General features: G+C 42.2%; 2 protein-coding genes across 2 annotated transcripts; both read right to left on the bottom strand.

The window, feature by feature from the left end:
• Window positions 1–37,786: 37,786 nt before the first annotated feature.
• PRR15 (proline rich 15) lies at window positions 37,787–40,290 on the bottom strand. The gene is made up of 2 exons (XM_074574930.1): window positions 40,226–40,290; window positions 37,787–39,711 (listed from the first exon to the last, which is right to left on the bottom strand). Exon 2 carries the CDS (start codon window positions 39,700–39,702, stop codon window positions 39,334–39,336), a length of 369 nt encoding a protein of 122 aa, XP_074431031.1. The 5' UTR covers window positions 39,703–39,711; window positions 40,226–40,290; the 3' UTR covers window positions 37,787–39,333.
• Window positions 40,291–48,142: 7,852 nt separating this feature from the next.
• CHN2 (chimerin 2) lies at window positions 48,143–215,267 on the bottom strand. The gene is made up of 13 exons (XM_074574929.1): window positions 214,793–215,267; window positions 146,802–146,840; window positions 139,441–139,496; window positions 123,549–123,580; window positions 120,289–120,402; window positions 117,969–118,254; window positions 73,644–73,721; window positions 66,956–67,040; window positions 64,395–64,568; window positions 62,557–62,634; window positions 55,457–55,594; window positions 53,679–53,784; window positions 48,143–50,000 (listed from the first exon to the last, which is right to left on the bottom strand). Exons 1-13 carry the CDS (start codon window positions 214,839–214,841, stop codon window positions 49,829–49,831), a joined length of 1,407 nt encoding a protein of 468 aa, XP_074431030.1. The 5' UTR covers window positions 214,842–215,267; the 3' UTR covers window positions 48,143–49,828.
• Between the last annotated feature and the right edge of the window lie 1,074 nt (window positions 215,268–216,341).

Below are 216,341 nucleotides of genomic sequence, written 5' to 3'. Positions count from 1 at the left end.
GAGTCCTACGGGTCTGCATTCCTAGGAATTATAAAAGTCTCCATTTTCTGTTTTGTCTTTGAGAGGTGTAGGTGAAAAGGAAAGAAGTGCTCCCTTTCCAGTGCTGAATCAGAACAACGGCGCTGCTGGAGCGCATGGTGGTAGTGGAAGAGGCCAAAGACTTCTGTACAAACTGCAAGGAATTTTGTGAAGGCTAGTGCACTGAAACCCCCATTTTTCTGGTTCCCATTAAATCCTTGTCCTCACAGCTGCATCCAAGGTCAGAGAAAGGGCAATGCAGCAGGGACAAAACTGTCCCCAAATTATTGTATAGGATGTGCCTTTCCTGGATTTTATTACCTATCAATTTAAGATTATTTGAAGTGTTTCAAATACAGAAAACTTGCCTCAAATATATTTGTAGCTAACCTGATATGTTTTACAAAACATAGCCATAAATAGAAGTTTATTTTCCATACATCCCGCCTGCATAACTATTTAAAAATTATGTTGTATACTGAAATTACATTTTTACTATCGACAAGTACATTTTAACCTGGATCAAACAATATAGCCATTTCTCCAGAAAAGGAGGACCTCTGCATCTGTCCTAGACTCGGGCTACTGGTACAACATTCTCTGTGGTTCCTTGGTACCATGTTGCAAGCAACTGCAAGGCTTATTTTGGGTTTGGTCACAGGTTGGGAACATGTCTTTCAGGTCGATCTGGGGAGTACTTCCTGAGTGGCTGTGCTGAGCAACATAAATGCAGCCCCTGTCTGTCGTCTTTTTATTCCAGCACAGACAGCTGCTATACCTGGTATTTTTCTCCTACATCTTCTTCCCTTGCTCTGTCTTGCACAGCTGGACCCCAGCTCGTACCTTCAGCCTTGACAGCCTAAATGAGAAATTTTGCATCCTTCCATTTCTGGCCCTATCTCTTCTGCAGAAAGGCAAATTCATTATGAGCCTATAATTTCTAAGATATTACAAATGTGTAGTCTAACAAGAGTACAAATGCATGGCAGGATAAACTTAACCTAAACCAGGAGGAAGCAGAATCTCTGTCCTCTACACCTAGAAGCCATGACCATTAAAGACAGGAGAGATGTGAATGGCCTCTGGTGACCTGCCATAGGATCTGGTGGCTGAGTGATGTTTTGCAGTGAGAGAAAATTCATTTTGATACAGCTGTTTTTACTACAAACAGAAGAAAATTAAAACAAATTTTAAAAATGCATATTACTTAATAAGAGATTCCTCCCATTCATAACTTGTTCAATACTAGATGATAATTATTCTTAGCAAATATATCATTGACCGTTTCTTCTTTAAAAATATCTTTCTACACTAGCACTGTCATCTCCAAGACTCCTCAAATTCCCACACAAGAAAATTTAAAATACCTGAAATAAATGAAACAATTGAAGAGGAGGTAAAGAGTGTCCCAAATAGAGGAAGAAGAACCAAATCTCCTATTTGGCACATTGTTACCGATTCTCAGGAGAACAGTCTGGGATGCTTCACTGGCATGTGTCAACATAAATACTTGCCAAAGAAAGTACTTATCATAAGTACTTATACTTTTTGCCCCTACAGACAATATAAGAAAAAGATTAAAATCTTCAGTCCCTTACAGCATTTGTACCTTCGTATTTTGAATAAGAAGCACATGTAAATCTTTCCAGTCACCACTGAACATAAGCAAAAAATATTTAAGTAAAAGAAATTACTTTAAACTTTAGTGAAGGCTAAATACATCTGTCAGTAAATATGAATTGGTTTGTATTTATCATTATTTGTGCATGCATTTTTAAGACCTAACAAAAATACCTGTAGGTCGAAGCATTTGTGCATAATGTAAGAAATAGTTTTTGCATCAAAATGCGTGAAACTTAAAAGCTTAAGAGCAGAAATATAAAAAATGTTTCTTGCTTTTAGCATGCTGTTTGATTACACTTCTGAATAATTTTCAACACTTGAAAATTCTGTTACAATAGTAGTCTCAGCCATTGAGTTTGATGACTTTGTTAGCTCTGAATTCCACAATTAACAGACATTCCCGCATATGAAGAGATATTCCCATATATTTGTCTCCAAATATCCATCTTTTCTGTGTTATCTGTACAAGTTCTGTCCTTTCTGTAGAGAGTTAATAATAACTCAAAACTTTAATTTTGCTCTAATATATTTTAGTAAGAAATTCCTAAACGCGACTGAGTTGTTTGTTATTGAACAATGGAATGATGTTTACAAATGCAGTTTAGACTGCAATACTGAGGAAAGCTGTAGACAAATAATTAGTAGAGATGATTTCCCTAGAGGGGAATATTAGTGTTTACTTTTTTTCTGTGTTTTTAATCCAAATCCTAAACCCTTACTCCTGATCTCGTTGAGCAAGATGTTTGCCAAGTTATTGGAAATGATGTCTAAGTACGTTCAGGCCCATAGTAAATAATTAATAACTAATGTCAATTCTTTCCACTAATTGTATTTCTTCTGCTTATTTCTGTTTGTGCTGTGGGATATCTTAAAAAAGTATCTCTTAGTAAAAAAGCTTTGGATTTTCTTCAGTGCTTGGTTCTGCCATTCATTTTCTGCATGACCTCTGTGAAAGTACTTAATCACTCTTAATAGCATGAGTGGAACAAGAATGCATTCATTAATATTTGTGAGGCTGCCAGATACTATGCTGTTGCAAGCATTTACAGTACCTTAAAAAAATCATAATTGCACTATCCAGCTGGTTAATGTTTATCCAGTTACTGAACAGCTAAACAAAAAGCAGAGAGGCAGACCTACTGTTTGCTCTCCATCGGTATTGAATTTGACAGGAATTTTTCCATGCTAAAGCTGTAGAATTAGTCAGTAGATGAAATACCATTAGCAGGCCTCTGTAGAGAATAATGAGCTGAAAGCATGCCCAGTGCTAGTCTGCAATTAGGGTGAAAAGTGAAATATGGCAAGAATCAGAATACCATTTTCGAATCTCGCTTTCCAGAGTATAACCTTTTCATCCCCACCAGGGGGAGTGTACTTGAACATAGTAATTAGCGGGCACAAATAGTGTGTGTGAAGAGGATGGTTTCCTTTGCCACTTTCTTGAAATAGAAAGGGACTTTGTGATCTTTGCGAGCAATTTATTTTCCCCCTGAAATTCCTTTTGCTTCAGCTATCGCATTATGGCAAAGAAGCAGCACGAATGTTTTTCTACATCCTGGGCTTTGAACATATTTTGAACATTCCTTTTTTTAAGCACTGATGTCAAGTACAAGATCTAGCTCAGAGTTTACCTAGAACAGGACACTAAACAGCAAATTAAAGTCTCCTACATCATGTCATATATATTTATTAACATTGCACGTGCAGCTTTGGCATTAGCGTAGTCAGAGAGGTCCAAGTCTATATCTGTTCATCTTGGGTACAAGTGCCCAGGTCGTCCCTACTGCTCCTGATGGTAATTGAGGCATAACTGACTATTCTCAGCAAATTACTGTACTCTGCCTCTGGACTGCCTCTCTTCTCTTTTTTTCACCACCCATCAAACCTGAAATACTGTTCAACTCCGTAGTCCATGAAATCAAGCTCATATAGAGGGATCAGGTTAGACGGAGACTGGATTGAGAGCAGCCCTGAGGAGAAGGACTTGGGGGTGTTGGTGGATGAGGAGCTCAACATAAGCTGGCAATGTGCGCTCACACACCAGAAAGCCAACTGTATCCTGGGCTGCATCAAAAGAACCATGGCCAACAGGTCAAGGGAGGTGATTCTGCCCCTCTACTCCGCTCTCTTGAGACCCCACCTGGAGTACTGTGTCCAGCTTTGGAGCCCTCAGCACAGAAAGGACATGGCCCTGTTGGAACAGGTCTGGAGGAGGGCCACAAAGATGATCAGAGAGCTGGAGCACCTCTGCTATGAGGACAGGGTGAGAGAGTTGGGGTTGTTCAGCCGGGAGAAGAGAAGGCTCCGGGGAGACCTTATAGCAGCCTTCCAGTACCTAAAGGGGCCCTACAGGAAGGATCGGTAGGGCCCTCTTTATCAGGGAGTGTAGCGATAGGATGAGGGGTAATGGTTTTAAACTGAAAGAGGGGAGATTTAGTTTAGATACTAGGAAGATATTCTTTACTGTGAGGGTGGTGAGACACTGGAACAGGCTGGCCAGGGAGACTGTGGATGCCCCATCCCTGGAAGTGTTCAAGGCCAGGCTGGATGGGGCTTTGAGCAGCCTGGTCTAGTGGGAGGTGTCCCTGCCCATGGCAGGGGGGTTGGAACTAGATGATCTTTAAGGTCCCTTCCAACCCAAACCATTCTATGTGATTCTATGATCAGTCTATGTTGTTGGATAGTAGGAGATGGGCAGGCAGCAGGTCTCATGATTTGTTTGCGTAAGCAAATTTGCAGCTTTAGCTTGTGGATATATTATTGTAAATTCTTCAGATTTTCTTTGAAATAATAATTTGTCCCTTTGTGTCTAAAGAAAGATATAGCCTCATTTGAAACCAAGATTTAAACATACTGTTATTAAGTACCTATTCAGCTTTTCAGCACTTGACAGCAAAACCTGAAATATTTTATGGTCTGCTGCATATAAAAAATATTCATGTAAGTCCTGTTGGAACAAATGGGCTCACACATATTCTTTACAAGCAGTGGTATCAACATTTTTACAGATGTTTAAAGGCATTTTCCTCTTTGAAATATAGTTGGTATCTCTCCCAGCCGATGAGAGCACTTAGAGTACTTCAGACTCATTGTAGGGATCTGAAGAAGGGAGTGCCCTCTGCTGCACTGTATGCAGATGGGAGTTTCAATCAAATTGTTAAAGGGGAGAAATTACACTTGGAGGACTACCATCAAATTCACTGTCAGTATTCTCAGCAGCAGTTACTGATACTATCACTGGCTGGTTTTGTCCAAAGCACCGCTATTACTTTCAGTCATTCAATGAGATAAAATTCAATAATAATTTATTATCATGGACTACTTCTAAGTGGATAATTTCTTCTCAGTACATGTGAAGCAAACGGTACAGGTTATGGTGTGACACTCGGGTACTATTACTAGCCACAATAGGGCAGGGATGAAAAAGATTACACTGGATAACTTCAGGAGGAATGGCTGGTGAGGGGGAAATAAATGAGAATCATTGAGAGCAGAACACACATCTTGTAAGGGGAAAAATAGTAGTCACAAACCAAGAGCAAGAATTTCCCAGCTGGGAATACAGCACTGGGAAGCTATTGCCACTGGCCCGGGCAGTTCATCGGAAAGGCACTGCCTCCGCGGAAGGGAGTGCGTCGCGGTGGTGAGGAGAGCAGGAGAAACAAGCCCGTTGAGTGCCAGAGTGCAGAAATGCTGTTGGACTGGAGTCTCAAAGGGATAGGACATCTCTAGATAGCCTTGGGAGGAACTCGAGTGGTTTCCCTTGTGTTTATGTGGTTGGTGAAGGCACCAGGCTGGAGGCAGCTATTGGGAAGAAGATTGTTGGGAAAGGGAGGCAATCAGATAAGCAGATGGAGGGAAATAATACCTTCTGTTTGTGATATGTATTGTTTAGCTTCCTTACTCTGTAGTTGTATCCCTTTCAGACAGTACTTTCAAAGTACAGAGCTAGCAGAAAAATGGAAATGAGGAAATACAGCAAATATCTATGACCAAAAGTATTTCTGTCTCCCAATCTTGTGCTCACTCATGCCATAGAAAATGCAGGACGCAGGGACATCAGCATAGAAAAGTGCACCGCGTGAGGTTTTTTTCCAAAAAACTCTTTAGAAAAGTCTTCAGAAAAGGTGTTCAAGGCCTCAAATGTGTGGCAGAAGCAGTGTAAATTTTACTGAAATTTTTATCTCGCTACATTTTTTTGCAGAATAAAACTTGACAACATATTGGCAATAAGCATCAAAAGGAGAGGACTGGATTCTCCTCACCATTCTCTATCTCCTGTAATCTTTTCTTTTATTTCCTTTCTCTTTTTTCTCTTTTTTTTTTTTAATCTTTTTTTTTTTCTATTTATGGCAAACTGACACGATAATTTCTGGGAGTTGGTGGTGTTCCCATAGAAACAGCCTTGATTTGATGATATCACTGCAGGTTGCTGCTGTTATTCTGCTATGTTCTAATTAAAATAAAATCTTCCTAGATAAATTGCATTTAAATCTTAAGAAATTTTTCTAGGTAATTGGGCTGGTATAATCTTCATTTTTCTTTTGACCATGTCTGTGTGGGGGCTAAAAGACTTACAATGATCAAGACACCATTCTTTTCAAAGCAATCTTTTTGTCTCAGTTCTCCAGTGTTCATAAAACCCAAGTGGGCTTTTATAGCTAATAATAGTAGTTATAAGTGGCTTTAAGTGATTTGTGGAATAAGAGCTGTAACTATTACATGCCACTGAGGAGCTGCTTCTTTTACTCAACGTTTAATACTTTGCAATAACAACTGTTGTTGTTTCAGCATCTCAATGCACTTTGTGTTATTATGACTTAAAGTGCTAATGAATTCTGCATCAAAAGCCAGATGTTTTAGTATCTGGGATAAAACTCCCCAGAGAAGGAGTTCAATTGCCTTGCAGTAACTGTCCTGGAAGTGCTGCCAAAGGCATGGTGTGTCAAAACCACTCTTTTTCACCTTTGTGTTTGCATCTACCTTCCCTGCAGAGCCTAGAAAAAGCTTAATTGCCAACTCATCTTTTCTAAACACTGAGATGAAAACAACATTGTGGTTTTTTTTTAGTTGTGAAGTGAATGATGTTAGGGGATGGAAGGGCAGGCAGAATGGGGTTACTGAAGCAGCAGGACTGAGTTTGTGTGAGTTTGAGAGAGACCCAATGCAATTATTGGTGCAGACAAAGATGCCTCACCTTTGGCAAGTGAAAACTGCTGCTGTGGGGTTTGCTGCCATCCTGTTTGAGGAGGCAAAACACAAAGAATATCATCCAGCCCTCATTCTCTGATTTCTCCACCTCTGGCAATTGAACCCACGTGATCACAAGCATTAGTACTTCTTAGTAAAAGGCAACATGATTAACACCACAACTGTCATCTCTCCCTAGGAAAAATAAGATTATTAAGTCTTTTGCAGAGGAGATGGTAATTTATAAAAATGTAGAAGTCCCACAGGTGGAAAATCTAGGAACAGAATTTGGGGCAAGATCTTTTTTTCCACTTTCTCTATGGTAAACTTGCCATCAAATTCCCTTTCATTTAGTGCTGCTATTGTGCTTTGTCATTTGTTTTTGATCATATATTTATCAAGTCACTATGTTCATCCTCAGATAAACTCTCATAAATAAAGAAAATTTACCTGAACATCAGGTAAAATGGGCCAAAGCGGAACACGTTCTTAGAAACTACTGGGAGATGGAATGCATCAAGGCAGAGATCACCTTTTTATTCTGAGGCTGGAATATGCTGTTTATCAGAGGGTCAGCGAAGGCTGATCCTAGATATTGCAACGGTAAAAAAAAAAAAAAGAATATTTGTTTCCTTAGAAAGTATTGCACTACCCAGACCTGCCCAATCAGCTCATCTTGTAGGCATGGCATGCACTCCAGCTCAGAAGCTAAATGAATAAATAAACAGAACAAGCCCAGATGAAATAATTTCTAATTGAGTTTCCGAGGTTAGCAAAGCCACACTGTGCAGAAGAGCAGCCCAGCCCTAATCAGGCTGATTATTCTGGCGTTTAGCACGGGAGGGCTGCAGAACGGGAAAATCTTCCCCTGAAGCCGCCCGGGTTGCCCACAGCTCCCTTTCCCTCTAGAAATCCCTGCGGCAGGGTGGGTGCCAAACTCCGCAGGTGCTCTGCAGCAATGAACCTCGTGCAGCACATTTCACCGGCCGAATCAGTCTCTGTACAAAGGGCAGAATGACCCTGCGGAAAACGAGCCACCATCACGTCGCTAGCAATCAGCCAACACCTCTGGGTTCTACTGGGCTGCCAAGTCTACCCCAGGCAACTACAGTCCCTAACAGTCCCTACCCCAGTCACTAACAAAACACGCTTTAAATGTTTCCAGGCAACAAAGTCACCATGTCTTCACTGGTTATGCCATTTGCTTTTTTACCCAGCAGGCAGATACTTGTCTGAACAGCTAATTTCTGCCTTTTCTTTGCCTTCTAGTACTCCCTGGCGTATTGAATACCACCACCTTCTCCAGTTGGGGGACAGTTTTGGAGTCCCAATGAAAAAAGGAGGGACTTTGATGTAGAATTTGATGAAATCAGAGGTTTCACACCAAGTGGCTTTTACCACAGCTATTGCTTTTAATGTAGTTAGTGATCTGTCTTTGACATATCCTTTTCTCTACTCATTGTTGAGGCCATCTATGTTACAACAGATTGACCCTTTATTTCACTTCTTTCTAAGATTTCCAAGTTTTTAGTTTGTTATTTGAAGCAAAGACAGAAAAAAATCCTTTTGGTTTGACTAGAAAACTGTACTTTTTAAATTTACAGTTCATAAATATCCTGTGAATGAAACAAAACTCTCTTCCTTTTTGGAGGGTGGTACATTTCTTTGTGAGTTTTGATAAAAGTATATACAGTTTGGAATAAAATGAAATTTATTAGGCAAAAGTGTTGTGCTTACACCAGATTCAGCTTAAGGCATCTTAGCAGCATCAGCAAAAATGAATTTTGCCGCCTGGAGAAGAGGTCTGTGTTCTTCCTACCACAGGAAGAGGAAGGGAGGGAGGGGAAGGACAGAGCTATGATGAAGAGCAGCGAGGACAGTTCAGGAGAGCCAGACTTGCTGCTGCCAGAGGAATGGATGAGGATGACAACTGCTTATTCTGAAATGGTGCATTTGTGTCCTGAGCAACAGCCCTGACTGTGTTTTCAGGCTCCGGCTTTGACAATGCTGCCCGGGTAGCTGTCACTGTCTCTGCCGCTTGTAGTTGACCTGTGTACATAACCAGCTTTCACTTGGGGTACAGGAAGATGATGTTCAGATCCTTTCCTTGCCTGATTTGGAGCAAGGAATTATATTTAAGTGGGATATTTTAGGAGAGTACCTTGGTCATTGACTCAGGGAGTGTTTGAACATCTGCTCTTGAAACTGTCCACTTTGGTTAACTCCAGTCATTAGAGCTGGCCCTGGCAGTCACAGACAAATGCCCTGCAGAGCACCACTGCTCGTTCTCTGGCCCGAAGAACATTTGAAGTCTATGAACAACTCCTGCACTAAAGACTGTGGGAAAACAGTCCTGTTGCCATGTCTGTGGCACTAAACCTAGATGTGGTTCTTGGTTCCCAAAGCATGGAATCATTCTTGATTCTCACCAAAATTGCCATTTTTCCATTCTGTTTTTCACCCCATTCAGCACACAACTGAAATTTTCATTTAGTTTTACATTGTTTTAACTATAATATACTTTCACATCATCAACTCCCACTCTGATTGTAGCGTTTCCTTTTTATAAGTGACAGTACTGCAAGGTTCGGGTGTTCTAGAAATTTGAACTGAACTACAAAAGACAGAAGAAATGGATTTTCTTTATTTTTCTGAATCAAATTTTGTTTTCCTAGTTTTTAAAGTTCTACGTGTTTTTATGGAACTGTGCCAATCTGATCCAATGTTTTTCTGCAACCTTGGGGCTCACACAGATGACTGAGGTATGAGGGCTTAAGAAGTTATTGCACATCAGCTAAGCCATGGCAACTGTCCTGTGTTCAGGCTTAGCCCACAGCAAATGCTATGTAATGTGAGTTATCTTAAGCCTCTTTCATAATGGACTTATCTCTCCTCTGTACTTTCCTGGGAGGCTGCTGGGTGTCGTTATTCCAGTTGCACTGATTTGTCTGTTTGGGGGCTCTATCCCCCTATTCTGTAAGTAATTAAATCACCTCCTCCTATACATTTAACCTTTAAAATCTTTCCTTTTTTGCTTCACTTCATGTGGCTGCTGCTGCAGATATACCTTATCATGCTTTGCTCTTACGTGGAAGTCTGTACTAAACATTACAGACTGGGTAGAGGAAGGTTTTCAGCACAGAAGAAGGAAAGAAGGGGAGTGAATGCAAACAAGCCTGTACACAAAAGCAGCGAATCCCTCTCTAGAGGAACGCCTGCTGTATAACAGACCTCTCATCTTACCTGGCAGCTGCTGCACGAGACTACGAAGGTGTGACCAAAAGTGATGGACAAAGAGGGAAATATAACGGGTGCAACCAGGAGCGCCCAACAGATGCAAGACCGAGGTGTGCAGCTACTGCTGGGGGGTGACCTCGGTGCAGTCCTTCTTTGGTTGTGGGGCAACTCTCGGAGGCACTGCCAGGGCTGCAGGCCATGCGTCAGGTGCATTTGTATTGCAAATGCTGGAGATGCAGACTCTGCAGCCAGGCGTAGGTTAATGCCTGGAAAAAGGGCCTGGAAAACAGCAAGTCTAATTATGACGGTCTTGCAACTGAAGTAAAGAGGAGAGTGTGACTGCTAAAGGCTCAGATACCAGACAAATGAGCAGAATGTCTGTAGTCTATCCAGGGAATAAGAATGGTCTACAAAAATACCTGAGGTGCTACGTCTGCAGACCGGGACAAGTCCATTGAAAGAAACACAGCCTGACCTGAGCACCCATCATTGCTGAGCCCTGGAGCTTGTGTGCCTCCTAGGATTGGGTTAAGTATGTAACCATTTAGAAAGGGCATGATCAAAGATAATACCCAACAATATAGAATCATAGCATGGTTTAGTTGGAAGGGACCTTAAAGATCATCTAGTTCCAACCCCCCTGCCGTGGGCAGGGACACCTCCCACTAGACCAGGCTGCTCAAAGCCCCATCCAGCCTGGCCTTGAACACTTCCAGGGATGGGGCATCCACAACTTCTCTGGGCAACCTGTTCCAGTGTCTCACCACCCTCGTAGTGAAAAATTTCTTCCTAATATCTAATCTAAATCTGCCCTCTTCTAGTTTGAAGCCATATGCTACGAGATGTTAGGAACTAAATAAACAGACACAAAAGAGAGTTGCAGCTTGAGGGCTATGGGATTCAGTTAGCTGGACAACTGACCACTGCTTGATTGACAGTAAGCCATTGCTGTTTGTTATCCTGTCTTAACAAAGTACGGCTAGTGATAAATCTGGTGTCAAGTTGAGCTCTGTGGCGGAGCAAGGCTGTGAGTGAATTTGGTTCCTGGAAAAAAATAGGATTTGAAATCAGTTTAGGAGCAGCCAATTTTGGCTTAGCAGCTGCACCCTGGAGAGCCAGGAGCAGGAGCGAGGCATACCTTGGGGGAGCAGCCAGTGCAGGGGGGGCCTGGGGGAGGAATTCATTTGAGAGTGCTTTGTTCTTATGGCATGAAACACAACAGGTCTGAAACAAATAAACAGAACAGTTTTAGAACAAATGTCTTCTTGTCCACCTTTTTAGCCTTTGGGGCCTTGGCTTACTCTCCTAACACATAGAGGTGGAACTAATGCAATCCTGACGTCCACGCCTCACTGGAGTCCAAACTCAATCTTTTTTCCAAAAATGAGCTAAATATGGATCAAATGTGGATCGGATTTTTGCATCTCAGGGTCTTCCATGCAGTTAATAATTCTAGGAATATTCTTCCCTCATCGTTTGTGTAATGAAATGCAGCAGTTATTTAGTGGCCTACTGTGAAATGAAGAACGGGACCACCTGTCAATGGCTGGTGGAGCTGGGTGCTGCAAAATCGTCCTGCCAAGTCACCAGGAGGCTGCCACAATTTCAGAAGAGATTAGTGCAGTCACGGGACACCTACAAAATCTGCCTCAAATATCTGCAGTCAGGTGATTACTTTCTATATGAGGTTTTATCTCTCTGACAGATTGTTCATTGCAGCATTGGGTCCGTGAAGAGAAGACAGTTGGCCTATTTCACTATTTCATTACTTTAACATTAATGAAATTTTATAAACACATTATAATGAAGAGAGTTGCACAGATTAAATGGAAACAACCAAACATTGCCTTAGACCCATAAGCAGATCTTTAAATTCTGAGACAGTTGCCAAAGTTGTGACTATTTTCATCATACTCTCCTACACAGAGAAATAAAATCTGTGCTAAACAAGTTAAATATCTATTAATGTATATGAACATGTAAAAAGAAAAAGGGTTTGGTTTGACATAAATGTGGTTGTCATTACTGTAATAAAGTATACACACACCCAAACACAGGAGGATGCTGGTAGAGAAAGCTGATCCTCGTCTTCTGCTTCAGTCTCTCAACGTGGCTTAAGCTGACAAAAGGATTAATGACCTTGTCACATCACAGAGGTTAGAAGTCACAAACTGACACTGCTCCTATTGCAATAACTGTAGAAATAACAATAAAGGCAAGAGACTAAGAGGCCATTTTGATAGTGGTGTTCACAGCTATTCATTCATTAAACCAGTAGAAGTTTAAACACACCAGTTCATTGTTCAACCCCCCCGGCCAAATTTCATCTGCTTGAGGTAACCAGACTTGGCTGAACCGGAGTGCAAGCCCCTTGTGGGATGTGATACAGATCCCATCTGTGCTGATTCACAGAGGCGTTTCGCAGCTCACAGCTACGATGCCATAACTCTTCATCTCACGCTGCAGCAGCACATAGATTCTCGAGGTTTGTTTCCCCCAAGGTCCCTGGTTCGTTCCTCAATGTATCAGTCAAGGCAGCAGCCTGCACGTGAGCTTCCACTGCAAAAAAGAAACTGCATGTAGGACCCTGATAAGATTGAGAAGATAGCCTAGTAAATACGATTAGACAACACCGCATCCTAGGCAGCCAACATCAGCAACTTTTGATGTATAAGTTGTCCATGTAGTGGACTGGGGCATTAACTTTGAAAAGTACCTTCACCAAGTAAAACTTTACAAGGAATTGCATTTGTGTGATCTGTTTGGAGGCATAATTATTACAAGCTGCACAAATCGGGCAGTTTAGTCCAGCAACAGCTACGTGAGGAGAGGACAGATAATACATTGCTATTGAGGTGCTTTGCATCTTTATTCCCTACTGCTGCCCAATTTACCTCTAGTTTTTGTACCATTTAAGCTATATCATCTTAAAACCAAATGCAATTAACATGATAACCATCATGCTGCTAAAATAAGGTTGACCTAGTCCCTTGAGTTTAGAATATATTCCCAACCAGTGTTCATATTCCCTAAAGCCACTGTCATAATCCAATATAATCCTCATGGGTTTGTATGTACGCGTGAGCGGTGGAGCCTTTCATCTCCCACACTCCTTAGCACTGCATCTTGCCCACCACACGACAGATTTCAACTGCACCCTGTTCCTTTGAGCGACAGGAAGCAGGAAAATACAGGTCTGGCATTCCTCCCGGGCCTTAAACAAACACATACCTAGCTACGTGGCTTTATGAACATATTCCAGCTATGAGTAACGTTTGTATAATTGCATGCATGGTAAAGCATCAGGTATTTTATCACAGTATCTTCGGGACATGAATTGTACATTCCGTAACAGTGTGACTGTGACACCAGTAGTGGCCACATCCTGAGCACAGTCTACTCTGATACCCATGGAGTGACTGACAGGAGCTGGAGCTTGCTTTCAGGTTTAACTTCCAATGCAATTGCCAGAAGTTGGACTTAAGCGTGCAATCTGTCTTGAAAGATAGAGTTATTTTACAAAGCAGCAGTCTTTATGCAAAATTTCCTTTGGGTCGGCTCCTGAGAGGCACTCGGTCCGTGCTGCTCACCAGGAAGCCTGTTGGTATCAGCAGTTTGGAGAACGGTCTTTTCTGAAACACAAGCCAAGGTTCCCCAGCCAAGGTTGTCTGTGTTGAATCACTGGCTCAAAACAGGGTGCAGTATAGTTGCAGGAGGCTCTTTATCCCAGAGAATGAGAGGAAAATCATCTTGTGTATGTGTGTGTTTTTCCGTCTTTGGAGCTGATTGCATTAGGTGATGTATGTGGTTGGTCACATCACAATGAATTACCAACTCAAACATTTCATGATGATAAGGTTCATGGATCACTGGAGACAGACTTTCTTTGTTTAAGTGCCCAGAAAGAAGTTGCTCTTTGGCATTTTTATTTTTCATTAAATAAATCATGTGAAACTAGAGACTTGTTCCCCACCTCGTGCGTGACATTTAAAAAAACCTGGGATAAACAGGAGAGGATTAATGATTATGTAAGCACTGAATTTTACAAAGGGGAGGATCCCAAATGCCCTCGCTTTTGTTAAGTGGCAGATCGTAGCCTGCAGAAGTTTTGGATGAAATTACTTCTCATGAAGTCCGGAAAAGTCCAGGGACACACCACAGTCCAGGAGCTGGCCACCACTGACGCTGGATTCTGTAGCTACACCTAAACCCAAATTTCCTGAACACCATGCTTTCCTTCTGCATCGTTGGCTTTTATGAGCAGTAAATAACGTGAGACCAGAGAACACTCTCTGATTGCAGAGCCTTCCAATGATACTGTGGAACACAGTCAAACTGGTCTGAAAATACTGTTTAAAGATGACTTTGCTTTAAAGAAATTGCTAGTTGTAATCCCAAGCATTAAGATAATCTAAAAGTGATACGAAGGTAAGTCAGTTTTGCAGAAGAATCAATGACGCTGTGACTTCTGTCATAGAATATTGAAATTTTAATTTAATTGAAATTTTAAAATGGAAAGCAAATAAGAATGGATAATGTAATTGCAGAGTCATATTCAGTGGATTAAACACTTCGACCACTATGTAGATGTAGCATATGAAGTTCCTTTTCAAGGACTTTCAAATTGACAGTTTTCTTTTGTGAATCAAGAACTTTTAAGCGATAGCTTTTGGTAAGCTTGGTGTGGTAAATGGAAACAAAAAAGATGATTGCCCTACCACAGAATCACAGAATGGCTGAGGCTGGAAGGCACTTCTGGAAGTCATTGGGTCCAACTCACCCTGCTCAAGCAGGGTCACCTACAGCCAGTTGCTCAGGACCATGTCCAGGCAGCTTTTGAATGTCTCCAAGGAGGGAGACTCCACAACCGCTCTGGCCAACCTGTGCCCATGCTCAGTCACCCTCACAGTGAACGCTGCGCTTGCTGATTTTAAAGGTCCCTTCCAATCCAAACCATTTTTTGATTCTGTGGGAGTGTTCAGTCAGGTTCAGCAGGGCTTTGAGCAACCTGATCGAGTGAAAGCTTTCCCTGCCTATGGCAGGTGGGTTGGACTACATGGTCTTTCAAGGTCCCTTCCATCCCAAACCATTCTATGATATTATGCAAACTGTTTCCTGATGTTCAGATGGAGTCTCCTGTGTTTCAGTTTGTGACCATTGCTTCTGGTCCTGTCACTGGGCACCACTGAAAAGAGCTCCACCTTCTTTAAAGCCTCCATTCAGATACTTGTACACGTCAATGAGAAGTTCCGCCGAGCCTTCACTTCTCCAGGCTGAACAGTCTCGGCTCTCTCAGCCTTTCCTCACAGGAGAGATGCTCCAGCCCAGGATACTGTTGGATTTGCTGCAAGGGCACACTGCTGGCTCATGTCCAACTTGTTGTCCAGGACCCCCTATGAGTAATCCTGGTTCCACTGCAATCATGCAGCTTACAAGTAACATTTGTTAGTCCAGAAAATTTGTGACTAAATAATAGTATGCTAATTTTTAAGAGACTTAGCTACTTGAATCCCAGCCAGCTAAAGAAGTAGATGTGCTAATGCAATCATTTCTATTGAGTTTTCTGAATGGTGGTAAGTCAGAGTTGTACAGCCTGGGTGGTTCTTGCCCTCATAATAACCAATGTCTATAGTCCAAATAAGTTACCTACTTAGGGCTGTTTCTTTTACAGCAAAGCATGGTAGTGACAGCTATGTCATCTATATTTCAAATGCTTTACCTCCTTGATTAAGGAGGTACCCCCAAAAATAAAAAAATAATTTGATTGCATGATCCTTAATATTTGCTTTGCATGTGTTATTATGGCGATATTTTGATCTGCAGCGTCATTTCCAAGCACTTCTATACATACTGCTTCTGCTACAGGAGCTGAAAAATGGCATTAATCCTCTTTTACCACTGGGTGGCGATCTCTTAAAAATTATGAACGCTAAAAACCTCTTGCCCGATCTTTTAATTTCGGTATAACTAAAGGAAAACTCAGAGATAAGACTTTAATACTTCTGAATAGCAGTGGTAAAGTCAGTCTAAAGGAAAAAAAATATCCAAAAGTCTGCTTTCTAAGCATAAGACATCCCAGCACATCTGGCTACGTTGAAAACAATACCATCATTTTATAATGTCACCTGTGCCAAAGCATTCAAGTGCCGCAGAGTTTCTTATGACTTCTCAGAAGCAGCAAAGGGCTTTCTACACAGCCAGATGTAACTCACAGCTTTAAAAAAATGTTTTAGGTGTAAATCCTCTCTGACTGACAGGCATTTTGAAGTGAATCATGTTTTCAATCACTGACTGGGATTTTACTGATCTGGACACATTTACACATAAGTAAAACTTTTCTGCTTGCAGCCTGAAGGGACTTTGTCATGTCAGCAAGTCCCAAATATATACCTATTTAGTATAAGAATTTATAAAGATTTAGAAACACCTAAATGAAATCAAGCTCTCTAGGAGTGCAATGCCACATTAGCTAATCTGCCTTTGAATTCGCCCATCCTTTTATAGAGTTTTTCAAATTTTATAATACTGAGAGTGGTCTGTGACCATCCTTTTACAAAACAGTGCTGCTTCCTAAAGCCAAAACCTTTCCGATTTTTACCATACGTTCAGTACGTGTAATACTTCTTATTTACCATCCTTCTCTAAATTGAACAGTCACAGTGGAGTAGCTGGTTAAAATACATGTTTCTTCTCATTCTTTGATTATTGACCAGATTAGGAAGCCACCAGGAAGCCTTTCCCTCCAAAAATGGCATATCGAGTGCAGTTCTGCAGATACACTCATTCCTTTATCATGCCCTCAGATATGAAAGTGGAGGAGGCAATATGTGAGCAACAAGACAGACAAAAATAGAGAAACTTTTTTGAGAAACCTAGCAATTAGTGTTTTCAATATACCGAGTGTATCTATTGTCCCCAGCCAGAATTTCTAAATGGATTTATCACGTAGCCTTAAAATGCCACTGTCTGTATACAAGCATTGCTGAATACTCCAAGTTCTTTTAACTGGTTGAACTAGCAGGTTTGTCAAATAAGAGTTAGGTATAGGTTAGATACAAAACTAGCAGCCAGTCTTTCATCCCTAGAGAAGAAACCTCCCAGGTTTGAGGAGCTTTACAAAAGCGATACCTCACAGATGCGTGCATTATTGCGCTGCCTCTATTTGAAAAGGTACTTGTAGTTTAAGGATAATTTGATTAATGTTGAGATATGATTGAAAATGTCTTTTATATATAGCTATACTTCCGTTAAAGTTTTTAACAGCTGTTTAAAAACTCCAGCAATAATGAGCTCCACATTTGGCCCGGATGGCACCGCAGTCCTGCAGCAAAAATTTTAGATTTAGTATAAGGTGATCACTACTTTTTCCCAACCCAATCAGGAGCCACGAGGCATGCTTATTTCCTTTGGACGACAATTAAATATAGAGATGTGGTTTTCAGTGAATGAGATAAATAGGTTGAGCCTGGACTCTGGCAACTGCAAACAAAAGCACATGAGCAAAGGTTGGCACCACACCCGGCTACCCTTAGCTCCTTTATTTTCATTTACTCAGCTTAGCTACAGCTGAACAGCTTGTGATAGGCCTTCTCGCAGTCGCAGCACATGCTGGAGAGGTTAACAGGATCAAAGGGTCTTTGGATCTCCCCAGTCTTTCATCTGTTGCTTATCCTAATGAGATAAGAAAATAAGTGCCATAATTTTTGGAGTTCATAAGACAGTGTTCAAAGTATGAAACCATAAAAAAGCAGTATCGTGGAAGGGAATAAAAAGTTCTTCGCTTAGCTACAAGACTTGAGGAGTGCAGTGTCTCTGCTGGAGCACAGTTTCCAAAATGTTTGTCCATATGTAACATGTTATTACGGTAGCAGTCACTCCTGCCCTGCATCTCACGGACTGACTGACTTCTTCGTTGCTGGCTTTTGGATTTCAGCAGGAAACTTAACCCTCTGGATGCCGTGGAAACATATAATCGCCCTTCTGAGCAATCGCTTGGCTTGCAGCCAAGACATTCTTGCCTTGGCTGAGTAAAATGGAAAGGAATTATGGCCACAATAAAGCATTCGGCTTACTAATTGCTATTTAATTGCTGTTCAGCATTTCCAATGCATTAACTAGCAATGACGGTGTTACATAAACACTCAAAAGCACAAGCCGACTCTTTAGGACGCAGGGAAAAGCACAGCGTGTCTGAGTGTGCATTTGTGTGTGTGTGTGTGCGTGTTCATGTGCGTGTTTGGAGGCGCTGGACATGAAAAGGCTTCTCTTCCCTGCTCTGCATGACACACAGCCATGAAGCGTATGGATGTCCCCACCAAAGGAATAGCCACTGAGTCTGGGGGATTCTTACCTACAGACTTAATGTCCCCAGAGGATGTATACACTTTCAAATACCAGAGCTCTCAGGCCCAAAAAATGGGCCTCCATTTTTTTAAGTGAACCTCCTGCGTTTTTGCTTCCTCCCCCACCCAGGAACACCCCTCTCAAAATGTTGTGCTTCATTAGAAATGCAGTCTGAAAATGCAGGATGAAAAAAGAAAAGTAAAACAAAAGCAGAGAAGAATCATTTCCTCTTCTGTACATGGGGAGAAGAAGAAAGGCAGGGAATAAATTCAAACCTAAAGAGATTCGATATTTTTAGGAATAGCTGTCAACAAAAACCAGTTCCCTTCAGCTCTGGAAGAATGCTCAATTTTTCATGAAAAATCCTTTGTGTCACTGCATGGCTGCTGTGTGCCAGCCTGTCTACTTGCACAGGACAGACCCGGAGCAGTTATAATCTCAGGCTGGGTTAAAGACAGTCGTAATGCCCTGGGAATGTGTGGGATGTGCTGGGCTGGGGGCAAGCTGGTGCGAGGCCTCCCTGTGCCCCCGGCCCCTCTGTCCCCATCCCCTTGCACAGGGAGAGCTGGGGGAGGTGATGGGACTAGGACCATAAGGCACCCTGCAGCATATATCCAAAGCCTGGATACAGTCAGCATGATGCGACGAGCGAAGTGCGGCTGTGGTTACAGAGAGCTGAGCCGTCGTTGATGTGTTGCATTTCAAATACTTTCAGAGTGCTGCAAATCCTGAAAGCATTCTCAGCTTTGTGCACAGCAGGAGCATGGACCTGCATTTCCCATGCACCCCACTCTGTACCTCTATATATCTGTATTAACCTGCATTGGCAGGGTAATAGCTAATTCACATATGTGAATCTTATTTTATTGTCCTCTGCCGGCTCTTATAGAATGAGGGAACACCGATCCAGAAGTCCCATCAGTATTGTCCCACCAGCAGCTGTCGAGATGCCTTCCCTATGAAGTGTGCGCTCGTGCCGGTATTCCTCACCCCTTTCCTGCGGCACTCCTCCATCAGCGTCTTGCGGCGCAAGGGCTGAGCCACCAGCATGTATGGGCGCTGCGAAGATCTGAAGAAGTGTGCTCCCTCTGTAGGCGCATAACGTGGGCAGATGTCTCCGACATTTTGGTTAAGATATCTCTAAGGATTATATCATTTCAAATCCATTTTCTGCCACAAGCTTCCTGTCTGACTTTGGTCAAATTACTTAATCTGCAAAAATAGGGCGTAAAATAATTTCTTTTAGAAGCCCTTTGGGGCAGAGACTTTCTCTCTGAGACATAGCTGTGTAGCATTGACTACAAAGAACTGTGGATTTTATTGAGAGTCTCTTGACATTCTTGTAACATATAATGAAATAATTACATAGTAGTCATGGGAAATTTTCTCAGTAACCCATAGATTATCTGGTTTGAGGGATTATTTTGGTTATTGAATCTGACTTCGCATATACGATGAATTAGGAGGTTTTCATGAACAATTTCTTGCTTGAACTGGAGCCTCTCTTCTATAAATAATTCTATTACCAGCTTAAAATTGCAACAATTTTATAAAAAATTACATCTTGTTTATAATCTGAGTTTGCTGCCATCCTGTCCCAGATCTTGTTATATCTTCGTCTGCTAGATCAAGGAGCCCGAGATCAAAGTTTTGTCATGCTGTGGCTCCTTTGTTAAGCTAAATAGATTGAACTCCTCTTGTCTTACACTGTGAGGTATGTTTTCCAGTGCTTTAATCATTCTTGTATGATCTTGTATGATCAGTCTTCTCTCTAATCATTCCCAGATAAATGAACTAGACGTTCTTTTAGAAGTGGCTACACCAGTGGAATGATGGAGGCGATGTGCCTTCCCCACTCATTCTCACCAGTCTCCTGCTCACACATCAAGGTTTACAGCAGATGTTTTGGCCGCGGGAAGCTTGCAAAGAGGGCTCGCCCTTCATGCTCTGGTTGCCCTGTGATCTCTCTAAGAATTCGTTTTTGTTTGTACACATTGTTTGATGCGACCAGAAGACCCAGATTGGACTCTATCCAGGACCTGTCTTCGATTTTTACCCACTAACTCCAGTCTTTGCGTTAGCTCAAGCTTTCAGTGATCATTAAGACTGGGAATTATATTTTCTTCATGTCACTGATAAAAAAAAGTTAAATGACATGAAAATAAGAGCCAATTCATGTGAGATTTTACTGGCAACACAACCACGCTAATTTCCCACTGACAGTGAGATTTTGGACCTGTCAAGTTGTAGCTATTAAAAATATGTACAATATTATTTTGTGTTCTTTTGACTCAATAAAAACATAGTGTCTTTCCATGAATATTTCTCTGCCTAAGGTTTCTGTACCTTATAGGTTGTACTTTATAGTCAAGGTATTAAAGTATAAAAGATATTTTTTTCCCTGCAGTTTCTCCATCCAGTGTTCAAAACTGAAAGCCATCTCCACATCAGCAACAGCAAGGGCGGCTACGAGTGGGCGCTTCTTGTAGATGTTGTGCTCCCAAAAGAGCACCCACCTGCACCTAGATCTCCCTGCTTCAGGGACACACTCTTCTGCAGGCTCCCACCCACTTGACAGTCTTGGCTTGCTCTTGGACTGTCACTAGTTCTGCAACCAACTCCTCTCCATCATTTTTTGAAGTCTTATTTGAAGATACTGGTATTTTGGTATTTGGACAGCACACAGGTTTACCCAGACAATTTTTAACCTGCTCTCTTTTTCCCACAAAAAAAGTGAGAAGTCTTGAAGTTTACAAGTAAGCAGTGAGAGCCTCTCCTCCTCTCGCTGCCAGGACACCCAGCCACATTAGGTGAACAGATGAACCTCCTGCTGAACCCAACGAGTGGCCAGGAAATGCCAGTTCTTCCTCCATGCTCTAAAACTTCTCAGCCAAAGCCTTTCACTGCTATTTAATCATTTAATTCTTATTGCTAATCCCTAACCTGAGTTGGCAGATTTACTGCTCCAAGGCTGTGCTTGCTGCTGACAGATGTGAATGTGGATATATGCTGTCTCCTCGAATTTGAGCAGCCCCAGGGTGGGCACTGTGTCGCCCACTGTGTAAAGGTAACGTCCAGGGACCGCTGCAAGGGGCTGAGCTGAGGCATTTCCTTGTGTTGGTTCATGCCTGCTTTAGGGTTCTCTAGCTGCACACCAAACTATCTGAACAACATTTTTGCTTGGTTAAGAAATGATTGGCTTCAGCTCAGGCTGGAAAAGGTCAGTGTTTGTGGGCACACTGTGAGAAGTGCTGGGAGAGTAAGGCACACGCGCTGATGTGAAATTTAGAGTCCTTCTGTGATGGTTTGCTCCGGACCCTGGAAATACCTGCACTCGCCGGTTCTTACAGGGCTTTTATCTACTGCTTCTTTATCAGAGCTAGTCATTCCTTTTAACATGCACTTTGCAGAAGCCATTTATGGCTTCAGCTTCCCCGAGGCCAGATGGCTGCACTCCTCAGAGTCATTCTAGAAAGGGCTGAGTTTTGGCATCTATGCCCCCTTACAAATCTTATTGCTGAGAAAGATCCTAGATCATCCCCAGTAAGAGGCTGTTCTTTATGTTACTCTACCTTCCTGTAGTACATGCCAGGTATTGTGAAAGCGGTGACGGTCTTTGCTGGTGTCAAAATTATCCTAGGTCCATACAGGGACTGCAATCCTTCAGCATGTTTCCCATGACCAAACTAATGTTTTCAGCTAGATCAGCTTAGTATAAATTTCTTTCCTCCGTGGAACTGCTCCTCCTGTGTCCATAAAACAGCCAACAGAGACAGCCGGCCATTATTTCTCCCTTTACGACCAACTGCTTGGAAAGCTGGAAGGAACCAAAAGAGATCCCTGGCTCCAGCCTCCTGCCCTAAGGCAGTGTCAGCTATATTTCAGAAAGGCCCTTATCTTAAAGCTGCGTACGGCAAAGGCAAGCCTTCCAAGCTTTACTTTTCTAATGTCAAATCTAAGCTCCCTTTTTGTAGTGGAGACCTAACTCCTTGTGTTAGCTACCAAGGACACAGCAAGCAGATTATTCTTTCTTGCAGCAATTTTGTAGGTGTTTCAAAACCATTCTGTTTCCTGCTCTTTCTTTTCCTATCTAGATTAAAAAACTCTAATTTCTTCAGACTGTCCTCATATATCATGCTTTCGAGGCTTTTGATCATGCATATTAAGTACCTCCTATAGACTCTATTTACTGTCCCTCTTTCTTAATGCCTGAAGGATTCAAACCTGGACTCATGCAGCAATTGCAATCTCATCAGTGCAGAACAAACTTCCCAGGCCACGCTACTCTTGATTCTATGCCTTTTCTGCAACAGTTTAACGGCATTGTTGGTGGGTAAAAAATGAGCCAGAGTGTCTAAGGGGCTCCAAGTATCAACATGACATTCCTGGTCACAGGGGTCAGAATGCAACTTCAGGAAGAAAAGGACTCAGAGGCCTGGACACATAAGACATAATCAATTTTCTACAGTTTTTTTCGTTGTTGTTGTTTTGCTTTCAAAAAGACTTCCTGCTGCTTCTGCAATAAACTAGAGAACAGTACATCAAATGCATTGTCAGTAAAATTATAGGGATCTTATGCTCATTAAGGATATAGACTCTTTGGTAAATTACTGTCATTCTTCACTTTCATTGAGTTACTTGTGTGATGCAGTTCATCCAGACTGCAGCGATTCTCGCTGCCCTACTTGTTCTGCTACCACAGCCTCTCATTTGTATGCAGTCCTTGCACTACTTTCCTGGTAAATTCCATACTAAAGCAAAGGTCTTCCTAGCAGCCATATTCCCGTGGTTCTGAATGGTGATTTCCAATGTGATATACCAAGGAATATCCTTCCTGTCTTCCTTCAGTTCCTTAAAATCAGCAGGATGCTTCATCTGAGGTCAGCTGGAGGGGTTAGGAATCCAGAAAGGAAACTTCAAGAAGGGCCACGGAAATTTCATGCTCCTTTTCTCACAGAAGGCAGCAGAAATTGTGTGTCTAAAGCGTATTAAAAATTTCAAAAAATGATGTAAGAATTCTGTAAAGCTCAATTGTGAAGCACCCCTTGGCCTCAGGATTATATGAAAGGTTTTAAGCCAAGTGGTCACTTGCTATTTATGAAAGATTTTTAATCCTAAATGGTGCTGTTTGTAACTCCCTGAAAATAATGTGATTAATTTCTGAATGTTTTGCCTACTTGCGTGAGTACTTCCACGTTTCATTTTGCAGAGAGTACAAAGCAGCCACACCATGAAAGGAAAAGGATTTTAAAGAGAGATATGTTCACACTTTTTTCCGCCTCACTCAGAGAGATATTTTTCTTCTGTTGCTTTTCTTCATTGAAATGTTCTTCATTTGAAATAGAAGAAACTGAAACATATCTTGGTACTGTGTGGTAAATATACCACAGAAAACACCGAGGCATTTAAACAGATATACGAACATGAGCTGATCACTAGCTGATGCAAGAAGCAGTGATTCATGAATTGGGTACTCAACTTGAAAAGTAATTTAAAGGAACTGAATTTTCAAGGAGGATCTCAGCTTTTCCTGAAAACCAGAACTGCCAAAAGAGAGGCAGTATTTAGCATTTTAGCCAGCCTTGCCAGCTCCGTGCCTGGCAATGTTAAAGTTCCAGAATTGTTTTCATCTGCCTTTTAATTTCCCTTGGAAATATCCCATCCATTTACGAGGAACCCACCTTTCCCACCCACTTGGCGGATCGCAAATGAAATTATCTGGCTGACCAGGAGCAGCCTTACCTCCGTGTTCTCCTCCAGCTTTCCCTCCTCGCCCATCTTTTTCATTCACTATTTACATTTGCAAGCCATTTCACCAGGGCACAGGCTGCTTCCACTGAAAGCTTCGTCATGGTTTTTTTTTGTAGTTTTTGTGTTTGTTTTTTTTTTTAAATGGAGTGATTCATTGTGTCCAACCCCAAAGCCTGTTTGCTAAAACATCTGCAGTTACTGATTCTCTAGGTGAACCCAAACATCCATTTTCAGTAGCTCGTAGCAAAGGGCAGCCGCAGCCACCAGCTTTGCCAGCCTCCAGCTTGCCCCAAGTGCCGTACTCTCTTGCTCCTTTCAAAAAGGGAATGTAAGCTGATCAGTGAATAATGGCTTTGCTATTGCAAGTATGTGAACTTAACCCACAGGGAATATTCTGGAGAAAGGAGTGAATTCTGAACTAGTGCTTAAGATTTCAGAAGGTGGCACTGCCGTGAGTCACGACTTCATTGGAAATTCAATGGCAGAAGTGGAGTTTGCCAACAGGAATAGGATTGTAAAGACTGAAGTGCGGTTGAATTCAACCACAGCTGCAAAAAGGTGTCTTTTCCAACAATAGACAGCATTATATCAGATTGTCAGATATTTGGTCTACGTTTGAAGCGCAACATATGAAAATAATGTGAAAATACAACACAGCAGAGACAGGGATATAAGAGAAAACTGTCTTCACAAAATTCACTTTCCTGGTGCCTTTTGCCAGAGGAAATTTCTTAAACCATGTGAATTTTCTGCATTGAAGTCTTCTCATTCTAAAAAAGAGGTTACCTTGGTGCCTGCCTAGTTCATAGCCCTTAGCTAATTCATGTTTGTAAAGCACTTTGAGCTCCTCAGATAATGAATGGTACTACATGAATGGGAAAATGTAGTTGATCTCTATTAAAGATAAACCACTGTTTAGTCTGGATCTCTCTATAGTCATGGGAAAAAAACCCCTTCTCTCAGCCCTCTCTAACACATGGGTTCAGAATATTAATTCATTCAGATTTGCAATATTTTGTAAATTCTTAGTTCTTTGAAGTTACATTTTATTTTCAGAGATTGACCTAAAACTACGAACTCTAATGCATCTCAGGCCTGCAGTTTAGGCACATCCTAATTTTTAAGATGGTATACATAATTTATTATTAAACCAGACCAATTGGTAGCAAGACCTTGATCTCAAAGCAACCATTTGACTTTAACAGAGGAATAACCTTTCAAACTATCATAAGTTCTGGCGCCAAGATTCTGCCGTGACCTGTGTTATGAAAATAATATAATCTGTGGCAATATAACAGTACTGAGTTACTACCGATAGCCTCATAGACCGTAGATAACGAGCACATCATGCCATTTTATAATAGCTCCCTGCAATGTATTTGCAAGAGAATGAGAGATTGCTTGTATACTTTTTATGGGACTCTCATAAGATAGCGCGTATCTTCCAGCACTATCTGATGCATGAACTTCATTTTAGTATATTTGCCTGTCAAAACATCAGATTTATGGTGCCCAAGTGCAGTCATACTGGATCTGAGCAAAGGTCCATCCAGGCCAGTAGCTGGGCTGTGCCGGCAGTCAGTAGCAGATGTTTAGGGAGAGAGTATAAGAATAAAGTGTGTGCACAATTATGCTTCCTGCAGTATATCCTCACAGACCCCAACAGTCTAGATGGGGACTACCTGAGACAGAGGTTTAAGCCATGTCTTTGTACTTAATAGGTTTTGATAGATTTTTTTTTTCCTTCTGCAAATTTATTCATTTCACTTCTCTCAACCTACCTGTACTTTTTGTCTTGACAAAAACGTATGGCAAGGAATTACACAGCTTAACTAATTGTGAAGAATACGTCCCGATTGCTTTAAACCAGCTTCCTCGAGCTTTTGCGTAGAGGGAGAGAATTATGGTGTCCTGCTTGTGATTTTGTATAGCTGTGCTGTCTTTTCCCTACTGCACTTTTTCCAAGCAAATGTGTCTAAACTCATCTTGAACAAAAACCTTTCTGAAACCGTGATCATCTTTTTATTTTTCTCTATACCTTTTCTAGCCCTATCACATTTTCCCTGAAATAAAGACCAGAACTGCCTTCAACAGTCACACAGGTCAAACCATGAGCTTGCACTTTTCAGTTTTGCTCTGTTCCTTTACCGATAAATCTTAACATTTTATTTTACCTTTCTGGACTACCACAGAGTACTGAGCTGGCATTTTTGCTGAAAGAGCCAGCACAAGTTTCAAGGTCTCTTTACCAAATAGTAATAACTCCTGGAGAGTTTACGATTGTACGTGTATAGTAAAGATTGTTTGCCCTGGACCTATTACTGTACTGACTTTGACTTTCATCTGCCATTTTATTTGCCAGATCTTGAGATTGTAGTTTAAACTCTGACTCTTCTGAATAATCAATAGTCTTGTCACCTCGCCCCCCGCTGCCTTTTCACCTCAAGCCACTTTCTGCACTCTGAAAATCGACTGTTTATTACCCTTTGGATTTTTTTTTCTTTTAAGCTATTATTGATTCATGAGAGGACTGTTTCTTTTATCCAATTTAATATTTTATTTCCCGAGTAACAAGGGAATCGTTCCGTTCAGATCTGAATGGAAGACAAAACTTTTTAATCCCATGCCCTTTATACTTTCACAGCCTGTCTTCACACTCAGAATGAAAAGGAAATGTCTTTCCTTAAACATAACAGCTCTGGATCCTACAATCAAATATGTATCATGTTAATCATATGTATCATATTAATATCATCATATATACAATGGTTGCTGCACGCTCAGAGCATTCGTTTGGACGTATAGTCTTATAGTGATGCCATAGCCTGAAAAACACAATAAAGCTCACAGCATATATATGAAAAATCATTTCTTTTACAGAAGTAGCAGGAAATCTAGATTTTTCTGCATATAAAACTTGGAGAATAAAAGCAGACTTGTTCTGCTATGGTTGAGGCCAGCAGGAACTGTTGATATGCTCCACTAAATATCAGATATCAACAGTACAAGAAGAAAGCTTTTCTTTGCTTTACAGCTTTTCTCAATTGGGAAATTAAATGTCCTTTCATCTACCAGCCATGGATCAGGATAAACTTTAGTACGTTACTACTTAAAATGCCAATATAGGATTTGTTGTTAGGCATTCAGTCATGCTCATAAGGCAAATAACAATAAAACAGAATAAGTGTCAACCCTGCTCCCAGTTTGTTATTGGGCTGTTTCTTCTGACTGTACCAAATTAGACTGCTTGCCCATCAAAGAACATACAACATGCATCAGGATTTACCTCCAAACCTCTTTTATAACGGATGTCACTTCTGAAGACACACCATCGTGTCTTGTTCCTTTCTGGCAGGTTACCCTGCTGCATCTGCAACCAGCACAGAGCACATCGTGTCCTGCTCCTCAGCTGCTGGTCTTCCTACTCCTTCAACCTTCCAGCCCTGGCACAATTTACAGCTCAAAGCCGGCAGCATTTGCAGCACTCATGGCAAGCGCACAAAGAATGAACCGTATTCCTCATGCTCTGGGCGGGGGATAGAAGGACTTTTCCCTGCAGATTTCTGGCTCCCCCCTCCAGGTCCCTTCTGGGACGTTTTCAGAAGCAGACCGTCGAGCAGGTATTGGTCCTGTGCTGTTTGCCATCACTTTCTGTGGAGCTGCCAGTGTGGGACACATCCATTTCTCGGGTTTTCTAAGCCAGCAATAAGCAGAGCTACTTGGCACGTGAGAGTCAACGCCTCTCACATATGGAGATGGGAAATTAAGAAGCCTTACGCTGAAAATTCAGAATTTGGAGAGCAAGAGAGTGAAGGACCTTTCACCTAGGCCTTAGCAGCTCCATACGGCCAGGCAGAGGACAGCAGCAACCATGCGATGGGAGTGAAGTTATTAGGGAAGGCGACAGAGCAGAGATTAAAAACTGTTTTGGTGCCCACTGAGATTGCTCCGGGCCCAAGACAAAACAAGGCTGATAGATTGAGCTGGAGCCTATGTGCTATTTCTTAAAGCTCTCCCTTCACCACTTTTAGCAGAGTGAACTGTGTGTCCCCTGTAATGCCTTGAGCACCCAGACATACTCTTACACAAGTGTTAAGAATCTAATAAAATTCCTACGGTGTGTTATTAGTTATGGATAGGAGACAGCATTATAAAACCTGTGAAAGTTGTGTCCTTAGCCAGGTCATCGGTGTCAAGAGGAAGGCCTGCAAACACAAAAATTAACTTTTATACCCCTGTTCCTAATGAATAAAGCTTATGGGTATTTATGTTGAATGTAATTAAAAGCCTAATTAAAACCTTGCAATCCCATAGTTGTATTTTCCTTTGAAGTACCAATCTGCAACTTCAGCATGCCTCTCAGGACGGCGTCGGGCAAAGCGAGTGTTAAGACTGACGCATCAAAGAGCAAAAGCTTTAAGTGTTATGGAGAGCTTAAATCCTCCAAACAGGATCACTCCTGACAGAGAATCAGAATCAATAACAGCAGCTATTGTCAGCGCCCAACAAATAAAGCCTGTAAACTCCATATTTTCAAACTGGTCAGAGGGTGAGAAAAAACTTGCGTGAGCAATAGGCTGAGCCTGGGATACACAATTCATATAGGTTAAAATCTCAGTAGTTTCTAGAAGCTGGTTCTCTGACCTCCTTGCCTTAAGTTGGTCATGCAACTTGCAATAGCTCCTGCTCCAGAGGAACTGGTAGCTCCCTTTAAAAAAAAACAACAAAACACTTGGATTTTTTTTCTTTTTTTTTTTTCTGAAGTACCTACGACAAAAGAAGTATTTTTAGTGATTTTTTTTTTCCTGGAGCTTATTACAGTGGTATAAAAAGACAGACAGTCTCTATGAGACTGAGGTTCTTGCTGGAGAAAATAAATTTTAAGGACCTACTATGTGCCATCTCAAGAAATGATCAATGTTAAGCAATTTTACGTATACAAAAGGGACTATGCAATGGTCAGCCTGACACAGCTGGAATTGCACAGGTAAAATCCTCACTCTTCTTGCAGATTAAACTTACCAGGGCACTCTAGATCATCTTAAGGTTACACCATAACTGATATAAAAAATACTTCCCCTGGAGGTGAGTTTAAAATCTGGAGAGTCACTAGAAAGAGTACAGGAGCGTAAAAGTTGTCATTTACCGCAAAAGGAAAGTTCCTGGAGCTGACAGACTTGGGTGTCTCCGTGAGGAAGGAGGCTGAGGATGCCAGTTTGTCCCAAAGGATGTGGGTGAAAAGCTTTTCGCATCAGCCCCTCCCTACAGTAGGAAGGACGTTGTCTATTGCTGTGTAATTGTGAATATTTTATTGTTTGAACATGAGACAGTTTAACTGCTATAAAACCCAGTGTGTCATGTCACCCTGCATGTGCCTGGAGCTGTCTTCCATGGTTTGTTTTTTTTTTTTTAATGCTGAATATGACAAGGCATTTTAAAGATACTTCATGTTCTAGTGCAGGCACAGGAACTCCTGCCAAGTACTTGTTCACCCCTAGGAGCAGAAAGCCATCCCTTCTGCTCACGCAGCTCCCATGCAGACGAATTCAAAAGCATTTAGCAAATATTATCTGCCTAGAAATTGGTACATGGTGTTCAAAAGCACAGCCATATTTAGATAAAATATAGCAAAGATATAGCTCGTCGTAGCAGTTGCAAAAGGTGCGTGCTAGGCCTGAACCATTGAGAAATCATCAGGGACAAATGCAGACCTTACCGTACTTTTGTGTAAAGGGTCCTTGCTCTGGCGCAAATAAAATGCATGACTTTTGGCCTGCTAGCACAGTCAAGGTTCACTGAGGACTTGGGTTTTGGACTGTGTTCCAGTCTGGGAGTCCTCAAAACTGGGCTCAGGTGAAAGTCCTGGGAACAGGCAGGAGATTTTTGTGTCTTCTCTTTCTTCTGGGACATGCTTTCATCAAGGCATGCTCCAGAGCCCAGGATCCCCTCTTGAGCTCAAATGCCAGCACGATTTCTTCCACAGAAGTGCGTAGGGCTTATTTTTTCATAACAAGAGAGGCAGATTTTTACCAGGTCAAACCAAACGTCCATCTAGTCCTGTACCCTCTGACGGTAATTGATAGCATATATTCCCTTTCCTCATATTCTGAACAGGATGAACATGGGCTAATCCCTTTGCTATGCTCTCCCACTTCTGACAACAGATCAAGGCTTTCTGTTCGAGAAATTCCCATCGGGGGGTTATAACCCCATCTTTGTGTTAATAGCTCTCCACGGACTTTTCTCACTAGAATTTGCCTAATAGTTTTTGAGCCCCATCAACCACACTGAGATACCTAGCCTGACGTTTAAAGCTCTTACTAAGGAAGGTGGCCACTTCAATTGTGTTTCCCTCATGCCTGAGGGGACTCAAACCTACCTCTGTCAGCAGAGTCACCTGAGGCTGCAAATTTTCCCAGTCTGTTGAACGGGCAGGTTTCTCTAACTACTTGATAGGGCAAGGCATCTTCATCCTCAGGCATATTTTTAATAGCCTCGGGGCAGATTCAGAGTGAAGATTAACAGCAGAGTAACAGAGCAGCTGCTCAAAGCAGAGAGCAATTAGCTGGCCTAATGAGAGAGCAAACCCCACCAGTAAGACTGATCAAAATGGCACAGTGATGATAGATTGCCATCAGCACGAAAGAGAACTGTCAATGTGCCTCTCTGAAACCAATTATTTTAGTGAAAAGTCTGCATGCTACCTACATGTTTGGATCTGATCCATTAGCAAGGATAACGAGTGTCAGGCTTAAGGTCCTTCAGATCATGCGCCGCTTCCTACGGGAGTGGACAGGCACCTAGGTCAGTCACCCATAGTCAGCTCCATCTTCAGATGAGATCCCGCAACTCTCATTCGCAAGAATTTCACGGGTGTGTTTGTGAACAGATACGGACCTTAGACAGAGGGATCCCTCCCCATAAATTCAGCTTTATTTTATCATGTAAAAATGGCTTCTCTCCAAGTTCTTTAGTCAAGCCTTCGATGAACCACACCCCTTCTCAGGCCTGGCAAACATATCCAAATGGTATTACCGCACTACTCAAAGGCAGATGAAAGCAGGTGGGGAGCTGTCACAGCAACAGGCAGCAGCAGCACAGCTCCCACAAGCCAAAGCACAAGTAGCTTTGATTTGGCAAAGAAGGGTAATTAAAAACGTGCTCCTCCAGGATCCCTGTGGCATTAACTCCTCCAGGATCCCTGTGGCATTAACTCCTCCAGCAGTAGCTTTTACTTTCCATTTTGCTGGTTGAGCAAGCCCTGTTTTCTCTCGAGGTGCTCTAGGGGATGTGTGGTAGACTCAGAGCCCTTCTCAGGTACAGTGCCACCGAGGAGTGACGCGGGGCGTGCAGGGACGCTCCGGCCAATGCTACAATCCCCAGGCAAGACAGGAAGGACAACATTTTCAAAATGCTTCCTGCGTGTAATAGCCTATGCTGATTTGCACAGGTCCACGCCTAAATGCAAATCCTTCACACATACTGGCAGGTGGCATCTTACATGCAGATACCCAAGTCCGGGTGTCACACACGTCCTGAGAATACCCCGTTTGTCAGTGCACACCGAGCATTCGCATGCATAAGTACCCAATCTCAAGAAGCCCAGTTTCTACTGCCATATTTTCCTCTCCCCAAAGAGCAGACACTTCTTGGTATCACTTCTAGAAGCCTTTATAGAGCATGCAAATGCCAGAAAGGACCAGCAAAGCTTTGGCAAGTGGCCTTTCCCCAGCCTTGTGAACGAGCTGAGGATCTTTGCGGTGACAGTTCAGGCCCGAAAGCGAGTTAAAATTGTATTGCTGGTTACTGCTCTGGATTGCAGGGTTTGGAAAGGTGTCGTATGACTGCTGCTTGACACGGGCATTTGTTGAAGCAAACATTTAAAAAAAGAGCTTGAATAGCTCTTAATTAAATGGGTTTGCATTGTGCTGGGTGAGGGTGTGCCCCATCCTGGCTGGCAGAGCGAAACAGGTAAAGGCCAAAGCAGTAACTAACACCAAAAGGAGGGGAGGGAGTCGGGGGGGCTCCGCACACCTCAGGATTTAAAACTATCTTCAACCTTTGGTCTTGTTCTCAACGGGGACAAAAAGGGCCAGAGAATATTTCATTGGGGTTTCTAAAGAAGCTGTTTAGCCGCAAAAAGCTGATCTAGAGGCGGAGGACAAAGGAACAATGGCTCTGCCGAAATGCTACACGGGGCTGAGCTGAAACCATCTCGCTGAGAGGTTCTGTAAGGAATAATTTCAAGTCAAGGCTGGAAAAGATCAAATAGCAGCTGGAAAGCAAGAATATACCAGGGAGGAGGGGAGAAAGGAGCTATACTGCTTCGGCACAAACGGCTGAAAATACAGGATAAAAATTACATGTGTTATTAGGCAGTTCTTTTGCATTGTTAACTCTATTTGCCTTGGTAAATAAACCAGAAATGTACCTCTTTAACTTCCTCATCTTAGCACAGTTTTGATTGTTTCTAAGAGGTTATGCTGAAGCTTAGATCCACAAAGGTACCGAGACACCATTGAAGCAAGTGGAATCAGACACCTCAATGCTTTTGTCAATGCGCCCATTTAACCACACTGGAAATCTGCAGCTGCACGAGGGGAGATACATACTCGCACAACCACACCAGTTTAAATACACATTGTAGGTTATAACTAAATTGGTTTTCCAATATGTACAAGTGTGATGCCAATGCTACAAATACAACTACAATTCCATTTCTGCCTGTTCTCGTTAAAGTCCTGGCCATAGTTTACAATGCACAGCATCAGTAGCTGTCCTGGAGAAGGCTGTGCAATGACCCGTACGTTTAAGTGATGTTCAAACTCCCACGTATCCAAAGGTTCCTCTCAGGGATCGAAAACTTTAGAAAGCCCATTTGAACCTCTTGCTACCACTGACTACAGCTCAGTTTTCTTCGGCAGTTTCCGCATAGCCTGATTTCTGGTCTCAGACCAGATGCATCGTTCCACTCAGGTACTTACTGACGAGCTTTACTGTAGCCCTTTAGCTTGAATGTCCTTTCTTTAAAGTAGGGAGGATGCACGGGTTTTTTTCAGGAAGATGAAAGAATCAGTCTTCAGTGGTGAGCTCACTTCTCCAGAGCTCTCCACAACTGCAAGGTATTGGTATTAATTTGAGTTTAGGTTTAAGCATAGGTCATAGGAATATCTTCAGACTTTGTGGAAATGTTTTGCAGGAGACAAGCCCAGCCAAACTTCTGTTCCGGTACAAAAAGAGAAAATCAATAAATAAAGCCAGAGAGGTAATATGGGGTAAATTACTAATTTAAAAGGTGACTGTATGGTAAATTATTATAGCAGAAAAATAAAAATGTATGAATTAAGGAAGAATAGCTGTCTATAACAATAACAGATAATATTTTAAGTGCTTCAACTGATCATTTCAAATGGGGCCTCAGCTTTTGAAAGCTGCTTTCAATCATGGTCGGCAACGTTTGCTGTTCTGTGATTCCTCACCTTCTCACCATTTTCCGTTTCACATGCAGTTCAGCAGATGTTAATTAACACCTGCGATAGCTAATTACCTGGAGGCATTTTCATATCTACTGTTAGCCAGTTGAGAACTGAGCCAGAAACAAACCGTAGCTTCCCAGCCTTGCAGGAAGAATTAAACTAGCTTTCAAGGCCCCGTGTAACGTGTAGTCATTGGTTTGTCTCTTCCTCAAGAGAATGCCAGTGCAAAATGGTGTCCTTGTGTGTTCTGTACCTCTGTTCATTTCATAACTACTACTTCTCTAGCTACTTAAGGGTCCAGCAAGGAGGTTTCTATAGCATTGGCATGCCAAGAAAAGAACCCCAAAATAGAGAGGCCAGAAAACATGTCTTTTCTCCTCTTCCTCCTCCTCGCAGAGGTCTGAGCTACAGCATTTCTAGGAAGTACTGTTGGCAGGATTTCTCTTTGAAGTTTACACCACGTGCCTTGTCCTGAACCCAATGATGTTAAACAGGACAGGTAAACCAACCCTGATTTTTGGAAACTTCTGTCGCTGAAAGCGCATGCCAAGATAAACACAAGCAAGGACGAGCAGACTACGAGGCTCCTTCTGTTTCTCAGGTAGTCGGATTTCCAGAACCAAGACCAAGGCTCAGTTCTGCTCCTTTTCATAAAATTGAGAGGGGATGCGCCCAGAAGCACATGAAGAAATGAATCTATTATAACTTTCCCTTTTCCCTTGGACACTGAAGTGTTGCCCACTCTCCTGTCACTGAACAGTCCTAGCGAGATCAGTTCATCTGCTCAAACACTTACAGGCTGAGGATAAGACAAAGATCTGGAAAGCAAAATGGACTGAGGTCAGCAGTGAAAACAAAAAAAAGAAGTGAGCCACTAAAGCTTAAGGATACACAGTACCTCTAATTTTTCATTTCAACGGACATAACATAGGTATGGTTCTTATTTTCAGGAACGCAGAAGATCGTGCTTTTTATCTCTTTAGCGTAAAAGGAACTTCGGATCAGGGGAACGACCTGAGGCGTTGCGAACAGGCAGCAGAAGATTCATGGCACATAAAGGCTTGCATCTGAGAATCAAGCCTCCTTCACACATCCCAGAGCAACTGATACCCTGGTAACTAATAATACCCCGAAAAAACATTCTAACTCATTTTTACTCACATGGAACATGACATCTCGATCTGATGAGGATTACTCGCCAGAGTAAATTTTTCATTTAAAATCATGCCTTACAGCTATCACGGCAAGCTGTTTGCTATCCCCCAAACACGTATTATCTGATGTTATATTGCTTTACCTAGATAAAATGGGCAGCAAATCAAATTCGTAAGCTGCAGTTGCTAATCAATATGCTTTAGTTGAGGACTACATCCAAATATTGTTTCTTAGAGCTACTTGTGAATTTCAGATGTGTCGTTAAGGATGAAACAGATAAAGAGAAACTAGTTCACTACTTCTGGTGTCTATAAAATTGAGCAACTTTATCCCATTTGTTTTATTCTGAAACGAAAAATCACAGCCAGCAGGTCTGCCATCTTATTTACAATACATTAGTGATGAAGGGGAAAGGTTTGTTTTTCAAAATGGTGTAATTATATGGTCTCAAGTATCATTCTATAACTAACTCTCCCTCACCCCAGCTTTTAAAAGACATCTTATAAAATACTAGGTTTGGGTTTCTTTCTTTTGCCCTACCAGATAGGATCCCAAAAGGCAGCAAAACGAACTTCCAGTTTGTACGTGCTTTTCTTCCAATTAGCTCTCAGATGTTTGAATGAGCTAAATTAAATATGGGCTTTAACGTGAAGCATCCAGCTGCACCGGCCAGGCCAAGGCTGGGAGTTCCATCCTTCAGATTTTAGCCCTTGTATGAGGTTATCTTGTTAATGGGCAAGAGGCTTGATATTTCAAATATTAAATTATCAGTGCTTGCACTACAGTGAAAACAGAACTTAAAAAAAACCACCCCAAAACCAGTGAAGGTTCCTCATCCTGCTGAAACTGTAAAGGCCCCCTCTCCATTTTTTCAGTTCAGTTTAAGTCATACCCTGACATAGCATCTGAGGTTAAAACTCTTGAGGCTTTCAAGACATTTATTCCAGTGTTTCCAATTTAGGATCATTTTCTGCAGGTGCTCCCTATAATCTTTGTTGAGGTCCAGACTGACCAGCCTACAATAGCAGGGAATGATTCACCAGACAGCTACTCACAGATTTATTTTTAGTTTTGGCGAGAGCAGGAATAAGCAGGCATATATTTTGCAAGTTCATTTGAAAAGTTCACTCTATTTACTAAATATTTATTTTTGCCTCAAAACTGCAATCCTAAGCAGTATGTGGAATAATATTAAGAAAATTGCACTACAACTGACATAGCTGAGGTGGAACCTCATATGCTTATTTCCATTTATTTTGTCAGTAAGTCACTGCTTGCTTTTAAAAACAAACAGCAACTACTTTCTCAGCTGCCCCACTTCCTAAACCTACTTTCTGATACATGGTCTTTATAAAGATGAGGGAAATACCTATATTAAGAATGCCGACAAGCCTTTTAATAATTCAATGCACAGAAATGCACCATTGTTATAAGTGGAAAACTATTCTCCAATACAAAAGAAAGGTCCAACTTTCTCCACTTCAAGGGTTAAAAAAAATAATAATTCAGGTGCTCCATAAAATGTGGTCTTTTTCTGTATCAGCTTAATTTATTTACATGTGCATGGATGACTTAAAGCTTTACCTGATGCTCAGGTGACAAACAAAAGGACTATTTCTGCCCCACAAGTTGGTTATGGCCAACAGGGCTTCTCCCCCCTGGCTGTGGTGCACGAGTCAGCACGAACTTAGAGATATTTCTGCGCGGCCCTTGCAGGGAGGGCGGGGAAAGTGAGACGAGGCAGGCAGCCCGTTTTCTCATGGATCTAGTTTTTCAGCGGCTGCTATCAAATTCATTGAAGCAAGGATTTGGCTGAGCAGGAAGATAGAATTACGTCTCCTTCCCACAGCTCAAGGTCAGGATAAAGATGGAGGATGGCTGCGAGCGAGTCATTTTATCTGCATTTATTGACTTTATATTTCAACTGAATTTCCAAGCTGAAAGTACCGTACACAAGGATTAAGACACAGCTAATATTTCGTCACACATTAACCAGCACTGATATCAGATCTTAGCAGCCATCTGAATAGCACACCAAGCTTCTTCTCAAATAAAACCCAAACTGGTAGGTATCTTGTGCTGAAGTAAGGACATGCAACTAATAAACCTGAGACATTTCTAAAGCGTAAATAGAGGTTCACTGTAGAAAGAGGTAGCTCGGAGGTACAGAAGAGTGGAAACTGTATTTTCACAACAGCGTAAGGATTAAAAATGCAGAAAAGCATCTGCATGAGATGTATAAAACACTGTCCAGAGGCCTGGCATGCTCAGGCCTCTGGATAGTTGTGAGGATCTGACCCTCGCAGAGCTCACGCTAAACCAGACACAGGAGTAAGAAATGCACCAGAGCAATATCTGCTTACTTGTTCTTCCATTTTGGACACGCACATACAAAAAAGGTTCTTTGGGCCCTAGAATAAATGAATACAGGCGGAACTTTTTTTACCTATAATAAATACGAACATGTTGCCTTCCAAAGGTGGTGCGACAACCCTGGCAGCAAAGCCACCCCTTTCTGCCCCCTTTCCCCCTGCCCCGGGCTGACTGTAGCTCAAGTAAGGTTTTCCTTCATCCGTCTCTCCGTTCCCAGCTTCTAAACTTTCCTCCTTCTCTCTCACACCCCTTTGTCTGAGGCCGGGGTTGCTCCAATTGCTTCTTCTCAACAGAAGGATTTCAGATGCCCCTTGACGGAAGAGGCTCCACGTAAGAAAAGCATCTCCAAGGAGAAAAGTTTAAGAGCTCCCCCCACAACCCCCCAGGTCATTGCTTGGCCGGCATATAGTCAGGAACATAAAAAGGCAGCCCCAAACCAGTACCTTGTAGTTTTACTAAGTGAAATAAAAAAAAAAGCATACGACTGCACATTGGGTGGAAAAGAGCTTTTATGGAAATAGATTTGATGCTGCAGTCTCTTTGTCCTTGGGTTTCAGAGCCTGAAGGAGTAGGTGAGTGAAGGACCAGTAAGTACTGAAGCCAGCCAGGTTGCCCGAGTTTATCGCACAGGAGCTTTTGAAGTTCATTATATATTATTACACACATTGAACCATTGGGCACTTGCCCGGCATCTACTGTATCATTTCAGTGACTGGTTTAATCTGTATTTTCACCTGGAACTCATCTCTCAGCTCTTGTTTCCTTTCAGGTCACTTTTTATTTTTAATTGTCCTTAAATCATTAGTTACAACCAAACAAAATCATAACTGCATAATACTTGACTGCTAGGAAATAATTTTCAGTCCCTGCCGCTATGTAGTATCTTATCTCACAGTCAGAAAAAGTCTAAAACCATTTTAACAATATAAAGTATATTGCGAATGCATTTAAAATAAATAAATCAGTTGTTGCTACATCCCCTACTATCAAGAAATGTGTTAATTACCGAATGTTTTTTGATGAGTTTGCTCTGTAAGGCACAACACCAGTACAAATCTGGCTTATGGTTTACTTTATCCAAAAAATCCCGGAGCTGATAGATGGAGCAGACAGCTGTCCAAGTTAAAGCGCATTATCTCGCTATCAAAAGAGATCCTGGGAATCTTTAACCTTGCTTCACAAGCCTTGGACACAGTGAAGAACATTTCCAGTGGTGGCCAAGCCCTTTTCCACATTAGGAGTACAACCCTGCCTGTGCTCTCCAGGGCTGCTCTCCTCTCCCAAAGAGAGTATTTACATTTTATCGCACAATTTCTTCATCAGAACTTCATTATACCAGTTATCACCAATTATGCAAAAATCATGTGTTCCCTGGGTAAACAGCGTGAATTTCTAGGTAACAACCGGCCTCCCCCTGTAACAGAACTACGGGAGACCAGACTCTGAAACACCTGCTTATCACTACACAGTGAGAAGAGGGAGAAAACCAGCATGGTCCTGCCTTTTGCATATTTCAATACGACACGATGTGGGGCATGGGCAAGCGCCTGCCCCTCGCCATACCTCTCTTTTGACCCCCGGCAGGGGAAGGAGGATGGCTTCACAGCAGGACAGGAGCAGGTACGGCACCGCCGGAGGTCCTTGGCCCCAAAATTAGAGGAGAGCACTTCGTTCCCCCCTTCCTTCGACAAGGCAGCACGTGAGATGAGAGCAGCAAAGCCCCTCCTTGGCTGAAGAGCAGAGAGGAGCTGGGTGACGGGCCTGAGAAGTCACTGCAGTGGCTCACGGCAAGGGCCGGTGGGAAGGCAGAGAGAGCCCAGCGCCAGCCCTGGGATAGCACCTTTGAGTCCGCTCACCACAGTACAGGGAGTGGGGTGTTTATTGGTGTTATTTCGTTAAGACAATCACGTCGTCCTGTCAGCAAAGGGTTTGGTCTTGGCGGTGTTCGTGTAACGCAGAGGAGTCACTGGTCTAGCAGAGGTGCTGGGCTCCCTGCAGTGTCCAGTCAGTGGCCAATGCCACGCACCTCCATGTCGCCCACGGGGCCAAGCGACCCAGCTGCGGGGCAGCCGCAGGCTCTGGGCCACCTGTCCTGCCGGTGTTCCGGCCACCCGTCCTGTGGCGGCTCCTCACGGGGCCGCGGCTCCGGGGGCGAAGCCTTCTTGGGCTACTCGCTCCCTTGGGCGTCATGGCCCCGGGCACCGCCGCCGTCGAAGACCTCGGGGCTGTCGGCCAGCAGCGAGGTGCGCACCTTCCTCCTCTCCTTGAAGCGACCCGAGTGGGAGACGCGGAGGCTCCGGCGGTTGCCGCCGCCCGCCCCGGCGGCCTCGCCACTGCCGAAGGGGGACGGCTGCTCCTCCCGGCCGCCGGGGCTGGGGGGGGCGGCGGGGGGCGACTCGCTGGCGGCGGGGGGCGGCGGGGCGGCCGCCGCTTCCTTGTGCTTCTTCTTGCTGGTCAGCGACTTCCACCAGGGCCCCGCCGAGCTGGCCTTCACGCCGGCGCGGGGGGCGGCGGTGGCCGCCGCGCTGTCCGCCATCTCCGGCTCCTGCGGGGGGTGGCGGGGGTGGTTAAAGAGAGCGAGGGCGGGCCGGCAGCCGGGCACGCCGCCTCCCGGGACCCCTCCACCGCTCCGGGATCCCGCTTCCCCAGGCACAGGGGAGGCGGGCGGCGCTTCTGGGGGAGGTCTGCCCTTCGCCGCGGGAGCTGCCGGGCAGGGAGGGGACCGGTCCTGCACGGACAGGCGGGTGGGCACCGGGGGAGGATTTTCGCGCTGTGCCCCGGTGACAGGCCGGGAGGCGCCACCCCACCTCCCCCTGCGCGGCCGGCAGGGAGACTTCAAGGTAAATAAAGCGGCGGAGCTGATCCGCGAGACCTGCGCTCGCCACCCCCCCTCAGCCCCAGCGGCGGACCCGAGGCCCGGTACCGTGGGGGCCGCTGCCTCCGCGGGCGGGACGGGGCGGGCAGCCCGCGCACCTCCCGGCGCCTCCTGCGATGGGGCACCGCTCCCTCCCTCCGCCCGCCGGCTCCGGGGCGCAACAGGTAGGGCGGGCGGCACTAACCTGCGGGCGGCCGGCAGCGCTCTCCTTCTCCCCACGGGGAAGCGCGGCCGCTCCTCCCTCCCTCCCTCCGCGGCCGGGAGGCGGCTGTGCGGCGCTGCGGCAGGTGGCGGCCGGCCCCGCCGCTCACCCCCGGGGGCGGGGCGGTGGCCAGGCCGGCCCCGGGGCCGGGGCGGCTCGCGCTCACCTGCCCGGATCGCGCCGACTGGGGCGGGGGAGCGGCCGCGGCGGGGCCGGCCCTCGGTCCTCCAGGTTGCAGAGGGCGGGGAAAGGTCGGCGTGACCCGTCCCCCCGCTGAAGGGACAGCCGGCGGCGGCGGAGGGAGCCGTGGTGACAGCGTGGGCACAGAATGGCCACCCGGGGCTGCCCGCGGCAGATGCGGGGCCGCCGGGGTGCGTGGCCGGAGCAGTAACGCCTGTTGTTTGTGCACATGGTAGATGTTGCCGGGGTGAATGTTGTGTGGCCGTGAAGAAAGTAAGAATTGCCTTTAACTGCCCATCTTTAAAAAAGCAAATGTGGCTGACGTGCTAAGAAAGGCAGTGCCATCTAATATTTATACTTAAACTGGCTTAGAATCGGGACTTTGAATTTCTGTGTGATGAAAGATGGCCATACAAATGTCTTTCCCTTTTTTTTTTTATTCATCCAGAAAGGAGAAAAAATGATTTGGTTGTGCCACCCTATTGTGTTAAACGTGGTGATTTGCTCTTTGGAGAACTATGCCACGTAATATACATTTGATCCCTAACACCCCTCCTGTCAGCTACACGTTCAGTTACCCAGGGGCCCTGTGGAGGAGTTCCTGAAGGCAGAGGTATTACAACCTCATCTTCTTTGGCAGGTCAACTTCTGCTACTTGCAGCTTCCCCAAATAGCCCATAAAGGTAAGACATATGGAAATCGGTGAATGCAGGTTACTGAGGGAGAGGAGCCTGGGGTGTGTGTTTATATTACTCTCTAGATTGCTCTCTTCAAACCCAAAGGCTGGGATAGGGAAGCATGCGTGTACAACACACTCGAAAGTACTCTAAATTGTCTATCATTCTAACTGATACTAGCAGCAAAAAATCTCTCCTATGGAATAAACCAGTAACTTAACTTCCAGTGAGAAAAGATGGCCTTTACATTCCCTCCTAACAAGTAAGCAACTAGCATTTTCTACGATGCATAGCACCAGGGGATGGGGCTCTTTTGGGCCAAGGACAGCAACAGACCATAGGATCAAGTTTCCCCCACAAACTGTAACGTACTGCTATACTACTCATTTGTATCTACGGAGAAAGGGAACACGAGCATCTCTCCTCATCTTGTGTCCCAGGAAAGTGCCTGGGAAAAAGGGAATTTATGAAGAAATAAGGGTAAGTCCTTTCCACAGAACATTACTGGTTGGCATTTATAGCTTCCATTCTGGTTATAGGCTTATACAAAACATTTACCACCATATTACTTGTTTATATTATTTTCATTACCATGGACCTGACCTCTTAGCTCACATAATGCCAAACTTAAATCAGTGTGTTTTTTTCAGTTCAGCCTGTTTCAAAGAATCTTACAATGGAAGAGATTTGTCCTTTTTGCTGCTGCACTGAAAGTAGGGTCTACTGAAAAGAGACAGGCAGGTTGGAAAGCTTTCCGAGAGACGTGTGAGTGCGAGGGTGCTGCCTGCATGAGTACGCAGTGGCACAGGAGGACAGCAAAAGCTGCTCTTGCCTTTGAACGTCAGTGCTACAAATCAGTCACAACACGCTGTTCCGCAAGATTGTCACTAGGGTTAGTGTTTATATGAAAACAACTCTTGACAGTGAAAATGTATGATCTGCCCCTTTCTTACTGCAACAGTACTTGTTGCATGCCTTCAGTACGCATATATTTGCGGTGTTGACATGAAAATAAAATAACCAATTGCCTCTTTTGATGCATTAAAGTTAGATATTATATTCATTTAATGTGACTACTGAAGTTAAATTCTGTCCTTTCTTTGCAGAAGAGGATAAAAATTAATGGGGTTTCATAGTGCCAAATAGGGTGGATGTGCAGCATTCCAGCAGACGCCCCAGTACACTGCAAAATAAAACTGTAGGGCCTCTTATCCTACACTGTAACATGCTCCTTTTGTGTAGGATTGGATCATGTTGACATAAGGTCTCTTCATAATTCTGCAGGCTCTCCAATATTCAGAAGTACACTGGTGTTCTCAAGATTCAGATTCCCAAAGACTAATGTCAGCTCTCAAACTAACCTTATTTATAACACATAAACTGTTACTGCAGTGGAAAAAAAAAAAAAGGTGCTTGATGCGCTTTCCACCACCCTTTTTCCAAACTTTGCAGACCCTCTGCTGTTCAGGTTGAAACTGGACCCTGGAAACCTTAGATTACCAAACCATACACTTAACTAATTGTGTTGAGGGGACCCATCTCACATCATAAGGGAGGCACCATCCACTGCAGACATCAGCCTTCCTGATACCATGGACTGCGCAGTGTCCAGCTGCACTCTGGAACCTTTCCACTTCCAAAACATAACAGCAGCTTTAACCCTGATATTAAATGCGGTTATAACTATACCAAGGGGATCCAACGATGCCCTCAGAAGGATAAAGGCCACTAGTGAATATTGTTATCCTATCTCATGCTTACCTTGAAGCCCCAGACCATCCAGCAAATATACTGGACTTCTGAAACTTGTGATTCTCAAATGCTAGCCGTAAGGCCAAGAACATGTTTGAGCCTACTGTAGAAAAGAACATGGCACTGACACCTGTGAAGAGCAGAGGTCTTCTTAAGTCTGTATTCCCAGCAATATTCAAGAGCATGCTTGAATCTTCAAGTTTCGGTTCCTAAACTGTAACCCTGACCTGACGTACAACTGAGGAATTGGCCCTTAGGAAGAAAATCCACAACACTGATACTTGCTGGCACAAGGGGGCCTCTTAGCATTCAGCATTTAAATCAGTTCTTGAAACTCCTAGATCTCAAAGCCTAAATGTCACCCTAATTTTAACCAAGGGACCCAGGTGTGCAGGAAAAGACCGCACAAAGAATGGGCTCCCATCCGCATCAGGCTGTCTACTCTGAAGAAGCCAGCAGTAACCTCAGCTCTTTAAGCCTTAGATTTCCAAGCGCTAGCAGCATCTCAAACCTTAGCCTTTATTATAAGCACAGGAAGGACTCCAACCCTTTTGTAAAGGTTTCCCTGCTGACACCAGGCTGCTGCTTAAGGCTGTGGGACTGCAGCATCCACACCCAGGCTATGTCTATCCTCCCAAAAAAACAGTGAGTTTGAACCCTGCACCTGGTGAATTGGCTCTCTTGTTAGTGGTGACTTGCTGGCATGATTTTGACCTATGTCAGTGAATACCCACTGTTCAGGCATGGTTTGAAGGCAGTAAGAGCAAAGGATTATTCCCTCTAGGCAGAATGGATAAAACTACACCCATTTGTCTCCCTCCATAATCCTCTGGCTTTATTGCAACAGGTCTTGCACCCTCAAACACTTCAATATACAACGACTCCTGATGTTGTAGTCTAGGACATGCGTTGCACCATCTCAGCCTCAGGGTATGAAAATACCAGTTTGATGCATTATTACCAGTTTGCATTATTACAGGCGATAAATCACAGTTTTTTATTCAGTGCCTCTAGAAAAAAAAAGTACTCAAAGACCATGGGTGACACCATAGGACCCCAAGGGAACCTAAGTTAAGTATAATGTAATGTAGACAGGGCAAGTCCGTGCTGGTTGGCATGGGAGAGGTCCTTGACCCCATTTTATTGAGGACACAGATGTAGTCTTAACTTTCCTAATCTTACCTCCAATGCTAGTGTGGACAATATCCTTGCTTACATGGGATAGCTGCCTACCAGTAGCTCTATGAAGGGAACTAACTAGTCCTGTACTGGAACGTAAGACATTAGCTTGTATTAGTGCTAGTGCTCATCCTCATTCAATGGGAAGCTCATCTTTGTTAATAAATCTATCTCAGAACACAACAGATTCTGAAACTTTACCTTAACAACACCTATACCTATAACGAAGCCCCAAAACTTCATCAAAACAGACCATAAACACAGTTCCTCAAACTTTCAGTTCCTGACCAGCCACCAGCTCTTTCTTGTATCCCATGATTCATCCCCCACAGCAGAAACAAGCAGAGGAAAGTAGGCCCCTAACATCACCAGGCCTTTTCTTATGTCTGCATATCTAGCAACAAACAGGCCGCTGCTTTGAATCCCAAATGCTAAACCTCATCTTCTCTCTCACCCTTATAGTGTCTGAAGATAAAACTAAAGTCATGTTCCTGTAGCAGAACATAAAAATAAAGATATTTGTTGTTAACGTCAGTAGCCTTCCTAGCTCTGCAGGCCTTACAAAAAAATCAGTTCATCCAATATCCATACTCATAACCAGAGAACTCACACACTGTACAGAAAGAGTTGATCGTTATTGATATCAGCACGCTGCAATTCTTGCAACTTCAATAACAACTCAGTTCTTTAGGCTTTAGATTTTCAAAGCCTATCTTTATCCCTACTTTAATTATAACTGTAAGATTCACATCTGTAACAACAAAAAACCCACCATAAATATCTGTCTCTTACTGACATCAGCCCTATTCTGAATACTGAGGGCTGTGCAGCATCCAGTAACAATACAGGTTCTTCAATATTTGCATTTGTAACCTAACTCTAACTGTTACCTTGTTACGAACACCTATGGACCTCAGTCTCCTAATGTTCTTGGGCAGCAGCATGTGTAAATAATATGGATCTTCTTGGACATCGGTCATAGCCGTACCTGCCCTATAGTAGAACAGAAAATAAGGTATCTTCAAATATTGCCAGCAGCAATTCGTGTTCTTCGAGATCTACAGTTCCAAACCCTCCAGCTAACCCTACTCCTCATTCTAAGCTTCACCTTAGTAGTAATAAGTGGCGTGTACTTTTGAGAAAAGAGAGAATACTTTGACTCCCACCTTGTCAGGCCCTGCAGAACCTTGCAATGAAGGCAGCTTCCAGTGGCAAGCTTGGTTCCTGACATCCCCAAGTCTACTGTAAACTGAACCCTGAAGGTTCCCTACTTAAAACCTTCTGCTCATTTCTATTGTAGCTTATAAAGCACTGGTTCCATCAGACACAAACTTTCTTCCTAACTGCAGTACTTGTAACATCCTGCGGTAATCCAGGTCCTTCAGGCTTTGAACTGCCAGTCCTGGCTCTAGCTGTTGCATCAGCATAATTATATCCAGAATGCCATGCCTTCAGAGAAAGATAATGTAAAGTATGGTCCCCATGTAAGATCCATTGATGTCCTAAATCTGCAAGCCCTAGAGCATTCAGCAATAATCATAGTTCCCTAAGGTTCAGATTTCTGAATCTTAACCATGATCTTTACTTTAATCAAGGAATTAATCTCTACAGCTAAAGAACATAAAACGTATGGACGCTCTCACTCTTATCTTCACAAGCCCTGTGGTGTCTTCATTCCCTTTAGATAGCTGTAGGGGATATAGCGATGTAATTCTGCTTTGAAGATCCAGTTAAATGGCATTCTTCTCCTTGTGTAAGTGTTTTGAATTACCTTCCTACTCAGTGTTTTCATCAGTTCCTGGTTATTGACCAGGGGGTTCTGTTTGCACTCGAATCTTCTTCCTCCCTTTTCTGCTGACCTTGACTCTGTACTTGTCAATAAAGAAATAAGAAGGCAGCCAGACAGGCTCCTGCTGCTTATGCCCTTTGGGCAAGGTTTGGGGAAAGTGCAGCATCGAGGGAAAGTATCGTAGCCTCTCCAGCTACTGCCACTTTGGGGAGCTTGAACAGCTGGAGAAGTGCTGTGGACCTTTCTGTGAACCTTCCTCCCATCCCCATCTCCTTTTCTGTCCTCTCCAGCCCCTTCTCAGAGAGCAGGGCAGCACCTACTTAGCCATTAGCAGGATTGGGGGAGCAAGCTGCCTTTGCCCTGTCTGTACTCTGCGTGGGGGAGTGTGGTACTGGAGGCAGCTGAAGGTAGCGCGGAAGAGGCTGGGGGCTGCCTTCATCTCCAGGTGGGAGGGAGGAGGAGAGAGCAGCAGCCTAGCTCGGTTAGGAAAACGCTCTCCCTCCAGACATGTGAGTCCAGGCGGGGCCCTGTGCAAACACAGTTAATCATCTCATGGTGATTGAGATGACCTCATTTGTACAGGTCTGCACTGTGCAGTGTTTGAGCTTATCATAAAAGAGAATATACAGCTGCTCCACGCGCTCTGCAAACCCCTCTCAGTACCTTCACTTTCACCTCCTTGCAGCCTGACTTTAAGCCCTCCTTCAGCCCAGCTATTTATTACCACAGGCACTCCTTTGCTCAGTGGCCCTGTCAGCTCGAAATATTTAAACCTGACAGCAACAAGTCTCGCAAAGACAGGGGTATGAAGAAGAGATTTCAGCTGTTCTGCAGCACTCAGGAAAGTCGCTACCTTAGAAACCATTAACTTCATTTAATGTTTCACTAAGCGTGGCTGAGACACTTCTGCTTTATGGGTGGCAAGTCGTCTCACCCCGGTAGCTCCAAGGACCAGCTGTAAGGGGGTACAGAGCTGTGCCCATCACACCAGAAGATGGGGCTAGCTGAATGGCAGATGGGAAGCATGGGCGGATGCCGGCAGTCGGGGACTGCTGCTGCACCCACAGCGCTCCACCAAAGGCCTTCTCCAGTAGCTGGAGGGGAACAAGGTTCCTGCCGAACATCCAGCTGCAGACAGGCACAGGTATCTCCCCTGCTTCCCGAGGAGCAGAAACAAAATGACCTAGCAGGGAAGTTACATCAGCTGAAACACAGACTTCTAGAGCATCTTCCAAATGACTCTCACTCTCTCAAGCAGCGCCTCATGTGAGATATATCATCACACTCTGCTGGATGCTTTGAAGCAAAGGGAAGATCCAGTCAGACACATTTTTTTCTGCGTACTGGAGTATAGGTTTGCATTACAGAGACACGTGCTTTGTCTTCTCCTTTAGCAGTCAGTTTTGCAGAGAAAAGTCCGCTGGCTGTTTATTTCCATGAATGGTGAATGTGGACCAGAGACAATTGTATCTCAGAGGTGCTGCTCAGCCCCAGGTGCAATGGTGATGGCCACAGTAAGTCTGACATAAGAGATGAAGGGTGTGCAGCACTAATGTAGCATGGAGGGGACAGGGTCCTTTTATCTCCACACTCAGCATGCCCCTGAGGATGCTTGCCATCGTTTATCTGAGACAAACATAGACAATTCATTAGATATTTGTGTTTTAGGATGCAGAACCATACTGTTCCCTCCATCCAATAGATTAAAAACTTCTTCACTCCAAGGAGACCCTGCATGGGTGTTTCTAAACACACTGCTTTGTACTGTCATTGAATCCTTAGGATGGGGCATGTGTTGAAGACCCCAGACCGTGAGCCATGTCAAAGCTACCAGTTTGCTCATGGTAGAGGGAAAGGGAGAAGCAGAAGTAGAATGGCTTGTTTGTCTTCCTGCAAAAATAAAAAATGGCACTAAAATACTGTTCTTGCCTTAAAAAAATAACTCATTACTGAACTGACCAGAAAAAATAAAGAAAATCATTGTTAGTCAAATGTCTGCGTTCAAGGGAGTGGCAAAGTGGCAAAGTGGCCATCAAATCTGATGGCATTGATTCCTGGATATTGATTGGATTGATATTGTGATTCATTGCTTGCTTGAAGTTTTACACAGAGGTGGTTCAGGGTGGCTGCAGGAAATAAATGTGTGCATAGGGCTTAGCTGTGGTAGTATGGGCATCCAAGTGCCAATCTGAAACTGCTGACACTCAGTAAAACTGTTTTAAGTTTTCCAAGTAGGAAAGTTTCCAGCAATGTCAGGATGGTAATTAGCGATTGATTTTCATTTGGCAGCTTGCCATGTGGTCAGAGTCACAGACACCAGAAGTCTTTTAACACATTTAATGGGATTTTTCCTTCCATTTACACTATCATAAATTACAAAGCATATTTCACTTCACAAAATAAAACCATTTCCAGATCATTTTTATGACAGTATTAAGTAGTACATAACCTACAACAAATAGTCCTGTAAAAGGCAGGAGGATCTATGGAAGTACTGGGAACTCAGACTATTTAGCATTTGCTCTGCAATCTGGGTTAATCTATCTAGCCCTTAGTTATTTCTCTAGAAGACGACAAATTTACAGTCATACCCTACACCTCCCTTCATTATCATAGTTACACATATTTTTCAATTTGAATAGAAACATGTGCTCCCTGAAATAATTCAGGAAACTGCATCACTGAGTTACCAAGCATATGATACAAACTATCAAGATGAGGGATTATTATAATTTTTTTTTGTATTGAAAATTGAGTTTGGTAGTAAAGTATGTTGATGTTCTATGCTTGCAGAAACATCTCATGCTCAGAAACAGTTCTAACATTAGGAATAAGTTGCAGTTAGACTATGAACTCTGTAGGTCAATGTTTGTGAGGGGAGAAAAATATTAAAATTTGGTAATAATTAAATTTACCAACTCCCACATTTCCTACACATTCTTTCTTTTTTTTTTTAAACAAACCATCATGAAACACATTCAAGATAAATACCTACATTTGTAGCAGATTTACTGTACGTTTATAAATACAGAAACATGACAAAACATAACTCGATTTTTACAGAAAAACCAAATCCTTCATAATTAACCCAAAAAAGTGCTAACTTTTCAACAAGGCCAGAAAATATCCAGTGTCCCAGCATCACTTAACTTACATATTACTGTAATCCAAGAAAAATCTGGCATGTGAAACTGATACTACCACCAGGACTTTTGAAAAATTCTCAATAACATATTTTACATTGGAGTAAAAAAAAAAAAAAAAAGAGTAGAAAATACTATGTGTTTTGGGAAATTTCAAATGTCTAAAAGTGTACAGTTTAGGATGCTAGTGCCTAAATGCGAAGAAACCTAAGGAAAGCTGGAATACACACAAGAAAAGAATTCTCCTTTAAAACACTTGCAATGAAAGAGGTATGTCAGGATAATACTGCATTAGTGGTAATTGTTTTCAATATATCATAGCAAAAATGCTGGAAAGAATTACGTGGAAAATAATCAATGCACCGCATTGATTTATAGTTTGTTAAAATAAAATGCCATTCTTTCAGCTAGGTAAAGTAAAAATATCTTTATAATATAGGTTCTGTTTCACAATTGACATATATAATTATGTCTCATGGAGAGGGAAATGTATAGGCGTATACAAGTAACACTGATTAAGTACCTTTTTGCTTCTCTAGCCATATTAAAATATGTTTTGTGTTTCTTAATAAGTTAACAATAAAATTGTTTGCAACTTCTCAAAACAAATATACATCTGAGGCAAGGCAAAAGATACAAGGTAAGAGGATTTTTTCTGACCTTTTTTTTCCCTTCTACAAAAAGGCATATGTCTATGAGACATAAGCTTTCCCTAAACATTTTGGCATCCATCTGCAACTTTGCAGAAATTGAAGTGCAGTCAAGGAACTTTTCCTTTATGTTTAAAAAAATTTAAAGAAATGTTGTTTTTCCTTCCAACTAATTATTTTAAAACAAATGGCTTTGAAGATGCGCCTCTCTTCCTCTAAAAGAGAACATCTTCATTTTCTATTAAAATCTGCACAATTAACTTCTGGTACCGCATGTCATTCAGCGTAGCAAGGGTACTGTCCTCTGGAGGTCTCATTAATGTAGGTCCAAACACTATTCCCAGGTTTTCAGCATTCATAAAATTTTCCTTTTCATGCAAGGTAACCCTAAAATAGAAAAAAAAAAGAAAAGAAAAAAAGAAAAAAAAAGTAAGTAGTTGTTTACTTCCCAGAAGAAAAGAATATATGCGCCTCAATCTGTAGTCCCACTTCACAACAAGCATTGGTAGATAATGGAATTTTTCAGTAACAATTTCTACTTTCTCTCAATATAGTAACTGCTTCCACGGCAAGTACAATGCAGTTTTGGTGGGACTTTGAGTTCCAGTGCCTTTAAAAACCCCTCCTGCAACTCTCAAGTGATTTTTTTCCACATGGCTATCCGTTAGGGTGTAAGAATTAGTGTCAATTGCTTTTTTGAAAAACATAATCATGGTTTAAATGGTGATGTACAGAGCAGGCCTCTACTCTACAATAACTACAGTTCCCTGGTGTGTTGTACCGGCGGTGCGGATGTGCTTCCAAGAACATGAACCCAGATTTTCTTTTGATTACCAGTGATCCCCACGCTTCCAGCCTGCAGGACGCCACCCATTCACGCATTTCTGCCTTGCTGGCTGCCTCAGGCCAACCAACATCTGAGTGTTCCCGATTGCTTGTTATACTTTAGGGGTAGGCTGAAACCTGGAGCAGCCTGAAGTCAGACTGCTACAAACGCCATCTACCCTTGACAGAGAACAGAAATACTTCTAGGAAGGAGCCGGGGCTGTCTGTTCCCTGACATGGGGCATATAATGTAAATACAAAAAAAGTAGGCTACATGTGGCTGGAACAAACACAGGCTGCCAAGGATGCAGAGAAGTCATCCCTTAGGCCTGCTGGGAAAGGCAAGGTGTGCTCGGGGTTTCCCTCCAGGTAATGGAGCTGGATCACATCAGTGTTGTCGCAGCAAGCCTTTGGCATTGGAGTTGGGTCCTGAGGGTGCTCCTGCATTGCACTGTAGAGGCAGCCGTGGTCCCTTCATCGGTCACGGTCCCTCATGGACCAGACACTTGCTGTTACTAAGTGGAGCACGGGTGAAGTTTCACATCTCCTCCACACGCAACTCCTCTGCCAGGGTGGAGCACATCTGGTTTTGGAGCCAGCTCTCCTGGCAACGGCTGAGACTGGCCTTGGCCATGGCAATTCCCAGCTGGGCAGCAGCGGGGCAGTAGATTCCCCCATGCCATCAGGGGAGCACAAAGAGGCTGAAACCAGGCGTAATCTGGTCTTCCCTTGTTTGCAAGGTCTTTATATGACTGGGTTTTGCTTCTACTGCTGCAAAGAGTGGCTCTGTCACAGAAAAACACCATTCCCCTTTGCTTTCAGGACAGAAATCTGTTACTGCCCTTACAGATGCGTCACCATCTTCTAACACAGGTATGTTAGCTGTGCTTTGCAAGGAGAAAAGACAAACCACAGCTGTCTAGCCCAAGCCACCTCTACGCAAGTATATGCATAGCGCTCTGCTTTCCATCTGAGGCTGTACGCAGCAGAGACATTAAACAGCAGTGCCGCGCCACATGCATCTTCCTGGCACCTCTGTGCAGGAGCGTGGGGCTTGCTGCATGCCCTGGGGTGAACACAGAGAAGATGCACAGCTTCACCGACACATCAGCATGGATGGAGTTGTACATATTTCGCCACAGGGGGGACTGCTCATGCTGCTGTATTTCCTCCAATTTTGAGCAAAAAGTTATCAGAAAGACAACTGCAGAAAACAATTAATTAACTGGCTGACAAACTAATTTTTCATCGCTGACATTGTCCTCTGCCGGATTTTTCTGTGCTTTTAACAACAACTTGGTGCAGTTTCTTTTCTGTTGAGAAGCAGAGCTGGTGTAGAGGCTGTGATCCTGGAGTCTTTTCCCTGACACCGGTGCATGTTTTCTTCATGCAGGAAGAGCCTTATGGGGCTGGAGTTGGGACTCTTAAGCTACAGAAGAGCATAGTCAGAAGCTAAAGGATCCTTCCCTCTTTCACATTCACATCTCTCCGACAGATCTGCCATAGGAACTGACATGCACCTGATTTCCGTGTGGATGCTGAAAGCTACAATTTGGGAAAGGAGAGGAAATTCATTGTGTGACTTGCAGGTATTTGAGAGAGAAAGCTTAATCAGCTCTTTGGACTATTTTTGTCTAATCAGTAGTTCAGCTCAACAGCTGGAGAGGTCGTGATCCTGCAGCCTTTTCATAGACTCCTTGACACCGGTGCATGTCTTCTCCATGAAGGAAGAGCCTTATGGGGCTGGAGTTGGGACTCCAGCAGTTCATGGAAAAGAAGGAAGGCAAGTCAATACGTGGCTATTAAAAATTTGCTGCAGGGACATGAAAGTATGTCTGTGTGCAGGTCCCTGGCTTGTCTACAGCCTCCCCGGGCCTTCTTAAAAGCCAGCATGGTTCATCCTGAGTTGCCCACACGTATGTGCTGACAAGGGTGGGTGTTTGCACATCTCATTTCTGCAGAGCGCGAAGAAGCTCCAGCGTGCCCAAGTACTGTCTCACCAAAAGGAAAAATTACTCAGTTGTAATGACCTCAGCCTATTCAAAATGAGGAAAAGTCTCTGCATAATGAGAACCCGATTGAGCATGAAATGCACTTCACACAAGCTCTCTGATGCAATTTTATGGGAGTTGAGGTCTTTTTGGGTTGGCATTAATAGTGCAGAAGAGTGCAGATCAAACCCAGAAAGTACTCCAAATTTGCAACCGGGTTGCAAGTAGTGGGACAACTAAGAAGAGACCAAAGGCTAGCTGTATGAGAGGTGAGTAGTTTTCTTCCCCCCTTATCCCTTTTTCTGTTACTTCCAAGTAGCACCATAAACTTTAACCAGAGAAAAGGGACATCTTGGGCAATATATGCTTAAACGAAGGCCTGCTTTGAGATGGCAGTGCCAGTCTTTAGTCAGCTTCAGTTTTTAAAAACTTACAAAGAAGACTTCCCGAGGCATGTAAATACCCAAAGTAGCAAAGAGGAGTTAGCATCGTATTGAAAAACAGTTCTTAGTGAAAGTCATTTAATGAAAGTGAGGCACCCTCTTTGTAGCACTTCGTAATTTTCCTAGGTACCTTGCTGAAAACTTGGCAAACTTGGCAGTACATTCCCAAGTCACTTTCAAAAATGAAATTCAGGCACTTCTGAAAACTTTGTATGCCTTATGAAGCCTTATGTATGCATTATGTATGCCTAAAGAAGCTTTGGAAAGCAAATGTGGCAGAGTGTGTTTAAAACCGAAAGAGATACAACTGGCAAGGGCCTGTATTGCTTTTACTAGTCGTATAAATACAGGCCCTACTTGATTCTTGGCTTAACTGTGATGTGAGCAAACAACTCGTAAGAGACAGCTCTTTCCTTTTAGAGTTATCTGTCGTTCAAGAAGACGAATCAGGAGGTAAGGGGAGGCAGAAAAAAACACGATCAAGTGACTTACTGCAGCACACCTAGCACATCTCTGAAGTACCCGCCATTCCGGTATTTCTCAGATATTATCTGCCTCAGAGAAGCATGACAAATCTCAATTAACTCTTCAAAGGTTTGTGATGATCTGCCAGCAAAAGGATCTATATGTATGCATAGCCAACATGCATTTATACAAACATAGCCTGCCTGTTTATTTGTAACGTTACTGTTTTACTGGCAGTGCCACTAAATGGAAGCTTTATTGGTACTTTCAGTAATACCTCTCATTCAAAGCAGAAAATTGTGAAGCTCTTCAAGAATTATCCCACATGCCAATTAACTCACTTTTTGAGATGAATCATTAGGTATCTAAGTGTCTCGTAGTGCGCAGCAGGGAGTAACATCAACACTTCATGTATTGCTTCTAGTCGTTCATCAGGATTGGAGATTTCTGTAAAAACACCAAACAGGATTAATGTTAATAGAGCTTTCTACTTGTAAACATCAATAATTCAGGAAGCTAAGTTATTATTATGGTGTCATTTACCAGCCATTGACTGTGCTCGGAGGGATAAATATTAAACTGAGAAACATGCAGCTTATCAGCAACTTTTGCATCCTCAAAAAAAAAGACTTTACAAAGAAATCTGCAACAAAGACCACGTGATAGTCATCTCTATGGTCTGTGGCTCTATCTACAGGCCTGTATAGGTACAGTATCTGAGCTTTGTTAAGTGCTTCATAATACTTTGCCTACAACTGACTTTTTAAAATCTTACATAAGATTACTTCCATTAGCCTTCAATACCAGACGGGAGTGTGGCTATAAGCTTTAGACTGTGCTTGAATGTGTAAATTTAGCTAGAGACTGAAATGACATGGAATTATATAAACGAAGATTTCTGAACACCTTTAAATACGTAGGTATCAGTGATCGGAGAGCATCAGTGCTCATTTGGCAATCTCTAAAAATCTGAGCAGGATTTACATGTATTTTACATGAAAAGTATGGATTCCTAAGCTGTGAACTGAGTCAGAGTTGTATTTGTTGCGTGACTTTCCATACAAATGGCACCAGCAGCTTGAAATTTTAGAAGATTAAGAATCTTTACGTCCTGCTTTTAAGAGATTGGCATATCGATGTGACGGGAACTGCTTCCTCTGGGCATGTTCTTTATAGAACAAGTGATGAGCAAGTATAATTTCTCTGCCAAGGAGGAAGAGGAGAGTGCAGAGGAGCAGTATCTGTGGTTGCACGGGGAGTGCAGGGTAGGGGCAGGCAGAGGGGAAGGGAAGGCAGCGCAGTCACACAGGCAGGACGCTCTGCCTGCTGCTTATCCACGTACTGGGTGCCATTTCAAAATTACTAAGGTTAATTGTTAAAGAAGAAAGCATGCTACTTCTTAAGACACATCAGTTCTTTGACATGCTTTGCTAATAATCTGATTTTGATGCAATCCATCTGGTGAGTTTTCATTAGGGACTATCATTACGTGGAAAGCTATGCCCTGGAGAGCAGAATTTGAGGCAAATCTCAGCTCGCTCTGACAACATGATGGCAGTGAATGCTGCTGACCTCCTCCTTCTGTGGTAGTGTGCACCCACGACCTGCCGGCTCTGGGTGGGGGGTGACTGTCCGTGCCTCCCATCTGGACACGGGTTAGATACCGTAGGACCTAACGAAGAGTGGATGCGCCTGAACTGTGGGGCAGGTGTGGTTCGCGGTGTGCCTCGTTGCTCTGATCCCTCGCTGACTGAAGGAGGGGACCTGCTTGTCAGTGGTGGAGATTTGTTGCCAAAGGAGGCCACCACGCAGGACATGGGGAAAATGGTGGGTAAATGGGAAGCATCCTCAAGGCTCACACTGTTTGCTCATCCCTGACCTGTCATAGATCACCTGGTGTTGCATGTGTGACACCAGCCCTGGGATGGTGTACCTGCATGATGTCCCATCTGCAATAATATTCAGGCAGAAGTTTCAAGTGAAAGAAGGACATGACAGAGACGTAATGAACAGAACGGTGCCCGACTTGTTGTCTGTCTCTTCTTTTTCTTTAAGATGGACAGCTTTATGGATGGGAAATGTAATTAAAGATCAGTACACATTACTACGCAATACTTACTTGCTGCCTCTATGAACTTGGAATAGGTGTCATAGGTGATCACGGGAATCGGTAAGTCTCTGAAGTACAGCTTCAGTGCTCCGGCAATGATGTTTATGTCTGGATAAATAGTGGCAGAAATATCAGCCTTGTCACCATCTGGAAGAGGAGGAAGAAATCTTTTTGAAACCAGGCTAATTTTGACTGAAGCAAGGCTAGGCTTCTAATTCAGATTTATTGTCTCCAACCTGACAAGAAAAAACAACCTGAAAGCATTTGGAAGGCTTAAATGAGAATATATTGCTACCGACTTCACAGTATATGAATGAGGAATGGTAGTTTCTTTATCTTTTAGTAAAGAATTTATTTGCTTACATCTTTTGGAGAGGCTAGTGATTACACCAACAACATTTGCAGTGTACCATCTCACACGTAATTTTTAATGTTGTATGAAAAATCATGTTAATAATATATTTATTGAATTTGGCCCACTTATTCACTGAAAATAAGCTATTAATAACTTGTTCCGATGTTGTATTTTGTATCCGCAGATCAATGCACAGGAGTACGAACCATTCTTTTCATTTTCACTTGGGAAAAAAGAGGCACAGAGAAATAACATAAATTTCTAATGACCCTCAGGAGGAAAATTCAGAGTAAACATCCAAATTTTGTAAGTCCTGCACCAATCTATCTATACTGATTAGCTAGTAAGAAAGCTGCCTGATTTTCTGGATGTCCTCTAATGTCCTCGTATTTGACTTATTTATTTATAGCAAAGATTTGAATTTAAATAGACATGCTATGGCATTTAGCTATACAATTTATTCTGAAATGTGTATCGCAATTTGTTAAATGAATATGGATACTTGTAATGGATGAACAGCTAAATAGATGAATTATGCAACTGAAACAACATACATTTTATTTGCCACATATTATAACACATTTAGTCGGAACTCCATTATGGAACACTTTTAATCACATGAGCTTAACATTTGGAAGTGTTGCTGGTAAGCCCTGACCCAACACATGGCTTGCAACAAGTGACATTACAAGAACTAGCGGCGAGGTTGTATCACTATTATTTTTCGTGTCCAAATGACTACATCTGTTCTGTAATACCTCGTACCCTCATACCCACATTTTTCTCCAGACCGAGAAATTCTGTCCTGCACTCCTGGGGCCTGTCCTTGGTGGTCCTCCAGTAGACAGACCAGGTAGGACACTGGTCAAGCAGGGGCTGAGGCTGTCTGGATTTAATCCCCAGCTTTACCTCAGGCTTCTTTGAGATCAGTTACACCCCGTAGTCCTTATTCCCCACCTTTCAAGTGAGGATAATAGCACTTCCCTTGCAGGAGGTGGTGAAGATCAGGACCATACGGTGATAGGGACGATGAGAGGTTATGCTTGCTTGAACAATGGAGAGGAGTTTGCTTGTATCTGCCAGGATACAGGTGCAAGCACAAGCTCGGGCTGCGACCACCAAGGGACTGACATGCTGTAAAGCCATGGCCTTGCTTGTCTCGCAATAACCAGTGCTTGTAGACATGCCCTGATACAGACAGATGAGTGGGTGTGCTTGATACACGGCGTTTAAGATGGTGATAAAGGCTTTCACAGCAGAGTAAAAGAGTTTTTATTGATTGTAGACATTTTAAACAAACCTATGGCATTAATCTTGGAAGGGATATGTCCTGTCCAATGTATGCACATAATTCTCATTAAGACTAATAGCACTACATGTTCTCATCAAGAGGAGATTATATGCTTAAGTGTTTAAAACAAGTAGCCTTTCTTGATGCAGCTGAGCAGTCTGAATACATCCATCAGCATTTAATTTAATACAGCATCAATAAGCCCTAGGAGGATGTTTACACTGCCCCAATCTTTTGTTTAATCCACACGTTCCAGGCACGGCAGCATTAGTCTTGTAAAGCTTTGTGTGGAGAGCTCTATTTAATTGATGGACACGGAGCACTCAAAATGCTCCACTGAAAACAGATACCTCCAAGGAGCCAGCAGCTGCATCAGAACAGATATAGCAAAGCAGAAGGTTGCATCTATTATCCAGGTCACCAGCACACTAAATGGAACTGTTATTTATTTAGTACTTTTACAAAGCAGCCCAGCAAGCTTCCTTAAAGGGGCACTTCAGCTAGAGTTACTTCAAACTACAATGTACTTCAAACATACCTCTTATTTACATACTCGCGTACTGTAGGAAAAATGCATTAATTCCTGCGTCAAAGATTTTTCTCTTCACTTCAGAGACAAATGTAAATCCATTGGAAATGTAGTGAAGATTATTTTAAAGTGAGCGCGACAATACATCTGTTATAATATACATTCCTGAAGTGGGTATGTAGGGGAAGGTGGATTTTTATTTTCCTTTTGTAGATTTTGGATCCCCCCCACCCCGCCCCGCCCCTGTCAATTTCAGCAATTGAGGGCCCTTGGCAGGCTGCACTTATTTCTTACCTCACTAAATTCCTGGATTTGTATTTTTATTTAAACACACTTAAAATTCCAGAAAGAAAAGTTAATTCATTGACGGTAAAGTCATGACATACTTCACAGAGGATCCTCTGCAGTAGCAGATGAACTACTACAATAGATGAACTACATCTATTTTATATGGTACCTTCTGCATTACCACAATCATTTTACTAACTCTCCCATACAGTATCTTTCCTCAGACTGTAATTAGCATTTCCAGTATCACTGCAGTGGCCATATGTTAATACAATCTTTTTTTTTAATTTATTTTGGATTGCAAACATATAGTCAATTTCAGCTTTACAAAGCTAATCCTACCCAAACCCTGTCATGTCTCTTTCCTTGTTACTTTGGTCTCAACAAATTTTGTTGCATTATGTTGAAGTTTGAATAGCTGAAGACAAAGAAAATCTTTATTCTGTTCCTTAAAGGTTTCAGCTAACTTTGGATGCCATGTTAGCCATCAGCTAACATGGATGCCAGAGAATGAAATGGAATAAGTATTATGTTCTTAAAGCCGTGGCTATGCCTTCTGAGTGTGGAATTACATTTCTACTTAGGCTCCTTTTTCCTTAACACTTTGTTTTTATTGCACGACCTTTGCCATGCTAATGTACTTCTGTGGTTTTTCTTGGATTTGGCATTTGACAGGTTTTCAGCTACACTGGCAAAAGTGTGCGAGTATGAGTTAGGATGCCTCTAAGTAATCATGTAATATTTAACAGCATAATATTTTTAGCAAGTGTATTGTACCAGCCAGTCATACAAACAAATGGGGGGACAGAATGCACTGGTGACAATGGCAGCTCTGTGGATAAAGCGCACAATGAGGGTTTTCTGGATGCCACAACGCCACAGCTCAACAATGCTGACAGAGAGCAACTGTCGTTCTACAGCACCAACATTCACCAGATTAAATAAATCCACATTATTCCTCTCCTTCTCATTACAAAAATCACTAAAATGGAACATTGTCAGTGCCTCAGAGAGCCTAATGCTAATTTACAGTAGGGGTATTTACACTGGTTTGCCTTTGGAAGGGAGCCTTAGTTGAAATCAGATGAGGACCAACTTCTCCCTGTTTTAAAATCAACTATTACAGCTCCATTGGGCCCAAATAATATTACGTGGGATGCCATTCTCTTCCCGAACTGTTAACTTTCAAACCTGCCTTTGCTTTTCTGTTCTCACTACAATTCTTTGGAAGCAACAAGTGAGTGTCCCTTTGGCCCGGCGGAATCGGTCAGAGGGAGGACTGGCTTCTCGTCACTGTGCCCCTTCAGCTGCACGTGGAATCAGCAGGAGAGGGACCCTACGGCCGGGTCAGCCCCTGCACCTCATCCCTGTATCATCCCGTCTTCTGGCTCCTGCGGCTTGACAAAGAGCTTGTGAAACCAGAAAGCTTGATGGCACTACTTGAAGGATGCGCCCTGCACATTAAACGGGGAGTTCTCCTTGCTTGTTTATTTTCAAACCCATTTATTAAAAGCTGAATTCCCAGAGATGCAAAAGCGTCCTGGCATTCTAGCCAGGTGCCTGGGGACTGACTGGGAAACGATGGGCAGGGAGGGACCTCTATAATGGCAGAGTGCAGTGCTCTGCTACCACAGGCACCGCGCCATACAACCCTTCTCGTAAACCCCTCAACCTCCATTTTAAAACTAGATGAGGTTTTTATCCCTGCTCTTAGCAGAAGGTTGTTTCAGAGCCTTACCTTCAGACGGTTTAAAAATGGTCTTTAAATTGTCAGACTAAATTTATTCCTGGCCAGTGTGCATCTTCTAGTGTTGTGCCAGGACTATCCATTAGATTAAAGAGTTCTCTTCTCTGGTTCATACCCCTGCTCTCAGCTTCTCTGACAGGTAACTACCCCAAGCTCTTTTAAAACACATTTACCTTTTACTATGTGGTGTGCTCCAGAGATGTTTGAGATAGTGACGTTGCCACAGATATGGCCATTTCTGCTGCAACACCTATCTATTAACCAGAACCGCTCAGGAATTTTCCATTTTATATTTCAGAACCAATTTTTCCTATGTTTCCTTTTTACTTTCGAAAAATATGTTAATTTCCTGTAGTGAATGTGGAAACAACAGTTTCGTAAAACTCCCCACAAACTTCACTTTCTGGGCAGAAAATGCAATTTGAACAAAAAACCTTCCAGGCGTTGCTGGAGGTGAGACCTGCCACCTGGCTCGCACCCCCTTTCTCTCCCAGCTCTGTCACCTGGGAAAGAGATCTGCGAAATTCCGCATCCTTGGGAGAGTCCACTCCCTGCTGCTCTGGCTTCTAGGGCTACGCTGGGGTAACTGGGCAGTAGAAAAGCAGATAAACATCCCACCTGCGGGAATGGGATGCAAAAGAGAAGGTGGGGTCCCTGTCTCTCTAAACTTGGAGCTGACTGGGAAGCCAAGCCCTGAGCTGTCAGGTTGGAAGCGTCTTGCCAATTCAACCTTCTGCCAGCTGACAAGCGCCTTCTAGCTGCACAGCCCACAAAGCAGAACAAAAAAATTCTATTTTGGTTTTCTTTAAATCCCCTTCTGCACAAGAACCCCAACTCCTTCTGCTTTTCCATCTCAGTTCAGGGAGAAAACATTTTGAAAAACTGGAAAGTGAAGTTCTCAGCTTCTGGTCTCAGCAATACTCTAGTGACGCAGTTCTCATAACAAGATCTTGTTCACCGTTCCACTGGTTTTAGCATTATTCATTGCAACACTCTCTCTTTCCTTTCTTACCCCTTTTCCCTCATGAGATTGTTAAAAGAAAATGAAGACACAACTTTTTATCAATTTATGCCCAATGGTTTTCCCCGCAGCCTGTGTATGCAAACTCAGTCCTTGCTTTCTCCACTTCCATGTTTACCCATGCTTTTTTTCCTTTGGAAATTCGATACTAGTAGTGACCTTACTCTTCCTGTTTCTAGGTGCTGCCTTCTTTGCCAGTAAATCGCACTTTCTTCCCTGCTGTGGGTCTACTTCAAGTGTGTATCGCCACCAGCTCATGTTATGAGTCTAGCCAATAATAAAAGATACGCTGTCTGTAAAACTGAGCTGTCTCCAACAGTTCCAAGCATTTGCAAAGGGAACTACTGCTGCAGCAGTGTTCAAGTCATGCTCAGACATGAATTTCCATCTGCTTTCTTCAAACTCTTCCCTCTTCAACCTGTGTTTCTCCTTCTGGGTTTCATTCAGGTTGGTACACTTAGAGGAGGATTAACAGACAGAAAAAAAGGGTTTGCCACCTGCAGGGAGCAGAGTGGGACCTATGGGGACTGTGACCCTCTCAGTAGCACCGCTTCACGTGGCACATCTGCAACATGGATCTTCCTGTGATAGCAGCCATATCACTGTGCATCTCTTTCACCCAAATCATGGCTGACCTATGTGTGTATATGCGTATGGTCACAACTGCAGCATCCAACACATTTTAAAACGTGTATTTATTTTTTTTTTTAAAGAGTATTTCAGTATAGCACGAAAAGTCACTTTGGCAATTTCTAGTTGGACTTTCTTTGCCAGTGATGTCTGCGTGACAAACTCTCCAAACAAAAAAGTATTCAGCTGCGGTCAGTGTAAGAGGTGCCACCCATAGACCTTGCTGGCCCTGCCCAGCCTCCCCCAGAGCCCCCTCACCTCCTGCCCATGGGTCCCCAGGGCCCCAGTCCCTGCCTGAGTGACATCGTAGCTGTCTCCAGCTGGGTCATGGCCATGCCTGTGCCTGGCCGTGCACCCTTCTGGTCGGTACCCTGACCCCCAGGCTGACCTTCTGGCTTGACCTGGACCTGCCTCGTCCCCATGGGCTTGCAATCACTGGGCTGTGTCTGACCCTATTCCCTAATAGGGCAGAGGTAACAACTGAAAAAATTAAGTAGGAAGGAAAACACTATTTATGGGAAAGGAGAAGAATATTTATGTAACTTCTTAAATGTACTTGAAAGTGTGTTTTCTGTTGATGAAGGCCATACTCTGCACTCACATATATACTTAAAATTAGTCCTGTGTGCAAAGATTGTGCACAACCAGAGCCAAGATAATCAGTTAAATCAGTTCAGAAGGGCTACTAGGATGATAATCAGGCAGTGTTTAATTATTAGTTTTTCAATATGTGCTGTACAACCAATGTCCCCAGTGCTCCTCTCATCTGTTGTGCAGATGCAATCACGTGCGCAGCGGTGTGGTGCTTTCTACAAGGCTACACGTGGAGTGACTTCCCAGTTGGAGTTCCTGGTTCTTAAACTCATAAATAGATTATCGTATTGTAAAGCACTGAGTCTACTAAAAATAGGACTAAGAACTTTCCCCTGGTACTATCTAGGCTTGTACTTGAACTAGGAGCTCAGGCTGTGCTGCTAGGTTGAGCAATCATCCCGTCCCCCGAGCACTTAGCCTTCTGCCTACCGTTACTTACTGTTTAATTATTCCTTCCAACTATGAAATATGCTTTCTTCTTACGAAGAGCACTACAGATTAATTTAAGAACTCAGAAAAGACAGGTTGCTTTCTGTACTTCTGCGTATATGCCAGTTTCATTACCATGGTACCTACATAAACCCCAAAAGAACTGAAAAGTCCTAGAACTGAAAGCTTCAATTACAAATTGTTCAAGATTAAAAAATGCTATACCTCGATCAAAGGCCATTTTCACATCTTCAATGTGCTCAGTGAAGCCTGAGACTCTATAGAGGCCCTCGGACTTTAAACCTGAAACAAAAAGTTCCTGGTTAACTTTGCTTCAGTATCCAACAAATATTCAGGCTTACAAACAATAAAGCAACAAATCTAGTAAGTGTAGCAAAATATTAATTGTAACGTGGAACTCTGGAGCATTTAAGGAAGGATCAAGATAATTTTAAATTGTTTTTTAAAGAATTAAATAATTTTAGAATTAGACTTTCTGATTTTGTTAGGCACACAGTTGATTATGTTAGAGGAAAATCTTGCAATTTGCTAATGGTGGGGCATGTGATGTTATCATGATTTATTCATTTTATGTAGGAGATTTTCCTGGATTTGACTATAATTAATAAAGCTTTAGAGGTGTCCTTTCCTTTTACTAGTTGCTTAATGATAAATACCAATGCAAATAAGAGACCGCCTTTCCCTATGAGCACATTTGTTCCCAGTTCTGCTGTCCGCTTTTATTTATACACTGCTGACAGATGATGTTCTCATCCACATCAGCACATCCCTTCTACAGTTCTTTAACCACGAGAGACCTGCTATTGCTCCAGACCAACATGAAATGCAGGGCAGCCCAGCAGAGCAGGCCCAGCTAGCCAAGCGGAGTCACACACACGTTATTTATTTTAATCCCAGAGCTCCTTATTGTGGCTACACACAGTGCTAACCTGCTTATAAGATCTTTGTTTTCTTAAGAGTGAAATGCATACCTTACATAGTTCTACAGGAATTAAAGAAAGAAATTCAAAGACGTTGAAAAAACAGCGGGCAGCAGGTTTTATCTTAATCAATACGTGTACAAGTAAGTGATTAGATCTCAAATGCAGCATGGCTTCCCGCTATATCATCAGAGCAAAGCTCTTCCGTCTTAGTCCAAACTATTCTTTCTATTTGTCCCTGCAATGATGATATAATCCTGGTAGAGCTTTACGGAGCAATGCAGGGGATTTACTCGTAAATCTTTGATTCATTTCAGTAGATGCTCTGTGGCTTTGAAATCCCTATGGCTGGTATCATCGTGTTGCCATGCAGGTTACTGCGATGCCATGAATTCAACATTATGAGATCCCCGTGCTGAAGCTATGACTAACAAGGAAATTTGGCTTATTGGGCAGCACGACATACACGTTTGCTATCCAAAGCAAAAATACATGATCATTACTCTGTTGTGTTGGAGGGGGTATGGTATTTCTCCAATCTGGCATGCTTCTGCGTAGCAAAAACCTGTCACAAACTGGAGCTTTGGCTGTGACATGGCGCCCGAGCCGCAGCATCCCTCAGTCAGTAGCTGAGCATCATGCGAAACCCTGCACAGTGTGTGACACACCACAAAACGTCACAGCCCGTGACCTCACTTCTCTGAGTCGCTTCCAGTCACTTGTGTTCTCTCGCCCATAAGGTCCGGAAAGGTTATTAATAATGGGTTTGATTTAAACCGATTACTCTGGAATTAGAAGTGTCTCTAGGTATGTTAAAAGAAAATAATGAAAAAAGACACACAAACACGAACTTAAAGTTCACTTTAAAGTTCACCCCTTTCAGAAGTGTAACGTAATACATGTTTTGACATGTTTTCAGAAAGCATTTCAGGAAATTGCATTATGAAATGTCATGATTTAATTTTCCCAGCTAATGCAAAGCAATGTATCACCTACGCTAAAAAAACCACCTTCTCTCATCCTGTCTTCGGTGTGCATGAGCATACTACCCTGTCCTAGCTAAGCATGTAATTCAAGTCGTCTTCATTTAATCATGTCTGCTGCTTTCCTAAGCACACAAACCTCTTGCTTCGATCTCTCGAATGCAGGAATCCACAACCATCGGCCTCTGGGTATTGTGGGCTTTCACCAGTGTGGTGAGATCGCAGCAGTAGACTCGCTTTATCCTCTTGAGGTCTGGCTGGCAGTCGTTGGGCACGTATTTGGAGCACTGCTTATGTACGTTCAACCCGCAGTCTGTAAACAAAGTTGGCCAGGTTAATTAATCAATGCTAATGCCGATAGGTCTTGGCTAACAATTTATTTCCTTGGGCCACATGAAACAAGGGGCATAAAGCTAGAATAAATAAGATGGAGGTGGGAAGGACAAGCATGGAAATCTCCTGTAAAAAAAGTACGGTGGGCAAAGTGAACTCCAGCATAGTCGTTAAAAAACTATAAAAGCTCTGGATGTCCTTCACACACCTCTGAGACAGAGGTGACTGCTGGTGCAGTAGGGGTCAGTTCACCACCGGACACGTAGCGATTGCATTTGAAACCACGGGACTTAACTTCTGGGTATTTTAGTCCAGCCTTTTATAAAATTAGCACAGTAATGACTGTCTTCTGCTGGCTAGGTTGCGGCTTAGTGCTGCTAAAGGGTGAGGGACCTGAGATTCACCTGAGCACTCAAATTGTGACAGCTCTTTGAGGCAGTGTGCCTCCCTTCCCTTCCCCACTCCTGCATTTTGGCTCGCTCTGCCACATCAGCGGCCACCCCACCCCTGACTCATCACTTCACTGGGGACTCAAGTGAGCCCTGTGTTTAGTCTGTAGGTCAGTTCAGGCATATAAAAAATGCTGTGAAAGGCATGGTGTAAACAAAAGTGATTCATTTTATAAAATCGTTCTTGGTGTCTTCCTCCAGAATCAAATCCTACTCTTGGTTGCACGGGTGGGTTTCTATTAACTGCTTGATCTCCACAAATTGAATTTTGCTAATAGGTTCAAACATTCAGCCAAATGAATGTATAAGCCTCAGTAAAGCAAACACGAGTCAGATTATCTCAGAGAACTGCGATTCCTGTTTTAATGCCTTCCCAGGCATGCCCACCCCTGACAGGACCTTTTGGGCTAACCTAACATGTCTATCATCACTAATAAGTTATTTACTGGTTTTTCATGTTGATTTACTGCCCGAGCTATTCAAAAATGTAAACACGTCTTTATTACTTGCAGCACATTTCAATATTATTCTCTATAAAATATTCATCAAGCAAAATCATATCATCACTACGAACACACCTACACATTTAATGGAACTGGTGTTTTTTGTGTGTTTCTCCATACAGTTATTACTGCATAATACATTATTGTTCTGTGAAATCTAAACAAACGTGAGCAGCTGCAGTTAGGATCCTCCCTGTATTATTTTCAGTGCTGTTGTCCAAGCCTGTGAAGTTAAATCCAAACGCATCTGTCTACTTAGAGTTAAACGTTGGTAATTTAATGAGGGAGAGTATTACGTTTCATACTAAATAAATAAGCCTTTTCATAAGTTTAATATTTTATGTATGTGAACAAATACACCTCTATGCATTAGTGAGATCGGTTTTTGCACACTTGTGTTTAAGATCAAATAGCTTGAAAAGCAAACTACTATTAATTTTCCTCTTTGTTTTTAATGTCCTTCTCATATTCTTTGTGTTGCCATCATTCATTTACAGGCAGAAAAGACGTAGCAGTAACCGAGACCGCACTGATTAAAACTGTGCATTTCTGAAAGGTGTTTTGACCCTTCGAACTGCTGTCTAAACTTTAGGTAACCTCCTCTGCCCCTGAAAGGCAGATGTCAGGGTCAGATGTGTTCGGTGCCGGCCTGAGACCCGCAACGCCCAGAGGTCAGGGCAGGGAGAGGTAAGACAGAAGCATATTCGGGGGAGACACTGAAGGGATTGAAGGTCCGTAGAAAGAAGTTATGAAACCCCATTTCCAATGCACTTGCTGAATCCAAAAGCTTGTGATGCGACAATTATTGCATTTCTGCGAGATGGTAATTTTTCACAAAAGAACAAACAAATTTAAAATAATTAAAACACTATTCAAATGCTATAGTTATAGAGGCACCAGAAAACAAATCCTTCTGGGAAAATGAAGGTTGTATTTTTTGCTTCGCTTGAGGTGGGATACTTAAGGCTTGCAGCCACGCTTGGTGTTTTTATAGGACACAGGTGACAGCCTTTTTGCAGACAAGGGCATTTCTCAGCCATTGGTGGCAAAAAGATGAATTGTGAAGCCTAGCTGCTGGCTGGCTCTGCCATTTCCAGAACTTGTTTCTTAAGACGTAAAAATATTCAGGGATAACTTAATGACACCATAAAGCACAATTCTTAATGTATACACCAAGGCATATATGCACGACCGAAAGGATGTCACCTTCAGCGACCAAGGGGTGGTGGCTCCATTTCTAAACCAGATAATGGGGAAAATGACAGCATTTTAACTTGCGCGGGAGGATTTCTGAGGATTTCTTGCCTTGTTTTGTAATGTAATCCTACCCCCCTCCTCCTGCAGGGAGTGCTGGCTGGGGGCGGGAGGGAGAGCCGAGCACTTCAAGAGAAAGACAGAAAATGTTGAAGGGCTACCTGAACACCTCACTCCCTGAGCGATGAGACCCCACATGAAGTTGGCGCAGTATTCACACCAGTGCGGACCTCGAAACGTGTGGACCTGTAATACAAATGGGGGGGGGGGGGGTAAGAAATGGGGTCACTGGCAGGCAGATGGTCTGACAGATGGAACAACTGAAACTGATAAACAACAGAAGATGCAGTACGAGAAATATCACACAGTGCCCACATCTTTCCAAAGCCTAGATGAAATAAACCATGGGAACATAAATTTGCTTTGATCTTGAAGTTTATCTTTCAATAGGTTTAAGATAACAGAGAACTGGGCTGCGCTGAAAACAAATTGGTTTTGCTAGCTGACATTTTAGCTATCACAGAGGGGAGGAAACCAGGTTCACCAGTCAAAGGAGAAAAAAGTAAAACTAATAATCCAAGGAACTCTAGTCAGTGCTTTTGTTTGACTAGTTCAGACAAAACAGGAATGATTCAAACGCTCTTCAACAGATCACTTGAAAGTAGGGGAAATGTCGTGACAGAAAGTCCCTTTGAGTGCACCACGTTTTAGTTCCCCATAAATGTGTGTGACCACAGATCTGGTGCAAGAGCCATGTTCTAAGAGCACCGGGCAGATTTGAGCACGCTACAACTATGGTGTTACATGTGCATTTATATGTCCTTCAACGCAGGGCAAAACTTGAGGCGGTTGCTGTAAATTTGTATCGGGGATGATAATGAGTGATTTGTGCAGCCACTCCAGGCAGCGGTTGGGTGACGGTCTGATTTTGCACGCTGGAATCCATTAGTGATAAAAGCAAATTACGCCCTTCCCCACTCCAGTAAGTAAACTGAACTCACACAGGGAAAAGATGTCAGTAGGCTCTTTTTCAGCAGAGCAAACTTCATGTTGCCACAGTCCACACATGAGTAAATAAGGAAGAATAAACCGACCTGTGTGCTGAGAGAGCCCACGGCTCCCACGCCAGGTTTTGCAGACCACCACTGCTTCCTACACTACTTTTCCAAAGGCTACGGCAGAAGACCTTTTTTATTTAAGATGTATGTTCTGGTAAAGTAAGCATTTCATTTTCATTGAAAAGAAGAGTAAATAGTGAGGTCTACACCCGTGTGAATGGATGTGGTATGAGCTAGTTCTGGCCAGAGACTTAATTGAGCTTAACAAAACATAAATCACACACACTCAGGCTGCTATTGCTTCCTTTTCCTTCCCTCTGCTCTTGTTTACCCGTTGGGTGGATGGCTGAAAGGCCACTTCCACCCCCTGGGATGGGGAAAGCTGCTCTTTGCTTTTCATAGAGTAAAAAAAAAGGTCATTGCCCTTTTCAAATAAACTTGGTGAAGTTTTAAGCCAAGCATTTGGCTTGCTAATGTTTTGGCCCCATTTGTCTGCAGGCTCATACCTAAACAAGTCCGTAGTCTTGAGTCCATTCCCCAGAAAGATGAAGTACAGTGATTTTAATACAGACCTCTCTTTATGATCTAGCGATAAAAATGTGAGCCTGACCACGAATGACTGCTGACCAACTACTCACAGTCAATAATTGCATGAAGAAACTTAAGGCAACAGAAATTCTTCCTCCCTTTTAATAGTCAAAGCTCTGAACCGGAACGTCTGGCTGGTAATGCTTATTTTTTGAAATGGTATTTTACCGCTCAGAAAAATGTGTTATCTCTGGGAAACAAGACTTTGTGATAAAGTTTGAGATAAATATATATATACACACACACATCTTGCTCATTTCGTACCTTATTTTATTTTGCAGGGTGGGTAGTGTGAATTTCAGACACGGCTTTTAGTGGGGGTAAATGGCCGTACCTAACATCGGCTCACGACCTGAGCTTCGGGCATATGCTCTATGTGACCTTGAGTGGATATACAACTATGGATACAACTAATTATGCTTGCATCTTTAACATTTTTAGACTGATAACCACATAATTAGTAGGTCTGCACCTGCATTTAATTGTGGGTGAAAATCACCTGCTGTGGCAAGACAGCTAACTATATCTTCTGCCTTGCAGCGGTTTACAAAAGCCAACCTCATGAGAAGTGCTTGTAAAAGCTCAGTCAGGATTTTTAAAACCGCACCATTTCACATTTAAAGTCCATCACAGTTGCTAGGATATTGGGGGCCTACTTGCTTGCTTTACATAAAGCTTATTTCAGCTGATCTCGCTGTGGCATATTTAGAAAATGGCAGCTGATTATTCCTTGATCTCTCCTGTCATTAATGGGAAACAGTCATCAATGCTGACTGAGGGCTCCATCTGAGAAGTGCTGACTGCGCGCCCTCCCCTTGTTCCCTTCAGCTTGGTGGCCCTCAAAGGTTTGGCTCTCTCTATTCATTCACTTCAATTTTTCACGGATCTGCATTTTAGCACAAATGGCGAGTTCCCAACTGAAATGCCCTGAGAAAAGCGAGTCTCTGTGGTTTCTGGTCAAGCTGAAATAGGGAACTACTTGCTATCTCTAACTGGAAAAAGGAGATCTTCAAAAGTTTCTAGATGAAGGTGGAAAAAAAAATCTCTTAAGATGCGGTTTTGAACTACGTCTCTTATGGCTTGCCATTAATTTTAAAGAAATAATGAATGAAGTCTGTTTTGAATGGTAAGTGGGAATTTTGCCTGCAAACTGCCCTCATCTCTATTTTAAATAAGGAGAGGTGACAGCAGGCCTTAGGTTTTTGAGACGGGCTTTTAGGTTTTGCCCCATCCTTTGTAACTGCATCATTACAAATAGCCTGGGCTTAGATTTTTGGAAACATGATCAAGATCCATTTATTATTGGTCCCTACACCATCCCCCGGTCTCAGGAGACTTCTCTGTGTACACACAGCATAGGCTTGGGCTGCTTGGGCTACAGTCGACGCATAATTCCAACTTTTAAGAAGAATTTGCAGAGAAGCATTTCTTCATATAAGCCAAAAACATGACGTTTTCAGACTATACACTGTGCTTTTCTTGTTCAGTCTTTCATTTTCTTTCCACAATGTCTAACTCCTAACTTCTTCACTCTATTTCCTTTCCAGCTCTTTCAAGGAAAAGTTGTTTCTTACATTGATCCTCTCTTCTCTGCTGGACAATCACCAGGCTGCGTGTCTCGTTGCCTTCCTGTGCTCTCACCTTCGCCCGCCAGCCCTCCCCTGCCCTTGCTTCCAAACAGCAGAACCCCCCGTAGGTGCTATCTCATGCCATTTTAGTCTGCGTCTGAGCCATGTTCACAGGGGGAGAAACTAAGACCAAAGTTAAGGAGTGCCAACACAGTGGCAAAACAAAATAATCCCTTAAGCAAAACTGCAGAAACAAACTAAAAATTGCCCTGAATTGAAACACATGTTTTTTATTGGCATTATGTGGTGCTGTTTCCGAGACAATTTTGTTTATCTTTTCTATTTGCATCCAAAGAAAATAAGAGATTTTTCAGACTTTCGCCTGAATACATGGGCATTTGTACTCTCCTGTGGACTCCTGCTGAACCTGAGCTCTTCGCAGGGAAGAAAAGCTGAGTCGGCCGTTATTTTTGTTTAAATACATACACATAATCTTCATGATGTCTGTAAAAAATGCCTCCGCCAGACCCTTTGTCTCCCGGACGCAGTGTTTGTCTGCAGTGATTAACACCAGGGGAAATTTATCCCAGAGCCTCCTTTCTCCCAGCAGATCTTCTGACTTGTCAGTAATCAGCTGCCTCTACTCCACTAGCCCGCCTGCAAACGGGATTTGCCCATGCTGTAGTGGCAAACAGGCACAATATTGTGGTAAATGCACATTGTTCAGCTGCATTCGTTCACTCAGAGCAGCACAGAGGCCCTCTCATGAATTCCCAGACTAGAACAAAACGTGCGGAGCATCCCCAAACTCCACGCGGCTGTCCTTGGGCATGAGGTGACCTCACCACCAGCTGGGACCCCACTGAGTTGGCAGGTAAAGCACATCCCGAAGAGCCCTGCTGGATCCCAACTGTAACGAGATGCAAGAGGACTTTGCGATCCAGTTAGGCTGACGCCCACAGAGTTACAGAAATACCTCTGTGTTTTTCTAAACAGGGCTTCAGAGATTTATTCCCTTTCCTGAATTATGGTATGTCTACACTGGCTTATGCAAAGTTGTCCCGCCAGACAGACGCCAGCTCCAAACCTAAATCTATGCGACTGTGTTGTGTGCTCAGGATGAACCCAGCTTAACAAATCAGTCTGGATCCTAAATCTTTTTTTTTGTTCATTTGCCTTTAGTGCCTTGAAATTTGTAAGAGAGGCTGAAGGAGAAAGCATGGATGCTCAGAACGGCGCCATTCTCCAAGCTCCAGCGCTTCTTTTTAATTTTTGTATTAGCTTGGAAAGGATGGAGGGAGATCCATCCTTGCTCTGAACGCCTGCCTTGAGTCTGTTTCTTCCTTTTGTTCCTTCTCTCTTCTAGTACATAAGATCTTTGGTGTAAGACCTGCAAAAATCTCATCAGCTTCGCTAAGAATGTGCCCTTCATTTTTAAGATTCTTTGTGGCTAAATGACAAGAGCTAAAGAGTGTCTGTTTGTTCATGAAGAACTGCCTATGACAAGATTATGATGGACATTGTGACACGTAACCTTTGTCCCTATGAACTGAGCTGAATGATACAATAATACACATCAGTATTCACTTAAAAATGGGGAAGACAACTCTTTGAATGTCTGCAAAATAGCGTTCTCCTTCAGATAAACCCCGTATCATCATACCCTGAGTGCTGTCAAAAGCCATTAAGAATTTTGCCGCAAGACCCAAAAAGCCATTCTTTCTCTTTTAAATAATTTCTTAATCCTTTTACGTAATGAATATGGAATATACTAAAGATGCTAGACTTAAATTTATCCGTCTTTTAAACCTCAGTGTTCTAGTCTAAGCATTCTATCCACATTTTTTTTTCAACTGGACATGTTTTAATATACTCCTTTGGAAAACTAACTGTATTTGCATAGTGAACGTATTTGTTCATTAAGTAAATGTAACACTTTTGACTGGCCTTTCTGGGCAATTTATTTTCTTTAATGTTTCTTCCCTAAGTTTTTTTAATTTCCTTTCCTAGGATAAAAAAAAATAATTTTGTGCTGTCAAGCTTTTGAGTACATATATATTTTAATCACGTGGTTTTCCAGTTAAACTATGACTCTTTGGAAACAGAAAGGAACAGAGAGTGTACAACAGCTAGATTGTGCAAACGCAAAGTTAACTGGGCACATGTCCAATTATAAATCAAAGCCAAAACAAGGGGAATTTTGAAGAGGAAGGAATGCATAGGTCAAAGTGGAAAAAAATCTTCGTCATGAGAAAATATTTTCTACTTAAACTAAAATAGTTTTGATATTAAAATGATAATGAGGGCAAAACCCAGAAAGAATGAAAGCTAGTTTAATCAAGCAATAAAATACAGAGTACTTCCCTATTTCTTTCAGTGCTGATCAGTGAGGTAAATATTGACTTTTCTGTAGACTGGGTCAAGGAGGGGGAATAAGAAGAGGGATGCTATTATTTGCTTTGCTCACTAATATTAAGTTATTGATTTACCAACTACAGCAGAGGCGCTACAGAGGGGAGCAATGTCTGCATGGCAGAATATTTAGAAATATAAGAAGTGAAGCTTTTTTGCCAAAGCAGGAAACCAGTGAAATCATTTTAATCGGTGCTTCTCCTTTCTTGACAGGCCCGAGATGAGTATCAGAAAATTCTCTTTCTGTTAATGAGCTGAACTATTCTGACAGTGACCCAGATCAGCATCCTCAAGGAGCATTAAGTAAACTGAGGTTTCGAAGCTGAGATGCATTCCTTTCTTGTCTTGTTACTGCCTCTTATTCTCTCTGTATCCATCCCGATAAGCATCAAACCGCAATTTGACAGCATTAGATACGGTAACTGGCTGGCATAGTCTGAAACCAGCACAGTCCTTTTGGCAACACATTTTAGTACAAGCTGCCTGGAAGGTCCGTTTCCAAAGCTGAGTCACTTCCCTGCTGCAGCATGCCAGACACAGCACTTGGGGGGGAAAAAAAACCCCTAAGAATCTGATTTTGTATGTATAAGACAGCAAAAAGATGATCCGTTTAAACACCCCGGTGTTTGTCCAGCTATTTGGTTTAGTTTGACAAGCAAACAGAAGCTCAGATCCTACAGCTCAGTGGGACTCTGAGGGCATTTCCTTAGCATATGGTGGTGGAACAAAAGCTGGGAGACAATACCCCTGCCGCGCTCTGCTTTATTGTTAGGGAGCACCCGAGCTCCCTCAACTTCTGAAAACAGAAACGGTCCGAAACGTTTGCTGGTAAAATGCTACTGGCTTCTGGTAACAGCCAGGCTTTGAAAAGGGGGCCTTTTTATCACTGAAAAACAGATACACTTTAAGGTAGAGACAATCAATATGAAGTACTTTTTTTCTTCTGAACAAAAAAAGAAAACTGAATCTGGGCAAAAAGAGCTAAAATGCCAATCGAGTACTGTACTGAGTAGCAAAACCGCTATTTGCATTAAGTGCCTATGTAAAAGCATATTAAGAATGCAGTCAAGGGAACTTAAAGTAGAAAGTAAAATGTTTTTTTCAAGACTTTTCTCAGGGCTAGTACAGATGGGTGCGTGAAAACCCCATCACAGCAAAGAATAAAATGTGAGGCATCAAACCAGAACTTTTCAGCTGAAAAAATAATAGGAAGTTGTGCTTACCTTAAAATTGTGTGCTTTTTCGTAGTTGAAATGGTTGTCATTTTGAGTTAAGGCTGCTCTTCTGACCAAGGAGGTGATCTGTGAATAGGCAAAGAGTTTCAGAGGTTGCCACAAAAGTGCCCCCTTGACTCCCACCTTCACCCCCAGGGCCACGGCCAGGAGCTCTTGGCGCTTCCTCCCTCGCTTCGACTTGTGAACCACGGCGCAGTTTTTCTCATTTTCCAGCCACAGATCCTCAGAGAACATAGCGCTGGGATCCCAAATCTTTTCCCTGTCTTCCTCGGCGCCCGGGAGCCTGACTGTAGTCAGTACGGTACAGTTTGTCCAACTGCTTCTGATGTTAGACAGCAGATTTGAAGCAGCTGCAGCCCATTCTGCCGAGACCTCTGGCATGTGACTTGAATGGGCCGTCTTGTGGGACGGAAGGAGCTTCTGCATCTGAATAAGTAACGGCCTGTGCCGTGCGATTTCTTAAGGCAGATGTGTGCCTCGAACAATAGCCTGAATTCATACACCGAGCAACCTTCCCCCCCCCCCGCCCCCAACCCTCCCCGAGTGGTGGTCTCCAGCTAGGTGCTGCCGAAATACCGGCCCCCGGAGTAGGGGGGTCAAAACGGTGTTACAGCTTCACGCCCAAACACGTTTCCAGGGACAGATCACTTCAACTCCGCAGCACGTTAAAAATGAACAAACAAACAAAAAGCCCCGGGAAAGCCCACACAACCGAATCCGATACTGCATCCAATTACACTCAGACTCGGAGACTTATCAGCCAGCAGTCTGCATGCCCGGAGATTAAGACCTTAAAACCATGATGATTGTTTAATCCTACGGGGCTAAAAAAAAATTTTTTTTTTTTCATATCCTGTACAAAGGGAAAAATCCAGCTGCAGTCCAAGCATTAATAGCACTTTTATGCCACGTTTTAAACCAGGGCATTTTGTCAGCGTGCACTTGGTAGCACGGAGCTAGCTGACTGTCGGGGGAAGTCGAAAGCCCAGCTGGGAGGATGCAGGCGAGGAAGCCTCCAAGCCCTGTGCAGTGCTTGAGTGAAGGCAGGGGAGCTTCACGGGGGTGGAGGAAGCCCATGTCCCCGGCCCTGTTTGCAGAACAGGGTCTGCGGGGTGGCAAGAATCACAGAATCACAGAATGACAGGGGCTGGAAAGGACCTCCGGAGATCATCTAGTCCAACCCCCCTGCCAGAGCAGGGTCACCTACAGCAGGTTGCACAGGAATGCATCCAGGCGGGTTTTGAATGTCTCCAGAGACGGAGACTCCACCACCTCTCTGGGCAGCCTGTGCCAGTGCTCTGCCACCCTCAAAGTAAAGAAGTTCCTCCTCATGTTTAGGTGGAACTTCCTATGCTCAAGTTTGTGCCTGTTACCTCTTGTCCTGTTGCTGGGCACCATTGAAAAGAGCCTGGCCCTCTCCTCCTGACACCCACCCTTTAAGTATTTATAAGCATTGATAAGATGCCCTCTCAGTCTTCTTTTTTCCAGACTAAAGAGACCCAAATCCCTCAGCCTTCATAAGAGAGATATTCCAGTCCCCTAATCATCTCTGTAGCCCTATTGATTTGAAGGGAGGAAGTGATTTCTGGTTAGAGCCCAGGCACAGGAGGGATCTGGAGCCTGATCAGTCTTGCAGTGCTACTTTTGGCACCCGATTCACTTTTTCACGGGCAGGTAGCTCCCCGTCCCAGGACACGGATGTGTGACACTGAGCATCCCCTCGGAAGCACGTTCAGTGCCCTCTCCCCACCAGCTTCCCTCCCTCCCTCCAGCTCCCCTCTCCTGCTCCCTCAGCGAATACACATATTATCCACCCGTAAGGGGAGGACATGAGTTACGCTGTGAGATTTAATTCTCTAAGATGTGTCTAACACTCAAGATGCTGCGACAGAGCAACCCGGGGCGCTTACCAGTGCTATTGGGAAAACTGCTTCTTTGAACTGGAGACACTAAAGACCACTTCAGCCTTTTACAGTCTGCCCCACTTCAACTTACCCGGAAAACACATGAAATTAAAGTATTTAATTCACTCATATTAACTTCTGAAGTTAACTTGCCTCTTTTTTTTTTTTCAGTCTGCTTTTACCTCAGGCTGATAAGCCGTAAGGTTCATCTAATTCACTTACTAAAGCCTCCCCCATATAGACTGCCTGCTCTTAGCAAAAGCAGTGCTCTCCTGATTTGAAAGCCCATGGGGACAGATGGTCGGCCGTCGGTAACATCAGGCCGAGCAATTTCAGATAGTGCCCTACTTAGGGGTTTTCAAGAAGTTGTGCAACCTGCAAAATCAGCTTCTCCGTTATAAAACGATGCACCTATTTCTATGTATAGCATACTTAATTGCTTTCTTTTCCAGGTAACTCGCAGCACCTCCTTTCGTGTGCTCCCGTCCTCCAGAGCTTCTGCTCCTCGGCAGGGAGGATCCCCACACAACCCCATTGCTCCCTGGGCAGCTGCCGCCTGCCCAGTCTGTCCCTGGGGCTCGGCAGCGTTATCTGCCCACCGCTGACAACTGGCTGCGACGCATGTATGAACATCACTCTGCCTGGAGGAAATCCCTGCTGCTCTTCCATATGTCCTCCCGCTAGTGTGTCCCGATTTCTGCTAGCTCAGGACCTTTATCTGCTTTCCAACAGATAAAGACATATACCTCCCCCGCGTTCCCTCAATCTATTTCAAGAGATGAGGAGCACTGGTTTTAGGTACATCCCTGGCCCCACCACCAGCAATGGCTTCAGTCTGGGCCATCATGAAGGAAACTTAGGAGCAGCTTGAAGTTCTTACCACACTCCAGTTTCTTTCCTCAGTACCATTTTAAATGTATTTACATTTATCTGTACCAAAACCCCCAAACTAGCTCTAAGTTGCTAGACACCCCTGGAGCCACAGCATCTAAATCCCCATATACACATAAGCTACTATCTGTCTTGCCTTCCAGCATAACAGCTAAAGTCAGAGAGAGGTCGCTTCCTAATAATGCTCCGATATTTGTATTTATGTCACCAGACTGATAAAAATCCCATTATATAACCAATGTGTTTTACATAACATGGGAGATTTGACACTCAACCTATAGGCTTATGACGATACATCTTGGAATTTCTATTTATTAAACTATTTTTGGAAAATCAGAGTGTCATCCTGGGATCAGACATACAGTACTATATCTAACGGCAACTCTGAGTGTTCGCACAGAAGCATTAAACTCAATAGACGTGGAGAAGGACAACTCAGCCAAATCAGTTCATATGACTAAGGCGGATCAGTATTTACTGTTTATCATATATGAAATTTTATTTATCCCCAAGGTTGGGGTTTTTGCCTTGCTTGGGCCCTGTTTAGACAGTTGTTTAGTGGGATCCCTTGCAAACACAGGATGTGTACAGAAGGCCAGCAGTGAGTGCATCCTCTTAAGAAGCTTAGTCATACAGAGCCCGACCAGGTCTGATGATTAAAATGGTGCTGTAAAACTGAGATGAGCTGGACCACATATATAACCCCTTCCCTCCCTAAATACAATGCAAACAACAGCAACGACAGATTCTCAGCAGCGACCAGTTCCAACGTACTGATAACACAGGCCAACCCCGGTGCTCTCTTTTATCCTTTTTTTTTTTCTTAATACAAAATTTACTGCTCATGGTGTCAACTCATTTAAAGAGCATCTCTTGATCAAGTTAGCCTGCAGCTAAGGAAAAGAACGCCAGCGGCTAAAAATATTGCTGCTGGTTGTCACCGAACGTCTAAGCCAGCGAAGGCTGAAAGGCAAATACGGGCTGTCTGCGTTTTCAGACCAAAGGATTTCTGCGCAACATATGATTTTAGTTTACTAGTCTCTCTGCAAAACACATGTACTGCATAGCAAATTGGGCACTTACAGCAAAATAAATGTCACTGAACCAGAACAACAAAATTAAAAAGGGGGGGGGGGCACACACACAACTCAGTTGTTGCGCCATTTCCAGTACGCCTTCGCAGAGCTGAGCCACGCCATTGTCTCTCCCCTCAAACACTGGCGTCTTGTTCGCCAACAAAGGCCTCGGGGGTAGGAAAGAACAAACTGTAGTACGAAAAGCTTTTGGTTCTGTACATGTGGCACGATTGCTGTCGTCGTCGTGTGGGCAGCGCCGAGGACAAGCAAGTGGCGGGGGAACTTCGCATGCCGCCCGGCTTCTCCATGCCGGGAAGAGATGCTGTGCGAGCGATGCCTCCTCTCCCCCAGCTGCCGCCAGGTCGACGTGGGCTGGCAGGGACGGGGTCTCGAGTGGCAGGTCCTTGGCTCATCCCTCTGCCTGCCGAAGGGCACAACCGCGGCGGGCAGAGGAGCGGCACGGGCATGTCTCCTTGGACGACACCACGAGTGAAAGGGAGATTGCTCCGTGATGAGCAACGGTGACAAATCCACGACTGATCTCTAACTAAATACACTTAACACCGCAGATAGATACAGTCATAGGTCAAAGAGAGGCCTGTTTCCTCGCAGGCACGGCATACTCGGTAATCTGCCAGACAGATTATGTTTGCTCAGTTGCAAACACGCGGTGGAGATGACACACGGTGCAGGAATCTTGCAGCTATTTGGTTTTCCCCTGGTTTTCTCCCACGGACCCCTTCCCACGATGTGCTGGGGAGACAATCCCGGTGAGGCATGCAGTGCTCTAAAGCGAAACACAGGGCATGGAGGGGAAACAGTGGCGGAGGCTAGCCAGCCAAAGCCTTCGCCATTCCACAGTGCCGCCAGCCCGTGCCTCCCACTGCCCCGGCACCGGGAGCTGCCGCTAAAAGGCTTCTGTGCCGCTGACACAGTGGGAGGAAACAAGCTCCAAGCAGAAAACGTTCTGAGCATGAATCAGAGCACAATGCCTGCGGAGCAGCACTTGCCAACCCCGTCTTGCACAACCCACTTCCCTAAGGAACCCTGCCACTGGCGGGAAGGCTCTCCACGTCAACAGAGCTCCAACTGCAGTCGCTGGGAGCATCCCTCGGTCGCAGGTCCCTCTGGGCTCCTCAGGGGTGCCGTCTTGCCCACTGAAAACCCAACAGTCTCTCGTTGCCAGCACTAAACTTCCTTTCAGGTGAGCCGGAGCCCAGTAAACTCAACATCGTCAATAAAAAATAAGCACCGCAGGTTTTTTTAAAGAATTAAGAGATATCTATAGCTTTGCTTTTTACTCCTCAGAGTTTCAACTTCTTCTGTTTATTATTTTTAATAACAGCCAGTCCCCCTGCAAATCACGAGTCTGAGGAGCTGTGGACAATATGCTGGAAGCATTTATGGCAGCGCATTATCTGCGCTGGGGTCCTGTTCTGGAGAGCCTGGGTGCGCTTCCATCACCAGTAATCCCACCTATCTTTTGAGGGTAACCCACTTCAGAGCAAAAGGAACTGCTCATTTAGGAGGACTCCTGCAGTTAACTGCTCTGAAGTTAAAATTATTAAAATTCTAATCTTTATACCTCTCCTAAACCAATGCGATTGACTGTTTATCAGCATCGCAGTGACCAGTTATCATTTATATGCACTTCTTTCTCACAGGGTATTCAATCCCCTCCCCTGCAGATAAAAGATGTAATTTACCTACAGCAAATGGAAATATAATCTCCCTTAAACTTCAGATCCCCTTTCTAAATCCTTCTCAAATAGACTTTTCTGCACACATCATGATTATTTTTCTCAAAACAATGTAGTGAACCAAACGATACAACAGCCAAAGGTGAAATGCTGTCGATTCAGGAAGGCACTAGCGAGACTATTATTAAAAATAATAGTTGCTGTAAGCCTCTTATAGAGGATTAATATAATAAACTATTGTCTATTTTGGAACAACAACTGGAGGTTACATTAAGTGGTATGCAATTACATATTCATCTCCAATTAAAAAAATAGTGGGCGGACTAAAAGCTTTTATGTGTCAGGCAATTGTATCACTTAATGCATTAAGCTGTGTATTTCCCATCCGCTGTTGTATTTAACATGTCTGAAATAGTATTTTTATTTCTTATTTTTGTAAACTATAATAAATACGCATTGTATTACAAACACAATGTTGGTACCAAGGAAGAAACAAGTCCAGAAATAAGGAAAGGATCTGGGTATAGGACGAATTAACTCAGCGATTCCCCCTGTAGAGATTAACACGGTAACAGCAGGTCTAGCCTATTTATTGCCTCCACTTCCTTTCCTCCCACTCTCTCCTTTATCCTTCCCAATCTATCCCCACACTTGTCAAGGTCATTAATGACGTTTTCCGGTCGAGTTAATGAGCCTTTCCTCCGTGCTTAATATTCATGACCCAGAGGGTAGCAGAGGGATGGAAGAGCGGGGGCGTGAGGGCTCAGCGGGGCGGGTGAGGGCAGAGCTGGACACCGCGGCCATTGCTGCCGCCACCGAGGAAGAGGAGCGCCAGGTCCCCCACCATGGGGCTGGCAGGAGCCACTTCACCTGCAAATAGGGCTTTCTCAGGGAAACAGCACTGAATTTATTTCTGAATTACTTCTTGTTCCCTGTGTGGATGCAACACATGTGACTGAATTTAACTGACTGCGATGTATGTGAGTAAGTCCCGTTATCACACCTATAAATTAAAGCATTACCTATGATGACAACCGATCTGTCGTCAAAACAAAATTAAAACAAAACATTTATCCTGATCTTTGTAAAAAATATGCAGTGATCCTGTTATTCTGTTAATTACGTTGTTTTTGTTGACAACAAAACTAACAGAGTATTTTTCTAACAAATAGACATTTAAGGATGGAATGGATGGATGGATGGATGGATGGATGGATGGATGGATGGATCGATGGCAGGCGCCTAATCTAAAACAGTAATCTGGGCTCTCTTTATAACCAAAGAAGAAAATCACAAACCTCCAGACAGTGATTCAACCTCTTTTATGAAAGACCAAGTTTAAAATGGGTGAGCTTGAATTTCCTTCTTGCAGCTCATTTATGGATCATATAAAGAAATTAGATGACTCAGGTAGAAACAGATAGCTTGCTTTAAGATATTCAAAATTAGGTAAAATTAATCTCTCTCTGAACTATTTTCTATTTCTATTTTTCTATTATCTATTCTTTCAGAATAAATGGAATAAGGAATAATTTACTTTATCAGCCTCAACCGTATCTGTAAGTAATTATAGAATAATAGCCGTACTTGTTTTGGTTATCAATATTTCCCATACTATAGACCTGGCTAAGAGTCACGCTCTGGAAACACGGAATACTCAGTTTACCATATCATTTGTTACACAGCTGCGTGTACCTTTTTAGGTTTATCGGGGCTCATTGGATGAACTTTTTCCAGAAGTATAACTACAGAGGAGTCAATCCGTAATTAACACTAATTTCTGATGCTGACTATATAGGTAGCCAGTATTTTGACATTTCGCCCACAGAGGAAATAGCCTAGCAACATAATGAACTTAATATCATATACAATGGCCTCTCTGAGGGAAGAGGGAAGTGACTCATGCTCTCTGCAAGATATGGGACTATTAGTCAAGAGACAGAGATTTCAAAAAAATATCCTAAACATTATAGTTTTTAACCAGATCCCCAGTGGATGCTGGCTCAGCACCACGTAAGCTGTACGTATATATGACCCGTTCATCTTTTTATGTTTTCGCTACGAAGCTCTTGCTTTCTGAAGAAACAGCACTTTGTTTAGGGAAGCCAGCTTGCCATTGATTAAAACCGTCGCTGCCCTGCAAGGAGACTGCGGAGCTTGAACCAGAGCCAAACCTGCTGAGCTGCCACAATGAAGCGGAGAAGTTAATGCGCTGACTTCCCCGCTGGGGAGAGAGAGAGGGGAAGGCAAGAATGTCCCCTCTGAGAAAGGTGACGCCTGTAGGCACGGCACAGTGCCCTTGAAGGGATGGGGAAGGGGCTAGAGACGCTGTAAGCGCAGCAGCCCTGCCCTCAGGGTCCTTTCAACTTGTCCATGTGGGGTTGTCGTTAACCATAAACTGGTTGTGCGTTGAAGGGGCTGGGTGGGGTGCCACGCTCAATCACAGGGTTAAATCGGGGACCATGTTTTGTGAGACTGCGTTAAGTCTGTTTAATGTCAGGACATCAAATGAATGAGCTCGGTAACAAATCCCAGCGCTATTCAGCTACTGTGTTGTACAGCTGGTGGGCATAAGGCCTGGATGTTTGACCGTGTGCCTCATCACACACCCAAACACATACATAGCACTGTACACAAACACCTACGTCCTCACTTTTGGGATAATTCTCATTTCTGTGTCTCAAACGCTACCATGCCCTACAGGCTGGTGTTATCTCAAAGCAATACGGTAACCGGCTGTCTGCCCCCAGTAAAACTCAACATACAAAAAATAAAATACAGAAAGGTCTTCTCGTTCTCACTTTGCATTCTGATACTATGTGATGGTGGGAGTAAACATCTCTTGAAGTGAGACCAACTCGGCCTTGCGGCATACGCTCCAGGCTGAACCTTACGGACCAGAGTCAGAGCCTCCGTTCGTATAGAGAAGCGAAAATGCAGCCTTCCTCCTCCCCTGGGATTATGACAAAACGCGGAGGAAAACAGGCTTCAGGAAAGTTTCCCAGAAACCACAGAGTCAGACAGCAATGGCATTTATGTTCGGAGCCACTAACCGCTCGGCAGAGCCAGCTGATCTCTGGAGGGGCTGCAAAGCGACGCTGAGGGAGCTGCCAGAATGTAAAGTATGCTGGGGCACTCTCGGGAACCGACAGCAGCGCCCTCAGTTTTCCCCCCAGCTCAAGACCAGCTTAAAACAAGCCTTCAATGTGGGTTAAAATAAAGATGTACGCAAAGCGAAAGAGAACAAACAATTTGTGAGTTGGTGATCTGTGAAGCGGTGGTCACCTTGTCTAAAAAAACCTGGCAATCTATAAAATTGTGGCTGGACAGTAAGAGCTCATGAGCGGATTCTCACTGGCGTGACGCTCACAGGGAGATGGGGATGATAAGCGGTTTGCAGGGAGGACAGTGTCAATCTCAGAATCAAGCAGCAAACAGGATTTTTTCTCTAGTTTTGGCAGCTGCTGGGTGGTGTGAAGGAACTCCAAAGCTTCAGTCGCGCTTATGAACAGCACGACCGAGTTACACTACCGCTCAGCAGTCACGGCACTTTCAGGTAAACTCCGCCATACAAAGACCTAGAAATGCAGTCATGTGTTTTCCATCATTAGTAACATTTCTGTCCCCTTTTACTGCAGCATCTTGTGACTTCTTCCTTTAAAAACACATAAACTAGGTAGACAATCTAAGGTAGAAAGGAATTCTTCATGCCATTTAGAGCACAAAAGAGGCAATTAGCAAGTAAGAACACAACAAGTTTTCAGGTTGAAAGAGTACTTTTTAACAAGCCTCAGCCATTGCACTTCACCAAAAAAAAAAAAAAAAAGAGAAATGCTAGTTTTATAAAAATGCTGTGCTTTATGACTGTGAACTTCTATTTCAGTACCCTTTAGGAATTGCGTGGCAAAAAAAAAAAAAAAAAAAAGAAAAAAAGAGGGCAACAGGGAACTATTTTCCATGTGCATAAGTGGAACCGTGGCATGGAGGGGATCACTGTCTTTTGTGCTGGGCCAGCCATGGCTGTCTTATGGCTTGCCTGAGCTCAGCTCTATATCCATGAATGCCTCCGTATCCCAGGGCATGTTCCTCTGAGGTGGGAGCATATGGTGTTTACAGCTTACCCGTTTGTGAAATACGTGTTTCTGTCCCATCAAGCTTCAAGGAATGTCACCCTGTTCATGCGAGACGGGGTCAGATCCTGGCCTGTCATCCCAAAAGCAGCAGTAAGGCTGTATAACTCCTGGTGTATCTCTGACTAATGGCTCTAAAATGCATGTTTGCTTAGAAACAGAGCAGGAATCCATGCAGACAAAAGTGATGTGGGGTTAAAGAAGAGACAGGAGGCTCTGCACTCAGCTGCGATCACTTACCTATTTCATTATAGGCATGAACTTTACCCCATATATTATGTTCCCTCTTGGTAAATAAGAAACGTTCCCATAGCTTAAACCTGTACCAGCTTCTGTTCTCCTTATGGACACAGCACAGAAGGAGAATAGTTGGGATAGGAGTAGCACCACTTGTTGAAAAGTAGCAGGATTGGGCAATTTCATCCTGTGGAATATGTACCTTTCCCCAGCTCCTTCCAGCTCACTCCGCGGAAAAAGCAGCTCAGCGCATAACCAGCTTCTTCCGAACGCGGCTTCTGAGCAGCACTCAGCCCTCACTCAGCTTCCCTTTTCCCACAAAGAAGCAAGAGAACTACGTTGTGTCGCAGACAGCACGCGAAAAGCAGGGTTCACTGCACTTCTACAAGGGCGTGTTATAGGATACACAAACCACTTGAGATCACACACTTTTAACTTGTATAAAGTACCAGAATGTCTCCAAGTTGCTTTATTTTCCCTCCGAAAGAACTGTTTTGCATCATGTTTGCTTTGCCCGCTGCTTGAAGCTGGTTTTGCTGCTCCTTTACTCCGTGGGTAAGTACCAGTGCGGCTCCCCTTGGAAACACACATGCATTGCCATGCCCGTTAGAGAAAACCTCAGACGAAGAGTGACCCCACTTCTCCGCTAGTGAATGAACCCATAAAGGCCGTATAATCCTAGTTTTGTTTTTCCGTACGGCGTGGCATCAGGTGTCGTTTGACCCTCATATCCTCGTAACTCCCTGCGACCTGCAGCCCGCCGCCCTCCGGTATGAAGCAGGGGCTTTTGTTCCCCGTGGCACACCACGCACAGCTGCTTCCGCCATTGTTCGGAGGGGGACAGATGGCTGCTCTCAGCACAAAAAGGAGATTAAAAAAAGAACTGAGGGAATAACAACACTACCCCGCCTGGGATTTAATTCACGGGACCTGTAGGGCTACCACCACCACGAACTCAAACTGCAGTTGACTCTGCCCCAGGAAAAAGCTTGTAGTTTTTTGCAGAACCAAAGACATTTCTACTGAGATACGTAGTTGCCATCACTCAAATATTTCTATTCTATTACACCGGTTTAGCTGGTCTGCATAGATACTGTCCTATCAGCAGCACCACTTTTAAAGTACTCAAAAAGCAAGATTGATACTGTACCCTACCTCTATCCATGCCCATAGTTAAACTCCAGTAACTTGGCTTACAGCTTATTTATTTTGTTTTGCTTGTGACGAGGCGCTCATAAGAAACGGCTGGGGAAATGAGTCAGAATAAATGAGTTTCACCATTACGACCAATGCTGCTAAGACGTTCTGTAGGTAAGAGATTTCATCCATATCTCATAGCCCCACTTAAGTTAATGGAACTAAACAGCACAAAACTAGTTCTGGAATACTTAGCTTTGTAGCCACTTTTCTGCCTTGAATTCAGCTTCCAATCTATGAAATCACGCTGAATTCTCCCCTTTCTGATTACCGTATAGCAAAGGATGGCAGCTGTTGCAGCACTCCAGGACGGACTCTCTGGGGAACTATGAATACCTTCATTGGAGCGTGTATACAGTGATCTTGTCCACTAAAGTATCTTCTGCGGTTCAACTAGCTAGTATTTATCTGAATTTATATATTAAGTACAATCCCTGATTACTGTTTGGGACAGGGGATTCTGGACTTTGTATATGTGTGCTACTTAGTGCCATCAAGTTTTTCGGTAGAGCAGAGATTTTTGCTTTGCAACAGACGAGCTTCCTAGCAAAACCATGTAAAAATCATGAAATTAAAGTTCTGACATTGAAATAATGGTGAGATCTTCCCAAAGCACTAACTGCCAAGAAAAAGTTTAGCAGCATACATAAGGCACAGCGTTATGTCATGGATATATATTACGTCACCAACAATCAGAGCAGGATTTCTGAATTCCGCTTGTTGTAACACTGTTGACCACACAGACTAGGCTAAAACAATTAACCTTTCTGTGCCTCTGTTTCTCCATCTGTAAAACTGACATAACACAAGCCTGCCTATGGTCCTGGGGCTTCTCTAAGATGTAACTAGTATTCATGAGCCTCTGTTAGGACGTATGGGGAATAGCACAACAGAAGTACAATTTTATAAGAGCTAGTAAGTTTGGTAAAATTTGTAAAATTCAGGAAATGTTCTTAAAAAACCCCCACACTCAGGCACATGCTGATGTTCATTTCCATCGACTGTGTTTAGTGGGTTGTTATGTTTAAGCAATGTTACTGCATTTAGGAATGTCTCTTTGAAGGCACTTGTCAAAGTGGCCATATAACTGCTACCACCCTCTTTATTATGTTACCATCACTAGATATTGCCAAAAGGACCAGTAACGATTTTTCTAAACTGTTTTATTTCACCCTCCCTGTGAAACAACTGATGTGCACTAGATGCGCAGGAATGCTGCGATATGAAGATGAAACCATTCCACAAAGAATAAAAAGCTCCTTTCAAGGTTTTTTTTTTTTTTTTCCCTGAAAGGTAAAAAGGAAGGTACTGAGCACCTTTCGTCTCCTTGGAGACAATGCCAAGAAAGCCCCCAGCACCTTCTGTCACTGGAACAATTTCTTCTTTCCTTCGGTGTCTGGGAACAGCAGAGACCCACTCCTTCACGCTGCCGGAGCTGGGGCTGGGACCCATTGCCCAACAGTGTCCCACCACAGCTCCTGCCCCTGCCCCAGCAGCTCAATCAGGCTCGGACCCGAGGATGGTTTATCTCCTAAACGCAGATCAGCGTCCGTGCGAGACGTCATTGTCTATTTGTGGTTTTGCCAGAAGAACCAAGCTAAGCCTTTTTCTTTTTGCATCTAACCACACAGAGAAAGGTTTGTATTTATCCCCTCGGGCACAGCTGTACAAACCAGCTCTATCTGGGAGACTTCTGGAGCAAACCCGTGGCTTTCAGCAGCTTTGCACAGCTGCGGCCAGCGGATGGGAGCACAGAAACCCACGGCGCTGACGAGACAAGAGACGTAACAGGTCCCATCAAAGGCTCTCGGAGTTTTACGGTCTCAGCAATGCTGACGGCAGCACCAGCGGCAGCACTGGAAATGCCCGAACAGACGATGTGCTGCACATCTTCCACCGCCACTAAATCAACCAGAGCTGAAGGCATTCAGCACACCACAGGGTTAGGCCAAGGGTTAGGATAAATCAGAGGGAGGAATCATTTGCTTCATAAAGTACCATCATTTTTCACTTTACCCCAAAGAGCAGAGGGGCATATTAGTCAGTATGTTTGAACTTAGGGGCATTTTTCAGGGAAAACATTTTTTGTTGCTGAATACATGACTCATCAGACCGGGAACTTTGCACAGGGAAGTTCTGACCAAGACACAAATTCCTTTCTTTTTTTTTTTTTTTTATTATACTGTGGAAACATTAAAGTTTGAAATATTTCAAAAAGTAATTTTCTGTTTCCAGTTTGAAACACTTTGTTAAAAACAGTTAATAAAACATTAAAAATAGTTGGAGCAGTTTCAGTCAATATCTAACCCAAATCTTTTTCTGCCTTTTATCCTGCTTCCTCTGTGCTCGGTCATGAAAAGTTGAGTGTTTTACTTTTATTGCAACTCAGAACAAAGTAAAAACAGAAGTGCAGAAATTTGCCATTACTATTACAACCCTCCGCTACGGTGCTTTGATAAAACGTTAATTTCAAAGGTGATCCTCTACCGATGACTGCTGAGCAAAGTTGTATTCCCCCGTGCGAGCTCAATACAGAGACACAGGGGCTTTGCATTCGTTTTCTTTCTGATAATCAGTTGTTCCCCAGGGCTCTTTTAATCAGCAGTGACGGCCTCAGTCCCGCCGAGAACGCCTTTTCTGCTTCTAAAACAAAAGGCACATCTCTAAATACTTCATAATTTCAAGCAGAAAAGAATCTTATTCTCCTGCTTGAAGGAAGCAATAACAAAAGACTCATGTCTTAGCAGGCTTATGTGAAATAAGACCATCTTCTGCTTTCATTTTGATGCTCTCGGGACTTCCACCGAAAGACAGACTTAACCTCTCTGGCACGGGAAGAAGGAGCCATGCCACCGCCATGCCCTTGCAAAGGCCAACTCACCAGAAGTGCTCCTGAAGGAACGCCTTAGAAAGACTCTCAGCTGTTTGTAAAGTATCGCACTCCAGCTCCGGACAGACATACTTAATATAGAAGGCATTAATGAAGGATTTACTCAGCCAGCAGCAGACAATGCGGCGTTTTAAACCCCATGTTTACACAAACTAGTCAAAAGACTTGCCAGTGCACAAGACGAAAGCTAAAATCAGACTTCACTGGTCTGAAAGAAAACCATGCCTTTTTTGGATGGCACATTTTCACACCACGCTAATTGCTTCCATTTATATTAAGTTAATTTACAAATTAGACAAAACTTTAATTTATTTAATTGCAACATTAAACATAACAGCTCGTCGGCTCTATGTTTTGAAAAATAGCCTGAGCACCATATTGCCCATTCAGATAAAATAAGTTAATTTATCACTTAAATGCATTTTCACTTCATTTTAAAACCATCTAACTTGCTTTTAGAAGTTTAACGAGTTGGTTTACTATTGCTGTAATACAGGGAGATTTCATTAAACGACCTGCCATCTTCTATCAACATCATCATCATTACATGCTGCCCTTGTTTTATTTTAATTTATAGCAATTTTTTGCAAGTTGCCAACATGGGTTCTTAGCAATTTAACAGAAGTACAAGACTGGCGTGGAAAGCAAGCCAGTAGCTTCCGTTTCCCCTGTGCTCCACATGAAATTCACACCCCAGTTTCACAGCCTCCAGTGCTGGATGGAACTTGCAGGGCACCAGGCCTGGAGCCTTCCCTGATGTCTAGGATGAGGTCTTCCCAGTTGGGGGCTTTTTGCTTTCTTACTAATCTTCTTCATTAACTTCATCAGCAACGAAATGTTGCCAAAAGAAAGGTTATCTCCACAGGCAACAGTTCACAAATTGCCTCAAGCTTTATAGGTCAAACATCCTAAATTTGTTTGCAAACTAACGGGCAAAAAAAGGTGCCTTACAACACGTGTGGCTCCACAACGTGCAAGCCACTGAAGAGGCTGGTACTCTAATATCGGTTTCTAGCTTGGTTTTTAGGAACAAGCAGCCAGTAGCAGCAATGGGACAGATCGTGGTGGCAACAGATGTTTCTAAAGGAAATCACTGCAATCCCCAGGTAGATGCAGGTTAAAAAAACCCACGAAACCGAACAAACACACCCGCCCCCCAAACCCTTAATAGATATTACTGTGTATAAATGCCAAAGAGCAATGGAGGCTACATCAACACCCTCAGTTGCAGGCTCTAGTCGCACACACCAGGCAAACTCCCGGGCTTGAAGGAGCAGCTGTAATCCCCAACAGACTTTCAGGCTGCTTCATCAAACCACCCAGATTCAGGTCCAAGGTATGCAGAGCTTGACCGTGCCGCTGACTTCCACACTGCCACCTCCATCCATGCGATGCAAATCAGCATCGGTTGTTGGTGAGATAAAGCCCTACACCTCTGTACCACCGCAGCTGTATGGACTCTGCAGGGCAGGGGCAACATCTGTCCCAGGGAGCCCCTGGGACAAAGAACCAGCAACCTGGAAATGAACAAGTGGTGGCTCTCAGCTAACGACGAAGCCACTAGTAGCTGTTCCCCCAGCTGTTTACACTGACAAACTGGAACAGTCTGACCAATGACAGTCTCATCAGTGTGAAAAACATACAAGTTTACTGTCAAGGGGAAGAGTTGGGAACCATCCAGATACTAGCTTTCTACACCCAGCCAGCATGGGCCAGGTACCAGGTTTTGGCACGTGGCGCGCAATGGGAAGGCACCGGGGGAGGCATCACTTCTTAAAAACGACAGCAGGTTCAGCTTAGCACCAACGAGATCAGAATGGCCTTGGGGATCAATCAGGGATAAGGCGATGAGCTCCTTGGTCTCACATGGACCAGTGTCATGGGAACTTTATGCTACAGGAGAAAAAGAAAGGTGGAAATTGGGGCAGAATTTTCCCTATCAGAAAAACATCATCTGGGCAATCAGAAAGTTGTCCTGGGCAGCCAGAGCAATCTGCCCACAGCACTCCTCCAAAAAAAGTAGACCGTCCAAGACAACTTACAACTGCAGTACTTTTATTTCTTATTTTTGAATTATAAAATTTCCACTTGAAAGGAAGAAGAATTCAGTGAATCTTCAGCCGAGCTGTTTCTGTGGTTCGGCACCAGTGCTAAACAGGGATCTCTGCCATCTCATAATGACAGACTTTTACCCTGTGTATTTTTCACCTGCTGCTTCCTGCCCTCGTGTAATTGCCTGTCTCACTTTAGAAGTGGGCCATCCATCCTACTGAACACATTTGGGCCACAATTTTCAATGCAGTTTTATGTACACTATCCATACTATCAATATTCCCGTCATTTCCTCCTCATATTCAGCTGAGATGACTCTGCTCCCATAAACGCGTGAAGCATCAAATGAGAAAAATACTTACTGAGCTAATTCCACTGGTAAAGTTTCATTTTTATTCTCTAAGATGTCTGGATTCACTAATACACATTAACTCACTGCCTAGAGAATCATTTTTATTTTTATTTTTTTTAGAAAAAATGAAATGTCCTCTATGGTTAACTGTATGGTAATTCATGTAGTGAACTGAATGAGCAGACACTCTAGATTTACAGAAGTACTTCTCTGTATGCTTTAGCAATTCTGCAGTTTACAGTGATTCATATTTATCGAAGCCCTTTAAGATTCAAGGGTTTTTAAATGGCAGGGTCACGGAATAAGAAGAATTTTCCTTTGTTTGGTAAATCTGTACAGTCTCACTATTTACTGCTAACAAGAAATGTCATCATATTTATCATCAGCAAATCTTCTAAAGTCTGCGAATTATCAACTAGCTGCACGGTTAATTTATAAAACTCATTACTATTTTAAATTGTTACCATGTGCTAAACAACCCGTAATGGCGAGCATTGACTTTGACACCTAATTTCCCTCTGTTCATACTTGGGTAGGACTCCCAATTGACCGAGCAGACTCTTTTTTTTCCTCAGTAGTGTTTATTATTTGCATTGCAATAGTGCACAGGAGCTCGAGCCTTCAACCAGGTCAAGCCAACAGCGATGCTCTACAAACACGGAGTAAGAGACCCTTCCCTGCCCTGAAGAGCTTACAGTCTAGAAAGCTGCCCCACCTTCATAACGAGGACTTTTTGCCTCACAAGAAAAAAATATGAAATGGAACGTTACCACAACAAATACATTCATTTTTAAGCTTGTGAAGAAGAATTTGCAAATATTGGAGCAAGTACCCAACAGTAGATTACTAGAGTTGTTTTTTTTTAAAGTGCGCTATATATAGTACCCCAGGTAGTGAAGCTCCTGTCTCTCCTTTGGTTAAGTGCTGAATCAGTGATTAACACGCAAATGAAGAGGAGGAAGGAAGTAGAATTCACAGGTTTTTCTCCTTGCTGCCACTGTTTTGCCCGGAATAAACAGATCCTTTACCTCGTCAGAGAATAAATCGGCACGAGGTCAAGAGGGGCATAAAATTTATTCGACGTTTATAAAAATCTAGAGCTCTCCTTGAATATTATCATGGGATGTAGGTAATTGCACAACCAGATACTCCATTTTATAATTCCTAACAAACCCCAATCTGCCTGAGAACCAACCCTTGCTATTGCAAAACTCCGCAGTCCACAACACATACACAACTAAAATATTTTTAGAACATCTACTGAAAAATTACAAGTATTTTAGTTCAACATGAGCCTCTCTTAGACTTTCCATTAAAATACATCATTAAAATAACTTCCTAAGTTTATAAATAGACTGCAAACTAAAACATTTAGGAGACAAGAAATACCAAAGAACTATCCGAAGAATTCCAGCACTGCCCTTCTGGGCACAACATGAACCTACCTACTTACAGACAACATATTTTGTCTAATTTTGTGTGTATATATATAGATGTATATATACCCACACACATATAAATATATATATATATTCATAGAGTCTGTCATTCCATGGACATAATAGGAAAGAGGCAAACGTTGAGATAGAGGTGTCGTGGATTAATGTGACGGTTTATCAAAGAGTGTGAGGCGACCAGACTTGGCTGAAAAAGCAAGGGATTTGTTCTGTGTAAAATTTCTTGTCTTTTTTCCAAAATTTTAAACCCTGGGGGAAACCGTGGGCATTTGGTGAAAAGAGTTTTCTGGCGAAAATGACACTGTTTCAGGTCTGCCGTGTCTGGGGAGGATCTGCCAGCCAGACAGGGGACTGCGTTTCGGGTTCTCAGCTTAATGGCAGACTGCCTAAGGGCTGGGGATCGTTAACTTCCAACATAATTAGCCAATCTATCAGGCAGATTACACTAAGGCTGAGGACACTCAAAGAAATCCGAGGAAGCGGTGAGGTGTGAGAGCTGAGGATGGAGGTGTGATGTGAGAATACATATGGTCACTTGGACTCTGTAAAATATTTTTTTCTTCTTTTGAATGAAACATTTCAGGCTCAAACATACATTTTCTGAAAAATAAAAAAGAAAAAACCTAGGTGTTGCTGGAAAACTTCCAAATATCTCTAACCTGGACTCCTGCCGAAGGAGATAGACTGTGCTTACTGGAAGAACCAGGACTAATTTAATGAGCAGTGGGTCTACTTTTTCAGCGAGGAAGATAAAAATAAATATTGAGCAGCTGCCTACTTCACTACGCAGCAGCCAAAGGTGTTAATCCACTTGATAGACCATAAATCTGCACAGAAACCAAAGAACAGTGGGAGTATTTTATATTTATGAATCTATTATACTCACATAATATAACATTAGACTATTTGTCTTTAGTACATCTGCATATGTATCTATTTTTTGATATGCTATGCACATGCAATATATATGCACATAATATGCATACCGATACAGAAGCATCCCTATACCTAAATTTAATTATTTGGCCATATTTGAAAAGGCAAAAGAAAGACTTGGCGTGTCAGCTGGAGCCAGGCACAGTAAACACCAGCCTCGCGCACCCAAAGTCTGTCTCTAAACCAGACATTATTGTGCTAAATTGTTTACAGGTAAAATAGAATTATCAGGACGTTTCATCAGAAATATGCAAATATTTAGACTTCCGGAATCACAATTTTGGATATTACAGTCCCACACAGCCGTATTTTGTAATAGCAGACATATAGGAAAAAGTACAGCAATTAGAATGATTGAACACATTTTTTTTCCATATGGATCTAAGTTCATAGTCAAATCAAAACAAAGCTTTTACTCTGAGCAAAACGTGTCACCTGTTCTTCTTCCTGCATACCCTTCAAATGTTTTTGCTGAAAAAAAGACTGTGCTAGGAAGTGTACTACTAAAATAGCTTTCTATCTCGAGCAGCTGTGTACATTCACTGTCAGCGCGTGTGTTCGGTAAATAAGAACCTGAGCTGCCTACCGAAGGAAGATAAATCATCCTTCCCTAAAATGATACCAGTAATTAGCAGGATTTATTAGAGCTAGCATCCCTTCTCAGCCATCAGGGAAGAGTAGTGCCTTACATCATTTGAAATGCCAACGAGGATGGGAATTTTCTTCTCTCATGCAGACTTCGCAAGAAACTTCCTTGCTTTATCCCCTTCAGGGTGAAGGAACTTCCACGCCGTTTGTTCAGGCCCAAACCTGGAGCACCCACCAGAGGCTCTGCACCACACAGGTTACAGTCACCGGCCCCCTTGGTGGGGACAGGACGCTCAGAGCGCCCAGCATCTGTGCGGAGCTCCCTGCCAGCCGCCGCTCCCCAGCGCTTCTCCACCAGCACCGGGAACTGCGCTTCTCCCATCTCCTTCTAGGATACGAATTTGTCAGTCTACACAAACATCTACTCGGCTGAATTTCTGAGATGGCTAAATTTTGGAGAGTGAACGGGAAGAAAAAGAAACAGGCAAGATTGATCTGTGAACCTCTTTTTTTTTTTTTTTTCTTTTTTTCCTTGAGATATCATTCCAGCTGCAGGTCATGCTTCGATTCTGCTGTGGATCACCTACCGCGTTTCTAGTTTTCGTAAAACAAGAGCTGTCAGGGCCAGGCATGTAAGATAAATCGTTACAAGTAATAGATAAATAAATACAGCCCAGAGAGATTCATTTTACGCTACTTCAGGCAAATCCCAATTGATTGCAAGTTTCTAGGGAAAGTAACTTGCTTCCTTATTTGTCTGTAAAGTGCCTAGTACACATCGGTGCTTTTAGAGAAAATAGATATTAATAAAAAGAGAAAACGTTAATAGTAATCCTCAGGATATCTGTGAGACGAGCAGATACTTGCTTCTGGGTGATGGAAAGCAAGTGACAACTGAGGGAGTGAGCATGATCTAGGGAGAAAGCCTCCAAAGCATTTTCTGAAAAAGCTGTCTGATTCACTTTCCTTTCTTTTTATTACAATATTGTGACTAAAAATTTTGCTTGTAACAACCGCAAAGCTGGCAGGCCGCTGCCTTACCCTTAGTGGTAAGAAATGCTCTATTCAGCCATATTATGCTCTTAAAAAAAAAATAAAAATCAAACACTCCCTGTGTCATTTGTTTTATTTGTTTCTTCCCACGGCTTTATGGAACAAACCAGTGGCTATTTTTCCATCACGCTGACTTGCACTCGGCGAACAGCTGATTACTCACTGTCGTGCATGTAAATCTTTGAAGTGCAAAGAAAAGAAAAGAACATCCCTATTTACTTCTAAAGTGAAATCCCAGCATCCAGCAGAATTTTAAAACTGATCTTTCTAGGGCAGTACTTCTTTCGTCCTCCCAGCACTGAATATTAAAGAAGCGAGATCTGTCTTAATTCAAGCTGAGCTCTGACCCTTGAAGTCTTATGATGCTGTCTGTATTTACATGAGCGCAGACTATTTTCTCCAAGCCAGTTCACAACACGTACGTTCCTCTCAAACTCTCTTCCCAATCCTGAATGTTAATGTCCCTCCTCATCCCCTGGCTCACCAGGGAATCGGGAAGCTGCGCAGTCTGGATGCTGCACAACAATTTTCATCAAAAGCCTGGTATTATTCCCATTTCACTGACAAGAGGCTGACTCGTTATATTAATCTTTTCTCCTTTTTGGCACCTAATTAGAGTCGCAGCTTGCATTTTTTTTTAATAACATTTAATAGGTTATATTATTTTCTATATTCAGATAACAGATCCCATTAGTTTCACCTGCATTTACTCAACCCTTCTGCAGAATCTAATTTGGGCGCTCAGTAGCAGAAGTGGCCTCATTAGCCTCTGAACACGTTTGAGCTACTTGCCAATACGAAACGAGGGCTCTGAGCAGGGATGTAATCCAGCCCATTGTGCAACTTTCAACCAGTGTCATCACTGCAGTGGACTTTTTTTTTTTTATTCCTTTTCGTCACATGCCTTTCACTTCCATAAACAGCAAGGCAAAGCTGCTCGCCCACAGCCAGCCGCTCACCCACAGCCACGACTTAACAGTCATCCAGAAGTGGAAACAGTAGAAACTGTCGTCTGCTACAGCTGTGGCATGCAGGGGAAGGCAAAATTTGGAAATCATTCTTCTTTTTAAACCACTTGAATCCAACCCGTGACCGACAGCGTGTTTCACTACGTAACCACGCTACTTTAGCTGGGCAAAGTTTCTCCAGTGCACTGAGCGAGGCAGGAGCCCCGCAGGAAAGAAATGGGATCCTGCAACCATCATGTAAACATACAGCTGGGGTTGTCCTGGCGACCCTCTGGCATCTCCTGACTTCCAAATGCTTAACTTTGCGCCTTCGAAGCTCTTTTAATATTGACGCTTTTCCCTCATTTGTTCAGACTTCTGCAGCAATGTGAACCCCTTTCCTGGGCTAGAAATCTGAACTAGGGAACCCCAGTGACCCCGACATGGTTCATTGCCCAGACTGGACCAAAGCTTAAAAACCCAAGGACAGCCATCTGTAGTACGAGCCAGCACAGCGACTGTCAGCAAGGTGCAGGTGATGACTTTGTGGATGGGTCAGTCATCGGAAGAGCATGAGACATTAATGGATTTTTCACAATTGTCTGCTGATGTCAGGGCAATGATGAGCCCTCGGACACAGAAGTTTTAAGCCCTGTAAGGGAGAGGGTCGTGGGGTACCAACATCACCGTGACGGGGCACCAGCCTGAGCCTGGCCTCTTCTACCTTGGGCTCCTTCAGGCTGTCTCCATTAAAGTGAGTCATTTGTTGGAGCTGACCCTCCTCCACAAGGAGCTGGCATTCTTCAACAGAAAAAATGCCACGTAGAAAAATTCCCAAAGAACTCAATTAGCTGCAATCTCCTACATGCTGTCAAAACCTTGTACTTTCCCTCAACCTCATCTAAGCGTTTTTCTGCACTCAGAGAAGAAAAGGCAGCTTGACACGTGATGTGGAAACCTCCCAGCCAAATGGCTGAGGCTGAGCAGAAGCATTTTTTTTGGGCCTTTTTCAAATGGAGAAAATCAGGCATTTATCCCTCTGCACAACCAAGACAGAAACTCACTAAAGTCTCATTAAAGAATCGAAGGAAATTCAACCTCTTTTGGAACCGAGCACTCAGAAAAACAGAGAACATGTTTGAGAAGTTTACTTGGAGATTTAAACCGAACCGAACTAGAGGAGACCATCTCATGCATATTTTTGTGAGATAATTTTTTAGTACTGCTGAGCACACGTAACTCTGAGGACAGCCAGGGGAACTGGATGTTGCAGACCAGTTCAAAACAGATCCAGTGTCTGCTGCAGTGATCCTGAGTGATCCAGTGTCTACCCAGGTACGAAGACCCACTCTGGAGGCCTTTCTTACCATTACAGAGAGGACACAGTGTGTGGTCCTCAGTCTGGGACCTAACTGTATCACAGAAGGGCAATGACCTTTATCCAATGCCCAGAGCCCCCATTTTGAGGGATGGGGATAAAAATGGGCAGTTTCTCAGTGGTCTCTGCTAGAGGAGGACAAGGTAAGAGATTCCCTCCATTTTATCCTCTATAGGTAGAGGTAAGGGCACATTGCCACTTCCAAAGCTCATTCCCAGATGCTAAAGACAGCAGCAACTGCTCTCTTCCCTTCAGTCCACATGAAAAGGGAGGAGAAGGCCGGGAGCCACGTGTTACTCAAGAGCATGAAGAGCAGCTACAGCAAAACCTCTATTTTCTCCATCCCATACAAAAACACCAGCCACTTTCTGGAGAGGCAGGAATCACCCACCTCACAGTTTCAAATGAGCAGGTTTGCAGATGCTGTCAGTGAGGTGCTCAACTCACCCACGGTCGCATCATCTCCTAGCAGCCATCAAGTAGTGGAAATTGCAGTCAGCTACAGCTGTAGCATTCAGGGCAAGGCAAAATTTGGATTTTTTTTTTTTTTTTAATTTTTAATTTAAAGCCACCTGAAGCCAGTAAGTGGGATATAATAAGTTGGCAAGTTGCAAGGTACCTGGCTAGCTCTCTGTAAAATACCCAGAAGTAGGCTACATGGTGCTGGTGGAAACCAGTAGAGCCCTTGTAGCCAGGTGTTATGCAGAAGAGGTATGTTTACAAATACGGGAGGGAAAAAAATAGAAGAGATGCATTTTATAATTACATTTACACTTACAGAGAGGTAAAAAAAGCATGCCTAGAAACTGTACCTATGGAGCCTAAAAATTATTATTAAAATAAAAGGCAGTATTGGCTTTAAATTAGGTTGGTTGCCTACAGAAATGTGATTGCACTGTGTGTCAATCTGTTTTGCCACTTGCCCTATCTTTTGAGCCAGCTGGCTAATTCTAGACGGAGTTGATGGAGCAACAGATGTCCGAGTTTCACAAAATTTGGTAGCTGGACTGCGATGAGGGATGCGGTGTGAGTTCCTGGGCTTTCTCCCGGCTGGCCCAACATGGAGCTGTAACGCCTGCTGCCTCCTTCCCAGGTACTGAGAAGGAAACGTCGAGGGGAGAGGAGGGTAGGAGGAACGGGGGTGAGGGAGGGAGGTGTGAAAGATCTGGAGGGATGGCTGGGCTGACTGAAGCGGGATTAAAGTGTGCAGAAAGACAGAGCACAAATCTGCAGGGAAGCAGGCATCACCAATTCCACTGTCCACAGAAAAAAAAAAACCAAAAGCACCCCTATATAACTAGTTCCAAGTGTTTTGTGTCAACCAGAAATACCTGGAATTGCAAACATTTATTCTTTTATGTATTCACAGATTTTAGTGCTTAAAATTTCAAGGCATTGCATATCTTTGCTATGGGACTCCCTTTAACCCCTTTGCTGCTGGTCCTTCTTGCGTCTTCTGTGCTGCGGCAGAACGTGACCGTTTTCCTTTGCTGTGCCGGTGCTCCATAGGTAGAAACCAGGGTATCTGTGTTGGGGTTTCTGAAGCATAAAGTGGGAAAAAGCCAAAAGAAAGACTTTTTCTTGTCCTGGGAAGGCAAGAGGGGAAATAATGAGGAAAAATAAAGGTGGTGCAGGGTGGTTTTTAGGATGATAGCTTAAATAAAAGAAAAAAAAACGATCCAAGGAAAACCACAGGGTGAGAGGGAGATACTCCAGTGCATCAGACTGGAGACACGTCTGTTTGTTTCTCAAGTGACATTTTTACTGAGAAGATCCCTCTTTTCAAATTCTTAAAGAGTGTTAAGGCAAAACCCCTACTGGGGGATGCTTTTGAGAGATAATAATTTTATTTAGCAATTGAATTTCAAACTTGGCTGCACTTTCTCACAAAAGACTGGGGCAAAAGTTGTCTTTAGTGTCATTTTCCTCAAGATTTCTCGGAGCAAGACTGGAGAACGTGGCAGGCAGAATCCCAGTGTAGGACCCTGCCTGTGAAGCTTGAAATGCTGGGGCTCAACACGTTTGGTTGCTGCCAGTGAATGAGGAGGGCTGAGAAGAAACACAAAGCGCCCTGTGTTCCTAGCTATCTCAATCTTTTTGGCTCCCAGAGAACAGGTGCATTTATTTTTTTTTTCACGGAGCAGCTCTGAATTGTCTTTTTCCCTCTGGATCTCTACTGTCACTAGTCCCCCTCCTTTCCCTTTCCCGCTCTTCTTCCAAAAAATCTACAAATAGAAGAGCATGGAGGAAGCCGGGCATGTCTCCTCATGAGCCTCAGCTTCAGGGATGGAGAACTAATAACGTACCGGGGAAAACAGCTTTTCTTATACCCTCCCTGGGCATCCTTCTCTCCAGATTCTTGGGAAAGCCCTTATTTCCACTTTGACATCTGAAAGAAGGTAGCAAGGGCTGACCCGCGAGGGCTGAGCAGCCTTGTACAGACTGCCTGTTCTGATACTGCTCTGATTAATCCTGCTACGGCCAACACAGTGTGATGTCCATAGTTCCCTTTGCTAATAAGGGAAAAGCTGAGACTGCAACACACCTAACGTAAAATATTAAAATACTCCCCAATGAGGGCTTTGCACAGCCAGCCTGGATGACGTTGCTGGGGAAATTAAAAAAGGGCAATGATGACAGTGCCAACGCTTTTTTTCCTGTCTGTCTGTGTACATGAACACACATTAAAAAAAATGGGTTGTTTTTCTAGAAAAAAGGGAAATGTTACGGACATAGAATTGCTTAAAAATTATTGTAAGAAGAAAAAATGTATATACATATACATGTTTACCACAAAAATAATGCTTCCAATTCTGCAATGCCTATTTTTGTCAGGCAGATCTTACACCTGCCTCAAGCTGATGCAAGCTTTTGGAGAACCAGATCCAACAGCTTCTTAATCCAGAACTTCTTTTGCTCCATGTAATTTTCACATTCACATATTAGTGATATTCAATATTCACATAATAGTGATGCTATACATTTGGGGCCCAAAATAGTTAGGTTTATTTCTTCATAACCTTATTCCTTTAAATGATGGTAAGCACAGCATGTATTACCATTCCCAGATATTTTAAAAGGGCTGTTTCTGAAAATGAATACTGTAGCTTAGTATTACATATTAGTTGGATCCAACCCTTTATTATATATTATGTATATAACTTCAACGTCATTAAGACTAAAGGCAGTTTCTGTAAATCAATAATTCACAACTTTGATCATTGATAGTTTGTTTAGAAATGCATCTACGTTGTTTAAAGGAAAAGAGAAGTCAACGGAACTAAGATCAGCCAATGGACAGATCTTTATTTCATATTTTTGATGTTTTCTTCTTCCCTCATTGCTTCTCTGGAAGTGATGTCACTTGTCAGAAGAAATTATTAATGCTCTGTTCCTTAGTTGCAGCAATAGGAAGCCACATTTCTTATCATGTGCTTCTCTTTGCAACGTAATCTGGATTAACCTCAAGTCCCATTCTTGAAAAAATTATTTGTCATTTCCTCCTGTGTGAGAGATTCATGTTGCAGAATAGGGACTGAGGCCGACCTTCTGCCCCTTAGGGTAGTATTCAAGTGGTGGGAAAGATTTGCAAATATCCAATAGGAAGAGGTATAAATAAGAGCTGGTGCTACACCCTTTTCCTTCTCTGGGAATAGGATAGACATCACAACAGAGCTATGATTTTTATCACGTTTGATCATCCCATTGATGAGCAAAGGATGGGACAGTAAGACAGAGCTCGGTGTTGCCTCTTTTAAGGTCCAGGCACTTGAATTTCTTCTATCTATCAGCAATGGCCTGATGCTGGAGTTTCCCCTCCACTGAAGGGTGGCAATGGCAGTAATTCAATGTCTCTTACCCTGGGGCAAACTGGTAGAGATTCTTTGTAGCACTTAATATATGGGGCTTTCTAAACACCTGTTGGTTGCATGTTCCTGTTGCTCACCAGCTGAGGAGTGCAGACAGGCTAGTTACAAATCACTCCATCTCCTATCCCTCTTGCCTGGTGGAAGAGGCTGAAGGGTAGCTGGCGGTGACTGCAATATTGGAAGACAATATTAAACTTTGTTGCAGCTCCCTTTAAACAGAACAGCAGAACCTCTCCTGAAGTGGCAGCACAGCACCTGCATTTTTAGAAAGTCGGTGACACAGATTTAAAATAGAGAAAAAAATTAATCACTGAAGTGGGACATACACTTTCTTATACAGATCACGTGATCAGATTCAGCAATACTTCCTTGTGTTGAGGTGTCTGGTTCAGAAGATGTGGAATCTAACCACGTTAATGTTTTTAATCTTTTTAGAGGCTGTATTTTAAACCAGTTTCTGGCTTGGACAGTCTCCTTTGCCAGAACAAGTTCCCTGGACTCCTTTATTACACCACCAAAGGTTCTCAAGCTTGATTATGAGAGAAAAAGTAAAGCACTGTAAAAGCAAAAAAAAAACCAGACTGAATTGAAGGGCCCAAAGTTGAGGAAGGTAAAGCTTGAAGCACCATTACCAGAGATACACCCATGAGGGATTAGCAAAGTCACAGGTGAGAAAGCTTCAAAGTGTTTAACTAGGAAAAGGATGCCCTACTTCGTAAGTCTCTCCTAAGCACACACTATGAAATCTTACTCAGAGTTGCAAAGCTGAGGTAGTGCGACCTATTGAACCGAGGGATGAACCAAGAGGCGAAAGCTGATGCGTTCAAACCTGGGCTTTGCCCCCATCTCACTGTCCACAGGCAATTCACTTAACAGCTCCCTGCGTGTTTACGTTGCTAGGTTTAGATGCAAATCATATGCTTATCTACTCATCTGAGTGAAGATTCATTAAAGTTAGAGGAATTTGAAAATTCAGGCTTTGAAGACTAAATCTGATAAAATTTCTGTCACTACCTGCTCTGTACTTGTTTTAACATTAGCTATAGAGATGTATCAAAAATTCTGCCATTTTTAGATCCTATACTCTTAACTATCAAGACATCTATGAAAGTGCGGTTAAGGCAAAACGTTGTCTTTGATACTGTGCTACAGAAGAATGTTCAAGGAAAATGGCTGATGACTGAGAAGAATAAACAAATGTTTTAATGCTTTTCATGCCATTTCTGCTGTTGCTTCTGTCTCTTCTGCCTCTGTAGTTTCTTCACAATAGCTCTCTTGTCTGCTTTCGCCACTGAGATCAATAAAGAGATGTTAATTAAAAGGAAAACTGCTGGAGGTTGTACTTTTCTGTTTGGGATTTATCCTGGGCCCTGTATGCAACACCTCACTGTCCTTGACTACACTGCCAAGCTAGGACTCGACTTGTCACAGACACACGCTCGGGCACAACCCTGATACCCAGTGACAGTTCCACGAGCACAAACATGCCTCCCTAACATCCCCCCGCCGGACCGCCTCCTTTAACAAGTGACTTCGGAGAGCAGTTAGGTATACAAAATACACTGAGCATCAATATTGCCATTCCAAACAAACCATCCTGAGGACATGTTTACAAAACAACCCTAATTACCACCGCTATGCCATTGACACGCCATTCTCGAACGAGACAGATCTGCATTTCTCTCCTAAATTCACTGTTTGTGCATCTTAGCCTTCCTACCTGTGAACTGAAGGAAGAAAGTATCTGCACGTAAAGCCACGTGTGCAAGGCACTGCGTGTGCAATGGAAGCTGAGGTGGGGACCCAGTGGAAGCCAGGAGAAAGGACTTCGCTGGCTGCTGAGATACAAACGGTAATTCAGCTGGGCACAGCATTTAACCCTACGGTGGTGAACGGCAGAAGAATATCCAGTGTTTTTGGCTGATAAATGCTGAACACAACAAGATAGCAGGTTTTTACTACACCCAGCCGCACGACCACCGATGGACCAACTGCTCTGTTGTGAAAATGGTGGGGCAGACAACCAGCTCAACAACGTGGATTCAAGTCCAACAGAATACATGCTGCTACTGGAAGGAAAACTGAGAAGGCCAAAGAGCACTGACATGCTTTCCGGGAGCGAAAAAGGCATCCTCTGATGCTCCGTGTGACAACTATTTTCACTAGGTTCAGAGAAAGCAAGCCAAAAAAGAAAAAGGAAAAGGCATCCTGCTGAAAATAAAACAGACGGTTCGAGGTTCATTATTGTGCGTTTTGCCTGCACCTATGCGTGGGCTGAGAATCCTTTCTGCTAGGTTTCTTGCTTTTTAAATATATCACAAACGCACGCACAGACGAATCGTGAGGCATAGACCCGTCAGGTGGCAGACTAATGTCAGCACTTCAGCCTCCTGGCTGTCAGGCCTGATTCCAAATAACCTTTTGTCTTCTTGTTCCAGCTACTAAATTACAGATCAAGTGAAAGATGTAATTATGCCCCACAAAGGCCACAGATAGCATCTTAAAATACACTGAACTGTGAACAGAACAACAATAATAAAAAGATAAACTAGGATTACCTGTGGTGCATAGCTAATCCAAAATGTTCCTCGGTCCCACATGGGTTATTATAGAACTGTTTGCCTATTTGCTGATTTCTGGTTTGCAGATAGGGGACAAATATCCCCCTCCCCAGCTATTTTTAGTATAATTTTGATATTTGAAGTCTTGTGAAAAATACAGCTCCCCTGTTGCAATAAATACTCTGCTATACTGTCAATGAGTTCTATTGTATCTGTTTGCTTTTCTGAAGACGATGCAGAACTTGAGCACTTGCATTTTTTGAAGTAGTATGAAGATGGGAATATCGAGGCTTATTTTCTCTGCACAAATTTAGCTGCTAAATCTTTACAGAAAGAAAAGACATCAAAAGCCTATAGGCATATATTCTTTCCTCCATTAGCTCTGAGTATGTTATGTTGGATTGGAAGTGCTATCAAATACTGAATTAAGTTGGTTTTTCATCCGATTATTGGAATATTGCATATTCAAGGACTTTTCCTGAATTCTTGCACAAGTCTATAACTATTCAAAGCACTAAATTATTCTTAGCAACACCTGGCAAGATAAAAATAGGTCATGGGTGTTAAGAGTGCAAACCTCCACAACTATTAACACAATCTACATACAATCAGAAAGGCTGCTGATGGCTGAAATTTTTAATCTCCTCTTTCTTATTAATGTCATGATTCTTACCTTTATTCAAGAATTTGAACTTACGTTTTAAAAGGAAAACGGACAGGCAATAAAATGGGAGAGCATTAACATTTCAGTCACTGTCCCTTTGTTTGCAGTCTTCAAATATAATCTGCAGAAGAATCAAATTCACCATCCCCATCTTTTTGCACCAAAGAGGGTTCTTCTGAGCCAGAGAAAATACGAATATTTATCACTCCACAGCTATCTCAGGCACTAGCTGATACAGTATGCTGTTCCCAAGTCCAATCTTGAATTTTGCTGCAAGTGAGATGTTCTGCTTGTGTAGTCGAAAGTCCAGATACTAAATTGAACTAAATGGACTGATTTATTCCCATTACAAAATTCTACTTAAAAGACATTGAGCAGGTAGACGTCTGAACTCCATCCGTGTTCTAATGTGCAGTGCTTTAATCTCCCCATTACTGTCATCCAGTAAGACGTATGGTACCAAGATCTCCAGGTAACCTAGTCAGAGCAACAGCTCACGTGCTCCGTGAACTGCACTTGAGCTGATGTATTGAAGAAGCCGCCTGAAACGGCTGTACGAGCTGCCTATGCTCCACCTGTTCAGCAGGCTGGCTGGCCACAGCCCCAAGGCACCGGACCCTGTGGATGTATATCACAACATACTCGTCCATGTTTCTAGTTCTGGGCAGCTCCAATAGGACTCCCACGTGCCTCAACTCATGGCTACGCAGGTTGGCTCTCATTTCAACACCTTTTTTGTAGAGCATACACCGTGACCGGCAAAGGAAGAAAATGCTACATGTACCCTAACTACTTACTTTTTTGCTTTTTTTTTTTTTTTTTAATTTGCAACATAAAAATTAGTGAGAAATAGAACAAAAGAAATTACAGAAGGTTTTGTATTTCTCATGGAATCCACTGTCTATAGTTGGAGGATACAGAGCTTGTAGACTGATCGCATGTGGAGAAGGAAACTTAAGCCACCGAATTGAGAGCTTATTAAAAAACCACACACGGAAAAATTCCCCACAAAGCATCATGTGGAAGTTATATGAATCCTGCATTGCACGCAGCATCTCATAAGAAGCAAGTCATATCAAATGATGACTTGTCTTTATTCAATTGGAACCCTGCCAGCCCACAAAGAAACCACAATCCAGCCTTTTCCCTTAATTCCTAGTACTTTGAGGTCTACAAGAAACCAAATGATGTGAACAATGTCCTTGAAAATACACTCTCTTTAGTCCAATCTCTGCCAGTATACTTCATTTTCAGCCATTCTGGAAGTGCCTTAAGCTTTGTCTGCAAATTCACTTGGCCTGACATGCGGTAATGCATTATAGACCAGATGGATTTAGGAAACTGCACTGATTGGATTAATCAAATTAAAGGGAGGGGAAGAGGGAAATAAAAGGAAATTATTTTTTCCTCTACTTCCTAAAATATATAAATAAATAGAACTAATTGATTTGAAAGAGTTGCCCAGGTGTCTCTTTATGTACTAAAACACAGCTTTGTGAATGCAGCCCAGCCGTGGCTAGGGAGCCAGCAACTGCGGGCAGAGCAGCAGACCTCAGTTCACCGTCTGAATTACATGCTGGTCTACTAGTATTTTCCTGAGAGCTGGGAAAATAACAGACATAAAAAGCCTTACAGAATATGAGCATCAAAAGATACTACTGAAAATGAAAACAGGCATAACTTCATCTCTGTGGTATGAACCTGATGAGATTCTCCTGATGCCAGAGTACAGATGCTCTGGACACATTTTTTATGTCCTAAGGCAAGCTGTAAAGACGTTCGGCTTTTGCCCCGCCACATCCCCCGGCATCAGATAATGCAGTAGCTCCAGCCTGGTTCTTGTGGGTGAGAAGAGGATGGAAAAGGCAAGGGGAATGCGGCCTTCTTTTCCCCTTGAAGAGGACAGGCGTGTCTGGGGCACAGCCAGTGTCAGGCAAGGAAAGGATTTATCCCCACAATCCTGTTGTCGTAGCAAGGTTTTATTTTCCGCACTCCTCGGCACTGGCATAATGAGCATACCCCAGTTCAGACCTACATATTTACCTCCCTTTTTATACGGCCCGCTTTGCTGGCAAGGGCTCGCACTGAACAGCTAAACCAGTCCTGTCAACTCAAAGGTCCATACATGAGCTACAGCAGAGCAGACTGACGGATGACAGGATTTATCTCAGAAATCTGGCCAGCGGTGGACGTGGGTCAGCAACCCACAGCTCCCTTCCAGGGAGAGCTGCAACAACCTGTGCAACCAGCACTATGGATATCTCCTATGCTAGGGAAGCTTATCTTCATGGTATCTGCAGGTAGTCCAAAGTATCTAACTTCTTAAAATATCCATAGGAAGAATTAAGAATTTTTAGAGCAGACATACTAAACATGGTATTTTTTCGGTGATGGCTGTGGCGCTGTGTTTTCTCAAGGATGCGGTGTGTGAAAAGGCATTTCTGTAAGCTAGGTGTATTTATTCTTTCACCAATGGAGACACAGCAGCATAGGGAAAACTGCAGCCTGGTTGACTTACCAGGTGTCATGCAGACACAGAATAAAGGCATATTTTCTGCCTTTGAGCATTTTGCCCAAACCACTGGATGCTATTACCTTAAAATACCGGTGTATTTGCATTCTTTGCAAATTGCTGTGCTTTGCATTCACATAAGGAGAAATGTTAGGTTTCCTTCATTTGACTTTTAAAATGCGTTATATATTCCTACATGCAGCCTTTCAGACAAGTAAAATAAGTAAATCATACTCTGTCTTTGCATATTAATCCCTCTCACTATTCACACAATTCCACTGAGACTGGACCTTCTGTAGGACCATTGCCATGTACACCTATTCCTTGCTGCACAGCATTTAATAATCTGTGTATCAATATAGCAGTGACCCTAAAGAGTAACTTTAAGGCTGAAGTACGCAATGGTGTCCCAGTGTTAAGTTTTTTAAGAACAAGATGAACACTTGTTATTTAAAAAAGGCATCGGTTGGTCATGTTCCCATGAAACTACACTCATCGCACAAGCACAAATGGGTGCCAGCAGTGTAAGGTGCCCTAATACAGTCCCTGGAAACTCTTAAGTAAATATGCCACCTAGTGTTTAATTGGGACAATTTCATTCATAAATCATCTTGATCGATTCCTTCCCAAGCTGTTCCCTGCAAGTCTAGGTGGCATAGAGTCTGGCAGAGGTATCTGGAGATGCCTTCTCGACCTTCACCCCCTCCCTTCCCCAAAAACGCACCCTACAGCTTTCTCACTGAAGAACTATCTTCCTCTTCAGGGATTGTTTAGCTCCTGATGGACTCTGCCAAATGGCCAAGCTACACTCCCAGCCCATCTTTCTCATTTGAGGAGCTCACACCTCAGACTGCCACGAGCAATCCAGAAGGTGCTGAGAACTGACCCCGGGGGGTCACCCCTGCTGTAAAGATCCAGGGCTTTCCACATCTCCCTGCCCACAGGCGCTGGGCATGATCATTTTGAGAAACAGAAGCACTATTCCTGGCTTGCAGCTTGCCCAAAGGAGACAGTGAGTTACCACAGCAATAGGTATTGTTTAGATGGATGGATGAACCAACAGAAAATCAGGGAAAGAGGCTTTCAAAGTGTAACAACAACTATTTCCCTTGACAAGCAGTGGAGACGTAATTCCTCCTGAGGCTATGGCAATGTTCTCCTTCCTTGCCTCTAGCCCCTGCTTAATAGTGGCCAACGTGGCTTAAATGCAAGTAACCCTCTCACTCTCGACAGAAGAGATACTCCATGTATGTACGTGGCTTGCCCCCTTCTTATGTGCTTGAAACATGCCAAATTGTCTTCTTACATTTTCTAATTGAGATTCTCTTGATGTTTCTGTCACGGGCATTCATTATGTTTCCAGGGATTAAATTGCTAAACTGAGTCACCATCATAGCACAAACCATCCTGAGTTTTCGGTAATGTCTTGTTTGCACTTTTTCCAGATCAATGAAAACCTTAAATGAAACTCCTGTCCCTGCCGTACTTCATCAGCTACCTTTCCCCAGCATATCAAGCTGCTGCCTATCTTTATTCTTTGCTTGAAATTCCTCTACCTACTTTTGGTCCACGTGACCGCGTTCATGCGCCAACCAATTTGAATTAATGTCAAGAGTATGATTTCATGAGACATTGTACTACTTTGCTAAAAATCCAATTATTCTGCATCTGCTGCATTCTTTTCATTCAGTACTTTTGTAAATCTATCAAAAAGGCAATCAAGTCTAACTGGCAGTATTCATTCTACATAACCCACGCTGACGACCGTGAGCAGTCCCACTGTTCTCCGGGGCTGAGAATACATTACAAGAAGGGCCCATTGTTACGATTTGTACTTTTCACACCACTGCGTCCTCTTTTCCAAATATCAGCAGTTATAAAAAGCACTGGTTCCTGACCTTTGCAGTCAAGCCTCAGCTGAGAACACCGTCAACAGCGTGTGCTTTGCTGTGGCCATTAGGAGTTGTCGTCCTGCCCAGGTTGCTGCCTCCTCCTGCCTGGCAGCTCCAGCGAGCCCTGCTAGCCCTGCAGCCGAGACTGCGGCCGACTGATTGCTGCTGGCCCAGCCCAGAGGTGACCGGGGAGATCCCCACACCTGGATTCCCAGTATCCCAGCTGCAGGGTGAGGGTGCAGGCTGCTGAGATGGCTCTCCATGGCGAGAGCCTGGATCAAACAGAGGACGTTTGCTTGGGCTCTGCGCCTGACTTCACTCGAGTGCTCACATGCCTCTGGGGTGAGACTTTCTGTGCCCTGAGCATGGGAAAAGATGCTCAGTGGGTATTACATACACGTTTTGTGCTCAGAAAGGATAATATCTAGAGCGTGATGGGAGAAGCGCCAGTCAGCGTGTAGGGACACAGAAAGCCAGCCAAGATGATCCTTGGCAGAAGGTTTCCAGAGCACCCAGGATACAGATGAGGAAGAACTTAGCGTATCTTGGCTACCATTAAGTATTTCATGGAAGCCTTGGACGTTAGGATCGTAGCTGCAGTTAATTTCTCACTAGTGAAGTGATGATTCATAATTGAATCACAGAATCATAGAATGATTTGGGTTGGAAGGGACCTTAAAGATCATCTAGTTCCAACCCCCCTGCCATGGGCAGGGACACCTCCCACTAGACCAGGCTGCTCAAAGCCCCATCCAGCCTGGCCTTGAACACTTCCAGGGATGGGGCATCCACAGCTTCCCTGGGCAACCTGTTCCAGTGTCTCACCACCCTCAAAGGAAAGAATTTCTTCCTAATATCTAATCTAAATCTCCCCTCTTTCAGTTTAAAACCATTATCTCTCATCCTACCACTACAGTCCCTGAAAAAGAGTCCCTCCCTATCTTCCTTGTAGGCTCCCTTTAAGTACTGCAAGGCTACTGTAAGGTCTCACTAGAGCCTTCTCTTCTCTAGGCTGGGATGTGCTCTCCTCCCATGGGGAGGAATCAAATAACTGCTCCTTAGCTACATTGGTAAGATGTCTTCATCTAGACAGAATGAATCAGAGCCTAAATAATACTTTTTCAGGCTCAGAAAGCCACAGAGTAACAGGACTAGAAGGTACTTTAGGAGGTTTTTCTCCTGCCTGCCTCAGGTGTCACTGCTACCTGTGCCATTTCTCCCAGATGTTTTCTAATGTGTTTCCGTGCCTCATGATGAGGGAGATTTTGTCACCCCCTCAGGCACTCCATCCCGCTGTTTCACTGTTCTTTCTTTTTTCCTCCCTTAATAGCTAACCTGCAATGTTAATCACTGTATTTCAAGCCTGTCAATCACTGTATCTTTTGTCATGTCCAGCATGAGCACAGAGGACAGGTTATTTTTTTCCTTATAATTAGCCAAGCAAATGTACGACCTAAACAGGCACATCACTAAACCCACTTATTTTCTAAACAAAATATAAAGGATAATTATTAATCACTATTTAAACAACCTTCCTTTTGACACTAATTCCAAATCCTCCACTAACAGAAATTAATCTCTCTCTTATTCTTAACAAGTTGAACACTTGACTTCCAAGGTCAAAACATGGCAGTTTAGAGGCGCTTGTAAAAGTTTAGTGCCTATTCCTACACCGTGTCTCGAGATTCAGGCAAGATAATCAAGTATAGATTTTTACTTAAAAAATGGTTTTTCATTTTCCAGCGACAAGACAAATGAAATGTTTACACTGAAGGTTCCATCCCAATCCCTACGGAAGTTTGTTTCTACTGATTTAATACCATCAAACTACGTAAAGAGTGTAAAAGCCAAGACAAAAAAACCTCATATAAGGCTTTTATCTTTAATACATCAAACTAAGCATGGGTTTTATGCAACAAACATTTAGCTTTATTAGAATTATTAAGCTCTTAACAAGAAAATACCCAAGAGGAAAAGATTAATTTATGTATTCAGCAGAGCCTAGCTGCAGATACAGTACTGTACTTGAAGAGCCAAGTAGCGTTTGCTTTAGGACTACTATAAGCACTTCTGGTGTATCTAATCACTAACCTGACATTCTCATTTGACAAAATTTCAATCTACAGTTGTGATATTAAGGTATGAAGTTTTCACACCGCCTCCGTTTGGCTACCTTTCTAAAACACTGGATTGGGAAACATTTTGGTGATAACAAAACTTTATATTCACCTTTGCACCATGTGCTCAGCGGTGCCTTAAACTGCTCTAAGAGCCAGTGAAATCTTCGTGGGTCTTCCCATTAATTTCAGTAGAATTTGGATCAGATCATATCTGTCGCATCATGTCATCTGTGTAAATCAGTGTTGTCTCCAACTTATGAGCTCTCTTCAGGCGTAATCATATCACTTATTCTGCTTAAGGCAAAAGTCATGAATCCTAAGCTGACAGTAATAACATAACATAAACCAGGATCCTGGAGAGATGTTAACAGCTCAAGGAAGGACTGTAGCAAATACTTCGCAATGAAACCTCTCTTTCTCTTGATTCCCTCAATTTTCATTACTGTTAAAATGAGACAAATTATTCCTCTCAAAAATCCTTGCCTAATCAGGCAAAACATGAGCTATTAGTTAGGAATGCCACAGTCAACTACAAAGCAGCATCCCTTTTCCTGTGCATAAACATAGACAGCCAGAGGGAGGGAATCGAAAAAGATACTTTTCATGATTTTACTTCGGTAGCTTTCTTATTTTTATTTCTTATATATTGCCTATTTCATATTTATCATTCTTTAAACAAAAAAGAAGCTGTAAAGAGACACAGCTGAAAAATACAAAAGAATGCCAACACTGAAAGGCAAAAGAAAATGATCAGCCAGCTATATTTCCAGTAAGATGGTATCTGTCACTCAAAATATAAAACTGCTTACTAAAATACACATACTGGTAGATCTACCGTAGTCATATAAAGTCCTCCTCGCTGTGGTACAATACCAAAGAGTATTCTGGATGAAATCAGTACTAAATTGCTAACAATTATTTAAAGAAGACAGTGGGGTATGTAGTTAAGCACACATGTCAGGGCACGCTACAATTAGGTACGTACATGTGGTAACCTGTGTGTAGACTAATACTCTTGCAGGACAAGCAGGAGTGACTGATGAAAGGAATTATGATGTCGGAGTTAGCTGCTTCTAGCAGCAAAAACGCCACACACCTTTTATCAGTGCATGTATTACTGAAATCTGCAGCTAAAGGCCACCTTCATGTACAGGTTTTATGTTGCTGCTTATCAGCGTGATGTCTGAGCATCTTCCAGGGAAAATCAACTGGGGAGGAGTGCCTTGTGAATTCTGTGGATATGCATACAGGAGTGAAACTGTAACCCCTAAGAAAAGGTGGTGGGTCGCTGATGTCCCCGTAGAACAAATTTTAATTTGTTCTGACCAAGCATGTTGCAGATACCAGGGAGCTGAAGGCGATGTAAAAGACACCGGGTCACATTATCAGCGCAGTTCCAGCCCACAGTCTGCAGAAGCAGATGTTTCTGCTCACTATCCTCTTAACCCTGTGATCCGCTGCTAGGACAGCACAGTGCCCTGCAGCCCTCCTGTGCAAGGACACGCTCAACATCTGGATAGACATCCCAGCAGAGGGTTAAACACTAGCCAGCAACCTGTAATAGGATCATTAGAGGTTTAGAGGAGCTGCGGAAGCGCAAGAATAATGAATAAGTGAAAGACTGAAAAGATTTCTTTATCGCTGGCTAACAGCAGTACCTGTAGAAAATTCAATGAAGAGACAAAAATGGAGTGGTAGGATGAGGCCGAGAGGCCTACAGAAAGGGACGTGGTGTGCATAACAATGTAGAAGTGTAAATACTTACAAAAATTGAACTAAACCAGAGATTCTCATAAAATTGGCTGTCTCATGCAGTTTTGATGTAAGGAAAACTGCAGTGCCCCTAAAAAATTTAATTCCATAACGAGATTACATCTCCAATTAAGGGATGTTAGAAAACAGTCTTTCCTGGAAGTCCTGTGTTTTCTTCTATGGGAAACTGTGTGTGAGCAGCATGACTAATGAGGACAGTAACACCAACTACTACTTCTAGCAAAGTTATTCTTCCTTTTCTGTCACCTTTGCCTTAACAGGAATAGCTTTCTTATCTGTCTGTTATTTGTGGGGGATTTTCTGCCGAGGAAACCTATAACCTCCCAGACTCCATAATATGCTTATCATTTCAGCTCTTTAGTTCTAGCTGCAGTATTAACTATGGGCTCTGTCTTTGGCACTTAAATGCCCGGTAATGAGTTCCAGCAAAACAGATAGAGAGGTTACCATGTCAAGCAGCAATATACAGCTTTCTGCACTGTCTTGCTGTTATGTGAAGTCTGCAGGTACAGCTGGCTCTTGCTTTAGCTCAAACTGCTACACTATTCCTTATGGAACATCACCGTTAAATGCCTCTTGCTGCTCCTGGCATGTACTTGCAACGAGAGAGCAGCACAAGCACTCCAGCCCGGGCTCCAAGCAAACTCATATTTCATGTACAACCAGTATGTTTGACCTGACTGAGACAGATCCTACCTGGAGAGAAGCTGATGGGAGCTTTGCCATGATCCAAGTAAACGGAGACCTGGCACTGACAAAACAAAACGTTCCTTAATCTTGACTGCGTTTACCCACAGTTTGTCCTCTGTCAGATAGGTCTAAGATTATTCTTTTTGCAAATTCTTTAAGCTGAACCGCTGCCAAAGGTTTTCTTGAACTCTGGTCTCCTGTTCCCATCATGTCCCCCGTGCTACCAGACGACTCAAACCCAGGAACTGCTCCTGCGTAGCACCAGCCTAGCAAAGCAACAAGGCATTGGGCACAGCCTTTGCCTGACACGGGGCACAGTGTCACAGCGTCCAGCTCCCACACAAGGCATGGGGTGGCTGCAGCGGTGCACAGGGCAGGGCACAGGAGTGGGAATGTAAGCGCAAGAGCAGGGAACCGGGACGGTTTCTCATCAGAAGGCGTGACAGCTTTTACCTCCTTCAGGTGCTCATGAAATTCCAGCTTGCCTTTGCTTCCAACATTTCAATTCTTTGAATATATTTTCCCAAGTTACACTTGCCACAGTAGGATTAGAAAGTGAGATTTTTCCTCCTTGCCTGGGAGACAGCGACCGCTGACGCAGTGAGGGCAGTGGTTGCAGGATAACACGGTATGTGATTGCGATAAACGTTTCTGAACTACATATTTTACTGACAGACTCCTGCAATTTTTTCTCTCCTACATGCGAAGATTAATTGCTTACAGCAAGTTACGCTTCTCCTACATTCACCAGTAACGTGAAATACTGGTAATTAATTACAGCACTTACCAGTACCAGGTACTTATCTGCCCTACATCTTCTAATGTACGTTCCTTTGCCCCAAGTACAGCATTCCATAAGCAGAGCAAACAGGAAGCAGGCGACCACAGCCTGCCCAAGCCTAAATCACAACCCTGAACAGACAACATATAATCTTCAAATGTTCTTTGCACAAAAAAAACTACGCCTCTACCCAAAATCCTTTTTAAAGCTGGATCCCGTTAAAATGACAATTGCCTACAGTGCTAAGAAAGTATTCGTAGCATGCTGTTCTCCCACAGCACCTCGGTCCTAAAAATCATTGTGGCTCCTTTCAGATCAAAGATCTGTTAAACTATTTGGACTAAAATTTGGAATCTGTGTCTACAAATCTAGCACCTCTTTAAAGCTAGACAGAAATAACTTTCAGATAAAATGCTGGCACTAAGTATCTTAAAGCATAAATGCTTTTTAGGCATGTTACAAAAACTGTTGGATAAAAAGGCATGCACAACAACAGCTTAATCCAGCCCATGTATCGCAGCCCCTCTTCTGGAATGGGCATGACTCCACTAATTACAACCTCCAAGAAATTATCATTATGGGAACAGACAGGTACCCCAGGCCGTACCAAGACATTTCATCTGGATGCGTTCTCCTCCCGCCAGCCCGTGCTTTGGTGTTCCCCTTCCATCGACCTACCCCACGGGGAGTGGCGGTGCTGGAGTGACTGAGACATGGAATAATCTCCACTGTCAGTGTGGGAGGCGACAGAATGAGCAGATTCCCTGGATGGTGTTAACAAACCCGCTAAGGAGACTAATGCCTTCAGCTGTACTTTCACACTCTGGAATTGGTTTCAGTATAAAACAAAATCTCACTTGTAAAAAGCCTAATCTGTAAGAGGAGTACTGATGCTTAACCTCAGAGCGCTGAATTCTCACATTCCTCTTGGGAAATAACGGAAGTTTCTGTCCTGCATGTATGGCTTTTCCCCCAACGCCATCACTTCTGAAACATTCAAAGTACTCCAGGCAGCACTTTCAAATGAATCAGCTCAATTATAAAAAAATTACATTTTACATGGTCAACTGGCCAGAGAAAACACACCTTATAAAAAAACGCAATGATTTTTCACACATGCAGCAAAGAAATACTGAATATTCATTCACTTATTTCTAGGGGTCTGAAATTTATTGCAGTAATTGAAGTGGGTGAAGGTTTTGATTTGTGGGCAGACCATGGCCTTTGTCTAAAACGCCGTACAACACATGACAGCCTCAAGCAAAATGTCTGATACAACTGCCACTGAACTACCACTTCCCCGTATTATTTTTATATTTTAGAGGACTTCTAAAGTTTATATAAAAACAAATATTAAATTCCCCTTATCCTCCTTTGTCCCTATATGCTATTCCTGACAAATGTTCGGTATTTCACCAGTTTATTCCAAAGCCCAATCTGTATTTTATCTAAGGTTACTGTGAGGAAGAAATGGAAATGATGATCCCTGAGTCTTTGCTACGCAAACTTCTCTTGAGCTTCTCCTGGGAACATACGAAGCAAAAGCAACCATGGTAGGCTTCAACATAGGGACTTCCGTGAACTTCTTTCAGTTGCTAATAATTTAGCTGAAGCAACCCTTTTTTCACATGGGTTTCCGTAAGATGATGGAAAACGACTGATACTAGTAGAGAAGCCCATTGTGAGTCCTCACCATCAATAGCGAGGCCTCAGCTGCTACAGCAGGTCTTCAGCCTGTGAGCAGATCACCTTGCCTATTTAGCCCCCCTCCTCTTGTAGCTGTGATTGCTCCTGCTCCTCCTGGCAAGAGAAATATGTTAGAAACAGCTGCTCTTCCTCCTTCTGTTGCTTCCCCGCGGTGGGAGGAAGGCAGAGAGGGTTGCCAACAATGTAATGGCTTAGCTGAAGCTAGTTATTTTTACATGATAGCAGCCACGCAGCCCAGGCTTGCAGGCAGCAGCCTGCACGTATGGAAAATTACATGAGCGCTAATCCTTGTACGGTAAGGACCTGTGGTACTGCCTTTCGCACCGTGAACCACCTCGGGGGTAAATAACACTTTACACACTTCAATTTCATTCAGCTGCAATACAAAAGAAGACCTAGGCGGTCTCTTCTCCCAAGTAACAAGTGATAGGATGAGATGAAATGTCCTTAAGTTGCGCCAGGGCAGGTTTCGATTGGATATTAGGAAAAATTTCTTCACAGAAAGGGTTATCAAGCATTGGAAAAGACCACTCAGGGAAGTGGTGGAGTCACCGTCCCTGGAGGTTATTTCAGAGACGTGTAGATGTGGCGCTTAGGGACATGGTTTCATGGTGGACTTGGCAGTGCTAGGTTTACAGTTGGACTTGATAATCTTAAAGGTCTTTTCCAACCTAAATGATTCTACGATTCTACAATTCTAATCCAATCACTAATGAGGTCCAGAGGTGTGTTTTCACTATCAACCACAAGTTACATCAAGTCCAAATATTTTCAAGCACAGGTACCTGGAACTAAGGATGACCGCTCCACTTACTTCAAGTAAATATCATCATTTTTTGAGCTGTCATCAGATGAAAGTCTTGCCCTCTCCTTTGTGCTGCATTTCCACCCAGATGAGGTGGATAAGGTAGCAGATCTGGCTAAAAAAATTCACGCGGTTTTTATTCTGGCTGAGTTCGTTTTAATCTGGAGCTGTTTTCTAGTGTCACCTGCTGTGTACCTGCATAAAACATATGTCGGCAAAAAGGCGTTGGTGAAGGAGAGAGAGCAGGGGTGTCTTCAGCAACATTTTGCCTTCTGTTGGTTTAAAAAAGTTTTTATAGTACTTACTCAAAACCACCCAGCCTGAAAAACAACCCCCAACCCCAAGCACAACAGAAAACACAATCTGTTAGGAAATATATGGTACGAGAACAAACCCCTCTGAAGTCTCTGAGAGCACTTTAAGAGGTACAAAAGACTGTTGCTCCTCAACTGCAAGAACTGTCAGTAAAACTGAATGCAATTTTGGAATTGAGTTTTTCCTTGTACAAAAAAATATTCTCCTGACTTGCTGGAGAGTGTAGCATGATTTTCAACTGTCATAATTGCTTTATTACTCTACAGTCTCGTAATAATGTTTACAGTCACCCCGATGATGGTTCAATATTTTCTCGATATAAAAGAAACTCTTCCACAACATCCTCTGGACCGTTTTCCTACCTACACCTACACAAAAAAGTCTGTCACACTGCACTATGTTTACTTCTTCGTGTGCCTTAAATAATGTTGAAATTAACTTTCTTGTGCCTGATGCAGCACTGACAACCAGACGATGTTTAATCAACTGAACGAGCACGAAACCCTTCTCTATGGCATCCACTCCTCTTGCATATTACAATACCATCCAATTGAACCAAAACCTATTGTCATCAGTGGATTCATTTTGAAATAAAACCTGAATGGAGGACGTGTTGCTGTGCCATTCTCCAAAGGCCTTCCCTGCAGCAGTATGCTTTCCCTAAAAAATGTCTTTTTAAATGGAATTCATTTGTTATAGAGGATAAATAGGTTTACATGTCAGGTCAGCTACTTGATCAATTATTACTACTGAGAAATCCAAACCAGTATATAATCAGCCGATGCAGATATGTGAACCCAACAGGTAACAACCTATGCTAGGAATGTCCCGGAGTGATGAGGATACGCATAAAAAAGCTGATCTGTTTCATGCTCAGTATTATTATCTGATGGCAAATTCACTCCCTGCTTCCCAAATACAAACCATCTCTAGTTCCCAACCAGCTAGCCGGCACACTGAACACTACAATCATCAGTTACACTGCGTAAATACTCTTACAAATGTCAGTAAGTCAATTCAGCACAAACACTAGACTCAAAAAAAAAAAAGTTTGGTTTGACAGTTCTTACTGCCTTACCACCTGGGAAATGAAAATATCCACATGTCACTGCTTACGAGACTGCTTCTCTTATGTAAAAGAATTTCTAATTTTATATCTTCAGATGGCGGCTAACTGCACAAAATTCTCAATTTCTCATCAGGTAAATAAATCCTAGTCCACACAACACTATGGGATACGGGCACACGAGAGACGGAGATCAAGGAAAGCCCACTTCAAATGAGAAGAGCGAGAAGAAAGGGAGGCAAACACACAATATCCCGATTCAGACCCATGAGAAGAAAGGGAAGAAAACACACAATTATCCCAATTTGAGACCCATCCACCAAAGACTTGGCAGAAAAGAGGAGCTTTGCACTGTGAATGGAAATATAACAAACTTGAGCCGTGGTGAAGGGTCAGTGGGAACCAGTTCCGTAATCCTACTGCGGAATATGCTTGAGTATACATGGACAAAGAAACATAACTTGTGAACAATTTTAGATGCAGTTCCTAAGTTAACCAGTATAGATATATCTATGTATATATTTTATTCTTTTGTTTAACAGTGAAAACATTTGCATTTGGTACTTATCAGAAAGCTTCTGTCATAAGCTCCGGTCAAATATTAGTTTGGAGCCAAGATCACATTAACGGGATATAAACTTTTCAGTGGGATAGTAACACTTAATGAAGTATAGTAAAAAAGAAACAGGTCTTTAGACAAAACACTTCTTTCCCTCAGATTTGATAGAAAGACTGGTATTAATTGCCAAAATTTTAAACTGAATACTTACCTTTTCAACCGGGGTATTTTCTTCACTTGTTACGCTTGCTTTTCTTGATTCGTTTTTCGTTCTGCTCAGCCTCCGGGACACTTTTTCTCTAAGCAATGTGGCGTATCCAATGTGTTCATAGATGGGGTTTGTTGTCATTTTGGAAATATACTCAGAAGCCTTTGTTTCGATATACAATGTTATCAGGCCATCTGTAACTAGATCATGGATTGATTCGAATCTTTTCTCCCCAACGAAGTGCTTCCCATCATAGAACAACCTGTAGTTTAAGGTCTGATTACCAAATCTGCAAATACCAGGAAAAAAGGAGGGAGAGAAGAAAGAGAGAGAGGCAAGAGTAAGAAGGAGACTGGCAAGACACTTAGGAGGCAATTTCGCTGATGAGTCTATGTGTCTGGTTTACATATGGAATATGCACTTGTCTGGAACTGGATCTCTGTGGAGAGACCAACGCAAGTTCAAACCCAAACTTGACTGCATCACTTGGACTGGGCTACAGAACTGAGGCCAAGTGTGCGCAACAAGCTACGTGACCCAGACATACGTGGTTTAAATCTAAATCCTAAAGGGACTACCGCAGCGATCGGAAAGGCATGGTTTGCATTCACAAGACCTTATACTAGGATGCATGATTGTGTTAGGGGCTCTTCCATCCTGAAACATTTTTGAGGTGCAGAAAGTGGATGCTTAACCACCATGGGCACATTTACAGTCAATGAAGAGAGATGGGCACCTCTAGCAAGAAATTCAAATCCTAAGGGGCTGAATCACGCTCTGCAGGAAGCCTGGGAGATCGAGCTCCTAATTCCAATCAAGCTCCCAATTAAACACCCAAAGTTCTGTGGGATAACTCTGGCCCTATTTATGGCAGGTGTAACCTATGGGGTGTTTTTTGAAGTGCTTTAAAAACCATTGTGCTGTAGTAGCACATTCAGTTTATAACACCGAGGTTGGAATCCCATTCTTGATTAAAGGATTCAAAGATACGACATTAGATGGTCCTTAAATTGCATCAAATGTGCATGTCTCTGCATACTTTGTTGGGCATTCAAATCAAACTGTTGAAGCCTCTTATTCTTTCGCCCACACTTTTCATATGAATTCCCAATTTATAATCTAATTCAGTTTTTAATTCTACAAATAATTGTCCAGATGGATTTAGAACTCATGCTGTTGTGTCAAAACAACAGGCACTTTGCCACAATCCCCATCCTTTAGTAGATCCTTTCATTCTTTATTTTGGAATCCCTCTCCAAAGCCCTAAAAAATTATGTTTGTTCTTTTTCAGCTGACAAAAGTTGCTTTTAATTTACACCATTTTTTAGTTGGCATGACTCACCAGCTTTTCCAGCTCTACCATCTGCACATCAATACGATTTCTGAGGATGATTTCAGCAGTGTATCACAGCTACTTGGGGTAACTCCTTAAAGGATTTTTCCTTCTGGCTTACCAGCAGAAGGGTAAAAATGCAGACTTTTATTTTGTGTATATCCCACAGAAGTAATAATGCTAGAAACATTGTAAAGTATTGCCAAGGAGTTTGTTTCGTCAAAACCCAATAGAATATCTTGTCCTCTTGCAACGAACCCACAGCAGCTTTACGACTGTTGCGTGGGCAGGTTTTGAATGGCACGGCTAAGCCAGGAGTGGCTGTATTTTCAAGGAAAGACATCTGTAAAGGGCAGTGGGGTCGTAGCTTGGGCTCCCACTCAATTTTTCATTCAGTTGAATCGCAGACTCTTACTTCTTCGAGCCGTAGCATCCCATGCTTCACACTGTATTTCTACAGCAAACTTGAATGCCAGTTAGGGAAGAAAACTGAAGTCCAGTATGCTGCCTTCGACAGCTGGTCAGCCAGTGGACTTCATGATTTTTCACGTTTATCCAGGGTTATTATTGCCGACAGTTGTTGATGTTTGTGTGTAACACATCACTGAGCTCCAAGGACAACCTGGCTGTGTCCTCTGCCGGGACACTCCCCTGTCCTGTACTCACTCACATCTCTTACACCGTTTTCAAGGAGAAGCTCCATCTTTACAACACTCAAGGTTGTAAAGGCTACCCTACGTGGAAAAAATTTTGACAAGAGGCACAGCCTGCTTCTGAAAGGGGACTTCCTAGCTAAGTGCTAAAGGAGTGACTGACTTGCTGTAGTACTGCGATGGTCACACTGCTGACAAGAGGGTGTAAAATCACTCTGACACCCTGAAGTGGATTAAGTAACAGTGGACACAGACTTCATTCGAAAGGGACTGACATAATCACTCCATTAAACACATTTACATTTGAACTATAAACCTCCATTAAAACAGCATTTACCTGAGAGCAAGAGTATAGCAGCCGGGTTGCCGCTGGCTTTCTCTAAGAATATACGCTCCTTCTACGCCAGCAAGTATTTCATCTGCTTGCTCCCGAGAAATGATCCCGTGAAACCTAAAGGAAGATATTTCAGTGACTTACAGAACAATCCGACCAGAAACACCTCCCCCTCCACCCCAGAAACCACTCAAAAACTTCTGCACTGCAGAGCATCATCATCTAAGCCATCAGGACAGCGTCCAAGCATCTGAAAGTGGCAGGACAGTCATGCAGCCTGGGCAAGTCCAGCACAGAGGCAAAGCAAAAACTACGCTCTATATGCAGTTTCAGTCAGTATAACCCAGTACGATACTTCAACCACACCCAAAGATTTTTTTCTGTAAATGCCCCATCTTTTCACAACTTTTCTCCTCTACGAGTCTATGCCCCTCTTCCTTGTTTCTTTTCTAGAGCCCTTATCACAGAATTGAAAACTAGGCACAAATGCCCTTTTTTTTTTTTAAAAAGGAGATGACTTAAAATTAAAATGAGAGGTCATTCCTACTATCAGTTTACTTCATTTCTATATTAACATTGCTTCCTCAAATTTGTAAGGGAAACTGAGATAAAAAAATGGCAACAATTACTCAAAATTCTATCTTGCATATATTAAAGTAGAAGAAGATACAGAGTACCCTTGGGAAAAATATTCTGTATTTCAGCGAGTTGCTCATTCAGTGTTGGAAAAAAGCAATACTTCTCCAATTCTTTTGTCATTACTAATTTAAGAAAGAAGGAGGCCCCATGATGCACAATTAACCTCACAATAATCAATATTTAGCAGTGATCTCTCCATAAGTACAAATGCAGTCTTTAAGGCAGTTTGAGTCTTAACTCCTACACACATTTTGCTAACTGCTAAGTCTCCGAGGGGATCCTCAGAGGTTTTGAAAGTTTCTATTTTTGCTGCTGTCTGAAAAAAAAGGCACTAAAATGTACTGGCCCTTCAGCATTTTCTCTTTTCTGACAACACGTATGAAGTGGCGCATTTCTAACATTGCCTCTGGCTCGTGAAAGAGAAGAAAAACACATTGGCTACGAATGCAATTGTTGTTCTGTTCTCTTTATGTTGCCTTCTCACTGCTAATACATATTGGAAATATGAGGCTTAGGTGATCTTCCCACTGTGACTTTCTATTCAAGATGATGTAAATTGACTCATACTTTCAGTCTGTACTGGTGGGGACACAGTCATTTACTGCCACATCCAAATTGAAACGAGCATTCCCTAGATGACATAATTTGAGCATGTCTTTACCAGTAAACTCATGGTAATTCATAACTCTAGCTAAAAATAATGCGCACAGGCTATTTGCCACCAAAAGCTCATTATAAAATATAGCAGGCTTTAGGTTAGATATTAGATAAAAGAGCTCTTCTGGTGATCAATTAAAGAAACTGCTGGGACAGGACACGCGGGGCACCTGTGAAATTTCTTCAACCATAGGTGATTACTGCGGAATCCAAGCTTTCTCACAGATGTTTTTGCTACATTTATATAATGGCATAAAGGCAGCTTGTACGCAGTAGAAGATCTCCTGAACTCAGACGCCTGCCTCTGACAGCAGCTGACAATAACTGCTTACGGAAAGAGTACAGGAAGCAGTGACATATTTCTTTCACTTCACATCCCTGTCCATCCATCACGGGTATAGCCAGAAGTTGTGTCCGATCAGCTGTGACCTTACCCTTCATGATTCTGAGAATCTCACTTGTAAACCCTTTAATATCTTTATGCTCTCGGCCTCCGCCGCACCCTGTGGCAATGAACTTGAGAGGGACACTGTGCATGTCCCTCTCGTGGACATCCACTGAGGAAGACCTGTGCATTTTCCTCACGCGGCAGGAGCTGCATCCCTTTGCTCCACCGTTGTTGCGCCTTTCCGTACCTTTCATTTCTTTAACCTTTCTAAAAAGGAGGCAGGAGGATGGGGTAGCGAGGGACCAGAACTACGTGCACTATTTAAAATGCAGCCACATCATAGATTCATATAGTAATATAATAATGTATTTTCTATTTCTTTCCCTAGAAATCTCTGATTTTCTTTCCAAGCGCTACTGAGCACTGAGTCAATTGCTTTTATAGGACTGTCCCCAGTGGTCCTGAAATCTTTCCAAATGATAGTAACTAACGTGATCTTGCCCTGGCAGGTTCACCGAGATGCCTTCTTAGAGCTCCTGCCAGCCCCAACGCCCCACAAACCCGCAGAATGTCAACAGCCAGGCAGGTTCCTGGCTTAGAGATTGCTGTAATGGTTTTACAAGTCCTGCTGTAGGGAGCGCGATGGGTTATTCTGGTAGGTACTGTCTTCAGCTCTGTTGTACTCGAGTGGCTAGATCTGAATTCCCCGTTGTCAAAGATAATATTTAAAAAATGAAACTTCAGTAATTAGGGGTAAAGCTAGCGGCTCTTGAGCTTTTTGATAGGAGAAGAGGATCATTAAACACAGATGATGTGTCTGGGATGGAAGAAAAAATAGAGCATGGGATGAAAGTAATTTAGCTAGCGATAAGGGCTAGGGCCTCAGCAGATTACCCTAGTAAAGGCCAAACAGCAGCTCTGCGAACGCTGCTTAGCGAGAAGGTCTGGGTGGTCACCGCAGCGTCTTTTCCCCTCAACGTCACCTGCCCAAATCTCCACGCCGATGCAGGATCCAGCCCCTTTCAAGCTATTTATTGGCAAGAAGACAGCTGAGCACAAAGGAATTATACTCTAGTGGTCCGATATTTTCCTCACAACAAAGAATACACCTCCTCCTTGGGTATTTCAGACCTCGTAACTTTAGCAGGGAGAACAGCATTTAGACGTGTACTTCCACAAGCACGTACGGTGGAGAAAGTAAAGGAACCTACACAAAAAGGCAGTGAGAGAGGTAAGCTGCTTCTCTCCTCCCCATGCCATTGCAGGACCACTGGGAAGTTAAAGTGACAACCAAAACAAAAGGAAGAAATACTCCACACAGTAATTTTTTCCCAAACTGTCCTGAGAAAAGCAAAATAAACATGCAGGCTTACACAGCAGCACAGTCCGTGGATTGTGAGCAGCATTACTGAACTGTAATACAGCTAAATTGCAAGGCTTTCAATACATTTAGCTCCCAGTTGAAGCGAAAGGTAAAATAAAATATTTTGTCAGACCTCCACTGTGTCTTTTTATTTTAGTTCTAGAACAACAACTTCAGGATACACTCAACAGATACTTAAAAGAGTAAAATACTTACTCTCTTCCATAATACTTTGGTCTGTTCTCCACCTAAATTTTGAAAGAAAGGAAAAAAATGTTAAAAACATACTCAATTTTAAATAAGCGACATAAAATAAAGTACGCTTGATTACTAATGAGGACTGCTGCACCCATGTAAGTGATCTGCAGATTCAAAACTGTGACTGGAACACGACTGCACAGAAGAACAGAAAAATGGAAATATCAGAGGTGGTTTTACTGATGGATTTCTAGGAAGAGTAACACATCTTAATGGTGAAAAAAACCGACATAATTCTATAAAAATACATGTATAAAATCTGAGGAAATAGATAAAGAATAGTTTACTACAGTTTTGCAAACCTAATATTTATACTATAAAATAAGACTGTTTTTGTTATACACGCATTAGCTTCTTAAAAACACTTTTTGCCTATATGCGGCTACTAAGCAAAGATAAAAAATTTAATATCCTTGGGAGAAACAAGGTTTCTGGATTTAGACCTAGTCTTAAATTCCCTGAAGTCTCAAGAACTTGCGGGCCTGACCCAAAGTCCCCTGAAAGTTTCTTGGAAGGACTCCCATTTATTTTAAAGAGCTTTGAACCAAGTACTAGGAACGCCACGTTCTTATCCAGAAACTCTGAGGCTTTGACTCCTTTTTAAAACCCCATGTTTTTGCCAGGTTGGCAAAAAGCAAGCTCCCCAGCCCCTGATTTCATCTTTCTCCAGCCGTTGCCTCCCACAGCAGGGCAGGAGATGCCAGCAGGGGGCACGGCTGCCCCAGCTTTCACAGAGGGACCTCACCCTGCACACAGGCTTGTGCCATTATTACATATCTGACCATTACAAATTAATTGTCAGGTTTTTTTGTTTTTTTTTTCTTTTTTTTTCAGGTGTATTCATACATATGCGTGCGTTTAAACATCTTTATAAAGAGATGCTCTCTCTCCAGCGATGGCACTTCTCAATAGTGTCTTCTCACACTTCAGCCAGCATTTTCATGCACGAGCACGACAGAACTTAATGCAAGAAATACATAAAATCTCCTGATTATTGAAAAAATATGATATCTGAGTGAGTGCATACCTGAGGAAAGCTGCCCATATAAATGGAATTACTGCTTCATACATACCAACGCACACGTAAAAAAATAGCAGTTTCAAGACTGTTTCATCCTTTAGGATAAAACCAATGAATTTGCATCATTTTATCTGACTGGAAACAAGGACCGTGTCCTTATTTTGATTAAATCTCATTATTTCACTCATAAAAACTTTAAATTGATGAAGGTTTTTTTTTTTTATTTCTAAATAGCAAATGCATAAATGTGACATTTTTGATTCAATAATCTACATGCCACGCACTAAATTGAAGCAGCTGATTTTCTACCCTGCAGTCACTAAGGCTACAATGCAGCGCAAGACGAACGAAAGTCTGTACAAGATAATGAGAATCTTCAATGGAAGACCTATGGGAGTTCAATCAAGTCCTTGCTGCGCTCCTTTCCCAGCTTGGCATTTCTCTTCTGGCATGGCACTAACAATAGCAGTATCACACCCTTGAAACTCCTGCCTGGGAATAACACCTTGATGCAAACATCTTTGAGCTCTGAGGGGCAGGAATAAGAGGAAAAAGCAATCGCAGAAGTGAAAAGAGAGAGAAATCAGAGGAACCGCCAAGTTCAAGTGCTGCGTTTGTATGTGCATGTACGGCAACTCAGAGAAGAAAGGGTATTAATTAATTTTTTTTTTAAACTGTATATTTTTGTAAGTAAAGAAAAAATCAAGGAAAAGCCACATTACCTCAGAAAGGAGGTTGTTCATATGTTCATCTTTAGTAGCCCTATATGACTTTATTATGTTGCAACTGTGCTGCTTTCCTGTCATCCTTATAGACCTTAATGTGCCCCCAAGGCGTATATTTATCTGGGAACTTAATTAAAAAATGAGTATCAGAAGCTGGGTTAGTTGAGACCATCGCATGCAATCTTCTCTTTCATGGAAACAAAGGCCACTGAGCACGTGAAAATGATGACAAGGAACAAACAGATAAACTTTTATTCCCACAGAAAGCCAAATAAATCCTTTACACCACAAAAGGTAAAGCATGACTTTCATCTAGGATTCACAGTCTGCTTCTTTTTAAAAATATAGATGTGCCTTGATTGTATGTACACACAGAATAAAACGCAACACTTTCAATCTATCTCAGAAAGATAGAAGAGTTAACAGTACTAGCACGCATCCTCAAAATCACCTGTAAGCACAAGTTCCCTCAAAAATATAAATATATATGTGTATAAAGAATAAAAACAATCTGGAAATAACTCCTTGAGCAAATGAAGGCACATTTTGTATCCTTGTCACAACTCCATTTGTACAAAACCACAAATTTATCTGTGAAAATTTTATCATTTAACCGGCAACTGACTGAACTGCCCTGGACACTGCGATTTCCATTTTTCCTGCTGCTCATGACCTAAAAGACTTGTTCTTCTGAAAATCTACATGAAGCCCATCGAATCCTATATTCTTCCCCCTCCTCCCTAAAACAGAAACCTTCACTCCAACATCTTTTAGCATCCACATGTCTAAAATGGTCACAACTTCAGCACTTGGCTTTAGGCAAGAAAGATACTGTGGTATTCCCTAAAATGATCCACCGGACCACCCAGGTGTCCCAGAATCTAAAAATCCTCTCCTGTGCTCACCGCAATTTTTAGCCTGAAATAATCATTTCGCTCCTAACCAAGTTCACTGCCAGGAACAAACACGAGGAAACAAAGTTACAGCGAGATAAAAGATCAAAATAACATCAGGGTCTCTAGATCAAAACCGGAATGTTGGACTGAACTTGGAAACAAACCAAAAGCCTGCACAATTGATGGAGCAGAGGCTTAAAAGTATCAAAGGAGCCAGTAGCTCTGTTTTGCGCCGACCACAGACTCTGTACGAACTTCAAGGGAAATTCTATATATCCTAGAAGGCAAAGGTGACTGAAATTCAGTTGGGATTAACTTTCCCTTTTCCTGCTATAAATGGGTTTGCACACACAAAGTCAGGCAGATGCGCCCAAGAGAATTCATAGCTGTGGACAGAAAAGCAAATTCACAGGTAGAAAAGTGACTGTTTCCCAGTGGTAGGAGCCCAGAATAATCAGCTTTATTCTGAGGACACATACACTTAGGGTTTTTTCATTGATAATGGCTATGAAAAACACTTTAATCACTTTCCATGTAGCCCTCACCATTTCCTTGTTGGAACAAGGGCCTCCTTTCCCAGGTGACCCGTTGGTTTTATCCATCACTCTGGCCCACCTCTTTAGATGCTGAGCAAGGGGAGAGATCAGAGGGTTTGAATCATTTATGCTAATAGACAAAACCAAAGTACAAAACTTAGGAAAATTACATAAGCAAAAAATAGGTCTTTCACTACTGGAAATATATTTTGCCTTACAAAAGCTCCACAGCTTGCTTTTACTACTCCCATACAGAGGATAGATTAAATGGATTCTCTCTCTCTCCACTAAAAGTAAGTGGCAGCTTTCAATTCAAATGTGAGATGGTGATTTTCTGGCTTAGAAAACAGTATTATTGCTAATCTCAGACCAAAAATGTTGTTGCAGAGCAGGCACTTCTGGTCGTTGTTCCAGACACCATGGGGAAAATACTGAAAATTACTACGGAAATTCATAGTTGTACAAATTAGGAATCAGCAGTGAATGCCAAAATTGTTTAAAACTAAAGTCAAGTTGATCAGGAAATAAGATGTATGGTGAAACAGCCTAAATTACTACTAATCCAGCACTCTTATGAAGCCAGCAACATTCAATGAGATCTAATCTTGAAGCATGCTCAAAGAGAAATGGAACGCGGCACGGGTCCCTCCTGGCACTCTCCAAAGGCCTTTGGAAGCTGATGTTTGAGAGACTCTGCGTACTCCAGCCTTGACTCCCAGCCTGCCAAACCTGATTTCCTCTCCCCACCCCAAAAACACCCCCTGACTTGTACACTTGGTCTAGTTTTACAAGTTTTTTTACGATGTTACAGCATATTTTTCAAGATGTACTGGGGTTTGAGGTCAACACCGAGAGGAAATAAGCCTTCTTCAAAAAAATACACTAGCTATCTAAGCTAATTCAATATATTAGGTTTACATAATTTTGAAGTTTACTGAATTTTAATGCCCTGGGATTTGTGGCTCCTCTTTTGGCCAGGATGGTTTAGCCCTGGCATGACATACTCCTGCTAATGTACAGATTATTGTATTAAAATCCTACACCACTCTGCAAGGGAACTCATCACAGAACTACTGGGAATCATGCAGGCAGGAGGTGAGCATCCCCTAATGTGATAGATTTTCATTGCAAGCATTGATATCCAAGCCACACTGCACTGAAGATTTGAAGATACCCTGAAGAATTCTTTCAGCGTAAGTACTACCACAGAAATAAGATAACCCTAATTTCAGAAAAATTTAATTTCCCTTCAGCTTCATTGCACAAGACGTATTTCCTCGTCTTGTGGCCAAAGCTGAAATCTAGAAATGTTGGAATGAAAATTTAGAAATCCCTCTAGGACAGCAATCTGTCTGTAATTCAGCAGGGCCAGCACAGCATAACATTGTATATCTACCTACTTCAACCACTGCCTTAATATATCCATGAAGAAAATATATAAGGGGAAGGGAAACAATAAGGTGGGTAGCTGCACCTGGCTCTCTGTGCTTCTCTCCAGTACACAAAAGGAGCAGAGAAAGAAGATCCAAGAGTTAATAACGTCAGCGTGTTCACTCAGAGCAGGCAGTGAGGCATTTTCCCAAAGGAAGTTTAATCTGATATATTTTCTGTTTGGAACAATCCTAATTATTTTTCAGTAATTCTAGTTGACTAGATTTAAGTACGTTTTTCAGCTCAGTTTGACATAGAGAGAAACAGAAGAGCTGGAAGAGAAGCTTTCAAGACAAGCACAGTAAAAAAAAACTGTACAGAAAAGGAGTTTACTGTCTGAATTGTTCAGCTTTTGGCAGAATTGTCATAAGCCAACTGCAAACCTTAGCCTTACAATTAACAACCGAAAAGGATTAAGGAAGACTGTAAGCCACCATTAAATGGAATGAAGTAAAAAATGATGTTGTATTTCATTACTTCTATAATTTCTTTTGCCTCTATATTTTTCTTAAAGGAATTCCAAATAATTTCACATCTATGACTCTTAAGCAATTTAAATTAGGAGAACATTCTTTTTGAAGGGAAATATTTATCTACCTTTTAACCACTTTCTTACTACTACCTTATCAGGGTCTCTGGCCCCAGTGTTTTCAAAGAGAATCAACTCTTGGTTTTGCAAAAAGTACCATATCATAAAGCCTGTTGCTGATTTTGTTAGTAGGATTAGCAGCAATGTAACATCTGTAGTCCCTGGCCAAGGATAGGCCAATTATAGACACTCACCACATACATACATAATGAAAAGATGGTCTTCTCCCCTAAGATGTTCAGTCAGTGGCATTCAGCATGACTGATGGGACCGCCTTCATATGACAAGCCTATCCAGCACACGGAACTTCACGAGTATGTTCATGTACTTTGGCTGTGCGATGAGGGAGGAGCAAAGACATTCCTCGGAAAGAAACTAGCAACGCACCCGCCCCCAGAACATATCTCACCGGCACCGCCTGTGTTTCTGAGGCTCTCCAGAAAGGCGACATGAATGGTTTTGGAAGTCTGCATCTCCTTTTGTCATTCAGTCACAGAGCCACAGGGATGCCGGTGTTATGCCCACTCGATGGATGCACATTCAGTCAGGTGACAGCGAGGGACTACGGTGCCTCCAGGACAAGAGAGTAGCTGGGAGCAAGATGTCAAAATAATTCAAAACACTGGAGGGGCAGTGACTAGACAGGTCTCCGCAGAAAATGATCCTGGCATCATTACAGATCATAAAATGAACATGAATCACCTGATGCTGTCTGTTGCAAAAACTGCCAAAACCTGGTTTATACTGGGGTATAAAACCAAGACCGCAGCCAACAAGACACCTGTGAGTGTCTTAGAGTGTCCTCTCCTTGCAATGCCCACTTGGAAAGCCTCTAGCTGGAATACCGAGTGTGGGTTTGGGCACCTTGTCTCAAGAAGGACTGGAACAAATAACCAGGGTTTTGGCAAACGTGAAAGACATGAAAGGCCTAAAGAAGAGAAGACAGAGAGGGGCTGCAGCAGACAGGTACGAAAAAGGCCACTTTCAGGAGGAAATAAAAGAATTTGTGCACAGTGTGCTTACTAGACATGACAAGAAGTTATAGGCTTAAACTGCAAAACAGAACCTAGAGCTTAGATCTTAGGAATGTGTTAAAAATAATTAAACACTAAATAAATAAGCAGAGGCGGTCATGAAATCTTCAACCTTGAAAGGCTTTAAGAAGGGGACATGCATCTCACCTTGATGCAGGGATGACAACCTCTTGAGTTTCTTCCCTCCCCGAGATACCATGATCCAGCCTATTCCTCATCTCTGCCTGGATTGCTCTCAGGAGAGAGGGATTTGCAGGGAGCAGACTGAATAGGTTGTATAAATCACATATAAACCCCCAATAATACCATGTCTCTGCCCAGCTCTGTGAGGCTCTCAGGAGAGAAGGCAGCAGGGAGAAGGCAGTGGACTGAGAGAACTGTTCCAGAGGAGAAAGCCAAACCCACAAGTGATAAACTGGTCACCGCTTACCTAACTCACAAAAATCAGCGCTGTAACCTATGGAGAAAGTAAGATGCATATCGACCCGTTTGCAGGACGACCCATCACAAGGAAACATGGGAACAAACAAGCAGCTCTGCCAGTTACTGTGGCACTGACTGCAGGCTGATTTCCACTTGGTCAAGGTTATTTCCATCATTTTTAAAGACAAAGAATTTAAAAATAATTGGGTTTGCTCATTTGCTTACTTGCTTATACCAAAATTTCAAAAGAGCTGCTTTAAGGCATCCTTTCTGAGGGTATTTTTAACTTGGTTTTTTTCCCTATCTATGACCTTGAGCAAACTGTCCAGCAGCCAATAATCAATACACCAGACAAAACAGTATAAACTCCAGAAGGTAACAAAAATCTCCCCCAACACAGACGTCTGCTATTGCTACTAAACCAGAATATATTTCTGTGTATATTCAGCTCTAACAGAAAAGAGCAAGACTGAACGAGAAAAAACCAACTATTTTCTCACCTAGTAAAGAAAATAATGTGCTCCTGAACATGAGCTAAAATAAATTGAAATAAATCTTAATCAAGAAGGCTGCTGCTAAATAGTCAGGGGAGACAGGGTCAGGTTCAAACAACTTCAACAGCAAAAGCAGGAGTCATCTATTTTGCTATGCAGCTTCCACTCACACAGAAAGGGCATCATTAAATGTAAGAAAGAATATCAATGTTACCTTGAGTGCAAGATGAACAATTTGAATGTGGAATTCAAACCGTGCTGCCTTTTTTTTCAAGAATGATGTGTTGAGTCATTTAAATGGGAGGAAAAATACCCCCAGCAGCAGCAGATAAATGATGTAAGCCGTATCAATACTCTAAATGTTGCTTGCCGTTCTATAACCAGTGAGAAGCGCTAAAACATTCCTATGAGACATGCCACAACAGTACATCTTCCCAAACCTACTGGCGTTATGTCACCCACCCTAACACATCCCCAAAAGCCATGCTTCCTACCCACCTCTCTGCTACCATCTGAGGTAAACACACAGTCCTTCAGCAAGGTGGCCAGTGAATGTGCTCGCGATGCGCCAAACGAACATTTATAATGCTGGAGACTGGTTATAAACGCGGGTATGGGCTGGAGGCGTGGAAGGAAAATCAGGAAACAACCCGTCAGAACTAAGAGTGGATAGGGTAGGTGGAAAAGGAGGAGGAGGGGGCCTTAGAGAAGGGCCTGCGTAGCGTTGTGGGGTGTGAGGCACGCTGCCACTGCATTACACCCGGAGAACATCTATGCATGGCGACAGGGGAAGGATGAAAGCAAAAATCCAAGGAAGAAGAATAATATGAATTCAGTTTTTGTCCTGTTGTTGATTTTATGAGTACTGTTCTGTACTTGGGAACCGCCGATGTTTCTCTAAGTCAGGTTCTCTGCAAAGTCTGAACGGGAATAAGGGAGCTTAGACAGCGCCAGCTGTTTACCCGAGTCTGGAAAATGCGGAGATCCTATTAGCTCCTCTGAAAAGTACTAAGTAGGAGAATATTTATTTCCCAAATGATGAACAACATGGTAACCTATAGATGCTTTCACTTCAACAAAGCTGAATATTTTGATAACTATTTAGGAGAGGTACTATTCATAAAAGCATCTCTAACACACGCACACTCTCTTACTAATTTGTACCAGGCAGTTACAATGTGCCAGTACATATTGGTTAGTCATGATGGTATTTCAAACAGATATGCAAATATTTTGGAAACAAAGGATAAACAGAAACCTACACTGCAAACCTTCTGAATTTTCATTCTGAACCCTGAAATTCAGGAGTCCTTGTTTGAAAACCATACAAACTCCACCACGTTCATGCCCGCTTCTCTTCCATGTTCCAAAAAGACCTATGTAACTGGCTGATTTGATCATTCTATGTGTGTAGCTACATCCATACACGTACAGAAAGTATAGGAAGAAAGACAGACAGATGTGTAAAGTTTCTATATTTATCCGTATTAGTAAATGCAAATGCATCAACTGCTCAATACTCTGTTTCTTATCTTGAACATTGAAAAAAGACATCAGACACCTCACAAAGTATCAGTCAGAGAGCAAAGACAGTGAGACCCCCTTCTACATATTATTAACCAGAGACAAGGAATACCGGCCTAAACTGGAACAGGTATGTAGATCTGTACAAGCACATAGTACTTTCAACTACACATAGGCTTATTGATAAACTTTATCTAGGTCGAGATATGAAACAGGCTTTCATTTATTTTGGCTTGAAAACTACTTATATTCGACATAAAAGAACTAGATGAAGAGACTGATATGTAACAAGGATAAAAGGAAATAAAAAATTAGGAGAATAGCAAAATCACACACGTACACATCACCCACTTCCAAGGAAAAATGGAGAGGAGGGTGAAACTTCCCAAGAAGCTCTCAAGCAAAGACAGAGGGATAATTAGCAAGTTCATCAGTCCCTAAAGACAGCTACATACAGTTTGTGCTCATTAGTCAGAAGTTGCCATCCTGTCTTCCAAAAAGATGGCTGTAACTTTGCCATTTCGCGGTGATCAATAAATGCACCAACTGGTTCATACCCTATTCCTCTGACAAAGAGGAACATCTGCCTATTTGCAAATCATAACCCAGAACACCAGTAAATCAAACTTGATGAAATTCAAGTGGAACAAACGTTTCTAGTTTTGTTTAGCTGTAACTACTTAAATGAAACATTTACTATGGCGCCTGCAGAATCATTAGAACGCTTTCTGCTCCATTCAGTAGTCAATGGACTGTTAAAACGAGGATGATGTGGCTTCATCCGAGTGCTCCACCACCCTACTACTGCAGCGGGGTGAGACTTCATGGACTCTCAGAGTGATGAGACTTCCTGTCAGTCCTTAACGTGCCTTGAAAAAAAACATTGGCAACTGGGTGTCAGGAGGATGGGTCCAGGCTCTTTTCAGTGGTGCCCAGCGACAGGACAAGAGGTAATGGACACAAACTTGAGCATAGGAAGTTCCACCTAAACATGAGAAGAAACTTCTTTACTTTGAGGGTGGCAGAGCCCTGGCACAGGCTGCCCAGAGAGGTGGTGGAGTCTCTGTCTCTGGAGACATTCAAAACCCGCCTGGACGCGTTCCTGTGCAACCTGCTCTGGGTGACCCTGCTCTGGCAGGGGGGTTGGACTAGATGATCTCCAGAGGTCCCTTCCAACGCCTATCATCCTGTGATTCTGTGTGATGAATACAAGGGAATTTTGGGCAAGCAATATTCCAGCCTCCCTTCTTTCTTTCATCCATAGCTGCACATCACAGGCATTCTGTGGGACAAAATTCACTGTGGAGATACCACAGAAAAATGACACTGGGTACAAACCCACATTTTAAACCTAACAGGAAAACCTGCTTGTGGCCAGTTTGGAGGGATGCTGGATACATTTCAACACTCCACGCATCCTTTGTGCCAATTTAACCAAAGACTCTTCCTGGCCTGTGTTCAGCCCCCTCCAGTCCAAGTCAGGCTTTCCACTTTCGTTACCCATTTCAGCCGAAGAACTTTCCTCCTTCTGTCAAGGTCTATTCAAAATTGCTCTTTGGCTTCATTTGCAACCCACAGACTACTGCTGCGTCCTCCTTGTTTCTTTTTGTTTCTATCATAAAGACAGGATTATAAAAACACAATTAAAGCAGCAGCAATATTATAAGAACTTGAAGATACAGGCTCCATTAAGTCTTATGTGTACAAACATTTTCATTAATGAAAATAGGTTTCAGAACAATTCTGCTCATTTTCACTTAATTGCTGGCAAATGGGGTCTCTTGGTGTGTCGCTGTGTGTGTTCTGAAGTTTCTTTCTATGGAAAAGATAATACAATATTTTGAATTATCTTAGATAAGCTCTCAGGACTGACAGTAAGAGACACCTTCTCGTGGTAGTGTCTGACTTTTTGCAGTAGAGTGATTTGAACAAGTGCCATGAAAATTCCCATTTATTCTTATTATTTACCACCGATTTTATGGCCAATTTCAACACCTATTACAGCTCTCTAGTACTTTACCACAGTATAGACATTGCTTTTAGAAAGATGAGGGCAGAGAGAAAGAGAAAATATTCAGCTTGTAAAGGTCACTAAGTGAGCAGAATAAGGGAATTCATGGACGACTTACTGCAATGATTAAATACTTATTATCCAGACAGATATACTCTGCAAGCATCTTACTAAGGCTTAATTTTAACAACCTTGCTCAAGCTTCCCTAATTTCTGGAAGTGAGCCATTAAAAGCTTTTCCTTATGTACAAATATAAAACATTTCTGCACCCAAAAGCAGGACTGACAAAAGCGACCAGCATTTTTACAACGCTTTTCAATATTGCTGTTGTTTAAATTATATTCTAGTCATTGTATTGTTCTCAGTTTGAATCCCATGCTTCAGAAGAAACTTTGAGGATAACCTAATACAGAATAATTTGCAGTCATTCAGTTTTGGAAATGTGTAAAGATCCTGTATATTCTCTATTAGTAGTGTACAAGATGGCAACATCATTATAAACCTGCCAGTGACCATTTCAACAGTTACGCTCTATGAAATGCCACTAACCCTACACTTGTTTTGATAAATCCGGGTAATGGATACCCAGAGGGCCAAAACAGTTCCTGACCCTCTGGATGGTTAGATTGAAAGACTCTCAGCAGTACAGTCTGAATATGCCATCATTATTTTACCCTCTTACAATCACTTAAGCAAAAAAAAAGGGGTAATTTTTTTCAAAGAAAAGTCCCCCTTTTGCAATCATATTTGCTTTTAATCAAGGAACCATAATTTTGATGCTTTAAAGGCAGAGACAATAATTTCTACTGCTTCTGACACAACCTATTTGTAATTCAGAATGACGACGAAGGCAATTAACTGACATTTTCCTACATAATAATATAAGTTAAGACTCTAAGGCTTTGTCTACACTAGGGAAATTTAGACAAGTTTCTCACTGTTGCTGACACTGGCTTGGCCAAGACACTGTTAAAAATATGCAAGACCTTATGCAGACAACTCACCGACCTCAAAAAATTGCTGTCAGCAATTAAGGCTTTCTTGGAACAGAACAGGAATAGCATTCACAGGTAGGAATATCTGAATGACTCTAAACAAGTAATCCAAGAGTCACGGGTCAGACTCACGCCCTCTGTGACGGGAATTTGTAACAAGCCTATTGTTTAACCAAAAACATTCCCAAATAATGTCACTATCCTTCCTTAATTCTTTCACTTTATTAAAAACTACATTTCTTTAAAAGATATTTTAATGTTCAATAGTCTAATTCAGAAATATTTCTTTAAATTAATAATTCTTTAAAATGTTACAATAGAGTAAAACCAGGAAGTCAAATGCCTGAATTATTTTCTGATAATATATTTTTTTATCAGCATTTCTGTATAATAAACTCTAAAAGATGCTTTATAATACTGCTTTGTCACAACATGAATCTGATTCTTTGGTGCCTATCATCACACTTGCACAACATGTAAAAGCTACTCCTCCACCTGAATGGTGCTTTTAAATGAAACTTTTTCTATTTAAAAAATAAATCATTAAAACATTGCTGGAAGGAATATGGTTACAAATGAGGATATTGGCAGAAATCCAATGTTATTGAGAAGGTAGGATATTCACACTAGTCTCGCTGCCAGTGGTGATTAATTAAAAGCCGTTAGATACCTGAAGCCCTAACAGTTCATTCAGTATGATTCCCATTGCAGGGATGACCTGCTTTTGCTGACAAGATATTTATGCAGGCAAAAAAAAAAAGAAAAGGAAAATCATGATAACAAAGCTCAAAGACACAAAGATATAAATGTTCATGTTTTATTTACAGACCCAGCTTTTAGTCTGGCGGTTTGTGTATCAGGAAAGGTGATTTCTGTCTCCACAGTAGAGCTAATCAAGAAATCCACACAAATCAGGTGGCAGAACTGCAGAGATCTGAGGCTAAAACCCTCGTGACTATGGAGTAACAGAGAGGTAATGGAAGAGCAAATGAATGCGGAGAATGTGGAAGACAGCAATGGAAAAGATGGAGGAATGACGAAAATGCCAAGTGGTGAGAGCAAAAAAAACAACCCCAAACCTTTGCAAGTTTATCTGTTGGTGTTACAGATTTTGTTTGCAGCAGATGCTTGAATTTCCTTGCAACCAGTGCAGCATTCGGCCGTTATGAATGAAAGACATCTTCCCATAAGCATGAAGGATTTAAAATTATTTGCACTTTTTACATTTGTCTGAAGCAGTTTGAATCCTAAATTATACAAAGGAACACCCTCAACACAGTCCAGTTCCTATGATACATACACGGAGAAATAAATCTTTCCACTGTCATTCACACATCCCACTGACACCTGCTCTCCAGATGTTGGATGAGCATCATGTTGCATACTAAGTAACTATCATATTGCAGATTAATATATTTTCACATACATAACACAAAATTAGATGTTGAGATTTTTCCATATATCTGACAGAAACTTAGAATTATTAAGACACCGCCTTTAGTGAAGCAAGCCTATACAATCACCAGATTACACTGAAGTCAAACTAGAATCAAGATGAAAAATAAACCCCAAACCACCTGCCTTACAATCTGTGTGTTAAGGAAAAGCTAATAGGTGGCATAGGAACACGGCGCTGAATTTTCTCTCTAGAATAATCTGTGATGCTCTCTAAAACCAATATATAGTTCTACTTTATATAAAAGCAATAATATACCACAAAGAACAATCTAGGTATTGGGACACCCCTCGCAATTATATGTAAAAATAAATTTATAAAAAACAAAGCACATAATTATGTTGTAGTATGATTATTTTTTGCCATCTTGGGTCAGAGAATCTGTGTTTCTAGCAACCAGGCTCTGAACACATATAGTTGATCTACACAAAGACTCAAAATCCAAGTAACAAGACGTCAATCAAAGATCACATTTGTAGGAATTCATACTGCTTCATATTCCTACCTGAATATCTCTTTTTTCAGTTGTTTAACCAAATTAAAAAAAAGTAATCAAACCACATCAAAATAGGAATCTTTTCAGTTTGCCAAGCGAGCTGCTAAAAATGGTTCATTAGTCAGAACCAAACCCAAATTATATGAATAAGACAGTTTTTACTTACTTTGTTATGTACCACTTTGTCAGTTACGTGCTCATTTGGTTAATATAATACGATCTTAGTTTCTTTCTGCAAATCTTTGGAAGTGACCTGAATATGAACTAAATATGTACGGTCTTTAAACATCAGGAAAAGGGAGTAAAGGATAATTTCAGTTGTATATAGTTGTATAATATTCTTGAGTCTAAGGAAACAAGTTCAATACAGCACAGTGGTAAAGAGTTTGCTATTTCACATTTACTCCACTTCTGTAGATAATCTTGATTCTGGAACATGAATACAATTGCTACTCCAATTTAAAATCACATTTTAATGTACTTTTAAAGGAGAGTAGCAATCGTATTAATTTGATTTGTATTAATTATCATTCATGAAAGCAAGCTAAAAAACGCTTCAATTTGAGTTAGCATTATAAATTTTGGATTAAACTTATTCAGACCAAGTCACTTGCATACCCACACAGGTGAGTTCAAAGTGTAGGCAAGGGTTCCTCAGCATTCAATTCTTATTAATCAGATTTCTCAAGACAAGTTCTTCCTCAAAGTAGTTCCAGTATGAAAAAAGAGAAATAAAATATTAGACAAACTATTATCTCAATGCAAAGAATCTCCTCTAAGGCTGCACTGGAAGTAAATCAATAATTTACCTTAACTCTTTTTAGCTATACAACTACTAGTTTAATACCTGTTATGTGATATTCATTTAGTAAAAACCTGAATGGCTTCTCCTTTAGAGAATACCAGCCACAGAGACCTATCTGTCATTTGTTTTGAATGAGAATTTTGGAGAGGAAGGTCTAGCTAAAACCCTTCAGCGCACGTGCACTGGAGTCCCACAGGGCTACCCGAGCCTTATCTTTGACAGGGAGAAGGGATGACACGAGGGTTCACCCACTCCGTTTTTTTGCTTGCCCTCCTTAGCATCCTCCGTCTGTTCCTTGGGACCATCCCAAACTGACAGGGCTTGAAGGCTTCCAGTGTGAGGCCAAGACCTGTCTCTCCTGCCCTGAAACAACTGGTGGATGGCATTTGAGAAAAAAATTTGCAATGGCCTTTTAGTTAAGATGCTGGATGGACTCAGGAAAACTGGATTCAATTCCTGGCTTCGCAGTGGATCTTATTCATGACCCTGGGACATCTGCCTATGTCTTGGTACAAAGCCTTCTGCCCCACGTAAAACTGTTCTGAGACTGTTATCTGTTAATATTTGACAGATGCTGTGCAAGGGCCCTCCTTCACTGGGAACACAGTGTGGGAAGCAGGTCAGAGCTCAGGATGATGGTTGAGAATAGAGCTATACATCACGCCAATGAACCGCAGTTTCCATCTTCTTTCACATCATCTTTTATACCTTGTGTAATCACTTCATGCGTTCAGTATTTCTATTACTAGTATTACATGTCTATTTGCACGAAATTTGTCCCTGACATTACAGAAGATAAAGCTATCACAGTTTTATTGATTGAGCAGAGACATCTACATATGTTTTCCATTACTATTATGCTGTGCGGGTTGAGGAACTGACATATTTAACTAAGCAGAAATAGAGAAATACAGAAAAAGAAAACAGGGAGACAAGATGACTCAGCCAAACCTTCAGCCCTATAGATTTCTTAATACCCTATAATCTTTAAAGTTCCTGTGACAGAACCGAGCTCTCCAGCTATCAGCTCAGTATTTTAACTTGAACATGATCCTTGGCAGAATGCACTCAACAAACCGGAGCATCCTGCAGATGCAGAAAGAAAATACACCTTCCTTTTAACAAGGAAACACAAAACTTTGGGTAGCATACAGAAAAGCACAGTAAGCAATGATTAATGAGTATTTGTCTAATGAAGGGACGGACTCCTGGTAGTAGAATGAGGCCTCCATGCCTAACTAGCAAATATTAATCTGCTTTAATTAATGATCCTTAAGAAAAATTATTATAAAAAATAATGTCTCAGAAAAATTGAAGTGAATACTACCCACAGACTGTACAAAAGATTTTCGGTAATCATATGCTGCTGACAATTCATCAGATTTAACAAGGTAGAGCGAAAGAAGAACTGACCTCCCGAGGACAGATGATTCTCTTGGGACGTGGTGCCTCCTGTTGCAACTGATACACTGTCAAACACAAAAATGTACAGATAATTAGAAGACGGCAACATACACAAACTTTTATTCAGATGAGTCTTTTTAGCCAGAGGCTGCAAAGAAAAAATGCAGATGTAAAGAAAATGAGGGCAAACGGACGTATTTCAGTGCATCAAAGTCATTTATATGAAAATCGGTTGTTGACCTACAAACTAGCTGAATTGAACATTGTTTTAATTTTTAGAAGTATTATCTCCTTTTGTACTTGTCACTGCATTTCTATACCAGGGAAGACAAGCTACAAAGATTTATTAGGTCTATCTCAGGATAAAATCTCGTTTTTGCTGTAACAACTCAAAACAGGATGCCTACCAATAACAACAGTGTTTTCATGGATTAGGCCAAGCATGTTTGAAAGGGTTCACCACAATCTCATAATTTATTTCAAGATTTGCTGGCAATTACTGCCAAGCAGGCAAACATTCCTTTCAGAGCAATTACGCCTTATTCAAATGGCCCTGGATCAATTCTGCGAAATCTTCTGAGGGCTGGAGGAGAAAGACCCGAGGCTAGGGGTAGTCGCTGAACCCTGGCCCCCAGCCTCTTCACTGCGTGTATTTAATGAGATCCTCTCCTTCCTTTCCACTCCAGAGTCGTGAGAGGAAGCTGACATGCAATGACAGTAATCAATTCCAGCGCAGACAGACTGTCTCTCCATAACTCCAGTAAAAATCCCAGAGGTCTGGATTGCCTCCCTCGAGAAAGGCCTTCTGCATGCTGACCTTCTTGTATTTGGAAAGAACATGTCGTGTCTACGAATTTTTTTAAAAAACCAAGTTTCTAGGACAGGGCTCTTCATAATGCTTGTGAAGCTCAGAATTATGCCCCGAAAGGTGGCAGATTATAGGAGGAATATAAATGCCTGTAGGTTTGATAAAGACAAGAGCCTAGTTGCAGAAAGTGAATTGAAATGGTAGGTGTTACTCTTCAGCACCTTCTCCCACCTTCTGCACCTTCTCTTTGAATGGGGCTAGGAGGGATGGAGCCTGAGAAGCAGGGAAGTCCTTGGCTTGCACCCAAGTTTGTCACTCAGGGGATGTGACAGCTTTGAGGCAATGCTCTCTGCTACTGTCGGAGTCGAAGAAACCATAACCTCTCCTTTTCCCAACCCAGCCTTCATCCCTGGTTCCTCAGAGGGGCTCAGAAAGAGAGTTCATGATTTCTTATACTTCCTATCAGTTTTAATGCATACGGATGTGATCCAGCTCTGAAGTTGTACTAAGGTTCTGGATTTAACTGCCTTCGTTCAGCACAGCCTGACTTCCCTCTACTTTTGCACAAGATTCATGGCAACTAGTGGTCTTTCTTACCTCTTTCAGCTGTGTGGCTGAGTAAGATTCAAAACCTTCCTTTTACTCTTTTCTGATCAAATGACTTGTGTATCCAAAAGGATTGCCAAGGAAAGCATGAAAAATGTGCTTCAAAAATTAGAGACCGTTTTTTAACACTCTCATTATTCTGGAGCCCAATATCGTGATTTTAGAGTCTATTTCTGAATGTCTGAAATCACCATAACCACTGATTCAGCAAGTTACTGATGCTTATGACTAAATATATTCAAGAGGAAAATAGTAACTTTTTTCTTCCCCCATACATTTCCAGCAAAGAAATGGAACTGTAAGGATTCAAAATATTGCAAGAATATGATTGCTTCATATTTAAAGTAAAAGGTTTATTTCCCCAATTTATTAATTTCAATTTTAATTGGAAAATCACACTTCATAAAAGTTCTGCTTTCCAATAATCAAACCTGTTAAATATTAACTGACAGAGCAAATTAAGCTAGTGAAGCTGTTTCTAAGATAACCTTGATAGCTTGTGGTGCAAAACAAGCTGGTCTGAAGAACACATCTGAAGCCTACCTTGTGACGTGTAGCCTACCTTGCGATGTGTTGCATTTGTAAGAAATGAGAAAAGCAAAGGGTTCTCCGAAAGGACCAAAAGGCTCACTGAGGCTGATATCACTGGAGAAGCAAGGGTGGGGAGAAGAGTCAGCATTTCACAAAACAAAGGAAGGAATGACTAATAGGAGAGGGCAGATATATGAAAGACTTGAAAGCAAACGCAAAAAAACTGGATGCTGATAGGATGCAGTGGGATGAATCAGTGCAGGGATTCATGATGAATGCAAGGAAGGCAAATCATCTTAACAACTGTGTTTTGAATAGACTGGAAAAGGTTGCTGTCATTCTCAGAGAGGCAGGGGTAATTAATCTGCTCAATAATCTGAACTGTGAAAGACATCTGATTTACAAATACATCAGAGGAAAACGTAGTAAGATTATTGCTATACAAATAAATAATAATAATAATAATGAATTATATGCTGCCTTAAATGTGCAGGATGAGAAAATGGCCCCAGGTAACAAGCATGATTGAGCTCGTGAACGGTGGTAATCACAGAAACCACCATGAATGGGAAATGGTTTCCTGGGAAAGATAAAGAATTCAGATTTGGCCATATTAGCTTTACACTGAAAGACACTAAACTGACAGAAAGACAGGCCAGTGTAACTAGTGGAGAGAGATGCAGAACCATTAGACGGAAGGAGAGAAGACAGATCAGGAACAGAAGGAAAGGACTGAGAACCACCACTGGCCTCGTGGTACAGGAAGCCAAGCAGTTCAGCAGGAGAGAAACGACAGAAGAGACAGACAGGCTGACAGCAGCCAAGGATGCCCAGTGAAGACACACAGCAAGGCAAGGGTGGAGGAGGTAAAACAGCAGTGAAAGGCCAGGTGAGTGAAAAACCAGGGAAAGGCAATATCTCACAGACTAAGGTATTAAGGAGCAAAGCAAGCGTGACCCTACCAAAAGCTGCGTTCTTCCCTAGAAAGGTTCTCTCCTGTTTCTGCTTCAAATGATTGCGATATGAAACCCCGCTAATGGGCTATGAATACAAGTGCAATATTATGGCTAAGGTGACTTGAGAAAAATGTGCCCTACAGCTAAGTTCCAATGAGCGCAGACACCTCATTAAGTGACCTCATTTTCAGAAGTGCTGAACATCCTGCAGCTCTGCCCAATTTCATTATATACTTTTTTCCAAAGTGCTGGGCACTCACACTCCGGCTGACATTGCCGAGACCTCAGCAGAGTCCAGGGGATGGTCAGGAGCTCAGAAAGCATGTGCCCCTCACTTACTTGCTGGAATGGCAAACAAGCCTTGCCTTTCTGTCTCATTTTAACCCCTCCGCCTCTGAAAAATCTTAAAATAGAATCCGATGTCTAAGGATATGGTTAACTGCAATAATAGAAAACCAGGCTTATTTAACACAGTGGTAAGCAGTGATCGACATCTGACCCAGTCTACTCCAGCATTTAGAACTGACAGGCAGGTTAGAGACAAACCCACCATGATCATAAAAAGATGACACCTGAACATAACGATTATTGTTTTAGCCCTGAAAAAAATTAACCTTATAAAAAGTCAACTGCATGCAAAAAGAAAATGCATTATTACTGCTTAAAGAACAGCATTAGACTGGGAGGAGCTTTTTGTTCAGCATCGGATGCAAATTAAATGCACAGTAATAATACACACTAAATATGAAACTGAAGTGCAGCACTGCAATAGGAAAACGCAGTAGCTTTTAATTGGCCCTTCAACATCTTTATCAGTTTTATAATTCATATAGTTTGCCAGCATTCATAGCATCATAATCACCTGGGAACTCAGCAAGTTAACAAAACTTTATTATTGAATTTCTAGGGGAATATTTCTTTGAGATGTCGGGTAACTAGTTAGAATATACATCTCTCTTTTGCTCCTTCTAGAGGACAAGTCTTGTCTCACGGGATGAATAAAGAAAATCCCACAATATGTTTTAGAAAGAACTGTCTAATTCCGAAAGCTAATCTGCGAAAGTAACAAAGGGGTGACACACAAGAATCAACACTTACTCCTCTTCTGCCATGGAAGAAGGACTAGCACCAATTTCTTCATACTCTTTTCATTCTGCAGCGTGTCAGGAACTCAAGCCTTCTCCTTTAACTCACCTATGACTACTGTTCAGTGACGCTCCAGCGGAGAGGAAAAATTTCTATCATTGCCTTTATAAAGCAGCAAAGAAACGCACTGCCTTCTCTCTGAGAACATTTCACAGCGTTCCTTAGTTTTACCTCCTCGTCCACGTCTCAGTCAGGCATTTATCCATGTGCTGAGCTTGAACAATATGAGCTGTCCTATTTCTGCAGGATTACTCACATGCTTAATTAGGAACCTAAGTGCCTGGCTGAAACAAAACCTTAATTTCTAACAAAACTGAGTCTCAGACACTGTGCTTATTATTTGCTGAAGGGCAGGAGGCAGGGAAACTTTGTGAGGAGCTGAAGCATGGCATCAGCTGATGCTCTGCATCTTGCCACATTGCTTCGCACCAATGTACTGACCTTAAATAATGCAAATAAACATTAAAGTGGCATTGACATTAGACTTGCTTAGCACATGCCAATCTCAACAGTGGTAAAAGAAGAAAAAGAGCGGTTTTACATCTCTTCAAAACTCAAGCATGTACGGGCTGTAGCTGGAAGCCAAAAATGACTACGCGGTTTCAGCAGTCAAACAAATTGCCTACTTGTCACATGAAGCAGGTACGAGCACCGGTTCTGCTCCAAGAGGGCAGCGCAGCACTGGAGCAGGTTACCCACAAAGGTGGCAGAGGCTCCGTCCCTGAAGGTCTTCCAGACTCGGCTAGATAAAGCCATGGCTGTTCTGCTCTACAGCAGACAATAGTCGTGCTTCGAGTGAGATGCCTGATCAGCTCACCCCAGAAGTCCCTGCCAGCCCACATGTCTGTGATTCTTGTCTTCCTTTCTTTCCTACCTCAGTGATGGTAAAATCGCAAAATGCCATTTCATGTAATATTCCCAATTTACAGCAGACTACAGAAAGAAATCTGTTATTGGATATTTATTTGTTGATCTGTTACTCACGTATAAATGCAATCAAACCCACTACCTAGAGACTGCTAGTAACTTGCCTTTTTTTTCCCCCCACATCCCTTCCTGGTAATACAAAATTATTCTTGGCATTTCTTTTATTCTCTGTGTCCCAGGGCTATTAGAAAAAGTCTGAAAAACCTTGTAATCTGTGAAACCTATGTACCTTCTAACAATTCTTCATAAGCGAGTATCTTCTGCATTAGAAGCATCCATTTTTTCCAAATACAGCTGAAACAAACTTGGACATCACGCCAAAGAGTAAGGCTTGTTCTGCTTTGATTGGGATTTGCCCATGGATATGTGTAAGACTGTTTATTTGAATACTTAAAAACAGGAAAATTTGCCATTGTTGAAAAGCTAGAAGGACTGAAGCGTTGATCACAATGTCAATAAAAGGCAACACAGTGCACCTAAATTTCCCCAGGACTTAAAAAAAATCAAAACTGTATGCAAAGTAGTTTAATAGTATGTTAGCAAACTTTAAAAGCTACTAGCTAAGATACACTGAAAATAACTGTTAAGTAGGCAGGAAACACAAACTGCTAAGAGTGAAATACATGCACTAAGTTAAAACCGTGATGAGACAGGACAGTAGATTGCATCATAGACTAGTGTATCATTGGACAGAACCTCTATAATTAATTTACCAGACTGGGATTTTTCAAGCAGAGTAAAGCAGCATACATTACCTAACATTGCAATGGAAAATATATGTCTGTGGCTAAGCAGTCTCAGCAGCAAATCTCTGTAATCTTAAACTATTTTCTGCATTTTGTAGCTGTCTAACTTTTTCCAAGGTCATTCATGCGCGGGGTTCAGATGCTGAGGCCACGACTTTGTCGTTACCACAATATTGGCATCCTACATATATCTGAATAGGAAATTATATATTCATATTCTTTGTTGGTTGGTTGGTTGGTTTTTTTAACTTTTAATAAGTTTCCTTGGACTATGTGTAAGCTATCAGGCAAATGTAACTAAGTTTTTTCACTGCATGCAGTGATCTGTCTGCTGCCCCAGTGGGGCAAGAAGGTAAGTAAAGGCACGTGCTTATTCCCTGACTTTTTAACGAAAACTTCCTGCAAACAGGGAAACATCTGTCATTTCAAATCCTGGTCTCACCAGAGTCAATGGGAGCTTTTCCATTGATTTGGAGTAAGCCAGGTTCCTCTTCTAAAAACACCCGCTAAAGCGTCTGCGTCTTTCCAAGTACCCAGCAAAGTACACAGGAATGGCCCAACTCAAATCAATGCACTCTTGCTGACTTTTAAGGAGGGTTTTTTTATACATTCAAAATACTGCAACAAAAAAAAAAAGAGAGAGAGTCTCTAGAAAACAGTGTTCTGAGAAGCAATTTTTGTAATTTAAAGGTGTACTCAAACTTTGGTTGAAAAAATCCCAGTCCACTCTGACGCAGAATGTCATTCTCAGGTAACATACAGGTGATGCCTTTGAAGTCAGCAAGGTAGTTTAATGTGGATATAAGTGAAGCCAACAAGTTTATTCCAGTCTTTAAAATTATACATGTGCATGCATGTAACTACTGTGATCCTTGTCTTTTTGTAGTTCCATCTCGGTAATGGCACTGTACTGAATTTGAAGTTGCCACAATAAAAGAGACGACTTTCACTTAGGATAGTCTGTATCTGAAAACAGCACAAAATACTCCCTCTGCACCCAAAGCTACAGTTTCATTCAAGTCCCAGTAAGGGTTTAAAATAAAAAGATCAAATTTAAAGGCCATCTTTAATAAGGGTTTTAAAAGCCAATATTTTGTCTCAGATCTGTACTACTTTATTAGAAAATACATTTGGAATAAAGCAAAAAGAGCATAAAATATGCACTTCTGCACTGCACTCTATGTAAATGATTTTTCTAAAGGCAGACAGGAAGGTTCAAAGAACTGATAATGGTGTCTCCAACTTCTAAACCACCACTTCAAAAATCAACTTCTATTGCTAAGGATCAAAAATATTATTATCTTAAAGTAATTTGGTGACCCATATAAAAAGACAAGTATACTCAAGCCTGACCTTTAGTAAACACATGAAGCATTAACCTCCTCAGCCTCTGGAACTTTCTCAGCAGAGAAAGCAGGAAACCCAAGATTCACACACTTGTAAGGCAACTGAGAGAGTCTGCTGTTCACGACCCTCCTGCACTTGTGCCGTGGAGAACCGGAAAAGTTCAGGTTTTGCTGGTGTCCCATACAGTAATTTCTACAAGCACCTAGTACATTTATGTCTTTTTTCTAAACAAAGGAAGGGAAAAGACCTAACAGTGACACCTTGGTAAGGTACTAAAATTATTCAAATTTCTCGTATACTCACAGTATGATTTCCATATTGGAGGCTGGTATTCTTCAGCATCTAGAATAGAAGGAAAAAAAGGGAGAAAGAAATCAGTCAATTGGTCACTGGGTCAAACTGTCAGCATGCGTTTTTCTGCTGAGAGACCTCAGCTTGTCAGCAAAATTCACATTTCTTTCCCAAGAGAGATGCTAGCTCATTTACAGTACAGCTTCCTATGCGAGAGAAGAATATAAATTTCAACCACTTGTGGATCCAATGTGCTTCTCCCAAATTATTCAAATATAACAGGAGTTAATTTGTTACCAATTTGCATACAGTTTCCTGACTCACCAGGATTTTTAAAATAATTAACTAGACTGGTAACTACATTATTTATTTGCTTTACTTGGCATCATAAACCGACAAATCACTACTGGTTTCCAATCAGGCTTCTAACCCCACTGTTAACACTGTAGAAGGAGCATCAATGAATAACACACGCCTTAGCTACAACGATGCACAGCTCAGGCTGGACTCCGACACGCAGACCTGCCGGTTTCGGCGAGATTCAATTACACTTTCTGAACCGACTAGAATATGAAATTTGCGTATTTTCCAGAAACTGCATCAGCAAAAATAATTTTAAAAAGTTAGAAGAAGGAAAGTCCGCCACACCTGCAATTGGAAACAGATGATTATTGCCTTTATCAACTGAAGGGGCAAAATACCAAAAAGATGCGAGAGTTATACAATGCTGCTGGGCAAATTTTTGGCAGAGGGAGCAGAGCCTCTGTGTTTAAAAGTATAAATTTATAGAGCCTGAGCTAACCACCCCCCGCCACAACCCGCGCTAAGAGCACAGCGAGCAAAGGGCTCCCCAGGCTGGCAGGCAGACTGGTGCAACTGGAAGGCACGGCGAGCATACAGTCCCACTCCACAGGGAGGTTTCCAGCTCCCAGCAGTAAAGACTCTTGCTTCAACCTCCAGAAATCCCAGCAGAGGCCCAGCTTGAGCAGTAGTAGCTAAACAAGTTACCATACACCAGCCACAAAGGGTGGGGTACTGGGTACCAGTTTGGCTCTGAACTGCCCTGTTGCCAAACACTTTGAAGAGTCATTTACAGGGGGTATGTCATTAACCTCCTAATACTGTGCAAGGTAATTAAGGTGTTTGGTATTTACTAAACTTCTACTTAAGTTATGCTAATGTAATTCAATTATAGTTGCATAGCTCATGCTCCCTGTCTATTTATATACACACAACCGCTTTAAATATATCCCTGCAAAAGTTTGTTTACTAGGCATGTTAATCATTAACTACCATCTGCCAGTTTTAACTCTGTTGCTTTAAAAAAAGGATAAATCTAGCAATGATCACAGTTACTGCCTGGAATAATACCCTGCGACAATTTGCAGATATACTGATTGGGAAACCCATTCACTTCCAGTTTCAACTGCATCCACTTCACAACTTTGGCAAAATTTAAAATGCTCAGACTGACAGAGTTATACCGTGCTGTGGCAATCCAAGAGTAATTAGCTTGCAAGTTCATTATACAGAAGGATTATTTTAAATTATATGAAGCTATTCATGAGATCAGTGAAATTTATTCATGCAAGAGCTGGCTAAATTTTTCTCCTCTCACATTATAATGGTAATATATTACTCTTTTTTTCCCTATACATCTGTTGCTCCAATAGAGTTCACCATAACACCATAATATGGTGTATTAAATTCCTCTGTCAAACTTCTGCAGTACTGCAGGAGAATTTCTGAATTTGCTTGTTCACTTAATATTTTTTTCCAATAGGAGAAACATTGAGATAATCCAAATATCTGATTATCCATACTTGTGACTTCAAAAAAGGAAGTAATAGTGGGTGAAATGATGAAAAACCAACGAGTATCGGTTGTTGCTTTCATCTTCCAAATTAATTAGAGAGAGCACGGTAAATTGAACAGTGAAAGCTGATGTACAAGTGGCCATAAAGTACTTCATTAGCTTGAGACAGACTGATGGTGTGGAAACACTGCAGCCTAGGTGGAAACAATCGTCCAGGAGATAGTGATAAAACAAAACTCCCCACGATTACGTTAGATTTGTCACAGTTATGAATCTGTCAGCCCAGGAAAGTGTGGACAGAACCATTCCTCAGTAGCTAAAGTAATTCTTAAGGGCAGCATACTCGGAGGAAAACCACAGGTCACCAGCTCCACAGTCGCCCTTACGAGGCACCGCACCATCCTCTGTGAACCCTCCAGCTGACAACGCGTCCCTAAATCCCAGGGAACGGAACTCCATACAAGTGAGAGTATTAATATTGTTTATTGTCAAGCTATCATGCATGACATTTGATGGCACCCATTTGTAGGGAATAAAGGACAATTAGTTTAAATACAACCTGGAGACAGAGGTCATGCTTAAGGGTCAGGGAGATGTTTAATGGAGCCCAGGTAAAGATCTCTTGTTCCCTTTGTGGAAGGAGGCCACTGGGCCCCTGTCTAGACATGGGCCATGTACAGTCGAAGATGCCATTCTACTCAGCTGTCGGTGTGGAAATTACGCTCAGGACAGCAATTACCACATCTGAGTCACCAGAGGAATACATTGACTCTCCTCCTTGTATGATACAGTCGTAGGACTCCCATCCTGGGCAACTAGATTTAGACTAAACTTCAGCCCTTCTTAAGTTAGGGGTCAAATGAGGCGAATTTTACCTGAGCAGACTGGATTACTACTATTTGCCCTTTTTTGAGGTTTCTGTTCTGTTTCTTTTTTCATAGTAGCCCTCTTTTATTGTGAGGTAGCTCTACTAATTAGATTATGCTTCACTCTCCACCACGAGACTGAACACAGCAGGTTCACAGAAGTTGCCAACAATAGTTTGGGTGATCGGCTCAGTTACTATGTGACACCTCAACTCCTGCAGCCTCTGCCTTCAGTTCTGCCCTCGGTAATGGCCTCAGCAAGGACCACAGACCTCAGCTTTGATACACTTAGCAAAAATCGATCAATCAACCAATCAATCGATCAGACTTGGCACAAAGGACAAATGCCCCACCTTGATCTCTCATTAAATGATATTCCTAATACGAACTTTGATTGTAACGCCTATCACAACCGTGATGGTCAGCATGGGAAAAAGGGTCCACTGAGGTACTCTGAGGCACAAGACAGGATTCTCTCCTATTGCTGTTTTCTTGAAGGGTTCACACTTCCAACAGTGACTGTTCGTCTAAATTCAGAAACTGGGCCAGCTAAAGACAAGGTTGAAAGCAGCTGTCACAGAAGAAACACAGAGCACAAAAGGAAAAGCTCAACAAAATGTTCCAGGGCCAGCTACGATATGTCCTTCTGAGTCTAGAGAGACTCACTGTAAAAGAATTACAAAACGCCCAGAAGTTTAGGTCTTTTTTATTATTTCAAGTCTTACCAATACTGTAAATGACCTTAGCAAAACCAGAAAAGCTAAGGAGTACTCACTGGAAAGACTAGAACTGGCAAAAACCATGAGAGACTTCCACGAACAATAGTACAGCAATACTGTTAACTAAAAGCTTTGAAATATAACAGTTAAGAAGGTTAATATTTAGTAGAGCTGGAAAAGTAACTAGAAGTTAGTTGTATGCTAAACAGGAAGGCAAAAGGAATGGTGAATGCTGACTCTTGGGGAATATTACAGCTACCAGAAGGTTTTTCACTGCATGCATAATTGACATGAAAAGACACTGGAGAAAATTGTCAAACCAAAAATGACACTGTGGAATTGGGAAGTGGAAGTAAAAAAAAAAAAAAAGCAGGTTAGTTCTTCACTTAATTTGCTTTACTCTTCACAGAGTAGAAAGGATGAAAAGCACTTTAGGAATAAAATATTTTCATAAAGCTGATGGAGCACTGTAGAACTGATTATGCGTAAAAAGACTACAGTAAAGGCAGTACTGAAAAGTTGGCAATGCTTTAAGCAGACAGATAAAAAGTAAAACTGCATAAGATTTATTTTTAAAGCAACATGAAGACAGAAGACAGTATTTCTGTAAATGACGGGTGGTAAATGGTTAATACATTACTCAGAGCCATTCTTAAGCAATTTCTGAGAAATAGGCTTACAGTAATTATACAGTAAGTAAAGTTACCCATGAACTTCAAACCTTGTTCTTCACCGTGTCTGGCACTGTACCAAAGGTGATACCTCTCTGGATGTAGTTGTGAAAGACACTGGAATGACTGAATTGCTTTTTCACTACTTCCTTGGACTTTGTGAAGATGATGATGTGATGCCAACGCTTGTGGATTTGTGCTACCAGCACTGGGACTGACGTAGCTAAAGCAGGTCTAGTAAGACACCGACTAAGCTAAAACTTCGATTCTTCTGACTACCGAGACTGGTAACGCACGGGGAAGAGGAAACTGTTTTACAGGAAAGATCACAAATTATGTCACATGAATGAAATATTTCTGACTTATAAGTGGCATTTCTAATTATAAGGGGAAGAGTAACAAATATCCATACCATAGTTGTACACCACGCCCTGTTCTAGATATTCTAAAATGTATTAATGATTCCTACAGTAGTAAAGAGTTACACAGACAAGTAGCAGGACAGCTACCAATACGTGACTGTCCTTCTTTGCTAATTTCTTTATAGCCCGTATGAAAGAAGAGATTTTATTTTGCCTTTCTCCTTACTGTAAGATTATAAAAAATATTCTACAGTTCACCTTGGAAGAACTACCTCAGCCTGGATTCTCTGCCACCACTGCCTGAACTTCAGACTTCCTTTCCAGTAACAACTAATTTTAAAACTATGACCTGTGTGTGCAAGACAAGACCCTTGTGTGTGAGGAAGAGCCAACTTGGAAGCCGCTGGCTTACTGGCAGTGTGAAGATAAATGATTCACCAGATGAACAAGTCTAGTTACTAATTTTCTCATCTTCTATTGTTATTTTCAGAATCTATTATTCTATATCTATAGATTCTGAATCTGTATCTAGATTCTATATTCAGATTCTATATTCTATAGAATCTTATTCTATATCTATCTATATCTAGATTCTATATTCAGAATCTATTAAAATACTAAGTATTTTAATGACTTTTGTATATTTCCTTTAAAGAGATTTTTCCCAGTTTTACCATATACACTTTCATATTTATAGCTTTGTTTCAAAAACATTTAGTGTACATTATTAAATACATTTTTCTTACTTTTATATATGTAATTATATATATAACAACAACATATAACTGTTGACTAAAAGGCTGTGGAACGTGAAGTGTTCTCTTTAGGCACACATATTTTTCCTATATTTGTCTTCATACAGCCAGAATTATATTGTCCAATTGACTATAATGGGGATGGACATCACTGAATCCCAGAATGGCTGAGGTTTGAAGGCACCTCTAGAAGTCATCTGGTCCAACTGCCTGCTCAAGCAGGGTCACCTTCAGCCAGTTGCCTAGGACCTTGTCCAGATAGCTTTTTTGTACCTGCAAGCATGGAGACTCCATCCACAACCTCCCTGGGCAACCTGTGCCAGTGCTTGGTCACCCTCACAGTGAAAAAGTCTTTCCTGATGTTCGGACAGAGCCTCCTGTGTTTCATTGTTGTCCTCATTTTCTCTGGTCATGTCACTGGGCACCACTGAAGAGAGGCTGGCTCCGTCCTCTTGGCACCCATCTTTCAGGCTTTTTTAGACTTTGATGAGACCCTCCTGAGCGTTCTCTTCTCCAGGCTGAACAGTCCCAGCTCTCTCAGCCCTTCCTCATAGGAGGGATGAAGTCCCTGCATCACCTTAGTGGCCCTTCATTGGAGTCTCTCCAGCATATCCATGTCCCTCTTGTACTGCGGATCCCAGAACTGGACACAGTACTCCAGGTGGGGCCTCACCAGTGCACAGCAGAGGGGAAGGGTCACCTCCCTTGACCTGTTGGCAACACTCCTTCTAATGCAGCCCAGGATACCATCAGCCTTCTTCAAGGGAAGGGCACACTGCGGGCTCATTTTCAACTTGATGTCCACCAGGACCCCCAGGTCCTTTTCTGCCAAGCTGTTTTCCAGCCAGGCAGTTCTCAGAATATATTGGTGGCTGGAGATTAAAGTGAAAGAGTAATAAGGAGGCTTCTTTGCTAAGGTCAGTTATTTTTCAACATATAAAACGTAACTGCATTATTTATTTTCCACTCTGTGCTTAAAACTTAGCAATTATCAAAGCTCCTTTTCACCTTATCCAAACCCCCAATGGCTAATCTTGTTGCTTGTGAAGGGCTATTTTCATTTTTTTGCCCTCTCACTTATTAATATGTATGCATACACAACTATCTCACATTGCAGTCATTTTGTAAACTTTTTTAAATAGGCACTTTTTTCTGTGTTTGATTGTCATTTGGCATATACCTTTGGGCGTTACGATTACTTCTCTTACATCCAGTAACTGTCCTTGCAGGCATGTCTGACTACACTTTGAGAAAGAACATTCTCATTTTTTAAGTTGCAAATAATCATACTGTCAAATGAGCTGCCTCTCTTTAACTCCTGAAAAGTCACTGTTCCTTTGAAGAGCAAAATTAATTCTCTTGCAGTTAATAATTAGCGATCTAGCTGTTGAAACATTTCAGTGTGTCAAAAGCTCCGTTTAATGTTTCATTCAGAACACACAGTTGCCTATGGAGGAGCCCGTAGTTACCAGCTTCATCCCTGAACTTTCTCGTCATTGGTACGTGGACAGCTAAAATACGGAATGAGGCTTCAGCTTTTGTTTTAATGAGACTCTTCAACTCTCAGTGTAAGGCACAGAAACAGAAATGATCAAATTGTTTATTTGCAACATAGTTTATAATTAGTGTATTAATTCAGATGATGGGTGCTTCCCACTGTGCTGTTCTCTCCTTTAAAAAAAAATCAGCAATAGTGTGTAATTTAAAATGTCAAAAAATGCTCACAAAAGGGGTGGAGTTCTCTCTTGCACAGCAATTAGACTGAAACAGTAAGCTTTTAATAACCACAATATAAATTGACAGCTATTTTGTATCTTTTGCTTTTGCCTGCCATAAACTTGCTATCAGAAGCCACTGCTGTAAAGTAGCTCATTGAGTCCGTTCTACGAATTGGAGTCTTTCCAAATTGTGCTCTCTCCTGCTTTTGCTTCAGATTTCAAAACACTATCTTTTCACTAATAGACAAGTGGACAGTCCACGGATAATTTTGTTTAATGCACATGTCTGTTTTACCAAAATGCAGAAGAAAGACAGTGCAAATAAGTAAATTTAATAATTTAGAAGAGGTATCGAGTATCAAATAAAATATGCCTGTGAAATAAGTGAATTATTAGGGACCTACTCCGACAGATCACAGGAGATTTGAATTATTTGAATCCACAGCTAAACCTGTAGAACAAAAGCTTAAGGAGCCAAGTTCTGCAGTTGGTGAGGGGTATTCAGCCAGCTATGACCATCCAGTTGGAGCAATATCCCATTTAATTAAAAAACCTGCCTTTCTATTCTGCACAGATTTAAAGAGAATTAAAAGCATTGAAAGTATCATTCAAAATTTGGAACCGGAAAGAAGGAATATGCAGGGTTCTCAGTAACAATAGGAGAAGTATAAAAGGGAAGGGTATTTGTACAACCCTAGTTTTAGAAGTCTCTTTAGGAGACTAGTCTCGCTTAGGGCTACTGCGTGGGGCCCAAGAAATAGAAGTAAACAGGTTCTTCCAGAGAGCAAATCCAAGAACCTGACAGGGGTCTAAGTAAGCTGATGCAAATATTCCCAATGCTTTAAATATTTCCTGGGAAACCTGTAAGATTTAAGAGTGCAGAGGGGTATTCACACTGCCTAATCTTAGGCAGGTAGGTCCTTTTTAATGCTGCATCACGCTGAATCTACTATATGACCTTGGATGGCATTTAAGAGCCTCTGTGATTTAGGGGCTTTGAACCATTTTGTTCACTGAGCAACAATGAAGAATTTCCTCATGCAAGTCACTGCAGGTTTGTGTCTAAAAACTAGAAAGGTAGACAATGAAAAAAAATCACAAAATATCTCCTTCATGCTTGATTGCCAAAAATCTGAGTTAATGGCTGCCATTAAATTTAATCTGGTCACTAAAAACCACACCGCAGTGCTTGTTACCATTCTCTATTTTAGCACTAATGCCATTATAATTAAAATGTAACACAGTTATTTTCACATTTTCATGTTTTTAATCTATAAACCAGGGGTACCAAGATGTTAAAATGGCACAATCAGGGCTCTGCCTGACTAAGAGATTGACATTTCTTTGGTAGGAATACACAGATGACATAAGTTAAATCACAACACATTAGCAGACCTCCTATCTTGCACGGACATACTTTAGCTTCTAACTAATGACCAGTTCGTTCCTGGATAAAAATCAAGACCAGATAATCAGTTGGCATGATGAGAATAGCTCCGCTGAAGTAATTTTATCCCTGTGCAGAATGGGGCAATGCATTTCCAGTCATTTACTTATTTCATCCTAAAAAAAAAAACAACCCTAACCCTCCAGCCCGCAATCCCTGGACTCAGCAAAGCAGGCCAGGCATTGTATGAAAAAGCACGTGACTGAAATAACCGCAATAATGCCAAAAAATGGCATTAAAAGGGTCACCGTGAAGTATTTCAATTAGAGCATTTATGTTGAAATAGTGTCAGCACATTCCCCGTTCCAGAAATGCACTCATACATTGACATGATGCCCGTTTATCTGGCTTGTCAAAGGAGCCAGCACATTCCCTGAAAACTTATTAACCTTTAGCAAAATCCAAATCATTGCTTTTGGTAGCTCTGCTATTTTTGACACGTGTCATTTTATCATCTCTCTAAGCAAGGGCGCAAGCGTTTGCCTTTGACTATTCGAAGGTATGAGGGGGTCCTCATCCTGCAGGTGACTGTGGAGCCTGTTCAACAGCTTTCCAGAGATCATCGCGATCTTCCCCATCTAGCTCCACGTTTGCCCTTCTCTGGATACAGAACTACAGGTATTTTTCAAAGGCTGAAACCGCAGACTCAGAATAAATTGGAAACCCAGTAATTCCTCTCACTCAGCAAAGCCGTGCGATTCAGAGAACTTACATCGGTAACTTACAAAAATCACAAAATGCGTTGTACTCAGCACAGGGGCTACTCATATACTAGGGACCTTACTGAACTCTGCAGCCTAAACACAATTTCAAGCCTCGGACATCAGAGATGAGAACTGCTCTGCCATCCAGAGCACGCATGATGACCCGCAGAAGAATAAAGGGTTAGCAAATAATTAGACCTTTCTTTGGCTTCCTTTACAGCTCCTGTAGTATTTGCTGCAATATTCGCTTCTATACATTAAAGCATGAAAAACAGGAAAAACACCACCCACCTGCAAAGCATATTAATCATTCCCACAGCTCTCTGATAAAGCTCTGAATAATCAGGGCTCCTAGGTTAAGAGGCAATACTCTACCTGTGCACTTCCCCTGATACAAAAACAGGACATTTTTATTTTAATTACAGTCTTTTGGTGGACTTCTAATTACAGGCTTCGGTGGATCTAAGTGTGTCAATTACATTCAAGGCCAACTGAATTATTATGTTACGCAAAGTTACTTTCTGGATCTTCAGTTTATCTCTTTTTAAAAAATAGTTTTGATTAATCAGTGTCGGCTATTGCTGAGGCACCCACCTTCTCTTCAAATATGTGGTAGAAATGGACAAACACTTCACAAGTCTTTTCTATTATATCGCCACCCACCATTTACCTGCTCCCTCAGTACTGCTGTTCCTGCAGTTATTAATTTGGATCTAAATAACATAGAAATGTTTATCTATCTCCTTAAAATTCGCTTCCATAATAATATGTTTATGCTGACAAGATTCTTATGTCTTAGAAAGTTCTATCACTTTTCTCCCTGCAATCTTAGCAATAAAAGATTTACTACCAGTATTTAAAATCGCTAGAAAACTATCATGGACTATTTCACCTCAGAAGAATACGGTTTATGCATTGTTTTCTTACTCAGGAGGAATTTTAATTGCCTTGTGGAAGTCTGTAATTCTTCCAAGAGCTTTTTACTGCAGCCTGGCACTTTTACAGTTGATAGTGAGTTCTTACAGTACCATATATTTGCAAAATACCTGGTATGAAACACCGTAAAATTTCAAATACACTTATGTCTTCCACAAGTTTGATCAAACCAACCAACAGGGCTGTGCAAAATATCCCAATGCCTGGGCAAGGGGGACGATTTCGCTTTGCAACTTGGAACGTTAACTGCATTTTCCCTACAGAAATACTGGTTAACGACAAGTCATAGGAAGCAAACCCCATGTCTGTCGACGATTTTCATCGTCAAATTAAACCAAATCCAAACCAGTGCTCATAGGACAGATGCACAAGCGCCTCCAGTGGCATTGAGTGGGAGGACAGAATTTAGCCACCTGTAACGCATACAGGAAAATGCGACTGCAGCCTGGCTAATATCCTGATTTGCTCCTTTGTAAATTTTAAAGACGCATATAGCACAAGAATATTGAATTTAAGTGTCTCAGAACAGATGAAGCTTCTTTGTATGTGATAAGTAAGTCAAATACAGTTAAAGCAGTAATTCCCATATAAAAATGGATTTTGCTTCTGTATAACCAGAGATAAGCTGGTTGCTTTTGCATAAATAAATTACAAAGGAAGGAGAAAGTACAATTTTTCTCGGTAACTTTTCTCAAATTTTCACCCTTGTAGAAATCACAAAGAAAACTTGTTTCTTACCCCACTATATGCCACTTATCTTGCAGATGTACTCAGAAGACAGTCAAGCCAGTACTTAAAAGCTCATCCATCAGACCTTTGACCATAAAATCACTACAGTAAGAAAAATATACCCTCTTCCTTGGAGTTATTTTTAAATAAATAAATAAATAAATAACACACAGGTGCCACAATTTTGAACAAACCCTCTAACTCATCCCACTAAAACACTTCATTTAAGGTCAATTAATTATGAATAAGGCTATGGTTTTGGCATAAAGATATTTAATATATTTCACGGCAGAGGCGCAGGGAAGAGAAGCAATGTTCATCAAAAGCTTCTATTTGCTATAGTCTTCCAGCAGTTAAATAATAACCAACATTCAATATAATATCAGTTAGCAAGTACACTTTCTACTGTGATTTATACTCTGAACGATAAAGTTTAGACGTCAGCTATCCTCATTTATTTTCTGTGGGCCAAAATCAGCAGCTGATCTTTATGACCCAGCACAGTCTCCCCTTTAAAGAGCAAATGAGCCAGAATTCTTTAAATGCCGAGACATAACCACAGCCTTGCCGATGAAACCTGGCTAAATGCACTGCAGGATTACGGGAGCCCTTTGGTCTCTGGGTCTAAACTCACAGGGCACGTGTGGAGGTACCAGTACGCTGCCAGATCAATAGCTATGGACACAAAAAAAAAGATGCTTTCCATCAATTGCTTCCTAGTAATGAAACCAAAGAGAGCTTTGCTCCTCTGATAACGTACCGGTCTTCATCTAACAGAACAAGGTTCACGTCCAAGTATTTTTTGACTCACAAAGCAGGAACGTGCGTCTACACGCTCACAGACTCAAAACTGACTAATGTTGCTCTGGAGCGCAGAGAGGGGAGAACAAAACAAATTCCAGCCTTTCCTTTGGAAAGATCTGGCAAATCTCCAAAGAGATATGATGCAATTTTTTTTTTTTTAAGCTAAAGGGAAGGGTTGGTGCCGAGCAAGAACTGCAAGTCTTGGTAGCAACCACCGCTCTGCAGTTCTGCTCCTATCCTGGGAGACAGGAACGCTGGGCAAAAGGATGAGCTAATGCTCCCATCTCCGACACCACCAGAGCTAGGATGGATATTTCGTCTCATAAAGACACCAATCCACGGAAAACATTTTTTTAAAAAAGATTTTCCTGCTTTTCCTATACGTTTCTTGTATCATACAGGAAAGCCTGTCAGAGCTTGTCAGATCATCCTCGTAGCTAAACCTTCCAAAATATAGATTTTCTTGAGAATCCAGAGGCTGAGGTTGGTGGTTGTCTGTGGGCTTACTGGCAACACCAAAGGTTTGTAACTAATGACTGAGGCAGTGTGCTGCCCTACAAGCCACCCCAAACGAAGCGGAGTTTTTGCCAAGTTTTTGCTTCATTTAATCAACATCATTTGATGCTCACAGAGAGACAGTGAACAACTGTGTCAGCTTCGTGCACCAGGAACTATAAAAATATTCAACAATTATAAAATATACATTTATTTTAAACTTTTACTTCTTCTGCTTGTTATTTTCAAGGATAGTTAGCGGTAAACCAGGCTGACAGAGCAAATATGCCTGCTTATGACAGCAGAAAATAGATCTGAATATTAAAAAGAAACACATCTCAAAAAGCAAGCACGGTGAGACTTAAAATCCAATTTGTAAGATAAAACCTAACCAGACCACTTACTATTGCCATCTGATAGCATTCAATATTGCTTGAAATTCATTAATATGCAAGGTAACGTAAGTACAGTGCATGTATACAAAATTAATTCTATTAATTTCTACATTAGAAAAATCTACTGAAAGTGGAGGGGAATAATTATAAGGCAGTCTTACCCATCTGTGGAAAATGCATAGCAAAACCAATCTAAACCTCAGGAGAATAATTATCCCAAGAGACTTCCACCTCCTGGGAGTGCCCATTATTGTGTTAGGAGAACATAAAACTGACAGCTATTCAGAAAGACCTCCAGAGCAATTTTGGCTTAGCTCTACTGCTTATCTTGCCTTGTCATCTTTTTAGAGTATCTACAAGCTTCCAGCTAACTTGCCCATATTATATTTTATTTTTACAAGCCAGCAATAAATGCGTTTTTAACAGCATATACTTTGCCTATCAGACCAAATGTTGGAAAAATGCATCTTAAATAAAAGGCTATTCAAATTTAAAGAGTTTTATAGAGTAATAATATTTCATTTAGATCTGCCTACTGACTGCTGATTGCTTAGTCACATTAGGTGGAACTCCAAACGAGACAGAAGCAAAGCATTTTATTATCATTAAATATTCCCATTATGGCAGCATTTGGAACCCAAAATCAGGTTTGGTGTTATGTCTAACTGCTAACAAGTACAGTTTAAAAATAAAACACAGCAGTTGCTGACCTAAAAGTGCTTGTGATTATAGTGTGTGGCAAGCATCCAACAGATAAAAGGAAAAGGGATGGAAAAGCAAAAGGGTAACAGGAGGGCTATCTGTGTCAGAGTCGTAAGTACCGGTCACAGCATCCTCCCCTCACTATTAAGAGAATAGTTTCATCTGAATGCAATGCAAAGATAGCTAGAAAACAGAAGAATATGGTGTTAAAAACAAACAAAAAACAATTTAAGAAGCACGGAGCATCACACAAACACACGAGGGATAACTTCAGCTGATTTATTATTACATTAGGAAGCTTTGCTTATAAATGTTAAGAAAAATGGTGGAGATTTAGTTCCTTCTGAGAGCATGAGAAAAAAACAACCTCAATACATTTATGTTACATTTTTATTGAAGTGACACATCACATAAATAATAAAATTATTCTGGATCAAGGTTTTGTAATAACTTATTTCTACTGAAGAGTGAATTATTCAAAAGCAGCTCACCCTGAGCACATCCTTCCTCCCGGCTTAAGGTGTACCACAGAACAGCACCTGACTTCACTGTATTTTCAAAGACATGCCTATACCCTATCGCTCGGCAGTTTGATTTCAGTGCCTCATTTTATCTGATGCCAATGAATTTACTTACACCACTGCTGTGCAAAGTCTGGTCCAGAGTACCCAAACGGTAAACATTTTCAACAGGGAAATGCTTCTTTTCTGAAACTAATTTATTGTCTAGAAGAACAACATTTCCTCCCAGCTTCTCACTCATTAGGGTCCAAAACTCAGTCCCCAACGGAGTGAGGCGGCCAGATTTGAAAGAAGTCATGTATATCTGATGAGGTCCACGAGGCACACAATTGGTGCCATTAGACAGCGAAATTCAGGAGAACGCCAAGTTCTGCCGCAGACAATTTAGGATGACATAACCCTTGGCTAAAAGGAGCCATGAAATGTGAGCTTCCATCTAACAACCCAGTGGTTGTGCGCAAAAGCACTAACAAAAAATCAACATGAGGTGGTGCTTCATGATCATTAGCTGCAAATCACACCTCCCCAAGAAATGCATTGCAGGCGCTTTTAATATAGCAGGAGAGTCTTGCACAAATGCTAATCTCAAAACACTCACTTGAAAATGCTCCAATGGTTTTATAACAATGGAAGCGACGACTGATTAGGTGCCAAAATGGTTTGATGCCAGCTCTGAAGAAGGCCTTTGCAGCTCTTATGATTTCTCTCAAAACAGATTCAACTTTAAGTTGCAATGTCCTTCAAAGTACAGGTGTCTTTTTGCTCCAGTTCTAACTGGGATTTCAGAGCTGTGCCTCCGCTGCTCCTGCTGCTGTGCAGGAGTGTCAGCCTAGCAGGCACACTACTTTTTGCATATCCTAGACCGGTGCACTACATTCCCACACCACTTACTCTGCATCTAAATTATTATCTACATTGTTTCCTGAACAATAGGTGACAAATACTCGCATGGTTTACTTAAGAAGTGCTACCAAATATGGATTAGCATTAAATTTATCAAAAAAGTGAATGCAAGTGGGAATAAAGTAGCATAATCAGTACTAAAGGAACATCTCCTAGGAGGTAAAAAATGAATGCAGCCTGCAACTGAGTGAGACCCCCATGATATTCCAACTCAATAAAAATTTTTATATTGGAGAGTGACAAATTTTGATTTATAAAACTTACAATTGCTCCATTGATTTCAGCAGGGCAGGAGTGATTTATTTCAGCCAAAGAGCTGTCCAGAATTATATATAAGCATCGTGAGCTCAGAAATCCCAGTGGCCGTGGTGGTAACGGCAGATGGTTCTCACGCTCCTAATGGTAAGCTCAGGACCACTGACTGCAATGTACTCCACACTGAAGTATCAAGAACTTACGTTTATCAATTATAATAATTTTATTCATGCACTAATTAATAGTTGCCAGAGTCAGCCACTCTCTGATTTGTCCCTTACAGTCCAGAACTCTTGCCACTGAAAGGGCGCTTGATTTTTGCACCCATATCCAGACCTACAGAAGTATTTTCCCATGACAGAACTTACAGCAACCACTAATGTAGTAAAGATTAAAATGACCTACAGAACTACAGAACTATATTCCTCAAACTATCCACTGGATGAACACGGATTCCGCTGATCACTGAAATAAATATCTAACCTGATTAAAAAAAACCCTATTGAAAACCTCTCTAAAAGCTAAGCTGGAAAACTACTAAAATCCTAGGCTAGAAGCAGTATCAAACACTTTTTAATTCAAATCCAGTTTACATCCAATTCCTCCATCCATAAATATTGTGAAGATAACCTTATTTCAGAACTGAAACCTGAATCTTTACCTGTAACAAAAGTAAAACACAGCAGCCCTGACCAAACACCGGTACTATACAATCAGATTTAAAAACGGATGAATTCCAGTGGCGCTATATATATAGCTGAAAGAATTCATTGAGGTCCACCTGTTTTCTGAATATGCTCATATACATTTACTCATATAATGCTCATATGTATGCTCATATATTGTTGGTGAGAGTCCAGCGGAGGGCCATGAAGATGCTCAGAGGGCTGGAGAACCTCTCCTGAGAGAAAAGGCTGAGAGAGTTGGGGTTGTTCAACCTGGAGAAGAGAAGGCTCCAAGGAGACCTTGTAGCAGCCTTCCAGTACCTAAAGGGGCCCTACAGAAAAGGTGGGGAGGGACTCTTTATCAGGGAGTGTAGTGGTAGGATGAGAGATAATGGTTTTAAACTGAAAGAGGGGAGATTTATATTAGATATTAGGAAGAAATTCTTTCCTGTGAGGGTGGTGAGGCACTGGAACAGGTTGCCCAGGGAAGCTGTGGATGCCCCATCCCTGGAAGTGTTCAAGGCCAGGCTGGATGGGGCTTTGAGCAGCCTGGTCTAGTGGGAGGTGTCCCTGCCCATGGTGGGGGGGTTGGAATTAGATAATCTTTAAGGTCCTTTTCCAACCTAAACCACTCAATGATTCTATGATTTACCAGAATATATTGCTGTAGATTTCTATACCTTATATATTCATTAAGATTCAGTCTTTATTTTTACAAGTGATATCTGTGTACTCCATCTCAAATACTCACTACAACTCTTCTGATCACTTCAGGTTTCAGTGTATTTTTCATAAAAGAGTATATGGAACTATCATGAAGTTTCCTTCCCTCTTTGGACTGACTTTCAAAATAAATTTTGTGGTTTTACCCATTTTTTTATTCAGAGTTTCACAGGTCCAGCTAGACAAAAGACAAATCAGTGACTCAGCTCAGGGACATATCCGGAGGGAATACCCTGACATCTGGAAATGACAAAGGATGGGTTTGCAATTAAAGGACAGTACTGAAACTTCAGACACTGAGTTTCTAACTCTTCCAAATGCTCCTTGTGTTACTCTCCATCCCTGTAAGAGAGAGAAAAACAACAGTCTTTCTCCCAGCTTCGCTGAGCTTTCCTGGAGATGGAGCCACCTTGTCTTGAACCTTGTGCAGCAGCAGAACCCCAGCTCAAATCTGGCCTTTAGATCTCATCTTAAAATGAGACACAAATACTTCTGCTGCCTCAAATAACAGAGCACGTTTTGAAAACAAGCAGCTCTCTACCCCAGCACAAAGCGGGGGCAAGGCAGAAAGGGAAGGAGAGAGAAGTAAACAAATCCAATCTTCAGTGAAAAGTTCAGTGGAGGAAATACTTCTAATCTGACAAAAATACGCCTGTAGTGCTGCAGTGCTCCACCTGGGGCACAGAAATCATAGAATTGTCTAGGTTGGTAGGGACCTCTACGATGACCAAGTCCAACCATAAATCAACGGTAGCTGTTGATGGCATCATTGAAGAGGGGTATGGGGAAAAAAATTGCTGTTGCATTATGAGTCAAAATGAGTCTCAGGAGCTTTCCTTCAACATTTCCAAACGGAGATCTCCATAGCAGGCAGCAGGAGCTGAGTTCCCTCCCTCTACTCTGATTTCAGCTGCAAGCCCTCCAGGACAGAGCAAGTAAGAAGCTGTAGGGTATGGACGTGGAAGGAAATCAAGAAGGAGCTTGAGTGGCTGTGCTCGCACCTGGTGGCACATCCCAAAAAGCGATGGCTCCACACCTGCCCAAAGCACTGCAGAAGGCCGAGGATGAGAGAAGGAAAGCGGGTAAGACAACATGACTCCTGCCACGGTTCCCTGCCCTCACCGTGGCCCCTGGAAGAAGAGCCGCTCGCCCGTGGAGGTTGGCAGCGCGCCGGCACAGCCACAGAAGAGTTTGCTGGATCACACCTGTGTCTACCAGCTACCCTCTAGCCCAGCGCTTTAGTGTGGTTTCTGCTCTCTCACACTCCTCATTCCGGACAAAAAGAGCAGGTCAGGTCAGACAAACCTGCTGTTTATCTTGGCGGCTGATTATTTCTTTATTTTTAGTAGCACAGTGGGGCCTCGGCAGCCACCACTGCCTCTTGGGTTCATCCCCTAAGTCTTTCTGCAGGCTGGACTTGCCCCATGTCACCACCTGCTTCTGAGGGTCTTCAGTTCTGACCACTGAGGTGAGTATTTTCCACCGGCATCTTCACTACATCAAACGGTTATTAGCACTCTGAGCACTCTTTTCATTAGCCAAACATTTCTCCACACTCTTTTAAGCTGAAACCACCACTTCTACTTAATGGAATAGCAATTAACTTGAAATACTTGGCTTTTTACTGCAATGCATCACTCTTTCACAGTCTGATATGCTAATAAAAATTGTATGCTAACATAATGTATAAAATATCATCTCTGATTTCAAACTAAACCAAAATTTATTGGCTCCAACAGCGCAATACTGATCTACCCAATGAATATTAATGTATTAACTTAGGCAGCAGAGTCTTACGCCATCGGGGAACTAAATCAGAGCGGAGCAGACCATACAGTGCACTGCAGAAAGTCTCAGTTTTTCTGTTTCAATAGAATTTCAATTCTACTCAAACCTTAATGCAGCTCCAGACTGAAAAGTAAACTGAAATGATAAGGTATTTTTTGCTATGTGGCAGCTCCCATACTCCATAAAATATTCCTTCAACACCCTAGTAAACAAACTAATTGGCAATATTGCAAACAAAAATCCCAAGTTCTTTCACTTCTTCTAAGGCATCATTAGCAATTATAGGATGCTGGCAGGAGAAATTATGCTCAGTTATATCTCTGCAACCCACCTCTCTCCTGCTTACGCTCTTAATCCTTACCCAGCTCCACTGAAAATGCAAATCTTTACAATTATGACTGTAGGGATAATGGTACAACATCACTGCAGTAAAAATGCCCATTTACCTCAGCGGTGCCTAAACTCCAAGCCTTGCACTGGCACGGATAAACATAAATTAACTGCAATGTTTAAATGCTTAAGCTACTATTGAGCAACCACCACCCCAAACCAAGCAAACAGCACTGCTATACTCCATAGAGAGCTACACCCAGCCATTTCATCTGAAAAAGGAAGCTGATGCAATGCAAGATGACATGAGAAAGTGATGATTGATTTAGTTCCTCATGAATAACAAAGTACTCCCTAACTCCACGAAGGAGCAGATAAGTGCAGGAAGTAACTGAAGTGCAGAGACAGAAGTTACCAGCAAACAAAAAAAAAACCAAAACCAAGTATGGTGGGACAGACAGAATTATCCAGGAAAAAAACAAATCTCAAGTAGATGTACAGTTCAGTTGCATCTCTTCTGATTTCAAGTCATGTACTTCTTTTTCCTGTTCAAATTGGACAAGGACATGTCTACCTTGTCCACTTCTAAAAGTTATTGTTATATATCCAATTCCAGCTCTATTAATTATTCATTTACTGATTTGGAATTTCATCTTGCAAATAAACTGTTATTGAAAATCTTTTGAGAAGTGTCTCTTGTGACCTTTGAAATGTTGTCTTAGAAGAAACATAATTCTGAAATACAATTGTGCAGCAGACCTTGCACACTGATGTCTCACTGAGTAAACTGAACTAAGGTCAAAGTCAACTGCTCTTTTGTTAGTCTCTGGTACCAGAAACTAACCAAGGAGTAAGCCAGTTCAGCTTGAGTAAGAAATACGATTCATGAAATAGTGCACATTTGGGCTGCCATTAATGCATTACAAAACAAACAGATGCGCCAAAAGTTCGACTTGAAAAAGCTTTCATAACATGAACATTTATTAATCCTACTGACAAATTCTAGTTACTGGCAAAATGTACTAGAAAACACATTCACTTGAACGAAGTATGTGTAAGAGAAAGTTAACAGTATCAAGATATAAAAGTTATAGTAACAAAAAAGTGGCAATACCAAGGGAAGACCAAATGCCCATCTCACCCAACACACCATTTCCAACAACAGGGAAGGAGTCTAAGAGCAGGACAACCAAGCTGAAGGAGGTTCCTTCCTACACGATCCGGAGTGCTTTGGACATAAACAATCCCGCAGCATACATCAGTACCCACACAGAATAACTACGGGAAAAGTTTTATGTATGCATTGCTTTTTCTTAACTTTAAAACACAGAATGTAGCCCGCTGCCATTATGTGGTCTCTGAAGTAAAAAATTGGCAAACTGTAGACTGTAGGTTTACTTCCTATATTTCAATTTTATGACACTTTAACTGCACTGAATTCAAAAGCAGTCACACTGTAGTATAACTGTAAAAGTATTATGTTGAACCAGAGCAATTCTTCTGAACAACGTGGCCATTTACACCAGTATCCTAATATAATACATATTTATAATAGAGTGCCTGGTGAGATAAATTAGTCATACTGTAAATAGCCATCAGGGATATGGAAAGTAATAGTTTCTCATGACCTGCTACATGTGTACAAAAGCAGGTGACTGAAATGATGTAAATATGAAGATGGTATCTTTAGCAGGCACTCCTCTGCCCTGGAGGGAGAGCGACAGGAACACCATCCATGCACTTCCAGCTTCCCTGTGCTTTAATGAACACCCGAGCTGCAGATACACATCCTCTCCATGAAGCAGCTCTGCTGGTTAAAAAGGCAACAGAGAAGAAGTATAAACACAATGCTCGGTCACTAGGGGTTAAGATCAGGAAGGTCAAAGGCCAGCTACAGCTGAATTAGCCAGCTACGCAAAGGGAAACAAGAAGGGCTCCTGCAAGCAATGCCAGCAGCGAAAGGAAGTTCAGCGAAAACGTAGGTCCAGAGATGAATGGGGTAGACAACCTACTGACAGGCAATACGACCTCTGCATGGACCTCTACAGCTTGGGAAAGGGACAGGCGGTTGGCAGTGGGGAAGTAACTGGTTAGGGACTTGTCAGCAAAACTAGATGTATTTATTCAAATACCTGGGGCGGGAAGGGATCCATCCAAGGGTTCCAGAAGAGCTGGCTGATGTGATTGTGTGGCCATTATGTATGAAAAAATGCACATGATCAGGGTAGGTCCTCAGCAGCCATAAAAATGGTGGTATTATGCTTATTTTAAGAAAGGCAAGGAGGACCAAGAAAACACCAGGCCGGTCAGCCTCACCGCAGTCCCTGGACACAGCAGGGAACATGTTCCTTGGGAGTCCGCTTCCAGACACACAAAGGACAAGAAGGCAAACAAAAACGGTCAACAGAGACAGACCATGCTTGATCGAGTTGACTGCTTTCTGTAACAAAATGACCTGCTATGTGGATGAGGAGAGAGAGGTATATGCAATATACCTTGCCTTATTAAGGTTTTTGACACTGTGACCCTCCCATACTCATTTGGGAGTTGAGGAAGTAAGGGCTAGAAGAACAGACTCTTAAGTCAGTTGAAAATTGGTTGGTTGGACTTGGATCAATGGCTTTATAACTGTTTTGCAGCTGGTAATGAGCAGAGTACCCCAATATCAACAGCAGGCTGATATTGTTCAATATCTTCATCAACTACCTCAGCAACTTTGTGGACAATAGTAAATTAACGTTTAGCTTAATCTCTCCCTGAGAGATTCTGAACCCTCCTCCAGTTCAGAAGGACCTTAATAAACTCAGGATTCGGACAACAGAAACTTAATCACATTCAACAAGAAGTGCCAAATTTGGTGTCTGAGGCAGACAAACTCCTCAATACATCACTGCAGGCTGGGAGTTGACTGGTTGGGTAGCAGCCTTGCTGAAATGACCCGCGGGTCATGGTGCACCCCGAACTGAATACGAACCAATGGCATCCTTTCTTCAGGAATAACACAATCACCGTACAGAAGGGACGTTACCCACAGCAAGAGGTTAAGGGAGCTGGGCTTTGTTAGTGCGGCAAAGGGGAGGCCAAGAGGCAATCTAATAGCAGCCTACACTTGCCTAAAGAGCAGCTGGAGTGATGACAGAACCAAACTCTTCACAGTAGTAGCAGACGATGTGACAAGTGGCAAACATCACAAACTATAGCCTGGATGGCTCAGACTGGACAAACGTGATTAAACAAGACTCTGGGCAGCAGTGGCACAGGTTGCCCAGAGAGATGGTGCAATATCTATTCTTGGAGGTTTTCAAGACTAAGCTGGAGAAAGATACGGTGCTGGGAATGGTTTTGATTCAAGACCTCCAAAGTTACCTTCCAACCAACTTTTCTATGATTCAATGAAAAGACTATTGCTCACACAATAGCGCCCAGGCACAGCCCTCCTGCCAGATGTCTCAGCTCCAGAAGTGCAGCAGGTAGGGTTAAACAAAGCCATGTTTTTTTGCCTGCACAATGTAACCGAGCTTGTTTTGGATGGAACCGGGTCAGGAAACAGTTTAAAGAAGCATATCTGTGGGAAGATCTGAGAAAATAGTTACTTCCAGCAAGACAGCCACGATAAGCAATTGAGGATGGGCTGGAAAAAAAGCTGCAACACGTTTCAGTGTTGGCAATAGCTGCTATGTCAGTAAGTAGCTGCACGCGTCTTAGCTTCTGCCAGGATTGCTCCCTGAGCACACCAAGAACTCCACACCTTCCTCGTCTCCTGGCAGCGGCTCTACAAACAGCTGCAAGAAGTTTCATGTCTTGTCCTCTTTTTTGCTGATTTCCAACCAAATAGGCAGGTTCAGCTCACTGACACACATCACATTTCTCAAACAGTGAAACTCCTCGGATCTGGAGTTCGAAGTTTATCATGCTGCATCCATGCAGAAATGCCAACCATGCTGAACACAGCCTTAACATCTCAGCCAGAAGTCTCCAATAAAAGCAGTTTAGAAGTTAATTAACAAGATCCAATTAGCTGATTAGTTAAGATCCAACGCACATAGGTATACAGAGCACAAAGCTAATAAAATGGTGTCACGATGGTGGATGAAGAGGTAAGAACAGCCTAAACTTTATCTAATAGCTTCTGATGGTGTGCCACTGGCAGAGATTATCCAGCGGCAGAAAGCCTGTCAACAGCCACAAGGAATACGTCAGGGATACCACAGGATGCAGTGCTTGGTATATTCTTTTCAAAGAAGATAAAATCAACGTTATCTTCTGCCTGAATTGGAAAGAAATGATGGGTCAAACTGGCATGTAATTTATACTTATTTAAAACAGAATATATTAATCTGATCCAATCTCTATCACACTTAAGACATACCTGTGCATTGGGACATCTGGACACAAACCCACTAGTCACTGGAAACCTGCTGAGACAAACTGGTTTGTTCCCTCTGTCAGGCCCCGGATTGTCCGAAGACTGAGCCCAGACAGAGTGCGCATAATGAAAAGCTCCTAGGGATTTGTCTCAACTTAGCCAACTACAAGTTGTGCATCTAGTCTTAACTAGTCATTTAGGCTACTAATTATGAGTCTAAGAGATGCCTCCAGGTGTGTTGGAGTCCTGTGCAAGATGAATAGAGTAAACCCCCTCTTCTGCTCCCTTGCCCTTCCACCAAGGCAGCGACATCTCTCCACTCCCACCACAGGGAAGAAGCCATTTCAGAACAGTACGACAAGTGGTCAGTGGGGGAGGTTTTCAGAGGATTTTTATCGCTATCTCTACAGCACACAATCTGCTATGTGACTGTGTGCAGGAAGAGAACATAAAAGAGAAATACGAGATAAAAATATTGCTTAACTAATTTTTTCAGACTTTTGGCAATTATTCTGAAGTCAAGAACTTCTCATCCAAGGTTGAGAAGAGGTCCTGAACGTGTTCGTGCACAAAGGAGATGCACTACATATATATGCATATGCACGACTTTATATAACTCAGGGCAAGGTTGTACTTCAAATTGTCTAAACCCGAAATACTATTGCACACATGAATTAAAAGAATGCTGATAGAGAGAAGATCTCATGGGATCAATTTCAATCCCTGGATGAATAAACACACATCAAACTGATTTCTGGGGAATGCAAAATTTGCCCCTCGAGTTTTAATTTATGTGACAGCACCATAGGAAATTGATTTCCAATCCACAATATAAATTTTTGCTACATATTTTGCTGTTGCTACATTGTCAAAGTTCCTATTAACGATATTAGGATCTCTACAAAACATGAAGAAGTATTGTACCACCTTTTCCTGCCAAAGGAATTTAATCTTTAAATGTCAAATACCTAACGTAGAGAAAACCCCCCAAAGCCTCCTGAAACTCAGATGCACTATCTGTGTTTTATAAATTAGATGCTGGCTGCTGTGCAGCTCTTCTCAAAAAGTATCTGTATCTGTACTTATTTCAAGTAAGAATTCTTTTGACCGTTTTTACAACAAAGGTAGGAAATGGTAACAGAATTGTAAATAATTAAAATGATTTCTTTTGACAGAGAGACAGGAAATCACTGTTTTAGTTTCTAAATCCTGAGCTTAAGAAGTTCCCTTCATGAGGAACATTCGCTCATTTTTTAGTGGGCACACGCTTCAACAAAGAAAATTAAAGAGGGTGACACTAAATGACAACTAGCAACACTGATTTTTATACCACAACATGTTTTCTCTTCAACTGAACTGAACGGTGACAATAATGAAGTTTTACATTTTTCTCTCATGTGATACCCATTTACTGAAGGTGTTCTCCTCTCTGTTCCCAGGAGAAGGTCGGGCTATGCTCACAAAGACAGCTCTAGCAAATGGGAACGGCTGCACGGCTCACCAGACCCATTAAGAGCCTTATGGAAGAGGCCCTTCCCCAGACTGGATACTTGGGGATGGATTTGTGGCACAGCTTTCATTTTATGTTCCAAGGGGAATGCTTCAGTGAAGTAAAATGCACCAGCCTGTAGCTTGTTCCACTCCGCCAGGGAGGAAAACAAAAGGAAACGCATAACTCTCCTGAAAAGCCATCCAGCACTCAAAGCCCCAGTAATGACAGGGAAGGAAGCAGAAGATTATTCTCACGCCTGACCCAAACTTAGCTTTAAATGGTTAGGATGGCAAAAATAAGAACAATGACGTGCTGCCTAATTTGGGACTTAACACAGTACAACATCTGGAGCAAGAATGAAACAAAGAAAATCAAATACTAGAGGACTGTACCTGATCTTGAATCAAATCCCACGTATTACTGACAGCTCTCTTCTCTCAGACCTATCTAGTGTTTCTCGCTATGTCCCTTCTATTAAATAGAACGGTCTTTTTAGTCCTTTTTGCAGAGATCAGTGTGCAAGGGGGAGAGGTCAAGACCCAGAGTAGACGTCATTAAAAGGCTGACAAGGTGCAGGGTCCAGAAAGCGTAAGACCATGAATTGCTCCCGCGACTGATCATTTTCAGATCCGAGTATGGTTAAAATTGAGGGTACTTAGTACTTAACCAGAATTGAAGCTGCATATGAAAATATGGCGCTGCTTTTAATTACCACACTCAGATCCTTCAGGGAGGGTCCTAATGACCAGGTATTTTGTATGCCAAGCTATGTCCCCCTCCCAGCTGGCATCAGCTGTACTCCCTCAATTGACCTTTCCTTGCAGCTCCTTTTAAAGAAATGAAAAGGCCATACAGCTAAGCAAAAAAATCTCCTACCAATAACAAAAAGTTAAATTATGTTTTAAAAATCAGTCTGACCCCTGCACTGCTACCAAAGAGGCTTCCTCACTCCTAAAAATAGTACAGGAAATTTTATCAATTTACACCTCAAAAGCCCTATAATCTTTCTGGAAAGCCTTCTTCAGAAGAAAATGAACTCAGAATAGTGAAATTTTAAAAAGTTCTTGTAGTTGCTCTAACAATCATCAGTACTAATTCTGTAATCATCTAACACTAAAATACCTTTTGAAATGTTTTTGTCTAATGCTTTTGAAAAGCCCATCTCCCTCCTGTTTCCCCTTCTCCAATGCTGAGATACTCCTAAAGCCATAAACTTTTAGAAAAATGGCACCACACACTTTGCTCTGCATCCACAGGCCACTGCCATTCATTCAATTTAAGAAAAGCAAGTAATTCTTGTGAATTGCAAACAAAACAGTACTTTACCCTCCCTCTCTCGGCTCTTCAGCACTGTTTGCCTACCAGTGTTTTCAGTATCGCGTGTATACTAATTAACAATGCTGCTCTACAAATAAAAGTGTTGTGAGATGATAAGAGGTTTAAAAGACAAACAGAAATTGTTACACTGAAGTAAGTTTGCGACTAAATCTCACCATGAGCTTAACCATTGAAGTACTTCAGCACCGAAATAGGTCAGTGTGTAAAACAGGCACCTCAACTGTACTCACCTACGTCTTCTTGTGGATTAACCACTATATTCGTGTCTTCAGCCAAAGTGGCCTGGTCATTTTACTAAGTTTCACAGGACGCTAGGCCTGAGACTGTACCATGTCCTATATATCACACCCTTATTTTTACTAATGTTTGATGAAAACACACCTTTTTGAAAAGCACTCAGTGTTGACTGAAAGAAATTAAGGGATAGAGATTGCACCATCACCCTCACTCATTCATCCTTTCTCACGTTGAATCGAGTACCTTATTTCTACTTTGACTTTATCCGGTTTCTGTTTCTGACTATTACTCATTTTCAACCAAATTAAAAAAAAAAAGCCTTTAGCACTCCTTATCTCCTCTCTGTGGAGGAATTTGTACGCTGTAATCAAGCTCTCCCTCAAATTCCTTTTTGATAAAATGAGCCTGGTGAGTTTTTTACGTTGACTGTAGAAGATGCATAAATTCCTCAGGCCCCGTATCCTTCTCGTGTCTGTCTCATTTGCTGCTACCTTTTACAACTTCCTTTTTGAAGGAGATGAGGGCTGACTCAGGACTTTACCACCAGCTCCACCAGTGACACGTAGACTCTAAGTCATCGATCTGCCTCTGGTCGTTACTGCCCTGCTTACGTGTTCTCAGAGTTTATGAGCTCATTTCGTCAAAGCCTATCTCAAGTTACATTTTCACTATCACACTTCAAAAAAATACCGGTCTGCTTGCTGGGACACTGCAACCCCATTCTGACACAGTCAGTCAGAGATCACCCTTTAAAGCAGGAACTACTTTAGCTTTTTTTAGGTTTTTATTGGCTTGGCTTGTCCAGATGAACATACTGTTCCATACGATTGCCTCGTCTTCCTCATTATGCACATCCACTGAAGACGTGCAGCAATTTTGTGTACTTCAAGATTATTGATCAAAGCTTCATTCCTCTACAGCCCTAACAGCCATAAACCCAGTTCAATCTTTATTCCTCACAAACAAGTACTTTGTGGTAAATGTCATATTACTTTTCAAACCTATTCAGATCACCACACTATGATCTGTTTCATATTGAAATTACATTGAAAAAAATCTGCAGGAAATCAGCAAAGAAGCAAAACTAGGGCCAATGTCCCGTTTCCTTCCAGCTCTTTTCATTGCTCAGGCTATTTGTAAAGCCACAAAAAAAAAAAAGCAGAGCTCATCCACACTCACCAAGTTACTCAACTGTCATGGAGCATAAAGCAAAACCAGGGAGAAAGAGAAATGCAACCGTAGTGCACCGAAACCACAGCAAATACTGACAGTGCCGTACCTTTCATGACAGATTTACTGGCAGCTAGAAGTACGCTGTGCAGGAAAGCTGTCCAGATCCATCTTACTACTCTGGCACCTTGCAAATGAGTATTTTGCAAATCCCAAATCCTTATTGTCACAAAACCACAGGAGTGCACCACCCCCATTATCCAACACAGGCGTATTAAAAGAACTTTCCTAATCCTTTATGTAGCGAAGGAAACAAGTTTCCAAAGTGGTAAAACTTAAATGCTCATCAATAAGTATGTAATTGATAGAAAGGATAACTCTTCACTTTCCTCCTAAGTTCATGAGAGTTAATTGAGAGTTAGTCAAGGGCCTCTCTGCATCTTAAAGATTAGAGATTTTTAAAAGCCACTGAGATCCAATACAGTCCAATAGATATAAAATACGGTTTCGAACTGCAAAATCTCGTTCTGAATTTAGACTTTGAACATCTCCATTTTTTCCCCAACTAAATAGCATCTTAAGGTTACCCTTACATTTTATCAGCTGCATTCTCAAGAACGAAAGTAAAATTTGCGAGTTACCAATGCGAGAAAGGCCGCAGGAGGGATTTAAGAGTTTGTTTTATTAAATTTAAAAGCAATGCATACCGCCACCAGCCCCGCTGGCAGGTAAGGGAGCATGAGGGCAGGAGGACATATTACTGGGGGGAGAGCACAGGAGATTGCCTTGGGGCAAGGGAGCCCTGAAGAGCACGGGAACTGCAGCTGTAGACATCGGGGTGAAGCACAAGGTGAGGAGGTGAAGTCACTCAGCGCAGAGGGTATGTTCAACCCTATAGGAAACCAGGTTTCATTGCAGTTCTGCTCATGGAACAAGTTGTTCTTGATCACGATGATTGCCCAATCGAGGAAGTATTATATTCACCAGCTCTGCTGCCAGGCCTCACTGGCGTAACTGCACATCTGAGCCAAAGACTTCATTCATTGTCCTTTTATTCCTGCAATTGTGAATCATCTCCGCCTTTGCATATTCATGCCTAAGCCTGCAATTAACCTGCCAGCCATCTTACTCATGGTTAGAAATTGCCAGGTTCCTTTCTTATTATTTATTTATTTTTGTTTGGGCGATGAAGATAAGGTAAATACATATAAACTTAAATGGTATTCTACATACTCTCTAGCCTACGCCTGATTATTAAGACCAAGTGACTCTTATCACGCTCAGATACAAAGTCAACATCCTATGACAGAACAGCCTACCTGAATCGAATACTAAATGGCATTTAAGAACTAATTAAAACTTGGAACCAAATAAAAGGAAAGGCAACATGCAAATCTTCCACCAAAAAGCTTGTGTTACAAAGAATGAGTGTTTACTTAGCAAAATACATGTAAATACTTGTGTTCAGGTATCACATATTAAAAATGACCTCTTTTCCATCTTCCTATCAGCATCAGCACAATGCTATCTTTTCACACTTTTCAAGTACTGAGGACTTAGCACTGTAAATGTGAGGGTACCTGGGACTTTGGCCCTGTTTTCAACGGAGATCCTGAGTCCTAACTTTTCACCTCTAGAAACTTCCAACCAGGTACTCCCAGAGTACCAAGCTGCTCACCTAAAATTAAGATACGCTAATCATCAGTCGTTATTGAAGTCACTGCTTTATGCCAAATTTTCACCTCCTTTTCATCAAGGGAAAATCTCCATATACAATCAGTGCTAGCACTGAAGTTCTTTGTTGCCTGCTGATGAGCCCAGAAATTCAATTGCTCAGTTATTTAAAATACGCATGCAACAGAATCACTGCAGGTTTGCCAACTGCCTCACCTTGGATGCACCACGCTACCAAAACACTCTCAGTTAGTGTCTTCAAAATGCATTCTGCATTTGGCTTTGAGTCTTTTCAACCTTGTATTTCAGGCATTTTGAATTATCGGGGGCACTCTCCACCACTCAAGTCTCTTGAAGAGAGGTGATTCGCAAGCTACAGGTCAGGTAACAACATTCTCTTACACTATCAATGAACGTTTTGACTATAACCCTAACAACATTCTCATAAATGTGATTACCACATAGAGTTGAAAGAACTTGAATGGCTGTGTTATAATCAGACTAACATTATGATGCTACAGACTAAAAACAAAGAGCAGCTTCAAACAACCACACTGCCGGAGGAAAAGAAGGCAGAGGGAGGCTCCTCTTGCACCTAAGACGCTTTGAAGCTAGAAGCATTAGAGGCAGGTCCAGACTAGCAGCAAGCCCATAAAGTAAACAAAAAACATGTAGGTAAAATTTGGGACTATCAGCCTTTACAGTGTCTCTTAAAACAATTATTTCATTGTTGATATGCTCCGTTGCTTTCAGAATCAAACTTCCTATTAAAAATCCTCATGTGCAGCATAAACAAAAACCAAAGAAAGCACCATATAAAGAAATGCAATCAATAGCTCTGGGTTGGTTATTGCACAACACTTTACACTTCTGATCTCTCAAAGTCATACAGTCATGTCTTGCTTCCTTATAATAGACATTAGAGAACAAATTATAGACTTAAATGTAAATGATCTTGCACAAGGACATGGAATTAGAAGTCAATCTATTATAAACAGTGTTCTCCTGACTGCATTGCAAGTAGGGTGGGAAACTAAACCTTCACTCCTGCAGTAACACCATGTGAAGGAGTAAATCAGAATTTGTGTGACCCAGTTTTGGCAAATTATTGTAATATAGATAACGCAGATTTTAAATTTTAAACCAAGAATGAAGCATCTATTTCCACTTCTCATGTCCAATAAAGAAAATTACTTAATAGCAGCTGGGCATTTGTCATGGTCTTGGCATGTTGTGCCAAAGACCCACAGAAGTTATACTGTTATGGCTTTACATACCCCAAAATAGTAAGCAAGCCCATCAGTAAATCATCCCTGAATACAGGATGAGGTTGTACCAAACTGTTCCGAGTTGGGTTATTGAATTTGGGATGCTTGATCAAGCTGGGAGTGGTGCAGAGGCATCTGCTCAGAGACGGGCAACCACTGATTTCTTTCTGCCCAATTTTTAAGCACAGCAGTATATAGTGAAGTATCTTTCTAGCAACATGGACAGTATGATATATTTGATGAATTCTGAATTCTTACTAAAAAAAGCTCTAAGCTGTCATATTAAGTTTGCATTAGCAGCCCCTCCCTGATGAAAATTTTGTTAAAATTGAAGTCGATTATACCAGCCTCATTCCTTAAGGCATTTGTCTGAACTTATGGAATAAATACATGTAACATAAAAATCACTTTCCACAGCATGCAAACGTACGTTATTGTATAAAACTTTCATGTCTTATTTCATTAAAAGAAAGACAGTCTTCAACACACCCAGCTCTAACAGGTCCTAAAAGACAATTAATCTTGAGAAAGGACGCTGCTATTTTGAAATGTAAAACTCCTTGTCTTTTAAACTCTTTCTGCTCTACATCTTTTGCCATTTCCCTGTGACACCCACCACCCTACCAATTAAGTTCAAACAGCTGGAGGCACTTTCTGTTTCTTCCCCTGTCCAAGCACTGTTCATGCAGTGCTACTTCTTCACAATGTCTCCAGGATCATCTCCTTTCCAAAACAAGAGAAAAATTGTTCTTCACATCCCACCATCTCCCATTTCTATTGCTGATCTTTTCAACAACTGTAGGTCTACCTGGATCACATGAAGGAAGGTTGCTTCAGCATGAAGATTTCTGCAGTGCCCTGGGGTCTCCAGTGCTCTAACAACCTCTGTCTGGACAATCGTAACAACTTCTCTTGGCCTTTTGTCCTCTAACAGCATTTAAACTTGCTACTGGATAAATGTTCTTGGAAATCACTGTATTTTTTTTATACATGAAGTTACCTAATTACATCAAGCCCAACTAATGTTCTTCCCCAAGACTAAATTTGCCAAAAAATGACAAGGCCCAAACCTAAATACCATCCATGTGGACTAGACAGCTTGCCTAAGCCAGCAGATCTCCAACCTCATTCTAATTCCGAGGACGCCAATGATGACTGAAGCTTTCCACAGACCTTCAGCATCTCCTGTCAGTGGAGATCCGATTCAATGTTTTATGTACTTTGTTTGCAATGAGATCTGTGCAGAATATTTCCTGCACTCCCAAACCTCCTGCTACCACTCACAGTCACGCCTGGAGTACAGGCAACACAGGAGCCATTTCTAAATAGCATCTTAACAGACAAAAATCATATTTTCCATGGAGGAATGATACTCATCTTGCCCAGATGAGCAGAAATATCAACATATTCTTTGGTTTCAGTCACGCTCTTGAAAAACCTGAAGCATTTGATAAATGAGCGCTTTCCTCAGCAGAAGAATCATGACTGACTGAAGCCACACCGTACAGTTCACACCCAGGTGGTTTTGCTGAGCAGAGAGCAAATGGAAGCAAGAAATTACATTAAAAGGGTAATCCTTAAAGATGGCGTTTTAACCTCCTGACGTCTGACAATCACTTCTGCCAACAAAAGTATTCTGCACTGCACAGGACATAGACTACGAATGAATAAGGCTTTCTGAAGTGGTAAATGGTGGTTTGTGCAGTGATTATCTTACAAGGTTCCCAAACCCAGCTCCAGCATTATGGGCAGTATAAAGCAATATAAACAATAAAACATAAGCAATATAAGCAACAAAACACCAGACTAAAGACACAGCTAGTCAAAACCTTTGCCAGTGCTAGAAAAGAGACGTGCACGTTAATATATTTTTAAGCAAAGCTAAAACACCACACCTCCTGAGTTCTGTTTTTCTGTGAGACGTCTAATCATGATCTGTTTAAAAAAACAGGATGCAAACAAAGTTTACAAGGGGAGCGAAAGCGTGCGGGGCTGCACATGATCGTTTCCTGTCGGGCTTCAGCAGCCGCTGCTGCGACACGCGCCCAGCAAGAAGCGGCAGTAGGAAACGCGACGCAGCGTTCCACTATGCAGAATTCAAAGCAGATTTTGAATGACAAAATACCACAGCACATGTATTTATCTCGGATTCCAATATTTTGTAAGTTGCCCTCAATGTTATAAAAAAATTATGCTTTTCTACTACCTGAGATTTCTAGTTTCATATGACTTCTGTACTTGTTGAAGTCTTTCTAAAAATGATAAATTTGGAACATCTGACTCCTCTGGAGGGGAAAAAGATTTTCATCTGATAATTAAATTTCAGTAAACCGAATACCTTTCTGAAGATTCTTTTCATTATGGAGGATCTTTTCTTTAGAATTTGATCTGTAATTCACATTGTACAATTACTACCTCACATACTATTTCTGCTATCACATGTTCTCCTACTAAAGAAGCAGGGGACATATACATGGGGCACACATCCTAATCCATGCTTTGCAATTTGTTTCGAAAGCTTTCTTCTTTTACCAAGAAAGAAAGAGCAAACATCCGAGGAAGTGCCAAGGTAGCTTTTTCCTCTTGGATAAGGTGCTATTTTCTTTTTCCTTTCTTTTTTTTGTGCGTGTATGTCAGTTCCATCTATGTTATAAGAAACTTTATAGCATAAACCAAAACACCAATATTTTGTCACCAACAGTCTTGCAAAACACCGATGACTCATGTATCAAAGGCACAGTTCCCCAGCCATTCCCTTCACTGCAATCAGGTACTACCTTAAAAATCTGTCACTAAACTCTACCAGTGGTGTATGAGTCTATGAACTAAAGAAATCTGAAGTGGTATCTCAGCATCCAAGCACCTTCACTGACTCAATCTGGTACCACTCTCACCGTGCTACTTCAAGCCCAACCCTTAGATTTTGTTGTATACAGCCTAATACCGCAACAGCTGCTCATGTGAACAATATCATTAGTGGGTTTGCATATTACAAACACTGTTTTTCCAGAATAACTTCTCTCATCTTCCAGATAGTTAAAAATGAACTCTATCCCACATTACAGAGCATTCACCTTCACTCATTAACTTTCATTATTTATGAGAGCAGGGCCACTCTGCAACTACCTCTTGCAGTGTGCTCCCTAAAAACTCAGGATTGGGCACTAGTAAACATATAAAACTTTCAACCAAAGCACTTGTAGATTTTAAAGGAAAACTAAAATGTAGGAAGCCCACAAACAAACAGAAAAAAACAGCATGGGCTTGGGATGCTTTGAAAGTACGTACCAGCTTCCTATCACTAAAATGATAGGTTTCTTCTTTAATTTCATTTACTCCTTTCTACTACTACTCAAGTATTCAAAATTTCCCTTCTTGCCCTGCTATTTTTCCCTTTTCTATACTGTCTCTATTGTCCTTTTCTTCTACAGTAATTTTTTTCATTTTCCTAATATTCAAACTCCGTTTGTTCATCTTTCACTTTTCCCTACCCCTACGTCTGACTAACCTTATCCTTTAAATTCCCCTTAAAGCTGATGAGCGTATTGGCTCAATGCTGCCGCTGGAAAGAAGCTAGAGAAATTAAGGAGCAAAATTACCTAAGTTTGAGCATTCCTAAAAAAGCTGTGCTTGTTAAGATCTAAGTAATACAAAGGTAAATGCAAAAGTCCCTTATTTACATAAACAGCAGGAAGAATGTATGAACATTAACATGCAAAACATCTATCCGTGAACTGCAATAGCCTACAATATCGCTTATCAACTGAAATTACAATCAGAAGAATGAAAAAGATTTGGGACATGAAGACAAGACTCAAAAAAAACCTCAGTAAACTCCACTTGGAAAGTGGGCCATAAGCCTGCAACTTTTCTGCATCCTCAGTATTTCTTCTGCTCACTTAATTACATTCCAAACTCCAAATTTTGGCTAACACATTTGCATATGCTTTGTACTTCAAAGGCTGACTTGCTTATTAGCATAGCCTAGTTCCTGTTACTTGTATAAATAACTACGAACAGGAATCACACTGATCTAACTGCACTTGATTTCCATTCTCTGTATTGGGAATTTTTCAGATTCAAGCTCCCATGGAAATTTTTTGTCAGTTTGGTATAATCAATTTTTGATTATGTGCTCCTACAGGAGAAAAAAAAGTCTTTCGTTAACAGAAGAAATAAATTTTGTTAGGGAAGTTACAACTGTTTGCAGGCCCAGTGGTAGTAAAATCATGATGTCAAAACAAATAAATAAACTAAGATAGAAAGTGACAAAGTCTTAAATACAAAGTTTAGGAGAAGACAGAATTTGATCTGTTTTTCAAATACTTTGGAAAAAAGACTTCACAGACATAGAATTTTGTCTAAAAAGGTTGATTTTGACAGAGTTAATTTTACATATTTGAAAAAGTATTACAAAGTTTACTTCACTTAGCAAGATTTTTTTTTTGTAAGCATAATAAAACTGTTGAAGTATAACCTATGGTACACAGGCCAGGCAAAGTGCATATACAGGCTTGCTCAGTTCTAACTCACAGCAATACTTAGGGCCCCAAGGTTAAACTTCAGGTGAGTACTATGGCCACCGAGAAGCTCCTAAACCAGACCTGTTAATATGTCCTTTAACAAAACACAGTGAGGATTTTATCAGGATTTTTCCTCCTCAGTCTATTCAGTCTATAGCCACTCCTTCTTCTCCCTTGGCAAGGAATGTTTCTTCTGAGAAATTAAAGTTGTGTTTTTTCCTGAAAGAGCATGTACTAAATGCTTTCTGATGGCATCACCACTTCCTGCCATTGACCATAATAGCTCTTTAAAAGGGAGATTTATCACTCTCCTGCAGGATGATCAGAACACCTCATGCTGGCAGGCAGGACAGACAAGGAGCTAGAACATTTTCTCCTGGGGGGGTCAGGACGAAGTTCGTTTTCTGGTGTTTCAGATTTTTACCTATCGCGTGCATTTAGATACATTTTGGGAGTCATTCTAGAACCTTGCTGGAATTATCACCCAGTCAAGGCTTACTCAGAGCCATCATTCAATGACAGTTCATTGACACTGCCCTTTAACAGGAGGGCAGTAAGGACGGTGGACAGACATGCCAGGGCCTGTGCCACCTAAAAGAGCCCAGTACTTCCTCAGCATCCCAGGTTCCTCAGTCTATTCTGACCAGCTATGGCCCCAGAAAGTCCATTCAGATGGGGCTGATCCACCCAACAGATCAGGACACGTTCTCCTCGGTAATGTACCCAACAAAGTCTGGGCAAAGCCGGGTGTTTCGAAAAGTGTGCTTTCAACTTTCTTCTAGCCAGAAAACAATGTACAATTATCCATTAATTTTAATACCACAGAACCTAGTTTGTATAAACCATATATCCCGTGTCAAAACAAGAACAAAGAGGAAGTTCCAGTTTCTTCATAGCTTCTACTGAGCGTACAGTCATCGCCAGCATCGTTATGGAAATGAATAACACATCCTTTTGGAAATGCATTGACAAGCATCTCTTTGAACTGAACTCCAAACTCAAGATGACTAATGGCAATATGCCCAACGTGTTGGTGTGCTAAGGCAGCAAATGAGCCTGTCATCCTTGCATTTTCTTCTGTGCCACAGTCCCCTGTGCCCTGGCTCAAAAGTGATTTATTACTAATCAACTGAGAAGACACAGCAAGGAGGAAAAAGGAATAAACTTCAAGTGTTCAGAAATTAGCATATACATTGCCTGAATGGCACTACCTTTTCTGCTAATCCTACTATAGGTTTTGACAGGAAAAAAGCCTTGTCTGACATATGCTCATTATTAAAAAACCCAAACCTCTTTGTTTTTTGAAGTGCAATGCAACATCTTATCATTCCTTAGCATTTTTGAGCCCTGGTTTCATTTGCTAAGTTTTTTACCCTTACATGAATTTTTATATGTCAAATGTTGCCTTCAGCATATGTATGTTCTTGGTGCTCTAAGAGGAGAAATGATCTATATATGGGGAAAATGATACTTGAAAGACAACAAATGACCAAAGACCCAAATACAAGCACTAGCAGAAGTACCCATGGATACAATTTTATTTTTTTTGGTGGCATATAAATTACATTAAATGAGATTTTTTTTTTCCAATAGATTTATTCTATGGGAGGGCAAAGCTGCTTTTAGAAAACAAAAGTGTGCAGTTCTTCACTTGATGTTACTTATTCTGGAAACTAGCAAAAATATACCAAGGGGATGGATTGTTTGTTCCTTGGCTGGTTTGCTGCTGACAGCAACATATGCAAACAGACCATAAACTCAAATAACTTTTAAAATACATGAATTCTTGCCATATTAATATTTCCTACATTATAATTTAGTCATCACTGCCTGCTAGTCAACTTCTAATTTATTAAGTACATGTTTACAAAAAGATGCATTCCATGGAAAATTCCCATCAAAAAGTTAATCTGTCAAAATGAGTAACGTAGAAATAGCTGCTGTAGCTACCACATAATCATCAGAAATATCAGGGGGAAGATTGCGTTACGCTGCATTTTGAAGATAAACGCACTATAGATTTTACTATTACACTGCCAGATGCTGAGATCTCTTTTAATGGAGTTAAGTGGAATAAATTTATCAAAAAAATAGCTTTATATATGCTGAACCAAGCATTCCAGGAAAAAAAAAATGCATTTTCTAGAAAGTTAGGGTTTTTTTCCTCAAATAAACAATCCACAAGTCAGAAAGTTTTTAAAAAAATGTATTTCATATATAATAAACAGAACATTGTATTTGTAAATAGTGTTTTTAGTTGACAGGCTACCTTTTCAACCCCTTTGTCTTGGGATGCCCTGAGTTAACAAAACTGCGCGCCAAGATCCTGGCCATCCTTCCAGTCCCTGCGTCCCTTTGTCACGCAGGTTTTGGCTAAATATACTCGCAGGCATTTATCCACCTTTCAAACACTTCCTCTTCAGATCGGCACTCCACTGTGCACCAGGAAGTGTTTCCAGCCACATCCCGCCCCTCTGTGAACTTGCCTAGCCTTTACCACCACTTCAGACCTCTTCCAACCTAAAAAGAGATGATAGGAGCAACTTCACTTCCCATGCTTAGCAGTTGGTCTAGGATTTAAGCCATAACCTATCTTATTTCTTAAAGCCAAATGTAAAGCTCGAATAAGACAGACTCAGTCTAAGGCTACACTCCACCTACATAATCCCAGAAATACACTTGCTTGATCTATGTTTAGGTCTGCCTGCTTTTCACGTTAAACATATTTTCCACCACAAGTGTGTTCTTACCAACCCTCCTGAAGACTTCTTTTCTGTAATCTGTGAAGCATGACTTCTGCAGCCCCACTTGCTCCTGATCTATGGGCCATAGTTCATTTATCCTGCTGCAGATGAGTCTTTTATCTCAAAGCTCCTGCTCCTTGCTCTCTTCTGGGCTTCTTCCACAGGAGACTGACACCGTTACACAGTCATCACCTCCCTATGAACTTCAGAGGTTCTCCATCTTCCTCATAGAAGTCTGTTGTTTCTCTGAATGACAACAAATTGCCTTCTTCATGCAGACCTGGACCTTCTTCGGACTAGATGATCTCCAGAGGTCCCTTCCAACCCCTGTGATTCTGTGATAAATCTCACCTTTGTCACCGGTTGCGAAGGCCAGCTTAAAGCAAGGCCAGCCAGGCTTTGACACTACTGCACAAAGCATCAGGTCTGAATGGGGGTCCACAAGCCCTGGTGGGATGCCAACACTCAGAAACAGGGTTACAAGGGATGTCGTAACTCCAGAAAAGCACTGCAACTGGCAGCTGGAAACTGCGCTTCAAGGCTGGAAGGCAGGAAAGAGTTCAAAGTAGGTAAGTTTGGGAACTGTTGACAAAAAAGAGAGATCGGCTTGAACAGGCACTAATAAAAGAAGGTCATGAAAACTGCAAATATCGTCTTAGCATTTTTCAAAGATACTCCTCTACAGTTCTGTTTCTAAAAATGACACATCAGACATGAAAGAGACTTGCTCGCATTACGGAGTACATTGCATCATGCTAAAATAATCTCAGTGCAGTCAGAAAATTTCTTCGCAGAGAAATGACCCAATTACAGGAAAGAAATTTAGACACCAGCTTTACATCCTATGCCACTTAGTTTGTGAGATGAAGAGCAAATGCTGATTATGCTTGTATATCTGAAAGACAAGTTCACAGATTCAAAGACGTATAAATTTCAGACCCCAGCAAACATTCAAGAGTTGAAACGGTGTCAACGAAATGACTTCTTATTCTCTTAACTTTCAATTTTTGAATGTTAGGGTACATAAAAAATTTGGGAGATACGGCTTATGTACACAAACGTGAAGTCCTCTTTCCTTGAGCCCTAGCTCTTTGGCAAGACTGGATTAATAGTTTAGAAATGAGACCTGGGCACTCCACGGCAGTACTCTCTGTAAAAAAGTGGGCAGAACTCAGGCACCACTTGAACACACTTTGTCCACATGAAGCTCAACAGGGCCCAACAGTGGTCCTGTGCCATTCTCCATAGGTAAGGAACTAAACTATTTCCAAAGAGAGCTCCTTCCCATCCTATATCCTGCTGATGGATATCCTATATCCATCCCGGCGCCCCCATAACCTCAGAGCATGGGACTGGCATAGACTGTGAGTCAAAGTGTTAAAAAAAAGTCACTTTTCAATCACCCACCGCTCAATGCCATCCACTGGGGCATCCTGGCCACAGGTGGAAGGCCTTGCGGAGAGACCGTTTCACACCAAATGAATCCACAGTCTGCAACAATCCCGAAGGATTTGCATTTTCCTAAGGGCAAGCCATGCTAAACTGCTCTGAAGGCATTTGGTCTTACTACTTTTAAATCATGGGAAAACTTAGCCATTTGTAGTGGTTCTAAGAAAGATGAAATTGTTTTTTAATACTAGAATAATTGCTTGCGAGCTAACAGGACGTACCTCTTTGCAAAATGTCAAGTTTGTATACTATAAAAATACTATTCTGTTTAATACTCAAGCTCAGACCTGTTAAAGGCATAGATGCTTTCAGGATTGTTGCTCTTCCCCTACACCATTTCTATGGAAGATTCAGTCGATGCCTCTGAGCCAGAGACCTCAGCAGAAAAGAACCTGGCTGGGATTCAGCTACGGATGATTTCTGGAGTGGAAAAGAAAGCATTTTAGAAACACACAAATATTTAATCGTACAAAACGCATATATTGCATAGTAGTGCCAAGAAGTAGATTTAATCCTGAAGCCCTTAAGATGCCAGAGCTCAGTGATGCCGAATGCTATGGTCCCAATTAGTACAAATACTTATGTACAAGCTTCCTATTAAGTATCACTGTAATCCACTGAAGTTTAGGACAAGCGTGTTGCCTCAAACAAGCAAAACTTGTGTTGAATGCAATAGGAGTTCTGTCTGTGTAAGGTGGAGAGGAAAGGCCACCTCGAACAAAAATCCAGTATCTGAGGGTAATACTGCGGCTGAACGACTAATCTCTCTTATTAACGTAAACCTTATTTCCCCGTTCAGAAAATTCTGTCCCACCTTTTAAGGTGTTTTTAGTCGGGTGGATATAATAAAGTTAATACTCCATCCATAAGATTTCAGAAGATGAGATGTAGAGCATTTAATTCTATTACAGTTTTATCAAAAGAAGCTCCTTTCATTCAGTTAAGGATCAGAAAGGAACCACTTCTAATCCAATGACTGTTCTAATTTTAGTAATGGAGACCTAATTTAATTTTAGACATGTAGATAAAAGGATACTAAAAAATGAGACATGTCAATGAAGGTGTTGTTACAAGTACTGTAAACAACTGCCTGTTTTCTCTTATCTGTCTTAAAGCCCTGTGCGAAAATGTCTTCACTGAAACTGCTTCCTTCAAGAGCAAGAAAATAGTGTAAAAATACAATAAAGCTCATAGAGACACACTAATGATCCACACTCATGCTCATAATTTCAAAGAATGTCAGGAGCATTTATACTAAATCTTTAGAAGTGACGACTTTCAAAACAAAACAAGGAAAACTGTAGTGCTGTCTATGGGATGAAATCTAGTGCCCATTTTCCTTTTCTACATGTCCTACTCACAAGAGACCACCTCCACCTGCCACCCACCGTCCCAGGCTGACAAAATTTTTGATGCCAGTTGGCTTCCCACACACACCAGAGGAAAATCTTGCCAGCAGCTTGGAAGACACTGTCAGTCACAGAATGGCAACACTAGAGCTATCTGGGACGGTGACCCAGCATTCCAGCTCTTGCACTTGCTGTTCATGGCACCAGGCCTGTGCGGGTTGTTGCTCGAGGTGCCAAAGCCCTTCGGCCCTGACACTTCCCTGAAGTTGCACAATTGCTTTCCTAATCTAATGGGCAGGGCTAACAGAGGCATTTTGGTTCAAGGAAGGTGTTCCCATCCCTCCAAATGCTCCTGGGCTTGCCACCCTGTGCAAGAGCGTGTGGGCATGGTGAGGGGCAGAGCGGGGGAATATCCCCTGGAAGCGTTCAAGGCCAGGCTGGATGGGGCTTTGAGCAACCTGGTCTAGTGGGAGGTGTCCCTGACCAGGGCAGGGGATTGGAACTAGATGATCTTTAGGGTCCCTCCAACCTGAACCATCCTATGATTCTATGATGAGCACCAAGCTGCTAGTAATACTGGTAATACATCACTCTGGTTGCTACATCACCTGCATTCATCAAACATGTAAATGTGCTAAGAATGTACTAATTACTGCCTTCCCCATATAATTTTCCTGTTAATATCTTCAGTTTGCACAGTGGTTACTAGTAGCAGCAGCCGCCAAAACAGCAGCAGCAGTAACTGGCATCAATAGTTTACCTATGAATTTTTAGGCTACCTATACCTGTTTTCTACATTTATATGAAAACTTGTACTGCTTCACTGTCAAATGTTGCCTATTTGATACATCCAAAATACCCTAACAAATTACTTACTTTCTGCATTTAGACATTCTGTATCATCAAAATCATGTTTACTAAGCACCCTCAACATCCAGCCAATTTCTAAGTATGGTCAACCCAGTAACTTGTCAACAGGAATTCTCCTTCTACAATTAAAATCAAGAAATCATTTTTTATCAGAGCAGATAACACAGAAGCAGGCCTATCTTCTAGCACAGCATTGATCAAAGATAAAGCCAAGAGCAGGAAAACAGAAACTTGTCTCCCAAATAAAACAACATCCTACTAAACACAAATAGTTATTTGAGAATGTTCATGTACTCCAGATATACCTGTTCATATATGTTACTTCAGAGCACTGATATAAAGTAACAAATTTGCTCTTAAAAGTCATGCAGCAATATAAAATCCCAGTCTGTAAAGCGTACTGCGGAGCCAACCCAAGATGAATCAAAATTGTTGTTTCCAAAGTGTTTATATTCTTTTGACAATCAGTTACAGGGAAGCAAGCAACCAGTCGTATGATTAACTGTTCATATGTCAAATTTTAATTTTGATATTGTGATGTAAAATCACCTACTTTCCGTATTTTTCCAATTTGCAGAAAAGAAAAATGGACTTTCAGCTACCCCTTAACTGCTGCTATCGAATGATTTTACGCCGTTTTGCAAGCCTCCATTTACTCAAGCTTACTCCCTGCAGTCAATGGTGACTAATAAGGAAGGACTAATGAGCTTAATTCCCTCTTTCTTTTATGCTTTTAAACAAACAAAAGCCCCTGCTTTCTTCCTTCTTTTCAACAGCAGAAAAGGAGGGGAGCACTGGCAGCCCAGGACCAGGGTAAGGACAGATGAGAGAGCGGCAGATGGAAACCTAATCCCTAGCAACCTTCTCCCACCCCAGCCCCCTTCCCCTCCCCAATTCCCCATCATCTCCCCTATTAAGACCTACTGAAGCTGACAACCTGCCTCCAACATTTCCTCCCCTCCAGAAAGGCCAGGTGAGTCTGGGACTTCAAAAGAGGAGAGTGGAGGCAGAGAGACCCCATAGTCAAACACTGAGATTTCAAAGAGAAGGGAGAGAGGAGAAAAGGTACTCTGGCAAGAGAGATAAAGTGAAGAGCAAGAATGGGAGGCGAGGATGGATGCTTATTAATTTCTGGGCAGACCAGGAGACTAGTGATGAGATTTCTGGCAGGATAGGGGAGCGAAAATGCATTTAACAGTAAAGTTGGTCAAGTTATTCGGAGACTGGAAACAACTTGGTGTAGAGTTAAAAAAACCAAATGTATTTCACTAGGGATAAAGGGTAAATGGCAGCAAAATGATCTCCAGCTCTACCAACTTTTATTTCAAAACACAGACTAATATATATTACGCGTGATACTTTTTCATAATACTGTGAGAAAGTTGTCATGATCCTGAAACATACAGCCCTGGAGAGGACGGAGAATAATTTCTGAAACTTCACCCCACGCAGACATCTCTTCAAATGGCCCTAATTTACATAGACATTTGTTAATGTACATAAGGAATAATAGGAGGGAATAGCCAGAAAGCAAGTCCGCTCCCCATGGCTTCACTCCGCTTGCGTCTGTCAATACACCGGGCCTCATTTTCATCTAAAATTGGTGTCATGCTGCAAAACGTAGTCATTCACTTTGAGAACTGCAATTATTGCTGTGCTCACATGCAGCAAAGCACCATCTGGCCTGTTCACAATGCAGGCACAATGCAGGAAGAGCGAGTGCTGATGTAAATGGTTTTCCAGGAATACTGAATTCCTCCATAAAAAGCAAGTGCACTTGGTTTCAATAATCGCCCACAGAATCAAGCATTCTTAGATTTAAAAGAATACTCAAAATTTTTGAATGAACCCTACTATCATCTTCTGTTATGTATCAGTCAATATTTCAGAGACCTGAAGAATCACTGAATATTAGAATTTGTATCTATCTGGATGCATTTCCAAAATTTCTGGAGGAATACATGACTGGCATTCCCCTAGGCATACTTAGGCTACAAACGTATATTCCAATTTTTTAGTCGAAGCAACCTATGGATTATTCAAACACGTAAGGAAATAATACGCAATCCACGCGATCCTTCCAGTAAAAAATTACACAGCTAGTAAGTACTTACCATTTTTTACAACTATTAGCATTTAAATATACATGATCCAATGCTCAAGCTAGTATTTCAGCTATGCCTCCATGAACAGCGATAATAACATTTAAAATGAATAGCCCGCTACAGTCACAGAATGCATTACTGAGCATATACTGAATTAAGCTGGTCACACAGATGGTGGTTCCTCCCCTGTCCCTCCCTCCCCTCCACTTTGGAAAGATATGAGATCAACAGTGATGTGATAACGTAGGCAAAGGTACACTGAGAAGCACCAGTTTGGATACAGACTTTGGCGAGTTTTACACTAGAATTTAGGCACAGATCAAGCAACTGCTTTGGCAGCAAGAGCAACCCAAGGTGCTAGCAAAGGTGGTAACTCTGAAAACCAGCCGCCCACCGCATTAGCAGAAATCACACAGATTTATTTGTTCCAAAGACGCTATCACCTCTTGCATTGAAATCTGGTAAAAAAAAAAATCACTGCTCTTGGCAAAGCCTAATGCCTTCCCAACCAGAACCGAGAGAGGGATACTCTGTGGATTTTGGATCAAAATGCAGGAGGACTTGGGAGCAAGGTTTCCGTTTGGGGCCAAAACTGATTATAACGCTTAGCAGAAAGCAAGTGGCAATTCACTTACCAAGCTGACACATTTTGACATTTTGTTATGAAGAATTAAACTTGCAAATTTCAGCATAACTTTGCTGTACATGTGAAAAACAAAACGGTAAGGACTACCAACCATAGAAAGAGTGCTGTATCTAAGAAAATTTGTGTTCCAACTCGGATTCAGTTTACTTACTCCAAGCCATCTGACGCTGTTACGAAAACACTGAACACAGCTCTTGAAGAAATGAGCATGGTCTTTTACCGAGTCATGAACCCTCACGTCAAACACCAAGGAACAGGGATGGGACCGCAGCTGGTAAAAAGCCAGAACTCGAGGCTCAAGGGGAGAGGAGAAAGGAGAGAGGGACCTCGGGAGTTCTGGCTGTGCCAGCCTTTCTTTGTCCATAGAGAAAACCCAGCTAATGGCTATTAAATCACAATACATGACAAGGTACTCCAAAAGATCTCATTTGATAGAGGAAAGAAGCCAGCATTAAACTGAGAACAAGTACAACAAGGAACAGGCTGGGGAAATGAATAGGAAATTTAAAAAGATAGCGTATTATTTGTTTCCAGAAGCACGGCATAAGATGTTGGATACAGCAGGCATGTCCACCATTGTTCAGATGATGTCTTTGTTATGAAAGTAATTTAAGTTTTTGTGTAGAATACAATACACAACCAGGACAGATAAATGAATTTCACATCACCCAACTGAACTGTCTGCAACTGGCGGCAATATAAAATTAAGCTTGTACAGATTACTTCCAAACACCTCAACAAATACTTACACATATTAGCAAGTATGTATTAAGTTTATGAAGAGACACTGAAGGCTAGTAATTTTAAAACCATTTTTAAAACGTTAAGAAAATAGTACTTCTACAACAATGGCAATACATCTGCTAAATGTCAGTGCATAATAGTGACAGGGTAGAGTTGCTCGTGTTTTGCAGCAAGAAGGCCGCCAGTGCGTGCGGTCCGAAGGATGATTTACAAGCGTGCTCTGTTATAACCATAAAAGGAGGAGAGGAAATCTGATGGCCAGAAATAGAACCACTGTAAATTAACTACAAGGGGAAAAAAAAAATGCTAGAGAAGCACACGATAAATGAAATGGTTAGCAAAAAGATGGGCAAGCAAAAACAAGGCCAAAAAATGGAATATCAAATTAACGTGCAAGGATACCACCCAAAAATGCTCTATAAAAGATGGTGTCGGGTATGAACTGACTGCTGAGATCAAGGAAACCTCAAATTACTGTCCTAGTGCTAACCGACTGTGTGAAGGAAAGACCAAGTTATTTCATCTTGGTATCTTGGTCTGCAAATTAAAGGCAATGATACATACCCACCTCTTGGACAGGGCAATGGAGAATCAATCCATGTCCTGACAGAGCTTCGAACCCTGCGTGTGAAATCCCGGCCCTGCTCAAGCCAGTGGGACTTTTACTGCTGACTTCAACAGCGCCAGGATTTTATCTACAATTTACTGCAAAAAATGTTGGCTGTTTACTATTCAAAAGGACTTTGAAGCCCTTAGACTTAGTCTCAGTTACTTTCCAAATCAAATTTGCTCAGTCTGCAAGTCAGGAAACAAGCGGGGATGTGGAAATCCCACTCCCTTCTTCCTGCCTTGCCTACTGCTGCCGTGAGCAAAGAATCACGATTTGACCCGAACTGACAGTTTTGCTTTTTGCGTTAAGAGAGAAGCAGCCAGTTCATTGTTATGCAGCTAAGATGGATCTTTACGTTTGCACTAATGGAAAACTGTAAAGTTTTACCTATGAAAAATACACACACGACTTGAAGACGTAAAAAGCTGGCATTTCTATATTGCAACTTTTCCTAGAATAGCTGTTCTTCAATATCTGCCACAGAGAACTTATTACAAACACATAAAGGAGATGGAATTTGAAAAAACTCACAAGATCATCAAGAAATATTTCATGCTATCATTATCCCTTTTATTAAACATTTCAAAATGCAAAAGAAACTGTCAATAGTACTATTCTGAATCCAAAAACAAACATTCAGAAAAGCTGAAATTACAGACAAAACGCAAAGCAGTTTCCTGTATTAAACAATGCCACAAAATAACACTCTCCTGGCACTATTACCAGGAGATAACTTCATGCCAACATCGCGGCTTCTCCATATGTCGGTTAAGAAGACAGAAGTTGTTAGTGAAAACTTACAGAGTGCTTTACAGAAACTAGGAAGGAAAAAAAAAAAAGGAAGGAAAAATCCTAATATATGCCAAATTCTTTTCAGAATAAATAATATCTCCCTGGAATGTATTACATCATGCTTTGAGTGTATTTGCAAAGTATTAAGAGTTCAGAAATGTATGTAAAAGCAGTAACCGGGAGCTTCAATGCCCATATTTATCATTCGAATGTATGCTACAAGCAAGAAGTAAAAGCACAGCTTTGCTGCAGGCGAAGAAGGTGTCAGCCCACGCGTCAGCATCAGCCACCAGGTTCTGGTTTCATGTGTCCCCATCATGACCAAATGGTTATGCAGTCCCTTCCCACCACGACATCAAGACACTACCTGCTGTATTTCAGTTTTTACAAATCTATGTTCTGTTATTTCAAGGCGCTGCAGCTAAAAGCATGTCTAGACAGAAAAATGTGGCAGATTCTACCTCTGCCGCTTAAGTCTATGCATTCACAAGTCTTAAAACGTAGCTACCGTATGATAGACTTATGGACTTTGACGATAATCACAGCTGCTCACAAAACATCTGGAGCAAGAAGTGCCAAGTCAGAAGCCAGTGTGTGTCTTTGGATTGAAGGTGGTGATAATGTCGTCCTCTGGATTTGCACTGACCTGATCTCCCAGCACAGTGTGCAAAGTCCATGTGTTGTCTGGAGTGGCAGTTTTTTAGAGAAAGCCATAAACCAGCACACTAGAAGGTTCATTTCATGACTCATGTTACACCAGTGGCAGCAATGACTCAAATATTGGTGCCAAGTTGCCCTTGGAGAGCTCGCAGCCCACTCACCTACAAACCCCTTTGCAGCAGCAGATGCTTCCTAACTTCCTCCATCAACCTGCTGGTTGACCTTGCTCTGTGTTGCAAGGCTGTGGCAGCAGTTAATCGCCAAATTCTTCTTCTGCTGCATTTGAGACAGTGAAGTGCCTTAATTTCCTGACTGATTAAATGCCTTCCACGAACGTAAGGTATCAGCATCATCAGTCAAAACAGCTGGTAGTGTCTGACCTGGCCCCAAAACTGGCACTCTCTTGGAAATGAATGAACAGCTTCAACAACCAATCACTTTGCTAAGCAGACATCATTTAAAGATACTTTAAATTATAGATACTTTAATTTAGATCTATCTAAAATATAGACACTTCATTATTGCTAGGGTAAGTCTCAAGATGAAAGGGAAAAATTCTGACTTGAAGTCACAGGAAGCTGAAGTTTCTCAGTGGTTTAATCACAAAGTTTATTAATATGTTATTGTTTTATCCGCAGACATACTTCAAATCCTAATGAATAAATTTTTTTCACTTTTTTTTTTTTAAGTTGTGTAACTAGTCAGACTGAAAGGGATCACATTCAGTCACTCATACAGACAAAATAAACCAGCTTTCATGTCTCTAGAAAGTTGAGTTTCAACTTAGTATCAGTTCCAAAATGACAGTACCCGCTTTTCTCACAGGCAAATGAGACTTACTGTAACTTGTCGCCCAATTACCACCCAATTTAACAGAGAGTTAAAGATCTCAAAGCCATGAAGTTCCTGTCTGTTTAATGAAATTCCACACCTGGACAGAGACTCTGCAAAAGACGGGAAGAACTCAAAAGCTTTAACACCACTGATAGCATGAGAGGGAAGAACCCCACCAGGGACATCATTCTGCAGACAGACAGACAGCCCTTCTGCTCACCTGATGGGCAAGCACACATTTCCTGACCAGTAAGTCCACACGTAACTAGAGGCTAAAAGGACAGGGTGGCTTTTGGCCAACCAAGCCCAAAAATGTAGAGGGTACTGCAACAGGGAGCATACAGATTTGGGAAGAGGCGGAAGAAACCATGGAGGGCTGCGGGGAGTTTGGGTAGAGGGGGAAACACGAGCATGTGTGAGGGGAAGGCAAACAGGGACAGCACGTGGGGTCTCACGTAGGATGTAACTGGGACCTGGTGTCATGGCAGTAGGTAGTCTAGAGGACTCGCGATAAAGAAGGTTAAGGTGCTCATCTATTCAAAGAATGCCATATTTTAGTCCCCATCCCCCGAGCTGTCCACCAGAAATGCCCCAGAAATTGCTGTCAGGACCAAGCAGTTTCAATCCAAATCAAAGCCTATGCCTGCGTTATCCCCGACAGTAAATAAAGTCTGTAAGAACAGCTGGATGAAACACAGAATTGAAACAGTTGATGGAAACAAAATAATCACAGGCTTCATCCTCACGATGAAGACTATCACACAACATTTAGCCGACCAATTGAGACATGCTGTCACTTCATTTTGATGATGCAATCAGCTCTACACGGTTGATCCATGTACTATGCGGGGACCTGCTGATAAAAGCGATGTTCTGCGAAGGCAGAAATGTCTATCCATATGGAGCTCATTGCAAGAACGAGCCTCTCTTTACACTCCTGGTTGGATTTCTCACTTATCCCCATTATCCGTTATTGAGCATTTGCAGGGATCTAATATTCTGAACCACGGAGCCAATTCCAGTTTTACTGCTCTCCAAAGCATTTCTACCAAGGAGGTTCCAGAGATTTAAGTATAAGCAGCATTTACTCCCTGTTGAAAAGATTTAAAAGTTTTATGTTTCTCAAACTATTTTTGCAAAAAGTTTAAATTAAGATCTGTGTCATCTCTGAAATTCCCTACTTAGCTATTTGATGTATAACAAGTTGTTTCCCAAGATTCAATGGGACCAAAGTGTGTCATATAAATAAAGATTTTATGTTCTTTATTTTATTATCACTTACGATCATCATGCATCTGAAAATTTAAAGTTATCAAGTTACTGACAGATTAAAAGAAATGTTTGTAGAATGTGTTTAAATTATAGGAATTTGTTTCCTAAAATGCCATGACTCAGATAATCTCTCTGCTTTTAAAGTTATCTTAGTCTCAGATGTAAAATATTTCATATATGAAAGAAGCTATTAATTCAGTATTTCAAAGCTGCAGTTTAAAAATTCTCATGGTAAAATATACTCCCTTGTAGATATTATTTATCTAGAGCTGCTGAAGAGGACAGTTTAGGTTAAAAAAAGAACCAAAAAATATCAGAAAACTTTGAATCCAAGGATTAATAATTAACCAGTTGCTAGTAATGGCTTTATTGAATTGGAAAGACAAACTGTCAGCTGCACAGAAATTCACAATATTTTTATAACCCAGGCAGTATGAATTATTGAACCTGAAAATTGGCACTATTTCTCCAGGCAGAAAAGTTTTCTTGGCACTAGCCCAAGCTAATACAATAAGTCACAGAACATCACCGTTTCCAGTCCACTGTTCCAAAGGAACAGGGGAAGAAATAAAAAAATCATAGAAAAAAAGACTGCATCCTTAGAAGAAAAAAAAAAAAGAAGTCTTTCCATGTAGACAGCAAAACAAAGACTCTGAAATGTTCATGTATGAGTACGCTTCTCCCCTCTTCCCTTTTTCCTTTAATACTTTGGCATTATAGGGGTATTGCTATCTCTGTTTAATAATCACATTTCATCTAAGTAGTTTTCTTGAGTTCCATCTCACACATCTAATAAAATACACAGTGTTTCCGAGATGTGCCAATAATGTACACACAAATTACATGTTATATTTTATTTTTTTCAAAAGTAATGTTTTATCATATGGTTGACGATTACATTTTAATATTGATGTCAACAGCAGCCCATGAAAATATGCACGTTGACTCTCAACTTTGAAATTTTATGGCTTCTCATCACTTGGTAGTAGACTCTCCTTAGCACCATTTTTGCTTTGTTTGTAATACAGAATATTGTTCTTTTTTTTCTCCGAAAGCTCCCAGTATGGTCAGCTGGGCTAAAATTCCAAAGACCATGCAAAGACGCTCTATCAAAACCTAAGAATGCCTCAGATACTAAGGAATTAGCAAAATGCGTGTACAATTATGCAATTAATAGTGCTTCCTACATTAAAGGCGTGGAATGATAAAGGCACCAAAAGGTTTTACAGTTATGAATGAGAACATACGCATGAAGCGGGGCACGAGGAGGACCTGAAAAGAAAGGCATGGGCACTGCAGAAAGCCTCTGAATAGCAGAGCAGTAGGAAGTGATTGACATGCTATATACCTTAAGAAAAATCAGATTTTGGGTGACAGATACCGGGATAAGGAGAGGAGAACCTTGCTAAGCAAATGCTAGAATGAGATTTCTGCTTTTCACTGTTTCTGAAAGGGTGCCGGCTGCCAGCTCACAGAAGGAGGAGAGGAGAGGAGTGCCAGAGCCGCGCGGGAGTGGGGACCGGGGACAGGCAGCCGGCTGGGACACCCCCTCTCTCTGGCAGCAACAAGCTGTTCAGTCTGTTCAAGCTGCCTGATGGATCTTCACCCTGCGGCTCCACTCTTAGTCAGGCTTAATAAAGCCTCCCTCTGTTTTCCTGCACATCTCCTCTAGCGCTGGGGATCACCACGAGCACTGGGAAAATGATGTGCAAGGGTGCAGGGCTTGCTACGGCAGAGGGCAGCCGCTCAGAGCAGGGCAGATGCGCTCCGCAGGAACATCCTCAGAAAGGGAGAGGTGGGAACACATCAACCCAGCTCAGATGAAAGCCTCTGGGGTGGTACCTCTGCCGCTTCTGGAATAGACCTCCCTAGCCACTAACAGCAACACATTTCATAGAATCATAGAACGATTTGGGTTGGAAGGGACCTTAAAGATCACCTAGTTCCAACCCCCCTGCCACGGGCAGGGACACCTCCCACTAGACCAGGCTGCTCAAAGCCCCATCCAGCCTGGCCTTGAACACTTCCAGGGAAGGGGCATCCACAGCTTCTCCGGGCAACCTGTTCCAGTGCCTCACCACCCTCACAGTAAAGAATTTCTTCAGTGTAAGCTTCTCCTTACTCAATCAACATAGAGCCACTCATCTTAAAAGTCGCATTAAAAATATTAATGTACTATAAATAACGTAATAAATATAATAATGTACATTAATTACAATGCACTATAATATTAAAAATATTAATGTAAATAATTTCTTCAGTATAAGCTTCTCCTTACTCAATCAACATAGAGCCAAGCACATTAAAATCATATTAAAAATATTAATGTACTATAAACAAAAAACCTGAAACCAAGCGAGGACTGCGGCACACGCTCTATACACATCCACACCATGGGTAAACTGAAATCAAGTACAAGCAGCCAGGAAGGGATGCTTCTCCAAGAGGGGTATTTCCAGGCTGTTCGGTCTCTGCATCTTACTCATGCAGCTGAACTATTCTCCTGCAAGGTCTAAAAATAAATTCGCTTTCAGACAAAGCTCAATGTTGTAAATTTCAAACACACAGAGAAAGGTTCAGAAAAAAAGCATGGAAAATATTGTATTATCATAAAGAGAGTTCATGTTTGAAGTTCAAAGAAAAAAGTTCGCAGAGCATGTGCTTCTTGCCCAAAACGGGTCAGATCAAGATTAATGGCTGGGTAATGTGACAGCTTTTGAGTACATGTATATGTATGTTGACTCTATGTTTAAACTTAAACAAACTGATCATTTTGGTTTAAAGAAAGAATGTCTGCTCTCTGTTTCATGTTTTCTGAAAGTCTTTTACCTTCTTCTGTTAACGATATTTAAAAATTACTAATCCTGCCCAGTTTTCTTTCCCTTTGAGCAGCAAGAGTGTCAGTGATGTCTTATTAAACAGTTCAATTACTCTTACGTTTTCTGACTCTCTAAAAAGCTTTTTCATTAAAAACAGCAGCACAGCTAAGTGACAGGACTTTACTAAGCTTGTTTAGACCACACCTGTCCACACTTATTAAGGCCCTTCATTAACACTTACTCCTCAGCTGGGTCTATCACAGTCAGCTGTGACAAAGGCATGCAGTTTTAGGAGAGTGCTCCAGATTTTTCCAGGAATAAAGTTGGCCTACTTTGGCCCCCCCAAAATACACCTAATTGTACAGGTTGTCTTGCTAAAACATCTCAATCCAAATTCCAAACCACAGCAGCTCAAAACTGAGACCTCACTTCCTTGGGTGCAAAAGCAGCTTGGCTGGCCCTCAAATCCCTGCATCTGAAGGGACAGTTTCTGCTAGCTTAGGCCTGACAAAAACAAACAAAAACCAGCTTTGACTGCCTAGGTTCGGCACTTAGAATGATTCTTCCTGTCAAGAATGATTATCTGCTCCCTATCTACGATGAACAGACACAAGCGCTTACACATTCACGCACAGTTTTTACAGTTTGGACATTTTTAATGGGTTTGTAACTGTAGGTAGCGTTGATACACACGCTAGGAAATTTTGACAGGACTGATAAAACCTTCGAAATCTGATTTTTAAGTCACCCTGGAGGATACATTAAATCTTGCTAAAAGGAAGCGAGCTAAATGGGGAAGAAGCGAAGCGAGTTAAACCTTCCCAGGCGGTACGGTAAACAGAGATACCACACTGGAGGCTGTGAGCAAATACATGCCACACAGCAAAAAAAAGATTTGAGAAAGTGGAAAAGGAAACCAGTGCAGCTGAACAGCAGGGTATGAGAGGTTATCAGAAGCAATAAAACATCCTTCTGAAAGCTGGAGTCGTGTCCAAATGAAGGAAACAGAAAGACTCATGAGCGGTTGCATGTTAAATGGGAAAATACTTTAAAAAAAAATAACAAATCCAAAGCAAACTCACATCACAATAAGGCAAGCCAAGGCTGCCTTTTACAGCCTGAGAAACGCCTAGCAGAAGACGTAAAAATTAACAACAACCCCTTTTTCATGTCTGAGTGCAAAGCCTGCCAGTCTGGCCAATAAATGATGGAGGGATAAAAGCAGCACTTACAGCAGAAAATAATCAAGTATTTTGAGATCTGCATATAGAGAACCCAGAGTTTGGAGAAGGCGCCATGTCGGAACATTTCTTTATGGGGGACTGGTTGTATCATCCATTTTAAGCAGAGGTTTCGGTGGAAGAGGCTATACAACAAACATATGAACAATTTGTCAAGATCAGATGATACTTATGAAAGCTTCTTAAGGAACTCATGGATGAAACAGCAGTATGACTGTCCCTTTTAAAACTGCCTCAGTATCAGAGGACTGGAAAACAGCTAACATCATGACAGTTTTATAAAAGGCCCCAAGGGAAAGCCACGAAATTAGGACTGGAAAAGCATAACAGATGACAATGTGGTTGACCAAAGATACGTAGACTATCCCATACAAGGACTGGCCAAGTACCCTGTGACTCTTCAGGTTGGAAACGAGCTGACTGGGGCACTGTGATAAAGGGCTGTATGGCACTTAAAATTTCACACATGTATAAAAAATGAATTTTCAGTTTCTTCCAATAAAAGAGGTAGGATGCATGAAATGAAATTACACAATGACAAGTTCAAAAGCAAGTGAAAAAGGTATCTTTTTAAGTAACACATTCAAACTTTGTAGTTCTTTGACGCAGGATGTTCCAAGTTTACACAGGTCCATAGAACAACTAACCAAATTCATGAAATGAAACATAAGAATAAAGTACATCTATTAAACTTCAGAATCCAGCTCTTTGTCTCAGGAAGTTCCCAAGCCACAGATTTCTGGATGCCGACAGAATATTCTGCAGAAGTTTACTCAGTGCATTCATCCTGTTCTTACACTCTCTCCTCAGGATTTGCTGGTGGCCACAGGTGGGAAGAAGACACGGGGCTGTAGCTGAGCCTGTGGCCAACACTGCACAGCTCCTCCTAGGCAAAAATGCTCCAGCCACGCGCCCGGGTGCCATGCTTCAGCCAACTGCCCAGCATGGGCAAATAGCTTGCAAAGTGACCGAGAACAGGGAAAACATAACGGCCACAAAGTCATCTTACAGGAGTGTTTGTTCCCCTTCATACTTTTTCAGCTCACCTATCTTCTGCTTCATTTATTCTACTGCTTCCAAAGGCAGGGAAAGCAAGGACCAGCATGAGCGAGGTGTTTTGAGAAAGTGATGCCAAGGGTTGGAGGTAGTCTCCTCATACTTGTACCATTGTAAGGCTGATTTTTACTTTCCTCTTACAAAGGCTGCCCAAAGAAAAAAATCTCTCTGATGAGATAAACCCAACAGTAATACTGCAGATTCAGACAATGAGTAGCATGTCTGTTTTGATTCCCATATGCACTGAGGGGAACTCTACACCACTCTGACAGGTCAACTAGCCCTAGAACTTCTCAGAGAAAACCTGAAGCCAGACTCTCAGCTGAATTTCCCCAAGGCCTGGTTCCTTAGGAACACAGATTATAAAGACTGGTGTGTTTACTAGGCAGAAGGATGGAGGTTTGGCTGTTTTGGGAGGAGCAATGGGAATGAGATGAAGACAGACTGGCCTAAAATTTGGTTTGGTTTCAAGTAATAACCTCACTACAAAACTCTTTTTTTCTTGGCATTTCAGAAAGCTGATCTGGGCCTGAAGGCAAGTTTCTCATTCTTTCTTAGAGCTCCCTCAAATGAGAGATGGCATCTCCCATTACATGGACTGCAGGCTCCAATAAATCACAGAATACAGTAAACTGAGCTGACTACTGAGTCTTACCCATAAGATCGTATTTCTTTAAGTTTGTCACAACCTGGCAGGTAATCAGAAAGAAAATGCCCTTGCTCTTTCGCTTATGGGAGCCTTAGATATACAAAAAATCCTGAAGTCATTCCTGCTTGACATCACACGATCAGACTCGGTATCTGCAAGCAAGATAAACATATTCATGGTGGGAAAAAAAAATCTGTTAAAATAAAATATGCAAATGCTTTCAGGCTCGCATGTCATTGATACTTCGGAAAGGTTTTGTGCGCCCACGATGTTTCTCCTTTCAAGGGTGGTAGGGGACACGTCCAAATCGCTACCTCAGCAGCTGCTATTCCAAATGGTGCTCAACAGCCCCAGAAATGAACAGCATCAACTTCTTTAAGTGCGTAGCAGTGAATAAATCTGTTCTGAAATGTTTACTAGGGAACAGTCTGATCATCAGGGATGGGGAAAGTCAGTATCAGACTAAGTCACTGTCAGAACATAAACCCAGGATAACACTGATCACATCATTGATGTTACTTGCAGTTACTCACCTGGTTCAAGCGTAAGTCTACCTAATCCCAAGCCTAAGCGTCGGAAAGCTTTACATTTGGAGGGAGAGAGTACATACGAAAAAGGAGGAAAAAACAAAAAGAAATCTATCTAAATTTTACTGAGACAAAGCATATCCTAAACTGATGTTACAAAGAGAATCAAAAATGTACAAGACGTTAGTGACACACTATTATATAAAACAAAAATAAGGGAAACTATACTAAGGGAAAAAAGGAAGTCCTCAATACGTCCCTTACATGGGCCAAAGTTCCCAACGAGGTCCAAGGGGGGACCTCAATTCATTCTCTAATGCATTCTCTAATGAATTGAGAATGTTTCCTGACAAATCTTCTACTTTTACTCCATGTTGATTTTGATTTTAGTCTCTGGTAGTAGCTGTCTGTTTCCAGTCTTCTGACTAACTTCTTTCCAGTTATGAAACAGGTGCTGTGAAGATTAGTTAAGAGCTTACAGAATGATGAAAAAAGTTTTTCTTTAAAAAATCCTGCTATTATTAAGCTCCTGATTACGTATTACAGTATATCCAGGATTTTTGAAGTTAACATACTTCTTACAAACTCTAGACAGTGATGGGGTTTCTTTCTATAAAACACATCCCTGTTAGATGAATTTGTGTACACTTATGTTTTCTAGACACTCTGGATGCTTTCAATCAATACAGGAGTCAGCGTGCAGTTTTCTAAAGCTGCTTAAGAGGTGAAGCTGAAAGCCTTTTCCTGTAAAGTGAAAGTAAATTACACTACTCAATTACACTTACAATCATTTTATATTGAGTTTTTTCTCCTTTAATTTTTGAGAAGTCTGTTTTGATAAGCTTATTACGCATATTGATAAGACGGATCAATTATTTAAAAAAAAAAAATCAACCTGAACCAGACTCCCCCTCATTTTCACCATTTAGGCTACAGTACTTGCCGATAACTATGAATAATATAAATTTTAAATTACACTCTTCAGTGAATATATTTATTACTGTCGTATCTGAGCAAGAGGAAGCAATTGCAATATCAAGTGATGACACGTACTCATCAAACCGAAAGAGATCAAAGGATCTGAACCAAATACAAGACAGAAAAGGCTTTCATAAGCCAAAGCCCTCTGCAGCAATTCTTTGAAGACAATGTGCCTCCTCCTTCTCAGTTAACAGAATTAAAGAAGAAACAGCTCATGGGGGAGCAGGGGGCAAATTCCCACTATTTTCCTAACCATTCTCGTTCCTGTTATTTTCTTAAACATACACATGCATTTTGATACATGTAATTAATAATAGCACGCCAATTCTTCAACGTTTTGACTGTAGTTTACACCCACTCATTCTTCTAGCATTCTTCAAGTTACAAGATTTTTGGGCCCCAAACTGACGTTTATTCTATATTTATGCAGCCACCAACCTCCCTTCCCGTGGCCTTTTCATGCAATCTGTATATAAATGTATGTCGGCATAAACGAAACAACAGTAATTATAATATCCTGTTCAACAACATTCAGCAAAGTAGACCTCCAGTCCTGACTCTTGCACCTCCTGCGTGCATGAAATGAACGCTCCTAACTCACAACGACCTGTTCTGTTTAGCCAAGTATTACTCTGAAATGAATCATCTTTGTCTTCACATTGTTCTACCCTTTTATACTTTAACCATCATGTGATCGGCTCCCATGCTAAACAACACGAAACTAAATAAAAGAAGAAAAAAGCCTTGAAAATGGCAGGTTTAGGTTTAAGTTTCTGATGTCAAGAATGCATTATGTCTTCTGAGAAAAAGGGAGCAACGAGCTTTCAAGAATATATCACACAGAAAGGAAAAAGAAAGAAAAGAGAAGCTTAGCGGTACTCGACAAATGAGGATAATTAATGCTATATTTCTACACCTTTCAAGTCAGTGATCCACATTACTATAACTTAACAGCGTTCAGGAACAGCTGTTCCAGAAACACTATCCCATAATATTCCCATGTCTAAACATTTTTTTTTTCATTATAGCTCGTTAGCCCTTTTTTTTTTTGAAATAATTTTCATGTGCAAACAAGGCCATATTACAACCTGGACACATCTGCCAAATTTTGTATTTCTAGAAGAACTCACACAGTCTGTGTTGATTTCTTAAGTTGCCAGTGCTTAAAGATTTACTGTTACATTAATCATTAAAAGCAATACACTTAACTCTTTGGATTTGCACTTAAAATTCATTTTTTCTGGTTTATTTTTAAAATCAATGGTACAAGGCAATTTAATGGGTTTGGGAGGAGAATTTCTTGTTTTTTCTTTCTTGGAGCTTATTGAGTGAACTAATCCATCGCTTCTGAAAGGAAGCAAAACGACTGTTTAGCAAAGCACAAACAGCACTACCCAGCAACGCCACCCAACAGCCTGCCCGGGAAACCTCTCCAGTTTATGTTCAACAACGCTTTTTTAAATTGCAGGAGAAACCACTCAAACTGCAATTCGGAAAGCCACCACAGTGGGCTCTCCAGGCGCTGCATGGATGGAAATGCAGCTCTCGGAGAGTTCCGTAAAAACCCGAAACCTTCTATCCCAGAAATCATACTGTATTGTGTGTGCACCTCAAATGCTAGCACAGCATAGGATGCTTCTTCACTTTGACAGTCAACTGTTGGTTCAATTGGAGGGAGAAAGGTTATTACCTAATTTTCCATGGCCGGCGACTGCTGCTTTCAGGTATGAAGCTCCCCTGCTTGTGCGCTCAACTCAGAAACACCAGACAAAGCCTGAACCCAACATTCAACGTTTCGTATCAGACCTAAGGCTTTTCTCTCCCACATGCTTAGATGTACTCATCTACTACCAAAATGACCAGAGGTTCTACATTAAAAACCTGTAAAATTCTCCCTCTGTTAAGTAACATGGCCCGATACAGCAACCCGCTTTGTAAAGAGGGTTCAGGATCCTGTGTTCTTCTCTCTACACAACCTAAATAAAAACATCTCTTTTTCTTGTCTACATAATTTCATAAATTCTCATCAATCTGACATCTACTTACCTCTATCCTCCAGTTCATCCGTTTTACTTCTCAATGGCTTACCGATTTAACGCTGTTTTTAGTGTCAAAATGGAAGAGAAGAAAAAAGCATGCCTGTCAATCACTATTTCCATAGCTTTTAATTTGCCTCCCAGCCTCAAGCACCCACTCAGGAGCACTGAAGTTTCATCCTCGACAGACAGTTCTATTTAAGTCATTATTTACTGTTATTCTCTAAAATTAAGCAAAATTTCCAACATGCACCAATATGTTAGACACAAATGAGCATGAGGAAGCTCAGAATTGAAATCTGTCTTTCCATTTTTGTTAAGACATCAAAGGGTTCAATATTCTTTCAGTAAATAAGTTTGTCAACACAAAACAATCTAACTACATGCTTCAGACTGCAAAATAAAACAACTACGGAGCTACCACAGCACGATGCTAAAAGCTGTCCATCATCTTGGTTTGCCTGGCAGGAGATCTGGAGTTATGGAGAGTACGCTCTCTCAAGAAGCGGGTATTTATACAAATTATGTATAATTTAAGGCTTGTACATAATCCTTGGAAACTCATCACCAATGAATTAACATGTTCTATATATACAGGATGTAAATGCACTGAATATTAAATATGTTACGTACCAGTACTTGGAGGAGCGGAGGTTTAGTATGTAGCCTATAATAATTTGCCCCATCGTAACAGCAGATGCTGCTTTAATGGAAACTGCATAAAAATACTCAGATAAGCAACTACCCAGTCCTGTAAGCTGCTGATTTACTACTTCAGTGCAGTGGGAACAGAAGGTACCAAGCAGCTTGAAGGGTCAGGACTTAATACCTTGTGCTCATAACGGGTTTTTCATTTAGAAAACAAGATCTTTTACAAATAATTAATTCAGCTTTATGACACTTCTGTGCACTACAGAAATTTGGCTGCAACATTCAGGTTTTTTGTAAAGCCCTAGACCTTGGAACTTTGAGGAACCTTATACGAAAAACTTATATGAAAAAGCTGTAGCTCTTAAAAGTTCATTAATTGCTAGCCTTAATATTGGAATCGAAAGAATGAAATGTGATCCAGCTGTAGCTGGATCATAAATCCAGTTGGGTCACGTGTTCAGAAGGCAAAGGAGAAGAAGGAAAAAGCTTTTCAATCAAAGGAAGAAAGAGGGTTTGAGACAAATCTACCTACTGTTCTATACAGCACCCTGTTAATAAGATTTTCCTATCAAGGTCTCCTTGCAACATAGGTGTGGGGTTTTGGTTTTGTTTTTAACCTTCAATAGAGAATATCAACATTCCATATTTCAAAACCACCCCAAATTTTTCCTCTCTTTTAGGAGCTCTTGGCTGTAGAAAGCAGGACCTAGAAGTCACGGTGTGCTATCACAGCAGTAACTACTGGCTATACACATAAGAACAGCAATGATGGATCAGATCTGTAGATTGATTATCTCCCACAGTGACTATCAATAGATGCCTAAAAAAGTGTAAAAGGATACAGCAGGCATATAGCGTATATATTTCACCAGTTTCCCCAGCCTACGTACAGCTCAGGGACTTAAGACAGAGGTGATATCATTGTGTTTAACAGCAGCAGATGGATCTTTCTCCTGTAAAAGTTACCTAAATGTGAAAACAGCCCATGTCAGCCACTAGCATCCCCAATTTTCCATGCCAAAGAGGTCCACAGTTTACATATGCCTCTGTGCTAGGAAGCACCCAACCCTGAACACCTAACCAGGGTAGGGTATGGTTCACTATTAAGCTACACATGCTCAACCACAACGTAACCCCTCCAAAGTGGGAGATACAAAGGCTGGCACTGTCTGCGGGGCCACAGCACTGTACGACATGCAGAAATAGTACAGGGCTACACACACACAAAGGTAGGGTTCAGCCACACAAAAAAACCATCAAACTACCTTTAACAGCAATTACATAAAACACCTCAGAAAAGCTGAAAATGGAGGATCTGTGTGGGTCTCTCACGATCCTCTCATCCTCTCCTCTTTCCTTTGGAGCACTCTGATCTAGTTTATTGCGGAATTAAGGAAGAAGCAGCCTGGCTTCATGCGGTAGAAAAATATTACAACAAATACCCCATGTCTTTTGATGGCCAACTTACTTAATGCTGAAAGAGATGTCAGACTTCTTTGGCTTTGGACCACAGCAGAGGCCCTCTGGCACCCTGCACATCGCTGGAGCCGAACCACCAGCCTCTCCCAGAACTTCTGCCTGCCCTTGCAGTGGCTGTGCCCACTGTGCCTCCACGTGACCTGTGCTTGCCGTTCTTCTCCCTTGCCATAACCCGAAGCCAAACATTCAACTGATCGATTTGTCAAAACAAGATAAATTTTTAGCAACGATGCATCTTCTCAACAAGCTGAAGCTCATTTACGAACTGAGGTCTCCATCTCTTCTAACACTCAGTTTTCTTCTTTGATGCAACAAAAAGCCTAACTCCCCCAAAAGCACCTCATGACATGTTGGGTTTTTCAAAAGCTACAAGCAATGTTTAAACAGCCAACAAGAAGGTGAGAAGGAAGGAGAGGAATGGCTACATGACAAGCTTGTAAGAAGAAATTGAGAAATGTGACTTGACACACAGGTCGCTGCAGGTGACACGTGATTTACTGATGATAGGAAAGAGCCCACCTAGTACTTTCTATGCTGTCAGTAATAATACCATACTGGAGACACCTTGTCTCTGGGGAATTGGGCAGCTTGATAAAGCTATCCTCAGAACAGATGTCTTATTTACTGAACTAATTCTTTTGTGATGACCTTGATCAATAATACCAGAAGCAAGGCGTGCGACACTTGCGCGTTCTTCTGAATTTTAAAAACCCTTTAACCTCTCCTTACCTTACCAAACACATCAGCCTGTGCTTTCAAGTTCTAACGTATTCATCGGCAAACTTCAAAGCACGTTAATGTTACGACAACACTATTGCAACATCAGTTTCCTTCTACCAGGATATGCTCACCCTCCAGCCCTGGGATTTGGATTATTGCTGAGTAAAACAGGGTGATGAAACTATTATTGCTGAATTGAGAGTGATTCATGGTTAGTAATAACCACCTCCAAATATAAAATTCAAATTTACTTGCTCATAATCAAAGGTCAGAAAAAGACAGCAAGAATGGGTCATTATTCATAGCAGTTAAAATTATACATTTACACTAGCTACTGTATATAATTCTTAGGCAAACTGAGACTACACCTGTAAAGAATAGGATATATATAGAATTACAGATTTACAGCTTCTTGTATAAATCCTGCTACATTTCCCTGCAACAAAAGCTTTTTCATGCAATATTAATGCGCCGTTCCTTCACGTGCAGTTCTCCAAATATTTAATCTCCTAAGCATCTCCTCCTTTTGTAGGAGAGAAGAACAAGCGACAACAGACTGGCTCCCCAGCATGGGAACACCTTCTGCCAGCACTCAGTGTTGGAAGCAAAGCAAACCCAGCCGCTGCTGCCCTTTCACCAAAGGTATGCTTTCATTGTATATAAACAAAGCAACTTTAAAGAAATACTCTTTGTCTAAAACACCGGGCTTACGACTTGCCTATCCACTGTAATAGCCAAATTATTATCGCTTGAAACACGTAAAACATAATGGGCACAGGGACAGAGGAGGATTGTGTCTAATACTCTGCAATGTACAATATTCCTGCCTACAATCGCTCGTCGCTTGGCATATCTAAGCCTTCTCAGAACCATCAAACAGAAGGCAAGAACTAGTGAATTGAACTGGTATCCAAAAAGGTCATCATCATGACAGCATGAAAGACTGTTCGTCTGATCCTCCACATATGTCTCCGAGACAAGCAGATCCACAAGAAGAATAAGACTTTTGCTTTACAGAGTACCAATATAAGCTTAATTGTGAAGCAGACATGCATTGTACCAGTTTCCAGGCTGTTTTATTCTCAGTAATCACAGCCTACACATTCAGTAACTAACTGTTGGACCAATCACTACATCAGAATGGAGTACTTTGGCATTTTTCCCTTTTGAATTTTTATTATTTTTAATAAGAATGGTGAGTTCTATATAATCATCAAATACAAAAGACTTCAGCTTTAATTTGGAGCAAGAACACCCTGGCCAGCAGAAGCTTGGCATGAGGAACAGAAATAAAAAGATCTCTTATTGCCCTTTTAAAAATCAAAAGTAGCACCTTATCAGCATAATGGCAGCATTATTTAAATAGCTTTCATGTGCCATTTTCACAACACTATTTCTATTAAATCATTGAGAATAAACATATATTTTCATTTACTCATATTTTTCCCAATTAGAATCTCTCTGAATCTGTGTACAATAGTAAATTCATTTCTTCTCACTTGCTTGCATCTTAATTAAAATCAGCCTCTGTTGACTTTCATTTTTACAATACATCTGCCTATTTCACATCGTAGCACCTTCGTGACCCCCAGAGAGTCATGAGCCTTTAATATTTTATTTTGACCTTGTTAAGTTACTGGAACCATCAAAGATTTTTCTTCTTCCCTCAGTAAGCGGTTTTCTATCCTTCTCGAAACACGGAGTATGTGTGAAAACACGTTGTTGAGAACTATGCTGCCTTTCAACAACGGATCTCCATTAATTTATTTAAAAAAAGCAATTTGTTGCTTTTCAATTTATTACAAGAATTAGTTTATGAACCATAAACTTCATTATTAATTAAATGAGGATCGCTGCTTAAATGACACTTAAAGGCCTTTTCCCCTGAGTTTCAGGACAGAAAAACAGGGTTTGATTTTCAATTAAAAAAAAAAAATCATCACTAATTGGTGATTTTAAAAGAATTTATAGCGGTTGTCTTCTACGTAGGTATCTGAATTTACAAAAGCAGGGGGGTTGTGGAGGGAAGCTGTACCTTTTCTTAGAGCAGCTGATACAGCTGAAAAGTGAAAACACGCCGACGAGACGCACAAGCCCTTCTTCAGGCCTGTAGCGGAAAGCTTGCCTGTGTGTTTAAACTCCATCATTTGGTCTAATAACAGGTATTACTTGAAATGCACGCAGCACACGAAGAAGCATCGGCTCAGACAGGAAGCAGAAAGGCGCACAGCTATCCCTCCAGCCTCCACACCTGCCTTAACACCCGCAAAATTTATCTTTGGAGCGCACGGAAGACACAAAATAGCAGGTTTATGTGTTTGCCTTGGGTCTTCACCCAAGCTCTCCCAGTGTTACCGCTCTCACAGTACAGACTCAGACGTGGGCAAAGGTTCTGGCACAGAGAAAGCCTGGTTAAACACTATCGTTTAGCAGGCTTATATTCGCATTTACCTTCAGTGAGGACCCCTACCTGACAGAGCGCCCGAGCTATCTAACTGTTCGAGGGAGGCCACCTGGCAGAAGACTTTTCAAGCAGAGCTCAAAGCCTTGAAGTGACGTCCAGTCACTGCACACTAGCTTTGGATGGCACAACTGCGCGGAGGCCGAGACGTCTGACATTTAGGAATACCGCTGCGTGGAGCCTAGCTGGGAAATATGCTGGGTTGTTGGTTTTTTTTTTGCTCCTCAGACAAGCAGAGCAGGCACAGCCACCAAGGTCTCTTCACTCAAGCTCGTATTTACATTCCAGCGAGCAGAGCCTCAAGTTCGTCGGTCGTGTACAGTCGGTATTTGGCTACTGGGTGGAGGAAACTGGAGGCAGCTGGTGACAAAGTGGGAGACGTAAACTGTTTGCCAGGAAAAAAGCTGAAGAGTTTCAACAATAACCACAAAAAAGTTTAAAAAAAGAAAGAACCGAACAAGTGAGAGTAAGGGTCAATGGTAAAATGGGGAGCGGCAAGGGAATATGTCTATTTTAAGGAGAAAGCAGCATGAAGGAAAGCATAGAAACATGTGCAGTCCTCTTTAGAGGACAGAAGAGAAAGAAAAAGGTGCTGCTTGTGGTTGGATCAGCACTTCATCTAGGGAGAACAACAAAATTTAGGGGCTTGCAAGGAATACAGCTAATAGGGCACCCGGGCACGTGCTATAGATTACAGGAAAGTAAAGTGGAATTCCCAGTGGAAGTAATTATAATTTCAGCACTTCATACGCTGTGCAGATTTACCCAAGGTCCAAAGCAGAACGCTTAATTTGAGTGCTTATCATGCCCACCTTCTTCCCTCAGCACAGCATACCCCCTTTCCCCCCCAGCCACCGTCAGACACGGCTGCTGGTGGTCAAAGTGCAGCCTAAGTTCTGACACCGAAGGCAGAGAGCTATATATAAAGAAATACAATACAAATACCCACGACTCTCCTGTAGATTTTGTTACCAGTGAGTGGTAGCTTACTGAAAAAAATCCTTCATAAGCTCCCATCAGAGGGGGCCTGTGACAAGTACCTAATATTATTGAAGCTATAATTAATACCCTCACAGTGGCTGTTGAGACCAGTACACGGACCACAGACACGAGCTCTGAAGGAAGGACAAGTTCCCTAGCTGTGAAAGCAAAGGAGCAACAGATTCCTAAATACAAATATTTGCTTTACTATTAGTTGACAGCTGAAGTCATAGCTCTCCGTGCCCCATCTGTCCAACCACTACAGCTAACCACCTAATGTCACTGTGCAGGCTCCAGGACAGAACCAAACTCTGGTCTTTAATGTAGACACAAGTTCAAGTGAAGACTATAAATCCTACCTGCACGTTTACAGAAACATAAGTGGGCAGGCAGAATACCTACACCATAAAATTCTTGGGCAGCTTCCTCACATCAAATATACTTGAACTGCTTAACGTTTTTCCTCATTGATACGAATTGGCTGGAATTGAAACAGAAATGTCACATTGCAAATGGTCACTTGCAGCAACACATTCTTAGGCTTCAGCAGCCAGCATTCAGGAGCAGACTTTTCTGCCCCCCGGGTCTAATGTGACTACTTTGTTCCTACAACACATCTGTGTTCACCTGTATTACGAATACATGATTTTAGAAAAGAAGAGTAGAGAGAGACACTGTCTAAGAAAGGAGAACTATCTGTATTTTAAGAAAGGCAGGCAAGAGACAGAAGAAATCATCCCTTTAAAAAAGTAAGTTAAAATTCCCATCTGCCATTCGAACTCTAATTTCTACTATAATCACCCAGTCAATAAACCCTTTTACTCCTTATAAGATGGATTCTAGCTAAGCCTTGCCTTTCCATGCAGGCAATAGCAGCTAACCAAAATCTTCATGGAAACAGAAGGAACCTATAGATGCTCTGCACCACTTTGTGTTCAGATGGGCCAGAATCTGGCTATCAACCACTGTGACTTGTACTCACACATATGCAGGTCAGCTATTACCCCAGAAGTTCTTAAAAAAAAAAAAAAAAGATTGCCTGTAATTTTACAAATATCGTATCCTAATGCTCAAACCTAACCATATATTTGGATGTTATAGACACTAATTTATGGACAGAAGCAAGGCAGATCTTCTGTCATTACCTCAAACCAACAGCAAACACCAAGAGTGGTCTCAAACTTGAATTATTTATATGGTCTCAAGACGTACAGCTTTATTTCTTCTCAGAATGTTTGTATATGAGTATATTTAAAAAAAAAGAAAAGACATGTTTTGTTGGAGCTAAAAATGTATTTGCAAATACAGGATTATATGAGCAATGCTTTAATTTGGCTTCAGACGTTCCCTATGAGATGGACAAACGCTAAACTGCTCTTAAAGATGGGAAAAAGATCCAGCAACACATTACACAGCTTGATCCAAGCCAAGCATCAAGTCCATGTCAGAGCTGAGTCCTGCAGCATGGTATTCTGCTGTTAACCACGAACTTCACTTCCTTTTTCCATTAGTAAAATGTGTAACCTTCCCTCTTCCGTGAAACAGAAGTAATGATACTATTTGGAAGTCTTCATATTGGTAGGTTAAACATACATATAAATTCTACCAAATTAAATTTAAAAGCAAGACTGTTTGGTTAGATTATCTAAACAATATGCTCTAAGACTTGCTGAGTTCTGAGAACTGAAACCACAGACAGCCAAAATACAGCTGCACGCAGTCAGATATGGTGCGTCTGCTAATATTGGAAACTTTATCATGCTGCAGCAAATTTAACTTGTGATTAGTATGTGCATAGAAGAAATAAAGACTGAATGCACTGGAACAAAAACAAAAAAACCCTCCAAGGTTGTAAGTTATGAAAGCCAAGGGCACTCAGTTATTTTATGAAGCACTTGACAATATTTATTAGTTGTACTGCTCTGGCATCTAAGAGCCCCAAGCATGGGCCAAGGCTCAGCTGCGCTCATCCTTGCAAAAATCCAAACCAAAAGATAAACTATAAACTGCTGTAGGCTGTAGCTAAGGGCTTTATACGAAGCAGGGTACTGTCAAGTGCCAAACCCCCTGACTTTTAAGTATGTACATCTAAAGCCCAGAGCTGGGTTCCTCATCTAGATGTTAAGTTTGGTGCTGGATTCACCTGCTGAGTGGGAGGCCACCTGGAGTCAGCTGCTATGAGCTGCTTGGACCAAGGATGTGCCTGAACTCCCACTCTTCCCTGCAGGTCAGGCATTTGAACCAAGGCTGCAAGGCAGGCACATCTGTCATTTTGGGAGACAGATCCTGCAGCCTGGATTCAGTAGAGCCAGAGGGGATTCAGAGGCACACACTCTGCATCCCTTCTCAGAAGCTGGAACAGTATGCAAGAAAGACCTTGGGATTCATGGACCAAGGAGTGGGGGGGGGACATGCTTCTGCAGCTTAACGGTGAGAGCACCAAGGAAGAGAGTCACAGGCTTTTAGGGTTGTTTCTGGTTTTATCACATAACTTACATGTAAAAATATACAAATGATCCATAAAATAAAAATCGCATTGCCCAAACAAGTACCTTAACTAACAAGCTATTGAGCTGTGTTGACTCTTGCTTGTTTACATTCTGGTCGTGTAACTCTTGCATCGCAAACATGAAAACAAGGCAGAATTTCTCATGCCTACTTCTTTCAGGTGCTTTCTACGTAAGGCAATCAGGGCTTGCAATGTTCGTATTTTTTATTAAAACAGTTGGAATAAATATTTATTTTTAGGAGCCAGTTCTTTCTTTGCATCTGGCTGTAAGTGTCACACGCTGAAACGGTAACATAGAGTAAGTTGTGTAAGTCACACACACCATCTCTAAAGAAAAAAGAACATAGCTGCTCATTGCCTTTTAAATTTATTTATATTTTTCTGCAGTTGTATTGATAGTCAAAGGAGACCGTCTGCTTTTCACAGCACATATTGCTATGTTTAAGAAGCGCTCTTACAAATTCTCAATTTGGCACCTCAAGCAAAACACTGAGTCACGAGTCCCTGCGAACCCCAAAGTTGTTCATCCTCCTATTTACTCCTTCAGCCCACTGAAACGCCAGGATATTACTCCATGCCGGATTCTCCTCACTTAAACATTAGAAGAACTGCTCGCTGAGCTGAGAGGCGGGCGGCCGTACTATTCTAGCATCACTTTCAATTTCAGGCTGTCTCGACTCAGAAATGCACCGTAACTTTTCCGTCTTCCCGCGGCTCTGCAAGCAGCCAGCCCTCCCGGTCAGCGGGGCAGCAACGCCCCCCCAGCACCCCCAAAAAATCCACAGCAAGCGCAAAGCTCCGCACCCCCGCGGCGCAAAACCTGGGGCGGTTTTTCAATCTGGAGCATTTTTTTTTTTTAATCCGCATCGGGAATATAATGGTTCCCAGTATTGCAGAAGAACTCAAAACGCCCTGGCTGCCACCAAGGGGCAGATGTGGCTGTCTGCGACCGGCGCGGCACCCCCGCGCAGCACACCGCGCAGCACACCGCGCAGCGGCGGGGATGCGGGGCCGGTCCTGCCCCGCGGGGACCGCTGCAGGGGACGCCCGTCAGCAGGGCGAGGTGGTCTCTGAACGCCCTCGGCCACCCAAACCCCGAAGCGGGGAGCTCCCGATAACGCCCCTCCCGGGCCGGGAGGGATGCTGCTCCCCCGCCGAGGGAGCCGGCGCCGGGGTCTCCCCTCGCCCCCGCCCCACACAAAGGCACGGTGGGGAGGCGAGTCGGGCCCCGCCGAGCCCCCACGCCGTCCCCGTTCCCCGCCTCGGCCCCTGGCAGGGGCATCGCCGCCCCCCCGGGGGATAGCCCGCGGGGGGCTCGGGGACCACCGCGGCGGCTGACAGCGGGGCCGGGGGCGGACGGGACGGCGAGTCGCTGTGCAACCAGGTAGCTCCCTGCTTAAAATGGAGGGGAGGGGAAGAAATGCGGCGCTCGCCGGAGAAACTTACCGGAGGAAACCGACGAGCCGGACAAACTGGAGTTACTGGATGCGGCCATGGTCCCTCCTCCTTGCCCCTTAGCTGCGAGCCCCGCGTCGGCCCCCGCTGCTGTCCGGCCGCCGCTGCCGCCAGCCCATGGCAAAGTGCCGGAGCCGGAGCCGCGCCGAGCCGAGCCGCCGCAGCCCGCGCTCGGCTTCCCCGCGCCACAGGCGAGCGGGGGGCGGCGGAGCCCCGCCGAGGCGCTGCCGGCCGCTCTGCGGGGCTGGGCGAAGCCGCTCGGCGGGTCAGGGAAAAAGGCCCCGCGGCGCTTTCCAGTGCCTCCCTCCGCCTGAGGAGCCGGGCTCACCTTGTGGCGGGGAGAGCCGCCCTGCCAGCGCCTTCCCTCGCCTCCTCCCTTCCCGTCCCTTCCCTTCCCCGCCTCCTCGCGGGCAGCGCTGACAGCCCGCCGGGGAGACCCGCCGCCGCCCGCCCGCCGCAGCTCCCCTCACGCACACAAAGGAAGCGGCGGCGCTGCCGGCCGGGCTGCCGGCCCCGGCTGAGCGGGCAGGGTGGGTCCCGGGCGGGCGAGCCCCGGCGGCGCGGTAGCCCCGCCGAGCGGCGGCCAAGCCCCTTTCCGGCCGCCGCCTGGCACGGGGCTGGCGGCGAGCGCGGTTCCTGCCATGTGCCGGCGCCCGTCCCGCCCGGCAGCGCCTGTTGAGCGCCTCGGCCCGGCGCCCCCCTCGGCGGTGCCGCAGCGCGGGCTCCGCGCTCGGCTCCGCTCCCCCGGGGCGCCGCCGCCGGCGTTCGTCCTCCCCTCCCCCGGAGACCCCCGCTACGGCGGGCTGCGCACCTGGGGCAGGGCTTCGCCCCCCACCGCCCTTTGTCCGCCTCCGTTCCCGCGGCTTGCCTCCTCTCACCCTCACTTATCTTCCCTTTTCCTTTTATTTATTGTTTTTTCTCCCTCCTGATACCCATTTTCTTAAAAAAAAACAGCTGCCAGGTGCGCAGCGGAGGCCGTGGGCGCTGCGGGGCCCCGGCCCCGACACAGTTGGGGCTCCCCGCGCACCCACCCCCCCGAGCGCTCTGGGGGGGACACCCGCAAAGGGGACAGACCAGCCCGGGCCGCTGCCCTCTGTCTTGATGGGGGAGTGGGGAAGAGGAAGAGCCAAGAAAGCATGGCTTGGAGGCTTCCTCCCGTGGGCTGCCCTTCGTGTTTCCTTCGCAGCCCTTTATCGCCAGCCAAAGCTTCCATCTCATCTTACAGACGAGGGCGAGAAGGCTGCAGGAAGGTGGTGGGCTGCCAAATAACGGCTCTCAAAAGCCCAGTGGCATGGCAAAGTCTTGCTGGCACGGGAGCTGGGAGAAGCCTACAAGCCATTTGCCGTGATGATGGTTTGTGCAAAAGCCTGCCACGTTTCGTAACAGAGAGCCTGTAACGCAAAAGTTACTTCGGGACGGGCGAGGGAAGCGCAGTAAAGTTCCTTTGGCAAACTAAGCCTTACCCACCCAGCTACATACTGCGTCTCAAGCCGCCTGACCTCCCTCTAGCCCGCTCCCAGCTGCTTCCCTCTCTTCCCAG

This window comes from Larus michahellis, chromosome 2, assembly GCF_964199755.1.
Source record: "Larus michahellis chromosome 2, bLarMic1.1, whole genome shotgun sequence".
Classification (NCBI taxonomy): domain Eukaryota; kingdom Metazoa; phylum Chordata; class Aves; order Charadriiformes; family Laridae; genus Larus; species Larus michahellis.
The sequence above is the reverse complement of the archived record's forward strand: the minus strand, read 5'-3'. Positions and strand labels throughout refer to the sequence as shown.

What these genes read in the sequence shown, in the direction of transcription:
- CHN2 (XM_074574929.1), bottom strand. Translation starts at nt 214,841, where the DNA reads ATGGCCGCATCCAGTAACTCCAGTTTGTCCGGCTCGTCGGTTTCCTCC. An exon ending in GAATCATCTGTCCTCGGGAG is followed by an intron (nt 123,581 to 139,440) that starts GTCAGTTCTTCT and finishes TTCAAAATTTAG; the next exon opens with GTGGAGAACAGACCAAAGTA. An exon ending in TCGAGAGATCGAAGCAAGAG is followed by an intron (nt 62,635 to 64,394) that starts GTTTGTGTGCTT and finishes TTTTTGTTTCAG; the next exon opens with GTTTAAAGTCCGAGGGCCTC.
- PRR15 (XM_074574930.1), bottom strand. Translation starts at nt 39,702, where the DNA reads ATGGCGGACAGCGCGGCGGCCACCGCCGCCCCCCGCGCCGGCGTGAAG.